Source organism: Rattus rattus, chromosome 4 (assembly GCF_011064425.1).
Source record: "Rattus rattus isolate New Zealand chromosome 4, Rrattus_CSIRO_v1, whole genome shotgun sequence".
NCBI classification, from domain to species: Eukaryota; Metazoa; Chordata; class Mammalia; order Rodentia; family Muridae; genus Rattus; species Rattus rattus.
Window position 1 is genome coordinate 40,081,542 of NC_046157.1, and position 235,312 is coordinate 40,316,853.

The window sequence follows — 235,312 nt, forward strand, 5'->3', positions numbered from 1 at the left end:
TGAAATAAAAACAAATTTAAAAAATAAAATAAAAGATTTAAAAGATTTATACATTTATTTTATGCATATGCATATTCTGTTTTCAGAAGAGGGCATCAGATCCCATTACAGGTAGTTGTCAGCCACTATGTGGGTGCTGGGAATTGAACTCAGGACCTCTGGAAAAGCAGCCAGTGTTCTTAACTGCTGAGCCATCTCTCCAGCCCCCCAATATATTTTTTTCTAAAGAATAACTTAGGAGACTGAGGATGACTGCCACACATCAAGCCTGGGTTTGATTTACCAGGAGTTTATAAAACCAGGCATGGAATCCTATGTCTGTAATCACACCAGTTGTAATCACAACACTTGGAACGTGGAGGTAGGAGGACTGTACCGGTTTGGATGAGAAGCCCTCACCCCCACCCCCATAGGCTCATATGCTTGAATGCTTGGTCCAGTTGTTTAGGAAGAATTAGCAGGTGTGCCCTTGTTGGAAGAGGTGTGTCACAGGTGGTGGGATTTGAGATTTCAAAAGCCCATGCCTGGGCCCAATCACTCTGCTGGCTGCCTGTGGATCAGGATGTAAAGCTCTCACCTGCTGCTCCAGCACCAAGCCTGTCTGCTTCCCACCATGATGATCATGGACAAACCCTCTAAACTAAGTCAGGCCCTAGCAAATGCTCTCTTTTATAAGAGTGGTCTTGGTCATGGTGTCTTTTCACAGCAATAGAACACCAACTAAGACAAAGATCAAAAGTTTAAGGTCATCCTTAACTACAAAGTTGAGTTCAAGCCTGGGGAGTTGGAGAGATGGCTCGGCAGTTAAGGGCACTGACTGCTCTTCTAGAGGTCCTGAGTTCAATTCCCAGCAACCACATCGTGGCTCACAACCATCTGTAATAGGATCTGATGCCCTTTTTTGGTGTGTCTGAAGAGAGTAACAGTGTGTTCATGTACATAAAAATAAAATAAATAGTCTAAAACAATATTAGCTCGTAGTCAGACCTGTGAGCATTTTCTTAATAAGTGATTGATGTGGGTGGGCCACCCCTGAGGAGGTGGTCCTGGTGGGTATATGAAAGTAGACTGAGGACTGGAGAGTTGGCTTAGAGGTTAAGGGAATGTGTTGCTTGTGCAGAGAACCCAGGTTCCATTCCAAGCACCCATGTATTGGTTCACAATCTTTTGTAAGTCCAGGATCAGGAAATCTAATTTTTTTCTGACCTATAAAAGCACTAGGCAGACAAGTGGTGCACGTACACACATGCAGACAAAACACACACACACAAAATACTAACATAAATGTTTGTTTGAGACAGTATATTTATATATCCTTGTTACTCCTAGAACTTGCTCTGTACACAAGGCTAGCCTAAAATTGAGAGATTTATTTGCCTCTGTCTCCCATGTGCTGGGTTAAAGGTATGGGCCATCAAGACTGCCGCGCCCAACCTCGACCAGCAAGGAAGACACGACCACAGGAGATCTTCTTCAAGCAATTTTATTCAGGAACCTTGATTCAATCTTCTGACCTCTCTCTCCCTCTGACTCTCTCTCTTCTGGCTCTCTCTCTTCTGACTCTTCCTCTCCCTAGGGAACGCCCTGCACCACACTTAAATAGCTAGCACTGGCCAGTCCTAGCAAGCCACGTGGGTCATGTAGATAGGCTGTCACTATGCGGAAGCTAGCAGGTCAGGCAGGCATAGCCAAATAAGGACTTGTTTACTGCAAGGAGCGCTCACCGTTGGGAGGGTGGAAGGCGGAAACCAGCACCATCTTTGAGGCGCGGCACGTCGCAGCTCTCTACACAAGACCAGTGTAAAATAAATATAAAAGAAGAAAAAAAAAGGAAGGGAGGGAGAAAGAAAGAAAAAATAAAGAGAAGGAGGAAGAGAAGGAAGGAGGGAGGGAGAAGAAGGAGAGGGAGAGAGAGAGTGACAGAGGGAGAGAGAGAGACTGAGCAAGCCATGGGCAGAAGGCTTAGTAAGCAACAATCCTCCATGGTATCTGCCTCCAGGTCCTACCTTGAGTTCCTGTCCTGACTTCCTTCAATGATGGGACTGTGATATGGAAATGTAAGCAAAATAATACCACCGTAGGCTTATGTATTTTTTAACCTGCTTTTAATAAGAGTTTTAAAATGCTTTAACCTTTCTTCTAGCATACCACCCACCAGAGGAAGTGGAAAGGAAAGGTAGGGCACAGGAGGATGTGGACCTACTGAGAAATAATTCTCTGGAGCAAATCTAATCTGTGTTGTCAGAAAATCAGCAGTTCAGTTCACACAAATCAGCAACAGCAGTTCCACCCAGAAGAATCCTCAAGGCTCAGCCAATCTCTGCAAAGAACCAGAAGTTCTTTGGTGGTGTTTCTCTCTATGAAGTCACCACAGTGACCAGCAAAGAGTGGCAAGGTGAACCAATACCATACAGCATTACCCACCGTTTGTTGGATGCTGTGTTCCAAACACCATGTGTTCTCCCACGCATCCACTCTAGCCAAACATCACATGCTCTTTTTCCAGGCTGCTTCCAGAAAAACATCACCTGTCTGTTCTCAGCAAAAACATCCTCTATAAGTCAGTTTCCAGGAAAGCATCACATGACACAACTGAGTCTCCAAAGAAACCAGAAATTTCCTCTTCATATCCCCCCTTATGTTTAAAAATTTGTCCTTTTCTCTAACGTTATCACAATAACATTACACACAATAGAAACAGTTATAAGAACCACAAAACTAGAACTTTACATAACACCTTAAACAGAAAGTTTATGTGCAAGCTAATCAAACAATAATCTAATAAAACAACCTTAAATTTCTGACAATATGCAATAATTAAGAAAAACAACTTTCCACCCTAGATGATAACAGTTATAACACATCAAACGACCACAGCCATTTACCCCAACTGAAGGGATGTGGATGACTTTTTATATTTGTATCTTTGCTTCCTGCTGATTGGAGTAAAGAATTCCTGTTTGGGGCCCCAGAGATGGAAAATGGTTAGTTTTTAAAAATCTATCTGTAGCATTTATTGTCCAGTTTCTGCATTATTCAGTTTCAGTGTTGGCTGTCCAATCCTTGTGTTGTCTTGAAGCACCCTAGGGGCTTACATGCACCACCTCAGGTAAAGACTAAGCCAAGAACCAGCTTCCTGACTCAGGTCAAGACTAGGTCAAGTACCAGCTTCCTGCCTCGGGTTAAGGCTAGGTCAAGTTCCATTCTCCACCCACAGTTCTCTGCAGGAGCAGGAACATCCTTGAAAAACCATAGAATGTACTGACTGATAGTCACCTGACCCTCTGGTCCCAGATAGAGTTCAAATGCATGTCATATGCTCGCTAGCCAATAGATTCGAAGGTCAATATGCTTAGCCAATAAGTTTAAACTCTAACCTTGCTGGTGGAACCTGTACCCCTAAAAAGTATAAAAAGTGCTTTATAGCCATTCGGGGTTGCCTTCTAGTCATTCACCATGAGGGGCTGAACGAGGGTCGACCCCCACACACTGGAAAAATAAACCTCTTGCATTTGCATCGAACTCCATTCTCCTGTCTCACTTGGGAGGGGTCTCCCAGTAGTTAAGACTCACTTCGAGTCTTACAGTCCGTCTACTCTATGTATTGTCTGTCAAGTCTCTGTGTGGTCAATTATATGGGCTAGCCCTTTTGAAGTCAATTCTCGTGCATATTTTGGAAAAATCAGTAACTGAGACAGTCTACCAAAGTGAATCACCTGGGCTATTTGCTTTGTGAAGACATTCATGTCTCAGCTCATAAAAGGTTTTCCTGATCAGATCTAATCTTTACAAGTTTCATTCAAACCATATATTTTTTTCAATTCCCTGTAGACACATAAATATAACCATTTTGCCATTTTAACACTATTGCAGAGTTCCATTCTAATGTCAACACATCCTTATAATACATTGACTGGCCTCGTTCCTGTTTATTCCATAGCCCAGTGTCTCTCAGCTGCTGTTCTTCCTTTTTCACCAACAGTAAAAAAAAAAAAAAAAAAATTGAGAGTTAAGAAAGCGTGTCTGGCTCTTTCCAGTCTTGGCTCCAATATGACCAAAAAAAAAGGAGAAACAACGGTCGTGCCAAAAAGGGCCTCGGCCGTGTGCAGCCAGTTCGCTGCACGAACTGTGCCAGGTGCGTGCCCAAGGATAAGGCCATTAAGAAGTTTGTCATTTGGAACATTGTAGAAGCCGCTGCAGTCAGGGACATATCTGAAGCAAGCGTCTCTGACGCTTACGTGCTTCCCAAACTCTATGTCAAGCTGCCCTACTGCGTGAGCTGTGCCATTCATAGCAAAGTCGTCAGGAATCGATCTCGTGAGGCCCGGAAGGACCGAACACCCCCACCACAATTCAGACCTGCTGGCGTTGCACCATGACCTCCACCAAAGCCCATGTAAAGAGGTGATTTCACGAAGGCAGAAAGAAACATACCATGGAAAAATAAAACTGAAGTTATACTTAAAAAACAAGAAAGAAAGAAAGCTTGTCTAAGGGGGAGGGATTGAAAGACCCCCGGAGCGGGGAGACCCTCGATCAAGTCTCAGGATGACACGACCCCCCAAGAACTCATGTGAGACCGTCCTTGCTGTAATCACACGAGGTTTATTAACGGGAACCAGTGCACTGGGGTCGAGACTCGTATCCCACTCGGGGCAGTGGAGTTCGACCCCGAGAGGCTGGGAGAAGAGGTATTTAAAGGGAGAAACCACAACCCGAGGGGGCAGGGATGGCATCATAGAATAACAGTGAAAAATCACAAGGAAGAACTCTCTGTCCCCCAAGATTGTTTCCTAGGAGAAGCTGTCTCCTACTTCTCAGATTGTTTAACTTCATGGTCCGCTAGTTCCTAGGAGAAGTTGCTTCCTGCTTCTCAAGATTGTTCTCTAAGATTTATGGTCAGCTAGCTTCTGGGAGAAAGCTGTTTCCTCCTTCTCAAGATTGTTTAACTCTATGGTCCACTAGTTCCTAGGAAAAGCTTCTTGGGACATACAATTCTGAGGCCTAACCTGTTTCTTCTGCTCTAACTATGTGTCTAGGGGGGCAACTTTAAAACTTTTACCTTTCAGTGTATGTGTGCGGGGGTATGGGGGAGAGGGTTACTCTCCCATTTTGTTTAATAAGCATCTCTTTTAAAGTATGATTGGCGCTTTCTATAACTGTTAGTCCTGTGGAATTGTGTGGTGTACCAGTAACATGCTTTATATTACAGCATGTAAAGAATTGCATCATCTTATTGGATACATATTTGGAGCACTGTCAGTTTTAATTTCCACAGGTATCTCCATAATTTCCATTATTTCCTTTTTTTCTTTTTTTTTTTTTTTTGGAGCTGAGGACTGAACCCAAGGCCTTGCGCTTGCGCTCTACCACTGAGCTAAATCCCCAACCCCAAAGTGTATCCCAGGCTGGCCTCGAACTCCAAATCCTCCTGCCTCTGCCTCCTTCAGCAAATCCTACTGGCCTGCGCCACCAGTACCAGCCATTATTTCCAATAAATGTTATTTACGCGATAGGCCTTTTTTGGAACTTGAAGCAGTTGCCCACTGAAAACCTGAGTACCTGTCAATGGTATGGTGTACACACCTTTGTGGAAATGTAAGCAAAATAATACCTCTGCTCCCCACGCTGCTTTTTGGTCGTGGTGTTTTATCACAACAATAGAAATACTGTTAGAAACAGGAAATAGCCTGATGTCAGGATTCAATCTCCTGAGTGCTAGTGCTGGGACCTCAGGGGGCACCCGTACTGCTTAGAGTGGAGTTTTACAGACCTCTATGCAAGTCCAAAGGAGTTGTCTGCCCTTTAGAATAAACGTCACACTGCACTTGAACTTTCATCTAACCTCTAGTTGGAGATGTTCATCCTTAGGCAAAACTAGAGAGAACAATATAAACCATTCTGGTGAACCTTGCTGTTTCCATCATTACCTGTAGGATGATGTCATCACACTGGTATAGGCAGGTACAAGATAGAACCAGGCCTCTCATTGGATGAGAAGGAAGGATGGGTGGGAGAAAAGTTTTAGGAAGAGGAGGAGACTGGAGGAAAGGCAGAGGAAGTCGTGGAGAGAACATGGAGGCTGATGTTAAGATTCCTCTCTGCACATTTACAGAATGTTCTTAAGGGATGGATGTGTACAGGGCTTTGTATGTTTGGGTGGGCAATTATATCTTATCGATCGGATCAGAGGTTATTGTGTTGTGTGTTCTTTCATGTGGCAATTTAAGTTTAAGAGAGTTTGTGGTGGTGGAGACACTAGACCGCCATGGAATTGGGATGTTTATTTCTGGCATGACGGCAGCCTGCCTTGGGAACTAGATGAGTAGAGAGAGAGAAGCCATCGGAAGTATGATATAGGATAGAGCAAAATGTGTGAGAGGCTTTGCTGACTGAGATGAAGATATTTACCAGATATCTTGGGGCACTACAGTGCTGGAGCTAGTGCAGGGTAAAAGACAGCATTGTGTGTATGTGTGTGTGTGTGTGTGTGTGTGTGTGTGTGTGTGTGTGTGTGTGTGTGTTCTGGTTTATTTGTTCGTTTGTTTACGGCAAATCCTAGCCTCTATGTCATGTCATTTTAAAGCATTTAACCTGTAGTTCTGAAAAGGTCTAAGGTAAAAAGGAACCATTTTATTACAATACACCACAAATTAACAGTAAATCTTAGTGTCGTACAAAATCCTATAGGATTCTAACGTTCTTCGCAACTCGTTTCTTCACATCACATAATGTCTGTCTGTTACTGACTTCCAAAAGACTACTGAGTTGCCATAGTGACTTCATTCTGTCCTAGTTTCAGCTAACCCGTCTTCCCAGACCCCGCTCACCACATCCTGTCGAGGCGAGCACGCCCATGCAGCCGCACTGGCAGCCTTGGGTTTTATAACATAAAACAAACTGAAACTTCTGAACTTGAACATTTGAAACTTCTATGCCACAGCCTGCCCCTGGCATGATGTGATTGTGGCTTTTAGCTTCATCAACCCCACTTCTCTCTGCTTTTCTCTGGGCCAGAAGTTCTTTCCAGTCAAAGCCTGCTGTCGACCTCCAGCAGGTAAAGGACTCTTAACCTGACCTCCAGTGCTGCCATTCTCTCCTGCGTCAGTGGGTACAGCTTAACGCTTAGATTTTTATCAGTATTGGGTGGTGTCTGTCTACACCCAAAGATCCTTTGCAAAGATAAACTTTGTAAAATCACATAAGTGACAAGGGAACATGTACAATTAATTTGATGACAGGCAATAAAACGCTTTAAAATATTAAAAAAAAACATTATTCTTTATTTCCAAAAAAGATAGAAATGTAAAAAGAATTTAATTCTTAATATTAGGCTTTAAATTCCTTACATCTTTTTTTAATAATTTTTTAATGTATTTATTTATTTTATATATGAGTACACTGTCACTGTCTTGAGACACACCAGAAGAGGGCATCAGGTCTCATTACAGATGGCTGTGAGCCACCATGTGGTTGCTAGGATTTGAACTCAGGACCTCTGGAAGAGCAGTCAGTGCTCTTAACCACTGAGCCATCTCCCCGGCCCTATTCCTTGCATCTTTAACCACATTTGTGTGTGTGTGTGTGTGTGTGTGTGTGTGTGTGTGTGTGTGTGTGTGTGCAAATGTTTGTGTGTGTGTGTGTGTGCAAATGTTTGTGTGTGTGTGTGTGTGTGCAAATGTTTTTGTGTGTGTGTGTGTGTGTGCAAATGTTTGTGTGTGTGTGTGTGCAAATGTTTGTGTGTGTGTGTGTGTGTGTGTGCAAATGTTTGTGTGTGTGTGTGTGTGTGTGTGCAAATGTTTTTGTGTGTGTGTGTGTGTGTGTGTGTGTGTGTGTGTGTGTGTGTGTGTCGCAAGTGCGAGGGTCGGAGAACAACTTACAGAATGGGTTCTTTCCTCCTCTTTGTAGGCCTGAGGGCTCAGGACTGGCAGCCTGAGAGTTACACAATGATCCGTCTCACAGGCTAGCAGATTTGTTTTTACAAAAAGCAGTTCTTGGGCCCGGAGAAATGACTCAGTAGTTAACACAGAGCCAACTGCTCTTCCAGAGGACCTGTGTTTTCATTCCCAGCATTCACATGGCAGCTCCTAACTGTGCGCAACCCCATTCCCAGAGGATCTGACACTTCCTCTGACCTCTGGGGTCACTACATGCATGTGGTGGATGGACATATATACAATGGCAAAAACTCCTTTGTATAGAGGAAAAATGAAGGTTAAAATTGAAAAAAAAACTGTATTCATTATATCAGAGATGATGCCAATAAGAATGGTGTGTGTGTGTGTGTGTGTGTGTGTGTGTGTGTGTGTGTGTGTGTGTTTGTAATGGTTGGTAAGGGATGGAGAGATGGCTCATTGGTTAAGAGCACTGACTGCTCTTCCAGAGGTCCTGAGTTCAAACCCCAGCAACCACATGGTGGCTCACAACCATCTGTAATAAGATCTGTTGCCCTCTTCTGGTGTGGCTGAAGACAGCAATGGAGTACTCCTATACTCTTTTCATGAAAGTACAATGAAGTTTCATGAAGTACAATGAAGATTATAACGAAGCATACTCACATACTCACATACATAAAATAAATAAATCTTTTTTTTTTTCGGAGCTGGGGACTGAACCCAGGGCCTTGCGCTTGCTAGGCAAGCGCTCTACCACTGAGCCAAATCCTCAACCCCATAAATAAATCTTTTAAAAAAAGAATGTTGTGTAAACTTTTTTCTTCTTGTCATTGTTGTACCTATGTGATATCTTCAATTTTTCCTCTTAGCTCACCAGGCTGAAAATATTGGCTATTTGACCTTTCTCAGAAGGCATTTGCCATTCCCTATTCTAGAGGAAGTAAGACTTTAGCTAGTGAAAGAAGAAAATCTTTCTAAACAAAAAGGACAGGCTGGGCACATGAGGAGGAGCAGATGGTTTGTGAAAAATCATAGACAAGCACTGCATATGCCATGCCAGGCAAACAGTCTTGTTCCCATGTTTGCCCTTCAGAGCCAATCTGTAATATCAGATTCTTCCAGGAGAGGGCTCCCTTTATTTAGTTAGTTGAGAATCTGTAATACCAGATTCTTCCAGGAGAGGGCTCCCTTTATTTAGTTAGTTGAGAATCTGTAATATCTGATTCTTCCAGGAGAGGGCTCCCTCTATTTAGTTAGTTGAGATGAAAAGTGAAAAAGTGAAGGAACTTTAAACGTTTATATACCTATCACTACGATTTCATCATTAATAGCTTTATACTTGTTTTTATCAAGCATCTACTCATCTATCGGTAAATTACGTTTTCTTTCCTCTCTCTCTTTTTTTTTTTTTTTTTAGGAGGTGGGGACCGAACCCAGGGCGGCAAGCGCTTTACCACTGAGCTAAATCCCCAACCCCCAGTAAATTACGTTTTCAACAGGCCACTACACCTCTCTTAAAATAGGTCAGTGTGCATTGAATTAATCAGTAATCAGAATTATCTAGTTAACTTAAAAAAAGTTAATTATCTTTATTTTTGCAGTGCTGGGGTCTTGGGCATGCTGGGCAACTCCAATACCTTTGAAGTTCATGCTAAGACACCCATTATAACACTTAGAAGTAAAATTTGTATACAGCGAAATGGACAAATTTTAAACGAAAATTTCTCAGTTTAGACAAGCTGTAATTATCACAGATCCCCATTGAAATGTGGAATATTACCATTAAAACAGAAAGTGCTTTCCCTACCAAATTACTGCCTCTCCCAACGAGCTCCCGACTGGCAGTTACTACTGATTTTGTTGGTGGTGTTGTTTTGTTGTTGTTGTTTAGGGTTTGTTTGTTTTGGAGGTGGGGTGGGTTTTTTTGTTTTTTGTTTTTAAATCAGGGTTTCTTTATGTAGACCTGACTGTCCTAGAACTCAATTTGTAGATCAGGCTGGCCTCAAAGAGTAGATTTTTTTCTATGATTTTTTTCCAGTTGTGTTTGTTCAAATTGAGGCTTAAATAAGATTTATACATTGTCATTGATTAGTGATAAGGCTTTTTATTTCTTTTAATCTACAAGCAGAGCCAGCTATAAATAGAACAACCAGAGAAGTACCACAAGGCACCACGGTAAGGACAGACCTGTTGTGTTTAATACTCTGCTGTTGCTACCTTGAAGTCTTTTTTTTTTTTTTTGTATTTATATTTATGTACAGAAAACTTAAGTGTACATTTAACCCAGTTTAGTGGCGAGTTCTTTAGTCTTTGCCTTTTCCAGCTTAGCAATGTGAGCCACAGACTTAGGACCCAGGACATTGCCTCCCCAGTGGTGGCGGATCTCGTCACATCTGTCATTATAATTGGTCCTAACAGCTTCCACCAGCTTAGCCAGAGCACCCTTGTCTTCTGAGCTAACCTGTGTGAAGGCAACAGTGGTGCATGTCTTCCTGTGGACCAGGCGCCCCAGCCTGGCCTTTCCCTTGATGATGCAGTAGGGCAAAGGGCAGGCAGGAAAACCACCAGCTCAATGGGGTCTACATCAGGGGCAATCACCACCAGCTGAGCCTTCTTGTTCTCCACCAAAGGGGTGACTGTATTGACCCCTGCTCGGAGGACAGGTGGTCTCTCAGTTGGGACGTCCCTTTTGCCAGCAGCTTTCTTCTTAGCGCGGGCCAGTAGCCTTTGCTTCTTCTCCTGCTTTGTCCCTGGCCTGTACTTGTGGGCAAGCTTGAGCAGCTGAGTAGCTGTTTGTCTGTCCAGGGCCTGGGTGAACTGGTTGATGGCAGGAGGTACTGTGAGCTGCTTATAGAGGATGGCTCTTTGCCGCTGCAGCCTGATGTAGCGGGGCCATTTGACAAAGCGCGTGAGATCTCTTTTGGGCTGGATGTCCTGCACAATGCTGAAGTTCTTAGGCCTCTTCTCAAAGGATTGACCACCTTTTTGGCCTCTTGTTTCTTGACCACGGCGGGGGCCGGGGCCACCTTCTTCCCCTTGGCCTTCTTTCCTTTGGGCATCTTGCTCAGCTTACCTTGAAGTCTTAATGAAGTACAATGAAGATTATAATCAAGCGTGGTGGCTCATGCCTTCTTTAATCCCAGCACTTAGGAGGCAGAGGCAGGCCAACCTGGTCTACAAAGGAGATCCAGGGCCGTCAGTGTTACACAGAAAAACCCTGTCTTGAAAAATAAAAGTAAAACCATCACAAAACTGGAAGAGTGAGATGACAGGTCAGGAGTCAGCTGGTGAGGATGAACAAACTTGTCAGGCCCCTGGGCATCAGTAAAGGTTGTAGTTCCTCTGTCTTGATGTGAGAAAATATAACATTAAAAACCAAATGAAGAAAATGCTGTTTAAGGTGGAGAAATAAATTTGAGAAGAAAGCTAATATATAATCTATTTCTTCTAAGGGCATCCTTTTCAACCCCTTGGAGAAAGGGTCTCATACTACAGTACACAAGCCTTGCAAATCATGAGTGCTGCCAGCCCCGTGTGTATCTTTTCTCCCTTTCAATACAAGGAGGACAGCTGTTGTCTTGTTTCTTACACATTAGACACTGCCAGTTGCATTCTTGTGGAGACAATTTACATGTGTCCTTGCACCTTTATTTCCTAAAATTGGTAGATATAAAAGTGTGGTGTGCGTGCTCATGCACGCACCCACACGTGAGTGTGTGAGGTAAATCTTCCTCTCTGAATCTGCACCCTGTGTTTTTAAAATTAAAATATTTTCCCGTGGGTATGAAGTGTTTCTGCACCCGTGTGAGAGTGTGTGTGCCACAGCACACATAGGAGGTCAGAGGACAGCTATGTGAAGGTGTGTTTTGCCTTCTTGCCTTCTACCTTTAGGTTCTGGGGATTGAACTTGGGTCATCAGGCCTGTTAGGCAAGCATTTTACCGGCTGATCCATCCCAACAACAGCTCCAATGAAATTTTAAAAACCCTTTTTACGTTTTTGTTTGTTTGATTTCTCTGCATGTATGTATGTATCCCTGTCTGTCCTGGAACTGGACCAGGCTGGCCTTGAACTCTCAGAGTGCTGGGATTAAAGGAATGGGCTACCACCTCCTGCCTTTTTTACATTTTGTTTATTTATTGTTGGTAAAACAGAGCATGTGTGTGAAGCATGTGGAGGACAGAGGGCAGTTCCTAGGAGTTGGTTTTCTCCTTTCACCTCGTGGGTCCCCGGAATCCAATAAAGGTTGTCAGCCTTGGCAGAGAGCACCATCTCACCAGCCCGCTACACCTTATTTTCTGAGGCAGGGGATTTTAGTTTTATTCTTTCGCCATGACAAATACAACAACCAAAAGCAACTCAGGGAAGGAAGGAGTTTATTTCAGCTCACAGTCCATCACTGACAGAAGGAAGAAACAGGACTCAGAGCTCACATGGAGGCAGGTCTGCTTGCTATTCCTCACAGCACTACCTCCTATGGAGGAACTTACTTCACAGCCAAAAGATACAACAGAAACAGTGCAGGATGCTGCTCCCCGCTGCTCTCAGCCAGCTTTCATAGACCGCTCAGGACCATTGGCCCAGGGAATCATGGAACAGTGCTGCACACCATGGACTGGGCCCTCTTCCGTCAACTAGCAATTAAGACAGTAACTCTAGGAATGTCCACAGGACGGTCTGATCTGGGAAATACCTCAGTTGAGACACTCAAGTGTCTAAGTTAAAAATACCTGAACACAGCATGTCTCACTGAACCTGGACTTGACTGGCTGGCCAACAAGGCTCTCGGATCCTCCTGTGTCAGCATCCCTAGTGCTGAATTTACAGGTACCTCCCACCATCCTGGCTGTTACTGAGTGCTGGGCATCTGAACCAGGTCCATCTGCTTTCATAGCGAGCGCTTTGTAACCACTGACCCATCTCCCTGCCTTCTACCTTTCAATTGTTTTGAATTCTTTTTTAAAAGATTTATTTATTGTTATTTATCTGAGTACACTGTAGCTGTCTTCAGACACACCAGAAGAGGGCATTGGACCTCGTTACAGATGGCTGTGAGCCACCATGTGGTTGCTGGAAATTGAACTCGGGACCACTGGAAGAGCAGTCAGTGCTCTCAACCTCTGAGCCATCTCTCCAGCCCCCATCTTTTAAATTTTGAGGAAGGGCCTCATGCTTCCTAGCCTGGCCTCAAACTATGTAGCAAAGGATGGTCTTGATCCTTATTCTCATGATTAAAAAACCGAAAGGTACCATCTTGCATAACTAACAGCTTTCTTAGAATTGCTCAGCCATTTCTCAAATACAGGACACTTTGAGTTGCTTATAAAAATAGAAACTATTAATCACTGTATTTGTTTTAGTAGGCAGTAATTTAGAACAGAGTTGGCAGCCCCTCACAAAGCTAAACAACTGGCTCCTGTCGTATATCTTTCACACACTGAGAATGTCCTATCCCAAGTTCCCATCTGTCCTCACCTGAGCTTCTCTATGGGGACAGCATTTCCAGTTTTTTGTTGAGACAGACTACACATAACCCTGGCAATTCTAGAAACTTGCTCAGTAGACCAGGCTGTCCTCAAACTCTGGGATCTGGACAGTCTCTGTCTGCTAAATATCCAGACGTTCTTTAAAATAGCTTTTTAATTAAAAGTGGTTTTGTTTAATTTTTCATCTGACTTTGTGTCTGAATGCTTTGGCTGGCTGTACATATGTGCACCATGTGCCACTGTATTCCCACTGGAGGTCAGAAGACTGAGCTGGGTTCCCTGGAACTGGAAATAAAGATGGTTGTGAGCTGCCATGTGCATGCTGGACTTTGTCTAATGCCAGTCGTGTGCGAATTCAACAAGTGCTCTTACAAGCTGAGCCACCTTTCCAGGCCCTGAAATAGCTTTTCTTTTTCAAGATTTATTTATTTTTACATTAATTGGTGTTTTGCCTGCATGTATGTCTCTGTGAAGGTGCCAGATCTCCTGGAACTGTAGTTAATTATTGAGTTGCCGTCTGGGTACTGGGAATTGAAGTGGGGTCCTTTGGAAGAGCAGCCAGTGCTCCTAACTGCTGAGACATCTCTCCAGCCCCATAAAATAGCTTTTCTCTTTTTTATTTTTGGTTTTTAGAGACAAGGTCTCTCTCTGTATGTAGGCTTGGATGTCTTGCAACTCCCCTGTGGGCCAGGGTGGCCTCAAACTCCTAGCAACCCGCCTGACTGTGCTGGGATTAAAGGCGTGCCTCCGTCAGCTGGCTAACAGCTTTTCTTTAAAAAAATACTTTTATGTATGTGCATGTGAGTACTCATGCGTTCGGGGCCAGGAGCTAGCTTAAGTTACAGGTGGCTGAACTCTGGTCCTCTTCCATAGTTGTATGTACTCGTAACCTGTTCAGCTTTACAAAAACTTCAGGTTTTTGAGACAGGGTCTTACACTGTAACAAAGGCTGGTCTCAAACTTGTGGAAGTCCTGCCTTAGTTCCTGAGTGATGGTATTACAAGTGTGGCTATCTATTTGAACAAGAGACTAATTATTTTTAGTTTTCGATACAGGGTGTTACTATGTACCCTTGGCACTCTCTTACTGTGCAAGCTGCGGTTGCCTCCCAGGAACTGGGATTAAAAGTTTACCCCTCAGTGGCGGGCTTATTTTATTTTATTTTTTTGGAGGTGATTTAATTCAGGGTTTTGCGTACCACTCTGGGCTATCTCTGGGCCATGCTGTCGGCCGCTATGATTTAATTTTGTTTCAAGGAATAATCCAAGGCCAAATCCAAAATGTGACCTTCAGATTTTACCTGCGAAATGAAGTCGTCTGCGGCTTCGTAAGACACGTAGAGCACCCTGTCTTTTATTCATAATTCCTTGAGAAATGCTGGTTTTAAATTCTAGAACACTAGACTGGGGGAAATAAAATGACAGAAACCAAGCCAAGAACCGACTTGGACTTTAAATGAATATCTCAAACCCATTCCCCGCCAATAATCTAGAAAGAAAGCTGTTGCTAGGAAACTGACTGGGCTCTCGGATGTGACATCATCACTGGGCGCCCGGGTCCAGGAAGGGAATTTAGGGAGGAGATTCTCTACCCTATAAGGTGTTTTCCCATGATTCTTTCTTTCTCTTCGCCATCTTTCCCCCGGCAGGCCGACATCTGTCACCATGAAGTAAGCGGGCGCCCGATATCCCAATCCGCCTCCATCCTGAGGCAGAGCACCCGGGGATGGCTCCCTTTTGCAGTGCAGATCCTAACGAGCTTCGGCTTTTCCTTACAGGGTCGAGCTGTGCAGTTTTAGTGGGTACAAGATCTACCCGGGACACGGGCGGCGCTACGCCAGGACCGATGGGAAGGTAAAGGCCGGCTGGGCCGCTCGGGACGCTGGGAGTGAAAGGACGGTCTGGTGTCTCGCGAAGGCCTGGGGACCGCATGTGGGATGGGAAACGTTAGTGAATTTGGATGGTGTGTGAACCAGGCTGAAAATGAGTCGTCTGTGTAACTGATAGCTATGGGAAAGGGAAATGGGCTTTAGATCTTTTGGAGTCTGAGTCTCCAGATTTCTGGAGCCACCCGACCCTTGGCGACACACCAGCGTAGATTTGTCTGCTCCTGAGAAAAGAGGAAACATTGATGCCACCCAGAGACACTCAGAGACATCTTGCTTCCTTTATATATTTACATATTGAGATGAGAGAAGTAGACTATAACTGTATAAGGACTTCAATCTAAGCCTCTGCTTTGTGTAAAAGGAGTGACTAATGAATATGAATTTGTTAACTGCAGGTTTTCCAGTTTCTTAATGCCAAATGTGAGTCCGCATTCCTTTCCAAAAGGAACCCTCGGCAAATTAACTGGACTGTCCTCTACAGAAGAAAACACAAGAAAGGACAGTCGGTAAGTGGGATACACCTAGCTAGCTTCTTTTAAAATAACACTGTCAGATTCTGCTATGTTAAAGTTTGGTTAAACAATACTATGCAATGTGGTCTTAAAACTAAACTATCAGACAAAGTAACAGAACCTGTTAGTGTTGCCTTGTGTACCATGGGTTTCAGAGCTGTGTGTTGAAATTTGAAAGGATTCCCCTGTAAACCATTTGGGTTTGAAGAGGCCCTTAGGAAGTTAGGTGTTGCTCTGAGTAGAGGTGGTAGTAGTTAGGAGGCTTGCGTGTGTGAGCCTTATTAAGTAGATCCTAGCTGGGTATTAGTAAATAAGTGGTACCAGTGGTGAAATGTATTAAGTGGGCATAGTGGCCCACTGTAATCCCAGTGTTTGGGAGGTAGAAGCAGGAGGATCAGTAGTTCAAAGTCAGCCTAGGCTAAATAAGACTTTGTTTTCCAAATCAGAACACTAGTACTGAGTCAGTGTAAAGAAATAGTGATTGTGTTTTAATAGACCCTTTTGGATGCATAACGGGGGTTGGGGGAGGATCTTACAGGTGTTGGTGAGGATGTAGAGAAACAGAAATCTTAGAGTAGAATGATATGGCTGTTTTAAACTTTTTGATTGACTCAAAATGTTAATTGTTTTGATTTTTGAGGTAGGGTTACTCTGTAGATCAGGTTGACAAACTTAAAAAACTTTTTGAATTGTTACATCTGGCAATTCTATCCTCTGTTGAAAGCAGGTACTCAACTAATTTGGTCTTGGAATGCTGAGGCAGGAGAATTGACTTTGAGGCCAACCAAGGCTACAAAATAAATAACCCCATCTCCAAAAAAGGTGGTTACAATTGGTTGAAAGCTCTCGGCTTTAGGGTTCCTGAAAATAGTTGCATATGTGTATATATGGTATTTTGGCGACAGGACCCAAGTCTAAGAAGCAGCTCCATTTCTCTCCCACCCTGAAAGTAATTTAAAAAAAAAAAAAACAATATTCCCACACCCATTATTTGACAGCAACCCCTTGAAGCCAAATGTAGAATTTTCAGTTTGTGGCGATAGTTCCTCAAAGGCACAAGTTTCTGTTAGGAATATTCCGCTGTAAATATATGCATTGGGATATTTCCCCCTTTAAAGGGTGAAAAACAGCCAGCCTGAAGAAACTCTTAGACCAAAGAAATAGGTTAGAGCTACGGTTCTCAGCCTCCCTAACGCTGTGACTCTAATACAGTTCCTCATAGTGTGGTTAACCCCAAACCATAGAGAGATTCCATTGCTACTTCATAGCTAGTTTTGCTATTGTTATGAATTGTAGTGTAAATATAAGATTAGCTATGTGGCCCCAGTGAAGGGGTCCCAAAGCAGGTTAAGAACTGCTATTTTAACCCAATGACTATTTGATAGTGTTAGGAAAGCCCTGTGAAATGGTCTTTACCCAAAGGGGTGAGCCAGCCAAAGGTTTTGAACCATTGAGCTAGAAGAGGGACAACTACAGAGTTTCACTTTTATGAGGTGCCTAAAATAGATTGATAAAGACTGAAATATAAGGAGAGAGGAATGGAGAGTTAATTGTATGAAGAATTTGGAAACAAGTTTTGTCTTTTTTTTTTTTTTTTTTAACACTGTAAGACAATCTTAGTAAATTTTTCTTTTCAATGCGAATAACACCCTTATTTCGTGTAAGGGTAATTTTGCATACAAGATTATTAAATTGTTCTTGGACTTAGAGGTACATTGTAGGAACTTGTTTCTCATAATAACTATAGTATAGGTTTCCAATATAGAATTAAAATAGACAGCAAACTTCAGACTCCTGGATACTAAACTAAAGCTTGGTAGTTTTCTTGTCATAAATGTTCTTGGCCTAAGCCTGTTTCATAAGTAGATTTCTTAAGTCTATAAGCAGTCTTCCTAAGACAATGTTTTGCTTTTGGATTTATTTTTTGTGTGTGAATATTTGTCTGCATGCTTGTAAGTGTTCCATGTATGTGCTTAGTACCTGCAGAGGTCAGAAACAGTATCATATATCCTTTGGTACTAGAGTTGTGTCCTACCCTCTGGGTGCTGGGACAGAACCTGGGGTACTCTGCAAGAGCAGCCAGTATTCTTAACTAATAAGATCGGTCTTGCCTCTAAAATTATTTTTAAGTACCATCCAACTCCCTAAGTGAGTTGAAAGTTCAAGGTTATTTTTTTTCCCTTTTCAGTAGTAAAAATGGTCATTATTTGTGGTAAAAGTATAAAACTTTTAGTTCATAATCTGGAAAGCAATTTTTATTTCATATAATTGGCCTGAATTAACTTGAGTATGAAATTTAAGAGCCAAGGCGCTGGGCATGGTGGTGCATGCACACCTCTGATTCCCAGCACTTGGGGGCAGCAGAGACAGGCCTGGTCTACAGAGTTCTAGAATGCCTCCTCAGTAGAGTTCTTTGACTAATTTTTACTTCATTGAGTAAGGTTAATAAATCATAGCCTTTGCTTTCTAGGAAGAAATTCAAAAGAAAAGAACCCGCCGTGCAGTCAAGTTCCAGCGGGCCATCACAGGCGCTTCTCTGGCTGATATAATGGCCAAGAGGAATCAGAAACCAGAAGTTAGGAAAGCTCAGCGAGAGCAGGCTATCAGGTAAGGACTGTTCTGCTGCAAACGTTCAGCTATGGCTCTGACTTTAGCTGGCTTTTGTAGCTACAGAGACTTGGTCTCCTGGGATTGTTGGTTGTTAGAAGCATAGTACAAGAGTATACTCTTAAGTAGTTTGTTAAACTTCAGTAGTTACTATGTAACTTAATATGGTTAGCTGATTTGAATGATGGAATTTACTGGCAGCTCCTTGGGTCTGAGTTTTGTGGGGTTCTTTGCCAAGCTCTCCAAATGAAGCCCTGGTTGGCCTTGGATTTGTGGTCTAACTGCCACAGCCTCACCACCTATATAATTGTGGTCATGTGCTATTGTTCCTGTCTCTGGATTTTGGATTTTATTTACAGATAGGGAGAATTATGATGATGATCCTACTTATCAAAAACTCTAGCTTTATACTAATAAGTTGTGTTCTTAAAGAGTAAAGCACCTTGCTTACTGTTCATTATATGACTACAGGGCTGCCAAGGAAGCAAAAAAGGCTAAGCAGGCATCAAAGAAGACAGCAATGGCTGCTGCCAAGGTAACTATTGGGGATCTTCTTGGGTTTCTTAAAATAGGAAATTTTATCCTTCAGGCAAGAGTTACTTAGCAAAGTGCAGGTTCAAGTTTCTATTGGGAATGGTTGTAGCTTAATTTCTAGATAGGATGGTTGGTTGTACCTCTGGTTTCTAGTGAGCTTTAATTTTAGATGTGTTAGCAAAGGAAAGCCATCTTTGCCTCTTTGTTTTGGGTGAGTGGGTTTCTGGGATGAGCTGTTACTGTAACTCCGTGGTTTGGAGCTGTCAGCTAGGCTTAAGAACAACCCTGCTGCCTAGCTAGGATTGTGACTGTGCTTCCCTGTGCTTGGCTTGGCGTTTGTGGTTTTAAGTTTTGTTTTGAAGTAATTTATACTGAGTAAGGTTACAACACTGAGTTTACCCAGCTTTTTCTAGTAAAGAATTTAAAGCCAGAGCTAGGTGGTGGTGACTCATACGAGCACCGGGAGGCTGAGGAAGGCAGATCTCTGGGAAGCCAGCCAGGGCAACTCAGACACCTGGTTTCAAAAAACTTTTCTTTAAAGCTACAGGGTTAATTTCAGTTTTTCATTCTTACGTGGGCAATGACTGCTAGAAAGGCAGTTTGTACCGGCCCTAGTTTGGTCCTGAGGAACTGTAAGGTGAAAGGAAAGAACACCTGTAGCACTCTAGCCCTGAACCTGCAAGTGTAATAAAAATTAATGATAAAAAAGTTCTGGGCCACCCAGTTGGCGCAGCAGGTAAAGAAAGGCACCTGTTGCAAAGCCTGCGATCGTGAGCTTGGTCTTTGAGAACCACATGGTAGGAGGAGCGCTGACTCCAACAAGCTGTCTATGATCTCTACAGTGTGCTGTGCTGTGCCGTGCCCAAAATAAAAATACACCATTCTTTCATGTATGTGAGTGCACTGTCACTCTCTCTCTCTTTTTTTTTTTTTTTTTTTCCGGAGCTGGGGACAGAACCCAGGGCCTTGCACTTGCTAGGCAAGCGCTCTACCACTGAGCTAAATAAAAATACACCATTCTTGAATGGCTGCACCAAGCAGTGTGGGCCTCCAGTCCCAGCCCTGACACAGGGTCAAAGCCAGCCTGGGTATCCTTCAGAAACCCCAAACTTTGTTCATTGTGCCTTACTGTCCAATCTACAACAGTATCTGTTATATGGTGGAAGTGAATTTTAAGAAGGAGGTACTTTGAAATTGATAATGAAGTTAAGACACTAAGGTATTAAAGAATGCAAACAGTAAGGGCAAAGCAGTAGTTCCATTGAATAATGTGATGTTATTTTTTTACAGGCTCCCACAAAGGCAGCCCCTAAACAAAAGATTGTGAAGCCTGTGAAGGTCTCTGCTCCCAGAGTTGGTGGGAAACGCTAATTTGGTAGATGAGAGTTTAAAAATAAAGATTTGTCTCTAGGTGGTGCTGGTTGATTTTTTTTTTTCTCTGAACAAAAGCATGTACCCTTATTCAGGGTGGGGCATTTTAGCCACAGGCTGTGTGCTTAGCTTGCCTGAGTTCCTAGGTCCAATCTCCAGGTAAAAATGTTCATTCCTCACGTGTATGCATCACACTCACCTAATTCTAGCATTCAGAAGGCAGAGGCAAAGTGGTTCCAGGACATCTGTCAGCTATAGTGCCTCCTAATGCAACCTTAGTTGAAGAGATGGGAAACAAAATGATGTGGTTGTGAGCTATGTTTTGAATACAGATAGGATCCTAGCACTTGGGAAACATGAAAAGAGTACAAGGCTAGCCTTGGTTCCATGAAACTGCTTAACTCATCACTCCTGAAAATTTAAGGGTTCAGTGCTAGGGATCAAACACAGCTGAGTGCATATGGCAGGTGTTAAGACTACTTTTCCGTTGCTAAGCTTCAGTCTTTGTTGCAGTATTTTTGTTTTATCTAAATTGTTAAGAATACTGAGTGATGGGTTGGAGAGATGGCTCAGTGGTTAAGAGCACCCGACTGCTCTTCCAGAGGTCATGAGTTCAATTCCCAGCAACCACATGGTGGCTCACAACCATCTGTAAAGAGATCTGATGCCCTCTTCTGGTGTATCTGAAGACAGCTACAGTGTACTTATATATAATAAATAAATAAATCTTAAAAAAAAATTACTCAAAACCTAATCAAGATAAAAATATAAAGTTTTTTTTTTTAAATACTGATAGGATCATTTTATATTGAATTTGCCTTCTATGATTACTACCTTACCATTAGCAGTTTAGAACCGTTCAATACTTTCCTCCATAAAGAGCTTCAGTGAAGACCACTGTTGGGACAGGGTCTTCACTGGCCTGGAATTCTCAAGGATTCACCTGTTGCTACCTCCTGGGTACCTAGATTAAAGGTGTGGTGCCACTTCACCTCCCCCCCCCTTTTTTTTTTGGATGGGATGAGACATAGTGCCTATTCTGGCCTTCAACTCAGTGATGTTTATACTTGAGTGCTTTGATTAGTTATATGCTACTGTGTTTAGCTTTCAATATTGCCTAAACGTGGTACATTCTACTTGTCCCCTCAGTTAAGTGATAAAGCCATATATTTTGAGTTTTCAAGTGGGATGGAGTATACAGGGTCTGCCTGTAAACTGCCTCAGCAGTTCAAGGTCTTCTTGGCTGCCATGATGAAATTCAGTCGACCTTGGAGTACAAGAGATCCTCTCAGCTGACCCCTCCTGATAATCCAGCTTCCATCTGCCAATATGTCAGCCTGATAGTGTGTAAACAATAGTGATAAAGTTAGGAAGCAGTTGAAACTGCAATTTCAGCATTCAAGAGTCTAAGGTCGGAGACTGGAGAGAGCAGGCTCAGTGATTGCTCTACCAGAGCTTCTGAATTCAATTCCCAGTAACCACGTGGTGTCACACAACCATCTGTAATGGGATCTAATGCCCTCTTCTGGTGTGTCTGAAGTCAGCAACCATGTAGATATATTTTATAATATATATATATAGAATCGGAGGTATGAGGATTGTCAAGGGTTTGACACCAGCCTAGTAGCAAGATCTTGTCCCCAAAACAACCATTAATTTGTATAAAAAAACCAGTCTAGTACCTTTGCAAGGACACAGCAATTTTGACGAGTTGACATGGCCCATGTAGCCCACAAAAGACTAGAAATAAACACAAATTTATGTTTGGCATTTCTTAGGAAAATTTGATTTACAAAGCAAAAAAACAACAAAAAAAGACTAGTAACAGTATCTGTTACCTGCAAATGGTAGGTGGATCTTAAGTTATATTTGCCACATCCTTTTATGTGTATTCTCAAGACTTTATTCAAAAATATCTTTAGCATTTTCTTTTGAAAATAGTATAAAGGTCATGAAGCCACACCCAGTACAAACCTGTATCTGAACCTCTTGGGAGAAGGATGCTCTCCATTTTCACTCAGTTTCCATAACATATGATGGAAACATAATCACTGTCTGGTTTCTGAGCCCACTACCACCTGCTTGCTCCTCACCTGTGGTCCAATAAACGTTTAAAAGATATGTATGTAACCTTCAGGCAGGAAAAAAAAAGTTTCTTCAGCTAGAGTCATTGGGTTGGGAAGCCTGGAACCTTCTAGCTTCAACAAATGAGCGCCAAGTGTCCAGACATTACAAGGAAACAGCTGACTGAGACCAGTAAGGGTAAATCTGGGTTACCTCTTCATGTAATTTAATCATCTAAATAATCTGGACCTGCATAGTCGTTACTATGGTGATGATTCTAGAAAAATCACCTAGGTAGTTTGGAGATAATTCTTTTTTTCTCACCCCACCCCCTGGAGATAATTCTTAAGAGGATAATTTTTAACACTGAAGTACTAAATGCTTGGCAGTCTTTGGCCCAGAAGCTCAGACAGTGGCGAACAAGTGCTACAGTTTCTAAATCGGCGGTATCTAGTATATCGAGTCTCAAAGCTGACTGAAAAACCGACTCAATTACCGTTTACCGGGAGGGTCTCAGGGAAACAAACACCGAACAGCTCAAACACGTGGCTTTTCAGAGAGCGTGGGAAAAGAAAGGGGGTGGGGGAGGAAACTGCCAGGACTTAAGATGTCTGCCGCAGACCCCCTGTATCCGCAAGAGAGAGCGTACCCTCTTCCAAAATGTCCTCCTGCAGTATTGACGTCACACCGCCGGCCCCTTCTAAGCCAGAAATTGAGAGTGCTCCAATCAGGGCCCTAGCTCCGCCCTGCACGCGCGTCACTTCCGGTGGTGCAGCAGCCATTTTGTCAGTCGCCAGCGGATCCCGCGCGCTGCAGAAGTGCAGTTCCCCCTGGTTACCAGGTCGTCGGTTCTTCCTTCGCGCTGCGGGCGCCCTCGAAGAGCGCCCACCAAAGGCGTAGCCTTTTCTCCTTAAAGTGTTGCCGCCACTGTTGCACCTTTACTGAGCCAGAGCGCTGTCTGCCTTTTCCTACCACTGACAGGCGCCCTAAGGGCGCTGCCACCAGCGATGTCAAGCGAGGAAAGCTATCGGGCCATCCTGCGCTATTTGACGAACGAACGTGAGCCTTATGCACCGGGCACTGAAGGCAATGTCAAGCGTAAAATCCGCAAGGCTGCCGCCTGCTACGTAGTGCGCGGCGGGACTCTCTACTACCAGCGGCGGCAGCGGCACCGCAAGACGTTTGCGGAGTTGGAAGTAGTGCTGCAGCCGGAGCGGCGCCAGGGCCTCATAGAGGCGGCACACCTGGGCCCTGGAGGCACTCACCACACTCGGCATCAGACCTGGCATGACCTGTCCAAGACGTACTGGTGGCGAGGTGAGCGCTGGCCCGGGGCGAGGGGGCACCTGGGCGGCAGGTTTTGCGGGGCACGGTCCGAGGAGAGGCCTGCGTGCGCACTCGCGAGCCTGAAGTCTGGGACCGCTGTGCCCTAGCCAGGTGGCGTTCGGCTGCGCGGCGGCCGCGGGACCGAGCCGAGCGGGTGGGGGACGTGAAAGCAGCCGCACTTCCCTACAGGAAGGAGGCCCGGGAGGCTGGGGGCGGACCCTCGCCCGGGGTGGGGCTTCGGGGGCTTCCCTCGGGGCCGGGCCAGCGGGCGGAGGGCGTGGCGCGGCCTATCTGGGTCCGCCCCCTCAGGCCCCTGGGGGATGGTGGGAGGCCTGGAGGCAGAGGCAAACCTTCCGTCTTTTCCTTTTGCCTTTGAAGGCTGGCCCAAACCCTGGCAGCAGTCTCCAGTGAGTGCCGCTCGGATTTGGCCGCTAGGCTTGGTCCAAATCTCTCTGATTCTTCCAACTGCGACATAGAAAAAAAAGGAATAATGTGGTTATTAGGAGTAAAGGTGCGCAGTCGTCGTGAGTCCGGGTTTTAGAGCATTAGGCAGCCGTAAAGACTGTCAGATTCTTCTCTTTTTGGGAGATGGCACAAGACCAACATACCATAAGAAGTTTTGTTGGGAAGATTATGCCATTTTGGTCGCATTTTTTCTTGTTTTACTGTGGCAATCCTCCCACCTCAGTCTCTCACGTGTTGAGATTACACCCCTGGTGCACCAATCACGGTGATGATGTGGGTGGGATCCTCTTTCCTAATGCTTTAATGTTCCCTTTATTTTGTGAAAATGGCCCCGGGAACTGTTACATTGTATATGTTGAGAAAAGATAAGGTAACTGGTTTTTTGACTAATTATTTCTCTATTTGAGACAAGATCTGACTAAGTTACTCAGGCTGACCTTGAGTTAAGTTTCTGAATGCCTCACTAGCTGAGATTACAAACCTGAACCACCAGATCTGACTTAATTGATTATTTGGGATTCAGAATATAGTGACCCTAACACTTTTTGATCCCTTGGAAAGCAGATGAGGGCAGAAAAGCTTAAGTTTTTTCTTTTTGATTTTTTTTTTAAATTGTATGTGTGTGAATGTTTCTCCTGAATGTGTGTATACCAGCTGCTCACGAAGGTCAGGGAAGGGCATTGGATTTAGAACTGGAGTTACATTACAGATGCCTCTGAGACACCATGTAGTTGTTGAGAATTGAACCCTGGTCATTTGAAAGAGCAAAAGTACTATTTAGTACTGAGCTGTCTCACCAGTCCCTCTAATCTTTCTAGTGAGCTTTTTAGTTCTATTTTATTTGCTGTGTGTGGTGTGTGTATGTATACACCTGCAGACAAGGGCTGGCAGCGAGGGCCTTTATTTCTTGAGCCATCTCATTTGTCCTAGACTCTTAATTTTTGTTAGGTTTATTAACTTTGTCATCGATCCCATTTTAGGAACTTATATTTCAAATTATATTTCAGATTATTTTGTGTGTATTGGTGTTTTGCTTGAATGTAAGTGTGTGCCTGGAGCCCACAGAGGTCAAACGGAATTTCTAGAACTGGAGTTATGAATGATTGTAAGCTGCCCTGTGTGTGCTTGGAATCAGACCTTGGTCCTCTGAAAGAGCAACAAGTGCTCTAAACTGCTAGCCATCTTCCCTAGCAGTTCATGTGATCTCCTAGTCCTTTGTTTTGTTTTTTAAAGAATACTTGAAATAAGCTGGATGCAGTAGTCTATGCTTTCAATCTAAGGACTTGGGAGGCAGAGACAGGCAGATCTCTGAGTTCAAGACCAGCCTGGTGTATAGAATATATTCAGTGTAGCCATGGCTAACCATGTCTCCAAAAAAAAAAAAAAAAAAAAAAAAAAAAATGAGCAAACAAAAAAAAAAAAACCTGAGTTAAGTCAGGCCTATGATACCAGTACTTCCATTGTTCCAGAGGCAGAGGCCAGAGGATCACTGCACATTGGAGACCAGACTGGTTTACCCCCACAAGAAATCTGAATTAAATTTCCAAGGAGATGTAACTGTGAGGAGTAAAATTAGAATCATGGCTGCATATTGTTCATATTGAGAGGCAGAGGCAGCCTGGTCTACTCAGTGAGACCTTGTCTAAATTTAAAGTGTCTCATTTTACTAATTTCTTGTACTATTTGCCTGCTCTAAGATTTCTTATCTCCCTTCCTCGCCCCAGGATAGGACTATGTCAATATAGTCTTTCTATGCATGCAGCATAATCAGAATTCCCTATCAGCAGGTGATAACTGGTAAATGTCCAATACTCTACAGTGCTCTACACAGCTGTGATGTTTGATAGATTGGGTGAATTATATTTGTATTACACTTAAAGGTATTTCCAGTACATCACAATTGAGATTGTAATACCATCATAGATTGAAGCATTTATATTTGCTGAGGTTCAAAAGCAAAATCCCTGACCCTGTATAGTGGCTCATGCTTTTAATCCCAGCACTTGGGAGGCACAGGCAGACTGACTGATCTCTGAGTTCCAGGACAGCCAGAGCTACACAGTGAGATCCTGTCTTAAAAACAAACAAAACCCTGTTCCAGAGCAAGAAACTTCACAGGCTGCTTTTGTTAAATGAGCGCTCACTAAGGATGCTTGACTGAAGTGTTCAGGAACAGGGTTTTGTTGTTTGTGTTTTGTTTTTATTTGAGACAATGGTCTTTCTGTGCCAGGCTAGACTAGAAGTTTTTTCTTTTTTTTAAAGATTTATTTATTTATTTATTTATTATATGTAAGTACACAATAGCTGTCTTCAAACACACCAGAAGAGGGCATCAGATCTCATTATAAATGGTTGTGAGCCACCATGTGGTTGCTGGGATTTGAACTCAGGATCTCTGGAGGAGCAGTCGGTCGGTGCTCTTAACCTCTGAACCATCTCTCCAGCCCAACTAGAAGTTTTTTAATTAATTGTTTACAAGTTAGGACATATTATGTATACATATAATGAGATGTCTTAAGGAAACAGCCCTATTCTAAAACACAAAGGATCATATGTTTTATGTGTGTTATGTTTATACACTTACCTTGAAGCAGTTTTAAACGATAATGTTAGTGTGCCTGCATATGACTGTCCCATCACAGGAGTCAGATATGGAATTTTGTGACATCCTGTTGATACTTAATATTTCTTTATTTCGGGTATTGGTGTTTGCCAGCATGTTTATCTGTGTACCACTTGTGTAGTTGGTACTTCTGAGGGCCAGGAGAGAACATTGGATCCTTCGGAATAACTGGAATTAGAGGGAGTTGTGAACCACTCTGTGGGTGCTGGGAATTGAACACTGGTCCTCTGGCTCTTTAGATGACTCCATCTTCAGATGACTATTGGGTCATCTCAGAGCCAGTTTTTTTTGTTTTTTGTTTTTTTTTTTTTTAATAATTTTTGGGCTACAGACGGCGCTCAATGTAGAATTTATTTCTCTCCGACTCTATACTCTATGAGCAATCTTTTATGAATAACTTGACATCCAAAGAACTATCTCAGGGGACCTTGTTGGGAAAATATAGAAACTTTCACTGAAGAGCCATAAAAATCATTGTTTTCCTAAATGTAAAAGGAGAATTACTGGGAGGTGGAGCTTGGTAAATGCTTGGAGTACCAACATAAAAGAGGCAGAAAGACTAAGCACAGTATAGATACAAATACCTCAGCCTCATGTTTTGGATATGTAGTTTAAGTGTTTCTCATTGGATAATAGTTATTTTCAGAAGAGTACCCAGCCATCGTATCTTATCTGTCTGCATCAAGACATGCCCTTGGCAGTGATTATATGATGCCCTCATAAAACATGCTGTTAATTTTTCTGTGCCGTTATTTTATCTTCTTTTATTTTAGTTTGAGATGGGGTCTCTGTCGATCTGGTTGTCCTGGAACTTTCTGTGAAGATCAGGATGGCTTCAAACTTGCAGGGATCTTATCTCTGCCTTATTGGATTAAAGGCATGCCCCATGGTACCAGGCTTAGTGCTGTTTGTTTGGCTGTGGCTTTGGGGGTTTGGGGGGTGTCTTTGTTTTGTTATTGATGAGCAGTAATATCAAAGCTCTGGATGAAAACAGGAGGAATAATTCCTATTGAAATCTCTGACAATTGATTGACATTGTATCTAATTCAGAGGGGTAAAAATTGTTCTACACACAGGGATTTAAACACTATTTTTGAAGTATTTTGTCTCACCACATAAAATCTTAACAGTAATTGCAAGATTTAGAGCATGATAGAGAAAAAATTCTGCTATATTTGAGCATTTTTAAAAGAGACATCTTGGGACTGGAGAGAGCCCAGTGAATAAGAGCATTTGTTGCTCTTTTAGAGAACCCAGGTTCAGTTCCTGGCACTGCCCAGTGGTTCACAGCCATCTGTACCTCCAGTTCTAAGGGACTGGAGTTTTTCCTGATTTGTGTGGGCAGTAGGCAAACACATAGTGCACATATGTATGAGTGGGCAAAACATTTAAATTTATTTATGGTAATTCTTAAAAGAAAGTATTATTATTATGTTTTTCCCCCAGACGGGGTCTCTCTGTGTACTCTTGGCTGTTCTAGAATTCACCCTGTAGATCAGGCTGGCCTCAAACTCAGAGACCGGCCTGCCTTTGTCTCCCGAGTGCTAGGATTAAAGGCATGTGCCACCACCATCTGGTTTAAAAGAAATTTTTAGAGAAATCATATGGTGAATTAGTGTTAGAAAACACTAGGTAGACAAATTTAAGTAGATTTTATCTGATTTTTTTAAAAATCTGGCTTCTTCATTTCCCATTGGCGGAGCTACTTCTGACTTTCATCTTGTCATTTTCTTAGGAGTTGAGCCCAAGAGTAAAGTCATAAAATAGTTCCCAGACATTCTTGTAGTAGACAGGGACATAGATTTTCTTGCCATTTTCATCTTTATTCAGATACTTCTGATGACATTTCTCTAGCACTCCTTGAACACAGTCAACTGATAACATTTTTTTATTTTGAGGTTTATTTGTTTTGTCTATTTACGTATGTACATGCCTGATGCTCACAGAGATCAGAAGAGGGCATAGGATCCTGTTACAGGTGGCTATGATCCACCATGTTGGGTACTGGGAAACAAACCTGAGTCCTCTGCAAGAGCAAGAAAGTGCTTTAAACCACTGAACCATCCCTCCAACTGTCCATTTCTTTTTAAATGTTTTGAAGGATTTTGTATACATGTATACAATAGATATGATCATCTTTCCTCCAATATGTCTCCCAAAACACTAATTATGCATCTCTACGTTGACTACAAGAGCAGTAGTGACTACAAGATGGCTCCTAGCACCTGAGCCATCTCTCCAGCCCCAAAGGCATATCTTCAACCTTCACAACAGTAATACATCCTACACATAAGCATTTGTACTGAGGATATAGAAAAATGGTGAGCACTTGTTGATCTTGCAGAAGACCTGGGTTCAGTTTCTAGCACTAACATGGCAACTTATGCTCATCTATAACTCCAGTTCCATGAGAACCAACATTCTGTCATGGTCTCCTTGCATACACATGTGATGCATACATGAAACCAACTACTCATACACATAAAATGCAAAATATACCTTAAAAAAAAGAGGAGTGGCCTTTAAGAAAAGTTTTAAAGTCATTGCACTAAGGCTGGTCAGATGGCTTGGCAGATAAAGACACTTGCTGCAAAGCCTCTCAGTTTTGAGTTCAGTCCCTGGAACCTTTACTAAGAACTAACTTCTGAAAGTTGCCCTTTCACGCACATGCTATGGCATGATCAAGCACACACATAGTAAATACATTTTATAGAAAAAAAATCTGTTCACTGCACTAATAAATTCAGAAATAGGTTTTTATTTTATATATGGTGGTATACTCCTGCAATCTCAGTCCTCAGAAGGCAGAGACGGGCAGATCTCTGAGTTCAAGAAAGACAGGGCTACACAGAGAATCCCTGTCTTGAAAAACAAAACAAATATTCACTTCTACAGTGATCTACTGAACCTAGGACTTTGCCAAATCTATTGGTTCACAGTAGACTTACTTGCTGTGGTTTTGAATGTATTAACCCAAAATTCATATATTAGAAATTCAGTATTGTCTTTGGGTTTTACTGCTGTGAACAAACACCACGACCAAGGCAACTCTCACGAAGACAACATTGGCTGGGGCTGGCTTACAGGTTCAGAGGTTCAGTCCATTATCATCAAGGTGGGAGCATGGCAGCATCTAGACAGGCATGATGCAGGCAGAGTTGAGAGTTCTACGTCTTCATCTGAAGGCTGCTAGTGGAAGACTGACTTCCAGGCAGCTATGATGAGGTTTTATAGTCCACACCCACAGTGACACACCTACTCCAACAGGGCCATACCTCCTAATAGTGCTACTCCCTGGGCTGAGCTTATACAAGCCATCACAGATACCTTTAAGTAATTAATGTCATTATAACAAGAGTGACGTTTGTTATGGTGAATATGTTTGGAATGACAGAGGAGTCAGCCTTTAGCTGTTGGTTGCCATAATTTTTCTGCTGTTAGGAAGCAGGTGTGCCTTTAGTTGTAGTAGTAGTAGTTTTGAAGTAGATGTTGGCCTTTAGTTTCACGCTTCCTGGCCTCAGGAACTGACTAAATAAGCTCTCATTACAAGTTATTCAATCTTTAATGCTCTATTATAATGCAGTACCAAGTTAGTGCATGTGTGTACACACACACACACACACACACACACACACACATGCACACAGCTTAAGGTTCAGTATATAAGTTTATTCAAGAAGTATTTACAAAAGGCATAGACCTAGAGACCAACAGAGTGGTATGCTAGTATCTGAAAGGCTTAATGTCAATAACAAATTTATTTCTTTATTTTATTTCAAATTAATTTCACCTAATTTAATTTGCTGGGTGGTGGTGGTACATGCCTGTAATCCTTGGGAGGACCTGGAGGTGGAGTTTGAGGCCGGCCTGGTCTACAGAGTAAGTTCTAGGACAGGCAAGAATAACCAGAGAAACCCTGTCTCAAAAAAAAAAAAAAAGAAAAAAAAAAAAAAGGCAGGGCCCCCATTTTTGTTTGTGTATATGCATATGTGCCACGTGGGTGTGCATTCCCACAGGGGTCAGAAGAGAGATCCACTGGAGTTGATGGTTGTGAACTGCTTTTTGATGGGCTAGGAACTGAATTCAGGTTCTCTAAAAAGCAATAAGCACTCTTAACTGCTGAGCTATCTTTCCAGCCCAATAGACTTATTTCTGCATGAACCTTGAGACATATTAACTCTATATAGGTCACAATAGTTGAGTATCTGTTTCACGTATATTTAACAATAATAAAATAGGTACTGAGGAATATATTAGGTGATTTCATAGTTTTGTGAACACAGACTGTACTTAAATGAATCTAGGGGTATGGGCTATATTACAATAGCATTGTCATATATTTGATGCATAGCTAACAGAAACATAATTATGTAGCATGTAACTGTTTTATTTCATGGATACCTTGTAATGAACACAAAAATGGACAGGGATATATAATCATCTCATGACAAAGTAAATTACATACTTGGTAATGAACAAGAAAAGTCTTCCTCAATGTGGAAACAAACCAACGTTTATATACTTATATTTTGAGATAATTTTTATTATTATCTCACATTCTAAAAAATTTACTCATTTTTAATGGATGTGAGTGAACATCTGAACATAAATAGTTGTGTACATTAAATGAGGCATTTTCAAGTAGGAACACTTAAATTTGATGTATTGTTTTTGTTTTGTTTTTTGACTTGAAGGTATATTAAAGCAAGTAAAAGATTACATAAAACAGTGTAGCAAATGTCAGGAGAAACTTGATCGCTCCCGTCCAATATCAGATGCTTCAGAAATGTTGGAAGAATTGGGATTGGACCTTGAATCTGGAGAAGAAAGTAATGAGTCAGAGGATGATCTGAGCAACTTTACTTCCCCTCCAACCACAGCCTCCAAGACTTCAAAAAAGAAGCCAGTATCTAAACATGAACTTGTATTTGTAAGTGGAACTTTATACCCACCTTTCAGTTTTTGAGGTTTTTATGTTATGATTTGTTTGCTTGTTTATCTAAAACATCACCACTGTTGACTATGGGAGCTGAAGAAAGGGATGTATTTGTTTAAAGCAGTGGTTCTCAACCTTCCTAATGCTGAGACCATTTAATACAGTTCCTCATGTTGTGGTGACCCCCATCCATATAATTTTATAGCTACTTCGTAACTGTAATTTTGTTACTGTTATGAATTATAATGTAAATATCTACTATGCAGGATAACTGATAATTCGACCCCCATGAAAGGGGCCGGAACCCACAGGTTGAGAACTGCCGGTTTAAAGTAAAGCTTATTGTGTAAGACATGTTAATTGTTTACATAGGCTCAATGAGCTAAATGTAAGCCAGCTGTTACTCTTCATTGAACACAATGCTTTCACCATTAATGTAGTAGCCTATGCGTTTGTAATTAGTGTCTTAATTTTAACTTCTCCCTTTTGTAATGATGCATTGACACAGGTATATAGAATACTTTTCTGAGTTAGACTGTGGGTCACCTAACAAGTTAAAAAATTGCTTAAACTGGGACTTCTGCTTGTTGAGTGTATTTGACACAGGGTCTCATGTAGTCAATGTTGACCTTGAACATAGTTACACAGGTGATGAAGACCTTGAAGTTCTTCTGCCTCTATGTTAGTGCTGGATTACAGACATGTTCCACAGACTGTGGTTTATGAGGTGCTGACATCGAGCCTAGGCCTTCATACATGTTAGGTAAACACCCTACTCACCAAGCCGCAGCCCTCTCTTCCTTTCTATGTTTTTATTATTGTTCTTTCTGAGACAGGATCTCTTTTATGTATCACTGGCTGTCCTTGAACTTTCCGTGTAAACCAGGATAGCCTGGCACTCAGATCCTACCTGCCTCTACTTCCCAAATGCTGGAATTAAAGACGTGTGCAACCATGCCTAAGTCCTGGCTAGGTTTTGGGTGTGTTTGTTTACTTATTCATTTGTTTTGCTTTAGGCTACATTAGTGTCATGCATCATCAAATGTTTGACCAGAAAGAAGAGGCAACAAAAGGAGGATAGGTTTCTTTGTAGGATCAAGTAAAACATTGTGGCTGGGTACTGGGGCTCATGTCTTTAATCCTAGCCCTTGGGAGGCAGAGGCAGGAGAAGTTCTAGGCCACCTTGGTCTAATGAGTTCAGACTTAGCCAAAGCTACATAGAGAAACCCTGTGTTTTAAAAAGGCAGGAAATAGTGATATATTTTATGTAAATAGATGACAAAGAAAGAATAACAAATTGTCTGTTTGCTAAAAGTAATGGGTATATATAGGTGATATATAATATACCTCTTATCTCAAACATATTTTGACAGGTTGACACCAAAGGAGTGGTAAAACGGTCTTCTCCAAAACATTGCCAGGCAGTTTTGAAGCAGCTGAATGAACAGAGACTTTCCAACCAGTTCTGTGATGTCACATTGTTAATTGAAGGGGAGGAGTACAAAGCTCATAAGTCTGTTCTCTCAGCTAATAGTGAATATTTTCGAGATCTTTTTATTGAGAAAGGAGCAGTTTCTAGTCACGAGGCTGTCGTGGATCTTTCTGGTAAGCTTTTTCTAATACCCTTTGCTCTTTGTTAATAAGTAGAGTCTAGAAGATAAATGGAAATGTATCTTCCAAACAAATAGAATTGATACCAGACTAGAGGCCCGTTTTCTCAAGAGAAAGTCCCCTTTAAAGCAAGAAATCTAAGACTGTTGTGCAAAAACTGTCATTTATTTTTGTTTGTTTCATTTCTCTTTGTAGCCCCTGTCCTCGTCCTCGAACTCACACTATAGACTAGGCTGGCTCTGAACTCAGAGACCTGTCTGCTTCTGCCCCCACGCACAGATTGGAGGTGTGGGCAACGAAGCCTGTCGGGCAGGCCCTCTTTTCTTACCACTGCCTCTTAGGTTAGGCCAGGGAACTGTAGCAGAACGGTTTCTGGAGTTGAAATAAAACAGCTGGAGAAAAATCTATAATTGAGTGTTATTACATCAGGGGAAAGTGTACTTTGAAACTACCTATTTAATATCATCTCATTTTGTGGAACATGGGATTTTATATTTTGTACTTGTATGTGTAATGTGTGTGTGTGGTGAAGGTACTTGTTAGTGAATATATTTATATAGGGTCTCCATCAGATGTCTTTTTCTATCGCTTTTACCAGTTCTTTCCACTTTTTCTGAGGTCAGTTCTCTCAGTCTGTCACCAACCTGAAGCTCAGCGTTTGGACCACTGAGGTTGCAGGATTCTGTCTGAGTGCCAGCACCATGGTTTTAGTTGTTGTCTTTGTTACTGTGGCTCTATAATATAATTTCAGAGCAGAATTGTTTTTCTAGTTCTGTAAAAGAATGTGATTGTGTCAGTCTGTTCTGCTTCAGTTAGTATTTAGACAGTGTTTGTTCTGCTACCCTGTGAACAGGGTAGAGCCTTTCCATGTTTATAGTATCTGATGGTTTTTTATTTTTTTACTTTTTTAGAGTCTAAGTATAGAATCATGTCATTTGCAAGTAAGGATAATTTCCTGACTTTATGATTTGTACTTTTTTCTCTGGCTTTATTGTTCTAAGACTTCAGGCAGTATATTCAGAAAAAATGGAGAGTGGACAGCAATTTCTGCTCTCATTCTAGATAGTCCTCCTTTTGTACAATGCTGGCTACAGGTTTGCTGTAGATAGATGGCCTTTGTTATGCTGAGATATGTTCCTTTCATTCCTAGTTTATTTGGAGCTTTTATCATGAAAGTATGTGGAACTTTGTTAGAGGTCCTCTCTGCTATCAATTGAGATCATTATGTGGTTAGTTTATTTCTTTTCTTTCCTGTTTTAGACAAAGGGGTCTCTATAAATGCACTAGTTAGTCTGAAACTTGCTATGTGAACCATGCTGACCTTAACTCACAGAAATTCACATACCAACCATTGCTTCCTGGGTGCTAGGATTTTTTTTTTTTTTTTAAATTTTGTTTATTTATTATATATAAGCTAGCTTTCTTCAGTCATACCAGAAGAGGGCATCAGATCTCATTACAGATGGTTGTGAGCCCCCATGTGGTTGCTGGGATTTGAACTCAGGACCTCTGGACGAGCAGTCAGTGCTCTTAACCACTGAGCCATCTCTCCAGTCTGAGTGCTAGGATTTAAGACATGGGCTAACGTGCCCTGCTGTCATGTTGTTTCAGTAATAGCTGTGTGCTGTATTGTACTTTATTGGTTTGAATTTGATGAATCAAGATTGAATCGCTGGAATCAAACCAATTGGTTCACAAGGCATCAATGTCTTTTTTGTGGGCAGAGCAAGGTCTTATTGTGTGGTTCTGGCTGTCCTGGAACTCACTGTATAGACAGGTTGGACTCAGAGTTATAGAGATTCGCTTGCCTCTGCCTCCTGAGTACTGCGTTCAAATTGGTCCCTTAATGTATTAGTTTACAACAGTATAGTTCAGATTTTTTTCCCTTTTCCTTTATTTTATTTTTTTAAGAGACTGGGTCTCTAAAAAATGTAGCTCTGGCTGTCCTGGAATTCTCTTGAATCCGTAGAGCTCTCCCTGCCTCTGCCTTCCAAGTGCTGGAATTAAAGGTGTGTTATTATACCTGGCTTAGAAGTTTTGTATCTGTGTTCACCAGGAAAGGTGTCTACAGTTGTTTTTCTTTATTTGTTCTGTTTGCACACTCTTAGCCAGTTTATACCAGGGTGTGATAGCATCATGGAGTGAGTTTGGTGCAGTGAGTCCTCCTTTTCCGTTTTATAAACCACTTTGAGGAACATTGATAGAGTCTTCTTGAATAATTGGTAGAATCTGGTTAGATTGAAGCGTCCTAGCCTGCAGTTGTCCTTGTCTGTAGGTACCCATGGGAGCTCAGTTTTAATGCAGGTTGTCTGTCATGGTAGTGTCTAGCTGCTGCCCTCCAAGTTATTGAAATTGGCAATCATTGCTTCTGAATTTTGCTGGAGGTTTGTCCTGAGAGCAGGGCCCCCTGTCTCTTACCTTTGGAAAGTACCCGCTGCAGGGAGCTGTAGGGTTGAAGCTGTGTTTATTCTGTGGGTTTAGAACCCTGGACTTGGGCACTTTTAATTTGTCACTAGGACTTTCTTTTTTCCCGGAGCTAAGGACCGAACCCAGGGCCTTGCGACTTGGGCACTTTTTAAATTTTATTTTATTTTGACTCCTTTCCTCACTAGGTCACAGAGAAGTTGCTTCTAGTTGAAAATGTTTTGGGGTGTGTGTGTGCGTGTGCGCGTGTGTGTGTGTGTGTGTGTGTGTGTGTAATAGCTAATGAAGTACAATTATTTGCCTATTATCTCTTAACACATGGAATCTGAATAATTTAACTTTTTTTTTAAATGATACTTTGAACACATCAATTATTTTAAACACTTTGTCATTTGGAACCATGTTATTTCCTCCATGGGGACTCAGTTTCCCCTTGTAGATCTTTGAACTTAGAATGCAGATATTAGTAGTATATGATTTAATAACTTGTATGTCCTCTGTTCATGTATTTTACATACTTTGAATAAAAACATTTTCTTCGTCTCTATTAAGTCTCTTTAACAGTTTATCTCCTTTAAGGACATTGATCTCTGATTTAGGAGGATATGCTGCTGTATGAAAGGAGCAGAGTGTGGAGAGTAGGCCTGCAAACGCTTGGTGTATGGGTGTGAGGGTAAGAAGACCTGGGTGACTGTGTAAAGAAACAAAAGAAGACACTAGATTGAAAGAAATGCCATGTGAAGGACTTGACAGGATGAAGATTATAAAAATGGTTATATTTCCCAAAGCAATCTACAGATTCAATGTAATCTCCATCAAAATCCATAACATTCTCATTCACAAAGCTAGGGGGGGAAAACCCTAAAATTTATATGGAAACCAAAACACAAGTAGCAAAAGCAATCCTTATCAGTGTAAGGGTCCAAAATGGCTGAAAGAAGACCGGAGACTCAAATAGTATGTAAAAACAAAGGGCATTTATTCTGCAGAAACAACCAGCCTGTTGGGGCCAATCATTCTTTGAAATGGCAACCCCTAACAAAGGCATGCAGGCCTTCTTATAGGAATTGGGGGGAACTCTCTAGAAGGATTAGGTAACCTAAAATTTCATTGGTGGGTGCTGGGGGTAGTGGGAGGGGTGGCTTACAGGTAGTCAGCGCTCTGCATTTCTATGTCATGGATGTTCAACCATGTGATGAAATAGGGCTGCCCAGAGCAGATGGCCCATTCTGAGATAAAATATTTCCCCATTTTTGTGGTTATCCCCAGGATGTTCTTTGGGAGGGGGTTTATGGTCTTATTCTGGAATTTATGGTTCCTAGAGCTGGTGTCTATCCTATGACTTAGTTTTTTGGGACTTATGGTCTATTCCTGAAGCTGGTGCCTTGTGGCCTATTTTGAAATCAGGCCTGGTCCTTAAAATGGAGACAAATGGGGTTCTTAAATAGAGACAAATAGGATTTATATTGTCTTTTCAGCAGAAAGATCAGTGCTAGAGGTATCACAATATCTGCCCTATGGACCTATATTGTTATAGAAATTTTTTAATCCTAATCCTGGGTTTCTATCTTGATCATTCGATTCCCAGATAAAAGACACACAACTTTTTTATTATTTACAATAAGCCTTAAAAAGCACAAGAAATAGGCAGATATCTACCCTCTCTGATATTAGAATCTTCTTTTCTATCGATAATCCCAAGTTATTACTATGTTTCATCTGGGCCTCTCTTAACTCCAATTGGCCAACCTTCAGAGCCCCATTTTCATGACTCACCTAATGACTTCTTCATTCACCTTCTTCCCTATCCCTCAGGGTTCTCCTACCCTCCAGGCCCAGGAAGCCTAAAACCCACCTATGCCTCTTCTGTCCAGTTATTGACTGGCAGCATCTTTATTCACCAGTTAGAAGTAACTTGGGGGCAAGGTCAAGCATCAAGCTGGTCTACATGCACACTCTTTGGGACAACCAGGTCTTGAAGACACAGTATTAGCGTTAGAATACAAGCAGCATCAGGCCAATCCACTACACTACATAGTTAGAACTACTACTTTTGACAAACATATATTTAAAAAAAACCAAAAAAACAAAAAAAAAACAGCTACTTTAACAGTGTGGGGCAAAATGGATTTGTTCAGAATCCATATTGTTCACTAGACCCATATGTCTCACCAAAATAGTCACTTAAAAATTGATCAAAGATCTTAATGTAACTTTGAACTGCTGGGAAAAACACTTTAAGATACTGGCACAGGCAAGGACTTTTTATTAAAAGGGACTTTAGTAGCGCAGGCAATGATACTAAGAATTAACAAATGAGATAACATGAAATTGAAAAGCAAAGGAAAAAAACAATAGTGAAGAAACAACATAGAGAATGGGTAAGAAGTTCTGACAACTTCACATCACACTGGGATTAATACCTAGGCTATATGAAGAACTACAAAAATCAAGTATACACACACACACACACACACACCCCATTTTGACAAATAGTTAAATGCACTGAATAGTCAGTTTTCAAAAGCAGAAATACAGACGCCAATAAATACTTGAACTCCAGTGTTAACACCCTTACCCCTCAGAGGAATTTGAATTAAAGTTGGTTTGAGAGGTTGGAGAGATGTCTCAGGAGTTATGAGCACTTCTATGCTCTTCTAGGGAATCCAGGTTCAATTTTCAGCACTCACACAGCACCTCACAACCATCTGTAACCCCCATTCTATGGGATCTGATACCTCATATATTCTGAGGGCATCAGAATGAAAGTAATACACAGACCTACATTCAAGCAAAACACCTGGACATTTTTTTAAAGTTTGCAAACTGCTTTGAGATTTCTTTTCATCCAAGTCAGAATAACAATTATCAAGAAAATAAGCAAAAAGAGATACTGGTGAGAATGTGAGGCAAGAACTATTATTCACTGGAGTTGGAAAGTATACTTGTGTAGCCATTATAAAAATATGGAGTTGCTGGGCAAGGTGGTCTGTACCATTATTCAGCTGTACCAGCATTCAGAGACAGGCTTCTGTCAGTTAGAGGCCAGCCTGGTTTATATAGTCAGGTCCAGGACAACCAGGGTAATGTAGAGGGATCCTGTCTCAAAGAAACAAATAATGTAAACAAACTAACTCACTCTAAAAATGAACTTTCAGACACTTGTACACCTCTGTTTATTGCTTCACTAGTCATAATAGGTAGGAAATAGAACCAGACTAGGTGGCCATCAATATAAATGGGTAAATAGGCGGTGTATGCACAGAATGGAATTTCATGCCATTGCAGAGAAAAATGAAGTCAGTGCTTTTGTAGGACAGTGGTTAGAACTTCAAATCATTGTTAAGATTTTTATCTTTGAGCTGGGTGTGTTGGCACATGACTTTAATCCTAGCACTGAAGAGGATGAGACAGGTATATCTTCCAATTTGAGGCCAGTCTAGTTTATATAGTGAGATCTTTTCTCAACACAAAATCCAAAAATAAAAATTCCCTTTTTCTGACACTTTTAAGGACAAATTATCCCTTAAGGAGTTTAGTCATTGTCTATTTTGTGTCATTTATTTCAAACAAGTCTGAGATTTTTCTGAGATTCACCCCAGGATATTCAGTGTTACCAGTGTGGTGGGTTCTTTAACTGTTGTTTCATTTGTAACAATTTTTAATTGCTTTAAGTTAAAAAAAATACTGCATGTTTTTTCTCATATGCATTACTTACATTTAAAAGTGTGTGTACTTGCACAAAACTAGAAGGGGGTGGGGTCATAGGAGAGGACAGGATCATAAAGGGGATAGAAATTGGGTAGTGGCACACATATGACATGTGAGGAAGACTTTAGGAGGAGGAAGAGTATCATCTGAAGGAGGAAGGGTTTAGTGGGTGGGGACACAGTGAAAGAAAGTACAAGCACACATGTATAAAGACCTCATTCATAACATTAACCTAAAAAGTTCATGAAAAATAAACTTCAGGAAAATAGGCACTGTTTTTTGGATGGGGACAAAGAAAACTGGATGTTGAACCAAGTCGTTGGCAGGCATGCTGTACCACCGACTTTGACGTGTAGTCTTACACAACTCCATGCTCATCTGTCTGTAGAAGTAGGCTCGGGGCTCTCACTGTGTGATGCTTGTTTCTTACATTTCATCTTTACCTATGTATATATTATATAGAGAGAATTAATAATGACTACTGAAAGTAAAGTACCGAGAACTTACTCTGTTATAAAAATAACAGTACTTCATAGTATTAACTAATGATTATATAGTAATACTTGAATCTAGGATAAGCAAACTATAAATCAGTGTCTGTGCTTTTATTTGTGTAATGAAAATTGACATCAATAGCCATTTAATCTGCCTTTTAACTATAAACTGCAGTATATCACTGATTCATTGCAGAAAATACTTAGTAGCCCTGATTTTAAATCATAGTTTTTTGGTTTTTGTTTGGTTTTTTTTGTTGTTGTTTGTTTGTTTTGAGATAAGGTTTTGTGTATTCCAGACTGTCCTCGAACCCTGTATAGCCCAAGAGGTATTATCGAACTTCTGCTCCTTCTTGCTCCAACTTCTGAACACTAAAAGATTACAGAGATACCCCACACTTGGTTTGTGTTTTTGGTACACTTATTTAGTGTGGGCGTAGTTATGTGGGCACTTACGTAGGTACAGTTGTAGAGGTCTGGAGACAACTTGTGGAGATTGGTTCTCTAGTTCACTGTGGTGGTTCTAGGAATTGGTCTCGAGTTATCAAGTGCCTTTACCAGTGAGTCATGTCACTGGCACCAAATCTTTATTTTTAAAGTGACAAAGAATCGAACTTTGTTCACTTAAGTTTTTATATGGACTACTATTACTAGAAAATACAGCTATCTGTAATAAATGAGGAGTGGTGCAGGAACAGGTTGCTTTGTCCCTGTCTATTCACTTTCCTACCCCCTTCCCCTTTTTACCCTCTATTCTCCAGCCACTGTTTCTTGAAGGGAATTGAGGAACCCCAGGGTTCTAAGGAGTACAGTTTGAGAATGGCTGCCTTGTAACAACTCTTGAGGTAGTAAGTCTTATGTTGTTTTCTTTTTTATTAGTGGTTTAGAGACTCAGCTCCTGGATATGAGCTAGTCAAGGTTGTTTACTAGCAACCAGAAATGAAAGAAAACCCAGTGGTAGCTAATTGTAGAATACATGGCTATAACCGACTTTTTACTATATTTTTTTCTTGTCACAAATCTGTATTATTCTTACAAAGTAGTTTTATGATGACTGACTTTTTTTGCTCCTTGACTTTTCTTATTTCGTACAGGTTTCTGTAAAGCAAGCTTCCTTCCTTTGCTGGAATTTGCCTATACTTCAGTACTAAGTTTTGACTTCTGTAGCATGGCTGATGTAGCTGTCTTAGCTCGCCACCTTTTTATGTCAGAAGTTTTAGAAATCTGTGAAAGTGTACATAAACTAATGGAAGAGAAGCAGCTTACAGTGTACAAGAAAGGTGAAGTTCAAACAGTCGCAGCTACTCAGGACCTAGCAGCACACAACGGAGCTGCAACACCACCCGGCCCTAGGAATGAAGCCACCACGACTTTGTCAAGTGACCTTGGGCACTGTGAAATTGTACTGCTGGTAAATGGAGAAGTGCCAGAAACAGAGCAGAGTGGGGAGCCAGGACAGCAGCCTGCACCTCAGGTTTCTGCAGAGGCTGAAGCTAGTGTGTCGCCCGCAGAGTGTGTACCCAATCCCCCCACTGAAACGGGGGCTTCGAGCTTAGCAGCAGAGAGTAACCAGCCCGAGCCTGAGTCTGCAGTCGGCAGAGAAGACGGCGGCGTTGCTAGCGTTCCTCCTAAGATCTCAGAAGAGAATGTAGTCAACACCTCCCAAGAGGACAGTGACATAGGAAATGATACATCACCTGAGGACATCTGTACCAAAGACGTTTCAGATCATAGTCAGAGCTCGGGCCAACCCCTAAAAGATGAGGAAACTCTAATTGAAGCTACAGAAAAGACAGACTCCGGCCCAGATGATGATACTTACAGGAGCAGGCTTAGGCAGCGGTCTGTAAATGAAGGGGGCTACATCCGACTACACAAGGGCATGGAGAAAAAGTTACAGAAACGGAAAGCCATTTCTAAGTCAGCAGTTCAACAGGTATAATATGAAGTTGTTTGGGTTTTGCTGCTTAACCCTGATGGCATTCTATTTTAGTAACAAACTTAGGCCCAAAATAAAATTTACCTGGCAGGGGATACTTGCAGGGAGGCAGCTTACTACTTGAAGTATTATATTAGAAATGTATATCGCTTTTCCCATTTGACTACCACATTTTCTCCTAATAGAGTTTAGTGGCTATGCTTATGGGATAGATGAAGGGTGCCATGATCTGAAGAGGGGCTGCTCCGTGTCTTCCCTTTGTATGAAGTGGCTGAACAGGAAGAAGAAATATCTGTCACGGCCCATGACTTTAAAACGACACAGAAACTGGGCTGGCGATGCATGTGAGGAAGAGGATTGCAGTGGCTTTGAGGCCGTCTAGGCTCCATAGGACCAGGCAAGCCTGGGCTACATACATAGCAAGACCATCCCTTGAAAAGAAACCAAACGTATTTTCTTAGATTGTCTGTGTTTTCTGTCTGCTAGGTGGCCCAGAAATTAGTTCAAAGAGGGAAAAAGATGAAACAACCCAAAAGGGATGCTAAGGAGAGTGCCGAAGAAACGCCTCATAAATGTGGGGAGTGTGGGATGGTGTTTCCAAGACGATATGCCTTCATAATGCATACATTGAAACATGAGAGAGCGAGAGACTACAAATGTCCGGTAAGTACCCAGAAAGCTAACTGAAATGATCCCACAATACATGGAGCCATCTTACCAACTGCTCTGGTGTTCTGACTACCGTTGTTTTCTTTTTCTCTTTTTTTAAGGTGGATTCATAACAGTGTAGCTCAGGCTATCCTTGGACTTGGGATAATCCTCCTAATTCAAACTTCCAAGGGCTGGGATAAAGGCATGCATGACCACAGCCTGCAACTTTTTTTTTTTTTTTTTTTTTTTTTATTTTTTTTATTTACAGTTTTTTACTTGCATTTTTGTCTGACACACCAGAAGAGAGCATCAGTTCTCATTACAGATGGTTGTGAGCCACCATGTGGATGCTGGGAATTGAACTTAGAACCTCTGGAAGAGCAGTCTGAGCTCTTAACCACTGAGCCACCTCTCCAGCCCTGCAACTCTTACATTGCTAAAAGATTCTGATTTGTGTTATTTACTTGCCCCACCTGAATATTTTTTCATCTGAACTTCCTCAGAAAGAGGACAATGAAAAGATTGTTCTCTCAAACAACAAACTTGGGGTAAAGAGATGGCTCAACAGTTAAGAACATTTGTTGTTCTTACAGAGGATCGAATTTTGGTTCCTAGCACCCTACAGTCATCTGTAGGCATGTGTAGTGTACACACATACATACAGGCAAAAGACTCAATGCACATACAAGTAAAAACATCTTAAAAGTAAAAACAAGGTTGGGTTTAGCTCAGTGGTAGAGCGCTTGCCGAAAGTTTTTAAAGGTCCTGGGTTGGGTCCCCAGCTCAAAAAAAAAGTAAAACAAAACAGAAAGGTAAAGTTGCAGAAGAGGCAGCTAAATTCTGTCTGCCAATAAATGTACAAAGTGTTTCAGTAAATTTGAACTAGATATCCAATAAAGCTGAGAATCAATCACAGTCGTACCACAGAACCAACAAAAGCCTCAGACTTGATGGTACTGATTACTTTGAGACTAGGAACGATTGCATTTCCACCCCTTGGTCAGGAATCTCTTTTCCCATGAGGTGAAAAGTATCCCAACCACTCTGGGGAAGACAGTGTATAATGAAAGGAATATTGAAACCTTTTCTAGGTCTTTACTCAAGTTCCTCAATGTTAGGACTCAAAGCATTAACCCCAAGACAGAATGTTTTCTCTGTAAACAGAAGTCTGAAGTTCAGGAACAAAGACCTAAACATAGTGCTAGCCAGTGCCTAGGGTTGGCACTGAAAGCACGGCGGTCGGTCGCATCAGTACTCTCTATTGATAGCTCTAGGGACCACCCGCTAACTTCCCCAACTAACTCCAGTTCCAGGGCATCTGACTCTTACAACTTCGGGAGGACCAGGTATACACATGGCATACATACATACATACATACATACATACATACATACATGCATACATGCATACATGCATACATGCAGGAAAAATAATACTCTTCACATAAATAAAACTTTTTCTTAAAATGTTTATAATTTTCTCAATACTGTATATGTACAGTTCTCTTTATTATTTCTTGGTATTAGTGTTCTAACAACTAATTATGTAGCATTTGCACAGTACTACATGTGATAAGTGATCTAGAGATTTGGGGAGTATATGCATATACATACTGTGTCATTTTAAGAGGGTCTTGAAATAAGTGCTCCATAGGTTAATTTTCTAGACTCTTGCTGTGATAAATACTCTAATAAAAGGGAAGAAGGTTATTCTGGCTCACTGTTGAAGAGAACAGTGTCACAGTCCGTAATGAAAGTCAGGGCAGCAAGAGTTTGAAGGAAGCGTATGCTCACATGAGGTCCACAGTCAGGAAGCTGAGAGCTTGGCTATGTGCTGCTGCTTAGCACCCCTTCTCCCGTAAGTTACTTTTGTCATGTGCTTTGTTCACAACAAAGGGAGGAGTAATGAAGGCAGTGTTGGATGCACACCAGCAGACAAAAGCACACTGAGGAAACAGCAGGTTTTAATACTATACATGTGGTCTCCAATAGGCAGTGATCTAACCTGAAGACTTTTTACTGCATGGTAGATTTACAATGATTTGACCCCATTGTAAATGGAAGATCTAGATAGTTACAAGTATCTCAGAAAGGAAGGGATGTACAACTGAAAAAAAGTCTCAAAAGAATAAATTAGAAAACAGGAATGAAAGAAATGGGAAGATTAGATTGTTTTTAAGTTTTTAGGTAATATTTCTAGAGCATGGATAGAAAGAAGGAAATTCTTAAGGGTTAGAGATGGCTTGGCAGTTAAGAGCGCTGGCTGCTCTTCCACAAGTTCTGTGTTTAATTCCCAGCACCCACATGTCAGCTGTCAACCGTCTGTAATGAGATCTGATATCCTTCACTGATATGCAGGCACACATTCAGACAGAGCACTCTTACATGCAATTTTAAAAAGAGAACCACAGAAAGAAGGAAATTCTTTGTTTTGTTTTCTTTTTCAAGACAGAATTTCTCTATTTCTAGCTGTCTTAGAACCAGGCTGGCCTCGAATCCAGATATGCTGCCTCTGCCTCCCAAGTGCTAGGATTCAAGGTGTATACTACCACCGCCTGGAAAAAGAAGGAAATTGTTAACAAAGAAGCCACGGTCTAAGGTAAATGTTAGTCCAGAGCTAGGCATGCTAGCACCTGCCTTAGATCCCAGTACTTAGGAAACAGCAGACGGGTTTCTGTGAATTTGAAGCAAGTTGAGAGAGACTCTGTCTCAGAAAAAAGACAAAAGGCAGTTTCGCTCAGAACTTTGGATGACAAGAAACCTGTATAAAAGCATTATGCGATTTGCATCTGGGAATGTGGATGAACGGAGTGAAATTCAGAAAGGCAAGAATTAAAATTAGAAGACAAGGAGTCAGTATTTTTAAAATGATAGAGGGAAATGAATTCCATGTAGAAAACATAGTCATGCTCTCCGTGCCTGTCAGAATAAATATATTCCGATGTAGCAGATTTTCAAAGTTTTCTCTTATTAAAACTTCAGCTGTCAGGCAGTTTCACTAATGAACGTGGCATAGGAAATAGAGACAGTGGGTGAACTAGGCAGAGTTTAGGGAAGGCATTAGGGCAGTAGCAGAGGTGACTGGGATGAAAGCTACATACCGAGTAGGGACGAGCAGCAGCTATCAACACACAATGCCTTCTCAGGAATTTCAGTAAGGTAATGCATTGTGCTGTTTTTAATGAAGTGTTTTAAATCTCGTAGTAGACAACTGGGGAAGATTTTTAGTGACCAGTTGGTAAATAGAGACATAAGCAAAACCAGAAAATAAAAAAGGAAAGATCAAAGTATATCATGGAGTCCATATTTGATAGCATTCATCACCAGTATCCAAATATAGTGACTCTGATTCCAGCATTCAGACTCTAAGGCAGGAGGAGAGCCTGCACTCTCCATGCAAGTTCTAGGCAGACTAGACTACAGAGGGAGAGCCTGTCAGACAAACAGTGATTTTCTATGAACTAGCTGATTAATGTGACATCACTCTATTACCAATGTGAGATGACAGGAATCATTAACACGGAGTGAGGAGAGGACCAGCTTATATCACTCTTTTGGTATTAGAAAAGAAACATCAAGTAAGTGTAACATCAAGGCAGTAAGTGTTCATTCTAGATGAAAATATGGAGATAATGAGTCAAGAGACTGATTCTTTTTATATATATATACATTTTTATGGTGAGTGTACATACATTCATATATGCATACATACATGCATGCATATCCTCAGCTTATCACGTAAGAGCTTCCCTGAACCCCAGTAACAACAAGATAGACTGAAGACTGTCTTACAGTCTTTAAATTATTACTTATTTTTATTTTATGTGCATTGACATTTTGCCTGTGTGTCTGTGTGAAGGTGTAAGAACTCCTGAGGTTGGAGTTACAGTGGTCAGTTGCCATGTGGGTGCTGGGAATGACACCTGGGTCCTCTGTAAGATCAACCAGTGCTTCTAATGGCTGAGCCATTGTCTCCAGCCCCAACTGTCATAGTCTTAACCTTCCTACTCTCTTTAGTCCTTATTTGATTTCCACCTCAATCTCTTGGTATTAGTATGTTGCTAATACTCTTTGTGTGTGTTCTGATGTAGTTTTTTTTTTTTTTTTTTAAGTTTGTATGCTGCTTTTTTGTGTGCTACAGCCAGTGTATATAAAACACTTTAACCTTGTGAAACAGAGATCCATGAAAATCCAGAGAGGTAGATGTTAAGGACTGACAAGTAGAAGATTGTGTATATGGCACGTGTTAAAGAGAAGCTTCTATACAGACTTCGAACTTAGTTCTCTTGAATATTCACTGGTTCATGAAAAGTGGTTTGAGAAACCTCAAGATATATAACTACAAAAAGGAGCAGACTTTCTGGGGTCTGAAGGGATTTGTACTTGAAGACACTCCAGTCAGCAGAGGGTCATGTTGAGCATTCTGCAGACAGAACTGTTTCAAGTCACACGGTTGAGCCCGGCCTCTAGCTGGAGTTGCTGAACCACCTTCTTCATGGCAGCGACGCTAGAAGAACCCGACATGGTGCTCGGGACAGCCTGGCCAACTTGTCAGTCCGAGTAGGGGGGAGTAGGGAGTGGCAGGTAGTGGGTCGGCGGGGGCGGGACCTGATGTAGTTCTTTTTTGGTGGTTGTGCCAGGGATCAAATCTAGGGTCTAGCACAGATTAGGCAATCCCTCTATCCCAAGTAACATACAAACCCTACTATTCCTCTAAGTCCCAACTCAAGCTTGCTCCAAAATATCCCCTCTTAAAACTTCATCATTTTTAAAAAGTACATATTCCTGTGCTGTGTTTAGGTTTTCCTTCTCTCTGGAGTCTTATACTTTTCATCTTTATAATATGGTATCTAGTACTTTTTAGTTGTTATTTCTAATTTTTCTTTATTGTTTTGAGACAGTGTTTTATATACCCTTGGCTTTCCTTTGTGTATGCATGTTAAGTGTAGGCTTTTTATGTATATTGTCTTTTAAACAATGAATTTGTCTATTTTTATAATTATAACCAGAATTGGAAAATTGAAATGTGCATTGAGTTTCACTTAATATTTTATATAGAAAGAACTTTTGTTTTTCTTTTTTAGTTATGTAAGAAGCAGTTTCAGTATAGTGCCTCACTACGAGCACACCTTATACGACATACACGAAAAGACGCGCCCACGTCATCTTCATCTAATTCCACATCTAACGAGGCGTCAGGAGCATCGTCTGAGAAGGGACGAACCAAGAGAGAGTTTATATGTTCTATCTGTGGAAGGACACTGCCTAAACTGTACTCTCTCCGCATACATATGCTGAAGCACACGGGTGTAAAGCCGCACGCATGCCAGGTAAAGACCTGTTTACTTGGGTTACTTAATAAGATTGGAAATTCACTGAAGTGATGAGGTGGGGTTTTGTATATACAAACTGATGTCTCCAAGTCTGTAAAATGTCAGGGAATTCATCTTTGCTTTGTTGCCTACACTACGTGTGACTCCCTGTTGTAGTCTTTAATTTGCTGTCTGAAGTTATAATTGACAATTTTGGTGAGAAGAGCTATTCATCATTGCAGTCATCCGCTTAGCCTTTAGTAGAAATAACTGTAGAGAGAATGTGTGGCCTAGGCAGATGCTGCTCAGAAAAGACCTTCCTAAGTGGTCTCTGCTGTTCCTGAGAAGTCAGGGTAAGTAAAACCCAAACCTTGGTCAATGAATCCAGCGCCTGTGATTATCCAGCTTTGGCCTTTTGGAACGTGGAAGCGTGTGAGTCGTACCTTCAGCACAGCAGCCTTGCATCTAAGCTGGGCAGTCTGTTTTAGTCATCAGACACTTGTGGAACCCATACAGTTTTGTTGTTACATATTTTTAGAACTTCATACATGAGTACATCACTTCTGCCCTTCCTGCTCCTGTCTCTAACTTCTCTGCAACCCCTCATCTACGATTGATTCTTTAATTCTTGTTGCACATGCTTCTTGTACATATGCTTATGTTTTGTTTATAAGCATATGTACATGTACACACACACCTCCTGGGTCCATTTATTTTTGCTCATACATACATAAATGTGTCCAGGCCTGGCCACTGGGGATTGGGCACTTTATGTGGAGCTTGTTTTTGGAGGAGACCGAGGCTCCCTCTCCCAGCAGCGACTGACCGCCCGTAGCTCTGGATCTAGGGGTGCAACCATATGGAATTTCCCTGTCTATTTTTTGGCTCATCAGTTGATGTTGTCACTGTGAAGGTAATTGTATTGTTCAGGAAACTATTGTTGAGAGTCCATGGGTGCTCCTTCCTGATAGATGGAGAAGACAGCATTGCAGAGTGGATATCCTGGTCCACTGGTGTTCACAGTCTCACCCTCCCCTTTTCTGAGAGTTTTCAGTTGTGGTTGGGAACCCGCAGTCATGTTTTCTCTTCATTTTGACCTACCTGTTTAGGATGTCTGAAATAGCATCCATCTGACGGGAAAAGAAGCTCCACTTACCCACAGAAATAGGATAGGTATCTAGAATAGTTAGAAGAAGTTCTGTCAGTCTAGGAAATGACCGCAGTCTCCTCTCAGCTCCATGACCTCTCTTTTGTTTTTTTGTTTTTTTTTCCTCTCTCTCTTTTGTTTTTTCAAGACAGGGTTTCTCTGTGTAGCTTTGGCTGTCCTGGAACTCACCTTGTAGACCAGGCTGTCCTCAAACTCAGAGATTGCCTGCCTCTGCCTCTCAAGTACTGGATTTAAAGGGTTAAAGGTGCATACCATCACTGCCCAGACAAACAGGTCTTTTTTTTTTTTTTTAAAAGCATCTTACTGTATGAGTATTTAGTAATGATCATTAGCTCATGGGCAGTCTGTTTTCTTTTTGTTTTATTTTGATCGTCATCACTGTGCTCTTCTTATTTTTGAGTTTAAGCTCTAAGAATTGCCTACTCATAAATTTAAACACTTAAGTATTAGTCGAACCTCTGATCTTCAGTGTAACACTACTTAAAATGGGTGTTCCACGGAAAATAAATATAAAAATAAGAGTGAAGTCTCTCAGAGGTACTGACGTTGCTGCATTCATTGTGTTCAACAAGAAAAACTCCCCAGTGGATTGGGGAAACTGACATAGTCAGTTCTTATCCAGAGTTTGGGGAGAACTATTTTATGTGATGTTTTGTAAGATTAGAAGCGCTCTTAATTGAGCTTTTATTTCCCTCTCTAAGATAGGTATTTAGAGAGAGGCAGGGATTGTGCAATGGTTTTGCCTACTGTTGTGCATGCTTTCAGAAAAGTGGCGGCTGTACTGAATGAAAACCCAACTAGCTAGGGTCCTTGGTATTTGTGGCTTCGTCTAATGTTTCTATAACAATAATAGTTTGTTCACAGTTACCAGGAATTAAATCGTTTTTGTTTTGCTGCCTTAAACATTTCTGTCTCAGGTGTGTGGAAAAACTTTTATCTATAAGCATGGTCTAAAATTGCATCAAAGTCTGCATCAGTCCCAAAAGCAGTTTCAGTGTGAGCTATGCATCAAGTCCTTTGTCACCAAACGGAGTCTTCAGGAACACATGAGTATTCACACAGGTAATCAAAAGAAGCATCAACATAGTTACATTTTATAATCTTAATTTAGTATTATGTAACACTATATTCCCAAAACATGGGACCACTAGGCAGGAGGATGATGAGTTCAAAGCCAGCTTGGGCTTCATATAAGTTCTAGGCAAGTCTGGTCTATATAACTAGGCCTTGGCTCAAATTTCAACACCAAAGTAGAAGTAATTCAGATGCTCATAAGTTAATGTAGTCAATCATCAGTGAATAGTAAACTTTTAAAGTTTTCTTAAATACAGTTTCTGATTTGTCTTTTTATAAAACTGTTCTTTGAAATTTTTGCTTATTCTGTGTGTGTCTGTGCATGTGTTTATTTGTGTATGGGTGCTGTGGTGTGTGTAGAGATCAGAGGATAACTCAGGAGTCAGTTCAGTTCCTCCATCATGTGTGTGATATAAGGTGCTTTACCCTCTGAACCTCACATACCTGTGCTCAGGTGTGCTGTAAAGCAAGTGTGTAGGAATGGCCAGTGCTGCAGAACTTACAGCTAACTCTATGACCATTGTAGTCCGTAGTCTCAGGCCTGCCGTATTCTTGCACAGTGACCTTGACTAGTATAATTGTGTTGCGTCCTAGCTCTTCTGGAACTTAGGCTGTAGTCCAGGCTGGCCTAGAATTCAGAGATCCTCCTGCCTCTACCTCTCAAGTCCTGGGATTAAAGGCATGCACCACCATGCCTCCAAAACTTCTAAACCACATACATCATCAGGTAGTCATAGCACTGACTCTACTCTTGGTCCCAATTTTCTGTTTCTGTCAACTGTGTCAGGAGAGCTGCCACAAATATGGGATTCCCACCCTGCATGAATGGGAAGGACAGACTGGGCAAAGGTGAAGAGAACGAGTAATAGTCTGCAGGAAGGCATGTCTCCTGGTCTAGAGAGTACCCTCCACGTCTCCTTTGAATGCTTCTCCTGTTACCACCTCCTCATCTCCTGAGCTCATCCAGCTCCTGTCCTCTTCCTCATTCTCTCTCTCCTATGCCTAGGAATCATGTGACTGCTGTAACTCAGCTCTCACCTGCAAAGCCATTCATCTCAGTGACGGAAAACTGCCACAACATTTTAAATATATCTTGATAGTTTTGAAAGGGTAAAGAAAATAAGTTTCCCAGGTTTTTGTAAAAATGTTACTGTTTTGTTTTGATGAAATTTAACTGCAGAATGTGGAAAGAATTCATAATTCTAGCCAGCCCGTATAAAAGACACACAATCCACGTATTTTGTTGACAAACTGGAAGCCTAGATTGGGCTTAGCGCTATACTAACTCATCCCTTGTTGCTTGCCATTTCTCCTGGTCTCATAATCATAGTCTCCTCCTCTCATTGTAGTCGCTTCCATCTCCATCTTCTTCTCGCTCCTCTCCCTTGATCCTCGAGTCCCCTGCTGCCTAGTCACATGCTCTAACCTTTTATTGGCCAGTTAAGTTAGGGAGCAAGGTTCACACAGTATCACTTGGTGCTCTGGGAGCGACCACATCTTGAGAAGCCTGCATTAGCATTTGAATACAGACAGCTTTATTAGATCAAAGCACTACAGCAGAAATGTAATGAATTAGGTTGAAAAGATGACCTAATTACTGTATTTATAACATGGCTTTTCACTTTCTTACAGGAGAGTCCAAGTACTTTTGCTCAGTCTGTGGAAAGTCTTTCCACAGGGGCTCTGGACTTAGCAAGCACCTTAAGAAACACCAGCCGAAGCCCGAGGTTCGAGGCTATCACTGCACTCAGTGAGTATCTGTATTTACTGTGTAGTCTCCCTATGTAACCTCAACATTGATTCTTTACAAGAAAACATTCAAAGATAACATTAAGCTGTAATTTCAGTTTACTGAGTCATCAGTCCACTTAGCTCTTGCTGATGTTTTAAGAGATTTTTTTAAACAGTGATTTAAAGGCTTTGCAAGGTCCTACCTAGAGGTGGAGACTAAAGGAGAGAGAGCCTACAGCCAGCAGAGCTCCTTTGTAGTTGGTCCCTTGCACATTGCTGTGTTCCTTCTCTTTCCTTAGGACTCTTCTTCTCTTTTCACTTTCCAAGACTACCTACCATTTTTAAAAAATTAAAGTTAAGTTCATAAAATGAAAAACTAATCACCGTAAAGGGTTTTTTGTTGTTTGTTTACTTTTGTTTTGTTTCTCTGTGTAACAGCTCTAGCTGCCCTAGAACTCATTCTGGCCTCAAAACTCTCAGAGATCTTCCTGCCCCTGCCTCCTGAGTGCTGAGGTTAAAGGCGTGTGCCGTCACCACAAGGCTGGAGGTTTAATACATTCATAATTGTGTTAAAATAAGATCACTAATTCCTGAATCCTTCCAGCACTTACCCTAATAGTCTGTCAGCTTCTGAGTGTTCACTAGCAGGTTGTGCAGACACAGGCCAACCAGTGATAGAGACAGTACAGGGTCTTTGTAGATTGTATCTCAGTGCATTTTCAGCTTTATGGATTTATGTATCTTGATTCCCAGAAAGAGGTGAAGAATTTTCTAAGTTCTTATTCCTCAGAGTATCTCATTCTCATGCTTTTGATGTTTACATTTCAACAAATTGTATTCCTTGCCCCCTTTTTTTTTTTTCTATTTCGGAGCTGGGGACTGAACCCAGCGCCTTGCGCTTGCTAGGCAAGTGCTCTACCACTGAGCTAAATCCCCAACCCCTGTATTCCTTGCCCTTAAGTGACACTGACTAATCTATTTGGGTTTAAATGTTCTCAACAAACAGTTCTACTCCAAACACACAGCTATACAAAGGTTGGGATATAATGGAAAGATGGGCTTCTTCACTGAGCCGTCCAATAGGCAAATAAATGTGGTGTGCTTGCTTTTAGTCATGGGGTCTCTGTATGTTCTAGGACGGCAGGGCTACATAGTGAGACTCTTTCTCCAAAACAAGCCACAAAGAGCACAAAACAAACAAACAAAGCAGCTCTAGATCTTCAGCTGAGGGTGCTCTTTGTACTAGGAAGTCAGAGTAAGTTCAAAATGCCACAAAAAAAATTACCTTAGACAGTAATTGTTTTTAGTAGAGATTTATTTGTTTTTATTTTATGTGTATAGGTGTTTGCCTGCGTGTACATGAGTGCACCTTGACTGTGCCTGGTGCATGCTGAGGCCAGAAGATGTTGGGTTCTCTGGGACTGGATTTGGAGGCAGTTGTGAGCTGCCCTGTGGGTGCTGGGGATGTGTCCCTGAGTCCTCTGTGGTCGCAGCTGCTGAGCTGGCTCTGCAACCCTAGTAGGTGCCCGTCTCGCTTTAGCAGTTGGCTGCCCTCAGAAGCTTTTATTTTGTCTTTCTGGTTTTGTTTGTTATTTCTTGAGACAGGGTCTTTCTATTTAGTCCTGGCTCTCCAAAGCCATTGTTTTTTGGCACAGGATTTCACTATACAAGCCCTGGCTGGTCTAGAACTCTATGGGTAATTCAGGCTGGCCTGGAACTTGTGAAAGAGATCTGCTCGCCTTCAGGATGCTGGGATTAAAGGGTATGCCAACACACCCAGATGCGGTACATACTTGTGATAAGTTCCTAGACTCCCAAGCGATCTACAACTTTATGAACAAATAGGTTTTTGCCATTTCCTTCTCTGCTACATTTGCTTGTTTGACTATAAATAGTTTTATTGTAAAGTCAACATTGGCCATGGTAGCACATGTCTGTAACTCCAGTACTTGAGCTGAGGCAGGAAAATCGCATATTGGAGACATGCTTGGGCTACAAAGTGAAACTATTTCAAAACAAAGCAAAAAAACAAACAAACAAAAAAACACAACCCAAATATAGGGTGGAATTTTTCTTTTTTTTTTTTTGAACTGAGTCTAAATAGCTTTGGAAGTCCCAAAACTTTATGTAGACCAGGCTGGCCTTGAACTTATAGAGATCTGCCTGCCTTTGTCCCCAAAGTGCTGGGACTAATGGTGTGTGTCACCAGCACCTGGCCCCAGGTACAGTTTTTTGTTAGTACTTTTTGTTGTTGCTGTTACATGTGAAAGAAAATCCAACCTAACTGTCTTGAATAAAAAGGCAAGTCTGGAGGCCTGCGTGCTGTAGTCTACCCTGATTCAGATTGATTAGTATCTGGTCTCTCTCAGGCTCCGTATGGACAAAGTCTGGCAGTGCTTTCAACTCCTCATCCTCTCAGCTTCCAAACTGTCAAGAGTCTTTCCTGGTAGTTCCTGTAAAAGTCCCGTGTTTCCCTCTGATTGGATCCAGTTAAGTCATTTGGCATCCCTAAGCTGATTGCTGCTACCAAGGGAATGCTGTTACTGTCATTGATCAGGCCTGAATCATTGCTTCATTCCTAGTGTCAATGATGGAGCCTACCTTCCCAACATGGCCCAAAGAGAAAGGGGTTGAGGGGATGCAACGAGAGGGAGCAGAAGAGAAGTGGACAGTAAATCACTTTGTGATAACTTTTGGGAACTATGCATGAAGCCTTCCCAAGCATTTTGAGTGTTCTAAAGAGAACTTAAACCTTGCATCTTTGATGCAAGACTGAACATTGGATCTCTTTCTATGATGTTTAAATTTGGAATAATTTTGTGAAGCTTCAAAAACAAAAATATAGTGAATTCTTGGAGACTTGTTTTAAAGATGATTCAGGGGGTTGGGGATTTAGCTCAGTGGTAGAGCGCTTGCCTAGGAAGCGCAAGGCCCTGGGTTCGGTTCCCAGCTCCGAAAAAAAAAAAAAGAAAGAAACAACTTAAAGATGATTCAGTTGGATACTTAAACTTTATTACAGATGTGAGAAAAGTTTCTTTGAAGCTAGAGACCTGCGCCAGCATATGAATAAGCACCTCGGCGTGAAGCCGTTCCAGTGCCAGTTTTGTGATAAGTGCTACAGCTGGAAGAAAGATTGGTATTCCCACGTGAAGTCCCATTCTGTCACTGAGCCCTACCGGTGAGTGACTCAGAAGGCTCTAAACCCAATGCAAACACCTACTCTCACTTGACTCTCATGGCCAATTATTACTTTGGGGAAAAATAATTTGGGCCTTCTATTTTAGGTGTAATATATGCGGCAAAGAGTTTTATGAAAAAGCTTTATTCAGAAGACACGTAAAGAAGGCCACCCATGGGAAGAAAGGAAGAGCAAAGCAAAACCTGGAACGGGTGTGCGATCAGTGTGGAAGGAAGTTCACTCAGCTGAGAGAGTACAGGAGACATATGAACAACCACGAAGGTAGTGTGTCTATCTATCTGATAGAAGAAGAGCCAAGGAGCCCTCTTATTTTGTCAGTTCTTTTGCCTGTTAACGCACTACTTTCTTCGTAGATTAATCTTGTATCTTGAAAGATTTATTTAAGTAACAGAAATAATACTTAGTCTGAGAACTTAATTCTTTAGAGACTCCTATCCTAGGAATGTAAGACTGCAGTGAAAGAGTAAGGTTGTGATAGACTCACAGCTGTTGAGCAGTAACTTCTGTTAGGAGAACACCTGTAGAGAGAGTATAGTGCAAAACCTTGGTTAGACCATTGAAAATTAGATGCAACTAAAATGACAGTCAGAAAAGTGAATTCCATCTTCGTGTGTGTGTGTGTGTGTGTGTGTGTGTGTGTGTGTGTGTGTGTGTGTGTGTGTGTGTGTGATTTTGGTCCTTACCCCACACTTGTGTTTCTTTTTATATTTATATATATATATATATATATATATATATATATATATATTTTTTTTTTTGATAGGTGTTAAACCGTTTGAGTGCTTAACATGTGGAGTAGCGTGGGCTGATGCCCGATCATTAAAACGTCATGTCCGAACACATACTGGTGAACGGCCCTATGTGTGTCCTGTATGTAGTGAAGCCTACATAGATGCTCGAACACTTCGTAAGCATATGACTAAATTCCACAGAGACTATGTGCCTTGCAAAATTATGCTTGAGAAAGACACTCTGCAGTTTCATAACCAGGGAACGCAAGTGGAGCACGCTGTGAGCATCCTAACTGCAGACATGCAGGAACAGGAGAGCAGCGGGCCGCAAGAGCTCGAGACTGTGCTGGTGACAGGAGAGACTATGGAAGTTCTCGAAGCTGTGGCAGCTACGGAGGAGTGTCCATCGGTGTCGACCCTCTCTGACCAAAGCATCATGCAAGTGGTGAACTACGTGCTGGCGCAGCAGCAAGGGCAGAAGCTGTCTGAAGTGGCAGAGGCCATCCAGACTGTTGAGGTGGAGGTGGCCCATATGCCAGAAGCGCAGTGAAGGCCGCAGTCCCACACAGGCCCACCCGTGGGCTCACAGAGGACGCACATGTTTACAGTTCATGTCGCCTCCGCGCGGACCTCAGATGGAGAACTCTGGCCTGTTGGTGACATCACTTGTCTGGCCAGTGGTTCTGCAGGAAAGTCCACTTTCTGTAAAGAAATTGAAAACAAAAATCTGTCGGATGGAAGTAGTTGATCATGGTATGCCTTTTATGAATTAATGTTTATAAATAACTGTGCTAAATTTAAAGATGTGCAGTTTCATTTATATTTTGACTTTATTTTATTACATATTTTGAATTTAAAAGGCTGCAGTTAGCGTTTCTTCTGTTGTCTTTTTAAAATACAGAGGTTCTGTGACTAGTTGCTGTTTGTGGATTTAAAAATTCTAATATAAAAAGCATATCCGTAAGATGCATAAATATATTACATTTAAAAAATGCTTTAGAGCTATGATTCTTGACTTACTATTTATTTTAACTGCTTCTAAGTCAAGAATCTATTCTATCTTAAAGCACTTAAATGAGTTCTGTGTTGTAATCAAGTTTGTATAATTTATTTATCTGTATGGGAGAGCCATATGCAAAGCTAACTTTAAAATACCATTAAAATGCATGAGATGCCGTTAGAGCCTTACTATACTATCTCCTCAAGGCAAGTACTTGGCCATGAGAAAAGAGTAGGTGTTGACCACTGTCATGGGAAGTTTCTGCTTGGTAGCACTGACTGAGGGAAGAAAAACCAGTCAACCCTGTTTCTCTTGCTGAAGGGTGTGAGCAAGGTAGTGAAGAAGTCAAGTGTGATGCGTTTAGCTTTCATATCATGTGTGTTTAAATTTGTTGAACAACTACACATCTATAATGGTAACACAGATGTCATATAATTGTTAGGTAATTTTAGAATGTTGAAAATTCTTCAGTGCAGCCTTTAGTATACTATATTACATAAAAATTTGATTATGGCACTATCAAATTGATGAAGGTATTTGAAAAGATACTTTAAAACTAAATTATATTCATGTGTTTGATTATTATTTTTTTTTTTTAAATTTCTCACTTCTCTGAGTTGTCAAATACTCAGATTTTGAAAGTAACCATGGGGAGATACCACATCTCTCTAGAAGACTATCGTTCAAGCTATGATTGCTAAAATTAAGCTTTTGGATATTAGGAGCTTTCTTAAATATATAATTAAGATATAAAATAGATTATATGTAAATCATTCCTAAAGCACAAGAAGTGAATGTGCCTTGATGTACATATATAATACTAGAATGCTTATTCCAGTTTACCTTGAAAATGGCTTTAAGGTTAAGGAGCAGGTGTGATAGCTGCATGCATCTTGCATATGGAATGTGTGCATTTGCAAAGTCGTCGTTGCTTTAAAAGCTGTGTGGCTTTCAGTTTTAAAAGTGAATTTATATACAGCTCATAACTTCATAAAGGCTATTCCTTGGTCATGTCCATCAGTTAGTGCGAAAGTATTTCAATGCAACTAAGATTTGAAATTGTTTTCTATGTTCTACTTTCACCACTGTTAGATTTAGTTAAATGTATATGATTATTAATGTATATCGGAAATATGTAAATAAAAGCTGTTCAGTCTTGTTAAAAGCAAAGCTTTGGCATTGAGCCTGACATCATTTTCAATCTATACCTGATAGTTTATTTAACACATTACAAAGGGTAAGGAAATTTATTATCTTGTGGGTGTGGTCTATGTACTCTCCTATTTGTGCAAGTGTAGAAGCTATGGGTTAACCTTATCTGCTGTCTTCCTTTATTGTTCTCTGCCTTATCCATCCATCCATCCATCCATCCATCCATCCATCCATCTATCTATCTATCTATCTATCTATCATACTTTTGTGCATGTGTGTGTGTATGCGTGTGGGGCACACACTTGCTGTGGCATACATGTAGAGAGATCTGAGGACAACTTGTGGGATTGGATTCTCTTCTCATGTGGGTTCCAAAAATTGAACTCAAGTCATTAGTCTTTTTTTTTTTAAAGATTTATTTACTATATATAACTACACTGTAGCTGTCTTCAGACACACCAGAAGAGGGCATCAGATCTCATTACAGATGGTTGTGAGCCACCATGTGGTTGCCGGGATTTGAACTCAGGACCTCTGGAGGAGCAGTCAGTGCTCTTAACAGCTGAGCCATCTCTCCAGCCCTCAAGTCATTAGTCTTTTCGGCAGGTTCATTTGCATACAATTATCTTGCTGACCATCTACCTTACTTCCTTAAAAGTATGTCACGAAACCACAAGCTTGGGCTGGAGAGATGACTCATTGGTTAAGAGCGTTGGCTGTTCTTCAGAGGACCCAGGTTCAATTCTCAGAATCCATATGGTGGCTCAGAACTTTCTATAACTCTAGTTCCAGTGGGTCTCATCTCACTCCCTCACACAGACATGCATGTAGGCCAAACACCAAATGTACAAATAAACAAATAGCTTCAAAACAACAACGAAGTCCCCAAAAACCCAGGAGCTTGCTATTTTGGCTAGACTGCTTGGCCTGAAATCCCCATGGATACTCATGCCTCGCTCCTGTCCAGCACTGGTATAATATAACAGATGTACTTGACCATGCCCAATTGTGTGTTCTGGGAATCTAAGCCCAGGTCTTCATTCTTGCAAGCGTTTTACCCACACTGTGATCTTCGAAATCCTAGAGTAAAGAAATTAAACACATGTAACCATTGGGGGATGGAGAGATGACTCTTAGACTGCTCTTCCAGAGATCCCAGGTTCAATTCCCAGCAGCCACATGGTGGCTCACAACCACCATGGGATCTGATGCCCTCTTCTGGTGTGTCTGAAGCGAATAACATTGTATTCTCATTCATTAAATAAATAAATCTTTTTTAAAAAATTAGGGGAAATGACTTTATATTAAAACTTCATACTCAGAAGTTTGCTTTTATGACAAAATTAATGGGAAAGCAAATAACTGCCGACCTTGGATGAGTTGAATTTATACAATGATGTGTTGGGGAGGTGGTGGTGCATACCTCTAAAGCCTAGCAGTTGGAAGGCAGAGGCAGGCAGATCTCTGAGTTTGAGGCCAGCATGGTCTACAGAGCAAGTTCTAGGACAGCCACGGCTACACAGAGAAACCTTGTCTCAAAACACCAAGGAAAAAAAAATTAGCAATTAGGGGCTTGGTGATATGACCCATCAATCATGAGCTCATACTGCTCTTGGAAAGGACCTGAGTGCCAATTATCGTCAGGCAACTCATGACCTAGGACTACTGCTCCCAGGGACACTGACTACTCGTCTTCTGGGAACCTTCATGCACACAAAGAAACATTATATATATAACTAAAAGTAAAAAGAGATCGTATACAATTACATGAATTGCACATAGAAACAAATTAAGCTACCAAAACCTTAGCATAGTTTGTTTTGTGATTTTTCTAGATTTAATTTGTGTGTGTGTGTGTGTGTGTGTGTGTGTGTGTGTGTGTTTTCAAGGTTCATGTGCCTGTGAAAGCCTGAAGAGGACAGGATATTACACTTCCTAGAATTACACTTGGTTATGATCGCCCAATGTGAATGCTGGGAACCAAACTTCCAAAGTGCTCTTAACCACTACCCCATTACTCTGGTCCATGTTCTGTTTTGTTTTTGAAACAGTTTCATGCTGTCCTTTCAACCAGCTTTGAACAGGCTGTGTAGAACAGACAGACTGGTATTGAACCTGTAACATTGGTCCTCCCTTTGTCTCCATTGTACTGGGATTGCAGATGTGTGTCGTCAAGACGAGCCCAGTACAGTTACAGTAAGGACACCGTTTAGGAAAGGCTGTATTTTACCTATGGTGATTCTGTTTAGAAATACATTGTTTTGTTGTCAGGCTAATTGTCTCCTGACCAAATCTGAGTAGTTAAAGAAACAGCTATGCTTTTGTTTTCCTTTTCTTTAGGGTTTCCTGTAGCCTAGACTGGTCATGAGCTCAGTGTGCAGCTGAGAATAAGCTTGAGCTAATGATGCTTCTGCCTTCCTGGCTCCGCATCTCCAGTACTGAGATCGCAGACCTGTACCATGATATATCCAGTTTATATGGGGTTGGGGATTAAACCCCTGGGCCTCAAACATCTCAGGCGATTACCAGCTGAGTTACACCGCGTTGTTGGTTAATGCTACAGCTGTTAAAGCAATCTGGGTCACTGCTGTTAGTGATGTAATGTAAACTTAAACGTAGTAGAAATTAATCCTCTAACATATCTGCGGGTGTGCACACGTGCCCATGTGTGTTTATAGCCAAAGTAGGCTCTGTAGCCCAAGCTGGGCTGCCTCAGTCTCCTGAGTGTTGGGATGCTAGGTGGGCGGCACCATAAGATGTGTTTTTCTCTGTCTGCTTCTGTCAAAGGCACTGTGGAGTTTCTCCAGGTTACTTAATCTTCTGGATTTAGGCTAACTTACATCTCTAGGGTTTACTGTTTTGGGTTTTAGTTTATGTAATATATATGGGTATGTGTCTGTATTTTCTGTGTGCCTATATTCTTTGTTTTGTCTGTGTATGTCTGTACCACTTTGTACCCGATGGCCATGAAGGCCAGAAGAGAGTATTGGATCTTCTGGAACTGAAGTTAAAGATAATGGTGAACTGGTGAAACCCATGTGAGTACTGTGGTTCGAACCTGGGTCCTAAGAGCATGCAGTGCTCGTAACCATAGAGCCATCTCAGTAATCCACTTGTTTTTATAAACTATCTATACACATATCCTGTTCACAATTTTATTAAACACGACGTCCCCTTGGAATTTCTTTAACAGGTCTTCTGTCTATTTTGCATATAAAGTTAAGCTTCAACTCCGCTGGTGCCGCAAATTTTATCAGCAAGTGTTGAAGTGTGTAGAGTGAAAGTACTAAAAACAATTCCGTGTACCATTTTTTTACAGTGTTAAGTTTTGGAGTTGGTTGCTACTTTTTGTTCAGCTGTTCACAAAGGGTGTGTGAGCTCTCCTCCGTCAGAGTCTGCTCTACTTTGAGTGTTTTCCTGTTACCCAGCATTCATGGTGATCCTTGATCCAGAAAGCAACAGTAGTAACGTGTCGCCTGTTTGCTGGAGAAATGCCTCAGCTGTGGAGAGTTCAGTTCCCAGCAAGCACACGGCAGGCAGCTCACAGTCATCTGGAAGGTATTGGCAGAGGACCCACTACATTCTTTGGGCTTCTGCGGGTAGCAGGTGCACAGACATGAAAATAAAGATAAAAAGTTGTAGCCTTTGTAAGATGATTATTAGGTCATGAAGAAGAATTTAGTGCTGTAACTGGACTAGGTGCTTGTTGGCTCTATCTGCCTGCAGCTCAGTAAGAATGCAGCAAGCGCCCGCCATCTTGCTGAAGAGGTGAGAGTTCCTTGATCTTGGACTTCTGCCTGCAGTTGTAGGGGAGAATAATTCCTATTCTTACTAAAGTATCCACAGGTTACTATGTTGTTCTAGCAGCACAAACTGGACCGAGTCAGAGCCTTATCTTCGGGAGCCGATTATCTTCTGTCGAGGATTGGTCCTTCCAGGCCAGTTTGCTTGCTTTTGATGGGTTGCTCAAGGGACTGGGTGCTATTTTACATTAATTCTGTGACCACCCTAATGGACAACTGCAATTTGAATTCTTCAGTAATGACAGGCAGGTGTGTTACGCTGGGGAATGTTTTTGCCTGGTTTACACTTTGAAGGAGTTCACTGGTTTACATGGACCCAAATCATCTCTTCCCAATTTGTTAAAAGCCTTTAAGACCAAGAATCTCAACGTGACATTGTGGTGCCATCCTTTAGTCCTCTCACTGGGAGGCAGAGGCAGGCAGATCTCCTGAGTTCGAGGCCAGCTTAGTCTAAATAGTTATTTCCAGGATAGCCTGAGCTACCTGGTTAGACTATGTCTCAATAAAATAACAAAACTCTCCTAGGCCATTCCTATTCAAACCATATTTATAAAAGCAACTCCCGAGAGGAATTAAAAGGTCTGTTGGGAAACCCTGCTACTTAAGGTCAAAGTCTATTGTGTCGGGGGAGGTGCCCTGAGTACTTCAGCAAGCCCTGCCGTGTCCTTTCTGTCTCTGTCCTGCAGAAAGGAGCGACACCACGACGTTCTTCTCAAAGCAGTTTATTCAGGAACCTTTCTTTCCGCATGCAAGCAGCAATCTTTCTTTTCTTCTCTCTCCTCAGCCCCCGAGCACACTCCCTTATATCCTCCCTCAACTCCGCCTCCTCAGTCCAGACTGCGTAGTCTCAGTTCATAGGTCCACGTCACATGGCCTGATCTTGCGTCATGGTGCGCCTGCGCAGCTCTCACAATGGACGTGGCTAGTTTCAGGTGTGTGAGGAAGTCAGGTGCTAGTCATGAGACTTAGCCTCAGTCCCTGGCGCCATCTTGGGACTGCCGCCACACCCGCTCCCCACACTGCCGGGTTAGCCTCAATTCAGAGATCCCCCTGCCTCTGCCTCCTGTGTCCTGAGACACAGGTGTGCATCACTGTTATACCCAGTTTGGATTTTTAAGTTTTTAAGTGTGTGTGTGTATGTGTGTGTGTGTGTGTGTGTGTATGTGTGTGTCTGTGTGTGTGGTGTGTGTGTGTGACAGCTACTGAGGTGTGTATGTGTGTATGTGTGTGTGTGACAGCTATTGAGGTGTGTGTGTGTGTGTGACAGCTATGGAGGTGTGTGTGACAGCTATGGAGGTGTGTGTGTGTGTGTGAAAGAGAGAGGGGGGGCAGCTATTGAGGTGCCACACGAGGATGGCTTTTATTGAACTTTCTATCCAGCTTTGCTCTTTTTCCATCTCTGAGCATCAACAACAAAGTCTTAGATTTATGCTAATTTTTGACATCTGAGTTCAGTCCTTCTGCTTTTGAGGGGAATGGTTGTTCTTGAGACACTATGGAACTCACTAGATAGATCCCATTGCTTTGAACTGACAAGAGATCTACCTGTCTCTGTCTGGCAAGTGTTGGTATTAAAGGGCTATGTCACCATGCCTGTCTCCCCCTTTGTTATTTCATTTTACCTTGAGTATTCTCTTATATAAACGTCAGGATTACCTTCTCAATCGTAAGAAAAATGTACTTACTTGTATGCTGCCCATACTAAGTGACTATAAATAAATCTTGAGAAAATTGGTATCTTTTAAAATGGATTTTTTTAGAAACAATTTCATTATGTGCATGTTTTGCCTGAATGATTGTGTACCCTACGCATGCCTAGTGCTGGTACAGGCCAGAAGACATCAGACTCTCTTGGAGTTACAGAGAATGGTGAACCACCGTGTGGGTGGGGCAATCAAACCCAGCCCCTGGAAGAGCAGCCAGTGCTCTTAACCACTGAGCGAGGTCTCCAACCCTATTTTCTTGAGACAGGATTTCTTTTTCCCTGGATGGCCTTGAACTCAAAACTCCCTACCTCTCTCTCTCCTGAGTGCTAGGATTAAAGGTGTACACCACCAGGCCTGGCAAATTTGAGTTTATTTTCTGAACTTGCTAATATGTCTCTGGACTACTGTGTGGTCCCATTCTTTGTATCTTCCCTTAGTATGTCCAGGCGCTGTAGCACAGGATGTAGCAGGAAGGATGGGTCAGAGCTGAGTTCTGAGGCCTACTTTCTTCCCTTGGGGTGTCTGGACCCCAAAATACACTGGGTGAGAAAGGATGAAGTCCAGAACGGATGGTCCGGCAGTGAATGTGAGGGTGGGGGTGGAAGCTCTCTCCAAAGATTTTGTTACAGTTCTTTTAGAAAACAGTTCTGTAAACAATTCAAGGGAACAGCTTGTGCTCTTTAGTGGGGGTGAACAAGGACTATATAAACCATGGAAAATGGAAAGGCATTTGCTCTCAGGGTGAAGTTTCATTAGCTGAGGATCGAGGATCTGGGGATGCCTCATTTGCATGGAAAGGTGTTCCCAGAAGTTGAACCTGTAATTTCCTCCAAGGATTAAGTGATAGTCCTCAGGTAGAGTATGGGGGATGGGCTCCCCTGCTGAGGTAGAGAAGAGGAAGCCGTGCAGGAGGGCACCTCTCCAGACACTGTAGACTTTGATCTTCAGTAGCAGGGTTTCCCAACAGACCTTTAATTCCTCTCTGGAGTTTCTTTTATAAATATGGTTTGAATAGGAATGGCTCCCAGATTCGTGTGTTCAAATACTTGACCCATAGGAGTAGCACCGTTAGGAGGTGTGGCCTAATTGAAATACACCACTGTGAAGGCAGGCTTTGTGGTCTCCTGTGCTCAAACCATGCCCAGTGGGTCTCTGGCTCCCTTTTGCTATCTGTGGATCAAGAGGTAGAACTCTCTGCCCCTTCTCCAGCACCACCTTTGCTTGGACGCTGCCATGCTCCTCACCATGACGACAATGGACTAAACCTCTGAAACTGTAAGCCAGCCCCAATGAAATGTTTTCCTTTATAAAGAGCGAGCCTTGGTCATGCATGGTGTCTATTCCTAGCAATAGAAACCCTAAGAAAATAATGTGAATTTAATGGGTATGTAAATAAAATGTCCCCGAAGCGGACATTATTTCTGAAAAGCAGAGAAGCAAGCTTTTGAACGATAGCACGTTAGTATCATGTGTAACAAACACACACAGGTAAGCACACTTAATCCTAGGACTTGGGAGGCAAAAGCAGGGGAGTCTGTAAATGGGAGGCCAGCCTAGTCTACACAGCAAGTTCCAAGACTGCCAGGACTTAACAGACTGTCTCAAAGCACTAAGCCAAGAAATGTGCACTGGCTGTTCCCGTGGGTGGAGTGCTTGCCTAGTATGAAGTCCTGGGCAGTCTCTAGGTAGGATTTGATAAAACTAGGTATGGATGCAGTGTAATCACAACACTTAGCAGGTGGAGGCATGAAGCTCAGAGTTGAGACATGTGAGTTGTCTAAAAACAATGTTCAGAGTTCTGTTTATGTGTGGTAATAATGTTTCAAGGCCATTGCTCAAAGTTCTCCTATCTCTGAAAGTGAACTGTAGCTCAGAGTTGATCTACTCACTTGAGAGACAACTTGCATTTCTCCCAGCTACCCAAGTTAACGAAGGTCAGCATAGAACAGGATTAAACAGGAAGAAATAGAATATAGTACTATTACCACCTCCCCACCAAGATGGGTCCCAGCTGCCAAGCAACCAGAGCTTCCAGGGACTAAGCCACTACCTAAAGACTATACATGGACTGACCCTGGACTCTGACCTCATAGGTAGCAATGAATATCCTAATAAGAGCACCAGTGGGGAAGCCCTGGGTCCTGCTAAGACTGAACCCACAGTGAACTAGACTGTCGGGGGGCAATGGGGGGAGGTGGGGAGGGAACACCCATAAGGAAGGGGGGAAGGGATGTTTACTGAAGCAGGAAAGGGAATAACAAACCTATTCAAAAAAAAAAAAAAAAAAAAGATGGGTCCCAGCGATCCAGGCTGGCCTCAAGGCCTTTAATTATTCCTGCTTTACCTCTTAAGTTCCAGGATTCCAGACATGCATTGTTGGCAGTGTCTGGGCTCTGCAGTACTGGCTAGCAAACCTGAGCCTTTTGCAAACTAGGCAAGCACTCTGGAAACGAAGCTGTCTTCAGCTTCTGCCCTAACATTACATTTTCTTATTCCCTTACTCAGTTGTTCTTTTCTCTACCCCAAAGATTAGTATTCTTTTCCTAAATCTGATGCTTCTACATCATAGATTTCTTAGGTTCCGGCCTTTAATTAAATCACTGCCTGAAACTCCTTTGACATCCAGGTGGTGATAGCAGCACACACCTTTAATTCTAGCAGAGGTGGATCTCTTCTGAGGCCAGCCTGGCCTACAGAGTGAGTTCTAGGACAGCCAGAGCTACTCAGAGAAACCCTGTCAACCCCTCCAACCCCCAAACAAAAAGAATCCTTTAACAATAAGGGTTCAAAGAATATCCCTAGGAGACCTGCTCCTGTGTTTTAAGTGGAGAGGAGGAGTAGAGCTGAGGAAGAGGGGGGTGTGAGGGAGGCACTAGGAGTGGAGGGAGGGGAAACATAGTTCAGATGCAGTGTATGGAGAGTAAACAAACAAACAAACCAGAATCCCTCAGACTGTGCTCTGACCTACATGTGTACAGTGTCCATATGCATGGGCACTCACAATAAATACATGGGAAAAGGAAGAGTAATTAGAGAACTCAGGAGCTGACAATATAGTTCCTCTCGGACAGAGTATATTAGAGCACTGTAAATGGAATGCGAGTATCTGCCTACCAGTGTAAGGTAGATTAACAGATAATGCTAACACACTTCTTCTATGACTGTCTAGTAAGCAATATATAAGAGGTTCCGGGAACAGGCTTCTAAATGGTGGTATTTTCACAATGTTCAATGACCTCGCCAGCACGTCATATACACAGAATAATTTTTAAAGTGTTTTTTCAAAGGCACAGTAAAAAATAAAATAGACTGCCACCAAGTTTGACAAAATTTATTGTAATTTTAGTAAAGACACTCAGCTTAGTCGTCTCTCCATCTTGACCTCAGGTTAACTGTTCTTCCAGTCAAGTAAAGAACATGTAGGAGAGGTGTTATTTCAACAAACAGTAAAATGGCCACAGGACAGTTTGCAGACGTAAAAGGTAAATGTATGTATCTTGATATACTTAAATCATGTATGAACTAATAGTGCTAATGTACATTCCCATCGTGTACTCGGGCTTACTAAGTGGCCTCAATGTAGTGAACGTGTTAGGTACACCCACAGGCTGCTTCTCGGAAGTCATTACAGTAAAAATTGCCTAGTGAATCATCACCACCCATGAAACTCACCCAAGCTGCCTCCAAACTTAACATTGTCATTTTCAAGGACATCTTATCATTTCTTTAGTCTGTGACTATTAAAGATGTATTAACTGTCACGTTTAAAAAGCCCATATACAATACAAAAAATACAAAACAAACACCCTAAATACAGAAATCTAAGAGCATATGCGATGAGAGACTCACAATGAAAGTGTGTCTGAAGAAGCATTTCTGTCCCATTTCAGTCACTAAATGTGCTTTTGAAACCACTGCTCAGTATGTATATACTTAAAATAAACCACGGAGTTGTACAAATAAGAAATCGTGTGAATTCAGTTCAAAACTGGATCTAGTAAGTCAGTAACTTAAATGCTTCAAAAGTCACAGGTGAGCTGCCTCACCTGTCTTCACACCACGTTATACCCTTTTCCTCTTTTGGTATTAAACCTTTTAAAAAATAAAAGCCAGCCAAATACTTAAGCAGTGCGCACACTGATGTTTTCAGCGGTTTGTACTTTAAAAGAAACACTTCCTTATGTCTTGCCTCAAGTTCTGGTGGAAATGATTATAGGAACTAGAATAGAAACCAAGAGAAGCACATTCAAATACTGATTCACTTTGGTAGCAAATAGTGTCCTTTGAAGAATCCTGAAGGGAGACAACCTCCATTAAAGTGGGCTAGTTATAATACTCAATACTTCATATAAGAATTTTTAACGAAAAAAGTTTTTAAAGAGCAAAGCGTCTGTACTGATAGCGAAGCAGTACTAGCATATAATGGCCCAGAACAAGGTGAAATGCCCATAGGAAAAGGTTTATTTTAATTGTATCTAAATTTACTTTCAGTCAATAGTCCAGTAACATTGTCTTCTCAATCCAATTCCCTCTGGTAAGGCTGTTCCAGGGAGCCAGACAGACAGTCAGGTAATGTGGGGAGAAGTCAGGAGAGGAACTGCTTTCACTTTGAAGTAGGCAATAACTTTTGGCTTCCCTCTTAATGTGCTAATAGTTGTGTCTAAAAAAATATGCAATTCTTAGAAAGGTACCACTTCTGATTTCTTTATTATCTGTAACCCTTGGAAACTAATCATGTGAAACTACAAAATTAGCAAATGTCTTGAAATCTGTATATAAAACATAAATTACCTCTAATTGCAAACTCTCATTTATTAGTGTACCACTCAATCTTAAAAAAAAAAAGAAAAAAGGAAAAGAAAAAAGAAGAAAGAAAAACGGCTCCAAAGCTAGTCTTACACCATTCTTTACAAAAAGGAGACTGACTGCTCCTTCTAATGCACCCGCCCACACCCCAATCTCAGAACACTTCTCTTAATTGTCTTGGTCGTGGACATTTCCAAGATGAGATTTGATATTTCGCTCCCACAGCTTCTGGTTATCGGAAAAGCCATGCTTTCCTTTATTAAAGGAGTTTGGTCCGGCTGATGTTGGTGTGTCCCTGTGTTAAAAGAAATTCAATTTATTCAAATTATTGTTGTGGTCAATTTTAAACGTATTAATATACATTGGCTTAGCACACATTATAAATACGGGCTGAGCAGCAGAAGCCCCTACAGAGATCTCTTAAATGCCTTTCTATAAAGGGTTAAGGCCTCATTTCAGTATGTGTGCAGTGAGGAAAGAGCAGAAAGGAAAGCCTGGGTTTATAGTATCCTGACGTTCCCAGATGGTGTCTTTGTTAGTCAGGCTGACTTGGAATGCAGAGCTCCACCTGCCTCTTCCTTCTGAATGTGAGGACCATAGGCATGCACCAGGCCCACCATGGTGTTCCTTTGCAGGGCTGCGGAGAGCTAGGGACAAGCGCACCCTAACCAAGAGCTCCAGGACTAACCTACACTCCATAATGAGTGTAGTCCTCAGCACAGATGAGGGACGACAACATACAGTAAGAGTCAGCTCTGAAACTACTACCGAGAGCTGGAGGAATGATCTCCGTTGTGGAATTCTTATCCAGAATACCAGATCGTGGGTTCAGTTCCCAGCACCACAGCAAACAGAAAATCTGTTGCAAAAGAAGTGACCTAAAACCCACAAGTAAGGTTAAAAACTAATTTGGTGGTTTATCGTGAGCATTTGTAAAAATGAAACAAAAATCCAGAGATATGGAAAAGAGAAACGTACAGTGTCAATGTTTTGTTGCTGCAGATGTGTACGCAGGATGGTGCACACCTTTAAACCCAGTACTCTGAGGTAGAGGTAGGTGGATCTCTTCGAGGCCAAATCCGGCCTAGTCCACAGAGCAAGCTCTAGGACAGCCAGGGTTGCACAGTGAGACTGTCTCAAAAATAAATATAATGAAAACGTGTGTGTGTGCACACTTCATCTGGACTGGTGACAGTGTCAGATCTACTTAAGTTCTAGTAGTGACAGGCAGAGCTGCTGGGACTACAGACTTCGGGATCGTGGGTAGATTGTTAGATTTTAATTCTTTGTGGGCTCATGGGCAGTATGGATTGGTGTGAACGTTTACTGTCTCCTCCCCTTGCTCTCCCTACAGCGCGGTAATAACCATGAAAGCACGCACCTTCCAATGTTCTTCATCCTCATCTTCGCTTCTGGAGGCATTTCTTCCGGCTCACTCTGCACAACACGGAAGTGGAAATGAATGCATTTAAATTATTAATTCACTTGGTTACTAAGGCTAATTTTGTTTTAAATGTTTTAATGCCATAAAAGGAGTAAGGCAGTGAACTTTAACAATTACTCTGTTTTAATCTTGGGGTTGAGGGGGCTCAGTCAATAAGCACGGGGACTTGAATCCAATCTCCAACTATGCTAGCTATAGTGGAGGCTGCCTATAGTTGTGGCGCCTGGGAGGTGGAGAAGAAGGATCCTAGGGCCTGCTGGCCAGCCTGTCTAACTGAATCATCAAGTTCACGCTAACAGGGCCCCGTCTTAAAAAAGGGAGGAGAGGGAAGGGGAAGGGAAAGAACAAGGTGGAGACTAGCTGAAAAGACACCCGATACTGAGCTCTGGCCTTCATACATATATGCACACGTGCATAGGCACCTGCCCTCAGAGCATGCACACACACACTTAAGTCAGAGCTATATTTGGTAGGATTAAGAGAAAAGTAACTCTCATATGCTAATTAGTCAAAGAGACATATGAACTTCATGTTCGCTGGCACTTTTCACACTGGCAAGACATGGATTCTGCCTACACATCTATGAGTAAATGGTTCAAGAAAATGTCACAATATATATTCATAACACAAAAATTTAAATTGTGTATGTGGGGGTATGGGGTTGAGGTAGGTAGAGGTGCCCTGAGAGGACAGAAGCCACAGTCACAGCTGCCAGACACGGGTGCTAGAACATTAAGGTCCAAGGAGAAGAGAAAGAATCCTTACCCACTGTGCCATCTCTCCAGCCTCTTTTACTAAAAATATTTTAAAGCCGTAACAAAGAATAAAGCAAAAGGCAAACAAAATTAAAAGGGTCAGGTGTTAGTACGCACGAGGTGAAGGCAGAAGCTGGTAGATTTTTGTGAGTTCCCGGTCAGCTACAGACACAGAGTAGACTCACTCTTAAAACAAACAAACAAATTTCCTGAAGATTAAGGTAAGACAGTGAATCGTGGTGTACAGCTTTGAGCAACAGAGCTCTAGCCTAAGGCTGTGTGTAATCAGGTGTAATTCTCCATTTGCAGAGATGAACTAACAGACACTGCAAAGGAGCACATGAGAAGAGACAACTGCCATGTTACCACATCACACATGAAGCGCTACTATGTTATAGGTGACAACAGCTCCCATACATACTTTGCCTACTTTCTATGTTATCATTTCCTTCTGGACTTGTATATCCCAGTTCCCTCAGTTGGGTATGGAAGAATGGTAGGAACATCAGAAGTTCAAGACTGTTCTCAGCTACCTAGTGAGTAACCCTCAACTATTAGAGTCCCTGCTTCAAAGACAAGACAGACAAAATGGTCAGATGCAGTGTCCCACACCTTTAACCCCAGCTTGCCTAACATACACAACGCTCTAGCAAGGCTTGGTCCTCCACACCACGTAAAACTGGGTATGGCCAGGCAAGGCGGTATAGCACCTTTAGTCCCAACATTTGGAGGGCAGAAGCAGGAGGATCTATGTGAGTTTGAGGCTAGCCTGGTCTACAGAGAGAGAGTTCTAGGACAGCCAGAGCCACACAGAAAAACCCTGACTCAAAACACAAAGAAAGAAATGACACTGATCTAGTGGTGCATATTTGTGATCCCAATGCGTGAGGTGGAGGCAGAGGGTCTGAAATGACAGCCATCCTTATCCTTAGCTACATAGCCCGCTCCAGGCCAGTCAGTTTGAGATGTGTGAGACCATGGGAAATTGCACTCATGATCCTGAGTGTGGTAGGATGTGGACACTATAAGGGGCACAAGAGGACTGGGACAGACAGCAGAGCAGACCCTCGGAGCTCACGCTGACACTCAGGAGAGGAAGTCTAGTGGAGCCACTTACTTGCACTGCTATTCCTGCTACAGATGCACATGCAGCACTGCACAGCTGCTTTTTGTAGCAAGCACAAGGTCATCCCTCAAGACTAACTGTACAGTTATTGAAAGCAGCAATACTAAAGGTCAAGAGTGAGGGGCTGGGGACATACCTCAGTGGGTAAAGGTGCTTGCCACCAGCCAGCCAGCCTATATTCAATCTGAGGGACCCACAGAGTTGACGAACTAACTCCACAAGTTGTTTTCTGACCTCTCTATATTTGAACGAACATGTGTAACAAGATGTGCACACACATACATACCCACAAATGTTCAAAAGGAAATTCATTGAGCCAGGCATGGTGGCATATGCATTACTGACTCATATAATTCCTAGTATGTATTATAAGCATTTGACTTGACTCAAGTTTCTTGAAATTTTCTATAAAATCAGCAGTTTTTATAAAAATACATTTGTATCAATAAACACATTAAGTTTTTAGTTTTGGGTATGTACCTCAGCGGTACAACAGTGGCCTGGCATTTACAAGGCACTATGCTCAGTACCTAGCACCACAAAAGAAGAAATCCAATTTTCTTGAGCATTACAAAGAAATTTTACCAATACTATTTTACTATTATCGATTTAACTACCATCAGTACAAACTCTAATTTTCTATTAAATTTCTTTTTCTCTTTTAAAGTTTACTTTTAATTATGTGTGTAGGTACAAATGTGTGTTGTGTTGGTCTTTGCATGTGTGTGTAGGTGCCTGTGCAAGCCAAAGGACCTGGATCTCTTGGAGGTGGACTTGGAAGTGTTTGAGAGCCACCTGGTGTGCGTATCAGGAATCAGGCTCTGGTCTTCTGCACTACCTGCTATTGTCTTCTTAACAGGACTGGAAGTAAAACTAAGGGCTAGCTGATGGCTGGTACATAGACAGCTTGCCGTGAAAGCCTGTTTGTCAGCCCTGAGACACTTCCTGCACCCCAGACGGAAGGAAAGAGCTGCCTCCCAAGGTTGTCCCGGCTCCCACCTGCACACCATGGCACACATGCCTTCCACACACACAGTCTTTAAGAATAAAATAAAATCGGCGTCAGCTTACATCTTCATCTTCATTGAAAGCTGCTGCTACTGAAAGAGTTTTTGGAGCAAGAGTTGGAACTGTTTCCTTAGGCTTCTGAAGAAGAAACATTTAACAGAATTATCACAAATAAAACTTATATAGCCTTGTTTATTAAAATAATAATTGCTCTTACAAGGTTCAATTTTACCCAATTTTATGTTTTTATAAGCTTCCACAGTAAGGAACTCAGTATTTTGGGCAAATCCATTATACCTTTGAAAATAAGAGTTACCAGCAGGATCGTTTTACTTTATTAATTTCATATAGCCAATAGCTTTTCTCTATAAAAAATCTCTCCTTAGGATTTGAAGTTTACTACCAGTTAAGCTAAGGGGTGCGCATAGAAGAGATGAATGACTAGAAATGCTATCTGCCCACAGTGTGCTGCATGGACCACAGTGCCTTTAGAACGCAGGGAGCATCCCACTGACGTAGTCTTCCAGTTCCTTTCTACCTTGGCCTGCAATCAGCTTCCTTTCTCCTTCCTGGTCAATCTCTGTACTTCTCACTGTCCCTTCCACTGCAACACACCCCAGGGTCACCAGTGATTAATGTTTTTAAGTACTCAAGCTTGAAAACCTTTCCTTTGTCTTACAAGCGTCTCTTGCTCAGATCCTTATTGAACACTCTTATTTTTCTCCCTCTGTCCATGATACTAACCCACTACCTTCTTTTCTCACCCTTAGTACCACCCACTGGAACAACCACTAGAATTAGCATATGCCGAGTCTTTCTCCACAGCATAGGGCTATGGAGCTCAGTGACAGAGAGACTGTCTAGCATTTATAACAAGTCCTTGGCTTCAGTTCCCAACACTGAAGGAGAGAGGATACCGCCATTCACAGCCTTTACATCTTTTTCAAACTAGTGATGTTCCTAAGATGCCGATGGACTTTAGTCCTGACGCTCCTTGTTATACATGCGGTCCTGAAGGATTTGGTTCCAAAGCCTCACTTTGATTTTTAACTGAAGAGGCTTTTCTGAACCTAACTCAACCACTTAACAATTATTAAATCCCATCAATTATTTAGAAAAAGAAGGAACTGGACTCAGGAGTATGCCCAAGCAGATTAGAATTATATGAGTGTATGTTTAATGTTTAAAAAAGCTAAATAGGATATGATCAAGATACTGTATAAACATACAGTGTATGTTTAAACTGTTAAAAGAGTAAATAAAAATATTTTTAAGAAATCTATTTATGCAGTTAGGTCTACGTGATTTTTAAACATTACACATCAAGAACCAGAGGATATAGAGAAAAATGTTAATGAAATAAAAATATCATTAAATTTTTTGTTTCGACTCAGATTTTCTTTTTAAAGAGGGGGAAAAGACTCCAGGTGGGATCTGGGGGTCTGAGAAATGGCTGCTCTTATTCTTTAGAAAAAAGCTCAGACTCTAGAGAGAATATGAAAATGAAAATTTTACATTTAAAAAAATCTCCGAAATAAACATCTACGGCATAAATAAAACCATTTCCATCTGACCTTTACGAATTAAAAAACTTTAAAAAACCATAGATAGATAATCAGATAACCCTAACTAGGATTAATTTACTGCATTAATCCTTTAGGTTACAAAGAGCTGATTTATAGTTATTACTATGATTTGGAGGTACATAATGCTAGGTCCTCTCCAAGGCCTCTCGAATGCTAAACATATATTCTATAGCAGAGCTACAGCACAATACAAATTATAACTTAATATACTAGCAGTAAAAGGTATTTTAAAATTCCCAAGTATTTTTCAAAGATTTTGTTCAATTAAGAAAGGTTCTGGGCTGGAGAGATGGCTCAGAGGTTAAACGCACTGACTGTTCTCCCAGAGGTCCTGAATTAAATTCCCAGCACCCACATGGGGGCTCACAACCATCTGTAATGAGATCTAGTGCTCTCTTCTGACCAACAGGCATACATGCAGGGAGAACACTGTATACATAATAAATCTTAAAAATAAAAAAAAGGTTCTAAGTGATTACTTTATAAATCATGCATTCTTTACAATCAACTGATAGAATTCATAGGCCTTTCCTAATGTATTCATTACTCTTCGACTTACAAGTTCATAGCCAGTTACAGCAGTTTACCTTTACACACTCACACGCACGCGAGCGCACACTCATGCGAGCGCACACACACACACACACAGAAAAGCAGACTGATGAAGCCAATCTTTAAGGACCATTACAAAAGCACACATAGAACAACTCACACTTGCTCCGAGTCTAATGGAGATGGCGGATGCTTTCCTTGCTGTCTGACTACCTATGGCAAATCCAAACTTGGACATCTTTGTAGGCTTTGTTGGGAGGTCTGCAGCTTCGTCTTCAGCTGATCGCTTTTCAGCGCTGCGACTGGAACTTTCCCCTCCATTACTGGAAGAAACAGTCTTAGTTTTCACAGGTTTTTCTGCTTCTTCTTCAGGTCCTGGTGAAGTCGAAACAACTTACCAAGATGAGCTATTTTTACTGAGCAGATTGATGGGAGCAGCAACCTCACAAAGCATCTTTACAAGGAAGATACCTCTGCAGCTGTCACCTACTGACCCAACAGTCTCTTCACTGCTTGTTAGAGTGTACAGCAGGAACTGAGATTGTGTGGCAGTACAAGAGGCTCCCATGAATTAACTAGCATAAAATACAGAGCAATTTAAAATTATAAACACAGAGTTCACAGAGAGTTAAAAACCCGTCAGCTAAACATTACCTTATTAATTATACATTAATCTTGGTTACATTTGTGGAATTTTTGATGTTCAGAAATTGAGACCAACAAATTATTTTATATAAACTAACTTGTACATAATCATGTGGCAATACAAAACCTCTGGCTAATAAATTATAATACTCTCAGTAATGTAGTCCTAATCATACAAAACATCTAGTCATGCACATGTCCATTGTTGGCTAAACTACACTGTGAAATCAGTCTACAGCCTTTTCTTCCCTCCTTCATACCGAATACCCAGGGCTTTGCTTATACAAGACAAGCTTTCTACACTGAGCTACACCTCTGGCTAGTCAATCCCTAGCTAAATTATGTTCATAAGTGATGTTACTCAAGCTACACCTTACATAACCTATGGAGTTGAAAAAACTTCAAGGTAATCTCTTGTGAGTTAACCCTATTCTGAAAGCTGGTCTAACACCTGCTCTAAGCTACCTATAAGAGTTATTCAAAGTCAGACTTTCACTTACATATTTTCTCATGAATCAAGAAAGTACAGAGATATATACAGATGTAGAAATCAAGATGTCTTCAACAATTTTGCTTGTATGTGTTTAAGTCAATAATAACTTCATGTCTTGAGTATCTTAGGCTTGTTCATAAATAAGACTATTTAAGAACATATTAGAAAGACCGAAAAGGGGCTGGAGAGATGGCTCAACAGTTAAGAGCACTGACTGCTCTTCTAGAGGTCCTGAGTTCAAACCCTAGCAACCACATGGTGGCTCACAACCATGAGATCTGATGCCCTCTTCTGGTGTGTCTGAAAACAGCTACAGTGTATTTGTATTTAAAAAAAAAAAAAAGAAAGAAAGGCCGAGCAGACTGGTCAGTCTTTTTTCTCTCCAGCTCTACCCTACAGGATCCATTCTGAGACTCAAACGTACTGGTGGAGAAACGGATCATGCTCTAAGTGACTGCCTTGGCAAGTTCAGTAACAAAATGGGGCAAAGCTAGACTGGAGGGCAAACACGGCAACTGACAAGTAAACGAATCAAAACCTCAAGACTACACATCTAGATTCATGCAGTTTGCTAATGACACATCTTTAGGTTAATTAGTACTTTGTGGCACGGAGGACTGAACACAGAGCCTTGTACAAACTATTAAGTACTGTAAGTGACCTATTTGCCCACGTAGCTTTCTCATTTCCAGCTACATTTCTAGCCATACTGCCCACGGCCAGGCATTACTGTAACTTGCACACATCTTGTTCCATGTCCAGGGTACATGGGCTTGTATCACCATGCTATTTCGACAAGCACTTTGAATAGACTATCTGATTTGGTACAGATTAAATAAACTACTTTCAGGGCTGGAGAGATGGCTCAGCGGTTAAGAAGACTGCTCTTCCAGAGGTCCTGAGTTCAATTCCCAGCAACCACATGGTGGCTCACAACCATCTATAAATAAAGTAAATAAATTAAAAATAAATAAATAAACTACTTTCTTTGGATTAGAGCTCCAGTTTGGGGGTTTGCAAGAGGCAAAGGTGGAAGTTGAGTAGTTTCCTGAGGCGCCATTCGTTTACTTATATGTAAGAGGATCTGAATTGAAAGAATGAACGACTACTCTCCAGTAACTGAGAACCCAATTTAAAACAGAATTTCTTAAATTGGTAGTGGGCCTAGACTTGTAATCCCAGCATTCACGTGACGAGTCAGGAGCCTAGTCTGAGGCCACCGTGAACGAAAGGACATGCTAGACAGCTTGGACTAGACTCGGACCTGTGCATTTTATTTGCAATCTTAATCAAGTATATTTAAGCAGGAACTGGCATCAACCATTGTATTCTGTACTCTTGTATGAAGACATAAAAAAATTTGTCAGCAGATGGCTCAGCAGGAAGAGAACTTTTACTCATCTTCCAGAGGATCCCAGTTAGAGCCCCAGTACCCACACAAGGCAGCTCACAATTCCTGTAACTGCAGCTCTGGGAGATCCAACTCTCAGGCCTTCCTGCGCACCTGTGTTCATGTGCACACACTCACACACAGACATGTGATTAAAAATAATTCTGTGTGCCTTTAATCCCAGCCCTTGAGAGGCAGGGGCAGGAGGATTTCCCTGAGTTCCAGATTACCAAAATCACACAGTGAAATCCTGTCTCAAAAACAACAAAATAATTTTAAGCAATCTTTAATAAAATAATTTCAGGAATGTATATAGATAGCATCTTCTGTTTGGATATGGAGAGCAGGGAGTGAAGAAGGTGAACACAGTATAGACTCTCATTTCTTAGTATACACAGGTTCAATGTGACACATAGGTTGGCCGCTTTGTCTTCATACAACTCTCTTAGCAATTATGTAGCAAAACACACACAAAGCATTTAGGAAAAAAGCAAATAAAACAATGGACTAAAATGGGAAAACAGCAGACAAATATATTTTTTACTACTGATTGCTATTAAAATATTTGTAATTCTAAACATGGATCATTAGAAAATTATCTCAAACAAATATGAGTGTTGAAGTCTATCATTGAATATTAACATTTAATTCATAAGTACAAAATGTTCTTTAAAGGCAAACTAATTTAGCATTTGGAACATTTAATCAAGGATCTCTACTTTCAATTTATTGAGACATTTTGTTTGTGTTTGTTTTGTGAGACTGAGTATCACTGTGTAACCCTGACTGGTCTGAAATTCACTATGTAATTAATTTGGTTCAAAGTACTTCAAACCTCTACTTTGAACTCCAGAGGGATACTCCTGCTCCCCGCATCCCAACTGCTGGAATTCAGCACTTAGTTTATGAAGACATTTTGTATTTTAAAACTATGGAAAACAAATGTTGAATGACTACTGATTAATACTGTGAATATCTTTAGTAGTGTGAATTATAATGAATAAATGAACAAGCATTCTTAAATGAGAAAATCCCTTTTGTTTTTTGTAAAAAATTATTTTTATTTTATATGTAATGTTGTTTGCCTGCATGCATGTTTGTATGGACGTGTCAGATCTTGAAGTTACAGATAGTTGTAAGCTACCATATAGGTGCTGAAAATTGAACCCAGGTCCTCTGGAAGGGCATTCGCTGCTCTTAACCACTGAGCCATCTCTCCAGCCTCAGCCCTTTCAGTTTGTAAGTCATCATTACACAAATTGCTAGCTTTTAGATGAGAGAATATTTTAGTGAAGACTTCTGTCTACTTTGTATTCATTCTAAGTAAACAAATTATGTAAGTTAATATCAATTAAACCATACATACTACAGTTTTTCTTTTTCACTGATTAGCTAAGATGAGACAATTCCACAAAGGTACCATTCATGAGCCATGTGCACTCTGGTAGCTTATCTGGAGGAAAACCAAACCAAAAAAACCAAACACCAAAACAAAACAAAACAAAAAACAAAACAAAACAAAGCAAGGACTCAAGTAGCTCTCTGACAGGACAGGTAGTCCATGAGCTGTTTTGACACAGGAAGTATACACATCATTGAAGTAGCTCTTGGCATAACCACTGATGGCTTGAAATAGCTATGATTACACATTAAGTTGCTTGTCTCTCTAAATTTCTACTCAAGTTAAAGAGCTACATAACCTTAACCAAAAAATATCTACAAAGTCTCCCCAAGTAGACTGAAGAGAAAGGTGGTTCAAGACGGCTCTCCAGTAGAGAACATGTTAAGTTTAACATGGGGATAGTATATTTACTAAAACAGCACAGGAGAGAGGTTCATCCTCAACATAAACCAGGCCTTGGGCTCTCTCTCTAGCATCCATAACAAGATTAAATGGGTAGGAAAACTACTCATATTTCCAACACTGTGGGCTGTGTCACAGAAGAAAAACTGCCAACGCTACACAAAGTTTTCCAAGAGAGCTGAATACTTGCCTCAGGCTCATCAATTCAATTCTATCTATGGGTGAAATGTTTCAGTTATGAATCCTCTGCACAATCCCACTATGCCTGACATTAAAGTGAGCTATGCGAAATGAGGCAAATTATGTAGAAAGGACTGCTATTTTGAGTTACCAGCATAAAATAACCTACACAACCCCTAACACTGTTAAAATGGAAATATTATTCACAGGACAGAATGTCCCTCAACTGAAAGGGTGGCGAGCACATTACACACGGATTTGGACACTTAAGGTACATTTTAGCAGTGCTGTAGAACAATTTTCTCAGTCAAGTCAAAAGGAGCTTAAATTCAAGGCCACCCAAGACACTTTAGGCTATAGGTCTTCCTCAAACTACTTTTAACCCTAATGGACGAGGTCTAAAGTAAGAATTAAAATACTTTCATTTGCTATTTTACTAATTTAAAAAACAAAATGAGGAAGAGACCTGACAAAGTGGCCATGGCCTGTAATCCCAGTACTCAGGATGGGGCGGGGGTTTGGGGCAATTAACAAACTTGGTAGAGCCACCTTTTGCCTTTACGCGATACTGGGTCTACATGTTCTCGCATTTAAGTATCTCAGGGACAAGACCGAAGAAAGCTAGAACAGTGAAAGGCTAAAACATTCTAAACAAGACATTATTTATTATCCGCTCACGTGTGTTAATTATCCTTATGACAAAAGGGCGTAGGAGAAAAGAGACTACGTATTTCTTTCCCTTTATGCACACCATCAAAAATTACGGGGGTAGGAGGAATGAAAAGATAGCTATGCTCTGAGTTTAGTTTCGCGACAAATTACAGGAAGATCGCACCTGCCACCTTATTATCTGACATAGACTCTGCTGTTAGCAGCCTAGGAAGAATACTGTAAAGAAAGCGAATCAAACCCTAATTTCAAGCTTTTGCTGCTTGAGCCAGATCACCTTTCCTCCCTGCATCGTCTCGACTTACGCCATCGCAGGGTTTATAAAATGTTATGTCTGAATATACAGCAAAGAGTGGGCTGGGGTCTTCCACCTCCTCAGCGAAATGAGAGCATCAAAGCTAATTACGTGTAACCGAGAGGCCGGCGCCTTCGGAAAGCCGGCATGCGGCCAGTGCCCGCGGCGGCGGCTCGGCGCTCGCATGGGGGCCTGAGTGCGCGGCGGGCCCTGAGCTCTCTGCTGTTTGGGCTCCCAGCCCAAGCTCCGTCTCCCACCTCCCTTCTCAAGGCCCGGTGGTAACTGGCGGGCTCTCTGAGGAGACGATACGGACCTCGATCCCCCGCGGGCCACACCGGGCGTGCCCGGTACTCACCAGGGCCCAGCCCCTGGCCGGGCGAGCGCCAGCTCCGCCCGTTCCTGAGATGCCGTAAAGCCCCCCCACCCCGGGAAACCCCAAGAAAGGCCGGAGTAGCCCCCGCAGCCCGCGACGCTGGGGTTGTTTTCACCTCCGGCGGCTCCGGCTCGCTGCGGCTTCTCGGGCTTCTCCTCTCCCGCCTTCCCGTCCGCCATCTTCCCCGCCGCGGCCTCCCCCTTGCAGTCCGGGCAAGAACGTCACGGCCCCGCCCAGCAACCACAAAGCTTCGGGCGGGCCAGCGAGGATGCAGCCTAGAGCGGTCCTGGAACCGGATCCAGAAGCGGAAGTGACGTCATTGGCTTGCTGCCGGCGTGAACCGGGTGTGGGGTGACGGCCTCGGGGGCTGAGACGTGGGATGGTACGTCCGGGTTAGTAAGAACTTAATGACGGTGAAACAGTTGGTGGAATCCCAGGTTTTTACATGCTCAGGGGTGGTCGCGGCTGGCCCTTCATTCTATGGGATGGAGCTGTGTTCTTACGGAGAAACTTCAGCAGTTATCGGACGCCGTCTAGTGTTGACACCATTCATGCACTATCGTTTAATCTCCAGTACAATCCAATGTGAAATTATCATTTTCATTTGTGTAATGACACCGAAACGCAATTTATGGACGATCACGTACGGAAATTGTGACGGAAAAATTTCCGCGATTTTTGCATTCGTGAAAACTTCAGCGTGAGAATTGTAGCAAGCAAGCAAACGTTATTAAAATCAGAAACAGTTATACATGGCGGTCAAAGGCGCTTACTGCTCTTCCAGAGGACGGAAGTTCAAATCCCAGTTGGGTAGTCTACAGCTGATTGTAATTCCAGTTCCGGGAAATCCGACACCCTCTAGAAGTCTGTAAGAGTTCACACTCACTTGCATATATTCACACTCGTAAAAACAAAAAACAAAACCAAACCACCGCTACACTCTTGAGGGCAGGAGCTGTCCTTCCAAGGGAAAAGAGTAGTTTGGCCTACTGCAATTTGGAGATCGATCGGCCTTGTATCTCTATTCTATTCATCCCTTCTCCACGTTTAATATATGCCCCAGCCCAGCTCCAATGTTAAGAATGGCTGTGAACAAGAAGTTATTCACTTCTTGGTATTTTTCAAGGAATTTTCTTGATACCAGTCCCATAACTGTCTTCCGGATTAAAATCATCCCATTCTTTTAAGGTAAAAGTATCCTGTGAGAGTTTTACCATAAAAGCTAGTGCCAGTCTTGTCTCCTTACTTACACAGTAACAACGAATAGAACAAGAGTTGTCTTGTTGCTTTCCCTGCCACTTTGCTAACACATGCATGTGTCTTTTACTTAACAGTAACCACTGCAGGCTACTTCTCTTTTAGGTTGGAAATAATTAAGTCCTGGCTCTCCTAGAAACCTTTAGTAGATTCATTTATTGTCGAATGAAATCCACGTATTAAGTAAGCTACAGCCTCATCTATTTCTTCTTTTTCTTTATACTTACTCAGCCCTCTGCCCAAATTTGGTCAATTACTAGCCTGTAATATACAATCAGTGTTTAGAGAATGTAGTTTAAACTGTCCTCCAAGCAACACTGAGAGTTGCTGTCCACAGACCTTTTAATTCTAAATTATCAGTGGACTGTGGGTGTGTACCTCAATTGGCCAAGTGCTTGCCTAACATGCAAAACTGCATAAATGAAGTAGTGGTACATATGTCTAATTCCAGTACCTGGGAAGTGGAGGATCAGCCTGGAGTGCATGAGACCCTGTATCTAAATAAACAATACTAGTATCTCTTCAACAGGTGATCATAAGATAAAGATATTATCCATTTGAAGTATCAGCTACACAGATACTTCAAAGCCAGCCTGAGCTACATGAGGGCCTAACTAAAACAGAACAGAAAAGTGGATGTTGGTAATGTAGGTGCTATATTGAATCATTCTGTTATCTCAGGATCAGAGTTTGGATCCCCGGCATTCACATAAAGCTGAGATGCCTATAATCCTAGTACGGGAGAGGCTGAGACAGGACCCTTGGGCTTTGCTGGCCAGCCAGTCCAGCCTAATCAGCCAACTCCAGGTTCAACCATACACTGTTTCAAAACTTAAAGTGGCACCAGGGATGGTGGCCCATGCCTTTAATCCCACACCCAGGAGGTAGAGGCAGGGTGATTTTGAAAGCAGGTTGGGCTACATAGTGAAAACACTTCAAAATAACTAAGACAGCTTAACTACATATATATGCACACAAAAAATTAAAACTAAAAAGCAGCCATGTTTCATAGCACCTTGTATTGGAGGTTACCTACATAAAAGCTGTTTAGTATTTGTGAATGAGTAACGTAAGCTTCAAGTAGAGGATGGGGACTATGTACCTTAATAGTAGTACTGTTGTTTGGCAGGGACTTTGAAGTTCTATTTAGCACACAATGATATGCAAGTAACCAGGAAACTGTCATATAGTAGTATTTATTAATTTAAAATTACTTATTTTATATATGTAAGTACACTGTCCCTGTCTTCAGAAACATCAGAAGAGGCATCAGATCATCATGCCACCATGTAGTTGCTGGGATTTGAACTCAGGACCTCTGGAAGAGCAGTCAGTGCTCTTAACTGCTGAGGCTCAGCCATATCTCTGGCCCATATAGTATTTAATTCTTGTTTAGTTCACCATTTCTCCTATATGGCTTACAGGATATCATTTAAGATTCTCACATTTCTTGTGCCATTAATACCAGCACTTGGGAGGCAGAGGCAGGTGGATATCTGTGAGCTCAAAGCGAAAACTCTTTCTTGGGGGGGGGGCATTATATATCACCCTAGATTGATGTTTTCTCATGTAAACTTGGCTGGCCTCCAATGTGTTGTTGAGGCCTTGATTCCCAGCAAGACTCCAAAGTCCCATATGACTGGGACCAGAAACGTGACTGAGCCATCAGAATCCAGGTTCAGTTCCCATAAACCATGTTGGACATCTTACAACTTACCTGTAACTATAGCAAAGGATATTTTCTTCTGGTCTCATGGGTACACACACACACACACACACACACAACTACATTCATACAAATACACATTAAGTAAATAAAGTCTTAGGGTTTCTAGTGCTGTGAAGTGACACCATGAGCACAGCAACTCTTATGAAGGAAAACATTTTATTGGGGCTGGCTTACAGTTTCAAAGGGTTAGTCTGTTATTGTCATGGCAGGAAGCATGTTGGCATGCAGGCAGATATAGTGCTGGGGAAGGAGCTGAGAGCTCTATATCTGGATCCACAAGTAGACAGTCACATTGTGTGGCTTGAGATCTGAAACTTCAAAGCCAACCTCCTAGTGATGCACTTCCTCTAACAAACCATACGTACTCCAACAAGGCCATACTTAACTCCAACAAGGCCATACTTAACAGTGCCAATCCCCAAGGACCTATCTGTGGACATCATTTTTATTCAAACAATAACTTCTAAGACATGTTTTAAAACCTCGTGGCTGGAGAAACAGTATTTCCCAGAAATGCTATCCATACAATAAGTACTGTGTACTAACTAAGTTTTTTTTTTTTCCAGCTTTTGTAGTCTTGTGGGTATATGCCTGCCTGAGTTGTTTACATTTCGTACGGGTGCCCTTGGAGGCCAGAGGGTGTCACATCCACTCGAACTAGAATTACAGGTGGTTGCAAGCTACCCAAAGTGGTGCTGGGAACTGAATTTAAGTTCTCTGCAAGAGACCACTGAGACATCATCCCAGTCCAGATACATTTTTGTCCTAAATAATTGGTTGGTTTTACCTCCAAACTCAATTTTCACAGTATTAGAAAACTGCCTAACATGCCAAGGAAAGCCAGTTTTTTTGACAACCAAGATTGTGTTATGCAATATACCTTAACTTAGTGCCTGTAACATGACCAGTGTTGTATACAGGCTTTAATTTCATAATCACAACTTCAAATTTTCTCATGAAAAAGTTCCTAACATTGATAAAGAGAATGTATAACGGAGCAAGCCATGGTGATACATGCCTGTGATCCCATCATTTGGGAAGGGGAAATAGAGAATTAGGGTTGAAGCTGGCATAGGCTACCCAGAGGCATAATCAATCAACCCTCAAACCAAACAGGACAACAAAGTCTGATATTCAAAGAATTGATTTAAAAAAAATGCTAGTAACTTTTATTATGTTCAATTCTAGATTAATCTATAAACTTCTGATTGTTTTTACAACAAATAAAACAACAAACTTCCAAACTTTTGCTGATACCTACACCTAGTCTGGCCTTGTTGCAGTACAGACAAGGCTACAGAGAAATCCTGTCTTAAAAAAGCAAACAACAAAAAGGCAAACCTCTACTGTCAGTCTCGAAAGACTGCCCTTAAGAGAGAGTTCCATTTAGGAAGAAATACATTCTTTTAACCGTACTTCCAGCCTGCTTATTACTTTCACACTTAGGTCACCTTTTCGACATGCGTACATTTAAGGAGCCCTTTCGAAACGAATTTAAAGTCTTTGTCTTCTTCTGTTTCCTAAAAGCTTCCTGCGAATGCTCAGAAACCTCTAAATAGCCAGTGTGCTTTCTCCTGGGAACAAACTTGAGAGCCTCTTCCCAGTTACCAGTGTTTTTCAGGCAGAGCAGAATTCGGATCATTTGATCTAAGGTGAGGTTTTTGTTACCAACATCCCATTGTAAATATTTATCTAGTGGAAGGCATTCTGTTGCTAGATTTTGCCGTTTAGCCTTGGCTAAGGATGTTCCTGTCTGTGTATTTTTATCAACAAATGATCCAATTATATAAATTTTATCATGCTTGAAGGTAGTCATAACATTGGGAGAATCTGCAGTTAAATATATAATACTGTCCTTTGGAAATAAATCGACAGGAGACTTTTCTGTGGCTGTTAAGAGCAACTTGTCCCATTTTTCTCCATACCGTTTAACTAGCTCTCTATGGTAAGCACCATCTACCTCAAGATTGCAGAAATAAATGTGGAAAGGATCAACATTCCTTCTGTTCCAGCCTTCACTTTCTAAAAGTTGAGAAACTGTATTCTGCAGTTCAATTGGCTTCATGTAATTATCATAAGCCATGTCAAAAACCAAAGGTTGTCCAAACTGCATGGCCTGGACACCCTTCCAGCCCAGTGCGATGTTGGTCTGTCGGTCCCAGAGTCGGAGAAACATGAAGTCCCGCTGTTCCTCTCCCGTGCTAGGCTCTAGCGACCTGGCCCTTTTTGCTTCTTCCCTGGCTGCTGCTTTCATTTCCTTCTTCATTTGCTTAGCTTTTTTCATCGTTTCCTTACCATACAAATACCTTAAGTATTTCTTTTTGGCTGACTTAGAAGCACATTCCATAAGGGTTTTGAGCTCCTCTTCAGTGATGTGTTCTGGTACTTCTTTGCCAAGCAATCTCCACATCTCAATTAGCTCTCTGGTTGCAGCCAGAGAGTCTCCATCTTTGTCGGAGACCACTGAAACACCATTTTCTTGAATGCTAGATTTCATTGTAGTTTTCCACCCATCCAATTCTAGCTGCTCAGGAGGGGATGTACTGTCCTTATTATGACAGGGCAGAGAAGGTACTTTGGAAGACACATATCTCTGCAGAACTCTTGAATATGAATTACTTCTCGTCCTATGGAAGGTATATGGCACCAGACATCTGGCAAAAGGTCTTAAGAAACGAACAGTCACATTCATTTTGAAGAAATGTGAGGAACCCTATAAAAGAAAATTTAAATTAAGTTAAAGATTTTAGAACTTAACTATGCAACTGGTTTTCTCCCTCTCTCTGGCAGATTGGGTGTGAGATCTATTACTGAACATGGTCGGTGGGGTACAGGACTCAGCACAGCGGAAGCCCTTATGAAAACTGGGTCTGCCATCACAATTGGGGATATTTTGATCCAAAAGCATCGGGGACAAGCCCCTTGTCAGCTACCATGACTTTAATTTCTCTACATTACACTTGGTGAAGCCCCATTTCTCTAGGCTGTAGATCCGGCTGTCAGGAAAGCTGAAGTTGGCTCTGACAGGGCCTCAGTCACACTCCTCATTCTGCAGATTGGTGTGGATACACTGAAGACATGACCAATGTGCCACTGGCCACTGTGCCCTGGGATTTCCCAAAGAAACCCCAAATGCGTGTGTAGAGCCTAGGTAGGAAATAGCATTGAAATGACACGAGTATGCACTTGAGAACTGTCTCCAAGGTCCCTTTGGGCAACCTGCACATTCAACAGCAGGCTGCATACACTACCAAGGAGGATGCTGTTTGCAACCATTGCACACCAGACTCCTATGAGGAAAGGAACCTGGTCGGCTTAATTGGCTGCAGAAGGCAACTGAGCAACTGATTTCTGAAGCACAGAGGGAAGGAAACCTTTGAAAACCTTAGACGCTGCACACCACTAATTCAACTCCTAAGCTTGTGATCACTTACTGGTCAATTTTTTTTTTTTTTTTTTAATTTGTGGGACAAGGGTCTTGTTACGCTGACCAGGATGGTGTCGGACTCATCAATTTGAGTGATCTGCTCAGCCTTGGAAATAACTGGCCCTATAGCTATGCATCACCACATCCTGCTCCACCTTATTTTATATAGTAATTCCAACATATTTTTAAACAAAAGGTTGACTCAAATACCCTTTTTGGCTTTGTTGTAGGCACAGGCCTAGATAGTCAATGCAATTACAGCAAAGTTACAAGGCAATTATAGGGCTGAGAACAAGATGCTATAATTTCCTTCAATACACCATCCAATCTTGAGATCCTTTATTGAAAGCAACAATGGAGACAAAAAGCATTAAAGTTACATAAGATGGCATCTGATTTAAAAACGAAACAAACAAACCTAAAGAGCTGCCACACAAACACCTTTGTGCTTCCAAAACAGAAATACAAAGCAGCAGATAATTAAAACAGACAATGTCTCAGTTCGGACTTTCTAGCAGATAATATTATAAAATGGACAAATCCGGGACAAATATATAAAATGCTCTGTAGTTTTATCTTGAAGAACTGGATGTTCCACAAGACAATGAAAACGCTTAGTTTGTGAACTTATGAAAAATGTGAGGGAAAAAGAAAATTCCCGAAAAACCCTACCCATCTCTTGCTTCCTGTCTGACATGCCCCTGCTCCGTGCAGATGCACTCCTTCCCACTCCAGTACAGTCATAACTTTGTGTTCTGTTCAGACCTAAGCTCACTGAACAGTTTAAGCAGGTTTTTGCAATATCACTCTTTGCTTGCCTGCCTTTTCAGCTACACATCTTCTTCTCCCACTTTAAAACAAACAGTCCTATTAGTTTTTCATAGCACCCTGTGCCCATGATAATACTTGCTTGTTTTCCCCACTAGAAGCTAAAGACTATATTCCATTAGGATAGATAAGGACTGTGCCTATACAGTTAAACGTGGCCAGCCTGGTGTGCATATTGGGTTCTATGACAAGGGTAATGTAAGGTCCTGTCTCAAAAAACAAAACCGTTCAGACGTTAAAGAAGAAACAAAAACAAACAAAAACTTGATCTCAAAACTTTGAGAAATATTTAACTTAGAATCCTCAAGCCCTGAGTTTTACAAAATTATCATCTTGGGCCATGATTGTAGGCCTTTCATCCCATGAGACCCTGTCTCCAAAAAACAAAACAAAACAAAAAACATAAAAATAGGGGTTGGGGATTTAGCTCAGTGGTAGAGTGCTTGCCTAGCAAGCGCAAGGCCCTGGGTTCGGTCCCCAGCTCCGAAAAAAAGAAAAGAAAAAAAAACATAAAAATAATAGAGTTTTGCCTTTCTAACTAGTAGAAAGGAACTTTTACAATTCCATAGAGATTAAAACCTAAAAATAAAAATAATTTTATAGGTTCTCCACTCTTTAGCGCAGGCTGGCAAATTCCAGACAGATTTCCGGCCTCCGCCTCCCGAGGCCTAGAATTCTAGTGCTGCCGCACCACACTCATTATAACAACTAACTTCTAAAAAGGTTTTATTTTACAGTTCTGTGTGTGCGTGTGTGAAGGGGATAATTGTGTGCGCTGGCATGCCGGTGCCCGAAGAGACCAAAGACGTGGGGACCACCTGGCCCAGAGTAGAGGTAGTCTTGTGAGCTGTCCTAAGTGGGTGCTGAAAACCATAGTCAAACCCTCTGCAAGAGCACGTCGAACCATCTCTGCAGTCCCCGACAACTTACACTTTAAAGCGCGATACTGGAGACCGTTTTGGTTACCGCGGCTTCGGCTTCCGGTAGTGCAGTACTTAGGACTTCTACATCACAGCTTCCTCTCGCCTGTAGTTTTTAGCGCACACGTTCCACAACCTGGAAAGCCGGCGAGTCTACCCAACATCAGAGTACGGACAGAGAGAAGCCCGGAGATACCCAGAGGGGCGGAACAGCAGGACACCAGAACTAGGAGACCCGCGTGTGCACACACGGTCCTTCCCGCACAGCACGAGACCGAGAGAAGCCAAGGGTTTCCGCTGCAGCCGCCGGAAGTCCGGCACCACCGGATGTCCTGCCTCTCCGGGCACTGCCTCTGACGTTTAGCTCGGCGGGCAGTTTGTTTCCCCACCTCCGCCGCTCCTCTCGCTGACTGGCTGCCGGTGAGTCCTGTGAAAATGACGTTTTAAGTCGACTTGGGGGCGCGTCACCGACGGCCTGGCGCCCCATTTATTGCTTTGTCGTTAAAACTCGAATCCTAACAGGTTACTCTAGTGATGTGCATGTTATAACAAAAACCATCTCACGCAAATCTTAAAGTTCCATTTTAGAATCTAATTCTAGGCGGGCGTAGTGGCCAGCGCCTTTAATCCCAGCGTTTGGGAAGCAGAGGCGGAGGATCTCTGCGAGTTCAGGGCCAGCGTCGCCTACAGAGTGAATTCTAGGAGGGCCAGGGCTACACAGAGAAACCCTGTCTCGAAAATCCAATAGAGTAAAAAGTAAATAAAATGTAATTCTATATCTGATTATTTTATTGCTAGTACCTGCTACACTGTACACATACTATGTCACTCATGTGGAGAACAGAAGACAACCCTCAGGTATTGGTCCTCAGAGACAAATGGATCTCCATGAGTTTGAGGCCAGCATAGTTTACTAGGCAGTTCCAAGCCAGCTGAGGCTACGTAGTAAGACCATGATATATATATATATATATATATATATATATATATATATATATATATATATATGCAACATTTGAGATATCAGAAAGCGTGGAAAGTAAAATCAATTCTCCAGGGCTAAGGAAAAGCCAGTGCTTTCAGCTTGTCGACTTCTTTTGCAGTACATCATACTAAATTAAGGGCTTCATAATGGCATTGTCTTTCTGCCCTAAGGTAAAGACTTTAATTCAAAGTAATTGTGAATCATGTATAGTAGTGACAGACCAAATATTTGAAAGGACAATCAAGAGCCTTTTTTCTTTATTGGATATTTTTTATTTACATTTCAAATATTACTCCCTTTCCCTGTTTCCCGGACATAAGCCTCCTATGTCATCCCCCACCCCTTCTTCTATAAGGGTGTTCCTCTTCCCAACCAACTCCACCCCCAGCCACACACACATTCCCCTACACTAGGGGGTCTAGCCTTGGCAGGACCAAGGACTTCTCCTTCCTTTGGTACCCAGTAAGGCCATCCTCTTCTACATATGCATCCGGAGCCATGGGTCTGTCCATGTGTACTCTTTGGGTAGTGGTTTAGTCCCTGGGAGCTCTGGTTGGTTGACATTATTGTTCTTATGGGGTTGCAAGCCCCTTCAGTTCTTTCAATCCTTTCTCTAATTCCTCCAACAGGGATCCAATGTTTCAATGGTTTGTTGCTAGCATTTGCCTCTGTATTTGTCACGCTCTGGCTGTGCCTCTCAGGAGACAGCTATATCAGGCTCCTGTCAGCATGCACTTCTTAGCTTCATTAATCTTATCTAGTTTTGATGGCTGTCTATGTAAGGGCTGGATCCCCAGGTGGGGCAGGCTCTGAATGGTCATTCCTTCAGTCTCTGCTCCAAACTTTGCCTCCATATCTCCTTCTATGAATATTTTTGTTCCTCCTTTTAAGAAGGAGTGAAGCATCCACACTTTGGTAGTCCTTCTTCTTGAGCTTCATGTGGTCTGTGGATTTTATCTTGGGGTAATTCAGAGCTCGTGCCTTTAATCCCAGAAGTTGAGAGTTGGAGGAATACAAATATGGAGGAAAACCTTTTACAGCCTGCCCAGATTATCAACTTTTATAACATCCAGAAAAATATCCTGGCATGAGGTTTACGTGAAGAAGCCATATTTCTTTCTCCTGTGACAGCCCAGGAAGCAAGCTAATACTTTCAGTCCTAACCCGTGCCAAATGGCCAGGACAGATGGACAACTGATGGTTTCACGGGTTTTGAAACACCATCTCTGTGTACATGTGATGTGTGTAAGTATGTGTGTACGAGTGTGCACACACACAAGTGTGGAGATCAGAGGACAACCTCAGGGCTGATGCTTACCTTCCGCATTGGTTGAGGTGGGGCGTCTTTGTTGCTTGCTGGTACACATACTAGGTTAGAAGGCCCGCGAGCCCCTGGAGAGCCACTTGTCTTTACCATCCATTTTCCAGTAGGAGCACTACCGTTGTAGATGTGCACACTAATGGGCTCCAGTCACTGAGCAATGTCACCAGCCCACTTTTACTTCTTTTCCCTGTTGATAATCTGAGACCAATCAGAAAAGGACAACTATACCCTCCTGCCCAATCCCTTAGGGCATTCCACATCTAGGAAGTTCCCCCAGAAGACGTGCCAGAAACCTCTGTTCACACTGTGAGGGGTTTCCGCTCTTCTGCCTTTGGATTTCTTCCAAAACAGTGATGGGGGCTCACTCCTTGATTATAGAGAGCTCAGAATAAATGGGGTTTGCTGTTTCCTTTTGTTGCTGTTATCCCCCAGCAGACATTTAGTTAATCTCTTAATTAGGGTTACTGTTGTTACTGTAGTGCGGGGAAAGTGTTTGTGATCCCCCCAAAAACAGACAGGAGCCGATCCAATATAACTCACAGCAGGGTCTTTATTCTATTCGAGCTAGCTCGCACTCCCCACCCAGCGCACGACCATCACGCAGGACAATTTTGGTGTGGGGGGGAATCCCTGAATGTCTATGGAGCAAGTCTTTATAGTAAGCAGCAATTGGGGGCGCACTGGGTGAGTAAGTGTGCAAGTTTCTAATTAGAAAGCTACTGTGGCCTTTGACATAATTGTCTAGTACTAGGAGTCATATCATAAACTTAGTGTGCAAAATTGAGCTTGAGTGCTCCGGAAGCGCAGCCAATGCTCTTAACCACTAAGCCATCTCTGCAGCCCTAAAGTCTGGATTTTGGGCAGAAGAAATTAGAGGGGAAAGATGGGGTTTTGGGCACCTGAGTGGGTTGCTCCAAAGACAAAAACAGAGCAAAAGGTATCGTGTCAGATACCTTTTACTGTAATAAGTACTACAGTTGCTATGCAGCGATAAAAGGGTTGTTTTGACTCAGAGGTGTGATATTCTGGTCCATGATTACGCAGTTCCAGTGCTTTAAGGTCTCTGGTAGAGGTGCCATACGGATGGCTTGGTGGGTAGAATGCAGTGTTTTCGAATCTATTGTTTGTGTGCATGAGTCAGTCACATTTATCTCACTTTACTTTGGCTGCATGGATGTGTGCACCTGCTTGCACATGCATGCGGAGGCAGGAAGACAGCCGTGGGTGCTGCTCTTCAGGAATATTGCCTGCTTTTTAGTTCTGAGATGAGATCTCCTATTGGGCCTACAACTCGCCACACCAGGCTGGCTGGCCAGTGAGCCTCACAACTCCCATCTCTACTTTCCCAGTGCTGGGCTCAGAAGTGTGTGCTGGCACTCTTGGCCTTGTTCACATAGGTGCTGGAGGTCAAACTCACATACTCACACTTGAGAGGCAAGTTCTTCACCAACCAAGCCAGATCCCCACCCCACAAACAACTCAGTTCATGACCAGAAAGTAAAAGAGAAAAAAGAGGCTTCAGTCCGGCAGTTCCCTTTAATGGCCATCTCAATGGTCTAAAAACCACCCATCAGGTCCTTTCTCGGAAGTTCACCCCCAGCAGTGCCAAGCTAAGGGAAAAGAGACTGTGAAGCATGGTCCTGTGGGGGTGGGGACATTCCAGATTCACACTTTTAGGAACTATAAATGATTAATTTATTGAATATATTAATGACACAGGCTCTTGAATTCTATTTTAAAAATATTGTGTATTACTTATTTTTCTTGTTGTGCGTGACAAAGTAGGTAACAAAGGCCACTTAAGGAAGGGCTAATTCAGATCACAGATGGCAGGAACTGTCCTAGTTAGGGTTCTATTGCTGTGAGCAGACACCACGACCACAGCAACTCTTTTTTTTTTTTCCGGAGCTGGAGACCAAACCCAGGGCCTTGCGCTTGCTAGGCAAGCGCTTTACCACTGAGCTAAATCCCCAACCCCGGCAGCTCTTATGAAGGACAACATTTAGGTGGTGCTGGCTTACAGTTTCAGAGGTTCAGTCCGTTAGTGTCGTTTCAGGAAGCATGGCAGGCTTCAGGCAGATGTGCTGCTGGAGAAGGTGCTGAGATTTCTACATCTTGATCTGCAGGCAGCAGAAGGAGACTGGGCATAGCTTGAGCATTTAAGATCTTAAAGCCTGCCTCCACGGTGACATACTTCTGCCAACCAGGCCTCACCTCCTAATAGTGCCCCTCCCTGTGGCCAAGCATTCAGACCACAGGTATAGACCATCATGGTGGGGAAGTGACAGGGAATGGACTGGCTGGTCACATTGCCTCAGTCACAAAGTGAAGAGAGAGGAATTCCAGTGCTCAGTTCATTGTCTCCCTCTATCCAGTCTGGCCCCAGCCTAGACTGTACTGCCCACATTTGGGTTAAGGCTGAGCCTTCTCAGCTAAGGCTTTCTCAAAGCACTTTCACAGATGCATTCAGAAGTGTGTTTCCATGGTGATTCTAAATCCATTCAAGTTGACAGATTAATCATCACAGCTGGTTAGCACAAAAACGCAGTGCTCTTTCAAGTCTCAACTCTTGTTTATTCGGGTGCTATGTGGTTCTGTGCTAAAAATAGAAAGAATACAGGACGTGTAAAGCAAAGAAACTTGTTAAGTAGTGAGTTATTTTGTTTTTCTAGAGAACACAAAGAAAACATTTCCTGGTAATGACCGTGGTACAGTATCCATTTATTCTCTTGCAGGTTTTTTTTTCTTTTTTTTTTGGTATGTGTGTACCCAGTTAGTGAAGAGACAATTATTAGGAGGAAGAATGAATGTCAGTGGGCTGGAAAACAAAACTACCACAGATAGACAAAAGGTGAGTGGAGGTGGGCTGAGTAGGAGGACCAATAGACATTATCTTGTAGAATAAGAAGGGAGACATTTTTTTAGACGGCAGTGTCTATGTAGTTCAGACTGGCTGGGCTAAAACTTGCCATTCTCTTTCCTCTACCTTTCCATGTATCAAAGATTATATTCCCCTAGCACCAGGCCTGGTTTAGACAATTCTTTTTTCTTAAGAGTGTGTGTGTGTGTGTGTGTGTGTGTGTGTGTGTGTGTGTGTGTACATGTGTACTGGTTTATGTTGAAGAGCCCTGCTACTGAGGTCAAAGTCCACCATGTCCCAATATCTCTTCACTTGGCGCAACATGGAGGACTCCCTTTCTCAGCGGGGCTCCACTTTCTCTGCCTAACCTTACTTGGAGACTGTTTCTGAGTACAAATGCAAAACCTGATCTGAAGAATGACCCTGTGCCATTACTCAGCACAAGTCTGGCTCTAGCCTCCCACCTATATAATAATTAGGTGTTGTGTTATGACCAATTCCACCCATCCTTCTAAGAGCCCTCATGTACCCTACCCCTGAAACAATAAAGTAGAGCTGTCTCAGTGCAGCTGTCTCTCCAGAAGTTTTTCTGCTGTACTCATGGCCTTCTGAACCTCGATTGCTGTTTCTCTTCTCTCGGCCTTCATGGGCTTGTGGCCAAGGACACTGCACGGAGCAGGGAGAGCCACAGGTTTATGTTCACATTCATGGGATGTATGCATGTGTGTGTGCAATTGCAGGTGCCTGTGTTAATGCTCACAAAGGGTAGAAGACAGCATTAGATGTCCCCCTTTATCACTCCCCCACACGTTTAGTTGAGGCAGGGTCTGTCTGTCCTTGAATCTGGGGCTTGTATCTTTCACCTAGGCTGGCATTAAACAGTCTCCCTGATCATCTTGTTTCTGAGCACCTTTCCACAAAGGGGTAAGCTTGCAGCTGTGTGAGACCATGCCCAGCTTGCTTTGCGGGCTCTGGGGTCTAAACTCATGTCTTTTTAGTTGCGTAGCAAGAACTCGTAATCACCGAGCCACCTCTCTAGCTGCTTGGCAGTTCTTCATGATTTTGTAGAGTACATTTCATTTGGCTAATATACTCCAATTTGTAACTTTATTCTGTTTAATTGACAAATTGTCTAACTGCTTACTTGATCTGGCCACTATATTTTAAACATTCATTTCAGACTTACATAAATCATCTCTTTTAATCTATTCTAGCTTTCCTTTACTACAGCAAGTGGTTGTTCCCCTCATTTGTTTGCGCTATAAATGTCTATCTTTTCGACCCTGTATCAGCTAATAAGTCCATAGTTCTATCACTTGGAACCTCTGATCTAATTGCCTATACCCCTTCCCTTCAGTTCAAGTCATCCACTCTCATCCTCATTATCCAATGGTCTCACTTCCAGTCTCTGAGTGCATCCTCCCCCTTTCATGTTATGTTCAAAGAGATCCCCTCAGAACTTTTAAATTCTCATATTGCATCCCTACTCAAAGTTCTCAAAGGCAATGTTTGTTGGCTTTCTTTTTCTGGTATGATATGTAAAAATGTTTGCAAATTGTTATTTGGTTTTATTTAATGAGTAAAAACTATGAAAAAACTGAAAATGAGCTGAGAATAGTGGTGAATGTCTGTAACCCCAGCACTCAGGAGACAGAAGCAAGTGGACTACTGCAAGGTCAAGGCCAGCCTAGTCTACATAACAAGTTCCAGGATGTAGCAGGCTACACAGTAAGACTTCCAAACCGACTACACAATCCACCAAACTGAAAATCCTTTCTTCTTAGACTGATTAGAAATGAGACAACCTTTGCTTAAGACGGAAAACTTAGAGCCTGGGAGGTTAATTAAAAAAAAACCCACAGTTTAAGAGGCATGGTGCATCCTTAAGTTAACAGGGAAATGCAAATCAAAACAACCCTAAGATTCCACCTCACACCAGTGAGAATGGCTAAGATCAAAAACTCAGGTGACAGCAAATGCTGGCGAGGATGTGGAGAAAGGGGAACTCCTCCATTGTTGGTGGGGTTGCAGACTGGTACAACCATTCTGGAAATCAGTCTGGAGGTTCCTCAGAAAATTGGACATTGAACTGCCTGAGGATCCAGCTATACCTCTCTTGGGCATATACCCAAAAGATGCCCCAACATATAACAAAGACACATGCTCCACTATGTTCATAGCAGCCTTATTTATAATAGCCAGAAGCTGGAAAGAACCCAGATGCCCTTCAACAGAGGAATGGATACAGAAAATGTGGTACATCTACACAATGGAGTATTACTCAGCTGTCAAAAACAATGACTTTATGAAATTCATAGGCAAATGAAATGAACTGCAAAATCTCATCCTGAGTGAGGTAACCCAATCACAGAAAAACACACATGGTATGCACTCATTGATAAATGGATATTAGCCCAAAAGATGCCAAAACTAACCAAGATGCAATCCACAGACCACAGGAAGCTCAAGAAGGATGACCAAAATGCGGAAACTCCCACTTCTTCTTAAAAGGGAAAGAAAAATCCATAGGAGGGGATATTGAAGCAAAGTTTAGAGCAGTGACTGAAGGGAACGGCCATTCAGAGACTGCCCCACATGTGGCCCATATATATACAACCACCAAAACTAGATAAAATGCATGCAGACATAGATATAGATCTCTCCTGAGAGACACATCCAGATCATGTCCAATACAGAGGTCAATGCTAGCAGCAAACCACCGAACTGAGAATAGGACACCCTCGAGGGGAATTAGAGGAAGAATTGAAAGAGTTGAAGAGGCTTACAACCCCATAAGAACAACAATGTCAACTAACCAGAGCTTCCAGGGACTAAACCACTACCCAAAGACTATACATGGACTGACCCAGGGCTCCTACTGCATATGTAGCAGAGAATAGCCTTGTTGGGCACCAATGGAAGGGGAAGCTCTTGGTCCTGCCAAGGTTGGACCCCCAATGCAGGGGGATATGGGGGGGCAGTAAGGGGGATGGATGGCAGGAATACCCGCATGGGAGAGGGGGAGGGGAGAGGGAGGGGGATGGGGGCTTATGGACAGGAAACCGGGAAAGGAAATAACATTTGAAATGTAAGTAAAGAAATATATCTAAAAAAAAAAAAAAAAAAAAAAAAAAAAAAGGTCGGCATGGTAGTCCAGTCCAGTCCAGCACACAGGAGACTGAGGCAGGCCTGTAACCTCAGCTTTCAGGATAACTGAAGCTACGTACAGAGCAAGTCTTTGCCTTATAAAAACACAGTGTACTTACTGGAATAGAAATTTGAAGCTTATAGAGGAAGTGGAATCAGTGGCTGGAAAAACAAAAAACAACTTGCACAGCAACTGACAAACTCCTGGATGGCCAGTGTGGGCAGGCTGGGACTCCAGAGAGGCATCGCCTCCTGCATCTGGAGTGCACTAGCTTCTCCGTTACTTTTGATGTTTCTGTCAGGGTGTGGGAGTAAAGTAATGTGAAATACCTTCCACATTTTGGTCTTAGCAAGACCTGCCCTCAAAAGAAACTATTTAGTCCAAGCCCGACATGCTGGGATTTTATCAGAGCTTGGTATGGGAGAAGGCAAATAAATACCCAGCTCCAGCCTCCTCAGGCTATCCTGTCCCACATAAGGTTCATAGGATCCTGGCCTAGCTCCCTCAAGTTCTCACCTCACACTCGGAGTCTGTCTTTGCCATAAGCACTAAGTCCTAATCCAAGTCTACCAGGCCCCACTGGCCCACTCCTGATCTGATGCTTAGCTCTCTGTTGGGTGCCATCTCCATCACCTGCTTGCCTCTTTCTAGCCACTTCTTTGCCTGTGAAGCAGTCATTTCTCCTCACTGTCCCCACTACAACAGTCTTACCTCAGATTCACAGAGCTTCATTTCCTTCAAGTTTCTGACTACTGTTGTTTGATCAGAGTGATTTTCTCTGAGCATTCTACAGGAGTAGGCAGCCCTTTGTGTCTCTCTTCTTTCCTTTCTTATTTTTTTGGGGGAGTAGGTTGAGACACAGTCTCTCTACATAGCCCTAGTAGCCTTGGAGCTTACTATGTAGTCAAGGCTGGCCTCAAACTCACAGAAATTGTCTGCCTCTCCTCCTGAGTGCTGGGATTAAAGGCATGTGCCACCAACCCAGCAGTCGTTCTTGTTTTAGCACTAATTACCAGTAGACACAGACACGTCTTATACACTTTCTTCCATTAGAATGTCCAATGTGACAGGGATAGAAACTTTGTTTCAGTCACTGAATGTTCTATTTCTTGAAATAGTGGCAGCTGTATCATGGGTACTCAAGCATTATTAGAATTTTATAATCTTTTGCAAAGGTGTAGTAAAGTGTAGAATACGTTTAAATTTCTTTATATAGGTAAGAGAAAGTTGCACAGAAAGCTTTTGGAAAAAAAAAGGGCTTCTTTGATAATTTAAATTAATATTTCTCAAAGATTTATGAATGATGCTTTTACATTTACTTATTTATCTATGTACGTATGTGAATGTATATGTGCTTGTGTACATGGCTGCACACATGCCATGGTGCATATGTAGAGATCAGAAAGCAACTTTTGGGACTTATCTCTTTCCTCAGCATGTGGTCCCTGGGATTGAACTTAGGTCATCAGGATTACAACAAGCACCTTTGCCAATTGTGCTCTCTCTCCTGCTCAGATTATGCATTTTTCTTAGAAAATGTTAAATACATTGTGACAGCTGCTAGAATATAAAGAATCAATTTTGTCAACCTCCAAGTATTAGCTGTTGCCAGTTTTATTGCTGTGATGAAATACCCTAATGCAAACAATTCGAGGGAAGGAGGGGTTTCCTCTGGTGCAGAGTTACAGGGAGGTGCAGAGCGTTGTCACAGAGAGGGGATGGCAGCAGAAGGCTGGCTGATCACTCTGGATAGGCAGTCGGGACGCAGGGGGAGATGAATTCGAAGGCTGTTTTCTTCTTTTTCAATTATTTTCTTTTTTTAGATGCATTTGTGCATGTGTGTATGTCTCTGTCTTTGTATCTCTCCGTGTGTGTGTGTGTGTGTGTGTGTGTGTGTGTGTGTGTGTGTGTGTGTGTGTGTGTGTGTGTTAAAACAGCTGAGTCATCTCTGCAGGCCCATTCATTTTTTTTTTGTTAATTTTAGTGTGTTCTCTTTGTGTGCATGCATGTGTATGTGGGCACATGCATACCACAATGTGAGTGTGGAGGTCAAGGACTATTACCCGTGGGAGGTGGTTCTCAGCTTTTACCATCTGTGTCCCAGGTATTGAACTCAGGACATCAGTCTTGGCGACAGGTACCCTTTCCTGGTTACCATCTTATAGGCCTGAGCCTTCTTTTTATTCAGACCAAGTTCAGGGAATGATGCCCCATACCCATTAAGGATGGGTTCTTCCTGCGTCAATTATCCTAATCAAGTGCATTTCTGGAATGCATGTCCAGACACCACTTGTCTCTGTTATGTGACACTATGTCTGTGAGACATGAACAAACATACATCCATGCCTGATAGGGATCACAGACAGACAAAAGTTCAGATACCGCCAAAGCCTGACTTGGTGAACCAATGAGTTCTGTTGGTGTTACGTAAAGGAATATTGGTGAGAAGAGACAATTCAAAGACAGCTGCATCACCACAGCCCAGCCTAGACAGCTCATGAAAACTGGAAACCTGGAGCTCACTGCACAGCTTAGTCAGCTCAGTAGGTTGGAGTATCCTCTCCAGAGCCTCGGCTGGTCTGCCCCCCCAACACCCCCAACCAACCAATCCAGGACTGATTACAACGAGGAGTCTGTATCTAAATCGCACCACCTAGTGGAAGCATAAGTAACATACACCACAACCTCTAAGAGCCTAGCTCTAATAGCTGCTTGGGAGAGGGGCTTAAGGCATTTGGGGGAAGCGTTTGTTTGAGGTTCTCAAGTTTGAGGTCTAGCCTCAAACTTATGTGGATGAGGACGACCTTATGCTTCTCATCTTCCTGCCCTCACTTTCCAAGTGCTGGACTTACAGACATGTGCACATTATTGGTTAGGGTCTGGACCTGGTGTTTCTAGGTTCCTGGCCCCTTATTCACAGGATTGAAATGGTGCTTAGACAGTTTTCAAAATAGCAAGAACACTTAAAAGGTATAAAATGGTTGAGAATATGTTGCAAGAAAGTAGTGGGCCATATGAAGGAAGATACTCAAGGGTCTGGATTAAAATATATGTCTTTTACATTGATTGGAGTGTGTGTGTGTTATGCATATCCTCAAGCATATAGAAGCAGAAAGGACACACACACACACACACACACACACACACACACGCACGCTGAAAGTCAGAGAAAGCTCTCAGAAATCAGTTCTCTCTTGTACTGTTTGGGCTCTGGGTATGGAGCTCTGGTTGTCAGGCTTGGTGGCCTCTTTTAATGGTGTTGAAGAGGAGAGTTTGGTTACTAGAGCATAGTTTGGGTTATTCTATATTTTCTTTTTTGGTCCATTATATTTATTTTGTCTGTGTGTATAGTATGTGTGCGAGCGTGAACATGTTACCACAGCACCATTCCCTGTTCACTGAGCCATCTTGATGGTCCCCGTTCTCTATTTTGACTGAAAGATTATGTAAATATTTCACAAATGCACATTTCTCATAATGCATTTGACTTTAATCACACGCATGCCCAATTATCCACGAGGCATAAGATAGCAAAGCAGCTGGGTATGCTGGTGCATGCCTTATATCACAGCACTCAGGAAGCAGAGATAGGAGGATCTTCATGAGTTCGAGGTCAGACTCTAATACACAGTGAGACCCTGTCTAAAGGAGGTGAGGGTTCTTCCTAAGACTTCACTTTGAGGTCCCTGCTTACCTTGTTGTGCATGCATCTAAAACTACTTCAGCCAGATAGCTCCTCCTACACTAGCACTTAGAGGCTGGGGATAATATTTGAATAGATGCTTATCAAAGTTTGATGATCATTAATGAGGACTTATTCCTTTGTTCATTATCCAATTTGGATAATGTCGAAGATGACCTTGAACATCTGATCCTCATATCTACAACTCTGGAGTGGGTAGGATGACGTCATTATGTCATGCAGCAAGGCAGGTCCAGGATAAGGTGAAGCCTATCATTGGGTGAGAAGGAAGGGTAGGTGGGGGAAAAGGCTAGGAAGGACGTAGAAGGAAGAGGAGGAGAGAGGGAAGGAAGATGGAGACAGAGGAGGAGGATTCTGATCCAGATGGTCTAGGTCAATTTTATCTTGTCTAGGTGGGCGGTTTCTATCTTTATTAATTGGCAATGAATTTATTCTGTGGATGTATTGTAGATTGAGAACTTAATATATAAATCTAATTGTTAAACTACAAGTTTCTAGAGCTTTGATTTTACTGGGCTACAGGGGATATGAGCAAAGTTCCTGGTGGACAGAGAGACAACCTGTCTGAGTTCTGGAAGTCATGCTAGGTTATAGAATGCCTGGGACTAGTATGGTGTGATGCCCCGCTGGAATAGCCCTCAGAATGTGATGTGTGTGTCAGGCGTGGTAACAACCTGCCAAGGGGACAGTGTGTGAAAGTGGCTGGCAGAGAAACAGCTGAAGCAGGCAGCTCCTGCGGATGCAGTGGAGCAAGAACTCGAGGGTACCAAAGGCTGTCGATCCATTTTTTATTTTTACCGCAACAGGAGTATTGAGGTTCCAGGCATGTTCCCATACTACAGAGAAACCAAATTTTAAATCTGAGAAGAAAAACCAAGGGGCTGAAGCTAGTCCAAAATAGCAGCACCGTGACCCAAAACATCTTTCAAGACAGACCCATTTAAATAGACATGGAGATGCTTTTACAGAGGATAGGTGTTTCCTTTTCTGAGTTTGGTCTCATCTACAAAAGACTTTTTTAAAGGGGCAAACAAAATGACTCAGCAGTAAAGGCACTTGCTGCTACTTCGACAACCTGAGTTTGATCACTGGGACCCCATGGTGGTGGAGGGTGAGTACCAGTTCCCTAGGTTGTTCTCTGATCTCCACATTGGCACTGTGGCACCTGTGTACTGTCCCCAATGTAGGACGAAATTCATTAAAAGAAGTAAAAGGACCCCAGAAGAAAGTTTAAGAACACTTTTATTAGAGGTTCAGGGAAAAAGAACAAGGCAGGTAAACAGCATCTACCAGGAGTTAGGAAGATAGGGAAAGTCATGTTTTATAGAGTCAGGGAGAGAGGAGGCAGCAGAGGGAGAAAAGGAGTGAGTAGCAGGGAAGTCTTCAGAGAACTGAAAAAGTCAGAATGCCAAGGGAAGCATATTTGGGCTTTTGGATGGTGTCTGAAAAAAGGGCTAAAAGGAGAAGAAAAAATTAGGCTTTGTGAATTAGAACTCAGGAAAATGGGAAGGCGTAGCTCTGAAGATCTGCAAACAACTGCAGTGAAGGAGGGGTCCCTTTAGTGTAACGACATTGCCTCATTAAGGGGATAGTTACTTCTCCTACATCTTTATCATGGCTTCAGTTGAATCAGCTTTTCTGAGGGGTTGTCTCCTGCCCAGATGATTGACAGATCCTATGGTATTGACTCCCACTTAGAGTGATTTATTTATCGTATTTATGTGTATGTGTGTTAGCCTATGAGAGTTTATGTCCACTATATGAATTCAGGAGCCCAAAGAGGTCTGAAGAGGAGGTCAGCTCTCCTGGCAATGGAGTTACACAAAGCTATGAACTGTCACATGGAGTCGGGAAGCAAACAGAGATCTTGTAGGGCAGGAGATGCTTTTAACCAGTGAGCTCTCTCTCCAGTTCCCCATTAACTTTATTCTTAGATGGCTCTTATTTTATTCAGACTGCACTCTCAATTCCAATGGTCAAAAGCATTCAAATAAGAAGTCGAATAAAACAAATGTGAAAGATTGGCCTTCAAATAGTCAAAGATGTCACCTTTGTCTATGATCTTTCTGATATAAAACCACATCCATGCCTCTGTGGCAACCACTCAGCACAGCTTCCTTGACTGTAGGCTGTCTGAAGCTATTCATTTTAGCACTTTGGATTATTTTCATGCTCTAAATAGCTGTAAGGAGCCCAGTAGAGGTTGGGGCAACCAGCACAACCTCAGTGCAGTGCCAAAATATAGCCAGCTGAGGCATCTAGTGAATCACAGCAACTCACCAGCACAGGACCTTCTCAAGGTTACGGATACACTGGGGCATGGTCCAAGGTGGAAGGTGGACTAACTTTTTTCTTTTTTAATTTTATTTTCTTGGATATTTTATGTATATACATTTTAAATGTTCTCCCCTTCCCCCCTCTCCTATATCCCCTTCCCTCTCCCTCTGCTTCTGTGAGGATGCTCCCACTTCTACCCAACCACTCCAACCTCAACGCCCTGGCATTCTCCTTCACTGGGGAAATGAGCCTTCACAGGACCAAGGGCTTTTCCTCTTATTGATGCTGGACAATGCCATCCTCTGCTACATATGTTGCTGGAGTCATGGGTCCCTCCATGTGTGCTCATTGGACTAACTCTTATGAGAGGAGACAATGTAATAGGGCAGAGTAGCATGTCATGTCTTGGGTCAGCCAGGTGGCTCAGCAAGTTGAGGCACTGATTGCCAAACCAGGTGGCACAAGCTTAAATCCCAACACCTACACATCAGAATAAAATAAATAAAGTCTGGACCATGTATATGCCCACACATAAATACACTCTGCTCTAATTCAGTCGAGAAGGTTACAGATCATCACATACATAGGCCAAATAAGAGTTCAATACTTAAGCTACTGATAGAGCAGGCTGTTGCCACAAAGAACTCAGATCAGAGACTGGCCTTGAAATCACTGTGATCCTCCTGCCTCTGCCTCCCAAGTGCTGGGATTATAGGTTCGAGACAGCATGCTTAGCTTATTTATTTATTTATTTTTGGTGGGGGCGGAGAGAGACATTAATAAAAGGTAAACTTTAATTTTTAAATACATCTCCTTTATAAAGTATGTGTTCATCTAATCTTTTTTCTCTCCAAACCCTAAATTAGTAACTATTCAACTGGGCTTGGCGGCTCATACATGTAATTCCAGCACTGACAGAAGTGCAAGCATAGCCTGGACTACATAGTGACTAACTTGGGCTACAGAGTGAGCATGCGTCTAAAATGTCGAGGTTAATAAATAACCTGCCCAAATAACAATAATGTCTTAGTTAGGGTTTCTTTTCTTCTTTTTCTCTCTCTCCCCACATTTTCTCTGTGTATCCCTGGCTATCCCGGAACTCATTCTGTAGACCAGGCTGGCCTTAAACTCACAGAGATTAGATTGCTTCTGTCTCCCAAGTGCTGGAACTAAAGGTATGCACCACCACCAGCCAAGTCAGGGTTATTATTGCTGTGATGAAACACCATGACCAAAGCAACTTGGGGGAGGAACAGTTTATTTGACTTAGACTTCCATATCACTGTTCAACATTGAAGGAAGTCAGGACAGGAACTTAACAAGGCAGGAACCTGGAGGCAGGAGCTGACACAGAGCACATGGATAGGTTCTGCTTACTGCCTTGCTTCCCATCACTTGCTTAGCCTGCTTCCTTATAGAACCCAGAACCACCAGCCCAGAGACTGCACCATCCACAATGGCTTGGACCCTCCCCCACCAAATCACTACAGCTGGAGAAAATTCCCTTCTGCCAGATTGTGCAGAGGCATTTTCTTAAATGGGGTTCCCTCCTTTAGATAACCCTAACTCATGTCAAGTTGACATAAAAACTATTCAGCACAAATACTCAGTGTTGGCATGGGAGCCTACAGCTCCAAATCCAGTGGTGATGTCACCCATGGGCGATAAGAACCCATGCCTCTGTTGCTATGGCAACTGCCATACATTCCCACCATTCACCTGCCCATCCTTAACTGTGTGCAGGGTTGTTGGGTGTGATTAAGTCATGGTCCAAATAAAAGGCAAAGCCCCCGACCTTCACTCTCTCTTTCCTTCTTTTTTTGTCGTCCCTTCCTCCCCTTTCCTCTTTTCCCTTCTCCCCTAATAAACTTTCCTCTCTTGTGGAGCTCTTCTGGCCTGGTGTGATCTGTCCCCATACAAGCTGCCATTCTAACACTCATTATTAGGTCATTTTTTTTTTCTTTTAAAACTTCCAGCCAGGTCTGGTGCCACACATCTTTAATCCCAGCACTGCAGAAGCAGGGGCAGGAGCATTTCCATCAGTTCTAGGCCATCCAGGCTCGTTTCAAATGTGAGAAATAGGTTAGGGGAGTAAAGAAAGAGATCACCATTCTAATCAAAATGTCTGGACAAGGCAAGCTTGACTTCATGAAGAGGATGTGCTCAGAAGAACAAACACATTGAAAAAGAACTTGATTTATATGTAATTCAATTGGTGACCTGTGTCTTTCCCATTGGTGGGGGCTCTGAGCATATCTTAAGGTTTTACTGCTGTGAGTAGACACCATGACCAAGGCAAGTCTTATAAAGGACAACATTTAATTGGGGCTGGCTTACAGGTTCAGAGACTCAGTTCATTATCATCAAGGGGGGAATATAGCAGCATCCAGTCAGGCATGGTGTAGGAGGAGCTGAGAGTTCTACATCATCTTACAAAGGCAAACAGGAGAAGACTGGCTTCCAGGCAGCTAGGATGAGGGTATTAAAGCCCACATCCACAGTGACACACCTACTCCAAAAAGGCCACATCTCCTAATAGTGTCATTCCCTGGGTCAAGCATATACAAACCACCATAGACCACATAGTCTTAATTCTAGTGACTATTCTAAAAAGAATTGGCACATAGGAAATGAGAAGAGGAAATCAAGTCCTGGAATACATCACATTTCTGGCTCCAACTGGGTGGAAAGATTAAAACATTTGTCTAAATGTCATACAAGTTGGGTGTGTGTGTGTGTGAAAAAGGTGTAAATATTTTGCTCCTGTGTGAAAGGGGGCACAGGAAGAACAGTGGGAGAGAATAGTGGAGATCCTGAGACAGTAACAGATGGCAGGAGCAGGGGGAAATCCTTGTCCCCAGGGGCGGGGCTCTGGGCTTAGCATAGTGCAGTGGTAGGGAAGGTGAAAGGCCAGGAGGCTAGGGGTAGGGGTATTTGTGAATAGGGACTGTAGGACCTTGATATGCAACCACTGGTGTCTGTCAGTGAAGAGCCATATGTCCCATATGCTAGGAAGGGAACTGAAATCTAACTGCTGGGCCAAGACTGTTGTTTTGGCTATTAGGACGTCCTGAGACCTAACAGTACTAAACACACGCTTTACAATTTTTGATAGAAAAGACTCATATTTGATGATTTCTTACACCAAACAACAATAAGAACAACTATATTTTGCTGTTCTTTTTTCTAAGTTTGAGTAGGTTTCTTGAGGACAAATAGCTAGAAATACAGAGTAACTTCTTATACTTTTGGGGCAATTTCGTTAAAAAGCGGAGGTACTCGGTATTTTTAATTTTTTTGTCAACCTAAATTTTAAAGTCAACGGGTTAAAATCCTAAACCAAGTTTTACTTTTCCATAGCGACACTGTGGGTGAAAAATCCCCACCGCCTAGGCCGTGGCTCGCAGGCAAAACAAGGCCCAGGAAGCGCGACCTCCGGCAGAGGTGGGAGGGGCAAGGGACTTCCGGTCGGAGGGAGGCGACTACTAGTGCGCAAGCGTGAATCCCACTTCTGGCTTTCTCTCTTCCCCTCCCCCTCCCTTCCCCAGCCCGAGGGGTCCTGAGGTGACAGCGCCTGGAAGTGGGACTGGAGGAGCCGGCGGTGGAGAAGATGGATAGGGCCAGGCCTGGGCGTCGGCGAGCTTCGTCAGGTGAGGAGAGCCTGCACGAGGGCCGAGCGGACTGTGCTACCTGCGCGGCTGGCGGCTGCTCGGAGGCGCGGTGGGGAGGGGGAGAGGGCGGGAGGGAGCGGCGGGGGCGCGCATAATGGAGAGCTCGGGGGCCGCGCCCGCAGCTGTCGGAGAAGCCTCTGCCGTCTGCCCCTTCTGCACCCCTTTGGTATGCTCCCTCCTCCCGGGACACTCTCAATTGTCTTCGGTCCACCGGTCTTTTCTGCTGGCTAGCCAATGTCCTGCCACGCCTTCCTCGTAATTCCACCCGCGTTCACTTTCGCTCCCACCTACCCTGCACAAGATGTCACTTTCCTCGGATCCTTTGACCCCTTGCCTGGCCGCCTTCCCTCCTTCCTTTGGCAGGTCGGAGAGGCTGCAAGCGAGGAAGGCGGGGCTTGTCGATCGTCCCCGCAGCTCCTCGAGTAAATAAATACTCCAGCTGTCCTTCTCGTTTAATAGCATTTTTCTTTTCCAGCCTCCAGCATCTTCCAAAAGTGATTCGGAAGTCAGAGGATTTGAAGCCGGGCTTTTTTGTTTTTATTCTCAGCCCATTTTTGTTTGAAATTGTTTTAAGACTTGAAATTCAAGAACCTCTTAAGTTTTGTGTAAAATTGAGATAGAGCTCCGCCCAGTCGACAAGTTATTGTTACACAGCTCCTGTTCAGTGCACCTCTTAAGTCCTCGAGTCAACTCCCGTGTGCGTAGACATGCAGTCTAGTACATAAAACAACATCGATGCATTCGTTGAGTTGGTTTTGTTTTCCTTCCCTTTTTTTCTTTTTCTTTCTTTTTTTGAGAAAGGGTCTCCCTGTGTAACCCAGGATGGGGTCATATTCGCAGTCCCCCTGCTTCCCTCTTCTGAATGCTGGGGTTACAGGCCAGCCGAGCCCAGCCCTTTTCCCCTCTCTCTGGTTTTTCAAGACAGAGTTTCTCTGTGTAGCCCTGGCTATCCTGAAACTCTATTTGTAGACCTGGCTGGCCTCCCAACTCAGAGATCTGCCTGCTTTTGCCTCCCGTATATTGGGTGTTAAAGGCTTGCACCACCACCGACCAACTCAGCTCATCTCACTTTAAAATTTATCATTATACTGTTTATTTTGGTAGAACTAGTGTCAGCAGTTTCTAATCTATTTAGGTGTGCCCAGTGGCAGTGTGTCTAAAGCTCTTATCGTTGGCCATGAGCACAGATCTCTGAGGACTTGGTTTGGCAGAGTTGATATCCCACGATCTCTTCATATGCAGTCGATCTTACTAGTATTTTTGTATTTAGTCTGCTTTAGAGCTTGGGAGTCTCCTGCCTCAGACTTTGCCCGTGCTAGGATTATAGTTGTGTTGCCACCGTGCCTAGCTTTCCCCCCTTGAGTATTTTTAAGATACTAGCTGCTCTTTGCCTTTGAAATTATATTTATGCAAGACATAAAGGTGTTTTTGTATGCATGTCTCCACAGATGAGATTTTGTTTTCCTATTCCTGCTCCCTGGGGTCAAGCAAAATCGACATACTAGAAAATGCAGTATTTAGTATCATTTGAGAGTTTTTAAATGTAGAGCTTTAGGCATAATCATAATCTCAGTTTAAGATGCACAGTTTCTTCAGTTTCTTCTTCTTTTTTTTTTTTTTTTTTTTTTTTTTTTTTTTGGAGCTGGGGACCGAACCCAGGGCCTTGCGCTTCCCTAGGCAAGCTCTACCACTGAGCTAAATCCCAACCCCGCACAGTTTCTTCTTAATAAATGTTTCATCTTGGTTCACTACATTTACCTATGTTAGTGTGTTATATCAAGATATAAGATAGATCAAGGCTTTTCTTTCCATTGGCAAAATCTTTCCCCTTTGCCTGGTTATAGTCACTTATTATAGTTTATTTGATGGATATACTTTTAAAATATTTTATTTGTTTATTATATATTATGATTACACTGTCGCTATCTTCAGACACACCAGAAGAGGGCATCAGATCTCATTTCAGATGGTTGTGAGCCACCATGTGGTTGCTGGGATTTGAACTCAGGACCTCGGGAAGAGCAGTCGGTGCTCTTAACCACTGAGCCATCTCTCCAGCCCGATGGATATACTTTTAGAAAAAAACATTGAGAATAAAAAATGGCTAATCTGAAAACACACGGGTATTTATGTTAGCGATACCTCTAGGAAAGATCTTTTGGAATGAGTTTTGAGATTAAGACCTCAATTTCATAAAAGTATTCATGTCACTAGAGAATTTTTTCTCATGACTCTCCTTTAGAAATGGCCTTTCTGCAGAATAATGTGTTATCAGATCCATTCAGAAATCTACTGTTTTCTAGCTTTTTACCCCAATATACCTATAGTATATAATGTGAACATTAAAGAACTTGCTTAATAGTATATTTGATTTTTCATATGTATATTAACAGAAATGTACTGTCCTGCACTTGTTTTGTAGAACAGGCTGGTCTCAAACTCAGAGATCTGCCTGCCTTTGCCTCCTGGGTTCTCAGAATAAAGGCATGTGCCACCATTCCCCTCTTAAAATATTTTCATTTTGATTTATATTTTTTTTATTTTGTGTCTATGAGTATTTTTCCTGCATGTCCACATGTGTACCATGTGTGTTCCTGGTGCCTGTGGTGATCAGGAGAGGATATCAGATCCTTTGGAACTGGACTTAGAGTTGTGAGCTGCCATGTTGGTGTTGGGAATCACCTGAGAGTCATATACTCGTCAAAACCAGTGGTCCAACACTCTGTCTTCCTGTTCATGTACTGACAGAGCTCAGCTCAGTCTGAGGTCTCGTTTGCAAGTGTCTGAAGATGACATTAGTGGACTGCACCTTCTACACCCTTGGCCTGAGAACTTCAATTCTTTCAAGTGACTTACTGTTTTTGATTATGGATTAAACTGGGATTTAAGAGTCATAAGCATCTGTTATAAAAAACTAGTGTTAGAAACAGGGTCAGAATTAAGCATCTGGTCTCTAAATACAACATAGCATTCATGTCCTTTATTGCCATTTTGTGTTAATTATCCCTACTTTGGGAAAAAAATTACATGGCTAAAAAATAACTAGTTTAAAACCAAAGACCAAAAATACCCTCAGGATTTCTAAATTCTCTGTGTGCTCTTGTGTATTGTGGCTCACGAAGAAAGTGGCTTTCAAGAGAGTGTACCAGAGAGGGGGTGAAGGGAGGAGAGGAAAGGGAGAAACTGATATAATTCTACTTCAATTAAAAACATAAAAAGAAAGAAAGAAATTGGCTGTGAGGACTGATAAGATGGTTCATTGGGCAAAGGTGCCTCCTGCTGAAACTGACACAAGAATTCACTTGGTACAGAGAGAGAGAGACAGAGACAGAGACAGAGACAGACAGAGAGACACAGACCACTCCTGAGCATTGTCCTCTGACCTCTACATGAGTACTGCAATATGTATGACTCCCCCAGACGCCAATAAACAAATGAAAATGTAGCCGAATGCTTCCTGATTTCTTCTGCAGTTCCATCTTGAGGGATTAGTGTCCCATGATACATTTTTCTAACATGCATCAGTTGGTCCAGGTGATACCTGTTTTGCAGTATTAGAAGTATAATGTGACTTGGACCAGCAAGTTGTTCTTCAGTGACCAGGTCCTAAGGGTGATAACCCTTAGGGGATGGAAGGATAAGATAGGAAAGCAGGGATCGGAAGGTCTTGAGCAAGCTGTTTCTTATGCCAAGAAAGTTTATCAAGAAGTACAGCATTTTATATACAGCTTGCAGGGGAAAATGTCACAGAGTCAGCAGAAAACTGTCCCATAATGGGACAGTCTGTCTGCAAGAAGATAAACAAATTTTCACAAAGAGATCCCAAGATATCTCAAGTGCATCACAGACCAAGTACTCACTGGCTTTGGGAGGGAAAAGTTGGGTTCTCAGTGTCTGGAAAACAGCAGCTCCTCCAAGTCCCTGGCCATACTGGCCTTGCTAAGTATATACCTGTTCCAGACAAGGGACTGTGCTCCTTCTCTCTATGGTGAATCTGCATTATTTTCCCAGACGATACTTAAGGAAGTTGAAGTGAGTGGAATTGTCCATAGAAAGTATAAAGGGGACTGGAGAGATGGTTCAGCGGTTAAGAGCACTGGCTGCTCTTTCAGAGGTCCTGAGTTCAATTCCCAGCAACCACATGGTGGCTCACAACCATCTGTAATGGAATATGATGCCCTCTTCTGGTGTGTCTAAAGATAACAACAGTGTACTCACATACATAAATTAAATAAAAATCTTAAAAAAAAAAAAGGTATAAAGGGTTAGGCATGGTGGCAACATGTCTTTAATCCCAGCACCACCGTGTAACTTCAAAGCCAGCCTGGTCTATATAGCAAGCTCTAGGCCAGCTACGCCTACATTAGAGAGAAACCCTGTGTCAAAAAAACAAAAGCAAAAAACCCCAAAAACAAAACCACAAAACAAAACAAAACAAAAAAAAAAACCCCAAACAAAAAAGAACCCCAAAACAAAACAAGGTCAGATGATTTGAAAATGGAGAGAATAGACACTGGCAAGCTATTAGGTAGGTAGGTAGGTAGCAGTAGGTTTAGGAAGAGAGGGGGCGATGGTAGTATTTCACAGGAAGTCCTGTGAGGGATTTGCCAGTAGAGGTTACTTTTCGTGGTGAATGCGGTCTGATAGCAACAGAAGAAGGCAGATTTCATGAAGCTGAAGGAACTAAGTGATGGGAGGAAGTAGGCCACAGGAATAAGCTGAGAAGGTGAGAGGAGGGAATGTTACACAAGTTGGAGTAGGGGAACAGGGTTAGAAAAGACTATGAAGACTGATTGGCAAGGGACTAGGAAAGGTCAGTGGAGAGGAAGATGGTTAATGATATATCAGGTAAGCTATAGTTGAGAGGGTGAGGTGCTAGAAGAGGGGGATGGAGTAGATTTGATGACATGGGGAAAGTGGGGATGAAGACAAGTATACAGTTTGAGAAGTTAATATTGCAGTCATGGCTTGCTGTGAAATAGGCGAGGTATCCGAAAAAAAAAAAAAAAATAGAAAAATGGAGTTTTCAATTCTGAGCTCAGGAATAGGAGGTTCTGTTGGGTTGAATAAAGGACATACATAATTTTGGAGTTTTAAAATGTGAGTTTGCAGTGGTCGGGGTTACTAAAGTTGATATGAACCCAGTGATAGTAAGCAGTAGGAGGAAGTGCTCAGAGAAAGATTAGTTTAGTTTAACTTAGGGTAAAGTAACGTGACAGGATGTGGAGTCAAGGAAAGTGCTTAGGGCCAAGAACAGCATTTAGAACGAGAGGTTTTTATTTCAGAAGTTGGGTGAAGCTGGGTGTGTGGCACACATTTAATCCCAGCACCTGGGAGGCAGAGGTAGGTGGACCTAAGTTCAATGTACAACATCATCCATGAAAGACTAGTGTAGCTGTATGTTTTATAACCGTAGCACTGTAATGGACAGAGACAGAAGGGTCATGGCCCATTGGTTGCTGGCCTTCAGGGTCCAATGAGAGACCTCGTCTCAAATAAGGCAGCCAGTGATAAATCAGGACACCTGATGTCCTCTGTTTTCCCTGATACTCAGAGATGCATGCAACTTGCACTCGTGCCTGTATACACCCTACATGTTCATTACATACATGTACTTAAACATAAAAACAAAAAATTGCTTCTCCATCATTTATTGACAAAGATTCTTTTCTTGCTGAATTGCAGTAATATGCCACAAGTAGATGACTTGGTGTTATGTGTATACACGTGTATGTGTATGCAGTTTTTATTATGAAATCAGATGTATAATTTGGTAGGTTACAGTTATTTTTTTGAACAGGTTCTTACCATTAGCTCTGGCTGTCCCAGAACTTGGTATGTAGACCACCAGGCTGGCCTTGAAACCACTGAGACTCACCTGCCCCTTCCTCCTGAGTGCTAGAATTAAAGGCGTGCTCCACCATGCCCAGATTGTGGGTAAAAATTGCTAAGAAATCTTGGCTTGTGTCTGATTTGTTCAGTATTCTTCATACTCATTGCTTAGCTCGTTAGACCTGATATGAGTGGCACACGGTAGCTATTAAGCAAATGTTTCCTGATTGAATGAGAGAATTTATACAAGTAGAACCCACAGGAAGTCTGAAAAATGTTGACAAGTAAAGAGTTAAAGTGTTTCCGTTTATGTAGCAGTGGGCACGTGGGGAGAGAGAGAGAGAGAGAGAGAGAGAGAGAGAGAGAGAGAGAGAGAGAGAGAGAGGGAGGGGGGGAGGGAGAGAGGAGAAGAGAGAGAGGAGAGAAGGGGGAGGGGAGGAGAGAGGGAGAGAGGAGAGAGAGAATGCTGCCAACTTCTAGATAATCTCACCTCTGTTCCTTATCACGAGAACTTGCCCAATCATCTGCTTCTACCACGGGTATGACATTTTTATCAGGGAATTTCTGTTTAGTTCTTCTAAATTGTCCTCATACTGGAGACATTTGTGATGGTCTGTTATACTGACCCGTGACAGACTTTTTCGTCTTTAGCCATAGCCTCTTCAGGGTCTACAAAATATATCAGTGTATTATAAGCATAACAAGCAATTTTAAATAAGGGATAGATACAAAAAGACCCCATTCATTAAATTATGTTATTTAGATGATAAGTGCTGATTTTTATTATGTCTTTCATTTTTGTAGAGATTGTTACAGAGGGAAAAAGGAAAAAGTCATCACCTGCTGATTTACAGAAGGTATGTGTTCACGTGTTTATGGTCTGTGAAGTTACTGATACCAGTACCACTGTGCTATTTTCTTTTTAGTATAATTCAAATACACTGTGAAACTTCGACCAGTGTTTTAGGGAAAACCCCATGTCTAGTTAACTGAGGGTTGAGCATGGAGCTCTTTCTGGGACTTGACTTAAGTTACTACATGGTAATCAGCATGCCTCCTAGTGCTCATTTTAGATTGTTATATAAAGCTTAGTTCAGTGCTTCTTTGGTAAATGAATAGCATGTCTCATGCTCATTTATTAATAATTTAGAGTTAGAAGATTTATATTCATGATATATGCCAAAAATGATACCTGGGCTATGCTCTGGTTTCTGTTTAATTAGTGTAGGTTTTTAACTAACTAACTTTTATGTGTATGGTTATTCTGCCTGTATGTTATGTCTGTGCATCACAAACATGATTGATGTCTGTGGAGGCTAAAAGATGGTATTGGACCCCTTGGGACTAGAGTTACAGATGGTTGTGACTGACCCACCATGTGGGTGCTGGGAATTGAACTTGAGTTCATTGCTGGTGATCTTAACCTGTGAGCCAATTCTCCAGACCCTATGTTTTATTTTCTTTTTTCATTTTTAATTTATTTTTATTTCATGTGCATTGGTATTTTGTCTGCATGCATGTCTGTGTGAAGGTGTTGGGTCCTCTGGAATAGGAGTTATACACAGGTGTGAGCTGCCATATAGGTGTTGGGAATTAAACCCAGGTCCTCTGAATGAGTAGGTAGTGCTCTTAGCCACTGAGCCCTCTCTCCAGCCCTGTGCTTTATTTTCTTGAAACAGTGTTTCATGTCGCATAGGGTAGCTTCGAGTTCACTGTATAGCTGAGAATGATTCTTCTGTTCTACCTCCCAAGTACTAGGATCACAGGATATCAGAATGTACCATTAAAAAATTATTAACTTATTCTGTATAGGCCTAAACTAGCAAAAACAGTTACTAATTTCTACTTATATAACATGTTTTTAAAGTCATTCTTTTAAAAAAAGTGACCCCCCAGCATTTTGTGATTTAAATGTAGGAATAGCCTGATTTACATAATAAGTATTAATTATTATTAGATAATTGTTTTGCTTTCATGCACTCTTTTATTCATGTATTATTATTATTATTATTATTATTATTATCATTATTTTTAGTATAGAATAGGGTTTATTCAGGGCATGAGGAGGGGAGTTAAGAGGGTAGTAGGGGCAGAGAAAGGGAGAGGAGAGGAGAGGAGAAGAGACCAGCCATGAACCATGAGCATGTGGAGAGAGAGGGGGGAGGGGAATGGGGAGAAAAGGGACAAAGGGGGAAGAGGGTAAGAGAGCAAGAGAGATCAAGAGCTATTACTTTTTTTTGAGACAGGGTTTTACTATGTAGCTCTGGCTGTTCTAGAACTCACTATGTAGACCAGGTTGCTTCAAACCCGCAGAGATCAGCTGCCTCCCAAGTGCTGGGATTAAAGGCACTCAGTACTATTTCTGGCTACATGTTTGGCCTTAATTTAGAACATTTTGTATGTTAATGTAGTTGTAGCATTTGGCAGAGGAGGATGATGGGAGGGGAATCAGTAGTGCCTTAGATGACCATGCAGAGAACATTGTTTTAGGTATTGGTTTTCATTGGTTGACTTAAAATTTGCAGGGGTTGTGTCTTTTTTTAAAATTTATTTTATTTATATGAATACACTGTAGCTATCTTCAGACACTCCAGAAGAGGGCATTGGCATTACAGATGGTTGTGAGCCGCCTTGTGGTTGCTGGGAATTGAACTCAGGACTTTTGGAAGAGCAGCTGAGCCATCTTCCCAGACCTGGGGTGTGTCTTAGGGTTTTACTGCTGTTAACAGACATCACAATCAAGGCAAGCCTTATAAAGAACAGCATCTAACTGGGGCTGGCCACAGGTTCAGAGGTCCATCACCATCGAGGTGGGAGCAGGGCAGCATCCAGGCAGGCATGGTGCAGGAGGAGCTGAGAGTTCTACATCTTCACTTGGAGGCTACTAGAAGAATAGTGGCTTCCAGGCAGCTAGGATGAGGGTCTTATAGTCCACACCCACAGTGACATATCTACTCCAACAAGACCACACCTTCTCAAACAGGGCCACTCCTAACAGTACCACTCCCTGGGCCAAACCATACACAAACCATCACAGGGTGCTTTCTCCATTCAAAATGTTGGATTTAAATTAAGTTGGGCAAATAATTTTTTTTATATTACCAGATCAGAAACCGTCATAATCAGTGATTCAGTTAGTTTTTCTGTTACTATATCAGGATTTCTGAGAGTAGTGATTTGTAAAGAAAAGAAGTGTTGAGCCAGTGAGATGGCTCGGTGAGTAAAAGAAAATAAATGTATTTTTTTCATGGTATTGGAGAGCCATTTACATTTGTTCATTTTCTCTCAGGTGCCTTGTTCAGTTTCAGCTCTTGACAGAAAGAGAAGAGCAAACAGGCTGCAGATGAGCTTGAGAGAGAATAGGGGAGAGTTCCAGCAGTTATTTGTAATAATCTCTCTCTCTCTTTTATTTAATTGTCAACATCATCATTATCATTATTATCATTTTATTTTAGTTTTTTGATTAAGAGTCTCACTGTATATTCCTGACTGGCTTGGAATTCTCTATGTAGATTAGGCTGGCCTCAAATTCACAGAGATAGCCCCTGCCTCCCAAATGCTAGGATTAAAGTTATTTGACACAGCACCTGAAGTTTAAGTCTAGTCTAGGAAATATATCCATGGTAATGAGTTAACAGTGTTGTCAAATTCTCTTCCCTGAGTTCTCCTGCCCTTTCCTCCTTTGCCTTTCATCCATTTTCACAGTGTTGAGAATCGAGCACAGAGCTTTGAAAATGTTGAAGATGTATCCTGCCACTAAAGCCATACCCCTTTTCCATACTCTTCAGTATGACTTTTTAATATCCAGATACTTGTGACTCATAAAAGTTACAAAAATAGGACAGAATTCCTGTGTACTATTTGTTCAGTTTATTCTGATGTTAATATCTTATATAATAATAGTATGATTGTCAAAAAATAAGAAATTAGCCTTGATCTAATACATACAGATCCATTCCAAAATTCTCCATTGTGTTTATTTGTTATACTTCTTAATTTCCTTGTCTGTCACATTTCTTTAGTATTGTTTCTTTTATAGCCATGACACTTTGGACAAAAGCTAGATAATAATTTGTAGAATATTCCTCAACATGAATGTGTGTGTGTGTTGTATCTGTCTGTCTATGTCTATCTATGTCTATGTGTCTTACTGTTGATGATGTCAGCCTGATTGTGGGGTTAAGGCAGTATCTCTTGCGTACTCCCCTGTATGGTTACTCATTTCCTCCTTATCATTAGTAGGCATCTTGGAAAAGACTGCAATAGTATTATATTTTTGCCTATTATTTTGCTATCTATTAGTGGATCTTGGTTGAATTCTTTTGGCTATTTTCTATTTCCTTTATTTATTGTCTTTTAAATATAGTTTGTATTTTCAGTAGTCCTTTTTCTTTCTTTCTTTCTTTTTTGTTTTTTTTTTGTTTTCTTGAGGCAGAGTTTCTTTCTGGCTACCCCCGGAACTCTTTGTAGACCAGGGTGGCCTCAAACTCACAGAAATCTGTGTGCCTTTGCCTCCTGAGTGCTAGGATTTTAGGTGTGCATCATCATGTTTGACCCCATCTTCACTTCTTAATGGGAATTTTTCTGTGAAGGAGAGCTAGCCCTCTTCTTCCATTTATTTAAAATTGTCCTCAGACACTTATTTCATTGTGTTTATTATAATCTACTGTTGATGATTTTGTTGGTCAAAGTTTTCCAGTTTTGGCAATAGGGTATCTTTCAGATTGGGTCCTCTGTTCCTTTGTATGTATACATGTCTGTGTTTATATGTGTATTCATTTGTATGTGAGTGCATGTGCAGAGGGCATGTGTATGCATGCATGTGGAGGACAGCCTCAAGTATCATTTTTTTTTTTTTTTTTTTTTGGTTCTTTTTTTTTCGGAGCTGGGGGATCGAACCCAGGGCCTTGCGCTTCCCTAGGCAAAGCGCTCACCACTGAGCTAAATCCCCAACCCCTCAAGTATCATTCTTTGGGCATTTCTCTCCCCCTACCTTCCCCCCCAATTTTGGCAGGATCTCGTGCTATCTTGGAATTTGAGAAGTAGGCAAGGTTAGCTGCTCAGTGAACCCCAGGAATTTGTGGATTTCCACCTCTCCAGTGCTAGGATTATAAGTGTGAGCTACTGTACATACATACATACATACATACATACATACATACATACATACATACACACACACACATTTATATTTATACATACACACATGTTCTATGTGACTTTTTGGGATAGAATTCTGGTTTCTGTGCTTTAAAAAAAAAGTAGTACATTGAATAGTCTATTTTCCCAGGCCTCCTATAGTCTTTTGACATAGTGCAATTTTTTTTGAGTGCTTTGATTTTAGCATTATAAGATACGTTTTTGGCACTGCAGGATGTTAATTGTGTGAGCTAGCCTTTTGCTGTGCATACTTATTAGAGAAACAGTTTAAAGGAAGGAAATTTTATTTTGCCTTGTAGTTTCAGAGATTTTAGACATTGGTTTAGGCCACGACAAGGCAGAAACATTATGGAGGAAGGGCATGGTGGAGAAAAGCTGTTCACTTCAAGGTAAGCAGGAAGCCAAGAGGAGACAGAAGTGGCCCAGGGCAGGAGAGCGTGCGTCAAAGGCATGCGTGCCCGCAGTGTGCGTGCCCGCAGTGAGCTGCTGCCTTACCGAGGCTTCACGTCTACCTCTCTGCTTCCCAGGCGTCTCTTGAGATGTTTGAGCCCGTCATTTAATTATGTTATGGGCAAAGTCAGCTCTCATGGTTTAAATCTCTGGAAACACTCTCAGACACAGTGTGCTTCACTGATCTCGTGCAGTGCATGTGTCTTTCAGTCCAGTCTGTATCAAGACTAGCTGCCACACTCGACTTACATTCTGTTTTCAAATTGAAGAATTCTATCTAGGAAGCCAGGTCTAGGTGCACTGTAGACTTTGGCACTGCAGTGGTTACACTGGCTCCAGGTGTTCTCAACAGAAAGAACCAGAAAATACATACTCACCTGAACTTACTCCCCCATCTTTCTGTACAAATATTAATATAAGTCCACTGTTGAGAATTCAGACTCCAGTCAAATAGTTCTAGTCTTATTCTAGCTTTTTCTTTTCTCATTTTAATATTCTTGTCTATTAGCAATGCTATATTTTCTTTTTAAGATATTTATTAATTCTTTGAGAATTGTATGATGTCATAGACCTGCTCGTATTTAAAGGGAAGGAATATGATTTTGCTGTTCTAGGGCTGTTGGTATCACAATATAAGGTGACCATGTGTGGTGTGATCAGTGTTGATACTGAGTTCAAAATAGGACTATTCATGAAAAATACAACATGTATAACCTGTGTACGTGAGGGTCCATGGATTTGGACAGGCTGAAGCCCTTGTCTTACTTCTCTTATTTTCTAATTGAAAATATGAAGCGCTAGGCCTGGTGGAACCACCCTGTAAGCCTTGCTCCTCAGGAAGCTGAGGCAGAAACATAGAGAATTTAATACCTGCCTGTGCTACAGAGTGAATTTAGTTTCTACTTAGGTAACTTGGTAAGACCTTCCTTCCAATTAATAAATTAACAAAAGGGGTAGAGGTATGGCTTAGTGGTAGAGTAATTGCATCTCATGGAGGAGGTCCTGGGTTTGATCCCCAACAGTATACAAAAATTAAATGATTCAAAGATTTTTTTCAAGTGAAAAATTATAAAGAAATACATTTTAATACAGAAAAGCAATAAATAGGAAGTTACCAGTACTCAGGAAGATTAGCTGTCCCTTAGCTAATGAAGCTAGTGATGTAAGAGTTGAGGTATACCTTCTTCAAATTCTTCTTGTTCTTCTGAATCAGGCTTCCCTACAGAAACACTTGTAGACTAAAGGTTATACTTGATATTTGTGCCTTTTTAATGAGGAGTTAGTTGGCAATTGAGGCCAGGGCTGTGTTACATGCTAAGCAGGTTCTCTGCTACTAAGCTGGGGCTCCCTTCTAAATGATTAGTGTATGTATTTAATACTTAGTTATGTGTAAGTTTTAGGTAATTTAAGTTTTAAACAAATGACTCCTAACTTGTTATATTTCATGCATTCATTTTAAAATTTAGGTTATTGATATATATGTATATATGTGTATATATATGTATGTGTGTGTGTGTGTGTGTGTGTGTGTGTGTGTCTCAGAGACACAAAAGTCATTAAGTGCTGGGTGTAGTGGACAGAGAAGCCTGTAATCCCATCACATGGGAGGCAGAGACAGGAGGATTGCCACAAGCTTGAGGCCAGCCTGGTCTGCTTGGTAAGTTGTAGGATAGCTGGGCAGTACAGAACGACCACTTCTAAGGAAAAAAGGACAAGAGAGAGGAAACGAATGACAGGACCCTCAGTCTAGGAGGAAGACAGCTGTATAGACAAATAAATAGCTATGATATGGTCTGAGCAGTATAAATAATTTAAAATAAATGTATTAGGCACTAACACACAAAGAAAGGATTGGCTTCAAATAAGGCCAAATATTATTCAGATAGGTCTGGAGTATTTCATAAAAATCAATGCAGAGAAGAGCAATCTAGGTTGAAGAACTAGTATGTAAACATATCTAGTCTCAGATAGATATAAATATAAATAATTTAAAATAAATGTATTAGGCACTAACACACAAAGAAAGGATTGGCTTCAAATAAGGCCAAATATTATTCAGATAGGTCTGGAGTATTTCATAAAAATCAATGCAGAGAAGAGCAATCTAGGTTGAAGAACTAGTATGTAAACATATCTAGTCTCTCTATATAGTATACAAACATATCTAGATTATATATAGTGTACAAAAATATCTGTATAAAATAATGCAACATGTCTGAAGAAAGCTTAGCAACTCTATAAAGTTGAGTTGCCGAGGTTTAATCTGTGGGTGACGTGAACCAGCCCTGAATGTATGGAATTTTACTTATAAGTGACGAGTGCCATTGTTGTATTTTGTATGTCACAGTTATGAAAAGCTTTATGTTTTATATAACTGTAGCTTGCATTAGAAAGATTAGAAGGGGAAGAGATCAGGCTAGAGAACAGTATTTTGGAAGCTAGCATGATTCTTCATTTACCTATTTTATGATAATCAGAGGATAATTACAACTGTATTTAATTTCTTACAAATTAAGCATTTAATTTAAACCTTTAAAAACTATTAGAATATTTATGTAGAGTAATAGACAGTGCCTCTGTTAATTGATTCTTTTTTTATTATTTCAGTTACACTAATTACTTTCTCATCCTGGTTTCAGATAACGAAGTTGTTAACTGTAAAGTCAGAGGACGTTCTTGCTCAGTCACCACTGCCCAAGCTCAGAGGCTCAGAATGCTGGGACTTCCCTTTGGAGGGGGTAAATCAACCTTTAAACTATGTTGTATTTGAATTGTTTAAAATGTTTTATTATATTAATTTTTATTTTATTATGCATCCTTTTTAATTTTCTCTGTAATTAAAGATTTAATAATAGCTTATTTCTAATACATGTTAAAATAAAGCTTGGAGATTAGGATCTTGGGTCTTCAGTTAAAATAGCATATGCATGGTTGACTTATGAAATTTAAATCTCATTATAAAATAAATAACTTTAAGGTCACTGAAATTTTAAGTTTAATAAAGTTATTTGTTCTTTCCTCATTTAAAAGATTGCTTATCTCTTAATTGGCACGATAGCTGCATTTCAAAATGTACTCTGGGAACTGGAAAGACGGCCCGATGGTCGAAAGCACTACTTATTCTAGAGGACTTGGGTTTAGTTCCCAGCACCCACGTGATGGCTTACAACTGCTCTCACTCCAGTTCCAGGGGATCTGATGCCCTCTTCTTACCTCTGCAAGCATCAGGCATGGTGCACAGACATACATGAAACTAAATATATGTACATAATACTCATATTTACATGTATATGTGTGTTTATATCTATCCAAATACCCATAGATATATACATACACATATATATACACATATACAGATGCTTGTACATGAATATTTTTATATATTCATATATATAACTCAGAATTCTTTTAAAAAAGATTTATGGTTATACATCTAGATTTTAGTATTAGCACAGTTAGTAATTAGTGTAGGGCTCTGATAACTCCCTGATAATGAAAGTTACCAATAATATCATTTTGCTATTTTTGCTGGCTGAGATGGGGTCTGGCTATGTTGCATAGACTGGCCTTGAACTGTTGGACTGCATGTACTGTTGCATCTGGCTCAGCACTTCTTTCTTTTTTGAGATAGCCACACAAACTAGTCTAGGCTGGTTTTAAACCCTTAAACTTCTTGTTTCCTGTGTGTGCATGTGTGTGTGTACTTTCTTTTGTTGGTGTGTGTATATGTATCCCATGTTAATGTGTGTATGGATACACCTGTATGCAGTGACCAGATGACAGCTTCATTAGTTCTTCCTCAGGTGATGCCTCCTTTTTTCTGTTTTCCCCCTTCCTGGTCCCCACTCCCTGTGTTCTGTACCTTGTCTCCCCTCCTTTTTGCCTCTGAGAGGCACCCCCACCCCCCATATCTTTTTTCCCTATAAAAGACAGGATCACTCACTGGTCTGGAACTCACCAAGTAGGTTAGGGATCCCCGGCACCAGAATTGCAAATATATACTCACACCCCTCTTCTTTTAAAAAGTGGGTTCTGAGATTGAACTCAGGTCCTTGTGTTTGCAAAGCAGGCTCTTTACCTACTGAGCTGTCTCTAGAGTCCCCGTGTCCTTCTCAGTTTACCACTCTGCTCATGGCTGAATAGCGCTTCTCATTCCATTCCTTTGTGGGAGCCGTTTGTTTGGCTCAATTTGGAAAGAAAGAGCTCTAGGGATTATTGGCATGCTCAACATTATTTTGAATAATACAAAGATTCTTTCCTCTGTGTGTCCATCTATGATGGAGCATGCAAATGCCTAGTGTGCATGTAGAGGTCAGAGGATGACTTTAGACGTCTGTTCTTTCTTCCTCTTTAAGGAGGATTCTGGGGATTGAACTGAGGATGCCAGGCTAGCAAGTACCATTATTCACAGCCATCACAGCAGCCTGCTGTTCAGTCATTTTTTAAAATTCAAAAGAAGGTCTCTCATTGTAGCTCAGGGTACCATGTAGCCCATGCTGCTCTGGAACTTGAGTAATCATCTTGCCTCAATAATTATCTAGATTATAGTTTATTAAAACTACTAGCTACTAGCTACTTTATTAAAACTATATAAAGATACATTTCTGCCATTAAAATGGCATAGGGATGATCTGTATGGCTCAGCATTTAATGGTATTTACTGGTCTTATAGGACCCGAGTTCAGTTTCTCAGGTTACGATGTACCCAACATCAGGTGGGTTACAATGCCCTATAACTGCACTTCCAGGGAATCTGATGATGCCTTTGTCTTCTATGGGCACCTGCACTAAACGAATGTAGCCTCACAGAGACACATAATTAAAGATAAAATAAAAAAGTTGCATACAAAGAAAAGTGCCTTGTAATCTTATATAGCTCCTTGATTTATTTAGCTTTTTACATAAGGACATTTTTAACATATAGGATACATTGTATGTTGAGTGTATTTTTCCACATACATTTCTTTCTGTCCTCTATTCTTCCTTTGGTCCTCTTTGTTCCCATATACAGTTAAACTTTCACATACATGATTTGTGTATCTATATAAAAATCTTGGAGTAAAAACATATGGATAAAAATGAACTATTTTTGTTTTTCTGAGATTTACTTAATTACTTTATGAATATCTCCAATTGTATCAATTTTGCTGCAAATGATATGACTTCACTGACTTTATGTCTAAACAAAATGTTATATATATATATATATATATATAACACATACATACATACAAATTTTTATATATATATTAAAATATACATATATACACATACCACACTTTCCTTAGCTATTTCTCTGTTGTTGGCCACTGAAACTGGTTCCGTAATTTAGCTGTTGTGAATAGTGCTGCAGTAAATGTTGATGTGTAGGTATTTTTGTGATGCGTTAACTTTGGGTTCTTTGTCAATACCAAGGAGTGTGATATAACTGGGTCATATAGTAGCTCTATGCCCATTGCCATAGCTGCTAGACTAACTCCCACCAGCAGAGTCCCCTGTGTCTGCATCTCTGCTTGCAGTTGTTGCTGTTTGTTTGCCTAATTACTGCCACTCTTATTAGGCTAAAATGGAATCTCAATGAGTTTTGATTTGGATTGATAGCTAGTGACTTTGAATATTTTTTCATATTGACTATTGGCCATTTCGTCATTAGAGAACTTTTTAACTTCAACCCATTTATCATTTATTGATGGAGTCACTTGATTTTTTTAAAGATGAGATCTCATTGTGTAGTCTTTGCTGGTCTAGAACTTGATATGTGGACCAGGTAGACCTCAAAATTACAGAGAGGTACCTGTCTCTGCTTCTCTGACAGCTGGGATTAAAGATGTACCAAGTTGTCCAGCTGAGTTATTTGATTTCTTGTTCAAATTCACATGGTTCTCTCTGAGGACCTCTCTAGTAGGTTCTTGGCCTGATAATGGTGTCAAGTATGGATTTCATCCTGTGGAGTGGGATTTAAATTTTATTGGAAAGTGCTTGGTTGCTCCCAAAATGTTCACACCACTATTGCACCAGTGGTCGTGCCTTAACAGGCCAAATCACTGTAGCTGTAGGGTTCACAGTGATGTGAGATGTATTGCTACCTTTCAGTGTCCACTGCTGAGGAATTAAATTCCAGTTCAGGATTCATCAGAGGCTGGATATGGTAGCACAGGTCTTTAATCCCAGAAGTCAGGAGGCAGAGGTGAGCAGATCTCTGAGAGTTTGAGGACAACCTAACTTACAAAACGAGTTTCAGTACAGCCAGGGCCGTTACACAGAGAGACCCTGTGTTAGAAAAAAATCAAGATTGAACAAAACCAGGGATTCCGGTTAATGCTGATCTAGAGTGCCTTTACCAGTGTTTTGTGCAGCTTTTATTCCAGATGGCTCAAAGGTCAAAGCAGGAACAGAGAAACAGTGAAAACGTACAGACTAGTTCTTATCACTGTTACCAGATGCGCTCAGATACACAAAGCATCATGTCTGAATGGGGACTGTTTGCATGATGCCCCTGAACATGCTAAACTGCATTGATGAAGAGGGGACAGGAAACACGTCATCTTTGACATTCCTTGGGCAGGTGGAGGCACTCCTCCAAGGGATTTAAGTTCTATGGGAGAGTTCACACAGTAGGACAGTGTAGGAAACTTGTCATATGGAGGCTGCTAAGAATGAAGACGCCTGAGTTCCCGGCACCCAAATCCTGTGGGGAAGAAAACTGACCACCAAGGAGTGCAGAAATCGTGAGACCACAGGACAGACTGCCACCTCTGCACACCTCTGCCCACATTCCTGGTCCAAGGGGAAAGTGCACAGTGCCTCTGGACACAGGGATATAGGAACAGACAGCCACCAGTACCTGTGGTTCTGGTCTGTGCCCAGGACCGAACTGAACGGCCAAACAGCTCCCTGCACCCAAATCCCGTGGGGGAGAGCTGGACCCTCAGAAGTGTGGACACACCTCAGAAGTCAGAGGAGAATACCCTCTGCCCACAGGCCAGACCCAAGAGGGAATCGCCTAGTGCCAACTGTGCCCGCTGGGTGCAAGGACCTATGAGCAATCAGGGACAGGACCCTTTGATTCCTGCCCATGCCTAGAGCTGGAAGACAGTCCCCAGGAGCGCCGACACACCTGAAATTAGAGCACCTGTTCTCAGGAAAGGCTGAAAGGAAACAGGAAAACAGTTCTACAGGAGTGCTGACACAGAGGCCTACAGCAGGCTCAAGTCACTCCCAGAAACAGAAAGACAAGCAAACTCCAGAGACAACCCAATGGCTAGAGACAAGTGCAGGAACCTAAGCAACAGAAATCAGGACTACTTGGCATCATCAGAGCCCAGTTCTCCCACCAAAGAGAATACTGGATATCCAAAAACACCAGAAAAGCAAGATTTAGATTTAAAAATCACATTTTTGATAACAATGGAGGACTTTAAGAAAGACATAAAGAACTCTCTTAAGAAATACAGGAAGGGCGTGCTAGAGAGAAGGCTCAGTGGTTAAGAGCACCGACTGCTCTTCCTAAGGTCCTGAGTTCAAATCCCAGTAACCACATGGTAGCTCACAGCCATCTGTAATTGGATGCTCTCTTCTGAAGTGTCTGAAGAGAACTACAGTGTACTAACATATAAATAAAATAAATAAATCTTTAAAAAATCCAAGAAAACACAAGTAAACAAGTAGAAGCCCTTAGAGAGGAAACACAAAAATCCCTGAAAGAGTTACAGGAAAACACAACCAAACGGGAACAAATTGAAAATGAAATAGAAACAACAAACAAAGCACATAGGGAGACAACCCTGGATATAGAAAACCTAGGGAAGAGACAGGGAGCTATAGATACAAGCATCACCAACAGAATATAAGAGATAGAAGAGAGAATCTCAGGGGCAGAAGATACCATAGAAAACATGTACGCAGCTGTCAAGGATAATGTAAAACGCAAAAAGCTCCTAGCCCAAAATATACAGGAAATCCAGGACACAATGAGAAGATCAAACCTAAGGATAATAGGTATAGAAAAAAGTGAAGACTCCCAACTTAAAGGGCCATTAAATATATTCAACAAAATTATACAAGAAAACTTCCCTAACCTAAACAAAGAGATGCTAAAAACCATACAAGAAGCATACAGAACTCTCAATAGATTGGACCAAAAGAGAAACTCCTCCTGTCACATAATACTTAAAACACCAAATGCACAAAACAAAGAAAGAATATTAAAAGCAGTAAGGGAAAAAGGTCAAGTGACATATAAAGGCAGACCTATAAAAAGCCACACCAGATTTCTCACCAGAGACTATGAAAGCCAGAAGATCCTGGACAGATGTCATGCAGACCCTAAGAGAACACAAATGCCAGCCCAGGTTACTGTATCTAGCAAAACTCTTAATTACCATAGATGGAGAAACCAAGACATTCCATGACAAAACCAAATTTACACAATATCTTTCTACAAATCCAGCCCTACAAAGGATAATAGATGGAAAACAACACAAAGAGAGAAACTACACCATACAGAAAGCAAGGATATAATTTCCTTGCAATGAAACCAAAAGAGAGGCAAACATAATTCCACCTCTAACAATGAAAATAACAGGAAGCGACAATCATTATTCCTTAATTTCTCTCAACATCAACGGATTCAATTCCCCAATAAAAAGACATAGACTAACAGACTGGATAAATAAAGAGGAACCAGCATTTTGCTACATGCAGGAAACACATCTGAGAGACGAAGACAGACATTACCTCAGAATAAATGGCAGGAAAACAACTTTCCAAGCAAATGGCCTGAAGAAACAATCTGGTGTTGCCATTATAATATCAAATAAAATTGACTCTCAAACAAAAGTCATTAAAAAAGATAAGGAAGGGGGCTGGAGAGATGGCTCAGAGGTTAAGAGCACTGACTGCTCTCCCAGAGGTCCTGAGTTCAAATCCCAGCAACCACATGGTGGCTCACAACCATCTGTAATAAGATCTGATGCCCTCTTCTGGTGTATCTGAAGACAGCTACAGTGTACTCACATATATATATATTTAAAAAAAAAAAAAGATAAGTAAGGACACTTCATATTCATCAAAGGAAAAATCCACCAAGATGAACTCTCAGTCCTGAGTATCTATGCTCCAAATGCAAGGGCACCTACATTCATAAAAGAAACCTTACTAAAGCTCAAAGCACACGTTGCACCTCACACGATAATAGTAGGAGATTTCAACACCCCACTCTCATCAATGGACAAACCATGGAAACAAATTAAACAGAGACATAGAGAAACTAACAAGTCATGAAACAAATGAATTTAACAGATATTTATAGAACATTCCATCCTAAATCAAAAGGATATAATGGAACCTCTTCCAAAATTGACCATATAATTGGTCACAAAACAGGCCTCAACAGATACAGGAAGATAGAAATAATCCCATGCATCCTATCAGATCACCACGCACTAAGACTGGTCTTCAATAACAACAATAATGACAGAAAGCCCACATATACATGGAAGTTGAACAATGCTCTACTCAATGACAACTTGGTCAAGGAAGAAATAAAGAAAGAAATTAAAGACTTCTTAGAATTTAATGAAAATGAAGATACCACATTCCTAAACTTATGGGACACAATGAAAGCGGTACTAAGAGGAAAACTCATAGCTCTGAGTGCCTGCAGAAAGAAACAGGAGAGAGCATATGTCAGCAGCTTGACAGCACACCTAAAAGCTCTAGAACAAAAATAAATAAATAAACCCATGAGGAATAGAAGGCAGGAAATAATCAAACTCAGACCTGAAATCCACCAAGTAGAAACAAAAAGGACTATACAAAGAATCAACAAAGCCAGGGGCTGGTTCTTTGAGAAAATCAACAAGATAGATAAACCCTTAGCCAGACTCAAAGGTCACAGAGAGTTTTTCCAAATTAACAAAATCAGAAATGAAAAGGGAGACATAACAACAGAATCTGAAGAAATAAAAAAAAACAAAACCCATCAGATCCTACTACAAAAGCCTATATTCAACAAAACTTGAAAATCTGGAGGAAATGGACAATTTTCTAGACAGATACCAGGTACCAAAGTTAAATCAGGAACAGATAAACCATCTAAACAACCCCATAACTCCTAAGGAAATAGAAGCAGTCATTAAATGTCTCCCAACCAAAAAGAGCCCAGGTCCAGATGGGTTCAGTGCAGAATTCTATCAGATCTTCATAGAAGACCTCGTACCAATACTGTCCAAACTATTCCATAAAGTTGAAACAGACAGAGCACTACCAAATTCCTTCTATGAAGCCACAATTACTCTTATACCTAAACCAAACAAAGACCCAACAAAGAAAGAGAACTCGGACCAATTTTCCTTATGAATATTGACACAAAAATATTCAATAAAATTCTTGCAAGCCTAATCCAAGTACACATCAAAACGATCATCCATTGATCACATAGAATTCATCCCTGGGATGCAGGGATGGTTTAATATATGAAAATTCATCAATGTAATCCACTATATAAACAGATTCAAAGATAAGAACCACATGATCATTTCATTAGATGCTGAGAAAGCATTTGACAAAATTCAACACCCCTTCATGATAAAGGTCCTGGAAAGATCAGGAATTCAAGGCCCATATCTAAACATAGCAAAAGCAATATACAGTAAACCAGTAGCTAACATCAAACTAAATAGAGAGAAACTTGAAGCAATCCCACTAAAATTAGGGACAGGACAAGGCTGCCAAGTCTTCCTAATTATTCAATATAGTACTCGAAGTTCTAGCCAGAGCAATCAGACAGTGAAAGGAGGTCAAAGGGATACAAATCGGAAGGGAAATAATCAAAATATCATTATTTGCAGATGATATGATAGTATACTTAAGTGACCCCATAAGTTCCACCACAGAACTACTTAACCTGATAAACAACTTCAGCAAAGTAGCTGGGTATAAAATTAAGTCAAACAAATCAGTAGCCTTCCTCTACTCAAAGGATAAACAGGCTGAGAAAGAAATTAAGGAAATGACACCCTTCACAATAGTCACAAATAATATAAAATATTGCGGTGTGACTTTAACCAAGCAAGTGAAAGATCTGTATGACAAGAACTCCAAGTTTCCGAAGAAAGCAATTGAGGAAGATCTCAGAGGATAGAAAGATCTTCCATGCTCACGGATTGGCAGGATTAATATAGTAAAGATGGCCATTTTGCAAAAGCAGTCTACAGATTCAATGCAATCCCCATCAAAATTCCTACTCAATTCTTTATAGAGATAGAAAGAGCAATTTGCAAATTCATTTGGAATAACAAAAAAACAAAACAAAACAAAACAGGATAGCGAAAACTATACTCAACAATAAAAGAACTTCTTGGGGAATCACCATCCCTGACCTCAAGCAGTATTAAAGAGTAATAGTCATAAAAACTGTATGGTATTGGTACAGAGACAGGCAGATAGATCAGTGGAACAGAATTAAAGACCCAGAAATGAACCCACATGCCTGTGGTCACTTGATCTTTCACAAAGGTGCTAAAACCATCCAATGGAAGAAAGTTAGCATTTTCAACAAATGGTGCTGGTTCAACTGGAGATCGGCATATAAAAAGAATGCAAATCGATCCATTCTTATCACTCTGTACAAAGCTTAAGTCCAAATGAATCAAGGACCTCCACATCAAACCAGATACACTCAAACTAATAGAATAAAAAGTGGGGAAGCATCTCAAACACATGGGCACTGGAAAAATTTCCTGAACAAAACACCAATGGCTTATGCTCTAAGATCAAGAATCAACAAATGGGATCTCATAAAACTGCAAAGCTTCTGTAAAGGCAAAGGACACTGTTATTAGGACAAAACAGCAACCAACAGATTGGGAAAAGATCTTTACCAATCCTACATCCGACAGAGGGCTAATATCCAAAATATACAAAGAACTCAAGAAGTTAGACTCCAGAGAGCCAAATAACCCTTTTAAAAATGGAATACAGAGGTAAACAAAGAATTCTTAGCTGAGGAATATCAAATGGCTGATGAGTATCTAAAGAAATGTTCAACATACTTAGTCATCAGGGAAATACAAATCAAAACAACCCTGAGATCCCACCTCACACCAGTCAGAATGGCTAAGATCAAAAACACAGGTGACAGCAGTTGCTGGCAAGGATGTGGAGAAAGGAACACTCCTCCATTGTTGGTGGGATTGCAGACTGGTAAAACCACTCTGGAAATCAGTCTCGAGGTTCCTCCAGAAATTGGACATTCCACTACCTTAGGACCCAACTATACCTCTCTTGGGCATATACCCAAAAGATGCTCCAACATAGAACAAAGACACATTCTCCACTATGTTCATGGCAGCCTTATTTATAATAGCCAGAAGCTGGAAAGAACCCAGATGCCCTTCAACAGAGGAATGGATTAAAAAATGTGGTACATCTACACAATGGAGTACTACTCAGCTATCAAAAACAATGACTTCATGAAATTCATAGGCAAATGGAATGAACTGCAAAATATCCTGAGTAAGGTAACTCAGTCACAGAAAAACATACTTGGTATGTACTCATTGATAAGTGGATATTAGCCAAAAAGCCCTAATTACCCAAGATGCAATCCATAGACCACAAGAAGCTCAAGAAGAAGGATGACCAAAATGTGGATGTTCCCACTCCTTTTTAAAAGGGGAAAAAATATTCAATAGAGGGGATATGGAAGCAAAGTTTAGAGCAGTGTCTCAAGGAATGGCCCTTCAGAGCCTGCCTCACATGTGAACCATATATATACAGCCACCAAAACTAGATAAGATTGATGAAGCTAAAAAATTCATGCTGAAAGGGACCGGATGTAGATCTCTCCTGAGAGACACATCCAGAGCATGTCCAATACAGAGGTCAATGCTAGCAGCAAACCACTGAACTGAGAACAGGACCCCCTTGGGGGGAATTAGAAGAAGTATTGAAAGAGTTGAAGGAGCTTGCAACCCCATGAAAAGAACAATGCCAACCAACCAGAGGTTCCAGGGACTAAACCACTACTGAAAGACTATACATGGACTGACCCAGGGCTCCAACTGCATATATAGCAGAGAATAGCTTTGTTGGGGCACCCGGGGAAGGGGAAGCCCTTGGTCCTGCCAAGATTCAACCCCCAGTGCAGGGAAATATGGGGGAGGTAAGTAAGGGTGATGTTTAGGGGGAATACCCGTGTGGGGAGGGGGAGAGGAGGGAATGGGGGCTTATGGACAGGAAACCGGGAAGGGGAATAACATTTGAAATATAAGTAAAGAAATATATCTAATAAAAATTAAAAAAAAAAGAATGAAGACGCCTGTTCCTTGTGATAGTGTGCAGAGCACCATCCAGCTCTATGAACGCTGGCCAGGAAGGGATGAAGCTTCCAGGTCAGTAACGGGCATCACCATCAAGCACTAGAGAGTAGCCGAGAGCAATGGCAATGCCTGTAATGACTGCTTAGCTCGAAGGAAGTGTGTGTGTGGTAGTCCCTAGGCTTAGGGATCATTGTGGAAGAAAACTAGCAGTGGTAAAATGACTACAAGGAGACATTAACTTTCAGGCAGAGCAGGGAATCTGCACATATGAATTCACAGTGGTTATAACAACATTCATAAAACCTGTGCAGGCCCAAACCAGATCACATTCCAGCATGCACACAGTCCCACCCCGGCTGTGAAGCTATGGGCAATTGTTAGTTGCTAGAAGAGGGAGAGTGAGTTTCTCTAAGAGCGTAGCTCTTAGGAAGTTGGCCACACTTCACTGGAAGATCACACATTCACGAATATATAGGCAGCAGAAACTGGTATTGAAGATTTTAAAAAGCAGAGATAAAGTTGAGTGAGTAGGGAAGCATGTGATTAAGACACATATGAAACTCTCAAAAAAAAAAAAAAACCCATAATAATTTCCTTGGCTTCACAGCCGTTTAATTTTATGATATTCCATTATCAGTTTTGGTATTATTGTCTGAGTACCTTTTTCTCTGAGGTATTTTTTCTCTTGCAATTTCAATATTTTTTATTCTGTATATAAAATATTGCGACTATCCTATGACATCTATATTCTTGTTTGTGTTTGTTCTAAATGTTGTTTCTATCTAGATAGCCATTTCCCCCTATGTCTAACTACATTTCTGCTATGAGTTTACTAAAAAATTTATCTATGCTGTTAGTATGAAATTCTGTTATGCCAATTATTTGTAGATTTTATCTTTTCACAGTGTCTCATGGATCTTGAATAGACAGGTTTTAGTGTGTGTGTGTGTTTATGGCTGCATGTACCCCGTGTATTTTTGTAAGTGTGGGTGCATGTGGTACAGCAGACCTGTAGAGATGAGAGACAAAAACTTGTGGAGTCAGTTCTCTCCTACTATGTAGGAGATTGAATTTAGGACTAAAGGCGTGGTGGCAAATGCATTTAATCACTGCTCTGTCTCTCTAGCCCTTAGTCACATTTTGGTTAATAGTTTGATAGTGTTTCATTTTAAACTCTATTCCCTGCCGCATGATTAGAAAAAAGAATGCTGACAGTCTGCTCCCACAGTTTCTGCAGTGAAAAACCTGGTATCGAATGCTTACTCTCATACATAACTGCTTTTCAGTTAGTCTCATAAGCTAAGCATATGATTTTAAAAGAAAGTGGCCCATGGCTGGTCCATCCCAGTCACAACTTAGACATAGCCATGATTTTGAGGGTGGACCAGCTTGAAAAGACCCATGTAGGGCAGGAGATAGCAAGGGTGGTCTACAGTGTATTGGTAACTTTATAGCTTCTAGAGGCCCCATCACCTGACTGCTGCCCCTCAGGAGTCATTTTTGCCATCAAACTAGCTGAGGCCTCTCCTTGTCTTTCTTCATAATCCTCCATGGTTTCGGCTGAGGACCAGAAGTTCTGAAGATAGGCTGTTGTTGTGAAAATATAAAAAATAAAAACAAGTAAGATTGTCTTTTATCCCCACTAGGTCCGGCACTGCTGTGCCCCAAGATATCTGCTAGATATCTCTGTGGAAACATCCTAACTCCGCGGCGGCCCAGCTCCTGCCGCTGCACACTTTCCTATACTCAAACCGTCACATAAAAGAACACACAACACAATAACCCAATTGGTAAGATATAATTGCCCACCTAAACATACAAAGCCCAGTACCATCCATCCCTTAAGAACATTCTTAACAACCTGTAAAGGTACAGCGTGGAATCTTAACATCGCCTGTGGTATTGTCCTGCCATGGCTTCTCTCTCTCTTCCTCCTGTCTCTTCCTCCTTTCTGTTCCAGTCTCCTCCTCTTCCTTCAAACTTCTCTCCCACCCATCCTTAGTCCAATGACAGGCCTCCTTCTATCCTGTACCTGCTGCTCACCTGTATTTTATAGATTCAATGGGGAGAAGGTTCTGGTGAAGTCACCTGAGTTCTGAGTGGTGACTAGGCCTCGGGGCAGTGGAATTAGCATCAAAATACAGATAACTCCAGGGCAAACCACAACAATGGGCTGCTTAGGAGGTGCCCACACAGGCTTCACATGCATTCCCTAGCTCCCAAATGGTTCTTCAGATTCAAGCACAACATACAAACTTATCCATACATCAACCAGCAAAATGGATCATAGATGACCAGGGTTTGCACATGTGCAGGTGTGTAGTCACTTGGCCATACACATTGCTATGATTCACCAGACTTGAGCATCAGATCTGAACCATCTGGGCGGGCTCAAAAAAGATCCTACAAAGCTCTAATGGGGAATTTTGTACTTGAAGTCCCAGACCATGTCCTGAAAACAGTGTTCTGGTACTAAGGTATGAAGCTTTCATTGTCTAAGTTGTTGAGACAAAGGTTAGAGCTTCGGTGAAGATATCCTTAGGCTCTTCAGAGAAACCTTTGTTTTAAAATTAGCATCAGATTCTTTTATTTTTCAGATTGGCAATTTGATGCCATATTCTTCTTTAATTGCTTAGTTCTGTGTGTCAGTCTTTTCTTTGTTATCTCAGAGATGACATTCAAGCATTACCTTTGGAGGGAGAAAGGGAACCAAATATACCACCTATGTAGACCAGATGTATACGATGCATCGTTCATGTGTTCCTGAGGAATTAACAATCTTGCTTTGCTAGGTCATTCCAAAAACAGCTTCTCTGTTTTGTATTTGGGTAGAAGTTGTAAAACATTTTCTGGTTCCTGTTGGAACCACAGCTGTGGACTGAGTCACCAGAATTGGCTGCCAAGATCAAAATCTTAAAGTCCTAGATAAGCAGGACAATCCCAAAGTCATGGGACCCATCATTTTTATGACCCCCCTTAATAATTTAAGAGTTTAGTGACATTTCATATGTTTTATTGTTATGTGGCTATCAAGACAACCTATCCTAAAAAGTGAAATATTGTACCTATTAAATAATACTTTCCTATTATCTCCTTACCCTAGCCTCACTCCACTGTCTATATAAGATTGGTCACTCCAGGATTCAAATGGAACTGTTCCATGTTTGTCTTTTTTAAAAAGATTTATTTATTTACTTTATGTATATGAGTACACTTTCACTGTCTGCAGACACACCAGAAAAGGGCATCAGATCTCATTACAGATGGTTGTGAGCCACCATGTCATTGCAGGGAGTTGAACTCAGGACCTCTAGAAGAGTAGCCGGTAGTCTTAACTGCTGAGCCATCTCTCCAGCCCCAGAATTTGTCTTTTGTTATTGCTGCTTTATTTCACTTAGAATAATGCCAAGACTTGTTCATGTTATAGCATGTTTCAGAATCTCTTCCTTGTTTAAGCAGTGTTTGAAAACATGCCCCTCCCCCTAATGTTGGTAGGCACTCATATGACTCACAGACATGTATGTAGACAAAACACTACACATAGATAGAGATTAATAAAGAAAAGGGAATTGGGCTGATTGTCTTGGATAGCTAATTAAAAATACAAGTGCCTTTAGTCACATTATTGTATTTATTATCAATTTTTTTTCCCTTAGTGGACAAGAAGCCTAAGAAATAAAGTCATCTGTCTAGACCACAAAACCACAAAAGCTGCCCATGGGTGTCCTCCTAAGGCATTACCAAAAAGGTAAGCTAGGTATTTATGTGTGACTTAGAATGGGATTATACAACGCATAAACAGTGATTATTTGGTGCTGTTTGGTCTCAGTTAACATGTTCAAAATAGAAGGGTTTGAACTCAATGTCCTCTAAGATTCCTTCTAAGCTTTAACTTTTTGTGATTATAAATTGTCTTTACTAATTGTTTTTGTGCATATCATACATCTTGATAAGCTTCGTCTGACAGTGTAAGATTTATAGACTGATATTACTTCTTGATTCATATTTGTCATTAGTGGCTTAAAGGTACATAATTCAGCAACTCTTACTTGATATAATCATAGTATCAAAAATTATGGACATAGTAAACTCAGTGTCTGGACATTCAATTATTTTCAGAAGAAATTTAGGACATACCAAGGTTGGACATCAGTCTATGGTTAGAAAGTTATTATTTATTAGAGTTTAGTATTTACTCTTTAAACAGGATGAATGAAGAACAGTAACAATGAAGTAAAAATTATTATTATTAGATCATACACACTTAGAAGACTAATTACATTTCCTCATAGAATACTTTTGTAAGCTACTGATGAAGGAAACTATAATATATTGCTGGCATCATAGCAGTTTGTGAACCTGTTGATTGTCGGCGCCTGCACCGACACGGTACCGAGAATCGGGCGAAAGCCTGTGGGATGAAAGAAACACACACACACAGGTTATTCGTGTCAAGCCAGAAGAGGAAGAGAGCTCCTGGTTTCTTTATTGACCAACTATGTATCCCAAGTACAGCACTTAGCAAGTATCTGTCAAGCACAGTGGGGAACCCTGGCTGAGACTTCGGTAACAAAGGACCGAATAAATTAGGGAAATAACCAGGAAGGCCAGCCTAATTCTGACTCAGGTGAGAAGTACCTGGTCAGACTGTTCCCAGTTGGGGACAAAAGGCTTCCACATGCAAAGGCAGGGCTCAGCAAGGGTCAAACCTTGCTGGAGACCCAGAAGGGTCTTGTTCAGGCTGAAAACATTCCATGAATGCAAACTTCTTGTGCCCTAAATTACAGGGAGAGGCTTTTGATCCTACAATCTAAGACAAAGGCCAAACAGTGATAAAGCAACCAGGCCCAAATCCAATACGGCTCCCACAGTTGATAGTCTTTTATAGTATAAATAAATTGCAAATAAAAACTCAGTATAAACCAGGGTATGCAGGGCAGACATGCTTGGAAGGTTGAGGCACAATGATGCAAGCTTAGGGCCAGCCTGGACTACAGCATGAGTTCAAGGGCATCATGGGCAACTTAGATTCTGTCTCACAATTAAAAAGGTAAAATGCACTGGGACATAGCTCAGTGGTAGAGCACTAGCCTAGCCTGTGTGAGACCCTGGCTCAATTCCTAGTACCAGAGGGTGTTGGGAGATGCAGGCCTGATAGACACAGTGATGATGCCAATCTTTGGAGCAGTCACGAATTCGGTGGACTTGGTGACTCAAAGATTATTAAGATCATAAACATTATATTTGAGAAATCCTTTCGTTAGTTGAAAAAGTCAATCCAGACTTACTGAAAGGTTTACATAATAAGGCTTGCCATTTTATGGTAGCAAGACACTAGAAACCTTACATAGTTTAAGGGTTATCTCCCTGAAACAATACTTACAGTGTTGTGGGCAAGGTCCTTTGAGGAGATCAGTGAAAAACTGTTGTAGTACTTCATGACTTTAGTACTCCATTTTGTTTTCTTGGTATCATCTGTATTATCTCTCATTTTGTTTTCTGCAGAATTATTATGATAAAAAGTTGGGCTTTGAGTTTATGACAGCTGACTAATGGTATTGAGGTGTGTTATCAGTATTTGCACTATAATGGCCACTTTATGCTCTCTTCATAATAGTGTTAAAGGAATTCAAGGCCCATACCTAAACATAGTAAAAGCAATACCGCAAACCAGTAGTTAATATCAAACAGAAACTTGAAACTAAAATCAGGGACTAGAAAAGGCTGCCCACTCTCTCCCTACTTACTCAGTATAGTTCTTGAAGTCCTATCAGAGCAATCAGACAACAAAAGGAGGTCAAAGAAATACAAATTGGAAAGGAAGAAGTCAAAATAACACTATTTGCAGATGATATGATAGTATACTTAGGTGACTCCAAAAGTTCCACCAGAGAACTACTAAACCTGATAAACAACTTCAGCAAAGTGACTGGATATAAAATTAAGTCAAACAAATCAGTAGCCTTCCTCTACTCAAAGGATAAACAGGCTGAGAAAGAAATTAAGGAAATGACACCCTTCACAACAGTCAAAAATAACATAAAATATCTCAATGTGACTTTAACCAAGCAAGTGAAAGATCTGTATGACAAGAACTTCAAGTCTCTGAAGAAAGAAATTGAGGAAGATCTCAGAAGATGGAAAGATCTTCCATGCTCATGGATTGGCAGGATTAATATAATAAAGATGACCATTTTGCCAAAAGCAGTCTACAGATACAGTGTAATTCCCATCAAAATTCCAACTTCATAGAGTTAGAAAGAGCAATTTGCAAATTCATTTGGAATAACAAAAACCCCAGGATAGCAAAAACTATCTTCAACAATAAAAGGACTTCTGGGGGGTTGGGGATTTAGCTCAGTGTCCCCAGCTCCAAAAAAAAAAAAAAAAAAAAGAAAAGAATAAAAGGACTTCTGGGGGAATCACTATCCCTGAACTCAAGCAGTATTACAGAACAATAGTGAGGAAAAACTGTATGGTATTGGTATAGAGACAGGCAGGTAGATCAATGGAATAGAATTACAGATACAGAAATGAACCCACACAACTATGGTCATTTGATCTTTGACAAAGGAGCTAAAACCATCCAGTGGAAATAAATGGTGCTGCTTTAACTGGAGGTCAGCATGTAGAAGAATGAAAATAGACCCATTCTTTTTTTTTTTTTTTTTCCGGAACTGAGGACTGAACCCAGGGCCTTGTGCTTGCTAGCCAAGTGCTCTACCACTGAGCTAAATCCCCAACCCCAAATTGACCCATTCTTATTGCCCTGTACAAAGCTTAAGTCTAAGTGGATAAAGAACCTCCACATCAAACTACATATACTCAGCCTAATAGAAGAAAAAGTGGGAAGCATCTCGAACACATGGGCACTGGGGAAAATTTCCTGAACAAAACACCAATGGCTTATGTTCTAATATCAAGAATCAACAATGGAATCTCATAAAACTGCAAAGCTTCTGTAAGGCAAAGGACACTGTTGTTAGGACAAAACGGCAACCAACAGATTGGGAAAAGATCTTTACCAATCCTACAACAGATAGAGGGCTTATATCCAAAATATACAAAGAACTCAAGAAGTTAGACTGCAGGGAGACAAATAACCCTATTAAAAGATGGGGTTCAGAGCTAAACAAAGAATTCACAGCTGAGGAATGCCAAATGGCTGAGAAACACCTAAAGAAATGTTCAACATCTTTAGTCATAAGGGAAATGCAAATCAAAACAACCCTGAGATTTCACCTCACACCAGTCAGAATGGCTAAGTTCAAAAACTCAGGTGACAGCAAATGCTGGCGAGGATGTGGAGAAAGAGGAACACTCCTCCATTGTTGGTGGGATTGCAGACTGGTACAACCATTCTGGAAATCAGTCTGGAGTTTCCTCAGAAAATTGGACATTGAACTGCCTGAGGATTCAGCTATACCTCTCTTGGGCATATACCCAAAAGATGCACCAACATATAACAAATACACATGCTCCATAGCCGCCTTATTTATAATAGCCTGGAAAGAGAGCCCTTCAACAGAGGAATGGATACAGAAAATGTGGTACATCTACACAATGGAATATTACTCAACTATCAAAAACAATGACTTTATGAAATTCATAGGCAAATGGATAGAACTAGAAAATATCATCCTGAGTGAGATAACCCAATCACAAAAGAACACAGATGATATGCACTCACTGATAATTGGATATTAGCCCAAAAGTTCAAAGTATCCAAGATATAATCCACAAACCACATGAAGCTCAAAAAGATGGACGACCAAAGTACAAATGTTTCATTCCTTAAAAGGAAGAACAAAAATATTCCTAGGAGGAGATATGGAGGCAAAGTTTGAAGCAGAGACTGAAGGAATGGCCATTCGAAGCCTGCCCCACCTGGGGATCCAGCCCATATATATAAACAGCCATCAAAACTAGACATTATAAAGTCACGAAGTGCATGCTGAGAGGAGCCTGATGGAACAGTCTCCTGAGAGGCTCTGCCAGAGCATTACAAATACAGAAGTGAATGCTAGTAGCAAACCATTGAACTGAGAACGGGGTCCCCATTGGAGAAGTTAGAGAAAGGATTGAAGGAACTGAAGGGGTTGCAACCCCATAAGAACAACAGTACCAACCAACCAGAGCTCCTAGGGACTAAACCACAATTCAAAGACTTCACATAGACCAACCCATGGCTCCAGCTGCATATGAAGCAGAGGATGGCCTTGTTGGACACCAATGGGAGGAGAAGCCCTTGGTCCTGCCAAGGCTGGACCCCAAACCCCCCCAGTGTAGGGGTATATCAGGGCGGGGAGGCAGGAAGGGGGTGTGGTTGGGGAGGGGGAACACCCTTATAGAAGGGTAGAGGGGGATGGGATTGGGGGCTTATGGACAGGGAAACTGGTAAAGGGAATAACATTTGAAATGTAAATAAAAAATATCCAATAAAAAATAAAAAAAAATAGTGTTAAAGGGTAGAAGTACATCAAAATTCAACACCAGTCAATGTCAAGATAACATCACAATTATGGAAAACCTTTATTTTTACCACATAAATTACACCATCAACAGTGAATTGTTTAAATGATTGGTAAGATGATATAGACAGTATTATAATCAGTTTATATTCTGTTCAGCCAGCCACCTTTGGGATAATGTAATTTGATTTTGACCAAATTTTGAAGTCTAGAGGACTTTGTATTACTTCAAATTTTCTATCTGAAGTAGACTTTATTTTTTTTTAATATCTATAGTATCTTTAAATTCACAAAATTAAACTTCTCATAAAATGTGTCAATTTAGGGGACACTGGTTGACTATATAAAGATAATTAAAAATATTTAATGTAGAGAGGATTTGAGTTAATTCTTATGGACTTAAGCTGGGAAGGATCACCATGTCTGTACTTTATATATATATATATATAAATATACTTTATATATAGTATATAAATATACTATATATATATATAAAACTTTTTCTAAATCTTATATTACATGAAGGTAGATAAAATGCTTGCTTGTAGTTTCTTTTGTATAGCAGCGAACAAATGCTTGAAAAAGAAACAGTTTAAAGGGAGGAATTATTTATTTTGGTTCACAGTTTCAAAGGTTTCAACTTAGTCCTTGATTCCTGTGGGCTAGGAATGACCAGGGCCAGGGAGTGGCACTATTAGGAGGTGTGGCCTTGTTGGAGTAGGTGTGGCCTTGGAGAAAGTGTGTCACTGTGGGGTTGGGCAAAGAGGGCTTCTTCCTAGCAGCCTGATCGTCTTCTCCCAAATGTCTTCAGATCAAAATGTAGAACTCTTGGCTTCTTCTCCAGCACCATGTCTGCCTAGATGCCGCTGTGCTTCCTGTCATGATAATGAACTGAGCCTTTGAACCTGTAAGCTATCCCCAATCAGATGACCGTTATAAGAGTTGCCTTGGTCATGGTGTGTCCTCTCAGCAATGGAAACCCTAACTAAGGCAGTCCCTTGATTCTGCATTTGTGGCAAGGCAGACCATCATAGTGATATGAAATGTGGCAGAGAAGATCAGCAGCAAGAAGGCAAAGAAAACCCTCCTAGGACACACACTCAGTGCCTGCTTCCTCCTGCGGTTCTCCCATCTCAGAATAGCTTATTCAGAATTCAAATCCATCAGTGCAACAAACTGTTCATTAGTTATGATCTGCTCTCTCTGGAAAGCCCTCCCAAGTGTGCCCAGGTTTGTCTTACTAATTATCCTAGGCCCCCTTTGAACCTAATTCACCTGACAATCAAAATTCACCATTGCAAGTCCATTCCTTGCCGATTTGATACCTAACATCTCTTTAAATCATAACATTCTACCCCTGCCATCAATGGCTTATGTCCATCTCTTTGATTTCCCACAGTAGTAAAAGTGTCAGCATTGTTCAGAAGTTTGAATTCAAAGTTTCTTCTGACTCAGACCAACTTGTGTTAAAGCAAACCAAGTTGGCCTGGAGAGATGGCTCAGCAGTTAAGAGCACTGACTGTTCTAGAGATTTTGCGTTCAATTCCCAGCAACCACATGGTGGCTCACAACCATCTGTAATGGGATCTGATTCCCTCTTCTGGTGTGTCTGAAGACAGCTACAGTGTACTCATATACATAAACTAAATAATATTAAAAAAATCAAACCAAGTTATATACTTCTAAGATGTGTTAGGGCAGAACTGAAAACCAGACTCAATCCCTAGTGAGTTGAATATAGTTTATAAAATAGTTACCATGGGTATAGATCCTCTGTGAGAATACAGTAATCGTAAACTAAAAAACAGTCACTTCTTAGTGCCAGTCACTTTAGAAAGTATACGGACACTAGTAGCTCTTTGTTTTCATATATATATTAGTTACTGTATGAGTGGAAAAGAAAGAAAGAAACAAAACCAGGGTTTTGGGTTGGTAAAAGTGTAGGAAGAAATCACAAATAGAAGGGAATAATAGGAACCCAAAACGGGGAAGGGAAGATGCAGGAGCGATCGTCTAAGGGTAGACTGAGATGAGGAAGGTAAAAATGTGCAGCTACATACTGTACAGCAGTCCTGTCTGTAGGAGGCTGAGACACAGACCTCAAATCCAGGCCAGCCCATGCCCTTCGGGAGAGGAAAATGATACAAAAAGTATAAATAGGAAAAAACAAACAAAAACTAAAACAGTGATGCAAAATAAGAACAGAGCATGGCCAACCTGGCCTGCTAAATTGATTTTGGTCATTTAAATAGTAGGGAAACTCAGAGAGGAGAGAGGTGGGGGAAAGGATCTGAAAAGTATATGCTAGGCTCAGACCGCAGTTTCTTGGCTGTTGGTCTGACTCTCAGAATCCTGTCTCACCCCAAGGAGTCCTTCAGTTCTCACCTCTTAAGTTTCCCTTAGAGATAGATTACACGTGGGTGGTATTGCACAGGCAGTCTTAGGTACTGGTCACACTTCTGGGTAGTCTTTCGGGAGATTGGTTGCAAATGCCTGCGCTGTTGCTGTGTGAACCTTTTTACTGTCCAGAATAGTGCTTAGAGCCCATGGGAAACTTCTCTTTCAGAATTTGGCTCCCACCAGGTTTTCAGTTCTTGAAATACTACAGTTGTGAGTCAAGGTTTGTTCACCTCAGTCTAGCAGTATTCTGGCCATGTTTCTACCTATAGTCCAGCAACACGTGTTCTGTATTTCCTGAGAGTGCGTTGTGGATGGCTTTAGACTACCGAGATCATTCAAACAAGAGTCTTGTGAAATGACATCTCATTGTCCTTCTTGCAAGTGGAGAGTGCTGATCACTGAGTACCAAGTGCTGAGAAGAGAGGTTTTTCCTAACATCTATTGCTACCATCCTGCCTTTTATTCAACTCTTTACAATTTCTGTTTCTAGGGACAGGGGTACTAACTCAGTTGGCATAGTACTTTCGAGGGGCCTGATGTCAACCCCAGAGCCCAGAAATGGGTAAAGTGTGTTGTACTTGTAATCCTAGGACTGTTCAAATAGAGACAGACCCCTCTCTGGGGCTCACTGGATAACCAGTTTACTTGTCAAGGTCTAGGCTAGTGAGGGCCTTTGTCTCAGAAAGAGGTAGATGGTATCTGAGAACAACAGGTGAGCATGTTCCCATCCCCAACATATGTGCAAAGAATGTCTGCTGACATTGTGAATTGGTTGGCTTTTCTTGTTTCTTGTGTTTCTATATGGGAATCTGTTGGTTTGGGTATCTCTTTCAATTTTATTTTGGGGATCTTTTGAAGGCTCAACTCTCTGTACCACTGTGAAAAGAAAACATACTGCTCTAACAACAGCAACAACAACAACAGTAACTCTTACAGAAGATACAGAAAATGTACTTAAAATCCATTAGAGCCCTCTCCTATATCATGAGTGACAGTAAATTGAAAATGGAAGCTCTACAGTAGAATGTACTATGAAGTTAAAGATGACTTAAAGCAGGGAGACAATGAGTGAGATCAGAGGAGGCAGAGAAAGGGAAAAACAGGAACAAGGTGAAGGAAAGGAACAAGAAGTTGAGAAGAATATTTTGAGGGCAAGAAAAAAACAAAATTAGCAAAAATAAAAATGCAAGAGTTTCTTAAGGAAAAAGTTAAAACAGTGAGACAAATGTAAGAAGGGGAATAAAAGATAAACATAAAAGTATATAAAAGTAAATTCAAAATAGTTCTAAGAATGGGGGATTGAGAGGAGACAGAGGACAAGAAAGAAATTAGGAAAAGACAAAATAACTGCACAGTAGTGAAAACTTAAGTTAGATGTCTGTGTAAATGGGAGTAGTAAAAGCAGAAAGTTTTGGAAAACTACTGCTAAAAAACTGCTGCTTGCTTTTTAGGTCCTAGACACTTCAGAGTTGTACAACCTGAGGGTCGATAGGGTCAGTTGGACTCTTAATTCTTATCCTTCTGTAGTTTATGCTATTGCTAAACCTGTATTGGACAAGCATATGATGCCTTCCGAAAGTATCTTCACTTCTTTTATTACCGGGGTCTCTATTGTGCAGGATTGTTAATCCTTTCCAGTCTGTGGTCTATGCAGGTTCTTTACCCTTTAGGGATACTCTAGCTCATATTCCCTAGGACCACTAATGTTTAGTTGGAGGGTGTCTTCTTAGTATGTCAGGAATATAGGAAGCAATCACAACATTGAGCTCATTATAGGTAAAGAACCCACCATTGTGTCTTAGGGTTACTAGGTTACATTATAGGTTGCTATAGTGGAATACCATAACCAAAGCAACTTGGGGAGGAAAGGGCTTATTTGGTTTATGTTTCCAGATTGTTGTTCATCATCAAAAGAAGTCAGAACAGGAACCCAGACAGCACAGGAAACTGGAGGCAGGAGTTGATGCAGAAGCCATGGAGGAGTGCTGCTTAATAGCTTGTTCTCCATTGCTTACCCAGCCTGCTTTCTGCAGGCTTACCCTTCCTGCCCAGGGATGGCCCCATCCATAATGGGTTGTGGCTTCCCATATCAGTCACTAAGAAAATGCCCTACAGGCTTGCCTGTGGTCCAGTCTTATGGAGGCATTTCTCAATTGTCTTTCTCTTTTCCAGTGACTCTGGGTTGAGTCAAGTTGTCTTAAAATTAACCAGTAAAAATTGTGCTTTGAAAACCTCTTATTTACCTAGTTGAAGTGTCGTAGATGTATTAGGTACATCCCTGTAAGTCAGAGTTCTTGGACTCTATAGCAGTGAACAATAGTTAGCTCTAGAATTTAATATTTTCTTGACCTCAGCCTCATGACTATTAAGTTCCAGGATTAATTCCAGTTGATAAGATAACCCCTGGACAGCTGCTTCTATAACTGCCTCCCTGGTCCATCTGTGTGGTTGTTATCTTGGTTATGCCCCATGGTAGAACAGTTTGTAATACTAGTCTCTTTCCCAGGATGTTTTCTGGCAACAGTCATCAAGCTATATAGTAGAAACATGGAATTTATCTTTGCCTGGTCTCAACCAAAATTAGTCACTGGGTTTGAGCTGTGTATGGACTATGTGCTTGAGAATAGAATTTACCCATGTGTCAGCTAGCTTACTTTTTGGAAGTGATTTCTGCTTTCCTTCTCCCCTACTAGAGAGCTTACCAGATGACACCCTGTTTACTTTACTTCTCATCCATTTGTGGTCCATCTTTTTTCCAATACCTTTTCGATATTTTTTTTTCTTTTTTTCTTTTCTGGATTTCTGAAGTTCTTCTCTTTCTGTCTGAATAGAATCTGTTACTTCTTTCCTTCCTTCCTTCCTTCCTTCCTTATTTTTTTAAAAAAGATTTATTTATTTTATACGAGCACACTGTCTTCAGACAAACCAGAAGAGGGCATTGGATCCCATTACAGATGGTTGTGAGCCACCATGTGGTTGCTGGGAATCGTACTGAGGACCTCTGGAAGAACAGCCATCTCTCCAGCTGGAGTCTGTTGTTTTATTTCTTGTTTCTTATTTACTGACTAAATTGAAGGTAGCTTCTAGACCACCATCTCTTCTAGAAGCCCTGAGTATTCTAGTTTAGCCAAAGACACCAAGAAACAAAGATTGAATGAAAAAAAAAATACAGGAGCAATTACAAAACTAGTTCTGCTATAACAACAGTTGTTCTTTCATACATGCTTTAAGAAACACACACACACACACACACACCAACACACACACACTCACTCACACACACACAGACATTTTTGTTTGGACAAATAATAATTTTTTTGAAAGAAATATGATTGTTTCTATATTTCTGGGTATGCTGGTGCATGCCTTTAATCCCAGCACTCAGGAGGCAGAGGCAGGCAGATCTCTATGAGGTCATGGCTAACCTGGTGTGCGTAATGAGTTCCAGGACAGCCAGAACTACAGAGTGAGACCCCAGCTCACAAAACCAAAGAAAGAGAGAGGAAGAAATATGGTTGTTTCTTAAAGCCTGTATGAAAGAAAGCACAGCTGTTGTTATAGCAGGACTAGTTTTGTAATCACTCATATATTTTTTCTTTATTCAGTCATTGCTTTATTGGCAATTTTAGTTGCTGGAAGAGGGAGAGTGAGTTTCTCCAAGAGTGTAGTTCTTAGGAAGTTGACCACACTCCACTGGAAGACCACACATTCAAGAATATTTGGGCAGCACAAACTGGTATTGAAGATTTTAAAAAGAGAGAGAGATAAAGTTGGGTGGGTAGGGAAGCTTATGATCAAGACACATATGAAACTCATATGTGTCTTGATATTTTTGGCTGTTATCTCCAGTTGTGAAGGGGATGATGAGCCCAAGCTCTGGAAATATTTCCCAGACCAGACATAAAGATGAAAGGGTTTTGTTTTTGTTTTTCCAAACAGGTTTTCTGTGTGTAATATACTGGGCCCCTATAATTCAGATGTTTGAATGCTTGGCCATAGGAGTAGCACTTTTAGGATGTAAGGCTTTATTGGAGGAGGTGTGGTCTTTTCACAGCAAGTGTGTCACTGGAGTCAGGGCTTTGAGGTCATATAGACTCAAGCTCTGTCAAGTGTTGAACACAGTCTCTTTCTGGTGCCTGAGTATCAAGATGTCAACTCTTGGCTCCTCCAGCAGGCACCATGCCTGCCAGCTTGCTGCTGTGCTTCTTGCCATGATGGTAATGGACTAAACCTCTGGAGCTGTAAGCCAGCCCCAATTAAATGTTTTCTTTTTAAAGATTTATTTATTTATTATAAATGAGTACACTGTAGCTGACTTCAGACACACAAGAAGATGGCATCAGATCTTATTATAGGGTTGTGAGCCACCATGTCGTTGCTAGGATTGAACTCAGAACCTGTGGAAGAACAGTCAGTGCTCTTAACCACTGAGCCATCTCGTAAGCCTAGTTAAATGTTTTCTATTATAAGAGTTGTCATAGTCATGGGTCTCTTTGTAGGGGAATTTTAATTCAGCAACATGGCTCCTCTGACAAAGGGTCACATTCAAAGGCCTTCTAGGTCTATGTACAGCTGGAGTGCAGACATACTCTGGGTTACAGTATGATGTAACTGGAATACAGACATGTTCTTAGTACACACTGTAAATCCCAAACAATGAAGGTAATGTTAGTTTATAGAAGGAAACAGACATGTTTGAAAGTGGCATCTAATTGAGGGGCAGACCAAGTGATGAATCAGAGAAAAATTTGACAGAATGAGTCAGAGATAGGATATGACCAACTTTTTTTTTTTTTTTTTTTTCAGAGATGGGACCCAACCCAGGGCCTTGCGCTTCCTAGGCAAGCGCTCTACCACTGAGCTAAATCCCCAACCCATATGACCAACTCTTATGAGAACAGGAGAACTTTGTTTTGTTTTTGTCTTGTTTTTAACCAAGAGTTTCTTATTGGACCAGTTTTATAGAGACAGGTTGTTTTATAGAAAACAAGCCTAGACACAGGTGAAGACAAAACAACCGGAGAATGAGTAGAGCCAAAGGATTAGAACATATTGTCAGAATTAGTATGAGGCCAGGCAGAGCAATTCAGTTAGAAACTAAGAGAAGTGAGTTTGTATCGGTCAGCTTGGAGAAGAGTTTAGGCTAGAACAGCCAGTGAGAGTTCAGAAAGAGCTAGAAATGCTTGGGAATGGCTCTCATCATCTCCTTATCTGAAGAAATAAAGCAATGAAAGATAATAAGATATATAGATACGTAACCCTGTGGCGGTATGGTCCTATACTAACCTGTAATGTGATAGCTGACGTGTCTTGATGTAATCAAAGACTAACAAGCAGAGGACTCTGGACTGCTCCTGGGGTTTCTGCTCATGTTAATCTGCTGCTGACTTAGTCTGTTTTCCTGCCCACCTTTTTACTGGTCTGAATCCTCAGTCTCTTGTATTTGGATCCCTGTTTGGCCTTTGATGTCATAGCTGGACTCTTACTACTTTGCTCTCCAGCAGCAACTTGTGTGTGTGTGTGTGTGTGTGTGTGTGTGTGTGTGTGTGTGTGTGTGTATGTGTGTTAAATAGCTTTAATCTCAGTCATTGCAGCTTCTCGGCGCATTAAAAAATATTACACATGATCAATATGTTTTGTTCTGGGAAATAACCTTCTTAGAAAGTACAACCCAAGTTGGGAGGGCAGAGGGTAGGGACAATCCTCCCCATGCCTGTGGCAAAGTGCAGGAGCCCCTCCACCCCAAACTAACCTGAGTCCAACCCCTCTGGGGAAAAAGGGGGTACATGAACTCCCCACTGCTCCACAGGCAGCTTCTCCCTGTGGCCCAAGGCTCATACTACCCTCCAGCTTGCAGCCCTCACAGGAGCCATTCTGCATAAAGTACAAGTGAAAAGGTCTGAAGGTCACACACTTCAGGATATATGTTCAAGAGCTCAGTTGAGGGTATCTGCCCCTGCTGCCCCTCAGCACAGGGAGGAATATATACAAGGGAAATAGGGCATATTTCACATCAAACTGGAAAGGACGAAATGGCTTCCTGGGTAGGAGGCAACTATCCCATAGCCTGGCCTCCAATCCCTGCCATCTCTATACTGTCTATATTCTGAGGGGGTAGGTACTATGGGTCCTGGAGTCTCTTCAAGGGCTCCTCACTTGCCTGTGGCAGCTGTGGAAGGGTCAGAGGGAAGGGTGAGGGTTGGGGAGCCTCCTCCCAGCCAGGCTGTCCAGGCCCAGGCTTGGGGGGTGTTGGGGAGGGGGTAGGGGGGTGGAGGCATTTGTGGGGCAACTTTGGCAATGCCAGAGTTGGAGCCTGGAGAGGTGGGGTCAGGGCCCCCAGCTGGGCTGGGAGTGGGGACAGGAGTATCAGCCATGCCAGTAGGGGGTGATCCAGGGAGGGGGCTTGAGCCCCAGAGGGCTGCTCTGTGGGAGTGGCCTGCACGATCTCCTGGCGGACCTCTCAGATCTTTAATTGCAGACAGACTTTGGATGGAAAAATGTCTGCATAGCGGCCTTGAAGGCTGCTGTGGCCTGGGCTGATGGGAAGAAGCCATGGTCCTGGAAGAGCTGCATGACCAGGGCCCGCTGTTAGTCAAGGGTGCACCACAGTGATGAGTAGGGCACCTACTTCAGCTCCCCAAGCACATCCTCCATTTCACTACCTGTGCAGTCAACGGTAAAGATGTCCCCTTTGCACTTGGCACTCTTGGGGGTGTTGGGCTCTGAACTGAAGCTCGACCATCTTGTGCTTGGGTGAAGTGGGGTCCTCAGGTGCCGAGTTCAGGTCGAACTGTTCTGTGGAATTCTTCCTCTTCTTTCTGTAGGAGCCAACATAGCCCGAGGCAAGGTGGCCAGAGACTGTAGGGCCAGTGAGGGCAGCACCTCCTCTGGTCTAAACTCAGGCAACTTGGCAAACCTCTCTTCAAAATCCACTTCTGACAGGACCCTGTTGTCTACAGAGTCAAAGGTCTTCTTCAGAGGAGGGGGTGCACCTTCATCTCCTTGCCAGAACGAGTCCCTTCATTTCACTCAGGTGTGTCCCCAGCTACCCTCCCACTACTGCCCTCACTGCAGCAACCCATTCTTGGTACTGGTTTTGATTCCTTACTCTATTAATATATCTCTTCTCAGTTCATTTCTCAAGCCTTTGAACTCTGCGGCAGCCTCTTTTAGCCTCTTCATTCATTGTGTAAACCACATATGTACACGTCTATATAGACTTATCTATCTATAGTGTACTGTGTGATGTGTTGTATGAAAATAATTAAGTGGCAGTCACTAACATTAATTACTAATTAGTGCTAATTAATTAGTAGTTAATATTAGGAAGTAAGATTGTATTCACCTCAGCCAGACTACAAAAGTGGAATTATCTGGCAAATTGCTGCCAATGAAACCACTCAGCTTTGTGGATTTATTGTCATCCAGTAAAGGCTTACATTACAGAAAGGTAGAAACATATTTGCCTATGTTTCTGGCATAGTGTATGCATGTGGATCCATTGCATTCTCAACCCTGGTTTCTGATAAATTTGATAACAAGCTTAGAAAGAGACGTTGTCATGTGTTTCATATTTTCACCACCATGTCCATTTGAAAACTGATTATAAGTCTGCCTAGATGTGGCTCTCTCAGTCCACCATATTGAGTCTTGGATGTCTATACTCACTTGTTTATTTCAGCCATTAGTTTCTCAGATATCCACTCTGCCTTCTTCTTTTAGGACAACCACAATTCATATATTTCTCTAGTGGACTCAAAAACTTCAAAATTCTAGTTAATCCTTTTTTTTTTTTTTTAAGATAAGGCCTCACACAGAGCCCTGGCACTTAATAGGTAGACCAGGCTAGCCTAGAACTCACAAGAGATCTATCTGCCTCTGCTTTCTGAGCATTGGGATTAAAGGTGAGGACCACTACATCCTTCTAGTTGATACATTTTTAAGCTGTAGAGTTTGTTTATAGTTCTTTTTCTGTCTTTATTAATATTTTCTTCTTACTGTATATCATTCTTTCACTTTCTCGTGTTTTTCTTTTAGTTATTTAGACATTTTTATTAATTCTTTGAGAAGAATGTATTTTGATCTAATCACCTCCTCCTCCAGCTCCTACCAGGTCTACCCTTCTTCTATACTCACCCAACTGTGTGGCCTCAGTCTTTAAAAAGTTAAATTAGTAATGTCTGTGTAATCTTGGATGTGTCAGTATCCCCTGGAGTGCCTTTGACTTACCAAAGGCCACACCCTTAAAGAAAACTGAGCCCCCTCTCCCAGCAGCTATCAGTTGCCAGTAACTCTTTAACTGGGGATGAGACTTCATGATCCCCTACCTTCCCCATACTGGAATTTGTCTGGCTTGAGCTTGCACAGGTCTTAATTTCTGCACGGCAACAGTGTCGAGTCTCTGTGTAATCACCATCTATTGCTAAAAGAACTTCTCAGATGAGGCTTGGAGAGATGCACTAATCTATGTGTATGGTGTAAGTCCTTAGGAATTGTTTTAGTCCTGTGTCCAGTTAACAGAATACTAGTAGGTTTTTCCCTAGTGCTTACGTCCTGTCTAACCACAAATTCTTGGCCCCAGTAACAGTGTCCAGGTATGACTTCCATCTTAAGTCTACCCAGAAAGTGATACGTTACTTCCACGACAGAGTGCCAGTCTCGTACCAGTGTCTTGCTAGGTTGGATATTATTATAAGCCTTGGGGTTGATACAGTTGGATAGGCTGATTGGGTAGGATTGGTAACTACTTTTCTTTTTCAGTAAGGAGCACAGCACCTTCAGCACTATGAGAATTCACCTGTAGGGATAAAGGCTTCTCAGTTTTCACTTTAGTTTCTTTTGCCTTTCAGGTTCTATCTGGAAATTTGAAGGTAGCAATGTTTGAAATGTTTTCTTGTAGTACACTAATTACTCATCTCGAGGCCTTACATTTAGATCTTTTATTTATTTTAAGTTTGATTTTGTTTGTATGCCATGGGAAATTGGAGACAACTTGAAATTTTCTACATTTATATATTCAATTTTCTCAGGAAAGTTTATTGAAGAGGATGTCCTTTCTCTAATGTTAGTTTTTAATGCCTTTGTTGAAAATCAATTCTCTGTAGATGGATGTGTTTAGTTATAGACTGTATTTGGTTCCATTGATCTCTCTGTTTTTATGATAATACTGGTGTTATTTTGGTTACTGTGGCTTAGTACATCTTATATATTTTGAAATCAGGCATTGTGATATCTTAAGTTTTGTTCTTTTTACTCAAAATTTCTTTGCCTATTCAGTTTTTCCTTCCATGAGAATTTTGAAATTATATTTGTTACTATTCTCTTGATATGACCAATTACCTGATAAGAAGCAACTGGAGGAAGGAAGGGTTTATTTGGCCCATGGTTTAAGAAAGTGATCTTAGTGTTCTATTGCTGGAAAAGTAGCTGGGAGCTTTATATCCTGATACTCAGGCAGCAGGCAGATAGAAAGAAGAAAGAGGGAGACACTGGATATAACATGGGCTTTTGAGACCTCAGAGCCTACCCTCAATGACACTCTTTCTCCAACATGGATACACCTCTTAATCCTTCCCAGCAGTTCAACTGAGGACTAGGGACAAACTACCCCAGAGTCTGGTATGGCAGGTAAGGCTAGGTAGCATGGGACCATGAGTGTTATAAAACTGAATCCTTGGTGGAGAAGCACCAACAGAGATATGAGGTGTTCAGTTCACTTTCTCCTTTTCATTCTGTCCTGGATCCCAGCCCATGGCATGGTAGCACCCACAGTCAGGGTGGTTTTCCATTCTTAGTGAAATCTTTCTGGAAGCAGCCTTATAACTATAGCTAGAACCATGTTTCCATGGGGATTTCAAACCCAGTCAAGTTGACAATGAGGTTTAACCATTACAATTCCACATCTTGTGAACTTGACACTCAGACACATCACTGTACTGGCTGGAGAGGTGGTTCAGCAGTTAAGGCACTTGTTCTTGCAGAGGACCCAGGTTCAATTCCCATCACCTACATGGTGGCTCATAGCAACCCGTCACTCCAGTTCCAGAGGATCTAATGCCTTCTTCAGACACACATGTGAACAAAACACTTGCACGCAAAAAATAAATCCAAGGCATGTCATTATTAATCACCATTCCACTCCTAACTCTTGCTATTTCATTTTCACCTCATAATTCAAAATGCACTGGGTTCATTACTAAATATCCCCGTGACCTCCAACTGTCCCATCTTCATTCTAAAGTCCAAAATTTCTTCTGAGACTAAGTCCCTGTAAAGTCATAACCAGATTTCATTGATCAGTATACAATGGAACAGAATAAACATTCCATTCCCTACAGGATGGTGTCACAGCAAGGAAGGATCAGATTGAATCATGTGTGAAACCTAGCAGGGTAGATGCCAGCTGTTGTAGTTCTATGTCTGGCATCAGGGGTTCCTGTTGGGTTCATCTCACCATCAAAGAGAGGGTTTGGGCAGACCCACCCTCCAGATCTGCTCCCGTTAGTGTACAGAGCCTCTGTCTTGAACTGGCTGTCTTCTGTGTCTTCAGCTTCCCTTAGTAGGTTTTGCATGGTGACATCTCCAGCATCCTGGGGTCTTCATGACAATGTAGGCTTCACTTTCAAACTTCATGCAGTGACCTGTCAGGATTCCTTGCAGGGATCCCTCCCCTGCTTCACAGAGCCTGGCAGTCTTAACATCTCTCAAGCCTGCAGAACCAGTATAGACGGTAAGTGGTGCCAGTTTGAGATGAAGCCTGGAGGTTTGAACCAGAGTTGGAGTACTTTGTGTGTCCTTACCTAGGCAGCTATTTTTGAGCAAGCAGCTTCTTGAGTGGCATTTTGAGTTTAGGCTCCTTTATTTAAAATGAATTGCATTTTCACTAGAGCTTTCCATGTGTGGGCTCTTACCCTCTTTGCACCTCCCTGTGCAGAGCGCTAGGCTTTCATTTGTTTTACTCGCGTTACTGTTTTAACAACAGCTGCTTTCTCAGCAGGCTTATCTGTAACTTCATATTCATTCTTGGTCCCAGTAATAACACATTTTCTATATCTTTCTGCTTCATTTGTTGATCTTGCTTAGGGTAGATTTAATATGAAGTCAGTAGTAATCATATCACAACTGGAATACTGGCTTGTCTTGACATTTCTGCTGCCAAACAGAATAATACATTACTTTTAAATTCATCCTTACTCCAGGTTTCAGGACATAGAGAAAATCCAGCCCGATTCTTTGCCAAAATGTGACATGAGGCCTTTAGCTTAGTTCCTTACTGAGGTCTTGTCATAGAGTCCATCATGTATTGATTGCACAGTCCTGGACATAGTTCCCTTTCACTTAGACATTTGGATAGATAATTTAATTTCCTTGCACAGACATTATTCATATCAGAACATTTATGGTTTTGCTTGTAATTTTTTTCAGTTTCTGTCCGTTTTCTTTGGTAGAGGGCCTAGCAATTCTTTAACACTTTATCTTAAAGGTTATTAACAACTGAAGAGGGAAGGTTTATCTTCAGCTCCTGTTTCCAGAGTTTAGTCCATTTTGGTGGGACAGGAATGAGGGACAGCTACATGGCAGCTGCCAGGTTACTCACAAAGTTGCTGAACCTAGAAGCAAAGAACAGGGATGAAAAGTCAGGCTGTAGCCTTTAAAGCCGACTCCTGTGCCCCGTGTAGGCCAGGGCCTACAGCCTTGCACAGCAGTGATGTTTAAATACATGAGCCCCTGGGGGATATCACTGTCCAAACTAAACAGTCATAGCCATAGTAAAACCCTTCTTGTTTCAGAAGAAATGACAAGATCTGTTCTCCTTCCTGTTATCTCTCATCATAGTACCTTAGGTGATGGTTTGAATTATTTTCTGGAATAAAAATTCCTCAATCATTTACCGTTTGCTGATATGCCTGTCTCTAGATCCTACTAGTGTAGTTGTTTTGTTAGAAGATTTTCTGTAAATATTTGTTGAACATACTATTACCGACTTAAAGGTTTTAACTCATTTCTGTATTCTTTATACCATAATATTTTTATTAATGTAACATGTTTTCATGGATGTTCTCCTAGGAATTGTACCATTTCCCCTTGAAACTGTCTAGTGTTCTATCATCAAGGAGCTGCTACAAAGAGATTTTTTTTTAAGTCATTGGGAAATTTCCTGTTTAATTTTGAAAATACATGAACATTTTGTTTTCTGTTTCTTAATATTGTTGTATTTGTTAAGATGTCTAAAAGTGCTTCTTATGTCATAAAATAGACTTTTCTGATTAAACACGTATGATTAACATTTTAGCCATTCCTTATTTGACATTGTTTAAAGTCTGTGTGGTAGCCTGTTTACACTCCTGTAGAAATTGTATTCAATAGCTTGAGGACTGAAAGTAGTTTTCAGATAATGTCAGCAAGGAAGAACATATTGACTGAATAAATGCACAAATATGATGAAGCAAAAACTGGAAGCTGCTTGTATGTGTCAGGCTTTCTGTTGATATTTGCTGAGGGCAATGAGGTCCTTGTCCTCACAGATAGGCACTGGGGATATACAGGCTTGTATCTTCAGAGGAAGATGTTTACCTGTTTTCCACCCAGAGCGCTGGGGATGGTAGTTTATAATCTGGTGGTCTTTTGCTATCTATGGGGCCAGGCTTCGCCTGAATCATTCTCCTTAGTCACTCTCATAGACCCTTATCTTGGGCATTGTTCCTGAGTCAACAAAACCCAGCTTTATGGAAGAGGCTGTGTGTACTTTGTAAAGAGTTTCACTGTAGGTATGTCTTAAGCTTTGTTGTATACACTGGGTTGGATTCATTATCATCAGGATACTCGTCTTCAAGCTTGTGCTATGCTTAAATATGGCTAAAATAAACTACTTGGAGCCAGAGTCTAGAAGTGAACTAGCATGGACTAAGTTGATCGAACCAGGTTCTCTTGCTTCATGAAGAGCTTCCTCTGCCAGCCCTTGTATTTGCAGAGTCCTCCACAGTTGTTACATTATATACAAATGTTTGCTTATCCATGTTAGAAATAAGGTGAAATAAGTGTCATGTTCTCTTAGTTTTAATATATTTTCTAAATTCCTACATGCTAAAGCAAAACTACATTTGCATTAAGTGGTTGCTTCCGTGATGAGAGCTGCAGAGGCATATGCACTGTCCACTAACTGTGGGAAAGTGTGAGTTGCTAGGAATTCAACAACTATACGTATTTTCGAGGATGGTTATAGTTTGTCTGATAGAATTTTGAAGAAAATCCCAGTGTAAGAGAAGTAGGCTTTACTTTTTAATGTGTCATTGAGAATGGCTAGATATTTGTGTTTTTACTTACACTGTTTAATGTTTTCTCAAAGTAGGAGAAACTCACTTATTAAGGTTTGTAACAAATGCATGTATTATATAACATTTAGAATCATGTGTATTAATTATTTGTGTATATAACAGGCATCTCAGAGTTATGTTGACGAATGTTCTATGGACGGACTTAGGACGAGAATTCAGAAAGACCCTGCCTAGAAATGATGCTAAGTTATGTGATACCAGCAAGGTGCAATCAGACTCATTGCCTTCGACATCTGTTGACAGCATAGAGACATGTCAAAGATTAGATCCTCTTCACCAAAGCCTTAATTTATCTGAAAGGTACGTTACTTAGTATTGATTTTGTTCCATGCTTTTGATTTTACTACATGTGAAATAATAAATCCCACAGTCTTAATAATGAGATAGTTGGAAATGATAGTAAAGACGAGTGCACACAAGTATTCCGCTAGAGCAGACCTCAGAGCCTTCCATCTGGCCTTCAGTTAGATCATGGCTCTGACACAGGATTAAAATGCTCTTTATTCCACTTGCTTTATGATTGATAAATGTATATTGTTAGGATTTATGATAAAAACCTAATGTATACATATTCAAATATATGTGTTGTTGTAAAAATATAAAAATAAAATAGGTATTGTTGTCTTTTACCCCGCTAGCTCTGGCACCATAGTGTTCCAAGATATCTCCTAGACATCTTGGCGGAAACACATCCCCACTCCTCAGCGGCCCAGTGTCTCTTGCCGCCACACACTTTCCTACACTCAAACCCTCACATAAAAGAAAACACAACACAATAATCTTTGACCCAATTGATAAGATATAATTACCCACTTAAACATACAAAGCCCGGTACTATCCATCCATTAAAAACATTAATAAGAACCTGTAAATACACAGAGCAGAATCTTATCACCTGCCATGGCTTCTCACCCTCTCCTCCTGTCTCTCCTTTTTCCTCTAGTCTCCTCCTCTTCCTTCAGACTTCTCTCCCGCCCATCCTTCCTTCTCCTCCAATGACAAGCCGCCTTCTATCCTGTACCTGCCCCTCACCTGTACTTTACCAATTCAATGGGGAGAAGGTTCTGGTGAAGTCACTTGAGTTTTGAGTACGTGACTAGGCAGCTGTCCTTGGGGCAGTGGAATTAGCATCAAGATACAGATAACTTCAGGGCAAACCACAACATATTTGTGCATATTAATGTTTGTTTTTTATTTTTTACCTTTTACTTAATTTTTTATTTTACATATGTTTTATGTTTACATCATTTCCCCCCTTCATTTTACTTCCTCCAAATACTCAGGTTTTACCTACTCCCTCTCAAATTCATAGCTTCTTTTCTTTAATCATTATTGCTGCAAATATGCATACATATATATGTTTATTTATGGATACATTTGCAGATTCAACATGCTGAGTCCTTTTAGTGTGCTTGCATGGATTTGTTTTTAGAGATAACCATTAGAGTCCTGATGCCGGAGTCTCCTCTCTCAGCAGTCACTCATCACCTAGGAGTGAGCACCTCTGCTGTGTTGGCATGGCACCTGTGAGTGTCATTGTTCTCATTAGTCAGGGTGGAACCTGTGCTGAGATTGTATTACTGACGCTTCCCTGTCGTATGCAAAAGGTGCTGTCCTGTAGCAGAAGGTCTGGTTCTCTGGCTCTTACAGTATTTCTGCTTCTCTTCTGTGATGTTCCTTGAGCCTTAGGTGTAGGGTTGTATTGTGATGTATCAGCTGGGGCTACGTACTTGACGGTCAGTTGTTCTCTGCATTTTGACCATTTTTGGCTTTCTGAAATGGTCTCTATCTTCTGTAAAAGGAAGCTTCTTTGACTAGGGATGAGAACCACATTTATCCATAAGGCTATAAAGACAAGTTATTAAGGATGCAGTTAGAGATTATAATAGTTTGCATAAATGGCAGTAGTAAGTTCCATGACTTAACCAGCCATAGCTGGTTGCCTAGGTTTATGGTTTCAGACATGAATTCCCTCTTGTTGAATGAGTCTTAAGCCCAGTTAGGTGGCTGCTGTTTACATCCACGATGTAACCACCATTGTACCCTTGGGGAAGTCATGCCATGCGGTCACCTATGGTTCACAGGTTACATCTGGGAGGACTGTTGCTTTCCCCCTTGGCAGTTTGCACAGAACCTTCAGATACTATGAGACCTGGTTTTCAGGAGGAGGAGGCTTTCAGGCCATATCCAGCTGGATTTCTCCAAGTCGTGTGTCTCAAGTGTGTGGTGTCTTCAGCAGCAGGGTCTTCCCTTCAAGTTCTGGAAGGCAGCCGAGGGCAGCTGACTGGAGCTGGTATTGTTCTGGGAGTCTTGTGGACCCTCCTGACCAACAGCTTGAAGGCACTTTCCCATGCCTGGTACTGGAGGTTTTGTTAGATAGTCTTGGCTCTTGGGGGGAACATTATCACCCCCAAGTAGTATACTTTTAATATATATATATATATTTGTAACTTTAATTTTTTTCAAATCCTATTCTTAATGATGGTTCTTAAACACTTTAACCTTTCTTGTAACCCACCATGCACCGGAGGTAGTGGAAAAGAACGGATACAGGGGAAGTGGACTTGTTGAGAAAAGTTCTTTGGAGCAACTCCTGTCTGTGTTTTCTGGAAATTTTCAGTTCAGTTCATAGGTTAGCAGGCAGCGGCAGCTCAATTCACTCACAAACACCTCATGGATAAACTAGCAGTCCAGTTCAGGAGAGTCGGGTTAGCAGCAATGGTGGCAGGACCTAGCAGAGACAGCCAGGCCTCAGCCTGCTCTAGTCAGCAGGAAGGTCCAACAGGAACACCAGGAGAAGTTCTCAGCTGTGTCTCTCCCAGGGGAGTGAAGATCAGTGAAGATACCAGATCCACGAGCGTTTCATAGCTAGCTGTACCAGCAAGCCAAGCTCTGTCTCCATCACTCCGTGGAGTCCTATTTATACCCACCAAACATCATGTGTTCTTTAACATGCTCGCTTTAGCAGAACATCCTCTCTCCTGTGTCTGCTTCAGCAAAATGTTCCTTCACGTGTTTGCCCCAGCAAAACACCATCCAATCAACTTTTGAAAGAACCCTTAAGTTTTCACTTCATATAGTAATTATATATCAATGCACTATATTTAGTATATATTCACACACATATAATTATATATGTATACATATATATGTAATTTTGAGTAAACAAAAGTATATGTAAGTACACATATACATAGACTTACATATATGTAATTCTGAGTAAGCATAAAATTCACATAAGGGAATGTGATTCCCTATGACTTTTAGAAATATTCATAGTGTCATTTATCTCTCCTGCCTTTTCTTCTGTATTGCTAGCTCCTCCACCAGAGAAAGGTCCCTCGATTTTCCCCATTTTCCCTTCATAGCACTCTTAGTCTATCACTCCTCTCTCTAGAGCTCCTCACCACTATGGTCTCCTTTTACTTTCTTTTTTTAAAATCTTAGCATATATTTTAAACATAATTTAATCTGGATCCTCACTACTTTTGGCTTTGTGAGTTTCTCATAGTTCTTACATATTGATTCAATATAGACATTGATTTTAATGTTATTAAAATATTGCTTTCACAGAGGCCCTGTGTCCTGTGAAGGCTCGATGCCCCAGTGTAGGGGAATGCCAGGGTGAGGAGTGGGTGGTGGATGGGGAATCATCCTCATAGAAAGAACCAGAGAGGGGGGGATGGGATAGGGGGTTTCCAGAGGGGAAACCGGGAAAGGGGATAACATTAGAAATGTAAATAAAGAAAATATCCAGTAAAAAAATATTGCTTTCACATTTTAAATAGTAAATATTCAGCTTAATTTTAAAAATAAGACAAAATTCTGCGTTTTTTGATAAAAAGGTTATTTGTTTTATTTACATATATGTGATATGCCCATAGACATCAGAAGAAAGTGTTGGCTCTCTTAGAACTGGAGTTCCAGATAATGTGGTCTACCATGTGGGTGCTGGGAACTAAAGTGATCCATCTGAGCAGCAAGTGCTCTTGCCCACTGAGCTGCATCTCCAGCCTCCTGTTTTTAGAAACTGAATGTGAGGTTTGGTGCTAAAAAGAAGGAACTAGTTGTAGGAATTTGTAATCTGCAATATAGTAGTGTAATACACATATTTTTTTCATCTTTATTAACTTGAGTATTTCTTATTTACATTTTGATTGTTATTCCCTTTCCCGGTTTCCGGGTCCACATCCCCCTAACCCCTCCCCTCCCCTTCTCTATGGGTGTTCCCCTCCCCATCCTCCCCCCCATTAATGCACATATTTTCATTTATAGTTTTAGCTCAAATTTTTTTTTTAGGGTTGGTAAATTGTTTAGAGTCAGAATAACTTTCCCCTTACCATGCTAGTGCTTTGATATTATAGTCTATAATTAGGAATTCCTCCCTTCCCTTTTCCCTCCTTCTCCCTCCCTCCCACTTTCCCTCCCATCATTCATTCCTTTTTTTCTTACTTTCCTCACCATTTACTCACTTTGTAACCCTTGGCCTGGAACTCTTCATGGATACCAGGCTGACTTTGAACTCACAAAGATCTGATTGCCTCTATGGTCTGTTTTTGGATGACAGTAAATACTTTAAGCCATGATCCAGATAATCTACTAACTTTAAGGAGTTATTTTTAAAAGTAAAAATGGTACTTTCTTAAAACATACAAGCATAAATCTCTCTCTGTTCTCTCTCTCTCCCTCCCTCCCTCCCTCTCTTTCTTTCACACACATAAACACACCAGTTAAATAAAGGACATTTAGGCCTAGAAAGACGGCTCAGTGCTTAAAAGCACTGGCAGTTCTTTCAGAGGTCCTTCGCTGGATTCCCAGCACCCGTGTAGTGGCTCATAATTGGCTGTAACTTCCTCTTCTGGACTCAGTGGACACCAGGCATGAACATGTTGCACAGACATACATGCAGGCAAAACACTCATATCCATAAAAAATAACATAAATATTTAAAATGAACACTTCTTGTAAAAGATAAATGTTTCCTGAGACTGCTGGAGTAAATAATGCTTGATAGAAATTTTATCTTCCAAAACAGGAGACAAATAGCATGGCATATGTCTACATTGATTTTCTCTTAATGTTTTGATTTCTAGCACTAATCTTTTTGAGATACCTGAAAACTACCCTTTACAGTGCTGATATGTAAGGGCTAGTTAGAGGAGTAACCTTAATGGGTCTGACTATTTTAGAAGGAAGTTTGAATTCTCTTCCAGATGACAACAAAATCGTTAGTCCCTTCCCGGTCATTTTCCACAACAGTATATGTTCCATTTTTTCTGAAGAAGAGTTTTTCCCAAGTATTGTTACCAGCTACATTATGTGTTCATGATGTTTCAATATAACAAGTTCCATTAAGACTCTAGTTATTGAGCTAGACAGATGACTCTGTGGTTAATGGTGCTGACTCCTCTTTCAGAGGTCCTAAGCACCACAGAGGTCAGTTCCCAGCACCACATGGTGGTTCACAACTGTCTGTAATAGGATCTGATGTCCTCTTTTGTCATGCAAGCATACATGCAGATATAGCACTCACATGCATAAATTACATAAATAAATAAATCTTTAAAAAAGACACTACTTCTCTCTCCCTTTCTCCTTCTCTCCTTCTCTCCCTCTCTCCCCTCCCCCTCCCCCTCTCCCTTCTTCTCTAGTTCCTGGCATTCAGCTGAAGTCTAGATTGACTAAACTCAGACTTGTTTCAAAGTACAATCTTTATTCTTAACTCATTTTTATATTTGTGTGCCCTTGCTGTCTGAGTAACTGGTTCTCTCATATACTAAGCTCTGTAAATTAGAACTTGGGAATGGCTGTAACTCCCTTTTATTTTCTTCCCTTACATCTCATCATTTACTGTTTCTAGTTATTTTGGTTTTAAATTAAATCTATATTGAGATAATGTTTCACCTTTATTGCCAGCACTCCAGTGTAGGCCCCAATAACTTAGTGTCTTTATTAGTATACTAGTAACTTGTTCAGGCTTCCCCAGTATGAACTTTTTCTTATTAAGCCATTCCTTACATTTAAAGGTCACATGTAACTTGTTACTCACTAGTTTATATCTGTCTGGATCCTTGAAACCTTCAAGGTAAAGTCATGACTCTGCAGTTTGGCACACAAATGCCAAATGAGTGATCCATTGACTGTCTTGTCTGTGTCTGTCCCTCCATATTTATGTTGTTCTTGGGAAACTGTTTATATCTCACTGAAAGCCATGCGCTGTTTCATTTTCTTCTTTTTATCTTGTAAACAAATCTCCTCTTCACCTTTTTACTGATTTCTGCTGTTTCTAAATACTGATCTCATCCATCCTTGACCCTCACCTGAAACCCCCTTCATCCTGTTCAACAGCCTATTACAGCACACATATTGTGGCTTTTAGCTTCTTTATATGTATCCTTCAGAGTAACTTTATTCCTTTTGCAAATGATAAGTATTTGCTGAAAAGAAGAAGCAGTTACTTCTTACCCACCGGAGGAACAACTTCAGACTTTTATTGATACATATCCTTCTCTATTAGAATGAATTTTTGGCTCTGTAATTTTGATGACAGCTTAGAAAAGAGATTCCAAGCCCCAAATAAGGAAATGGGAGAACTCTTTGTGCACGGCTTGGATGAACGTGTTCTGAGACTTGCTATTTCCAGCAGGAGGTTTGTGTTCCCTTTGGGCTTCCTGAAGTTTGACATGAGACCTTTGCCTTATTTTCATTTTCACCCAGCAGATAAAAATTTACTTTTGCCTTTAAATTTTGTCCTAAAGTTTAACTTTTTAAGTAAACAAAATTCCTTATTTGAGTACTGAAATGACGTTTTGTTAGAAATCTTACTTTTCTTTCTGGTATCTAGGAGTAGTGAACCAACTACCTTGCCTTCTTTTGTGAGGACAGTTTATCTCATTGACTCCTGGGTAAGACTAACAGGACAAATAGAAACACATGGGTCAAATCAACTATATAATGTAGTAAGAATGGAGTCAGGAATTGTAGGAATATGAAACTAGCAGGTATTTAAAAAATAAAACAAGTGGAGCTTGTTTTAAATTTGATTTCTTAATTGTTTGATTCTCTCTTCTCCCTGCCCCCTGTCCCCCCTTTTTTTGGGACAGAGTTTCTCTGTGTAGTGTTGGCTGTCTTGAAACTCACTCTGGAGACCAGGGTGGCCTAACAGTCACAGAGATCCCCCCACCTGTGCCTCCCTAGTTTGGGAGTATAGACGTGGACCATCCCTAATCCCCAGTGTGCTTGACTCTCTCTAAAGGACACGTCAGTGCATGTCTTTTTATGGTAGCGCTCATTTCCACATGCGGTTCACATTTATATTCCTGGGTGAAAATTTCTAGACGTTTATAAGCCTTGGTCAGCAGGAGCTGAGTGGGATACACATAGAGGATAAACTTATTTCTGCTTTCATTTATTGGCAGCAGCAGTTAGTAGTGAAGCACAGGATACAGGATTCATATTCTTTTAATGAATTTATACTTGGAATTTATCTAAATGGTATATTTATTATTTCTCTTAAATTATACATTTGAAACAAAAATACAATGTATTCCAAATACTGTGGTTATTTTATGATTTCTTTAGGCCAGTATTATTCTAGTTGAGTAATAATTTGTTCATTTCAATTTTAGTTTTATAAAAGGAAGAAGAAACCTGTGAATTGTAGGGCTATGGACACAGCTTATTAAAGTGCTGGGAGAGCATGAGATCTTGATTTTGATCCCATGTAAAAAGCAGGATGTAGTGGTGTGGGTCTGCGTCCCAGTGCTGGGGAGGTGCAAATAGGAGAAACACTGGGCTCACTGCCAGCCTAGCTTACTGGGCAAGCCCTAGGCCCCACATGGAGTCTTTGTCCAAAAGATAATGCGTGCAGCTCCCGAGGACCAACATCTACCTACGGTTGTCCTCTGTCTTCTACATGCACACACATTCACATGTGTACACATTCTCCCCCAACATGCATCCATCTACACAAGAACACATACACATTCCTGCACACATACATACCTGTACACGTGCACACAAAGAGCAAAAAGGAAATCTGTGGATCTCTTAAAGTTATGGGCCAGTGAGATGGCCAAGGGGTAAAAGCACTTTGTGTGCAAGCTTGGCATCCTGTAATCCTGTTTAACTCTGTAATTCACAGTGGAAGACTGAAGGCTGTCTTCTGACTTCCCTACCTCTGCTTTTGTACGTACATGCATATAATAAATAAATAAGTAAATAAATAAAAATAGATGTTTTAAAAGAAGAAAATAAAAAGGAAAAACTAACAATTCTTTCATACTTTAAGATGTTGATTTAGAAGGTGTAGTTTGAATTATGTCATCACGGAGATGAGTAGATTTATGATATCCTTGTTAAAAATGTAACATACTATACTTTTAGGATGATATTAATGTGAATTTCACAAAAATGAAAGTGGATTAGTATTGCAACTTCCTATATTGCAGCTATATTAAGAGGTATGATTGGGGTTGGGGATTTAGCTCAGTGGTAGAGCGCTTGCCTAGCAACCACAAGGCCCTGGGTTCAGCCCCCAGCTCCAAAAAAAAAAAAAAAGAAGAAGAAAAAAAAAAAAAGAGGTATGATTACAAGTTTGTAATATACTTCATTAGAAATGGCTTTTGAGATGACTTGTATAATTATATACATTACTTTTTCAATGTCTCCCCATATTTGTACCTTATTCTTGCCTTGCTATAATTTTATTCCTATTTATTTATTCATTCATTCATTCATTTATGTATTTATTTATTTATTGTATATGAGTACACTGTAGCTGTCTTCAGACACACCAGAAGAGGGCATCAGGTCTCATTACAGATGGTCATGAGCCACTCTGTGGCTGCTGGGATTTGAACTCAGGACCTCTGGAAGAGCAGTCAGTGCTCTTAACCACTGAGCCATCTCTCCAGCCCCTGCTTCGCAAAATTGTAACAGACATTCTGAGAGGATAAGCCTACAATGGAGCCATGAGAAAAGGCACAGCTTTTCCAACACAGTTTTGTTGTCTTGTTTTCCAGGATTCATTTCTGCTTTGGTTTGGTATATGTTTTGATATTCTGAAGTGTAATTTTATAGTTACTTCTTATTATTTACCAGTAACATTTACGTGTTTAGGAAAACTAATCGGATATAGTATATGACATGTTCACTCTCCTTTCTGGATTCTGGATTGGGATAGACTGTAAAGCTTGAGAACGTCTGAGATACAAGGTAGCTGTGGATAGCAGCACAGCAGCATACTACTGAGACTCTGAGCACACACTTATAGTTCTAAGACGTCTCTCCCCAATGGATATGGACACCTCATAGGTCTGTATTCTGTAATGACATCAAACAACGCTTGTCTCCCAAAGTATCCCAAGTGGGTTTTATCCGTACCTGATAGAAGAATGAGACAATGGCTGTCATTTCTAAAGAACTGAGTGTAAGACCATAGTCATTGCTAGGTGTGAAGTTATACTTACTTTTCAAAAGGTTGGATTTTCAACTAGATTGCAGAGTCTAATAGTTACCAAAATTGGCATTGAGCAAGACTCCAGTAATATGAATTTCAATCAAGCTTGCATTTACTTTGGATATAGTACAGGCTAGCAATTGTGCTAATTGCTTTAAATCTGTTTGTTTATTGTCATTTAATTCTCACTATGGGACGTAGGTACTCTTCCCATAGTAGAGCTAAGGTGATCAGTGCTCAGAAACAAATTATGGTGAGTAACTCTCCTAAAGCAGGCGTTACTCGTGGTGAGCGCCTACAGCCTGTGCTCATAATTCCCGCGCCGTGTGTCTCTCTTTACCTTTTCATCCTCCTCAACCATAAGGGTTTCTTTTTCCTCCTGCAGTAAAATAGAAATTGGACTTTACTGTGTTACTTTATACATTAATTACTTCATTAACCTTTGGTATTCTATTTATTTTTTCATTTAGTTCTGTGTCATTTTCCACCCAGTCATAGAGTGTTTTCTAGTTGAAGAGTAAAGTATTAGGGACATGTTGGGATAGCCTTGAACCCTTTGACAGCATTGGAGAGGTCTGTGGCACCTTAAGGAGTGCAGCTTTAAATAATTTTTGTTTGAATTTTGGTTTTCCTGTTCCAGGAAAGAAGTTTGAGTTTATCTGACTTACATTTCATATTCAGCTTACATTTCTTTATCTTTTCAAGCTTTCGGTTTCCCTTTTTGATTTTTTTTCCTTCTTCCAACTCTCCCAGTGTAGATGAGAACATGAGGATGGAATGTGAGGGCCTACAACACTTGTCCCATCGATCCCCAGAGTTGATTTGGTGGATCTGGCTGGCTAGGTAGCTGCTCTCTTACTTCCTCCCCACTCCATATGCCTCCATCCTGGAGCTGCCAACTTGTTCTCCCCCAGTAGCTGTGAACTGGTGAGGTGACATGTGCAGCCCAGGGGTTACGAGCAGCTGTGCTCCCATGCTGGGGCTCCAGACAAGCTCAAGACATTGGGCAATCGTTTATTATTCAAAAGAAAAGTCTGAGCAATATGCCCTCCCCTTGCTGATTTTTTTCTCAGTTTATCTTCTCCAGAATTGTTTAGGACTAAAATATTTTGTACACAACCCCTTTATTTCGGAAACAATGTTTATTTTAGGAAGTGAACACTTGAAGCCACCTGTAAATTATGCCATTGTCAGGTATTTAAACTAAGGAACAGTGGCATTTTTTCTTTGATTTATCTTTTATTTGCCCCCAAACTTCTTTGTATAGCCTAAAACTTTTGGATTCACTTTTTGAATAATGGGTAGCACCTTACTGATTCTCAAATTGAGTAATCAGTTTAGTGTATCAGGGTCTTTTGTTTTATTAAGTAAATAAAATTCTATGTGCATTAATGTATTTCCTTGGAAAAATCTGGTGATAACTTAAATATATTTCTGTTTTACTTTCAACTTTTTCTTTCTCTGTTTTTTTTTTTTTCCTGAGACAGGTCTAACTGTATAGACTAGGCTATTCTAGAACTCCCAGAAATCTCTTTGCTTCTCAAGCGTTGGAATTATAGGCATGTGTCACCACACCCAGATCAATATTTTTCTTAAAGTGTTAGAGTCTTAGTTGAATCTTATTTTAGAGTACTACATGGTATGAGATTACACAAAAGAAACCTTGAGACTCCTTTTTGGTTCTTTATTGCCCACACCACTTCTCATCTAGCGTTTCTTTTCAATCTAGTGCTTCAAAGCATAGTTCAGGCTTCGAGTGTACAAAGCAGCATTAACTAGGATACAACATTAATGAAAACTACCTCTGCTTGGCTGTCTCTAAATTGGAGTGTACCAGGTGGTAGTCTTCCCCTCTTCTCAGCCTTAATTTAAGGGAACTATACTTAGCTATCAGCTCTGGATTTAGATCATAGATGCTATTTAATCACTGTAGAACTTTTTTTTATGATGGTTATGATAGAAATTGATATTCAAGGATTTCCTGAAGTACCCACCTATAGAAATACTTAGTTACCTATAACTCACTGTTAGAATGAAAGAAACAGAATGTCCAAAGACGGGCCTCAGGAAAGAGCTACTTAGAAGACTCGGTCACATCATTCAAGACTTTGGAATGGTGTTCACTGTTGAAAATAGAGAACTAATTTAAAGTTACTGTCTGTAGTTAATTTTGTTTGTTGTTATTAATGGCTATGCATGTATGATATGTGAGAGTAGGCACATACTATAGCATACCTGTGGGGGTCAGAGGGCAACTTCTGAGAGTTGATCCTCTCCTTCCACCTTCATGTGAGATCTAAGGATTGACCTCTCAGGTCTTCAGGCCATTGCCCTAGTTCTAAAGTTCTTTTAAGGTCCCACATTTTATGTGTATGGAATATAGTGAAAGTAGCACAATGTCTTTGAATACATAATGAAAATAAAGTGCATTTCTGCATATTTAATAAAACTTAATGAGATGACATTTTATTTACTTACATAATGAAAAGAATACTTCTGCATATTTAATAAACTTTAGTGAGTTGACGTTCTGTTTAAGCAGACATACTTAAAGCTTTTTAAAATATGCCCTTTGTTTCTACAAAATACCAGCAGACTGTGTTAGCTACATATTTGTAATAGATAAGGGAATGTGGGGTGTAGAAGGAAGGAATGGCGCGGCCACCTCTGCATAAACACCAGGGGCCGCTCAGCCTCAAAGGCATCTCCTTCAGGAGGACCTAATTGAAGACTGCCTGGGAGACCAAGGGTTGCTAACTCGGACAATGCCAGCCAATCGGGAACTGCTGTTTAAAAGGCCAACAGGGGGCGCAGGTGGAAGATATTAAAGGAGCTTGCAGCAGTGCTCAGGTGAGCTCGCTGTGGCGGGCGTTTCTCACCTGCTGCTGCAGTCTGTATCCCAGACTCTACAACACCTCACCTCCAACGCCCAAGGGCAGGTAGGGTCTGGCAGCAGATAGTCCAGGGTACAGGCAGCAGTAGGGTATCCAATAAAGGAGAAGCAAGAACACTTTAAAGAATGGTAATGGGCTGGAGAGATGGCTCAGTGGTTAAGAGCACCCGACTACTCTTCCAGAGGTCCAGTTCAATTCCCAGCAACCACATGGTGGCTCCACCATCTAAAGGGAGATGCCCTCTTCTGGTGTGTCAAGAACACAGTGTACTTATATATAATAAATGAATAAATCTTGAATAAAAAAAAAAAAAAAAAATGGTATTTAAGGCGCTTGCCTATACAAGGCCCTGGGTTGGAACCGAAAAAAAAAAAAAAACCTGTGCTTGGAACCAAATACCTGTGCTCTATGCCCAGTTCCTGGAGAGGCTAAAGCATAATTGATTCCTCTCAAATTTTGGGTCAGCTTATGCAACCTAGTGAGAACCTGTTTTAAAACAAAACAAGACAAGGAGGAGTTCAGCTTAGAGTGAAGGCTTAGCAAGTAAGAGCACTGGGTGCTCTTGCAGAGGACCCAGGTTTAGTTCCTAGTACCAAGTATTTTACAACCATCTATAACTCTGGTTCCAGGGCATCTGACACCCTTTCTAGCTTTCCACACATTCACAAATAAAACTACTAAATAAATGTTTTAAAAATATAGTAGCAAAACTTAACTGCCCTCCCCTTCCCCCCTGAAAATGGACAGTTTATTTGAACAAATCAATAGGGTCAGATGTTATTCCTCCCTCTCTCATCATGCTGGAGTCAAACCCTGGACCTGGCACATGCAAGGCAAAAAAATAGTTTTAAAGACATTTTTGTAGTGCGGCAAAGCACTTATTCAGAATAGAAGATGAGTAACCAAGCAGAATATGTTACCGTTTTTTGATTATAAAGATACATGACATATAATAGTATATCTGACATACAGTCTACCAGTTTAGAAAGTTTAAGTATTTAAAAATACACTGTAAATTTCTAGACCTTTAACCTGTTGGCTCACTCACCGATGCTATTACTGTGTGGACATAAGCATTACCATAAGTATGTGTGCTGTCGCATTTGTGGGATCTAGAGTTATCGTGAATGTAATCTGAATGTTTTCTTTCTTGTTGGATGAAGCATTTGTCATTTGGTGAGTGTCTAGTTACTTATCAAGGATCTTGCTCTTAAATAAAAATATAAATGCCATGGATTGGTTTGTGGTGATATGTGTTTTTAATAACTACTGGAAAAGAAAAAGGCATTTTTGAGACAAATTAGTTAAATTTTAAGTACTGCTTATAGCATCTGTTAGTAAAGTTAAAGACATTATGGTCTCATGCTAATAATCTGTCCTATAATTTGTAAGAAACAAGTTTTGAGTATTCATGCATTGAGTCCTGAATGTTGCAATTCTAATAGAGCTTACTTGCACTGAGGTGACAATATTGGAAAACTTTATGGGGTACCTTCTTTTCTTTTTCTCCTCCCCTACATGAAAACTCTAGTACAGTACAGTGTTTGTTATTTTATGTGGCAGGATACCCAGAGTTATATTGACGGATATTCGGCAGACAGAATTAGGAAGAAAATACTTAAAGATTCCATCTGTAACTGAGGCCAGTTTGAGTGATACAGCCAGCCCGAAGTCAGAGGAACTTTCGTCGTCAGCTGATGGCAGCTTAGAGTCTTGTCAGAATGTAAATCGTCTCAAGAGCTTTTTATCTGAAAGGTATGTCTAGTGATAAACTACTAAAAATACGCGTTTATTCTCATGCACCCGATCTTTCCTTCCAGATATGTTATGTGTTATTGTAAATATAAACAGATATGTGTTATTGTAAATGTAAACAAATGTACTTTGGTGGCTCCTGTGACTTTTACCTGTAGGATGTCTTGTGTAAGCAGCAGTTCATGGCTTGTAATCAGAATCCAAGTCTATTTTATTTTGGAAAAATTGATGCAAACATGTGGGGCAGTGGACCCTGCCAGGAAACTTGGTAAGGTTGAGCAGTTTGGAAGCCCCAGAATCTCTGAGAGGACAGGAGGAGCTTCATCTGCTTCCTACCAGCTCCCTGTCACGTGACCACACTCCCTGTATAGGAACATGACCTATGGTCACATAAATCAGAACAGAGTTCTTCATGCTAATGAGGTATCTAGAGTCCCTGAGGTTTTGGCCAATAAGCTTCCTTCCTAGACATTCCTTCCTATAAAAGGTATTTAATTCTGGTCTACCCTGGTGAGGTGGTGTGCACGAACAGTTCCAAATGAACAGTTTGGAACCAAGGACTGTGTCAAGATCTGCCGTAAGGAGCATGGAGGACACCTTCTGCAAAAGGCCCCTCTGATCTCCCAGACTTGCCACTGATGAGTTAAGCAGGAGTTCTCCATCGCCCCCACCCCCAACCCCACCCCAGCCCCAGGTTTGTTCTCAACCCACAGGCCCCCTTCATTCTCAACTCCTCAAGACTCAGTGGCATTTGGATGTCCAGGAGTTTGGAAGCCTCCGGCATCAGGTGCCTCTTTGCAGACCCATGGACCACCGATCCTCTGTTCCAGCTCTGCATGGTTTCCAGTGGCAACTGGATGCCCGGGAGTCCCACATCTTAAGCTGTGTTTTTCCACCCCCTGAAATGTATTGGCATTTTTCCTCAAGTCCATCATCCAACAGAGGGCATAGGGTAAATGCAATATAACATTATTGCGTTTTGTCTGCAATGTTCCCACATCCCAGAGGTGAAACCACATCTGGCACCTACAGTGTGGGACATACTCAGCTGATGCATATCCCAGCTGGTAACCCGGGCAGACTCGAGTTAGAGCTCCAGATGAAACGAAGCCCATGGGCAACACCTGGCACTAGTTCCAAAGACCCAGGCCTTCCCACTCTAAGGACAGACACTGTCTTCTTCCCAACTATGTTTTCAGGCGTAGCTACTGCACTGAACCCCGTCTAAATCCAGACAGTCCAATGGACTATTAACAAAAACTCCTTCCAGGTTCCCAGCTCCGAAAAAAAGAAAAAGAAAAAAGAAAAAAAACAAAAAAACAAAAAACCCTCCTTCAATGCCTGCTGTTCGTTATTCCTTCTGACACTGCTGATATGGTGCCACCACGTTTCTATGCTATGTTTCTTTCCACTCTACTTTTAGGGTGTACAAAAAACACCCCTCTACCACCTGCCTTCTAGCAATACTAGCCAAGGAAAAACACGGAGAAAAAGGGACCTGCCTGCTAGAGCAGACAACCACAGCCACAGCCACAGCCATGGCATGGCAGAGCAGGCCCCTACCCTCCACCTAGGCAAAGTAGCCTGCCAAGCAAGGACAGTAGATAGGATCCTGCTAATGAAAATTGGAAAACAGCCAAAACCAACCAACCAAACAAATAAAAAACCACACCTCAAACCCTTAACCTAAAATTTTCACGCTCTTTATTTAAATGTTTATTTTTCTCCCTAACAGGAACACCTGAAACAATATTGGTGCGTTCTAAACCTTAATTGTCCTAAAATTTCTTTTAAACTTTAAAAATAATATTTAATATACTCCCATATGTCAAACCAACTACATTAATAACCATTATTTAATCCTTAATTAACAACCAATTTCCTTTTACAGACAAGCTGTTACTGCCTATCCCAGATACATAATTAACATATTTTCTTTCTCAACCAACTAAATCAGATGAATTTTCAGTTCTTCCCACGGCTTCCCTTTATATAACACAGGTAACTCCCCACAGGTAACTCCTGCCTTCCAGTACTAAATTCCTCAAATACCCTTGCTTTTTTCCTAGGACCATAACAACCGACCATGATGTGCTCCCAAGCAAACTGAGCATATACACTACCCACCCTGTGTAGACATCCCCCTGCTGGGGTTCTGCTCCCCTGTTGTGATTACTCTACAGGCCTATCTCTACAAAAGGGAGAGAGACAGTGCCACTGCCACAGTCCGATGGAGACTGACCAGCCATCTCTTCAGACCTGCCTGCGTCAATAAAGCTGCCTTTGTCCAGACACAGCATCTGACTAAAGAGTTCTGAGACACACAGTCATGGATATCCTTGGGACCTTCCAGTGACAGATAAACTCTTGCTAAAGCCAAATGGCTGCCACACTTGGGGAAATTTGCATGATAGTAAGGAAAACATTATGTTTATGTAGATAAATCAAATGTTGTTTAAAACTGGTTAATATCCTCACAGACTGTACAAACTCACTTTCAGTTTCAATGCACTGAACAAGTAATTGGTTCAATAACCCCTTGTCTTATTAGCTCCCACCCCTCCTTACCCCTCTGGCTTATGTTGTGTTTTAACTTGATGCTTACACCCCACCCCAACCGGAATTTTCACTACAAATAACATAAGAGACAGTTGTTCCAGTGACACCTCTCCTTTATAAAAAGAAAAGGAGGAGTGGTGGGGCAGTGGGCCTTACCAGGAAACTTGGTAAGGTGAAGAAGTTTGGAAGCCCAGGAACCTCTGAGAGGACAATAGGAGCTTCACCTGCTCCTGACCAGGTCCCTGTCACATGACCACACTCCCTACATAAGAACATGACCTATGGTCACATAGATCAGAATACAGTTCTCCATGCTAATGAGGTATCTAGAGGCCCTGAGGGTTTAGCCAATGAGCCTCTCTTTCCAGACATTCCTTCCTGCAAATGCTATTTAATCTCTGGTCCACACCAAGAACACTATGCACTTATTTTCCACAATGAACAATCAATAAACAGTTTGGAAACAAGGATTGTCTATTTCATCAAGAAGCACCCTGGGGAGCATGGAGGAAGCCTTTGTCTATAGAGCTTCACCATCTAAGTCTATTGCAGAAGGCCCCTCCACACTCTCAGACAATCACTGCTAAGCTAAGGACAATTGCTGATGAGCTAAACTGAAGTTTTCCCACCCCCACCAGCACCCCTGCCCCCACCCCTGCCCTGGCTTGTAGTCCTCAACCTACAGGCCTCCTCTGGTCCCAATTCCCCATGACCCAGCGGCATCTGGATGTCCAGGAATTTGGGAGCCCCAGCCTTGGGCTCCTCATTGTAGGCATTGTAGGTCCATGGACTCCCAACCCTTTGTTTCCAACTCCTCTGCATGGATTCCAGCGGCAACGGGGTGCCTGGGAGTCAGGGGACCCCAGCTTTGGTCTCCCACATCTTAGACTGCATTTTCCCACCCCAGTGGTATATGGGCACTTCCCTCAAGCCCATCGCCCAACGCAAACATAGGATAAATGCAGCCTGGTGTCTCCGAGTTTCACCTGCCCAAGCAGTGTTCCCACACCCCAGCAACGGGGCAACATGCAGGCCACACAAACACTGAATGAGACTTTAGTTACCTGCTTTACTATTCACACCTATTTATCTGGTATAATTGAAATCATTCCATTCCTCCCTTCTTTTCTCTTCCTGCATATTCTTCCACTCATCTGTCTGCTCATTTCTTTATGAATCTATCCATACACTCACCATTCAGCCATCATCTATTCATCCAGACATTCGTTCACCTGTCTGTCCATCCATCCATCCACCCATCCATCCATTTTCACGCACTATGTTTATACTAGGAAAACTGAATCTGGCATTTAGCGCTTTGCTAGATATACTGCTGACAAGGATGGTTTGTAAACAACTGTAGCTTACTGTACTACTTAAAAATAGATCTTAAGTCACTTGGTTTCAGGTACTAAGTGGAGGGTCTAGAACTAAGAAATAAGAAAAAAGGGTAGAAGGTGATCAATTAATAAGTTCTACCCAATTTGTTGAGAGAACTTTTGCTCTGTAGCTCAGCTGTGATCCTTTGCCTTCTTGCAAATGCTGTGCTTCCTTTGTGTGTATATCACCAAGTTTGACACCCAGATTTTTAAAAACTTTTTATTGATTCTTTGTGAATTCCACATCAAGAACCCTAATCCTACTTATCTTTAACCCTGTTCCTGCGGGTCCACCCTCTGCCCTTGCAACCTCCCCCAAAAAAGAAAAAAGAAAACAACAACACCCCCAAAACAAACAAAAAATATTGTCATGGAAGCTGTAGTGTGTCACAGTACACCCTTTTGTCCATACATCTTTCCTTGCAAATGCTCATTGCAGAGACTCATTGGTTTGGTTTGAGGCCTCTGGCTTCTGTTACACTATCAACCCTGATCCTCACCAGGACTCCTCTTGGATATCCTGTTGTTACCCTGTGTCATGGAGATCCTGCAAGTTTCAGATGTGTAGGACTAGCCCTTTTAGTGCATCCAGTAGTTCTTAGATGGGGTAGATGTTGGGTGGGCCAACTCATAGCTCTGGATCTGGGCTTAGGAGGAGCTGAGTTGGTCAGTCTGCCAGCCCTCCTGCACAGCACCACCAGGGTAAACTCTCCAGCACTGACCCAGGTAGCTTGCCAAGTACGGCAGCTGACAAGGGGCAGGGTCAGCTCCTACTCTCGTGCCCTTGGGTCTGATGTCTTAGGGTTTAATTGATGTGAAGAGGCGCCATGACCAAGACAACTCTTATAAAGGCAAACATTTAATTGAGGCTGGCTTGCAGTTTCAGAGGTTCAGTCCATTGTCAGCATGGCAGGAAGCATGACAGCCTGTAGGTAGACATGTTGCTAGAGAGGGAGCCCAGAGTTCTACATCTTAATTCAAAAGCTCAAGAGAGGACTCTCTTCAGGCTGCTGGGAAGCCACTCTCTTCTGCATGGCCTTTGGTGGTAATGTGGGCCTGGGACATCAACACAGACTCTGGCTGTGATAGTGATAGGACCATGGACCCCGATGTGGCCCCTGGCAACATCACAAGCCCAGGTGGCAGTGCAGGCCACTCAGACATCCACATGTCTCTTGTGGCATCCCAGACCACAGACACATGCTTGGCCTTTGGTGGCAATGCCAGCCACAGGTATCAGTACAGACCTCTCAGGCAGCAGGAACATGGACCCAGACATGGTCCTTGGGTAAGACCTCACCATGGCCTCCTCATACCTGCCTGTTCTTACCACCATTGAGTCTCCAGTTCCACCTTTATCTATAGTATATGGGCCTCTCTGCTTCATGTTCTCTCCCACCTCTCCACTGTGTACACCAACCTTCCCATTTTCCCATCACATATTCGCCCAGATAACGTGGCACCTGAAGCACACTTTTGGGTGTCTTTCTTCCGGCTACTCCAGGATGGCCTGGCTTGGGCGGGCATTTGAGTGAGTTTCTGCCAGCATCCCCAGGCCACAGGGACCAGAGTGGGCACTTGAGCATCTTTCTCTGGGCCACCCCAGGCCAATGGGATTCAGATGGACCGGCTTCTAGATTTTTCTAGAATGTTTATTCATTTGCTAAATACCAGTCAAATTTATTTTCTGCTTTCAGTCTGTAGAATTTCGAGCTTTTTTTTAGTTCAGTGACAATTCGTTCTGTTCTTAATGTCCCCAGCTCCCCAACTGTCTTCTTCAAGTTTGTATTTTCACTGTAAATCTTATACTGATGGTTCCCCTCTTGTAAAGGTTTGTAACAAATTTCTTAACATTTCTAACAAGTAGTATCTTTTAAAACTTTTTATTTCTTATAGACTTCTGAAATTTTCATATCTGTGTTCAGATTCATGAAGTATCAAAGATAATTTATGTAATCAGGTTTCTGTTCTACTCCTTTCTGATTTTGTGACAATAGTCTGGCAAAAAGCCATTTATGGGAAAATGTTTTAGTTTACTTCATAATTCCAGGTTATAGGAGCTTGAAGGAGCTTGTTACACCATATCCACAGCCAAGATGAAAGAGAAGTAAATGCATGTATGTTCATGCCTGCTTGCTTATGTTGGGGAACACAAGCATATTCATACAGAGCTCAAGACTTTCTGCCTGTGTGTAACTGCCTATAGCAATTAAGACATCAGCCACAGATATGCTCACAGGCTGACGGAGAGTACAGTCCTTCATGGAGACACTGTTCCCATGCGATTCTAGCTTCTGTCAGGTTTCCTTCTTCAAACAAATGCCAGGATTGGGCTTGAGAGGACAGTCAGCATTTAGCACATCAGCTGCTTTTCTGGCAGACCTGGGTTCAGTTCCCAGCACCCACACGATAGTCCGCAGCCATTCATAACTCTAGTTTCCAGGGATCAGATGTCCTCTTACAACCTTTGTGAATACCAGGCACTCAACCAGCACACATACAAATATACAGGCAAAACGCTTAGACTCATAAAAGAAATATAACTAAAAATTAATTTAAAAGAATTTTAGTGTTATTGTCCAGGCAATAGATTTGATATATAATTAGAGATTTAAGAAATGCATTTTTCGGGGGCTGGAGAGATGGCTAAGAGGTTAAGAGCACTGACAGTTCTTCCAGAGTTCCTAAGTTCAATTTCCAGCAACCAACCACATGATGGGGCACCATTTATAAAGGAGTCTGATGCCCTCTTCTGACATGCAGGTGAACATGCAGATAAAGCACTCCTCCATTAAAATAAATACATAAATTAAAAAATATGTAATATAAACATGTTATAATTTAAGCACTTTTTGTGGAAATTTATGATGTTCTTTTTCTATAGAATATAAATTACATTGGAATGCATTTATATAATTAAGAAAATAGCTCTGTGAGAGGCTTAGGAAACTATCTGTCATAATCTGCTTTTCAGGCCTCGCACCAAATATGAAATAATGATAAGTATGAATTTCTGTTTGTTTCTAAGATCTATTCAGTGAAAACTCTCTCTTCTAGTTCCTTAAAAGTTGTTGTGACATTTCTGGGTATCTTTGATGTGCCCTCTGAAAATCTATTTGTTTTCAGATGTCCTTAGTTCTTATGTTTGGAATAAGCATAAACATTGTAGCTAGATCTAAATTCAGTTTTCATCTTCGTTGCTAACACACTGAGTTACCCTGGCAAGTTCATTGTATCTTTTTTTTAAATTGGATATTTTGTTTATATACATTTTAGGTGTTATCACCCTTCCTGGTTTCCCCTCCAAAACCCCCATTCCAGCCCCTTCTCCTTGCCTCCACAAGGGTGCTCCCCCACCTACCCTCTCCCACTCCACTGCTCTATCATTCCCCTATGCTGGGTCATCAAACCATCGCAGGACACACGAGCCTCCCCTTCCAGTGATGCTGGATAAAGCCATCCTCTGCTACATATGCATCTGAAGCCATGGGTCCTTACATGTTTATTCAGTGTTTGATGGTTTAGTCCCTGGGACTTCTGGGGGGCCTGGTTGGTTGACATTGTTGTTCTTCCTATGGGGTTGCAAACCCCTTCAGCTCCTTCAGTTCTTCCCCTAACTCCTCCTCCATTGGAGTTACCATGTTCAGTCCGATGGTGAGCTGCAAGCATCCTCATCTGTATTGGTAAGGCTCTGACAGAGCCTCTCAGGAGACATCCATAACAGGCTCCTGTCAGCAAGCACTTGTTGGCATCAGCAATAGTGACTGGATTTGGTGGCTGTATATGGGATGGATTCCCAGATGGGGCAGTCTCTGGATGGCCTTTCCTTCAGTCTCTATTCCACTCTTTGTCCCTGTATTTCCTTTAGATAGGAGCAGTTCTGGGTTAAAATTTTGTGAAATGTGGGTAGCCCCATTCCTCAACTAGGGGCCATGCGTAACCTCTGAATATGGTCTCTACAAGTTCTCTGTCCCCTTTGTTGGGCATTCAGCTAATGTCATCCCCATTGGGTCTGGGGAGTCTTTTGCTTTTCTGGCACCTGAGACTTTTCTGGTGGCCACCCCCAGTTCCCATCCCTCTGTTCATTGCTACTCACTTCTGTTCAATTTCCTGACCCTTTGTACATTTCACTCATCTCCTCCCACACCTAGTACTGACCCCCTTTTTCCTTTTCCCCCTCTCTCTTCCTCCCAAGTCCCTCCCATCTTCAACCTCCTGTGAGTATTTTGTTCCCCCCTTCTAAGTAGGACTGAAGCATCCACACTTTGGTCTTCATTTTCTTTGAGCTTCGTATGGTCTGTGAGTTGTATCATGGGTATTCTGCTTTTATCTTAATATTCACACATCAGTGAGTGCATACCATGTGTGTTCCTTTGTGACTGGGTTACCTCACTCAGGATGATAGTTTCAAGTTCCATCATTTGCCAAAGAATTTCATGAAGTCATTGTTTTTAATAGCTGAGTAGTACTCCATTGTGTACCACATTTTCTGTATCCGTTCCTCTGTTGAGGGACATTTGGGTTGTCAGCTTCTAGCTATTATAAATCAGGCTGCTATGAGCATAGTGGAGCATGTGCCCTTGTTATGTGTTGGAGCACCTTTTGGGTATATGCCCAGGAGTGGTATAGCTGGGTGCTCAGGTGGTACTATGTGCAATTTTCTGAGGAACCTCCAGACTGATTTCCAGAGTGGTTGTACCAGATTGCATTCCCACCAGTAATGGAGAAGTGTTCCTCCTTCTCTACATCTGCACTTTAGATCAAGTGACCATATAGGTGTGTGGGTTCATTTTTGGGTCTGCAATTCTGTTCCATTCTACTTGCCTATCTTTGTACCATTATCATGCAGTTTTTAATCACTATTGCTCTATAGTATAGTTTGAGGTCCGGGATAGTGATTCCCCCAGAAGTTCTTTTGTTGTTGAGAATAGTTTTTGCTATCCTGGCTTTTTTGTTATTCCAAATGAATTTGAGATTTGCTCTTTCTAACTCTAGAAGAACTGAGTGGGAATTTTGATGGGGATTGCATTGAATCTGTAGATTGCTTTTGGTAAGATGGCCTATTTTACTCTATTAATCCTACCAATCCATGAGCATGGGAGATCTTTCCATCTTCTGAAGTCTTCTTTGATTTCTTTCTTCAGGGATTTGAAGTTATTGTCATACAAATCTTTCACTTGCTTGATTAGAGTCACACCAAGATATTTTATATTATTTGGGACTATTGTGAAGGGTGTCATTTCCCTAATTTCTTTCTCAGCCTGTTTATCCTTTGGTTAGAGGAAGGCTACTGATTTGTTAGAATTAATTTTTATCCAGCCATTTTGCTGAAGTTGCTTATTAGCTGAAGGAGTTCTCTGGTGGAATTTTAGGGGTTGCTTATGTATGCTATCATATCATCTGCAAATAGTGATATTTTGACTTCTTCCTTTCCAATTTGTATCCCTTTGACCTCCTTTTGTTGTCTGATTGCTCTGGCTAGGACTTTGAGTACTATATTGAATAGGTAGGGAGAGATTAGGCTGCTTTGTCTTGTCCCTGATTTTAATGGGATTGCTTTGAGTTTCTCTCCATTTAGTTTCATGTTGGCTATTGGTTTGCTGTATATTGCTTTTATTATATTTACATATGAACCTTGAGTTCCTGATCTCTCCAATACCTTTAGGATGAATGGGTGTTGGATTTTTGTCAAAGGCTTTTTTGGCATCCGGCGAGATGATCATGTGTTTTTTTTCCTTTGAGTTTGTTTATATGGATTATGTTGATGGTTTCCATATATTGAACCATTCCTGCATTCCTGGGATGAAACCCATTTGATCATGGTGGATGATCGTTTTGATGTGTTCTTTGATTCGGTTTGTGAGAATTTTATTTTTGCATTGTTATTCATAAGGGAAATTGGTCTGTAGTTCTCTTTGTTGTGTCTTTGTGTGGTTTAGCTATCAGTATAACTATGGCTTCATAGAAAGAGTTGGATAGTGTTTCTTCTGTTTCTATTTTATGGAATAGTTTGAGAAGTATTGGAATTAGATCTTCTTTGAGGGTCTGATAGAATTCTGCACTAAAACCATCATGCACTGGGCTTTTTGGGGTTGAGAGACTTCTAATGACTGCTTCTATTTCCTTGGGAGTTATGGGACTGTTTAGATGGTTTATGTGATCCTGATTTAACTTTGGTACATGATATCTGACAATCATCCCTTTCATCCAGGTTTTTCAGTTTTGTTGAGTACAGACTTTTGTAGTAGGATCTGATTATTTTTCGAATTTTCTCAGTTTCTGTTATGTCTTCCATTTAATTCCTGATTTTGTTAATTTGGATACTGTCTTTCTGCCCTCTAGTTAGGCTGGCTGAGGGTTTATCTATCTTGATGATATTTGATTTTCTCCAAGAACCAGCTCCTAGTTTTGTTGATTCTTTGTATTGTTCTTTTTGTTTCTACTTGGTTGATTTCAGCCCTAAGTTTGATTATTTCCTGCTCTCTACTCCTCTTGGGTGTATTTGCTTCTTTTTGTTCTATAGCTTTTAGGTGTGCTGTCAAGCTATTAGTGTATGCTCTCTCCAAATTTTTTTATGGAGGAACTCAGAGCTGTTTTCCTCTTATCACTGCTTTCATAGTGTCCCATAAGATTGGGTATGTGGTGCCTTCATTTTTATTAAATTCTAAAAAGTCTTTAATTTCCTTATTTCTTCCTTGACCAAGTTATCATTGAGTAACGTGTTGTTCAACTTTCATGTTGTTGCTATTTTCTGTTGTTTTTGTTGCTATTGAAGACCAGCCTTAGTCCATGGTGGTGTGATAGAATACCTGTGATTTATTCAATGTTCTTGTATCTGTTGAGGTTTGTTTTGTGTATATGGTTGATTTTTAAGAAAGTACCAGATGCTGAGAAGAAGGTATAATTTTTTGTTTTAGGGTGAAATGTTCTGTTAAATATCTGTTAAATCCATTTGGTCTGTAACTTCTTTTAGTTTTACTGTGTCTCTGTTTAGTTTCTGGTTCTATGATCTGTCCATTGGTGAGAGTGGGGTGTTTAAATCTCTTAATATTATTGTGGGAGGTTCAATGTGTGCTTTGAGGTTTTTTTTTTTGTTGTTGTTGTTTCTTTTTGAGTAATGTTTCTTTTACAAATGTGGATGCCCTTGCATTTGGGGCATAGACGTTCAGAATTGAGAGTTCATCTTGGTGGATTTTCCTTTGATGAGTATGTAGTATCCTTTCCTGTCTTTTTTGATAACTTTTGGTTGAAAGTCTATTTTTGTTGGATATTAGAATGGCTACTCCAGATTGTTTCTTGGGACCATTTTCTTGGAAAAAAATTTCCCATCCTTTTACTTTGAGGTAATGTTTGTCTTTGACTCTGAGGTGTGTTTCCTGTATGCAGCAAAATGCTGGATCCTGTTCATGTATCCAGTCTGTTAGCCTATGTCTTTTTATTGGGCATTTGAGTCCATTGATGTTGAGAGATATTAGGGACCAATGTTTGTTGCTTCCTGTTATTTTTATTGTTAGAGGCAGAATTATGTTTGTGTGTTTCTCTTCTTTTGGGTTTGTTGTGAAAAAGATTAATTTTTTGCTTTTTCTTGGTGTAGTTTCCCTCCTTGTGTTGGAGTTTTCCTTCTATTATCCTCTGTAGGGCTGGGTTTGTGGGAAGATTTTGTTTAAATTTGGTTTTGTCTTGAAATACCTTAGTTTCTCCATCTATGGTAATTGCGAGTGTTGCTGGGTATAGTAGCCTGGACTTGCATTTGTGTTCTCTTAGGGTCTGTATGACATCTGCCCAGGATCTTCTGGTTTTTAGAGTTTCTGTTGAGAAATCTGGTCTAATTCTGATAGGTCTGCCTTTATATGTTATTTGACAGTTTTCTTTTACTGCTTTCAATATTCTTTCTTTCTTTTTCTTTTTTTGCATTTGGTGTTTTAATTAGTATATGATGAGAGGAATTTCTTTTCTGATCCCATCTGTTTGGAGTTCTGTAGGTTTCTTGTATGTTTATGGGCATTTATTTCATTATGTTAGGGAAGTTTTCTTCTATAATTTTGTTGACGATATTTACTGGTCCTTTGAGTTGGGAATCTTCACTCTCTTCTATACCTATTATTCTCAGGTTTGATCTTCTCATTGTGTCCTGGATTTCTTGAATGTTTTGAGATGGGAGCTTTTCGCTTTTTGTATTTTCCTTGACTATTGTGTTGATATCTACTATGGCATCTTTTATTGCTGAGATTCTCTCCTCTATTTCTTGCATTCTGTTGATGATGCTTACGTCTGTGACTCCTGTTCTCTTTCCTAGGTTTTCCATCTGCAGGGCTGTCTCCCTTTGTGTTTTCTTTAATGTTTCTATATCCAATTTTAGATCCTGGACAGTTTTGTTCAGTTCCTTCCCCTTTTTGATTGTGTCGTCCTGTATTTCTTTAAGGGATTATGTGTTTCCTCTTTTAGGGCTTCTACTTGTTTTCTTGTGTTCTCTTGTATTCATTTAAGGGAGTTTTTTTTTATGTCCTTCTTAAAGTCCTCTATCTTCTTCATGAAAAGAATATTTAGATCTGAATCTTGCTTTATAGGTGTGTTGGGTTGTTTAGGACTTGCCATGGTGGGAGAACTGTGTTCTGATGTTGCCAAGTCAAATTGGTTTCTCCTCCTCATATTCTTATGCTTGCCTCTCACCATCTGGTTATCTGGTGTTATCTGGCCTCCCTGTTTCTGACTGGAGCCTGTGCTTGCTGTGATCCTGTGATCCTGCGACTCTGTGATCCTGGATGTGTCAGAATACCTGGGGAGTTGAGCTACAACTGAGGTGTGGTTCAGATCTAGAGCGGAGATTGTGCTCCTGGCACAGGTCGAATCTGAAAGAGCAAGGGCCTATGGCTGGGCGGGGACTCTGCGTCCAGGGGTCACAGGTCCTGGTACGATGGGTATTGGGGCGGGGTTTGGGGGTCTCACCTGTGATCCTGGATGTCAGAATACCTGGGGAGTTAGGCTGCAACTGGGGTGTGGGCTGTGTGGGTTCGGATCCAGAGATGAGGCTCTGCTCTCAGCACAGGTGGAAACTGGAAGGTGCCTTGTTGTCTCTGTAAAACAGGGATAAGAGTGTATGTCCTTTTGGACTGATGTTTAGATTTGAGTAAAATCCGTAATCCAATGCTTGTTTATAAATAGTAACATTATTATTTCTTATTACTGCCAATAAAACAAATTTTATTAAAGGTTATTGCAGTAGTTGATGCTACTGAAGGCTTCTGTCTTGAAAATGCCAGAATGATCTGAGACCACTCTTGCCCACTACACTGTGGCCAAAGCGTTTGTCAGAGCTTGATCAGCCTCACCATTTAGTTTAAGGAGTTCAGAGCTCTACTGATGAAAATGTAGTTCTCTCTTTTCTTTAAACTGGTCATTTTTAAAGGAGAATTCAGAATACCTAGTGGAAATATGTAGATTCATAGCTATACCATCACGTTAGTAGACATGTCCCAATATAACTGGAATATAACTGAACACAGAGTAGATTGGCATCTGTTGTAACCACCCTTACCCACTTCAAAAGCACAATGGTATATAGAAATTATTTAGAGTTTCTCAGAGACAGACTGTCCGTTACCTGTTGTTGTTCTTATTCTCTTATTTTAGAGAATGTGGAACATGCCAACACTTATTATATATAACACCAAGTACAAACTCTGAGAGTAGATTATGCAGGGTGTAACCATAGAAACTGATGTTTCCTCTGCAAACTTCACACTTGTACACTTGATAAGAGCGAATACTATGTGAAGATTACAAGCTCTGTGTTAACCTTATTCTGCCAAGAGCTGTCATGACTCCCTGTTACAGATAATCAGAATAGAGTGGTTTGGGAAACAAAGTTTTCATTTACATCAGAAATCAAGAATTGATAGAAAATATCAGGGTTGAATAGAAAACTTAAATGATTTCCTTCAGGTAGAATATTTGCTTATTCAACATGGCAGTGTTCATTATCATAACATATAAACCTTAATTATTATAATTTAAATTAATCATGAAATAATTTTAAACCAAGACCTATTCTAGATACACATTGTTCTTTCCTTTTTAGTTTTTGTGAGAATTTCATATATGAGCACTGTATTTATAATTCTATGCCCATCCCACTTCTGTTTTTCCCAATTCCCTTTTCCAGTTTTCCTCAAATTCATGGCCTCTTTCTCTTTAGTTATTACTGTTTTGTTTATCTATGCATACATACAGACATGTATATATAAGTGCAACTTGCTGAGTCCATTAGTGTCTCTTTTATATGTTTAGGACTGGTGATAAGCGTAACCTATTGATTGGAGTTCATCCCTGGAAAATATTAAATCTCTTTCTCTAGGCAGCCATTGCTTGTTTTAGCTCTTCATCTGGGAAAGGACCTTGTGAGGTTTTCCCGTCCCCCTTAGCATGTATACGGTGGTGTCACTGTTCAGGTTAGCTTAGGGAGCCCTGTTGTTGAGATGTCACGGGTGCCGCTGATGCAGCCTCTCTCCTTTCTTCTGTGATGTCCTTGAGTCTTAGGTGTAGGGGTCGTGATGTGGATGCGTCAGTGGGATCCCATGCTCTGTTCTCTGTTCTTTCAACTGTTTTGTCTTTCTATAATGGACTCTTACCTGCTGCAAAAAAGATTTTTGATGAGAAATGAGAACTACATTCATATGAAGTTATTAGGATAAATTATTAGAATGCACTTAAACTTTATTCTGGTTTAGGAAAGTGTTAGCAGCAGATTCTCCCCTAGGGTCCATGGCCTCACCAGCCACGGGTAACTTTTTCGGTTTGTAGCTATGGGTGTGAATTCCTCCTACTGACTGAGTCTTAAGCCCAGTTAGGTGGCTGCTGTTTACACCCACGACGTAACCACCATTGTACCCTTGGGGAAATCATGCCATGCGGTCACCTATGGTTCACAGGTTACATCTGGGAGGACTGTTGCTTTCCCCCTTGGCAGTTTGCACAGAACCTTCAGATACTATGAGACCTGGTTTTCAGGGAGGAGGAGGCTTTCAGGCCATATCCAGCTGGATTTCTCCAAGTCGTGTGTCTCAAGTGTGTGGTGTCTTCAGCAGCAGGGTCTTCCCTTCAAGTTCTGGAAGGCAGCCAAGGGCAGCTGACCGTAGCTGGTATTGTCTTGGGAGTCTCCTGGTGGTTCTGACTCATCTGGCTTTGTACTACCTATGTTCTCGGGGATGGAGTTTTGTAGTGACGCCTTTGTAGTGACGCCATCACCTTTTAGACTTTTCTTTGATAGAAAAGGTTTTTATAACTAATCAGATTTCATTATTGGTCTAAACAGGTTTAATTCTTCATAAATAAGTCTTGGGAGTTAGTATATGTTTAGGAGTTTATAATTTTTTTCCCAGAGTTTTCTGATTTGGGCCATATAATTTGTAATATTCTTATGATTTTCTTTAGAGTTATCTGTTGTAGTATCTCCATTTTTCTAATTTTCAACTGTCTTAGTTTTTCTAATGGCACTTAACAACTCACCTATTACCTTTTCAAATGACCAACTTTTAGTTTTGTTCATCTTTTGCACTGTTATCCTGGATTATGTTTCTGTTGAAATCTTTACTGTTTTTCTTTCTGTTATTATTGTTCTTTTTCGAAATTAAGGCATAACATTAAATCATTTACTTAATGAGCTTTAAAAATTAATTACTAGCATATAAAATGATCACCTTTGTTTTGACATGTTTTAAAGATTAAAGTGTGTGTGTGTGTGTGTGTGTGTGTGTGTGTGTGTGTGTGCACATACATGTGTACAAGTGAGTACTGGTGCCCTGGAGTTAACGGTGGTGGTAAGCTGCCCAACCCCAATGAACTCTGGTGCTCTGGAGGACTGAACTTGGATCCTCCTCAAGAGCAAGTATGTCCTCTTAGCCACTTGTCTAGCTTTTACTGCGGCGTTTTACACACATATATCATTATGCTTTGATAGGTTTGCTCTTTGGCCAGTTCCCTTCGTCCTTCAGATATGTCTACTACTGTCATGTCACATGTATGTTATACACTCTCATCCCGCCATACCCCTCCTCCTGTACTGTACCCGTTGTGTATATCCAAATTTAAATCAAGATTCTTCATCTGAAAGAAAACATACACTCTTCATCTCTCTGTGTCTGGCTTATGTCACTTAGCACTTAGCTGCATTGCTAGAATTTTTATTATTCTTCACAGCTGAATAGAATTCTATTGTGTTTACTTGCAACGTTCTCTGCATGCATCAGCCTGCCACTGGAGTTTCAGGCTTCTTCCAAACCCCAGCTTTTGAGACCAGTGTAGTGCTACACCTGTGTGTGTGCTGGGGACCCGCACTCAGGTGCTGCTCTCCCACATCCCTCCAACCCTGGAGCCACCTCCAGCTCCTCTCTTCACGCAGGGATTATTTGTATTTAAAACTCAGGGGGATAGGGGATGGGATAGGGAGGTTCCAGAGGGGAAAGTGGAAAAGGAGATAGCATTTGAAATGTAAATAAAGAAAATACCCAATAAAAGAAAAGAAAAAAATTCTGCTCCAGTATTTTTTTTCCATTTCATTACTTTTTACTTCATTTCAATTTTTAAAGTTTTGTTATTGTGTCTAGTGGTATTTTGTTGAGAACTTAAAAAAAAAAAATCCAGCAAAATACCATATAGTGTTACTTACATGGTTTAAACCTTAAATTTCATGACTGAGACTTGAAAGCTGACTACAATGAATAGACTTAGTGTCAACAGTTTTTTGTAAGTGAAATTGTCTTATTTTGAGTATTTGAGATTTTAGTTTCTAATTTATAAGTAAAACACACTATATAAAGTAAATATAAAGGGTTCAGTGGTGTAATCATAGGAGTGAGTGACCGATCCTTTTATTATGACACTACTTTGGTATTATTTGGTTACTATAACTTTTAAGTTTACAATTCATTTCTTACATTCTGATCATTTTAGTTCTAGGTTATTGTTACGCATCTTTGTTGTTACTGTCACTTATTTGATTTACCTCAGTTGTAAATCTCTTGCATTTTAACATTGTAACTGCTCAAATGTATGTCTTCATGTATAGAGAATAGTATTACATTACACGTACTGAGATTTAACTAATATATTGTTGTGGGATGATGTCACGGATGAGGAGCAGGTACAGGATAGAAGGAGGCCTGTCATTGGAGGAGAAGGAAGGATGGGCGGGAGAAAAGTTTGAAGGAAGAGGAGGAGACTGGAACAGAAAGGAGGAAGAGACAGGAGGGAGAGGGAGAGAAGCCATGGCAGGACAATATGGCGGGTGATGTTAAGATTCCACACTGTACCTTTACAGGTTGTTACGGATGTTTTTAAGGGATGGATGTGTATTGGGTTTGGTATGTTTAGGTGGGCAATTATATCTTATCAATTGGGCTAAAGGTTATTGTGTTGTGTATTCTTTCATGTGCAGATTTAAGAGAGTGTGCGGCGGCTGGTCTGGGCCACCACAGAGTTGGATTTGTGCTTCTGGCATGGAAACCTGCCTTGGGAACTAGATGGGTAGAGAGATTGCTGCCAGGCTCAGAGAGAGAGGCCTTTGGCAGTGTGATATGGGATGGAGCAAAGTGGGTGAGACGCTTTGCTGACTGAGAATTAAGATACCCAGCAGATATCTAGGGGGCACCGTGGTGCTGGACCTAGTGGGGATAAAAGACATTACTTTTTTAATTTTTTATATTTTTACAACAACATTGTATGTGTGTGTGTGTGTGTGTGTGTGTATCACATTTGCTTATGTTTTAAAAGGAAGTATTTTGGAAAGTCAAGAGGGTATTTTTTACACTCTTTTAAGTAATCTATTGCTCAAATAGGTTTGAATTCTTTAGGCCAAAGTTTTTATTTTCCTTTATATGTATTTTCTTTTGTATTTTCAAAAATGTTAAAAGTTTTATTCTTATCATGGAAAAAATTGTTTCTTTTGTTCTTTTCTTTTTCTGAGATCAGGTCTTTTCAGTGCAGCCTTCACTGTTCTGGAGCTCATTGTGTAGGCCAGGCTGGCTTTGACCTCACAGAGATCCTCCAGAGGCTGGGATCATAGCAGTGCATCTCCACATTGAGACTAAAATTTGTTTCTCCCTCAATCTTTTATTTTAATTAGTTTGCTTGCACCTTAGATTTTAAATTATTTTATATAGATAAGATTGGTTAACCCAATCTGATCTTTATTTTTCTTTGTTTTTTTTTGCACCATTTTTGAGGTATATTAGCAGTAGCTTTGGTTTGTGTTTGCTTTATCACACACTGGCTCATTCACATTTACCTTTTGTCTTTGACTTATTGAATTATGCAATATTGCTCATATTGCAGGAACAGTGCTGAAGTTCTCTCTTTCTCCAAAGTCCTTTGGAGAAGAAAACTTACTTTCAAATCTGAGTTCAGTATTTTTCTTTCCAGGGCCTATATCATATAGGATTACATATGAGAATATATTTTTAGCCTATTGGATTTTAATTTAATGTGTACCATGTGTTCTCCAAATATATTTGAGTCTCATTAGAAAGGAATATAAGGGCTGGCTCAGTGCTTAAGAGCACTAACTGCTCTTCCAGGAGTCCTGAGTTCAATTCCCAGCAACCACATGGTGGCTCACAACCATCTGTAGTGGGATCCAGTGCCCTCTTCTGGTGTGTCTGAGAACAGCTACAGTATACTCATATACATAAAATAAATATACAAATCTTTTATAAAATGGTAGTTTTAAAAAAAGGAAATAAATATGATACAATTTCTGATTTGCAGGGGCTCAAAACCAAGTAGGACAGGTGACATTTCTGCAAAGGAGGCTGCAAATGGGAGACAGGAGCAGGGGGATGATGGAGACATCACGCCTGAGATGGTTACCCCTCAGTCTAAAGGTTTGTGATTGCTAGAAAACTGAAGTTCAGATTTTCCTTATTGTATTTACAATGATTTTTATTATGGATAAACAAAAATAAATGGGAGTTATTTAATACAAATAAAATGGCCTAAACATCTATTTAGATACCTACGTATGTATTTCTTTATTTGCTGATCCCAAAGGTTAATTTTGAACGATGTTTTTTTCCCTTTTGTGTGTGTATAGAGTGACTGAGTCTGTGGCGTTAGGTTGGTTTGCTGTTGAAATTGTTGTTTTCAGTTTTGTTTGCTGTTTGTTTTAACTTCTACCCACTCTTGTAGTCACACAGACATGGCTTTTATTCTGCTATACACTTTCCTCTTAGTACTGCCTTGGCTCTATCTCAGAAATTCTAGTAGGTTGTGCTATCATTTTTCACTTTATTTTAGGAATCTTTAGTTAAAATTTCCTTTTGTGTCTTAGGGTTTCATTGCTCTGAAGAGCCACAGTGACCAAGGCAACTCTTATAAAGGACATTTAATTGGGGCTGGGTTAAAGTTTTAGAGGTTTAGTTCATTAACATCAAGGTGGAAAACATGATAGCCCCAAGACAGTCATGGTGCTGAAGGAATTCTATATCTTGATCCTCAGGAAGCCAGGAGGAAACTGGATTTGATATCACACTGGGCATTTAAAACTTCAGTGCCCTGTTTCCATAGTGAAAGACTTCCTCTAACAAGGCCACACCTCCTCCAATAAGACCACACCTCCTTTTTTCCTCTTTTTTTTAAAAAATTGAATATTTTTAAATTTACATTTCAAATGTTATTCCCTTTCCCAGTTTCCTGTCCATAAACCTCCTATTTCATCCCCTTTCTCCCTGCTTCTATGAGGGTGCTCCCCCATGCACCTACCCCTTCCCACTCCCCACCCTGACATTCCCCTACACCAAGGGCTTCTCCTTGCATTGAAGCCCAACAAAGCTATTCTCCTAATAATGCCATTCCCTATGGACCAAGCATTCAAACAGATGAGTCTATGAAGGTCATACCTACTCAGATCATCAGATTCTGGATCAGTGGAATCAACACCATACTGTAAAATGACCAGATTGCCAGAAGTAATACACAGATTCAGTATAATCTCCACAGAAATTCCAGGAACTTTCTTTACGGTATTAGAAAAAAATTATAAGTGTTAATATGGAAACACAAAAGATGGCTAAACCAATCTCAGTAGGCAGAACACTGCCAGGAGGTGTCATAATATCTAACTTCAAAATGAAATGCATTACTATATATGCCAAATAAAACAAATACAAAATAATAATAAAAAGATAATTAGATTTAGATTGTGTATAGTACATTAGTAGACCTTTAGTTTTAAAATGCCCAATTCTATATAATAAGTTTATTCCTGTTTTGGCTTGATTCCTGTATAAGTAATAAATTATTTGAATGTAGGATCCTATAAAATGCAGTTTTTAGCTATTCTCAAGTCCCCTTTCCCTTCATTAGTCGTTTGTATTTGTTTGTTTTGAGACAGGGTCTCTCTGTGTTGACCAGGCTGGCCTTGAGCTCACAGCAATCAGCCTGCCCCTGCCTCCTGAGTGCTAGGATTAAAGCTGCGCCTACTTACACCTGACTCTTCTAAGTCTTTTACTGTAATACTTTTATTGAGAAATTATAATTCAATATAGTATTTATGTTAAGAAATTGTTATTGATCTTTTAATATAATTAATCTTTTAGAATTTTATACAATGTATTTTGAACATGTAATCTCACTCCTCCTCCTAACTTCTCCCAGATTCACCTCTTCTGAACATACCCTGTTCATCATTTCTCATTTTTTAAAAAAGATTTATTTACTTACTATGTCTACAATGTTCTGCCTGCGTATATGCCTACAGGCCAGAAGAGGGCATCAGATCTTACTATAGATGGTCATGAGCCACCGGGTGGTTGCTGGGAATTGAACTCAGGGAACTGAACATATTGCTTTACCTCTGAGCCATTTCTTCAGCCCACATGTCTTATTTTTAACTGTGCATTGACTTCAAGTTGTACTGCCCATATATTCCTATACCTGACTTTTTTTTTTAAAGATTTATTTATTTTATGTATATGAGTACATTGTAGCTGTCTTCAGACACACCAGAAGAGGTCATCAGATCCCATTACAGATGGTTGTGAGCCACCATGTGGTTGCTGGGAATTGAACTCAGGACCTCTGGAAGAGCAGTCTGTGCTCTTAACCGCTGAGCCACCTTTCCAGCCTTATACCTGACTTTTTAATGATTCTTAATACAAATAAAATTTGTTTTAAAAAGTATTGTGTTGATAATTGGCTGATTTTCTTGGGAGAAGGAATAGAATATTTTTCATTTTTTTAATTGGAAAGTTGAAGCCAGTAATTTTTAAATGAATATACATTGTGACTAAATGTTGCTTTGTGATTTGGTAATGTAAAATTAGAGTAGGTTTTCATGATGATGATTTAGAAAATAAAATAATTTAAGCTCTTCTTTAAAACATAAGATATTTTTGTGTAGCATATATTGTAACTGAAATACAAAAATATTTTAGTGGTGATTGGCATAGGCTTCCAACATGGTGCTTTTCACTTAAGGAAGTTTTTCACTGCAGAACGGTGGGTTTATTGGGTACTTAGATGGGGAGAGTTTTGATTATTAAAAGAAGAAACAGACATCAAGCATATTTATATTCTTGTAAGTAATCACATTTCAGAGACAGCTGATGAGGAAAGACAGTTGGGCTTCTTTTCAAAGAACAGCAATCATAATTTTACTCTTAAATTTTAGTGCCTTTACTTTTAAGTGAAATACATCGTGACTAGTTTTTAAAACAGACAATGTAAAAGACAGATTTTCCATATTTTAGTGAGACTCTTTAGTCCCAGCTCTCAGAAGGCAGAAGCAAGTAGATCTGTTTGAGACCAGCCTGGACTACAGAGAGAGTTGCAGAGTAGCCTGGCCTACAACAAAAACCCTGTCTCAAAAAACAAACCACCACCACCACCACCACCACCACCACCACCACCACCACAAAAACAACAACATATAGGATACACCTTCTATATTTTCACTCACTGTCACTGGAGAGTTTTGTTTAGTGAGCAGCATAGTAATCTCAGTACTACTATGAATTCATGTAAAAGGAAATTTTGTGTACTTTTTGGGCATAACTGTGCATTTTGTGTTTTTTTAAAGACTTAAATAGTGGAAATAAAGGTGATTATCGTGAAGAGGGGACCAGCAACAAGAACACTTCATATTCTCATTCAGAAACGGACTATACTCCAGTTTCCAGGAAGAGAAAGAAAAGGGGAAGAAGTAATTTTCATAATTCTCATAATCCTAAGTCTTCTGTGGATAATTCAACAGAATATATAGTAAGTAGATGTATTTAAATGTCATAGGAAATGATTTTTGTGCTGTGATAAAAATGAGTTCTTTGAACTCTCCGATTTACTGGATTTCTTTCATTTTTTTTCTAGTTGTGTGCAAACTTGATTTTTAAAATTTTAAATTGTACTATATTTATTTTATTTTCTGTCTCTGTCTCCCCACCACCACCACCCCCCCGTCTCTCTCTCTCTCTCTCTCTCTCTCTCTCTCTCTCTCTCTCTCTCTGTGTGTGTGTGTGTGTGTGTGTGTGTGTGTGTGTGTGTGTGTGTGTGTGTGTGTGTGTGTGTGTGTGTGCGTCTTGTCGTGTGTGTGTACACGGTCTTTGGGACTTAGCATCTTTCTTTTACTATGTGTGTACCAGCTCAGGTTGTCAGACTTGGTGGCATTCACCTATACCTGCTTAGCCATCTTGTCAGCCTTTCAAATTTTATTAAAAAATACTAAAAATTATTTTCAGAATGCAGAATTATTAAAGCAAATACAAAGTATTGTATATTATTTAAAAAGTAAAGCTGCTTTTACCAAATACTATTTTTTCTCATTTTAACTGAACCCGATTCACTTACTCCGTGAAATCACTTTCAGATTTTTATCATTAGCATGTATTTACCATTTTTAACATGTTTAAAGTAAACTTATTAAAAATAATAACTTTTGGTATAATACTTCTCTTTCTTCCTCCGTCCCTCCTTCCCTTCCTCCCTCCCTTGTTCCCTTCCTTCCTTTCTTTTTTTCTTCTTTGATTTGGTTTTTTGAGACAGTCTTTCTCTGTGTAGCCCTGACTGTCCTGGAACTTGCTCTGTAGACCACTCGGACCTCGAATTTACAGAGATCATTCTGCCTCTGCCTCACAAGTGCTAAGATTAAAGGGATGAGCCACCAATGCCCGGCTACACCACCTATTTCTAAAGGTCTACTTTTAGAGTATTATTTTATATATATATATAATTACAAAAGATTATAAAAGAAAAATTAGAAGTCACTTATTTTTTATTTTCTGTGTATGGCTGTCCTATATGCACCCTTTTCTGTTGGAAAGAGCCACTGACTCTGCCTGAGCAGTCATATATTTGTAGAGCTATGTTTTCTCAACTTGTGCAATCAACACTAGATTTTTTCCTACACTATCCCTCTAGTAATTAAATTTTAGTTCATGAGGTTTTTGTCAAATGAACAAAGTTGAAGCTTCTTTAGAGTAGATGCATGCAAGAAAAAGTTGCTGTAGTCATTTAGGTAAAAAAGTACGTCGTTCCAGAAATAGAAGAGGTAGCTTTCTGGTTCCTTTGAATCAAATCATTCAGGACCCTGTAGTGTCTCTGGTTATTTACATTTGTAATGAAGTAATAATGATGTCGAATCAACACTTTTTCATAACTTTTTTAATTGGATTTTTTAAAATTTACATTTCATGGTTTTTTTTTTTTTTTTTTTTTTTCAGAGTTTCCCGGACATGAGCCCCCATCCCTCTCCCCTTTCATTAACAGTGTTTCCTTCCTGGTTTTTCGGACCTATCCCCCCCCGCCATTCCCTACACTGGGGGTCCAACTTTGGCAGGCCCAAGGGCTTCTCCTCCCATTGGTGCCCAACAAGGCCATCCTCTGCTACATCTGCAGCTAGAGCCCAGGGTCAGTCCATGTATAGTCTTTGGGTAGTGGTTTAGTCTCTGGAAGCTCTGGTTGGTTGGCATTGTTGCTCTTATGGTGGTGCAAGCCCCTTCAGTTCTTTCAATCCTTTCTCTAATTCCTCTAACTACTGTGAAGGGTGTCGTTTCCCTAATTTCTTTCTCAGCCTGTTTATCCTTTGAGTAGAGGAAGGCTACTGATTTGTTTGAGTTAATTTTATACCCAGCCACTTTGCTGAAGTTGTTTATCAGCTTTAGTAGTTCTCTGGTGGAACTTTTGGGATCACTTAAGTATACTATCATATCATCTGCAAATAGTGATATTTTGACTTCTTCCTTTCCAATCTGTATCCCTTTGATCTCCTTTTGTTGTCTGATTGCTCTGGCTAGGACTTCAAGAACTATATTGAATAAGTAGGGAGAGAGTGGGCAGCCTTGTCTAGTCCCTGATTTTAGTGGGATTGCTTCAAGTTTCTCTCCATTTAGTTTAATGTTGACTACTGGTTTGCTGTATATGGCTTTTACTATGTTTAGGAATGGGCCTTGAATTCTTGATCTTTTCAGGATTTTTATCATGAGGGGATGTTGAATTTTGTCAAATGCTTTCTCAGCATCTAATGAAATGATCATGTGGTTTTTTTCTTTGAGTTTGTTTATATAGTGGATTATGTTGATGGATTTCTATATATCAAACCATTCCTGCATCCCTGGGATGAAACCTACTTGATCATGATGGATGATTGTTTTGATGTGTTCTTGGATTCGGTTTGCAAGAATTTTATTGAGTATTTTTGTGTTAATATTCATAAGGGAAATTGGTCTCAAGTTCTCTTTCTTTTTGGGTCTTTGTGTGGTTTAGGTTTAAGAGTAATTGTGGCTTCATAGAAGGAATTGGTAGTGCTCCATCTGTTTCTATTTTGTGGAATAGTTTGGACAGTATTGGTATGAGGTCTTCTATGAAGGTCTGATAGAATTCTGCACTAAACCCGTCTGGACCTGGTCTCTTTTTGATTGGGAGTCTTTTAATAGCTACTTCTATTTCTTTAGGAGTTATAGGGTTGTTTAGATGGTTTATCTGTTCCTGATTTAACTTTCGTAACTGGTATTTGTCTAGAAAATTGTCCATTTGCTCAAGGTTTTCCAGTTTTGTTGAATATAGGCTTTTGTAGTAGGATCTGGTGAATTTTTGAATTTCCTCAGATTCTGTTGTTATGTCTCCCTTTTCATTTCTGATTTTGTTAATTAGGACACACTCTCTGTGACCTCTGGTTAGTCTGGATAAGGGTTTATTTATCTTGTTGATTTTCTCAAAGAACCAGCTCCTGGTTCTGTTGATTCTTTCTATGGTCCTTTTTGTTTCTACTTGGTTGATTTCAGCCCTGAGTTTGATTATTTCCTGCCTTCTACTCCTCCTGGGTGTATTTGCTTCTCTTTGTTGTAGAGCTTTTAGGTGTGCTGTCAAGCTGCTGATGTATGCTCTCTCCTGTTTCTGTAGGCACTCAGAGCTATGAGTTTTCCTCTTAGCACTGCTTTCTTTGTGTCCCATAAGTTTGGGTATGTTGTCCTTTTATTTTCATTAAATTCTAAGAAGTCTTTAATTTCTTCATTTCTTCCTTGACTAAGTTATCACTGAATAGAGCGTTGTTCAACTTCCATGTATATGTGGGATTTCTGACGTTATTTTTGTTATTGAAGACCAGCCTTAGTCCGTGGTGATCTGATAGGATGCATGGGATTATTTCTATCTTCCTGTATCTGTTGAGACCTGTTTTGTGACTGATTAAATAGTCAGTTTTGGAGAAGGTTCTATGAGGTGCTGAGAAGAAGGTATATTCTTTTGTTTTAGGATGAAATGTTCTATAAATCTGTTAAGTCCATTTGGTTCATAACTTCTGTTAGTTTTTCTATGTCTCTGTTTAATTTCTGTTTCCATGATCTGTCCATGAAAGTGAGGTGTTGAAACCTCCTACTATTATTGTGTGAGGTCAAATGTGTGATTTGAGCTTTAGTAAGGTTTCTTTTATGAACGTAGGTGCTCTTGCATTTGGAGCGTAGATATTTAGGATTGAGAGGTCATCTTGGTGGATGTTTCCTTTGATGAATATGAAGAGTCCTTCCTTATCTTTTTTGATGACTTTTGGTTGAAAGTCGATTTTATTCGATATTAGAATGGCTACTCCAGCTTGTTTCTTTGGACCATTTGCTTGGAAAGTTGTTTTCCAGCCTTTTACTCTGAGGTCGTGTCTGTCTTTGTCTCTGAGGTATGTTTCCTGTATGCAGCAAAATTCTGGGTCCTCTTTATGTATCTAGTCTTTTAGCCTATGTCTTTTTATTGGGGAATTGAGTCCATTGATGTTGAGAGATATTAAAGAATAGTGATTGTTGCTTCTTGTTATTTTTTGTATTTAGAGGTGGAATTATGTTTGTGTGTCTTTCTTCTTTTGGTTTCGTTGCAAGGAGATTCCTTTCTTGCTTTTTGTAGGGTGTACTTTCTTTTGTATTGGGGTTTTCCATCTATTATCCTTTGTAGGGCTGGATTTGTAGAAAGATAAGAAAGTGTAAATTTGGTTTTGTCATGGAATATCTTGGTTTCTCCATGTATGTTAATTGAGAGTTTTGCTAGAAATAGTATTTGTTTTCTCTTAGGGTCTATATGACATCTGCTCAGGATCTTCTGGCTTTCATAGTCTCTGGTGGGAAGTCTGGTGTAATTCTTATAGGTCTGCCTTTATATGTTACTTGACCTTTTTCCCTTACTGCTTTTAATATTCTTTCTTTGTTTTGTGCATTTAGTGTTTTGACTATTATGTGATGTAAGGACTTTCTTTTCTGATCCAATCTATTTGGGGTTCTGTAGGCTTCTTGTATGTTTATGGGCATCTCTTTCTTTAGGTTAGGAAAGTTTTCTTCTATAATTTTGTTGAAGGTATTTACTGGCCCTTTGGAAATCTTCACTCTCTTCTATACCTATTATTCTTAGGTTTGATCTTCTTATTGTGTCCTGGATTTCCTGTATGTTTGGGCTAGGAGCTTTTTGCATTTTACATTATCTTTGATGGTTGTGTCAATGTTTTCTATGGTATCTTCTGTCTCTGAGATTCTCTCTTCTATCTCTTGTATTCTGTTGGTGATGCTTGTATCTATGACTCCCTGTCTCTTCCTTAGGTTTTCTATCTCCAGGGTTGTCTCCTTTTCTGCTTTCTTTATTGTTTCTATTTCCATTGTTAGATCCTGGATGGTTTTGTCCATTTCTTTCACCTGTTTGGTTGTGTTTCCTGTATTTCTTTATGGATTTTTGTTTCCTCTTTAAGGTCTTCTATTTGTTTACTTGTGTTGTCCTGTATTTAAGGGAGCTATTCCTGTCCTTCTTACAGTCCTCCATCATCATCATAAAATGTGATTTTAAATCTATATCTTGCTTTTCTGGTGTGTTTGGATATCCAGTATTTGCTTTGGTGGTAGAACTGGGCTCTGATGATGCCAAGTAGTCTTGGTTTCTGTTGCTTAGGTTCTTGTGCTTGCCTCTCACCATCAGGTTGTCTCTGGTGTTAGCTTGTTCTGCAATTTCTGACAGTGCCTTGACCTTCCTGTAGGCTTGTGTGTCAGCACTCCTGTAGACCTGTTTTCTTTCAGCTGGATCTGGGAACAGGGAGCTCTGCTCTCCGGTGTGTAGGTGCTCCTGATGACTGGCTTTCAGCTCTAGGCGCAGGCAGAAACCTGAAAGGTTCTGCCCCTGACTGCTCCTAGGTTCCTGTGCCTAGGGAGCACAGGTGGTGCTAGGGGATTTCTTCTTGGGTCAGGAATATGGGCAGAGGGTAGTCTCCTTTGAGTTCTCAGGAGTGTCCGCACTTCTGAGGGTCCAGCTCTCTCCTCCACAGGATTTGGGCACAGGGAGCTGTGTGACTAGTTCAGTTCAGTTCCAGGCGCAGGCTGGACCAGCAGGTTCCTGGTGCTGACTGCGCCTATATTCCTGTATCCAGAGACACTATGCAGTTTCCTCTTGGGCCAGGCATGTGGGCAAAGGTATTCAGAAGTGTCTGTCTGTCCCGAGTTTTCAGGATTTTCCTCACTTCTGGGTGTTCAGCTCTCTCCCCCACGGGATTTGGATGCAGGGAGCTGTTGGATCAGTTCAGTTCAGTTCCAGGCACAGCCAGAAACCAGAAGTGTCCTGTCCCAGAGGACTTTTGCCTTTGTGTTTTCTGAGTCCACTCCGCAGGTCACTTGAAGCAGAAGTTGGTCTCACCTCTGCTCTGAGGTGTGTAGGCGCTCCTGGGATTGGCTTTCAGCTCTCGGCGCCTTTTCATAACTTTTTATGTTCACTCTTAGATTCTTCTCCTTTTACCAAAAGCAATTTTTTTGTTACTAATTTTGGAAATAAAAATATTAAAACCCTTCTAAGTTTACTTAGCTGTGATACCTGAAGGATTTTTTCCTTCTTTCTTTTTTCCTTTTTTTTTGAGACAGAGTCTCTGGGTGTGGTCCTGACTCGCCTTGAATCCAAGAGATACTTCTGCCCCCCAAGTGCTGTGATAAAGACGTGCACCACTCCTCCCTGTGGAAGTTTTTTACTTGACCCTTTAAAAATTATTTAGGCATCAGATTTAATAGGTCAAATTCAGTATCGTCATACTTGGGTGGCACTGCCAAGGATAATTAGTATAGCTTGTAGCTATCTGTCTATATACTTATAAAAACAATACATTTTTAATGGTATTCCTTATGAGTTTAAGCCATAGAAAAACCAAATGGAAAAATGCAATTTCTTTACTTTCAAAAATATGTTCAGAAAGAAGAAGAAAATGAGTCTACAGTCTCCAGTAAGCTTGAAGAGTCCAGTGAAGACTCTCACCAGGACCCAGCACCACCCGAAGGACTCACACCAGACTCTTTGGAGACCGAGGCCACTAACGTGTGCTCATTCGTGGTTCAGGAGCCAAATGTTAGTGCTGCCTCTGGAAGGGCCTGCTCACCCAACAAAAGCTCGGAGAGCTCTGTTTCTAGTGAAGTGGCAGAGAATTCTTCGGCGGCTGAGAAGGGCGAGGCATTGACTGTAAAGGAAGCACCTCCTCCAGGAGGAAACAGTGAAGAGAACCAGTTGTTGATGTCAGCTGAGCCAAGTAAGTAAAAGAAACTGGAAAGACTCTCGCTCTCAAAGCTCTACTCAAAGCTCTTGTTCCTCTCAAATTTTGCTAAGGCAGTAAGCTGCTTGGGCTTCTGGGAAATGATTAATGTTAAGGTGAGGGCAAGCATCCCTTATAAACCTTGTAATACTGATTTGGGTAGGCAGATGGAGTCCGGAAATAGTAAGTGCTTTTATTCTATGTATATGAGTGTTTTGCTGCTGTGCATGTATGTTTATCACATGTATACCCTCAGAGACCAAATGAAGGCATCAGAGTCCCTGGAACTGGACTTCCATGTGGTTCTGAGCCACCATGTCATTGCTGGGAACTGAACTCAGGTCTTCTGCAAGAATAGCAAGTGGTTGTAATCAGTGAACTCTCTCTCTAGTCCTAAGAGTAAGTTTTAAAAAGTATTTACCATGAAGTAACCCAGTAATTACAAAAATACTTCTCGGAAGACCATTATTATTGTGATATTGTTGAAGTGGAATTTTAATGCAGTTTGACTATTGTCATTAATTTTGATTTAGTTAATTTTAACCATAGTCATCTGCTGCAAAAATCCAGAAGTCTACAGGGTACACGATGATTGTATCTGTATCTTGTAGCCATTAATTCTCCTTCCTCAAGGAACTAATGTGACTTAGGGCACCATTCAGAGTGATATCACAATATTTACTTAGAACTAGAATTTGTAAACTCTCCTGTTAGTTCTAACACTAACAAAATCCCTGCTTTAATTACTTAAAAAAGTGACTGGGCTGGGAATATAGCTCAGTGGCATAGTGCTCAGTTAGCATTTATAAGATGCTAGATTCACTCTCCTGCACAAAAGAAAGAGAAAGGAAAAGGAAAGAAAGAATAAAAAGATTGATTTTGGTTCATAGTTGAAAGAGAGAAGTGAGGAAAAGATTTATTTTTGTTTAAAATTATATAGGCTTCAGTCTAGGATTGGGTGGACCCAGTGCTTTGGGTCTCTTGTCAATGTTCTAGGTAGCAAGGAATGCCAGGAAGCACACAATAGAGTGAAACCATATATTTTATTCTCTGGGGAGCAAAGGGAACAGGTTGGGCAGACAACTCATATCCTTTTCTGGCAAGTCCCAGTGACCTAAGGATGTTTAGTAACCTGAAGATCTTCCACTGCTAGGCCCCACCCCTGAAAGGCTCTAATCACCTCAGCGGTAACACCTACAGGATGAAGCACATCTCTGGGGACACTCACTACCCGGAGTGTACTGTTGTTCACTTATGGCTTTAGTCATCTTTACATACCTTTATTCTTTAGAGGGTTGGACTGTAGGAAGCTACTGTATAATAATGCTCATATGGACTCTGTATGTAACTACTACTAATAAGGTCATGAAAAATAGTCTAGATTTAATTTGAATATATATGTTAGATTTAATGTGATTATTAAAGATAATTAGTTAGAAAGTTACTTTTAAGTCATTATTGTGACACATTTAAAATACATTTTCCTTTTTAGTTGTTGTTTCCAGTGACGAAGAAGGACCGGTTGAACATAAGAATTCAGTGATTCTAAAATTACAGCCTTCTCAAGATTATGAGATTATGAGTGAAAATCAGACTACTTCTGATCCACAGTTGTCAGAATTAATGCTGGGTGCATGTGAATCTGTACAGGTAATTTATCTCTGTATCTGCATCTTGTAGCCATTAATAATAGAGTAATAGGGAAGTATTTTGTCTTATTATCAAGGCTTAAAACAATTTTTATTGCATTTATTTACTTATTTGCGTGTATGTGCATTGGGATGCGAAGGCCTTGGCACAGTGTGGAGGTCAGAGAACAACCTGCTGTAGTTTTGTTTTCCATTATGTAGGTCCCAGAGGTTGACCTCATGTTGTTCGTCCTAGTGGAACTTACCTGCTGAGCCATGTTTCCAGCCCCTAGGAAAATATTCTTATTGGTTAATATCTATTGTTTCAGTAAGCAGAATATTATGATAAAAGATTATGCAGTTCCTGAGTATGAGTTTCACAACCACTTTACTATTCGTTTTAGTGACATCTTTTTTTAGTTTAGATATTCTGTGACTTGAAAGTATTTTCTTTTCCATGGTTCTCATTGAACTATAACTTTGCTCTTTGTCTCCTCTTGGACTAATATGTCTATTTTGGATTATGTCTTTTCCTTACATAACTATCTTCAAATACAGAATTTATAATAAGGTATATAGATTTGATGTAGCAGGGGGTTCTTAAGCACTCACATTTCTCTTTAAACAATTATGTATTTTGAGTGTGTGTGTGTGTGTGTGTGTGTGTGTGTGTGTGTAGCATTTATGTGCAGGTCTGAAAATGCTTGGGAATTGTTCTTTTCTTCCACAATTGGATTCCAGGGATCAACTGTAACTTAGGTCATCAAGTTTAAAGGCAGGAGTTTGCTGAGCCGTCTTGCCTAGCCATCCGCTAACAGCTCTTAATTGCTAATTAAAAATGCAGTAGCAAGAAGGGTAGAGTTAGATCTGGGAGGAATTAGGGGGAGGAGTTGTAGGTAATTATGACTGAAATAAACTGTATGTTTGTGAAATTTTCAAACTATATAGTACTATAATTCTATATAATAACTGCTAATGTGTCATACATGCAGATGGAAGGGTTGGAACTGGTGACTGAACTGAGAGCTTTAACTATAATATTTTTGCAGAGGTATTATCTTCTAGTTCAAAAGTTCAATCTGGCTTTATATAGAACAACGCTAAAAAAAATTCAGCTACTCTTGAGTTGTATATGGTAGCTCTCTGTGTCCCGAGGATACACAAAAAATATTCACCCAAGCCATGATGAATGCTGTGCCAGGCACGTTCTATTTGTTACTCTCTGTTAACAACCCTTTATCTGAACGCTATTTAAAGCCCATCACAGTCTCAATTTTTGCCATTGAAAAGTATATTAAAATACAATAGTAAGAATATTATCTTGGTTAATAGAAGCAATTTTGTTTGTTTAAATATTTGACCTAAGTAGGTAAACCTGAATTTGGGTCTTAGTTTTGCTTCTTGTTGAGTACAGGACCACAAGCAAGTTAACCTAAGCACTCCAAACTGTTAACGTTGTTCACGAAATGGGGCGTGAGGGCCTATTTGGTCAGTAGTCATAGAGATTAAACTGAAATATTTAAAAACTTACTGTAAACTAAAACACTAACTCTAAAGTTGTTTCTGTTAATTTAAAAACTGAATAAAGCCATAATGAATTTAAAACAATGGCAGAAAAGAATATAATTAGGAGTTTAGTCTTAGGATTAATTTTTGGGTTTTTCATTTTATTATAGTAAATCTGAACTCAGTATCAACATTTGTGTTGGATTTTCTCCCTGACTGATCAGTTATTTTGGCTATTACAAAGAATTTCTCAGAAATTACTGATTAAACCTAAATTTTGATCTAGAAAATCAAAGCACTTCATGACAGCCATTAATAAATATTCAAAATATTAGTACTCAAAATCTGTAGCTTGAGAATAGTTTTAAGCCTAATAATCCTATTTTTATTTTATGTGTATGAGTGTTATCCTAGCACCCCATGTGTGCCTCGTGCCTGTGACCTACAGAATAGGGTGCCTGATTTCTGGAACCAAGAGCTACAGGTGATTGTAGGCTATGGGAATCAAACCTTGATCTTTAGGAAAAGAAACGGACTTCTTAAGCACCGCACTATCTATCTCCTGAGCTTTCAGTCTAGCCAGGCTGACCATATCACAGTCACCGTAACCTGTAGTTTCCAGAATTTCTCGGTTTGGTACGTAGTGCTTCCTCTAGTAGGGTCAGTGGTTCTTCCTATATGGCCACTTAGGAAACATTACTTCATGCTGTAAATCATGTGCTGTCTTCTCTCTGAAACCTTCACCGACTTCTTCAGGAGATTCCAGGTTTCTATTCCAACATTCTTATTCTCTGTGCTATTTCCAATACAGTGAAAAATTAATAAAATTTTTAGAAAAATATTTGACTAGAATTAAAATCTAAAATAGTCAATTTAATTCAACAAATACCAGTGTCAACTTGAATTTTCACTGTTTACAGGTTTAAAAGAGAGAGACAAAAAGCATAACTCTTCATCCTAACAAACTCAAAGGTTAATTAGGGAGTTTATCCAAGAATATAAATAATCGTAAGACAGAATAAATCTGGTAGCAGTCTTCTTTGGTTTTTCTGTACCTCAGCAACTTGCCCAAGTCACTGGGTCTTCTCTTCCCACTCCCTTAACCCCAAATGGTAAGTAAACAAATGTGTTTGGGTAATAGTCAGGTGAGAGAGTGGTCTTAAAATAGGAAATTAAGGATACAACTCAAAATAGGTATCATGTCTTTAAACATATATAAAATATCCCATAAAAATTAATCCCAACTTTGGTTTCATTTGTACATATGCACAAACAAAAAAAACTAAAAATGTACAAGATTAAAAATTGAATAATAAATTTAAAGTCTACATTTTATAAAAAAAATCTTATTGACTATTTTTGTTCATATAAAGAACAGTATAAAATTCTTTAGTCATCATTTAAAGAATTTTCTGTTTGAACATAATTTTCAGCTTTTCTATAATTCTTAAAAATGTTGCATTTATAATTTATACTTTTTAGGTATCATCTGAATTATGTCCGTACAATCCTGACATGGAAAACATTTCTTGTATTAACCCTAATAGTGAAATGGATCTGAAATTGGATTTCATATTTACTTGTGTGTATATTGGTAAAATAAAAGGAACTTCAAAAGGTTGTGTCACGGTAAGTAAATTCTATAACATTTTATATAAAAATCTCAGTAATATTTTACCACATGCTCACCAAAGATAAGCTGAAAAGGGACAACATAGACATACCAGAGTGGACAAGGGACAAGGCTTCAACCCTACATAGAGAACTAAGGCAGCTAGAAATGCTGAGAGCAGGTGAAATAGTCTTCCCAGGGAAGAGCCCACCATTTAGTTACCTTATACAAATGGTCAGCCCAGAAAATATGCATACAAGTAACATTATACAGACTGAGCAGGTTATATTTAGAAGTATATTGTCTCTGTGTGTAGATGCACATGCAAAGAACAGTGAGCAAGGAGGCTGTGAGTTTGAAAAAGAACTGGGAGGGGTAGGTGGGAGGACTTGGAGGAAAGGAAGGAGGGAAATGATGTAATTATATTATGCTCTCAAAATAAAAGAAAAACTTGAAGAAATATTAGTTAACACTTTTTTACTTTAAGAACAGTATAAAGTTTGTTTTAGTTAAAAACTAGAACCAACTAGCCCCCCCCCAAGAAAAAAATCTACAAGCGAGTTAAAGGAAGAATGTAAAAGATCATCAATGACTCTGTATGCCAAGACAGCTGCTGCTAATTTGGAATATATACAATTTCATATTCCTCGTGCATACATACTTACACACACAGAGTATGTAATATGTACATAAATAGTTGTTATGCACTATTTTGCAGTTTACTACAGCCATGTTAATTTACTTCTCTTTTCATTTCGAAGTGGGCATCTTTTAAGATTTCCATTTGTCATTCATTTCAGTTGTCCTGGTGTTTTGCTGTGAATGTCACTGGGTTAAGTTGTCTGCAGTAGTGTTCATTTGTGGTCTCACTTGGGAGCTGAGGGAGGAGCATCCTTGAGCCCAGGAGCTTGAAACCCTGTCTCAAAACAGACAAATGTATCCCTGCTTTCAGGAAAGCAATTTAATAAATCAAACTAAACTTATGTACATGAAGAAAGACGGAGAGATTCTATGATATTTAGAATTACGATGAAAGAACATGTAGGCAGTTTTGAAAGTTATAATCATATAAGAAGGGAAAAGGGTAAAGGTCTTAAAATTTCTGGGTCTCCAAAAGATGTTTTATATGTATTCTTTTTCAGACACAGTTCATGATTCTTTGTAACAGAAATAAAAGAGCTGGGTTTTCTGGGTAGGTTAAATATATTAGATAATTAAATTTAGTCCTTTAAACTTCAGAGTTCCTACTATATTAGACGTTATTGTGATTAAGGTAAATTTCTCACTATTGTGATAGCTACAGTTTAACTGGATTAGGAAAAGAATGATGGGAAGTTATGTAAATTAGAGCAGCTTTCTCGAGTTGGTCATTTGTTTAGTTATTAGTTACTGAGTGCAGCAGTAAATATAGTTTCTTTTGTAAAAAACCGTTAACACCTGTGGTCGTCAGAAAAGACTTCCAGGCACAAACGGTGTTAGAGAACTGTGCTGACACGAAGGGTATTGTGTATCAGCATTATAGTATTATAATAGTCAGCTTTACTCTCCTGCAAATCAATGTGAACTTTATCCCGGCATTAACATTTCGCTGGGAGTAGAGCACATGCGGTGACAGTAAACATTCAGAGATGCAGGTCAGGATCAGATTCTTGCCACGTGGAAGGAAGGCTTTAGTGAAACAAGGATGTTTGATGGCGTGGGAAGGAAGAGAGAACGCAAATGTAAGCAGGTCGGCACTAGAGACATCATTGCACAGCGTTTCTCAGTCATTTGGAAGTTATGTCTGTATAAATTCTGAAAAAGAAGCCAACTTTATATTCATTTTCAAGAGGTAGTCCTTTATATTTCTGAGATGTATTTTCTGAGACTAAGTACTCAGTAAAACATGTCAGAACTTGGGAAGGGAAGATGCATACCACAGTATGTTAGTTATATAAAACAAACAAGCTATTTGATTACAATAAATTAGATTATCTTAATTAGATATGGACTTTTGTGGTAATAGTGCCCTTTGACTGGGCCTTTTCAGCAGTTCTGTGAAATGCTCAGTGACTGACACAATCACTCCGTCACTGCGGTAGTACAGGCAGCAGAAGCAGCATTTGAACCCTAAATTCAGCATCTGGCTAATTTACCCCCATTGCCTCACATTAGGCTTCCCTGGCCAACTTACCCTGTGGAACATGACTTTTGTACTTTTAAAATTATAATATGAAGTCATTTTTAAATTAAGAAAATAAATGAAGTACAATTAAACCTGTGTTGACATTGGACACTGTTACTTGCCTAGAACTCATTTGCTGTCTATTTCAATTTTATCTTGTGTTTGCAAGTTCTATCTCTGATGTAGTCAACAGCTCCATAAGTGTCCTGATCAGAAGAGAAACTTACCATCAACTATAGGCAGATTTGATTGTAAGTAAAGGAAAAGCAGTTGTCAAAAAACGTGTGAAATTTTGTCTTGAGAGTTAGAAGTGTAACAGACTGAATAGACACAGGAAAGATAAGCAGAGGAAATAGTTTAATGATGTACAGTGATCAGAAAGAGCAAGGACCTCAATCAGAGGGAGTCTCACAGAGAAGAGAAGTGATTGGTCAGGGTAAGAGGCTGGGCTGCTGCCTGAGTCCTTTGGCAGGTGCATAACAATTACAAACTCAGACTTATTAGACGATTGTAGCCATTCTTTATTAAGCAGCTGACTTTTGTTATTATTGTTTGTGTGAAGTAAAGAAAATCTTCCTAGTTGCTGGCTAGTCTCTAAAGGCAGACGGTTCACAGCAGGTAGTAACAATTTTAATGTTTTATTACAAAGAAGTAGTGCATTAGAACTTTGGTTTGATCAGTAGTCACTTGTGAGTTTGGTTAATCCATAAGAGAATAATCATCTGTTTTGGAGACAGTTGCCTTGTGTGGGCTCCTGGCATTTCTTTTGGACATTGTCTTATGCCTTAAAATTTCATAGCCTACTTTTGAGAAGTAGGGTTTTACCCTTTTGTTGTTGTTCTTTTGTTTTTGCTTTTCAAGATAGGGTTTCTCTGTAGTTTTGGCAAATATGTAGACCAGACAGAACTCAGAGATCTGCCTGCCTCTGCCCACTCTTCCCGAGTGCTGGGATTAAAGACGTGTGCCACCACCACCTAGTGGTTTTAATAATTTTTATAAATGAGCATTTTGATAAAGTTACTTGCACTGTTAAGGACTCTTAAACAACTGTAAAACTAAGTCTTTACATTGAGATAATTCTTTGCTTTTTTTTTTTTTTAGTACTTTTATTAAGTACTAAAAATTGACTAATACTGAATACTTGAATACTAAGAAACTTGAACAGAAACGCATTTGGAGTAGTAACTCATATTTTGTTTCATATTTTTTCTTTAGTTCACAAAGAAGTATATTAAAATCCCATTTCAAGGTAAGCCATCTTCTCTTAATAACATTTCTTCACTGTAATTTTGAGGATAAAGTAATCGATTAGAAAATTTCTTAAATTATGTCACAAAATTTCCATCAGTCTTTAGTATAGAAAATAAGTAAAGTGAAGACCATTTAATAATGTTTCATGTTAACAGTTTTAGCAGTTCCAAAAAACTTTAAAATGTTTTCTAGTACCAAAAGAATATATTATTGTTTTAATGACTATAAATCAAATATAAAGTACTCTTAATGATTTTAGGATTAACAAAAATAAAAGTTTGATAGACAAATATTTTGCTATAATGAACATGATTAGGATAAAAACTAAAGAGAAGAGCACACAGACATATAGTGTGTATCTGCAAAGAGAACTAAAGAGAAGAGCACACAAATGTATAGTGTGTATCTGCAAAGACAGAGCTTTTACCCTTACAGTATAGCAGAGTGGAGATGTGCCCACAGCATAAAGGACACAGTTTCTCATTCTTCCCAAACAAAACATTTCAGAATAATTAGTGATGAAAATAATAACTGATAGAGAATAATCTCTGTAGAGAGTGAATTATAAAAAGAATAGGAAAAATAATGTGTGTGCAGAGCACAGATGCGAACTCGCATAAAGGAAGCATCGTTGCGACACTGAAGATGTGATTGAAGCAGTTTTAGTTCCTCAGCTCCTGCATGTGCAGAGTCAGTGGCCTGATATGGTAGTAAATGTGACAGTTGGATTACCATTTAGGTACTGAGAACATTCAAGACACGGTAATTTAATGGTCCTTGTTAGAAAACACTAAGATGTTTATGAACGAATCATTAAGACCTAATGTGGTGTTGTCCTTGCTCAGCTCATGTTTAGGCAGTCGTATTGATGAGACTTCATTGGGTAGCTTCTGCCATCCTTAGGAGACACAATATCAAGGCAAACTCCCTGGTGTATGGATCGTTCAGTTTTTCCGTTCCTTTCCATAATAGTCCCTGAGCCTTGGTGCAGGTTTTGTGTTGTAGATGTATCTGTTGGACTGTGATCCACGTGTCTGTGTTTTAATTGGTTGTGGGTTTTCTACAATGGTTTCTGTCTGCTGTAAAGAGACGTTTCCTTGATGAGCTGTAGGAAATGTACTTCTCTGTGAGCATAAGGACAAATATTTAAATGTAGTTAGGAATTATGCTGCTTTAGAAATGTGAGTGCAAGTTCTCCTCCAACTTCCTTGACTTCCCTGGTCCTGGGTAGTTGGCTAGGTTTCTAGAACCAAGCATGAGTTCCCTCTTGGTGGCTGGTCTTAAGTCCCATGAGAGAGCTTTTGTTACCACCAAGGGTGATGCCACTGATTTACCCTTAGGATTCCTGTGCCATGCGCTAGGTATTGTGGGTCATATGTATCATAGGTGGGTTGGGCTATTGGTTGGTTCCCTCCTTTGGAAGCTTGCATGGTGCTTTTTGGTACCACAGGGAAGAGCCCTTCAGGGTGCTCTGTCTGAAATGCATGGTGTCTTCAGCAGTATACACTTAACCTTCCACCTCTCATGGGCAGCCATGGGCAGAGCCTGTACTGTTTAAGGAGTCCCTTCTATGACTCTGACCAACAGCTCTAAAGAGGGTTTCTCATCTCTGGTGCTGGAGTTTTTGCTAGATGGTCTTTGGTTCTTTGAGGGAGTATTGTCTGCTCAGATGGGAAAATTTCATTAAACTATATGTGCATATTTATACACAAACTTACTATGTATAGAGATATTTTTAGGTTGGTAGTTAATAATGATTCCTTATGACTTTTTCAGCTGTCCTGTTATTTTTATCCACCCCTTCCTTCTGTATTTATCTCACTCTCCCTTCCCCCATTTCCCCATTTCCAGTTTTGCTCGCATCCCTCCCTGTTGCTCCTCTGAAGTGGTCCCTTTTTACTTTCCTGACTTCTACAGTTACTCAAGGCTAATCTACTCACATCTACAGATTTGAGGCTTGGAGCCCCCAGTGAGAGACAGCGTGCAACTTTTGTCTTTCTGATAAAGTCTGAGTCTGGGTTACCTCACTCAATAATGATCTTTTCTAATTCCATCCACTTACCTGCAAAGTTTATAATTCTATTTATTTTTAACAGCTAAATACTAAGCTGTAGTGTATATGTACCACATTTTCATTATCCATTTGTTGGTTGTGGGACATTTATGTTGTTTTTGTTTCTAGCACTTCTGAATAAAGCAGCAGGGAACATGGCTGGGCAAGTGTCTGTGGAGGAGGATGTCAAGTTCTTTCACCACATGAAAATTTTTCCTTCCCTCTCCTTCCTTCACCACTTACATGTACCCCACTTGCTCCTTTTAAACTCATGGCCTCATTTTCTTTTATATATACCAATGCAACTTGTTTAGTCCTTGTAATGTTACTCGTATGTGAATATCTTCAGGGCTGACCATTGGCATTGGATAACCAGTTGGTGTGCTCTTCCCTAGGCCAGGCTGTTTCTCCCACTCAGCATTCTTTAGACGACAGCTTAAGTTTGTCCTTTGACAATTTCACACATATTCTTCCCCACACTGCTTTGGACATGGTGTTTCATCACAGCAACAGAAATCCTCACTAAGACATACAGTGTATCAAGAAAGTGTCAGAGATGGTGTATTCCTAAATAGATTACTTTAAATTGTTTGCTTTATTTATTTCAGTGTCTATGAATGAGATTTCACTGACTGTGGACACGGCACGTTTAAAGAGGTTCGGGTTATGGGAAAGCAAGGATGATGACCACAGTAAGAGGAGCCATGCTATCCTTTTCCTCTGGGTTTCCTCAAACTACCTTCAAGACATTCAGACCCAGTTAGAAAACCCTATGCTAAGCCAGCAATGTGAGTATGAAGATCACTCTTAAATTCCAGGAGAATCCCCAAAGTTAGATGGGAAGTAACTTTTTCTAAAAGAGTTTTATAGGCTACCATTATTTCATTCCAGTGAGGTAGAATAGGAGCCTAAAATTGTGAATTTGGGTTTTTGATTACCAACTGTCTATTTTGAAATTTAAACTTGTCTGTTATTACCTAACTTACAAAATACTTGGTTGGGTTTTACATAAAACCCTTACTGTTATTCACTGTTAGAGTAACTATAATTGCCTTTAAAATAAAAATTGGTTTCTTTTTTTCTTTTATAGCAAAAGCCAATGAATTCATTTTCCTTGAGTTAAATAGTCCCATTTCACAAAGAGAAGAATTGAAATTGAAAGATATTATGATGGAAATCGGTGCGACAAATGGAGAATTACAGCTCTCTTGTCCGTTGCCCTGGGTTCAGGCATTTCCTTTGTTTCAGGATCTCTCTCCACAAGAAATCTCTTTTCTTCACTATTACTGTGCTTCAGCTTCCTCTTTCCCTGCTGCTGCTGGTGCAGACATGAAGAAGAAGCCAGTGTCTCAGGTTAGCATGTGACTAACATCATTGACAGAGGGTAGGAGATAAAAATTGCTCCACTGTTTAAAATGCTCCTTGTTGAAAGCATACAGGAACCAGCATAAGAAGCTGGGAAGTTTCTTCAACACAATCAGTAGTGGTGGGATGAGATTGTAACCAAAGGACATCATAAACATCTCCGGTCTGTACTGATGCAGACGGGGCGAAGACTCCAATGAAGTAATAAGTGGGGGACAGTTCTGACAGTAGAATTCAGTAACTGTAAAAAGATAAGTGAAATGCAAAGTCATAACTAAAACACTGTACTTAGGATTCTTGCTGGCCAGAGTCTTGAATGCATTCTGAATTTAATGGATGAAAACTCTGGAGAAGTAGCATGTGTGTATAACCTCAAGTCCCTTACCCCAAACAGCCATTAAATTAGAAAACGACAGTAGTACTCTGTAGTGGAGAGACCTGAGACAGCACCATAGACAGGTGAGCATAGTTAGCACCATCTGCAGTAAGGCACGCCCTGTCACACTGAGCAGGGCAAACTGCTCCTGTTGTCTTCTCAATAATATATATTCCAGCTCTGATGTCAAGTGAAGGAGGAGGCAGACCCACTGGGGACCAACGGCCTAAAAGAAGTGGCTGTTATTCTCCTACTACTAAGGTTCTGAAAGATAAGACAACACTATCAAAAGGGTGTTGGTAAGAAAGGTAGTGAGAGCAGGCTGAAGTCCTCAGCTAATATTCTAATAGTCAGATTTTACTGGTTTATGATAATAAGATTAAGAGAATATAGACAGGATTTTCTTTTTTCAACATTCTGTAAGTAACATTATATTAAGGAATAGTAATTAAAAATGTGATATTTAGGGGACTTTTAGAGGGCTTATTGGGTAAAGTGCTTGTTGTGCAAGTTTTTGGAAACCACAAAGGGCTGAAAGGAGAGAACCATTTCCACACGCATGCTGTGGAAAATGAATGCATCATGAACACCCGTACATGCACAATGTTAATGGTAGATCAAATAAAATAAATTTTGTCTTTTTGTAGATTGATAATATACTTATAGCTTATATAATTGTCATTTATGTCTAGAAGGAAAAGTGTTTCCTAAGTAGCTATGGCACACAGATAGATATATGTGTGTAGAAGTATGACCTGAGGCTCTTTTACTTTAAAGCCTATAAATAGTGTTAAATAACATAATAGTGTTAGATGAATCAGAAAATATTGCTATATGCAACTTTATATATTACTGTTTAATAATGGAATATCAATTTCTGATATAAGCTCATTCTCTTTAGTTTTAAATTTAGTTTGTCATAGTATTACCTACCTGTTTTGATTATTTTTTTTCATCATATTGTTTTGATTATTTTGAGACACAAAGTTGATTTCTTCTTTAATTGTGGAACTCATGCCTGGAAGTAGGACTTTAGGTTTAAACTTTAGCCATTCCATTATATTATATATGAAATCTCTTGATCAATAGTATTTTTTATTTGATTATACATGCATAGGAATTTTATAAGTTTAGTTGTTATTTTTTGATATTCATTTCTTTTAGTTGTAGTTTTTTTCAGTTACAAATACAGATTTTACCTCTGTTTTTCAAAATTGATGTTTGTTTTCATGTACTTACAAGAGTCTTTTTTTTCCAGCCCTCAAATGCAGATGCTGTCAAGCCTACTTACACCTTCCTACATAAACAAAGCAGTGGCTGCTACTCACTGTCTATTACTTCAAGTCCAGATGAAGAATGGCGAGAAGTCAGGAACACCGGACCCGTTCAGAAGTAAGAACTGTGCCATATCCTGTTGGTTGCCCTGTTCATATTAGTAGCTTTTACTAATGCCGATGCTGCTTTTGAGTAGTTTTCCTGCTGGAATGCTTTGAGTTTTACTGTTGTGCTCCTGGCTAGTGATGGAAATAGTATTGTTTATGAAGGACATGCAAATTATCATGAAAATGATAGGCATCATTTCATTTAATTTTGTGTCTGTATGAAAAAATGACTCACCACAATTTGGAAACATTCAAGAGTTTATTGAAAATCTTGGAGTAGCAATGTATGGTTTTAGAAATTGTACATCTTAACAAAAAGAAATTGTACATCTTATATGTGAATATATAATAAGGAAATAAATTTGCTTATTAAAGTATTTCTCAGTTTAAGTACTTTGGTGTTTATTTAGGTCTCTTTTTAAAGGCACTTTTTTTTTTTAATTTATTATATATAAGTACACTATAACTGTCTTCAGCCACACCAGAAGAGGGCATCAGATCTATTTACAGATGGTTGTGAGCCACCATGTGGTTGCTGGGATTTGAACTCAGCACCTCTGGAAGAGGAGTCCATGCTCTTGACCACTGAGCCATCTCTCCAGCCCTTAAAGATGCTTCTTTTTTCTTTTTTCTGGAGCTGGGGACCGAACCCAGGGCCTTGCGCTTGCTAGGCAAGCGCTCTACCACTGAGCTAAATCCCCAACCCCTTAAAGATGCTTCTTGATAGATTATCTTTCATATGTTTTCTGTTGGTGGTAAGGCAGAATATTCTGTACATTGGAGATTACTTTTATACCTTAGAACTTTTTTTCTCCCTTTTTTAAGCAATTGAAAGCACAGGAAAAGGCAATAACTAGTTCATAGGAACTATAAAATTATATTTAAATGTTCAGTTTTCTTTTTTAGGTGCTTTGATACCAAGATGAGATCAGTTGTGGATGTCACTGGGTTTCATGACATTTTTCTAGTACAGTTATAGCTTTATTAAATTACTGCATTTGCCCATCAAACGATCCCCTACTGATGCTGAGATTATAGCCTGGAATCCAGTCAGTTGTGTGTACCTTTTAAGAGGATGTGCCAGGAGATGCTTATGGGCTGTCATTTGTCATCCACCACTCTTTGGTAGTGATGGGTCTCATGCTTTCGTTTACGTCCTGTCACATATACACGGAAGCATTTTCTTAGGGGAAAGCTGCCTTGTTACATTTATACTGTCTATCTCCTGGCCACCAGAAAGACTGAATGGTGTTTTGAGTTCTGGCCTTTCTGAATGCAAAAGAATTCATTTTACATTCAAATTTAGAAGTGCAAATTGGAGCATTGGGAAATCTTCACTTTATTATAACACTTATTGAAAGATAAATATTACACAAAAGATTTGTATAATGTAGGAAAATTTGAATTGTAGAGATTTATGAAAATGTATGAAAGTATAATCTGTTATGTCTTAGCAGATACTCTATTGTATAGAGTTTAGCTATGGATATTACCACCTACCATCTGTTTCATATGAGAAATTAATTAATAATATATTACTATAAGTTATATAAAACTTCGCATATTATATAAGCAAATTTTGTATATAATATAATTTATATTTTAACTTTATTTTTATTTTTTAAAGGTTGATTGTTTATCCTCCACCACCTACTAAGGGAGGCTTGGGAGTAACTAATGAAGATCTGGAATGTTTAGAAGAAGGAGAATTTCTTAACGATGTGATCATTGACTTTTACCTTAAGTAAGTATAATTATGTTCTCTTTTGTTCATAAGCATTACTGTGAAACTGATTAAATATCTTTTTCTTTTCAGTTGTGCTTGGTATTGAACCTTGGGCTTTGTGCATATCAGGAAAGCACTCTGCCATTTAGCTATATGCCCTCTTGAAAATAAGTGTCTTTATCTGAATTATTTTCCACTTTAGTCAGAAGTAACCTGGCAAAAGTTCAGATGCAGAGAGCGCTTTGCCTGCTGCCATTGTCTGAGGCTGGCTAATTCAGTTGCATTCTCTCACCATCCACAGACATTACACATCACAGAAGAGTCAGCACTTGCTGTTTTGGCTTAGTTTTTATGTGTGGAGTTTTTGATGTACTTCTTGAACATTGTGTGCCATGGTAAAGGAAGTATTTACAGAATTCAGTGCACTTTGGGAATGGAAAAGAAACGACTATAAAGTTACTGTTTGTCAGCGCTCAGGAGCCTGGGGAGCTGAGAGAATGGAGCTGACAGAAGAGGCACGGTCTCGTGCAATGGCCTGCTTTATTCAGACTGTTAGCTTGTACTCTGAGGGGTAAGATAGCATAGGCGTAAGGGAACTCTCATGGGCTTCAGCCTGTACAAACCAAGCAAGCAAGCAAGCAACCGACCGACTCACCAGTCCAAACAAAACACAACCAAGAGCAATGATAATTCCTAAAACGTTTTCATGCAGAGGAAATTTGGTTTCAGTTTTTATTTTATACTGTATCCCTAGACTAAAAAATTATAGCTCTTGATTGAAATATCTAATTTCTTAAAGATCCTTCTCAAATAAGAATTAATGTTTAGACTGCCCTTTTTATTCATAATTTTATTTTTTTCTAGTCCCAAAGGCTTGGGATCTCACATTATCACAAGTTTATAGACATAGACCTTAAAGTCTCTAGAAATTCAGTTTAGCCTTTTTTATTTTCCACATGGGAATACAATCCTCTTGGTCTATGTAAATTATGGGTTGGCATCAGGTGCTGTTTTTCTCTTCTTTGTGAGTCATGTTTTGTAGCTTTACAGATTTGATACTTTTTAAAGGAAGATTGAGTACTGTTGAGTTTCTTGGAGTGTTTCAGTTTTCTGAGACATAGCTACATTATCTGGAAGGAGTGTGGTAGTTTCATGAGTTTGGTTTTAAAGATACAGTTGTGTTTATCGTCTGCTAGAACAAGAGTGACAAACTGACTCCTGTTACTAAGGAAGCTCCACCAAGTGCTGCCTCTTCTGTCTCATGAGTTCCAGGCTTGCCCAGTATCACGAACTTGGCGAATGCTGTCTGCCATTCCCTGTTGTCACAATGTTTCTCCTACCATACTTCCTGCACCCTTCCCACACATGCAGACACACAGGTCAGTTGTGTGGAAGACGTGAGGAGCTGCAAGCAAGCTGTCCTGAGTTCTCTGTCTCTGCACTTCTTCCTTTCCAGAACTCTGTGTGCTTCAGCTACTGAGCTGTCTAAGATTATTAAACTATTATGGCTGAGTAGACTATCAATAGCAGCAATTTTTTGATTATGAAAGCTATAATCTCTAAGCGAGTAATAAAGTGACACTGAAGAATTACTTGAATATGGAAGTAGATTAAGAATTTAACCTGGAAATACTCCACTTACTAAGTGTTTTCTAGGTCTATGCATTTATCACATGATTATTTGGTTTATGCTTCAGCAACTATCCTCGTAGCTTATTTTTTTTTTTGTCTTCAGTATAAATGTGCTTAATAACATGTTAGTGATTTGGTAAGTATTTATTAAATAAGTGGGCAATTTGTACTTTAAGCGATTGTTTTGAAAGGCAAAAGATAATTAAAGGAGAAGCTGAAAACCCAAATTATGGAAAAATGCAAAATTTCTTTGCATTTAACTGGATATAACAGTAATTTTCAATATTAATTACCTTTTATTAATAAGGTAATTGAAGAAAACCATGCAAATTCTAAACACAGTTTCCTTTGTCGCTTGCTATTTTACAGGTATCTTCTTTTGGAGAAGGCATCAGATGAACTTGTTGAGCGAAGCCACATTTTTAGTAGCTTTTTCTATAAATGCTTGACAAGAAAGGAAAATAACTTAACAGAAGATAATCCAGATCTTTCGTAAGTCAGTCTAATGTAACTGAGGTTTTAAAAGAATCGTGTGTATGGGCACAGCATGCATGTGGAGGTCAGGGTACAGTTGAGGGAGTCCATCCACTCTCCTACCATGTGGGTCCTGGGGATTGAACTAGCTCACCAGGCTTGAAAGCAGGTGCCTTAGCCAGCCAAGCCAGCTCTCTAACTCTTAAGCTTTAAGATAAAGAAGGCTGCTATTTTCATGCTTGTAGTAAAGTAGCTTCATTGTAGTAATACCAAGGGAGGCATTTTGCAGGTCACAGGTTTGTTCACTGAGAGAACCATTTCTTACCTTTCTCTGTTCACTCTGTAAGAGGGAGGTTGGTTCTTGTAGGCCCCATATCCAGTTGCTGACCAGTGTGGGTCCTAGAAGTTAGAGAGAAAGGAATGAACCAGTCAAGACTGTCTTACTGGATGTGGCTACTATACCTTTACCTTCCACTTGGAGGCGCTGTTGCTCTCTTTTGCTCTGCACCCCAGGGCTGGAGCAGTTCCCACTACGCTCATCTCCATTTCCTCACGGGCCTTTTAAAAATGTGTGCTTCCCTGTTGTACTCTGTTATAAACATGTAGAGCTCTTTTTTTCTGGTTAGTATGTCTTGCTGACATACTATTTCATTAAGTTTTATAATTATTGGAACACCATTCTTATTTGCACAATTTTGCTAAATTTCTCTATTTAGTATTTTTTATTATTAAGTATTAATGCTTTTGAGTAGTAGATTGGACTAGAAAAATGAAGACATGGTTATTATTTATTAGATAACAGAAACTCAGGTAGCTATAATAGGATAGACTTCTTAACAAACCCTTGCTCCATGTGCAACAATTTGTATTAGAACTCAAGGAATAGATCCTGGGAGCTTTTATTTTTTAAAGTTACTAAGCATCTCTCTTCCACTCTATAAATTTCATGGGTGATTTTTATATTTATTTTCTTTCCTCCTCAGTGCTTTTAGGTACATAGAACAATAAAATACATGTCAATTCTTTGTGTACATGTATGTCTTCTGGTATCCATGGAGAGCAGAGGAGGGCATCAGATCCCTTGGAACTGGTGTTACACACAGGTGACATGCAGATCCTGGCATTCCAGGAAGATGTGGGACCCTGGAAGAGCAGCCAGTGCCCTTAACCACTGAGCCGTCTCTCTAGGCCCTATTTTCATTCTTTAGATGAAAAAAAGGATTACTTAAGGATTGAATATTTAGAAAAGGACAAATAGCTAGGAATTAGTAGGCCTGGACTTAGATCCTTATTTTTTAAATAATTTTGTTTTTCTTGGATATTTTATGTATTTACATTTCAAATGTTATCCCCTTTCTTATACCCCCTCTCCTTGATTCTGTGAGGATGCTCCCACTCCCACCCACCCACTCCAACCTCAACACCCTGGCATTACCCCGATTACTCATTGGGGAAATGAGCCTTCACAGGACTAAGGGCTTTTTCTCCTATTAATGCTGGACAATGCCATCCTTTGCAACATATGTGGCTGGAGCCATGGGTCCCTCCATGTGTACTCTTTAGTTGGTGGTTTAGTCCCTGGGAGCTCGGGGGGGGGGGGTCTGGTTGGTTAATATTGTTGTTCTTCCTATGGGGTTGTAAACCCCTTCAGGCCCTTCAGTCTTTTCTCTAACTCCTCCATTGGGGACTGTGTACTCAGTCCAGTGATTGGCTGCAAGCATTCTCATTTGTATTTGTCAGGCTCTGGCAGAGCCTCTCAGGAGACAGCTATATCAGGCTCCTGTCAGCATGCACTTCTTGGCATCCGCAATATTGTCTGTCTTTTTCCTTTACTGTTTTTAATATTCTTTCTTTGTTTTGTACATTTGGTGTTTTGACTATTATGTGACTGAAGGAGTTTCTTTTCTGGTCCAATCTATTTGGAGTTCTGTTGGCTTCTTGTATGTTTATGGGCATCTCTTTCTTTAGGTTAGGGAAGTTTTCTTCCATAATTTGCTTGAAGATATTTACTGGCCCTTTAAGTTGGGAGTCTTCACTCTCTTCTGTACCTATTATCCTTAGGTTTGGTCTTCTCATTGTGTCCTGGATTTCCTGTATGTTTTGGGTTAGGAATTTTTTGCATTTTACATTTTCTTTGACAGTTGTGCCAATGTTTTCTATGGTATCTTCTGCCCCTGAGATCCTCTATCTCGTGTATTCTGTTGGTGAGTTTTGCATCTATGACTCCTGTCTCTTTCCTAGGTTTTCTATCTCCAGGGTGATTTCTTTATTGTTTCTATTTACATTTTTAGATCTTGGATGGTTTTGTTCAATTTCTTCACCTTTTTGGTTGTGTTTCTTTAAGGGATTTTTGTGTTTCCTCTTTAAGGGCTTCTACTTGTTTACTGTGTTGTCCTGTATTTCTTTAAAGGAGTTATTTATGCCCTTCTTACAGTCCTCTATCATCATCCTGAGATGTGATTTTTAAATCTAGATCTTGCTTTTCTAGTTTGGATATCCAGTATTTGCTGTGGTGGGAGAGCTGGGCTCTGATGATGCCAAGTAGTCTTGGTTTCTGTTGCTTAGGTTCCTGTACTTGCCTCCCATCATCAGGTTATCTCTGGTGCTAGCTGGTCTTACTGTCTCTGACAGTGGCTTGATCCTCCTGTAAGCCTGTGTGTCAGCACTCCTGTAGACCTGTTTTCTTTCAGCTGGATCTGGAACAGAGAGCTGCTCCTGGGCACGTGTGTCCTGAAGCCTCCAGGTGCATCACCTGGAGCAGAAGAGTTGGTCTTACCTCTGCTCTTAGGTGTGTCTGGCTTTCAGCTCTGGATTCAGGCAGAAACCGGAAGGGTCCTGCCTCTGACTGCTCCAAGGTTCCTGTATCCAGAGGGCAATAGTGCCCTCTGGTTCCTCTTGGGCCAGGAATGTGAGCAGAAGTGGCGGACCAGCTCTCTCCTGGTGCGATCTCGGTACAAAGTGCTGTGGCACAGGGTCAGCTCTGGGTCAGTCGGATACAGGACTATCCTACCCCATACTGCTCCTCAATCCCCCCCCCCCAGGGCTCTGAGCAGGTAATTCTAAGCAGAGTAGTGGTGTCACCTGTGCTCTCAGGTGTGTCAGTACTCCTGGGCCCCCACTCCCCACCCCTTGCAGGATTTGAGCACCAAGAGCTATGGCACAAGGTCAGCCCTGGGAGCAGACAGGGCTGCCTGCTTTCAAGTCACATGTTAAACAGAATCATTTAATTGCTGTATTTTTGTAAGAGAAATAATAATTTATAATAATATAAAACATTATTTATAATATCTATTTTTATTAATGAAAACTAAAAGAAATTAAGTTAGATTTACTTTGTTGAATGCAGTTTTCAAGTTCCAAAGTTTAGTTCTTTCAGGTGTTTGTAGTGTTTAAGACATAATTTATGGTATAATTTGGAACATTTATGAGAATAACAGAAGGTTCTTTTAATAGTATATACTGATTAACTAATGTATACTGAGGTAATATCAGACATGCTGGAATTATGATCAGCTTTAAGTGGCCTTATTGGTTTAGTTTCTGTATTTATGGACAAGACCTGTCAGAATTAAAGTGAAAATCTACTTTGAAAATAGTTTTGATAATCACGTTTAGGAGAGGACATACTGAAGGAAAAATGCTAGTGATTAATTTGTTATTTATAATTTCTGATGCCATACAGTTCTATTTTGTGTATATAGAAATTATCATACAAGTAATCCCACATTACTGAGATCATGTAAGTAATCCCACCTTATAAGATTACAAGTGGAAGTGGTAGATTGGCATGCCTCAGTGTGAAGATGTGAATTGGCGTGCCTCAGTGTGAAGATGTGAATTGGCGTGCCTCAGTGTGAAGATGTGAATTGGCGTGCCTCAGTGTGAAGATGTGAATTGGCGTGCCTCAGTGTGAAGATGTGAAAGTAGATCAATGTACATTCTGCCTATTACTAGGTATGGTGCTTTGAATATGCTTGGCCCAGGGAGTGGCACTATTAGGAGGTGAGGCTCTGTTGGAGGAAGTGTGTCACTGTGGGAGTGGGAGGAGTCTCTCCTTCTCCTAGCTGCCTGGAAAATAGTCTTTTCCTGTTTGCCTTTGGAACTCTCGGCTCCTTCTTTAGCACCAGGCCTGCCTGGATGCTGCCATGCTTCCTACCATAATGATTATGGATTGGACCTCAGAACCTGTAAGCCAGTCCCAGTTAAATGTTGTCCTTTATAAGAGTTGCCTTGGTCATGGTGTCTCTTCATAGAAATAAAAATCCTAACTAAGACACTGGGCTTGAAAAAGTTAGCTTATATGTACCTGATTACACATAAAAGTAAAAAACAACTGTTATGTGAATGATATAGTGTAGGAAAGGTGAGATATACATGTGTGCATGTATGCACACGCATGTGCGGGTGCACACACATACACACACATCCCCCATTGCAGTTTGATATGTGTCTTAATAATTAATATTCAAAAAATCCCTTTAAGCTAGTTTTAAAAAGACATAATGTAGAAGCAGTGCAGCAAGAGAGGACCACTTTAGTATCAGTTCATAAAACAGGCCCAGCTTATACAACCCGTGGACTAAGATTACCTGCACACTCATTCCCGCACAAGGACCCGCTTTTCTCATCTCCCTAAACTCATCTCCCGACACTCTTCTCTTACCATACTTTGGTCAACAGTTTTCAAGTATGTTCAGCCCTTTCACGTTTTCTTCTGAAATCTTTTCTAGCCCTTGTGTTTCACAGTGAGAGTTGTGTTGTTTCCTATTTGTTGGTCATCCTGAGCTTTCTGTGAGGTCAGACGCTTTCTACTTTCCTCACTATCTCCAGTTCCTTGAGCAGTGACTGGAAAATAATGGGAGCAACAGAAGAGAATGCCTATTACTAACTAGGGAGAAGGGTTAGGTATTTAATTGGGGATATTTTACAATTAGGGACTGAGGGAAAAGCTGGGCAGTGGTGTCTCATGCCTGTAATCACTTTGTGTTTCCTTCACCTTTAGACTGTGCATTCGTTTGCACAGCTCAGGCTCTTTGTGTTACTCGCTCTGAGGGAAGGAATATGAAACCCGCTGGAAGGAGAGTGGACGAGGGCCAGCGGATCACTTAACTGTGTGCTGCCATTTCCTTACATGTGATTGAAGGGGGATGAAGACCCTCAGTTCTCCTCCTCCACTAGGTGTTAATGTGTACCACAGGGCAGTTGGATAATCGCGTAAAGCTTTGGTGATAGTCTGCATTATCTCTAAGTGGAGCAGAGCAGGAAGAACTAAACTAGGTTTGAATGTGTTTGTGCTCAGTGCTGAGCCACTTTGGAATCTAAAAAGCATTTAGCAGTGCGCCGCCACCTTTACTCTGTTTATCCCATTACTGTTTTGGTAATCAGATGTGAGAACAATCAAATATATTTCAGATATGTTATTTCATACTTTGAAAATGGTGGCATTTTAAGGGTAAAAGGTGACTTTTAATTCCATAACTCAAATAAGGGTTTTACCTGTCAGTTCTGACTTAAATTACAATTTAAGAATAAATCTGTCTTTTATTTTCCTAGAGTGGCTCAGAGGAGACACAGAAGAGTGAGAACATGGACTCGTCACATAAATATTTTTAATAAGGACTACATCTTTGTACCTGTAAATGAATCGTAAGTATTTTTGATTATTTAAAAACAAGTCAAGGGTTAAGAAAAATACTTGAGGTATAATCAGTTAAAAGGCTACACAAATGCAGAAGTCACTTAAGTTTTTAGTAGAAAAAATGAAAAATGTCTCTGATGTTATAATAACTAAAGCAGTTGAGTTAATTGTATTAGAATAAAATTCTAATGCAAAAAAGTAATGTTATGGGTCTTTTTTATTAATAGAGATTTTGACAAGAAAATGGTGAATGTATGAAGGTAGATAGAGGGTGAAGTTTTGTTCACGGCCTTGGGAATTGTGGCTGTCGATGTGGAACATGTCCTCCATCTAATATGAGTTGCTATAGTGGATGTTTTCACAATAAGTAAAAAGGTTATCATATCTCCTGTACAAACGTAGTTCTAGAAAGTTCTTCTACGTTGTTCAGATTGGTCTGTTATTAAGATTACAGTTCTTTTCAACAGGTCTCACTGGTATCTTGCAGTCATTTGTTTCCCATGGCTAGAAGAAGCTGTGTATGAAGATTTACCACAAACTGTGTCCCAACAGTTCCAGGACCAGCAGTCTCAACATGACAACAAAACGATAGGTGACAGCCAATGTCAATACAGTATTTTTAATAAAAATCACAGTAATAAGCAGATTAAATGAAGCAATATGAAGTTAACAGAATAAAAATGTTTGAAATTTTTATAATACCCAGCATTATACAAAGTTAATTCTAAAATCTTACTGTTGATGCTAAGTTTCATTATAGCATTTTAAGATAATAGCTTTCTAACATGACTCTGAATTCATGGAATGACTCTTGAGGCATAGCTTAACTTTCTCATTTATCACACTTCTTATGTACTAATTCAGAGACAATATACACACCCATATTTCTGCTATAATTTTCTTGTGACATCTTATTTTAAGTGAGCAAATGAGCCTGATTTTTTTGAAAAAAAAAATCAATATCAGGTGTTGTTTTATAGTTGTAACCTAAATAGCAAGCCAAATTAGTAGCAGCTTTTTTTTTCTTTCTTTTTTCTTTTCTTTCTTTCTTTTTTTAAATCTAATACTATCCATTAGCTGTAGAGGGAGGAAGAAACACTGTGGGGATACCTGTTTACTTTCTATCTTTTCTTATCCTTTTGTGCTTTGAAAGGTAGAAGAACATGACAGGTCAGTCACCCTCCACATCACTGCAGACAGCGTTATTAGTGCTCTGTATTTGAAGGTAGTCTTTTCAGAGGAAATGAGCCTGGCCAATTTGTATTTCAGGTTTCGGCTCTGAGGTTTCTATATTATGTGAGAACAACTAACTCCTACCAGTTTTATTCCTTGACTGCATTTTCTCATAATACTGACTATAAATTTCTTTCTTTAATTAATGCTCTGGGTGTATCTTAAAGTTTAAATTATCTAAATTATCTGTGTTAACACACAATAAAGACTCATAGTGACTTATTTATTATTAGATAATGATCCACACACCACTTCACCTGTGTCCGAGAGTGCAGAGGAGTCCCAGGTAAGTATGTCCTATCCAGATGAGAAAAGAAAACATTCATAAAAATTACAGAGTTAATTATAAAATGGGTTTCTGCCTGACTGGATTAAAATGTGTATTAGTGAATCATAATTCAATTATTGTCCTTTTTGATCTCAACAATTCTTGGGAAAGAAAATTAAGTTCTTATTGATTTGTTTAGTGTGTGTCTACTTCCTCCCTTGGAAATTCATTTTGTTCTTTAGAAAAACCATGGCACTAAGATGATTATTCAGGAACTTAGAAACAAAATCTTTGTTAGTGAAGCCCACAGTTGCCAGTATGTTTACTCTTATCATAGATAAATATTCCTTCTCAACCTTTGGCTCAGATCAAATGCGGATTAAAACTCCATTTTTTTGTGCTTCAAAGGGAAGAAATGTGTCTCTTAGTTGATGTGGTGCTTTGACTGTGCTTGGTCCAGGGAGTGGCACTATTAGGAGGCGTGACCTTCTTGGAGGAAGTGTGTCACTGTGGGGTGGGATTTGAGAGACCTTCTTCCTAGCTGCCTGGAAAGCAGTCTTTTCCTGTCTGCCTTTGGAACAAGATGTATTTCCCTCAGCTCATTCTTTGCACCGTGCTTGCATGCACACTGCCATGTTCCTGCTTTGATGATAATGGACTGACCCTCTGAACCTGTAACCCAGCCCCAGTTAAATGTTATCCTTTATAAGAGTTGCCTTGGTCATGGTGTCTCTTCACAGCATTGGAAACCTTAACTAAGACAGAAGTTGGTACTAATGACTTGGGCAATGCTGTGATAAGCCTGACCATGTTTTTGTTTGGAGAAATGTAGATTTGGGGACTTTGGATTTAGAAAGCAGTGGAATGCTTTAATTGGGACTTAAGGGACATCCTAGAAGGAATATGGAAGACATTGGTGCTGTGAGTGATTTGAACTGTGGGGTCTGGGCTCTAGATGTTTCAGAGGAGAAGAATTTTAATATGTGGCCTAGAAACTCTTCTTCTAGTTTTGGTAAAGAATGTGGCTGCTTTTTGCCATTGTCCAAAGAGTCTGCCTGAGGCTAAGATGAAAGATTAAGATTAATTGCGTTGACAGAGGAAATCTCAAAAGAGCCTGGTATAAATTCTGGTGTGTGGTTATTAAAGTTTACTCTTATGAAGAGCATTTTAATGAAAAGTAGCAAGCATAGAAAGAAAAAATACAAAATGTATGGATAAAAGAGCAAAAGGGCATCAGGAAGTGGAATGAAGGATATTAAATGGAATACGGAGCGGTGACCTTGGGGCAAGATCCCACCCAGCCAAACTTAAGCTTTTGCCGTTGAACAAGGACTTGGTTATTGTTTTCATTTGGACTTTTAATCTGAAATAAACTACAATCCAGAAATGGAGGGCACTTGTGATTCAGATCTTGAGGCTGGAAGACACAGGCTTTTGATCCCGTTCTTGAGGGATAATGGCCATGAAAAGCTTAGACCCAGATGTGGTGCACATACCTTTAATCCCAGGAGTCGGAGACAAGCAAATCTCTGAGTTCAAGGCCAGCCTGGGACAGAGCAAGTTCCAAGTAGAGAAAAGCTTAGGTCCAAGTGTAGTGGTTTACACTTTTAATCCCAGAATTTAGGAGACAAGCAGATCTCTGAGTTTAAGGTCAATCTCCAGAGCAAGTTTCAGGACAGCCAAGTTTAGGCAGTGAGGGAATTGGAAAACAGGAGGCTAGAGATAATGCAACAGTACAAGGGCACGTTACAGCCCCAGTGAGCAGCAGAGCCTCGCAGCTTTGACCATGTGGCTCTGAGTTTTGAGACAAGAGGAGAGGAGACTACTGGGACAATTGTTTCTGGTTAGCTGGAGCTAAGAAATTAGCAGTTAAGAAGAGACCAACATCACTGAGGTGAAATCTTCTGGGAAGTATTTTCTGAGAGCACAAAGAAGCTGTGTTCCAGAGGTAACCAAGGTAGTAATTTGTGCTGCACTGGACTTGTTAATGTGTAATAGTCACCCAGGTCTTTTGATCATGAAGGAGTCATGGAGGGCTGCTGAGGCTTGGCCCTGTAAGAGGCCATGAAAGGCCATTGGTGAAGGTGCAGCTTCAATTGCAGTCAAAGGTCAGGACTGAAGGGGTCATGCAAAGGATTTGAGGCTTGAGGATTTGAGGATTTTGAGTCACCATGAAGAGAGCCTGTGAGAGGCTAGTAGTGAAGCTTAGTTGCAGTGGAAGACCCCAGTGTATTGGAGATGCCAGTGTCATGGGATGACCACCAAGAACAGCAGCAGCAGTGGAGTGGATCAACCAGTGCCTACAGTGCTACAGAGGGCAGCGCTGGGGAAATGATGCCAGCACTTTTGAGAAGCCCAGAAGATCATGCATGGGTCCCAGACATTGGAACAAGAAGCTGTGAGGTTGAAGGAGTGTTGGATACCCCCAAGTTGTTAGACATGTCAGAGCTGTCCGATACCTGCTAAGAAAAGCTGCTAACAGGTAGTAGAACCAGCACAAGAGAAGGAAACTTGTTACAGTCAACAAAGATGAAGGAGGCGGAGATCTGAAGACGGCTTTGAGATCAGCCATGGAGATTCTGAGTTTGGAGTCTGCCCAGCTGGTTTTTGGTCTTGCTTTGTCCAGTATTTCCTTACCATGACATTTTGGAATGGTAATGTATATCCTGCATGATGTTGGATGTATGTGATTTGCCTTTTTATTTTGTTTTCTTAATGGATTACAGTTTAGAGAGTGCATGAATCTCAGAAGAGACTTTGAACTTTGGACTTTTAAAATTGTAGAGATTCTTACAGACTGGGATTTTTGAAGATGGGCAAAGTGTATTTTGCATTATGCTATGGCTAAGTATGGCCTGAATTGACTCATGTGTTTGAGACCATGTTTTTGAACCAGCCTATAGTGCCCAGGGAGTGTGGAATGTGATGGTTTGGCCCAGGGAGTGGCACTGTTAGGAGGTGTGGCCTTGTTGGAGGAAGTTTGTCATTGTGTGGGTGAGATTTGAGAGATCTTCCTCCTAGCTTTCTGGAAGCCAGTCTTTTTCTGTCTGCCTTTGGAACAAGAACTCATTACCCAGTGCCATGCTTGCTTGCTTGCACGCGGCCATGCTTCCTGTCTTGATGATAATGGACTGAACCTCTGAATCTGTAAGCCAGCCCAAATAAAATGTTGTCCTTTATAAGAGTTGCCTTGGTCAGGAAACCCTAACTAAGACAGTTAAGTAACAGTGTGTATAAGTTATCTTATTTGTCTTTAAGATAATAAATGAATAAAAAGAAAAATTTACATTACTGCTTAGGCTAGGTTAGAGCATGTGCCTGAGGTCAGTGCGGAAGTGTTTCATCAGTCAGCTTTGGGAAATGGAGTGAGCTTGATTTATTTTGAAGTGAACTGTGGAGGAACAAATTCTGATTTGTAAATTTAATTTCAGTGTTTGAAACACTTTAAAGAATGAGTGACTATTAATGTATTTAAATTAGCTTAAATCGTAAAGACAAAAATCATGTTATTTCAGAGTACCGAGACGAATATGTCAGTACCAAAGAAAATGTGTAAGCGGTAAGTACATGTTCCCATGATAATACATAGTTTGAAAATTATATTTTTTTTTAAGATTTACTTATTTTATGTGTATGAGTGTTTGCCTACATGTGCATATGTGTACCACGTATGTGCTGGTCATCAGTGCAGAGGTCAGAAGAGGGTTATGGGTCCCTTGGAAATAGATTTACAGATAATTGTGAGCTACTGTGTGAATGCTGGGAACCAAGCCCATATCTTCTGCAAGAACAAGTGCTCTGAACCAAAGACATCTTTCCAGTCACAGTATCTATTTGTCCATCTGTCCATCCATCCATCCATCCATCCATCCATCCATCCATCCATCCATCCATCCATCCATCCATCCATCCATTTTAAGAAATGTGTGTGTGTAGGGGGTTTGCATAGTCTGTGGCACAGCCACATATATGAAAGTTTGAGGACAGCTTTTGGGAATTGGTTCTTTCCTTCTATCCAGTATTGAAGTCAGGTCATGAGACTAAGAGGTAATTATCTACTAAATTATCTCACCAGTCCTGGATGTTTTCTTTGTTTGTTTGTACTTTGGCATTCATCTTTATGAGTCTCTATATCTTGATTTCTTCCTTTGTGTTTTAAAGGCCATGTATTCTCATACTAGACTCCCTGAAAGCTGCTTCCATACAAAACACAGTTCAGAACTTTGGTAGAGTAAGTAATGAAGCTTTTTGCATTCAGTCTATTATTTAAAATCTCAGCACTTTTGAAACTACCTTCAGTATTATTAAAAACTAAATACTTTCAGTATTACTAAATCCTGGAGATGGGGAGTAGGTGGCAAAATAGTCTTATAGTCCGACACTCAGCGGCAGTGTTGCAGCCTGACAGGCAAGAGGACCATACATTCAAGGTCAGCTTTAAATATTGGCATTGGGTTATAATGGTGAAATCCTTGTTACAATAAAAAAAGAGCTTGATAATATCATGATTATATAGTGTGTGTGTGTGTGTGTGTGTGTGTGTGTGTGTGTGTGTGTGTGTGTGTGTGTGTGTGTGTGTGTGTGTGTGTGTGCACATGTGTATTGGTTTTTCAAGACAGGGCTTTTCTTTGTAGCCTGTCCAGATTGTCCTGGTACTTACTCTGTGGAACAGACTAGCCTTGAAGTCAGAGATCTCTTGTTTCTGCCTCCCAAGTACTAGGATTAAAGGTATATGCCATTGCTACCTGGCATAATAATTATACTTTTAACATTTAACATGAACCTGGAAATCTGATTGCCAACAACATCCTTTATTATGTGTTAATAGTGAAGGGTTTAGATTTGTCAAAGGTAAATTCAAAATTTGTATTTATAGTTGAATAAAGCCATAATTTTATGCAACAGTATTGCACATATTAGTGACTGTCCAAAATAAAACCTTAAAAGTAAATAGAAACTCATAAATTTCTATTAGTGTGTGTTTGTGTGTGTATGTGTGTGTTTGTATGGTGGGCAAGAGCATGAGACTGCAAATGTGAGAGCACTTTGTGTGTGTGTGTGTGTGTGTGTGTGTGTGTGTGTGTGTGTGTGTGTATGATGTGAGAGAAAGAGAGACAGAGACAGAGAGAGAGGGAGGATTTTCCTATAAAGATCACATTTGTGTGTGTGTGGGGGGGGCATGTTTGGGCTGCACCTAGGAGTAGAGGTTAGAAGACAACTCGTGAGAGTTGGTTGTCTCCTTCCACTGTGTGGGTCCTGGGGTTCTAACCCAGGTCATACGGCATCACAGCCAGAACCTTTGATAAGAAGTGCTTTACGAGTTGGCACTAGAGAAGAATTCTGTAATCTAATATAGGAGCTAGAAAAAAAACAATTAAAATTTAAAAGCCATGTGTTATATAATATAAATAACTTTGTTTTATGAATTGTGAACATTAAGTTGTTGAGAACTCTACCTTTTATTTGAAAATCACATCACTTTCTTCACAGTGGCATTTACGAAGGCTCATAAATTACAGTTGTATTGTTGAAATTCTGTCTTTGGAAGTTTAATTTGAAGCAAGGATATTGTAAAGGAGATGTTTTCTTCTTTATAGAAAGTGTTGCTGACTGATCACAGTTTCTACTCAAGCCACTCTCCTTGTTGATTATTTCAGGTATTTGGAGGTAGAGTGGGAAGTTAAACGAAAAACGCACCGTGAATTCAGTAAAACAAACATGGTCGACCTATGCCCCAAAGTCCCTAAGCAGGACAACAGCAGCGACTGTGGGGTGTATTTGCTGCAGTATGTGGAGAGCTTCTTCCAGGTACGTGCGGGTGCAGCGCTCTTGTTCACAGCGGCTGCTGTGCACTTACACATTTCTGCCGAGCAGAGTGGCAGGAGAGTGTAGGTAGGCAAGGAAAGGTAGAGAAGACATAGAGGCCATAGTGACCTAGATAGAGGAATTGGAAAAGGTTAAAATAATTCGACTATTATGTTAAATCCAAGAAAGCCATAGATGAACAAAATAGGTGAAGATATGAAATAAGAGGCTATCAAATAAACATTTTAGAGGTAAAAACATGACAACCTATGAAGAACTTACTTGGAGTTTTTAATGTAGTAATGCATATATGTATGCCCGTGTGATTAGGCAGCTGAGGCAAGATGATGAGAAAACAGAAAAACTCTCACTTAAAAGGATAGGACCGACATTAGGTGGATTGTGGGGATGCCCAGTCACTTGACATTGATAATTCATACATTCATAGGTATCCTGGGATTCGTGTGACCTCGGGGCTGCAGGTTAGACACCTGGTAGCACATTAGATATAGCAGAAGATAGAATTAGAGAATTTGAAGGGAATAGTAGCAACAAGTCTGATAGGACAAAGGTCTCAATTTTATATAATTGGAGTCCTGGACGCTTGGTGAAGAAGCAGGTGGTACAGATAAAATATGAAAGAAAAATTTCCAGATGCAAAAGACCCATTTACTTAAGTCACTCAGAACAGCATAGCGGAGGAAACACAGTCAGAAGCATGGCCACTATTTTCTAATTCATAGACTGTATTGGAACGTAGCAGCATTAAAGACAGATCTTTACATGGCAGGGAGCCAAGGCCTCTCACACCAGCTCGTTTAGTTCTGTCACTAGTACTATCTTTTGTGAAGACAGGTGTTTGACCAGAAGTCTATTTAGAGAATTCTTGTCTGCACTTGGGACTTTGATATTGGGGTGTGGGGGTGGAGGTGACACTGCATAGTAAAATGTCACGTGTTAGAGAAACCGTTGAGGTAATTGTTACATTGTGCTTAGACCCCCTTTTTCTTCCACACTGAAACTTCATTAACTGTGACAGTTTTGACCTTCTAGTACTGTTTTCTAGTAGATTTTGATTTGAAGTTTATAGTATCAAGTGGACCTTGTTAGTGGCACATTCTGACTTTGTTATACAATTCCAATTTTAGGTAGCGTCAGTCAATAGAATATATTTTAAGTACAGGATCGCCATATAAAATTCCAAGGAGGAGGAGGCTAAAAGTTCTAAACCCATATCTTGTACGTCTGTGCACTAATGTAGCAGGGACCAGGTTAAGCAGTACAAGTTCTAACAATCATATCAGACAGTCAGTCATTCAGGCACTGGCCCCTAAGGTCACCGTTAGTGAGTCCATCTTGATGTTCCACAGCCAGCCCAGCCTTCTGTCCTTCTCCAAGATGCAAGGCCTTATGTTAGCCTTCTGGTCATTTCCTTGAATTTACAAGTACAATCTAAGGAAGCCTTCTATAGCAACCAAAATAGTTAACCACAAGGAGAAATAACTTTGTAGTTGTAACTCAACTTTGCCATTAAATTAACCTTATGAAAATGAGTTGTTCCTGAAAGCTGTTTTTTCCCCTGGAGGACAAGCTTTAGTGGGACTTTTCATGCTTCCAACTCTGGAATTCTTTATCACCAGGGCTTTCTCCATAATGGCAATATTAACATGCGTTCCAAGTAATCCGAATTCTGAGTTCTACTGAATCATTGTTTACCAACTACAATCACTCAAACATGCATTGTAACAGAGGAGACTATTTAATCTTAATGTTGAAAAGTTAGCGATCAAATGAAAATGTTTTAAAATAGATGGTGGCTGCGGTTACCCAATTGGGAAACTGAAAACTTACTGTGTGCTTGAGGTGAATGCAAGGTATGGTAAGCTGTGGTACACAGCAAGCGGTTGCTTTTTGAAAGATATCATTTTTATTGTTTCCTATAACAGTGAGATTGAAAAAAATTGAAATAATGATGTCACACTGATAGCATTCTTTCCTTTTCTCTTATTAGGATCCCATTGTTAACTTTGAACTTCCAATTCACTTGGAAAAATGGTTTCCTCGCCATGTAATAAAGACCAAACGGGAAGATATTCGAGAGCTCATTTTGAAACTTCACTTACAGCAACAGAAGGGCAGCAGCAGCTAGTTAATCTGTGCACACATGGCACATACTCCCTAAGCTTCCTGGAAAGCCGCTTACCAGCATCTGTGTCAGCTTACAGAGAAGAAAGTAACTCACAGTACATCATAAATTGTTACAATGTATATGGTATCTTGTTTGAGTCGTTGGGCTCTCACAGCTGAAGGTGATGGAAAAGCACTTATAAAATAGAAGATAAAATTTCAAAAATATGATATTTTTATGACTAAATATGCTTGGATTATGCAATAGCATATGTAATGTGGGAATGTTTTCCTAAGTAATAAACTATGTGATCTGTACTTCCACATGACTGGGTGTTGATGGGAGGTAGGCTCTCCCTGGTGCCGGCCCAGTGCTTGTCAGGTTTGCTGACAAGTCACATCATATTGTAATTCTATTCTTTGCAGCTCAAGCATGCAGTATGAATACTGTGTATTTTTTTAAAAAAGAACTTAGTATCAAGGCTTCAGAAAATGCCATTCACGGCATCTCTTCTGTATAATGTGGAAAAAATATCATTAAAAATTTACCCTTTCAAAGTGCAGCTTATTATTCTCAATTGTAAATGCAACTACTTTGCTCTAATTTCCTCCTCCACCTATTTCGATGTCATATATAGGGATCTGAGAAATGACTTCATTTATTCAGATAAAATGTGAAACAAATTTTAATACCAAATAAGTTTTAACATACTATGTAGCTAAGCTTTGTTTATTTGAGGTATAGCTATATAAATATTCATTCCTACATTACCCCAGAATGTGTGTATACAGTTTCTATAAAAGATAAAATTGGTATCCTCATAATTTTAACAAAGAGAATACCTTAAACTCCTATTTATTATTTAGAACCAAATATGTAATTTTATAGTTTGGTTTACCCACTACTCATCTGCAAAGGCCAGATTTTTCATTTCTTTTATATTTTTAAGTTATGGTTTTTAAAGCTGTATGATCCTCCATGGATCTCACATATACAGCACTTAATATTTTATTAAATGTTCAGGTAACAATTCTACTGAATTTATGTGATGATGATGGTATTATCTAGCAAACATTTTAGAATCTTATACTATCAGAAATATTTTGAGGGAGACATAGTCGTACTGTTTTCTGAAATAATGGATTTTAGAATATTATTTTAAACATCTCTTGGATTTACAATTATAACTGTGTATAAAGCATTTGAAGTGAAGGTAATTTAAGGTAAAACTAAGAAGTCTGAAAGTTTTATTTCCAATCAAGTGACTTGGGTCTGTCAGTCAGCCTCCCCGTCCTCAGCTTCTGTAGATCTTGTCTCTCTTTGCATTGTTCGAGGTACGTGGCTTTTGGAGATCTCACATGAAAATGGTTATTAATTGTATATTTCATTCCCAATTTGTGTGTGTTGGGGAGAATTTTTTAAAAAGTGGCTGTCAATTGTGTTGTATATCTCATTTTGGAAAGCAAGTGTGTAAGACATCTGATAATTTCTGAACTTTTCTGTTTGTGTGTTTTTCAAAGATACCATGTTCCTTCATCATGTTTTGGAGACTGTTTAAAATTTGTCTTCCTAAATTCATGTAGAAATGATTTGAGGATATCAACATTTTGTATTAAACATGTTTTCAATTCATTGTAATTTTTTCTTAAATATGAAAGACTGCTAGCAATGTATTTTTAATTGTATTGCGTCTTGCATATACCACGTAATTGGATGTTCAAATTAATTATCTTCACATTTTAACACATAGATAGTTAATTTGCATATCTTTCTATTAAAAGGGAAATATTGTTACTCCAAGTTGAGCAACTTAATTAGATAAGAGTTCCCCAAATCCATAATCCAAAATGTTGCTTAGTGTGAAATGTTCTGAGCACCAACCATTTTACCACAAGGAGAAAATTCCATACCTGACCTCATGTGATAGCTGATGGTCAAAACTCTGAAAATATTGTGTAAAACTACCTCAGAATAGTACTAAAAATATGTACAAAACGTAAGTGAATATCCTGTGTAGACTCGGGTCCTCCCCCAAATATACTCATGCACTTGCAAAACATTCTAAGATCCAAAACGTCAAACTCTTTTGCTCGTAGGTATTTCACGGAAGTGATAGCCATTTTCAATCTCCTGTTAGCTTATAGTACAACACAAGAAAATGAACTCCACGGTCACCATAAGAGCACTTGCTGTGCAACCTAGAGTCCTGGTCTGCTTCCTGTCGCTGTGACTGACAAACATCATGACCAAACCGATGTGGGTGAAAGAGTGTATTTCTTCTTACCCTTCCCGTCACAGTCCTTGATGGAAGCAGGTCAGTGTAGGAACTTGAAGCAGAAACTACGAAAGAACACTGTTTACTGATTCGATCTCTGTGCCAGCATTTTGCTAGACACACAAAAAAATTTAAGTTTTTCCTTTTTTGAAAGCAAATTCTAGTTTTTCCTTCCCCTGAGACAGGGTTTCTCTGTGTAGCCCTGGCTGTCCCAAAACTCAGTCTGTTTAACTAAGACCAGAATGGCCTCAAAGTCATAGAGATCAGTTTGTCTCTTCCTTCTAACTGCTAGAATTGTGTGCACCACCACCCAGCTTGCAAATACTTATTTTTTATACTTGTATTTATTAATTACAAGTTTTATACATTTTGATTTTATGTCCATTTTCAAGTATCCCTTTCTAATGCCTGCCCTCCAACTTGTTACCCAACTTAATGCCCTCTTTTTTGTTGTGTTTATTCATATCCCCATTGTAGGCATAAATTTTTCTAAGCTACTTTAATAAGAGTGTAACTTCTCCTCTAGCCCACCACCCACCACAGGTTAGTGGAAGAGAAAAGTTATTAGGATACAGGTGAAGTAGACTTGTTTAGAAATAGTTCTTTGGAGGCAAGTCCAATCTTTGTTGTCAGGATATCAGCAGTTCAGTCCAGTAGCAAACACCAAATACAAATCAGCAGGTGCAGTCCAGTCCTTTCGGCAGACAACACACATGAACCGGCAAGGGCAGGTCCATCCCTTGTAAAGCTTACCAACCGGCCTGAGGTAGCAGAAGTGGCAGGAATCCGCAGGAACCTCCTGAGAAGTTCTTTGGCAAGTTTCTCTCTATGGAGTCACCACAAGCAGAGATCAGCAGCAGAATGTATGGCTGTTGTTAGTGAAGAATTGCAAGGAAGAGCAAAGCAGACCAATGCTTGAGCTCCCATGTCTATAGGGTCATTCATATTCCTTCTGAATATCCATCCTTTCACCTGTTTGCTATAGCAAAACATCCCTTCACCTCATCTGCTTCAGGAAAAGCGTTCTTTCACTTGTGTGCCCCAGCAAAACATCGCATGACATAACTGCCTGTCCAAAGAAACCAGTTTTCACTTCATCCATGATCTAATTAGTGCTTTCCATATAATCATGGATGCCGGGTGGTGGGGACTGGGGGCAGGGCATGGGCCTCGTGTTTAGCTTCTTATTACAGCCTGGGCCCACCTCCCTGGTGGTGGTACTGCACACAACAGTGGACTAAGCCTCCCACATCAATCAACAATTTGACCATTCCTCCACAGACATGGTTCCCCGCCAATCTGATTTGGGCGGTTTCTCAGTTGAGACCCTCTTTCCCCAGGTGACTTGATTGTATGAACTTGCAAGAAAAACTAACCGGAACACATAGTGACCTGAGTTCGGTTCCTGGAGACCTTGTGAGGTGGAAATAGATAACTGAGTTTACAAGTTGTCCTCTAGCCTCCACAAGTGAACTGTGCCTGACGCAACTGCATTACACATTATCTACATACACACACATACACATGCACACTGATCATAAAGTATAAGAAAGTACTCTTAACATTTTTGAAAGCAAACACTTGTCTCTAGACAGATGATCAAATTAATAATTTGGTAAGATTTGGCAGGAATAGAGTTTCTTTGGAAGTGTTTCATTAAGCTCAGTCTAAAGGGTCTAGGCTTGTTACATCAGGCTACTAGTGAAAGGCAACAGACAGTGAAAAGTTTGCTAGTGGACAGAGATTATTTGTAGAAAAGACTAAATTTTTAAAGAAACATTTACTTATTTTATGTATTTGAGTACACTGTCTTCAGACACACCAGAAGAGGGCATTGGATACCATTACAGATGGGTGTGAGCCACCATGTGGCTGTTGGGAACCACTCAGCATCCTTAAAATAGCAGTCGCTGTTCTCGCTGCTCTTAACTGCTGAGCCATCTTTCCAGCCCCGGAAGACACAATTTTAACTTAAGAAGCTTGCTATTGCAGAAAAGCAACTTTTTGTTGTTATTTTTTAAAGTCATATTTAATCAGTCAGTGCCTGTGAAAGTTTTAAACTTCTTAAAAATCTTTATTCAAATATATAACAATATATTTCTTT

At 40.6% G+C, this 235,312-nt stretch overlaps 5 protein-coding genes, 2 non-coding genes and 3 pseudogenes across 10 annotated transcripts; 5 read left to right on the forward strand and 5 right to left on the reverse strand.

Annotated features, from left to right (window-relative positions):
• The first annotated feature begins 304 nt into the window (after positions 1–304).
• On the forward strand, positions 305–4,400 carry LOC116898318 (annotated as a pseudogene).
• Positions 4,401–14,923: 10,523 nt separating this feature from the next.
• Rpl24 (ribosomal protein L24) lies at positions 14,924–20,334 on the forward strand. Its single transcript, XM_032900296.1, has 6 exons — positions 14,924–15,049; positions 15,158–15,233; positions 15,664–15,774; positions 18,251–18,387; positions 18,859–18,922; positions 20,212–20,334. The coding sequence occupies exons 1-6, from the start codon at positions 15,045–15,047 to the stop codon at positions 20,290–20,292; spliced, it is 474 nt and encodes a 157-aa protein (XP_032756187.1). The 5' UTR covers positions 14,924–15,044; the 3' UTR covers positions 20,293–20,334.
• Positions 20,335–22,070: 1,736 nt separating this feature from the next.
• Positions 22,071–57,921, forward strand: Zbtb11 (zinc finger and BTB domain containing 11). Its single transcript, XM_032900297.1, has 11 exons — positions 22,071–23,673; positions 31,465–31,700; positions 33,080–33,311; positions 41,041–41,882; positions 42,372–42,548; positions 47,621–47,866; positions 49,934–50,078; positions 51,723–51,840; positions 54,841–54,999; positions 55,106–55,281; positions 55,784–57,921. The coding sequence occupies exons 1-11, from the start codon at positions 23,364–23,366 to the stop codon at positions 56,299–56,301; spliced, it is 3,159 nt and encodes a 1,052-aa protein (XP_032756188.1). The 5' UTR covers positions 22,071–23,363; the 3' UTR covers positions 56,302–57,921.
• On the forward strand, positions 42,037–42,170 carry LOC116899827. Its single transcript, XR_004387827.1, has one exon. It is a non-coding gene; the product is annotated as a small nucleolar RNA SNORA29 (small nucleolar RNA).
• On the reverse strand, positions 46,818–47,098 carry LOC116898898 (annotated as a pseudogene).
• An 8,806-nt stretch (positions 57,922–66,727) lies between the features above and the next one.
• Positions 66,728–80,765, reverse strand: Pcnp (PEST proteolytic signal containing nuclear protein). Of its 4 annotated transcripts, none has more exons than XM_032900300.1 (6): positions 80,654–80,743; positions 75,088–75,264; positions 74,850–75,012; positions 72,615–72,686; positions 69,600–69,655; positions 66,728–68,513 (listed from the first exon to the last, which is right to left on the reverse strand). In XM_032900300.1, the coding sequence occupies exons 2-6, from the start codon at positions 75,255–75,257 to the stop codon at positions 68,387–68,389; spliced, it is 588 nt and encodes a 195-aa protein (XP_032756191.1). In that variant the 5' UTR covers positions 75,258–75,264; positions 80,654–80,743; the 3' UTR covers positions 66,728–68,386. The 4 variants fall into 4 exon arrangements, with proteins under 4 accessions (XP_032756191.1, XP_032756190.1, XP_032756193.1 ...); XM_032900299.1 differs by having other exon boundaries at positions 72,615–72,689; XM_032900302.1 differs by lacking the exon at positions 75,088–75,264 and having other exon boundaries at positions 74,850–75,064; positions 80,654–80,765.
• Positions 80,766–84,666: 3,901 nt separating this feature from the next.
• Trmt10c (tRNA methyltransferase 10C, mitochondrial RNase P subunit) lies at positions 84,667–89,012 on the reverse strand. The gene is made up of 3 exons (XM_032900298.1): positions 88,710–89,012; positions 84,920–86,237; positions 84,667–84,887 (listed from the first exon to the last, which is right to left on the reverse strand). The coding sequence occupies exon 2, from the start codon at positions 86,214–86,216 to the stop codon at positions 84,972–84,974; it is 1,245 nt and encodes a 414-aa protein (XP_032756189.1). The 5' UTR covers positions 86,217–86,237; positions 88,710–89,012; the 3' UTR covers positions 84,667–84,887; positions 84,920–84,971.
• LOC116899811 lies at positions 86,716–86,853 on the reverse strand. The gene has a single exon (XR_004387812.1). It is a non-coding gene; the product is annotated as a small nucleolar RNA SNORA70 (small nucleolar RNA).
• Positions 89,013–106,479: 17,467 nt separating the features above from the next.
• Positions 106,480–232,729, forward strand: Senp7 (SUMO specific peptidase 7). The gene is made up of 24 exons (XM_032900304.1): positions 106,480–106,646; positions 113,304–113,356; positions 120,749–120,847; positions 135,088–135,179; positions 169,554–169,745; positions 188,444–188,559; positions 191,754–191,935; positions 198,359–198,689; positions 200,185–200,342; positions 203,309–203,455; positions 206,818–206,851; positions 209,515–209,694; positions 209,997–210,259; positions 211,906–212,039; positions 213,657–213,773; positions 215,757–215,879; positions 221,415–221,507; positions 221,967–222,091; positions 222,966–223,018; positions 226,516–226,559; positions 227,162–227,231; positions 228,199–228,200; positions 228,658–228,808; positions 230,817–232,729. The coding sequence occupies exons 1-24, from the start codon at positions 106,607–106,609 to the stop codon at positions 230,952–230,954; spliced, it is 2,937 nt and encodes a 978-aa protein (XP_032756195.1). The 5' UTR covers positions 106,480–106,606; the 3' UTR covers positions 230,955–232,729.
• On the reverse strand, positions 125,189–134,393 carry LOC116897724 (annotated as a pseudogene).
• Positions 232,730–235,312: the final 2,583 nt, after the last annotated feature.

Bases quoted from the DNA above. Each gene is read 5' to 3' on its own strand.
- Trmt10c (XM_032900298.1), bottom strand. From the start codon at position 86,216: ATGAATGTGACTGTTCGTTTCTTAAGACCTTTTGCCAGATGTCTGGTG.
- Pcnp (XM_032900299.1), bottom strand. From the start codon at position 75,257: ATGGGAGCCTCTTGTACTGCCACACAATCTCAGTTCCTGCTGTACACT. The intron at 72,690-74,849 runs GTGAGTTGTTCT...TTTCTTCTTCAG, and splicing joins CCATTAGACTCGGAGCAAGT to AAGCCTAAGGAAACAGTTCC. The intron at 68,514-69,599 runs GTGCGTGCTTTC...CTTTTAACACAG, and splicing joins AGGATGAAGAACATTGGAAG to GGACACACCAACATCAGCCG.
- Zbtb11 (XM_032900297.1), top strand. From the start codon at position 23,364: ATGTCAAGCGAGGAAAGCTATCGGGCCATCCTGCGCTATTTGACGAAC. The intron at 41,883-42,371 runs GTATAATATGAA...TCTGTCTGCTAG, and splicing joins CTAAGTCAGCAGTTCAACAG to GTGGCCCAGAAATTAGTTCA. The intron at 42,549-47,620 runs GTAAGTACCCAG...TTTCTTTTTTAG, and splicing joins CGAGAGACTACAAATGTCCG to TTATGTAAGAAGCAGTTTCA.
- Senp7 (XM_032900304.1), top strand. From the start codon at position 106,607: ATGGATAGGGCCAGGCCTGGGCGTCGGCGAGCTTCGTCAG. The intron at 120,848-135,087 runs GTAAATCAACCT...TTTTTCCCTTAG, and splicing joins GGGACTTCCCTTTGGAGGGG to TGGACAAGAAGCCTAAGAAA. The intron at 226,560-227,161 runs GTAAGTACATGT...TGTGTTTTAAAG, and splicing joins CCAAAGAAAATGTGTAAGCG to GCCATGTATTCTCATACTAG.
- Rpl24 (XM_032900296.1), top strand. The intron at 15,775-18,250 runs GTAAGTGGGATA...TTTGCTTTCTAG, and splicing joins AACACAAGAAAGGACAGTCG to GAAGAAATTCAAAAGAAAAG. The intron at 18,388-18,858 runs GTAAGGACTGTT...ATATGACTACAG, and splicing joins CAGCGAGAGCAGGCTATCAG to GGCTGCCAAGGAAGCAAAAA.